The sequence below is a fragment of the Microtus oregoni genome, unplaced genomic scaffold (genome assembly GCF_018167655.1).
Source record: "Microtus oregoni isolate MIOR12 unplaced genomic scaffold, Mior012 000028F_ref0000031, whole genome shotgun sequence".
In the NCBI taxonomy this organism is placed as follows: domain Eukaryota; kingdom Metazoa; phylum Chordata; class Mammalia; order Rodentia; family Cricetidae; genus Microtus; species Microtus oregoni.
This window is the reverse complement of record NW_024543087.1, coordinates 1422994-1711351: the sequence shown is the minus strand read 5'-3', so window position 1 is coordinate 1711351 and position 288358 is coordinate 1422994. Positions and strand designations below refer to the sequence as shown.

Below are 288358 nucleotides of genomic sequence, written 5' to 3'. Positions count from 1 at the left end.
TTACGCAGCACAGCCTGGCTCCTCGTGGAACTTTCAGGGCCCCTCCCCAGCCTTCTGCAGCTTGCTCAGGCACGCAGTAGAGTACCCTGAAGTGACTTCCTTCCTCCTTGCTGGTGCGGTGAGGTCAGGAGTCTTGACCTCCATCTCTGTTTCTAGCATAGAGTCTCTGTAACCAGGCTTATCTGTAACACAGACCTCTGGACCTTCTGACCCTATACCCGGACCTCTTACCTCCGTGGTGGCCACTCACTCCTTCGTCCTATGGTGGAGTAACTGCTGTTCTACTTTCTGCTGATGCTTGGGTGTTAAGTTTGAGCTGGGTAGGAGGGTATCAGACATTTTTGGAGTCTCCACCTGATGCGGGTGGAAATGGAGTTAAATAGCATTTTTATTAGACTTTGTGTTGGGTTTGCACTAGTTTGAGGTTAATTCTATATTAAGATTTACTCTCTATTTTTAAGATTTGAACTTGAAGGGGTTCCCCATGCCACACTCAGAATCTATCTGAATGAAACAGAAAACTACACAGGTTTTTAATATTTCTTATTGACTATCTTAAAGTTGGGTTACACTGAGGTATTTTAACTGTTCTTGATGTCCTGATTGATATCAGCTTTTTATGGGAACATTGAAATCCTATGCTATTACTACTAACACTATTCTATTTATGGTTGTGTATTCCTTTTTAAATATTTTTATTTATTTTTATGAGCATTGGTGTTTTGTGTGCATGTGTGCCCGTATAAGGTTGTCAGATTCCCTGGAACTGGAGTTACAAACAGTTGTGAGCTGCCATGTGGGTGCTGGGAATAGAACTCAGGTCCTCTGGAAGCGTAGTTAGTGCTCTTAACCACTGTGCCATCTCTCCAGATACATGGTTGTAGTAGGAGCTGCGGGCTGTGTTTCTGCCGCCCTGCTCCCAGCCGCCTGGCTAGCTTATACCCCGAAATAACAACACACAAATTGTATTCTTTTAAACACTGCTTGGACCATTTCTATTAATGTGTGTAGCACCCCAAGGTGTGCTTACCGGGAAGATTCTAGCCTACGTCCATCCTGGGTCTGAGCTTCATCGCGTCTGCCTGGGAGAGGGGAGCATTGGCGTCTGTCCGAGGCATCTTACCTCACTTCCTCTTCCTCCCAGCACTCTGCTCTGTTTATTCTACCCACCTATGTTCTAACCTATGAGGGCCAAGCAGTTTCTTTATGTTTTAACCAATGACCTTCCTCCATCACATGGTTATGTATTTCTAACATAAAACGAACCCTTAAAGCTTGTTTGTTTAACCGTCTTGTAGATAGACCCCTGAAAATAATGGGGGTGCTTCATTCCTTGATCCCCCCCCCTTGCCACCTGTGCTGAGGTCCCCAGTCCCAGCTGCCCTGAGTCCCCTGAGAGAGACTTTAAGCCCAGCATAGAATGTGGTCCTGTCAATGACTTGTTTCTCCACATATCTGGCTGGGGGTTGCCAAGGCGATGGCTGATAAACTCTCTGTGCTGGTGGAAGAAGTGAGTGTTTGGGGCTCGTTCTTAGAACCCCTGTCTCCGAGACTCGACAGGTAGCAAGTTAGCATCAGCCATATTGTGCTGAACACATTCCTCTCCTGGCTGTTTAAACAGAAGATAACCCACTGTGGCGCAGGAAAGATGCAACGTGACAGACCGCCATCCATCCTCAGATAACCGATAATGAACCCAGTGTGCGCCTGTCTGGGGTAAGATAACAGCTTTTTTTTTAAAAAACTGTTGGAATAATGTCCTTCAAACAAACAAACAAACAAAAAACAGGCAACGACTTCATTAGTCTGCCGTCATCAATCTAGAGACGCTGAATGCAAAGAAAGTGCTAAGAGGCCTCAATTGTATGCAAGAGTGTGGTGATTTTTCCTCTAAGCCTTGTGTGCTATGTGGTGTGGACATGAATTACTCCCTTCAGAAGTCTGGGGTGAGATGTCATATCTGATGTCTATTGTTAGCTCTGAATGATAGACTAAAGAGCCCCCTAAAGGGACGCCACCAGCATCATTCTCTCTGAGAAAAGGACTGAGCACAAGGTGCACGGAAGACCCTGTTTAAATACCTTTCCTCATATGCAGACGTTGTTAACTCATCAAGTTATCAAGTTAAGCAGTATGTGTGTTTGTAGTGTGCTGCATGCATGTATGTGTATTCGCACACAGGAGGGGTGTGTGTGCACACACGGGTGTGCATTTGTGTGAAGGCTCGAGGTCAGTGTTAGGTGTCTTCAGTCATTGACCACCCTTATTGTTTTGAGACCGGGTCCCTCGGTGAACCTGGAGCTTGGGTTCAGAATGACTAGGTGGCCAGCAAGAGCCAAGGGTCCTCCTGTTCCTGCCTCCTCCACATTAGGGTTGAGAGCTATCAGTCACATTCAGCCTTTTACGTGGAGATACAAGCTCAGGCCCTCATGCACACGAGACAAGCACCTTACCACCTATCTTCCCAACAGGGCTTTACAGCCCCGGGTTTTCTGGTTTTCTCTGTATGTGTGTATTTCCTTGCCTAAAGGTGAGAAAAAGACAGTAGGACAGACCAGGCTTCCTCACGTCTCCTTGGAATCTAAATGACCCAGCAACTTTCCGCTGAACAGCTGCTTACACACACACACACACACACACACACACACACACACACGTGCGCGCGCGCAGCACAGTTTTGATAGACCCTGCTGTGTTCTCTGTTCCCCGTAACAAAAACCACACTGAGGTGAGTAGGGGTTTGGAAGGTCATGGACTTGATCTGAACCCGAAGTCATCCCAGCCACACAGGCAGGGCCTTGGGCTCCTGGGCTGCACTGGAACCAGCTGCTCCAAGTATTGACCTACTTCTTCTTCCAGCTCAAGTTTTCCATCAGAGGAATTCTGATTGCTTCAGAGAACCTGTTCCTCCGCCCCCGCCCCAGACACAGGTATTAGGTAACACTGACGCGTGAGGTACAGAGCCATGAGTATCCTTAGATTCCAGTAAAACCAGCAGAATACAAATTTCCCTGCTGGGGAATGCAGCACAAAGGTCCTTAGCAATGGCCTCCAGCTTGGCAAGACAAAGTTACCGGTTACTAACCGGGGGCAGCAAAGCAGGGTTTCCAGCTCTGAGCAACTGCATGGGAGTCACTGACAGCCCCCCTTCCCCGCCCCTCACTGCAGCAGACTCATCAGAATGCAAGCGATACAATTGTATGGATGGGCCTGACAATTACTATTTTTAAAAGTCGATCATAGTCTCAGATTTTTAACACCTTCTCCACTCTCATTGGTCTCACGTTACTGTGTGATACAGCACCGTGCCTCAGAAGCCAGAGTGTGATACACCACTTTCTGATTATTTGCTGACCTCTTAGCAACAAAACCCTTTTTAGGCCAGGGAGATGAAACAGTGGTTAAGCACCCTTGCCAGTGAGGCAAGTGTGGGGTCTGTAGTTCAGAGTCCTGAAAACCATGTAAATACTAGCTGGGTGTGGTGGTCTGTAAATAAATCCTCAGACGGTGGAGGCAGGGTGTCTTGGTTATGTTTCTATTGCTGTGATAAAACACCAACCAAAAGCCCTTTGGGGAAGGAAGGGTTCCTTTGGTTTGCATGTCACTGTGTGCATCCCAGCACAGTCCTCTGGGGGAAGCCAAGGCAGGAACTGAAGCAGAAGCCATGGAGGAATGCTGCTGGCTGGCTTGCTCCTCCCTGCTTGCTGAGTTTGATCCTTATTTGCCCTAGGACCATCAGCCCAAGAGTAGCACCACCCACGATGGACTGGGCCCTCCTTCATCCGCCATTCATCAAGAGAATGCCCCAGGGCTCGCGTACAGGCTGATCTTATGGAGGCTTTCTCTCAGTTAAGGTTCCCTCCTTTCCAATGACTCTAGCCTGTGTCAAGTTAACAATAAAATTAGCCCTACGAGGAAGCTCTGTCTGGTTTTGGTAGAGGCCCAACTTCAAAATATAAGGTGGAAGAGTTATCAAGGATGCACACCCTTGAAAAAAATGGGAAGGAGGGGCACTTTTTCCAGGGGAAGACATAGAAGCTGGAAGAACCTTGTTGAAATCATCCAACCATCCAAAAGTATCGTTCGCAACCATATCCCTCCCAGATGGTTCAGTTAGCAGCATCCACACGTTTGTGGAGTCAAGGGTCTCAGTTCATTCCAGCACCAAGGTTTTAGAGTGAAAGGGTAGACTCTCAGCAGTCTCCAGAGTTGGCATGGTGACCAGCAAGCCTTGGGATGGAGGAGAGACAAGAAACAAAGCCAACACGGGAGTAATTTAAGCCCTCTGTATGCTGTGATTACCATTAATGAATAAAGAAAGTGCTTTGAACCTATATAGCAGAGTAGAAAAAACTAAACTGCTGGGAGAAAGAAGGGCGGAGTCAGAGACATGTAGCCCCACTGGAGACAGACGCAGGAACTTTAGCCAGTAAGCCACAGCCACGTGGCGATACACCAATTAATAAAAATGGGTTAAATAATATGTAAGAGTTAGCCAATAAGAAGCTAGAGCTAATGAGCCAAGCAGTGATTTAATTAATACAGTTTCTGTGGAATTATTTTGGGGCTAAGTGGCCGGGAACCAACAAGCAGCCCTCCTTTGAACTGTGTGACTGCCTCCTTATCTTGGGAATGCATTAGGATAAGCATGGCTTCTGGGTCATGCCAACTCTGTCTTCTCTAGCGACTGAAACTTCTGTCACTAATCAGTTCACAGCAACCCAAGAGGTCTTCGGTGAATGGTCATCTTGGCTCTTTGTAAAGACTTCTGAATGAGGCTGTTCTCCATGAATCGTCCAGATAAACAAAGGGTCCAGTGTGACAGGATTTGCTGGTGTTACTACCAAGTTCTTTGAGCCAGCTTTCCTCAAACAGTCCATTCTTGCCATTCTGAGCAGGACCGATGGTTGACATCTGACAACCTTAGGAACAGAGTTTCCATAATCCATTTCTCTAGCGGGGACCCTAGGCTTAGGACCCATAGATAAGGCAATTTCCATCTGGTTTTAAATGCGATATTCTTGTCCTGGTTGGGGCGGGGATTGCTGGGGTGTGTAGAAGTGAATTGCTGTTTGAGATAGGTGTGGGGATATTGTATCCCCTTGATTCATGCTATCTCTGGGTACAACTAGGGAGTGACAGCCTGCGATCTACCTGTCATCTCAGGGCCAACCTTGCTGTATAAACTCCTGTTCCACTGCCAGGCAGTAGGGGGATTTCACAGTGACTTGGTGAAGGGCTGCATCAGTGAAGGACTAGCCAGAAGTTACCAAGAGGCGGCCTCTGAATGCTGGGTGACGTCTAATCAAAGCGTTTGTTTTCCCAAGTGAAGGGTTATCCTTCCATCACAGAGCCAACATCTCTTTTCAGCTGTATGAGAAGCATGTGGTTCTGTGAAGTCTAACCCACATCAGCATGTGAGCTGATTGCTCTTCTGTAGGCAGAGCTGTCAAATGTGATCAGAGCATCTTCCACAGGCTCTCTCCTTAGTAGAGAAGAGCGTCTGTACAGATTAAACCCCACCGCCTCCTCTGCAGGAGCTCTCTGGGATCATTGCTTGTCTTAGGATGGCATGGACTAGGGGCTCAGGGATGTCAGGAGGAGACTTTATGATCGTTTCCATAAGAGGTTGATTTAGGGGTAAATTTCATTTATTATTTTGGCTCACCTGTACTTTAACATAAAATCCTTTAAAATCAGAGTAAATGAGTAGGTGTATCTTTGTCTCTTCTCTTCAATATGGGCATTTTTACATATCTTCATATAATGGTACCTTTGGCTCATACAAGAAAGACTTATATCTCTAAAGGGATTTACCTACATGATCATTAGGAGTTTTTGGTCCTTACGTCTCAAGGATAGATTAATGGTCAGGAGCTGAAATGCTTCGTCCAATCTCAAAAGTAGTCTTCCGTTCTAGCTAGAAGTTGTTAAGCTGCTGAGACTCATAGGTGCAAACACAGGGAGCAATGGCCAAGGAGTGCCTGTCGCCCGGTGTGTCCCTTTCCTTGTTGTTGGGACAGACTCACTGATAAAAGAAACTTAAAGAAGTAATTGTTGGGCTCCCAGTTTTGGGGTACCATCCATCATGACGAGAATACTGATCACTTTTTATCCAGCTGAGAAGAGAGAGGCAAATGCTGGTCCTCAGCTTGCTCCACATTTTCTGTTCATCAGGGACCCCAGACTGGAGCACGGTACCACCCACATTCAGCATGGGTCTTCCTTTCTCAGAGGAAACACCCTCACAGACACACTCAGGGGTGTGTTTCCATGGTGATTCTAAATCTAGTCAAGCTAAAGATTAACCGCAGCACATGGTGTGACGAGGAGCACCGAGTGCGAAGGAGCCTAAGGAGAGAGCACTTGGCAGACGCACCAGCGCCCTCCGAGCGTCTGTACGCTCGGTGGCATCCGCACTGCTTCCTGTCAGAGGGCTGCTTGTCAGTGCTAGCCATTGTAAAGCAATGTCCCTAGCGGAAAGCCATGCCCATGTCCCAAGGACACAGGACTCCCACTCCAGAGCAAGTGGCCTGCCTCGTGAAGACAACGGTGTGTGAGGGGCCCTCTGTGTAGTCTGTGCAGTGCAATGCCAGGGCCGCAGCTGACTCAGGCATGCTTGTACTGCAGCCCTCACACAGCTGGCCTCTCCCCTCTCATGCTGAGCACGATGCTGGCACCTGGGATCTCAGTACGTTTCTGTTGAGCTGAAACGGGTCCTTCTTCCCTGGTCCTTATGTCCGTACCCCAGAGCACAAGGACCATCACTGATGACTTCCCATTGAGCCGTGGTGAATCAGACCGGGGGAGACCGCGGACATCTCCAGCACCGACGTGGCTGTTTGCCCACCCTCCCAGGCTGCACAGCTGGCCTGTTGCTGACACAAAGCACAGAGTCTGGTGTAATGTTCTCCAACATACCCTCGCTGTCGTGCACAGCTGCCGGGCACAGCTGCCGGAGCAGCAAGCCCCACGCCTGCCACTTGGGAACTAAGTTCGGTCTCAAACTTTGGTCAAACTTTGGTCCATTTCCACTGAGTCTCTGAAGCATGAAAGGCACGAAATCAGCTCCACAGCATGATTAAAACAGGCTCTGCATAGCACAGAGATCCTCGGACACTAGTGCAGCACTGATCACCATGAATTACAGAACAGACCTCAGTGCCCAACATCAGAGGAGTGGGTTAAAAGAAAGTGTATATATGCAATGGTGTTTACCTAGCCATTAAGAACAATGGAGTTGTTTTGTTTTCAGAAAAATGAATGCAAACAGATAGTTGTATTAAGTGAATTAAGCTAGTTTCAGAAAGACAAATATTATATTTTCTCTCCTTTGGTTCCTAGATATATGGTTACATAAAGGTGTGTGTGTGTGTGTGTGTGTGTGTGTGTGTGCGCGCGCTAACCAAAAGTAGACGTGAACCTGCAGAAATGAAAGGAACTAATGAGGCAGGGGGCGGAGCAAAGGATGACAGGCAGTAAGGGGTGGGCTCCACGTGCCCTGTGTATTTGTGTGACTGTCCTAGCACAGGGGCATGTCCTCTTTGGGACTGTGGCACTCAGAGGAGTTCAAGGGCAGCCTGGGCTATAAATCCTGAGTTAGCTTCTTCCTGACTGGAAAGCTACAGTCCTTCTGGGTCTCAGCTTGTAAGACAGCTTCTGTGTCTCCAGGGGAAGGAGGCAAGGAGCGCTCTGTCTGACTTTCCTTTCTTCAGCCAGGCAGGCTGGACAGACTAGTTTTTGGCTTTTGGGTTTACCTCCTGTGCTCTGTGTGTTTGAGGCATGGGGACTCATTTTCTTTCCTTCCGTCGTCACACCTCTGTGGATGGGCTATGCATGCTCACTAACCGGCAGGTCTTCACGTCTGCAGCCACTGCTGATTGACTGGGTCCATGTAAGGGCTTCCATACCCTGGGAGCTCTTAGAGGCAGGTTCGCCTGTACCCCACCCCCACCCTTGATAAGCAAATTTTGATAATACAAAGCAGAAAAGGAAGATGTACTCAATATGTCTGGCCATAAGGCTAAGTTCTGACTCTAACTCCAAGAACAGCTTGGCTCCCCAACCCCCAGAGTTAGCGAGGGGAACCTTAATATGGAGAGCCAGACCTCAAGTATCATAAAAGTACAGACTTGAGCGTCTGTGGTAAGAGCCGTGGAGAAAAACAATAACCACGTGTTTCCCTCTCTAATGTCCAGCTCTGCTGCTGGAGGTCTGTCAGGTGTGGGAGGTGCTGGGCTTCCATACGAGATCCCCTGCAGAGTGGTGCTTGGGTGCCAGGCAGGAACCAAGGGCATCCTTAAGGAATGCCAGCTAGATCAGGGCATGGTTCTGCCTAAACAGGGTGGCGCAGACTGTCAAGAGGGCCACGGAAATCAGTGCAGGAAGGGAGAAGAAATAAAAACACGACAGTAAAACCGGAGGAATTTCCCTGGGTCCTGTTTTTAACAGTGCTGCTTTCAAAAATCTAGATCTAACAGCAAAAGGCAAGAGGATCCTTCTTAGAGCTACTGGGACTGATTGAACTTGGCATCTGAGATGAAGTCTGAGATCTAATCAACACTCAGCAAGGGTCCTGTAATTGATTATTAATGTCTGCCAAGGGCATAAGAAGGAGAAAGCCCAGACGCTATGCATCTGCCATTTTCCTTTCTTCTCCAAACCTCCTATCCATTATTCCACCCCCAAAAGATTTACATTCAAGTTAAGCCTTAAGGGACTGGTATAGCTGGTCCTACCAAAGTTTTTTGTAACCTATCCTGGCCACTCGCTGAGTGCTCATTTTAAAGTATTGTTTATGGGTTAGAGAGGTGGCCGAGGGATTAACATCTTGCTGCTCTTCCAAAGGACCAGTGTCTGGTTCCCAACACCCATGTGGGGCCCCCCATGACCATCAGTATCTCCAGCTTCAGGGGATCCAGCTCCCTCTTCTGGCCTCCACAGGCACTGCACTCACGTGCCTGCAAGCCCCCCACCCCCACCCCAGCATCATCCTGGCACTTGCCTGTGACAGAAGTAGGTGGCAGAGGATGGGGAGTTCATGGTTATTCTTGTCACGTTGAGTCTAAGGTCATCCTGAGCTACACAAGACCAGGTCTCAGAAATGTCTGGGGACCTCGAAGAGTCAGGAAAATCAAGCAAAATGACATAGACCTTTGTCGGAGGTAGCACGCAGCCCGTAGGATGTGTGCTTTTCTCTTCAAACTGGCACCTTTGACCCCTGAGTTGTTTTTATTCCGAAGTGGCTGGGTTGTTTGGGGACGTCGGTGTTCCGTGAACCCGAACCTTGAGGGTGGAACCCTTACATCCTTTCCATTACTTCTTTCCTTTCTTCAGAGACAACCTAGTGCCAGGTTAGTGGGTTACACCAATATTCTAGTGATTACGATGCGGAGGCAGAAGGAGTTCCTGGTCAGTCTGGGAAAGTAAGACTCTGACAGCCCCCACCCCACCCCCACAGATGAGGAAAGGGAAGCCTACACTATTTTCCCAGTTGTGCTAACCTCACAGCTTCTGTCAAAGAGAGGAGGGAAGCCAGAGTCAGCCAGGGGCCCAGCCAGCTCCAGGAAGAGTACATTGGGTACACTTCTGGCAGTTTTCGTGGTCTGTCCTGAGAGGTTGATAGGTCCACTCAGCGTGGCAGCCGAGAGCCTCCAGCACAGGGCTGTGCTCTCTGGGGTGTTAATGGGACGTGGAGCAGGCGGTCAGGTTTCAGGAACCCCCATGGAATTTTGTAGCTGTTGTTGGGGTTGTTTTGAGACACAGTCTCTCTGTCTAATCCTGTGACAGTGACTTGTAACCCACGGCAATCTTCCTACTTCAGCTCCCCGAGGGGTCCTGGATCACGCCCAGTGTAGGATATAGGACCACTATGGGTGTGTGGTCCTGAAATGGGAACAGACATTGAACAGTCCTGATTTCTGTAGCTCCCCCTTTTTGCCAGGAATCCAGTGCTATTAAAAGCATTATTATATTACTCTAAACATAAAAAGTCTGTAAAGTGTTGGGTACTCCCTCAAGACACACCCTATTTCCTTAATTCTCCAGGATCTCGAGAAATTAGAGCAACCCAGTAGCTGTTTCTCATCCTGCTTGAAGACTCTGGAGCCAACCTTCCTGTCAGTGTTTGTAAGAGCCCGGGGCCTCTTGAGACAGGCTGTCAGGAGGCCTCATGTCCCTCTTGCCTTAAAAATGTCTCCTGTGTGTCCCTGTGTCCGTGTTAGCCCATGCGTGTCCGTGGCCAAGCTCTCCTGGTCTGTGCTTTTAAGCCGGCAGTGTTCAGTGCTGCTCTGTTGTAGGCTGCTGGCCTCTGGCAGCAAAAGTTGACCCCCATCTTCGTGCTCACATGGAAAGGCCAGGGAAGAAGCTGGCTTGCCTGCTGCCCAGAAGCCCTGAGATGGCGACAGTCTGCACCAGTTGCCTGGTTCTGTTTGATTACTGTCTTGTCCGTATCTCTGCTTTACTGTGGAGGATCTGCCGTCCTCATCACCAGCACTGCCCCAGCTTCTCACAGGCAGACCCATTTCTTTAAACTGCCTTCCTGATTCACCACCTCATCCTGTGACATCTGCTTCCTTCCCAAGTCTCTCCCAACACTGCCTGCCCCTTTTTATACTCTACCTTCCCTCCGGCCCCTCTCTCTTCACCAACAGCCTACCAGGCAGACTCTCAAGAAGCAACTGAGAAAGAGAGGAAGGGTTTATCTCGCTCACAGTTTATGGGTACCTGATGACGGGGAAAGTGCCGGTGTTCAGCTGGCTCCCCCTTTTACCAGGCCAGGAGCCTGGCCTATAAGATGGTACCCCCCACCACACACACACACACATTTAAGATAGGTCTTCCCTCTCTGGAAATGCCCTCACATTACAGAAACATCCAGAGGTGTGTTTCCATGGTGATTCCAAATCCAGTCAAGTTGACAGTGAAGATTAATCGTCGTGATTACCGTATTTTTCGTTTTCCCCTGCATGTCTTCCTCACTCTGGACATTCTCAGCTTCTTAGAATAATGCTGTTCCATAAATTCCTCTGGAGTGGGACTGGGTCTTCCCCATCAGGTTGGAGTCCCACCTCCATCCAGGGTAGCTTTAGACTTTTTAGATCTTTTTTTTTAAAATATGACTAGAAAATTTGGGAAATAATCTTATGTTGTCTATTTCCCTGCAAATTTCTAGTTATCAAACCCATTGTCAGTTATTAAATAAGGAATAAAGGGAAACTAATTTCTTAAATCACATTTTTCTTTCACTAACACTCTTTGGCTCCCTTGCTAGTGGCCCTGATACCCCCACACTGGGGTCCAGTTCCAGAACCCAGTGCCCAGGGCAGCAGGTGGGCTGACATCAGCAGTGTTTGTGCTCAAGTCAACAGACCTAACCTGTCTTCATGTCTGCCCCCTCCTTGCCTCCATCCTGCCCACCACACTTCTAAGGCGCCCGTTCTTTCTCGCTTCCATGCTGGGGATGACACTCAGGGCATCTCTGCCACTGACTATGCTTCCAGCCCTCTGCTGCCTTGGTGAGGAAGAAGTCCTTTCTCAGGCAGGGGGACAGAAATGGGAGCTAGGGTGTCACCAAAAGGCTGTGATTCCCTGAGCACTCTGAGACAAGCAGGTGTACGGTGTTTTATAGTTTTCTGAATGAGACAAGTGGACTGTTCAAAGGATCTGTGTGTGCATACTCACACCCCTGAACCTGCACATGTGTGCACGCTCACACCCCAATCTTGCACATCTCACACCTCCCAGCTGCCTGGCAAGATCTTTTCTGAGGATAAAAGGCATTAAACAGTCCCTTAGAGCAAAGCCTGAGGAGACGCAGACAGAACGAGCCCGCCAGAGCGACTGTCCTCCTTAGCATGCCAGACAGGGGCTCGCAGGTGGGTGTGAGCAGCCTTCTTCCTTGGGCTTCCTGCCACCTGCACACCTGGCACAGGAAAGCTGCCTGGCCCACTGCCTAATCCACAGGGCTCACCAGGCTCCTAAGAGTGAGTTTGCAAGTGCGGCGAGGTGTTGTGTGGCACCCGGTAGTATTCACCCAGTCTGCAGACCCACTTGAGAGGTCAGGTGAGTGCCTGCAAGGGCTTTATGAGAGCAGCTCCCATTCTCACTGTTTTCTCCACACAGTTCTTCCGGTCGCTCGCCCCAGACAGTCGCCTCATCCAACCTCACCCATTGTGGATTAAGCACTGAGTGTCTGCACCCAGGAAAAGGAGACTGGAGGGCTGTCCTGGAGACCTGCAGAGCTTGCTCCTGAGGTCTTTTTAGTGCTAAAAGCTGGTTTTAGAAAGCACAGCTGGGAAGTTAGAGGAAGAGGAGATTGGCCTGTTGGAGAAGTCACGGGAATGGGTGATCTTGGATTTCATTTGTGTAGCTTCTCTGCCTTTCCGCTGAGAGTAAGCAGGGAAGGCAGTTCTATGTGTTTCTCCAGTGTCTGTTGAGAGCCCACAGACCACAGCTATGCAGACATCCATGTGGCCACCAGGACAGAAACGTCATAGCCCTCAAGGTCAGCTGTGTGTCATTCTTGAGACTGAAACCATAGCTACACAGGAGGGTGACAGGACCTACCAAAGTCTTGATTAGATGCCACTTGGGGTGGGTCCTGCAAGAACACCCTTGGGTGGGCCGGGTCCAGCTTTACTCTGTGCATTATCTAGTATTCTCAGACCAAAGTCCTTTAGGTGTCTTTTTTCCCTTTCCCTTTTTAAAAATTTTTATCAATTACATTTGGTTTTACTACTTTTATTTTTCTCAAATTCCTTCTTTGCTAGACTAACCAAGTTCATAATTACATTTTTTCCCTCTCCAGTAATTTAAAATTTTTATCCCATGTATATTTGGTTCATAGCTAGCTTACTTTTAAAAATTATCATTTGATAACTTCATGCATGCGTAGATTGTGGTTTTATCAAGCTCACCCCCAACCACCCCCTTCTCCCACTCCAGTAACTGCTGAACCCTTTCTTCTCCAGGTTTGTCTCTGGGTGGGGGTCATGACCCACTCAGTTTAACTAGGATTGCTTTCATTAACATGGGTGAGAGATTATTTCCTGGAATATGAGCAATTGACCAGGGCCTACACCATTAAGGAAAATGACTTCCCCATCCCTGATAGCCATTAGTAGCCAACAGAACCTCTCAGGACCCCTATATTCACAGTTGATAGACCCCGTCTTGTACAAGCAATCACAGCTGCGTGACTCCGTGAGTTTACCAGCTGCACCGTGTGCAGGAGACCGCATTTTGTGGCGCTCTTCCATCTCACGTAGGCCAGGCTGGCTTGGAATTTACGTGTCACTGAGGGTGACCTTGAGCTTCTGACCCTCCCAAGTACTGGGATTACAGGTATGGCCACCATACCTTGCTCATTTGTGCCAATGATCAAACCCAGGGCTTCGAGTATGGTAAGCATGGACTAACTGAGCTACATCTCAAGCCCAGGTCAGGTTCATGTGAATACGGAAATTCTGGGATGCTGTGCTTGGCCCTACAGACATCTTGAGGTGGGTTTTGGTGTTTGTCTTAAGTCAAGGTCTCCCAATGTGTCTCAGGCTAACCCCAAGTGCACAACCCTCTTGCATCAGTCTCCCAAGTACTGGGATGGCAGTTGTCCATCACCATGCCTAGCTCAAGCTGGGACTTTAAAATGCATTAGATGTGGTCAGCGGGTACCTTAAGCCCTCCGAGCTACCATGCTGACTATCGGAGAGAAACATGCCAATCAAAATGCATTTCCACTTTAGCAGAGACCCTGGGAGGAGGCAAATTTCAAACCTCAAATTAATGAAAGCTAGGGGGGAAGGTGAGGATGTGACCAACTAGTTGGAATCCTGCCTCCTTCCTTTTGTTCCTAGACAAATCTGTTTTTCCTAATTGCTGGGCTCTGTGACAGAAGGCAGTGTGCGCAGTCAGTATGCCTCATTTGTTAGACCGCGGCGGCCCCCTGGAAACTCAGAAATGAAACCTGTGATGTCAGGGAAGATGAAAGAAGGAGCTGTCAGAAAAAGGAAGAAAAGAAAGATAAGCAAAGGAATCAGCCTCAGATATGCCTCGCCAAACAGCCGGGCGTGCACCCCAAACAGCCAGGCGTGTGCCCCAAACAGCCAGGCATGCACCCCGCAGGCAGGGTGTGAACAGCCTTCCTGCAGCCATCTGGGGGCGCCTCTACCTGGCTGCTCGTGTTGGGAGCCCAAGGAAAGGAACCACAGAGAGGTCACCTCACAAACGGCTTTTACTTGTTAAGCACTTTCTCAGGTGTGTTCTCTTTTACTACGGACTTGTGGTTTCTCCAAGAAGTTAACTGCTTTGATTCTTCCCGTTGACCTTGAGAGAGATTTTTTTTTTTAGATCCGAGAGAAGTGACATTTTAGTTTTCTAATTTAGAAGCACAACGGGATTTGAGAGAGCTGTTGAATGGGCCCGGCTCACACTTTATGGAAAAGTGCTCAGGTTAAATTACATACTCTTGGACCCAGGAACAGAGATAACGTTGTTAGACCTGTACAATAAATATGACTGATAGAACGCAGGGGTGATGTTGACGCCCCTTTGTGTGCACAGCTCTGGCTTGTGTATCCTGAAAATGTGGGGAGTCTCTGGCAGTGAGGCTGGAGTCACTTTGCCTCCCTGTCTCTGGGGCTTCAGGCCCAGGCCACCGTGGCCCAGACTATGGCACGGTTGCTGCGGACTTAAACTCCGGTCCTTGTGTGGCTCGCGCTTTGCCACCTGGACCATCTTTCCAGCCCCTATGTGGGTACGATCTCTCCAGCCTCTGGGCTGGCACCATCTATCCGGTCCCTGTGCTGGCATTTTTAAAAAAGAGCTGGTTTGATCTCAAGTAAGCAGGTTGATTCTTCCCCGGTCCCCAGCTGATCTCTAGAAACCAGCATCAGCCTCTGAGATACATTTCAGAGATACCTGATCTCTCAGTGGGAAGAATGTTACTCCTGGCTCAATGGACAAAGAAAGTCACATTTCAAACACAGCTGTTGAGGGGTGATGACGTCACAGGTAAAAATGTACCTGGCAGATTCTCAGGAGGTGTGTAATGCCTTAGTTCTCTCATGAAGAATAAAATAAAAGGTTGGTGGGACATTCCCCGAGGGTTAGGTGTTTGTACACCACAAATGATTTAGGGGGCTCATATACCAATCTAAAAGACAGAACACCCTTGGGTATAGTTTGTCTTCACATCAATATCAAAGTAAGTTGTTTGCTTGAAATAAAAATGAGACTAGTCATTAGTCCTGCTGGAACTTCTTTTTTTTTTTTTTTTTTGGTTTTTCGAGACAGGGTTTCTCTGTGGTTTTGGAGCCTGTCCTGGAACTAGCTCTTGTAGACCAGGCTGGTCTCGAACTCACAGAGATCCACCTGACTCTGCCTCCCAAGTGCTGGGATTAAAGGTGTTCGCCACCACTGTCCGGCTCTGCTGGAATTTCTTAATGTATCTATTTTTTAAGTGCTTTTTACAAAGACACTTGTGAAAAGCACCATAAATTCCTATAGGTTATCTCCTAGATTTTAACTTACCTTGTAGTTATTACAAGAAAAGTATATCCAATACTCATTTGACTACTAGAAATCAAATCCATCAATTTAATCCCCCCCATTATTATCAGTGCTCCTCTGTCTTTGCCAGGGCCTGGTGTTCATTCACTGTGGTGGAAAGAACAAGGTTGATGGGATAGGATTTCCTCCTGTCCACCAACCCTAGCAGCAGAAACACTTTGGGTCCTTCATGTTGGTATTTGTTTTAATCCCTTCAAACCTATGCTGTCTTCACTGTGATTCCAAGATGGCTCTTGAGGGTGTGTCCATTAGAATACACTGGCTGTATCTCTGGAAACTCAGCCAAGTATTAGAAACTGGCAGAGAACTCAGCCTATGCTGGCACCAGGTCACCACTGTCCCTGTCCCCACAGGCAACCTACAGGGACACCAATGCCAGAGAGAGAGAGAGAGGGAGGATGAGGGTCTGTGGCAGGGGATGGTGCACGGAAGGCAGACGCCAGGAGAATCAAAAGGGCTGGAAAGGTGGCTCAGTGGATAAGAGCACCCGCTGCTCTTGTGAAGGACCCAGGTTTTGGGGATCTGATGCTGTGTTCTGGCCTCCCAGGGTACCCAGACACGTGTGGTGCACATCTAGACACACGCAGGCGCACACGCGCACACACACACACACTCATGCACAAAGTGAGCAGTGGGGGCAGTCTCTAGTGCAGAGTTGACGCTTGTGGGAAACAAGAAGCCGCAGCCAGATGAGTGGCTGGTGGGACAGTGCTGCTTCGCAGAGATGCCCAGACTCCATGTGCAGTAAACAGAAGTGGGGTGCTGTATACATGCTACTGCAGAGACCTGGCAGGGCTGGCAGACGCACCCACGCCGGAAAGAGAGGGACAGTTATGTGGGCTTTAGGAGCTCCGTGAGGAGAGGCTGGTGGGGTGTAACATCAGAATCAGACAGCAGCCGTGCCCTTAGCTGGCCATCCATGTGGTCAGACTTGCTTCTTGAGTTGGCCAGTGCAAGGCCTGGCACCCAGTTCCAAGCAAGGGCCTGCTTCTCTGCAGCCCCTTTGCGACTAGGTCACCTACTGGTTTTTCTCATCTAAACTGATGTCCAGCAAACCCCAGTGACTCTCCTGTCTTCACAGCCACCACCCAAGGATTAAGGGCCTGTTTGGCCATGCCCTGGTATGGTATGTGCATGTGTGTGTGTGTGTGCGTGCGTGCGTGTGTAGCGGGTACTCTTACTCATTGAGCTAGCTCCCAGGCCTTTTTTAATTCAACAAGATTTGTTGAACATCTGTTTCATCCTTCTTATTCATTCTTGCTCTTAAGGATCTGCCCACTGAAACAGGGAGGTGACTAAGCCATATGGTGGCATGCACCTGTGATCTTAGGACTTGAGAGACAGAGCGAGGCAGGATCCAGGCTCAGAGCATCCTCTGCCACACATCGAGTTTGAGGTTAGCCTGGGCTCCATGAGATCCTGTTTCAAAATTCAAATTTCATAATTCCCACAACTGCTTAACAGTGCAACAGAAGAGGCAAGGGTGGGGCGCGGGACCCGACCGGAAGTTGTCAGAGCAGTGGGTGGTGACCATCAGCTGAGAGCAGGGCATAGCCCTTAAAGGACACAAACACGACAGTCTCTGGAGGTGCCTGATCTCCTTTGCTGGGGTCAATAGGTGGACTATTCAGCTTGTGTTCAGTGTCTTGGAGAAGTAGAGGGGCATGTTTGTGGAGATAAAGCTGAGGACATAAATGAGAGCCTCATTACAGACATTACCAAATACCCATCACATGGTGTGGCCAGACCCCATATTGGACACCCACGCCATACTTAGTGTAGGTAATGGTGAGATATGTATATAGATCAGAATTATGATTTGAACATATATGTATACATCTTGTAATTTGCACATACATTTGTACTTTGCTCTTACATGTGAAATAGAGGCTACACAAAACAACCCTTTATGTTTGTGTTTTCTGAAGGTCTGGGAGGGCCCACACCAGCCTGTTCACAGCAATTACCTTGGGACAGGAAAACAAAAGAAATAGGGTGGGGGGGGGAGTGTCGGTGGAGACTGTGATCATTTCAGGGCAATCTTCTAGTTTTATTTGAACAAAAAAAATGTTATCTTGACATTAAAATTAATTTTAAAATTCAAAGAATAGATGGAGTCATTGGCTCACTTCCTGCCTTGCTCTAGAAAAGCTTTTCAGTTGGAGTCTGCACGTTCTGAGAACTGGGAAGATATTTTCTGAGACCAAACAAAACTCAAAGATATATTTAAAAAAAAATCCCCACCCGCTCCCACTTTTCTCCCAGCCTAAGCAGCCTGTTCTTCTGCCTCACTGGTGACCAAGTGAGGAAGCACACTCCTGCCCCCCAGTGACTCTGCAAAATGGCTCAGTGTCCTTCCCATGACCGGGTGGCACCCTGTGGCGCTGGCTGGCTCCAGGCAGTGGTGGTAAGTATGTTTTTCTCTTCCCTGGCACCAAGATCATTTTCTTGGAGAGTCTCTGTGGACGTTGGCAAGTAGTTTTGGCCTCCTTCCAACAGATTGGGTTTATACCAGCCTAAATGAGGCAGGCATTCAATCAGTCACCCAGGGAACAGGCTGGAGGCCCTCTGGTATCTTCTTTATAATTAATTTTTAACATTTGTTTTCAGTATAAAATTTGGGCCTTTATCCTCTTTGAAATAAAAACATAGCATGCATATTAGACGGTATTGGCAGTGAACTTCACGCTCTATTCTTTTATTCCTCTCCAACTATTAACTCCTATTAAACAAGACAGAGGGATAATCAGATCCCCCTGTGCTCCCCCGGCTGCCTGGCGTGTGCCGTGTCTCATCCTCCCTAATTGCCTTGGGTGGCCGAGCTCTTTCCTATCATTAGTGTGCCATCAGAGGCCACTTGGCAGGGACCAGGCCACCTCCCAAGCTGTTCCCTCGCCCAGGGTCCCCTTCCAGGCCCTGCCCCTTTCCCTGGCCCAGACATGGGGACACGGGGAGGTTCTGAGTTACTAGGTGTTAACAAGACACAAAGGCTACAGCTGGAGCTTTAACCCTAGAATTTAAACTTATGTGACTAGAGGTGATCTCCCCCTTTTGTGGTCTGTTTGGTTGACCTGCTGCTGGCTTCTGAGCATCTAAGCCTAGATTAAAGAGACCAGAAACATCATGGCATTTCTCAAGCCTGGTTGTGTGCAAACAGCTTCTAGCATGCTGTTGAGGATGGTCCAAGGTCTCTGCCCCAAGGAGTCTAACAGGGCACGTGGAGAGGCTGGCCCAGAATCTCCTGGGGAGATTAATGGTGCATGCCTGGAATCCCAGCCCTTTGGGAAACAGAGGCAGCAGGGACAGGAGCCAGCCTGGAATGTGTAGTGAGTTCAAGGCCAGCTTGAGTGAGATCTTGTCTCAAAAAACAACTGGACAAAGGAAAAGGCCAAGGAGTGGGGTGGAGGGTGGGAGAAATGACTGGTAAAGTGCTTGCCCGAAACTCTGAGCGCCAGCCCAGCACACATGAAAGAATTTTAGGAAAAAAATTAAGCTAGGTGTGCTAGTGCACACTTGCAATCCCAGCCCTGGGGAAACAGAGTGAGGCCTAGGGCTCGCTGTCTGGCTAGGCTCGCTGTCTGGCTAGGCTTAGACTACTTGGCAAGTTCCATGCCAGGTGCCTCAAAAACCAAGGCGAACAGTTTCTGAGAAATAATATTTAAGGCTGACCTCTGCACAAGTTGTGCATGCACAGGAGCGCTCTCTCTCTCTCTCACACACACACACACACACACGCGCTTTCACTCACAAGCCACAGGCACACTTATACACAGTCTCACACAGACACACACATAGACTCAAATACACAGAGACATACACACAGAGTCACACACACACACAGAGACACACATACATACACACACACACACGTGCACACACGTTCACACAGAGCAGAGGCTAGGAATGTAGCTCAGTGGCAGAGCAGTTGCCGGGTATGACAAGGCCCCGACTCTGGGCCAGCCTCTCCACGTGCCCTGTTAGACTCCTTGGGGCAGAAGGAAGCCTGTTTTTCTAGCCCCCTTTTCATTGCTCTTCTTTTCCAACCACTGAATACAGCGATCATCTTCACTTTGCCTGAAAAAGTCTCAGCCCAAACATATCTCCAGACTTACTGCCCTGGTGTGCTGCCTCTGTACAAGTTAGAGGCAGGTGACCGGGGCAGCTCCAGGCTTCATGGGAGGCAAGGCCTCGCCCATGTAGCGATGGGTCTCAGCACCATTTACCTCTGTGACCAAGAATCTTTATGTAGTCCACAACCCCACTGCTTTGTGTCTGGCTTACTTTGTGCCCCTAAACCAAATGAGTAATGCCCCTCAAGGGTCCCCGTGTGTTAGAGAATTGTTAGCAGCGCTGTTGGGGTGGCAGAGTCTCTAAGGCGTTGGGTCTAGTGGGAGACCCTTAGATCACTGGAGTAATGTCCTTGAAGGTGACAAAGGGCACCAGCCCATTGGTCTTTCTCTCTTTCTCTTCCTTGCCATGGGGTGAGCAGCTTTTTGCTACCACACACACTCACTTTAATGTATACCCACAGGCTCAAAACAACCAGATCCAACCAAAGGAAATGGTTTCTCTTGTGTGGGGCATTTTGATATAGTAACCAAAGGCTAATACAAGTCTCTCCGTGTGTGAGCATAGGCTTGGACTTTTCCTAGCTACACGCGATTTTAACCACAACAGCAACCTTTAAGCTCTCCTGTTGAGGAACGAGAGGCACAGAAAAATAGATTTTCCTAAGATAAGGCGGTCATAAAGAAGACCTCAGCCAGACTCGTGGTGAGCAACTGAGCTGGAAGGGAGAATCATTTAATTAGTGAGACCGTGGGACTTTCCTGTCCCTCCCTCCCAGAAAACCGTTAACTGAAGAGCTTGGGAGAGATCCCACAGCACATAAGGGAGCTGTAGGCCTCCAGAGGATGGATGAGGAGCTTAGGAGACACCAGGAGACCCGAGGAAAGGCATGTGGTCTAGCAAAGTTCATTATTAGTAAAAGTGTCCCCCACTCCAGCCAATGGGCAGGACGAAAAATCTCTCTCTCTCTCTCTCTCTCTCTCTCTCTCTCTCTCTCTCTGTCTGTCTCTGTCTCTTTTGCATACTGTGTAGAAATATCAGCAGCGTGCTGCAATGAAAACAATTGCATAATTGATAATACTCGAGTTGCCAAAGCCCCTCCACTAAAGAGCTCAGTAGTCTGCTCTCTGGGACCAATGGCTGCCTGGAGCAGAACCCTGGCCTGGCAACCTGGGTGGAGCTGGTGACAGTTGCATCTGTTCCAGGGCCCCTGTTCCAGGTGTCAGTGGTCGAGGTAAGAACGCTCTCAAAACTCAGCGGCTCTATAGCCCACAGGTGTTAGCACAGACCCAGAGGGCTGCTATAGCTCAGCTTCTCTGGGGTTTGGCGGTCCCTGTGCTTCGGGTGTCAGAGCTGTGTGTCTGTGTTCCCTGCTCCTCGGGTCCGGGGTTGGTTGGGTACCTCCACTCATCTGTGGGCCAGCAGACAGTTAGGCGAGCTACATTTGCAGCAACAAGAGACAAACGAGCTAGCACGCGAATTTTCTCAACATGGACTCTGGAGCAGCACACATGCCCCTGCCTCATTCTATTGGCCAGCGCATGTTGCCCAGGCGATGAAAAGTCGGGGCAGAAAAGGATGCTCCCCACCCTGTGAGTGGGAGGGCAAGTTCTCAAGACAGAGGAAGGGGGTAGGATAAGGATGGGAGCTGGTAATGCCCCTGCTTCGGTTTTTCATCCCTGGAGCCTCTCGGTGGAAGCTTCTACCTTTGCTTTCCCTGTGTATGGGAGGAGACACGGCACCCTTCCTCCATGGCCTGTCCCCATAGTTGTGCTTTCTGCATGGCTCGGGATTCATCCAGGCAAGCTGCTCACACCTGCGGGAAATCTGTCCCCCATCAAATGTTCAGTTAATTGCAAATGCACTTGAAGGAGCATCTTCTAGAAACAACGCCCTCCGCTCTTGGAGAAGACGACTCAGTCTTGATCCCTTCTTCATACTTGGTACATACTGAAATGTCTAGATTGCCTTTCCCATAACGGAGGTGGCTCTTCATCTTCGTCTTTCGTGGTGTTGCTCCTCAAATAGAATCAGAGGGTTGAAGAACCCAGCCACCCTGATGTGACCACCAGGGGGCATACAGGCAACACGTGTCCTTGATTGCACCACCCCCAGCGTGAATGCGGGTGAAGAGGGCCATCTAGCCTGGTGTGTCCTGAACCTGGTTGGGCATTAACATGAGTTGTGAGCAGATTCTGGGCCCTGACCAAGTGGTTCTTTATCCCAGAGCACTGGTTGCTAAGCTGTCAGTTAAGGGTTGGGATGGTGTGGTAACAAGTACAGGGTTTTTGCTCATTGCTGTTCTGTGATCCAGGCTCAGGGTGGAGCTGAAGGGTGAGCTCTTTTGGAAACTGCCAAGTCACTTAGGCTGCTGGACCATTCCCACTGGGAACGACACACTGCTCCAGAAACCGATTCTTGCTCTCCTTTCCAACATGATTTGGATGTGAGCTGTCCCTCACAGGCTCGAGTGCTTTGGTCCCCAGCCAGTGGGACTGTTTGGGAAGGTTGCGGAACCTCTAGGAAATGGAGCCTAGTTGGAGGAAGTAGAAGTCAGGGAGGCGGACCGTGTGATTTATTGCTGGGTACCACTTCCTACTATGTCTCTACTTTCCAGTCTGTGCAGATGTGAGCAAGTGCATTATACCGCCACGGCCATGGCTGTTTCTGATGCTGTGGCTTCTCTGCCATGATGAACTGTGCCCCTTAAACTCCAAACCAAAAGAAGTCACTCTTCCCTTCGGTTGCTTGAATCGAGTCTTTTATCAAAGAAGTCAGACAGGTAACTAGCGTTCTGGGTCAGTAAGACTTGGCAGTGTTGAAGAGCGTAATGCAAATGTCTTGTTGAAGCAGGCGGTTCTTCTTCCTGCAGAAGCTGGGTCCTGTGCGTCCCAGGTAGTGAGTCCCTTGCTTTCTATGATCGTGAGAGTCCTGTTTTAAGTGTCCCAGATGTTTTGTTTGTTTGTTTGTCTTAGGTTCGTACAGCTAAATCAAGTCCTCTTCAGGCTTTGAGTCCTCAAAACAGAGCAGTGTCTATCCATGGCATCCCAAACAAGGCTGGTTGTGAGGGCAGAGGAAGCATTCGCTTCATAACCTGTGTCCATTTTAATAGTTCTCTTGAAAGGCTCTGGGGACAGAAGTTACAGGTCCTGCTTTAGATTATTGCCATTTCCTACACTCACCATTCTAGTCTTCAGCTTAGAAAACCAGATGGTTGATTTGGGTCATCTGGAATCTTGGGACTCAAAGTGACGCCACTGGAGCTTCTTAAAGTCTGGGCTCTCCCAAGGGTCCCAGATTGAACACACAGGTGATGTGTGAGCACACTGGATTGGACGAGGCATTGTTCTATATGATGTCTTCTGAGGAACTCTGAGTCCATGCTTTCGTGGCCACTGTGGCCCCATTCTTCTCTGTACTTTTGCCCTGCCTCGTGTAATCCATCTGCTAGTTCCTGGCCCTCTCTGGGTCAAGTCGGCAATAAAGACTAACCAGGACGCATGGGTTCATGAGGCCACTCAATGGGACTGAGGAAGAGTTGAGTCAGTGGTGATCTTCCGGGCAGGAGGGCAGAGCAGGGCAGCCTTGTAGCAACAGAGATGGTGGTGAGGAGAATGACCTCGTCCGCTCCTTGCTCAATCCTTGCTGCCGTGGATTTGGGGTGGAGGCCGTGGATTGGATTGGGTGGCAGAAGGGAAAGGTAGCCTGTTAAAGTGACTGCTTTCTCCCAGGCAGGGGGCAGTGAGGGATCTCACACCTTAGGGCAGAGGTAGTGTGGGTGTTGCACGGCAAAGTGTGACATGAGGGTCAAGACACAGAAGCACTTTGCTGTCTTTGGGGAAAAAAAAAGAGAAAAAAGATGTGTACATCACAACCTATATTCAAGTAGAAGCTGTAATGAGGCCAGGTTTATATAGAAAATAGGGTCCAGTTGAAAGTTGGACGGTTGGGAGGACGGTGGGAGCTGGAGTGCCCTTCGGGGTGCCGCCTCTGGTTTGCAGTGGCCCCGTGAGACTCCCCTGTGAATTCCTATCAATGTCATGTCCTAGAGTGGGGGGACTGTGCTCATCTTTGGTTTCTAGCCTGCCCTGATGGATCCTGGATGCTGAGAGGTTTGGAGAAACGCTCAACTGGAGTAGCCACAATTCTGGAAAGTGCTGTGATTGGGGCTATTGAGCCTAGGCTGTTAAAGAGTTAACTGTGCGTCTTTTGAGGTTATTCAAAGCCAGAAGTAGGACGTGATTAATTGTTTAGTGGTAAGTGGGACAGAAAGTAAGAGACTGTGGAAATGAGGGAAAAGCAGAGTCCTTTGGGGTTTTCTCGAGCAGTCTAGACTCTAAAGGGACAATCAGGAGTGGGACAGACCTTCCACTGGGCGGCAGTGGAGTAGAGAGGCTGCCCGGGTTAAAGTGGAGAGAGGGTTGCTGGCCGTCCCCTAGCTAGGAAGATGGTGGCTCACCTAGATTGTATGCCAGGACATAGCATCCGGGGGACCCAAGGCAGGGTGTAAGCTGGGCTGACGTTCCAAACTGTCTTTGTCCCAGCGATGGATTGATTGAAGTGAGAGGTGGGAGTCTCCTGATGAGGAAGGCAGTTTAAAGGATCAGGAACTTGAGATGGGACATGGGAGGTCTGTGTGCCCCACATTCTACACCACCTAGGGAGCTCAGACAAGAACTCCCCAGGCCTGAGTTAAACCAAAAAGTCTGAGGTCTCTCCCCTTCTGTCTCCTGAGCTGCTGTTTAAGGTAGGATGGGTGGTGATGGAAGATGAAAACCCGGATGGAGCAAGTGATAACACTCGGCTTCTAGGAGTAACAGGATGACCTGTCACCACCCGGGACATTTTGAATATGCTGTGTGTGAGGCTGTGAAGGGAGCTGTCTATTGATTGTAATAGGAGGAGAACAAGGGAGGGAGAAATGGCCGGTGGGACCTTAAGAAATGTGGCATCTGTAGAGCAGCTCGGTCAGGGCCCCCCCCCCACCCCCGCAGAGGCAACAGGTGACACACTGGTGTTGTAGCCAGGTGGTGGTGGTGCACGCCGTTAATCCCAGCACTTGGGAGGCAGAGGTAGGTGGATCTTTGTGAGTTCGAGGCCAGCGTGGTCTACAAGAGCGAGTTCCAGGATAGGCTCCAAAGTTACAGAGAAACCCTGTCTCGAAAAACCAAAGAAAAAAGGGTTTGATAGAGGGACTGTGAACCAAACAGGAAGAACCTGCAGAGATGCGGCCATGTCTAGTCTGGGAACCGCACTGACCTGCAGGTTCCAGAGGGAGCTGCAAAGGCCTGAGCTTATGGGCCTGCGTGGAAAGGGAGCCTGAACCCTGGCTTCCCTATGCTGTCTGGAGGGGAGGAAGCCATCGATGAAGTCCCTTCCTGTCAGCCCCCCAAAGCCACAGCAGCGCCACAGAGGGAGAAGAAGGGATGCAGGCATCACAGGCAAACTGTAAAGTGGGGAGCACTGAGCAGCAGATGACACAGTGGCAGGTGAGTCCTGGGCAACCTCAGCCCGTGAGGGATGGAAGCTGGGAGCCAGTGTGACTCTTGGAGTGAAAACACGGGAGAGAAATGAGGGCTTGTGACCAGAGGGCAGCCAGGATGGAAAGGAGTGGGTCTGAGTCCTGGAACGGAGCAGAGTGTGGTCAGCCCTCCCTCTGGAATTAGAGTAATAATAGCAGAAGATGTGTGCCTGCATAACCCACGCGGCAGAGGTAACAGTGGAGAGTCCTGGCGGTCTCTCTGCAGCTGAGGGGGCTTTCTATCTTCTTCTTGTAAAATTACTAAGGAAAGGGCTGGGGGTATAGTTCAGTTGGTAGAGGGCTCTCCTAACATACTCAATGCCCTGGCTAGAATCCCAGCCTTCAGGGGATAGAGGCAGGAGAATGAGAAAGTCAGAATCATCCGTGGCTGTAGCATGAGTTCAAAGACAGCCTAGACTACATAAAACCCTGCTTTATGTAAAGGAGGGGAGAATGGAAGAGGGAGCTGATAGAGAGGGGATTAAAAGAGCCCAAACTCCACCCACCCCCTTATTCCCTGTCCCTGGAGATCTGACCCAGCTCAGAGTGTAGACTAATTTACCTAAACCACCTGATGGGAACAGCCCTGTCCCCAGGTCTCCCAGCCCGTGAGAACCTACACGGAGGTAGGATTCCTGCGGCTCTGCGGTAGGCATGGGGATCTTGTGAAAAAGCTTTTTCCCACAGCCAGGGCTTGTCTGACCAGCTCCCAGGGAGAGGATACTCATCTCTGGAGCCACCCTGAGAAATGAGAAACAAGGCCTTGGGAGATGGTTTTCTGTTTGTTTGTTGGCTGGGTTTTTTTTTCCCTGATGATTAAAATTTAAAAATTAAAATAAAACAGTCAAACATGAGGCGAGGTGATCACAGGATGGACTCTAGACGGTGAACCTGAGAAAACAGCCCGAGTGACCCTCTGCTGCCCTTCAGAACAAACTGCCCTGCAGCTCCAGGAGCCCAACTCCTCTGGGACACAGGGAGCCGGTGCCGGCAGCAGGCTCTCAAGCTCTCTGTAAATTACCTGTGAAAAGCAGGGGCATCGTAAATAGCTTGGCCTGTGGGTTGCTGATTCCTTTCTGGAAATGGCGCTCTGCTTCACAGTCAGACATTTCGCCGGCACCACCCTCTCCCGCTGCCTGCTGCACACTCAGGGGATGGAGGCAGATACTTCACAGCCTCCCTTAAACACCTCCTTACTGCCACTAACCGTGAGGCAGGCGGGCCTCACCATCCATCCAACCGCCACCAGCAAATCTGAGTCCCTTGTGCTGCTTGGCTGAAGAGGCTGTTGTGTTTTTTTCTAGTTTTAAAAAGCAAAGGGATTTGGAGGACGGTGATTTCTCAGGCCTCCTTCCTGAGAGCAACCTGTGTGGAATAAACACAGAGATTTGCCGTTTCGTTGTTTCCTGTGGCTGTTTGGCAATGAGCGGAAAGCTAGGGGTATCACGGTCAGTGTTGCAAGAACACGTATTTTCCAAACTTAAGTCCACGAGAAAGAAAGCCTGCCCGGTCTTCTTCTCTCCACCTTCGCGTGGCAAATTAAAACAGCACCCACATCGCCCCCGCCTCTCTGAGGTGAGCCCCGGATGGGTAACTTCTCTTGTCCTGTCACCTCCTAAATTATCTTTGCTTTTGCCTTTCAGGGGCTGTGGGGGTGGGGTCTGTTTTGTTTTGGAGACAGGATCTCTGTCTGTCGCCCATGATTGTCTTGCATTCGTGGCAATTCTCCTGCCTCAGCCTTCTGAGTGCTAAACTTTCTGAAAACCAAGTGGTCCTCTTCGCCAGCCTCACGGTGCTCCCACACCTGGACTCTGCTTTCCTTTTCTTCTCTTTCCCAACTCACCCAGCAGAACTAGGTCACCCATCACCTCTGACTTGTGCTAGACTGTGGGGGCTTTAGTTACTTCATGAGGACCCCACTTTACCCCCCATCTCCACCACCCAACAGGGTGGGTGGCTCCTGTAACCTCCCAACCTGAGCCCTGCTGAGCCCTTACAGCACACAACACACCCTTCTGCTGGGTCATTTGCCCCTGGGGTTAGGGTACAATCAATGCTCGCATCCCACAGATGTCCAGGGGTCATGCCTGAATCCTCAGCCAAAAATAAGTATCAGGTCCACAGACTCCAGCACCCAAGTTTCTAACCAGCAGCTGCTTACATCTGAGCAAAGATGCAGCCCCAAAGCCATGGTCATCTGAGAAGTTCAGATTAAAATAGCCTCTTAATTAAAGCATTGCAGCCCAACAATATCAAGGTCTCGATGTAGAAGCAGGGTCCGTTTTCCTTCCAAGGGTGGCTCACTAGCAATTGCAGCTAGGTGCAGTCCTTCAGTGAGCAGCACAGGCCCACTCATGACGCCCTGGACTTTTCCGGGGTGCGCAGACACAATGGGAGGTTAGCGTTTCCTCCTGGGTACATGACAGCCTCAGTCACGGGTCCTTGTCTGGGTTCTGTGCAGGGAGGTAGACGCGTGGGCCCCGTCCTGTATCTTCTCAGTGAAATAACCCAGCGTTTACAGGTCTCTGACCTAGAGGCCTGGCACTGCCATGGGCATGGGTAGTAGGAGGGGTCTGTCAGCCATAGATTCTAGTGGCTTGGAGCCACATCAGCTTCAGAACCCCATGAGGTGCCTGCAGGAGTTCTACCAGCCAGGGGTTCTAGAAGGGTCTGCACGGAGCCCATCTATGAATGGTGCCAAGAATGTACCATCTCCAGCCCACGTGTGCCACCCAGGACCCTGTAGCAGTGCGCCAGAGAATTTTAGTCCCTTTCGAACACCCCGCCGCGGCTGGAGACGGGTGTAGCAAATTAAAACAATTGAAGTCACTCACTTGAGCCTCTCTGAAGTGAGCCGTAAATACATAAATCCTCAACCCTGCCATTCCGATCCCACTAATAGGACTGAACCTCCATCGTGAGCCCTAGGAAGCAGCTGTGAGGGGCAGAGCAATAAATTGGATTGTTAAAGTGCAGGGTAGGAAAATGATTGCAGCGTTTTTACAATTACCTGGTTTCCCTCTGTCGTGGAGGGAAAAGTGGTCTCTCTCACACTCACTCTGTGTACGGAAAAAAAAAATGTGTCCAGGTTAAGTCTGTGTGGCCATTGTATCATCACAGCCTGGCTTGTATTGATGACTCGGTACCTCAAGACACGCAGCCTACTGATCTACCCCCTCCACCCACGGCTGTTCTGCCCTTCCTGATTTTAACTCAGCCCAGTAGAGGCAAGGTTCAAAGCCAGGACCCAACCCTGGCAACAGATGCCAGGACCAACGCTCCAAGAATGCAAGGTTTGCTTTCTTTTCCAGTCCAAGAGAAAGAAATTGGGTCGGTTTTTAGCTTTCAAATCGTATTCCCTTGCCATACTGGAGGAACTCCCAAACTTGAGCCCCGTTTCCCTCCACCAGAGCATCCCCATTCCTGTACCCAGTGGTGCATCACCTTTCATCCCAGCCTGCTGCTGTTGTTTTATCCCTGCCTGCCCCATCCCCATGTTATTAAAAGTCTCAGAAGCGAACTTTGCTCCATTTTACCCGAGACAAGCCATTTTCTATTTTCTGCTTTTCTACTTAAATTTTCAAAGAATCTAAAATAGCACTTGCCAGTTTTTAACCGCCTCCTCTTCTGAAATATTTAATTCTTCCTTGGGAGGCTTAACATTTTGTCATCCCAGGATTAACTGCCATTTTCGAAGGCAGTCTATTAACCCAGAAAGGCAAGACTTTGACCAAGTGGCAGAGACAGGCGGGACTCGCAGACAAGGAGAAGCAGGGAGGCTGCCTGCCCGTCAGCCAAGCTGAGACCGTGGCTGGCTGCTTTTATTAAATGCATACTGGGTTTTAAAAAACAAAATTCCCTAGCAAAGACCAATTTTAAGGGGATTAATGCTGGGTGAATAAGAAGCGGGAAGGATGATAACGGAAACACTTAATTGGCAGAGGGAGCAGCAACTGTGGCCTGTGCAGGGGGCTGTATGGATCTGAAGTCAGTAGAACTGAGAACGGGATCTCGGGTCCCAAGTCCCAAGCCCTCAGAGTGACCTGACCAAGACTGGCCAAGATCTCAACTGTTCTAACTACTGTTTGTCTTAATTGTCTGTTTCTAAAGACCTGTGGGAGACGACAGGGAGGTAAAAAGCATTTGAGACATGAAGGCTTCGGTAATTTCTGCCTTTTTATTTGATGGTCTTAATCAAAAGCCTTAGTTTTTCATCTTAAGTAATTAGGTCAGCTGATGTTGCTCCCCAGCGATCCTCGAGGCCCTTGCTTGTGCAGCCTGGCCTCACTTCCCACCCCCTCAGGGTCAGCCTTCCCGATCTGCCTTTTGTGCTTAGCTCAGGGCCTTCATTCATTTGTAGCTCTTCTTTCCTCGAGCCTTTGTTTTACGCTTACTTTAGCCAACTGATCTCTTGTTCTGTGACACCTTTGCTTCCTTGGCCAGTGTTTCAGAACTCAGCCGCAGTAACTGTAGGAGGAAGAGCTGGTTTCTTCTTTAATCACAACTTCACCTTGTTTTTCAAGAGGTTTCTACCCAAATGTGGAGTTCTGAGTTCAGTCTCCATCACCCATGTGTCGGCTGGTGAGGTGGGGACAGACAGAGCCCTGGAGCTTGAGGAGCAGTACGCCTGACAAATGTGGGGGTGGGGGTGGGGGAGAGGAGAGGAGAAGAGAGGAGAGGAGGGGAGGGGAGGGGAGGGGAGAGGAGAGGAGAGGAGAGGAGAGGAGAGGAGAGGACAGGTTTCTGTGTCAGGAGAGGAAACAGTCCTTCAGGCTGGTGTAGAAAAATGGGACTTGTCAGGTGAACTCCAAGGTTGACTTTTCCAGCACAGATGGGGCAGAGATAAATGGCCTAGCCTATCCACCGGCTTAAAACGAAAGTGTCTGGAAATTCTGAGAGACTATTAGGAAGCCACTTTTAGCACCTTCCCCCCTGAGGCTGGGTCCTGCATGAGGCAGAGAACACCAAGCCTCATTCCTACTTCGTCTCAACATCTTTAGGTGATGGCGAAAGTGAAGGTTTCCCAAGGTGCTGCACAGCTGGCCTTGCCTGGAAGATGACAACACTCCTTGGGTGGCGGTCCCTCTGCCTGTGCCATCCCCCACCCAGGTTTGCAGTAACCACGGGATCTGGCACAGGTGTGGAAAAGGCTCCCAGTTGGCGGTTATCTAGGACCCATCAGTGACTTATCTAGTTATTTAGGACTGCTCCAACCTCATTGCCTCAGCAGGCATAAGTATCTGGGTGAGCGGTAACCCTCTCTTGTAGAAGTTTTCTCTAGCTGGGTATAGTGGTCATTGGAGTCCCAGCTACTGGGGAAACTGAAGCAGGAGGATTGCGTGGACCTTAGTTCAGGGCCAACAGGTGTAGCTCAGTTAGTAGTGTGCTTGTCTACCGTGCATGCATGAGGCAGATTAATTCTGGGTTAAATCCAGCATTCTTGGATAAAGAGGCACACAGCTATAAACACAGCACCTGGGAGATAGGAGGATCAGGAGTTCAAGGCCAGCCTGGGCTACATAGTGAGTTGGAGGCTAGCCTAGGGTACATGAGACCCTGTCTGACCAAAAAGAAAAAGTTGAAGTGAAATAAAAAGGGAACATAAAAGAAGCACCCTTCAAGGCTTGCCCTAAACTGAGTAGACAGATCTGGAGAAAGGACATGGTGATACCACTTGGTCAAGTGAGAGCCACTGTTCTCAAAGCAAACAGTCTTAGACATGTGGATCTTTCAGTCAAAGCCTGATCCGGGCTTCCTTTCCTGCAGTGAATATGGGCTTAAGAAGCACTAAGGAATGTATGTTTCTAAGACACGGGCTGAGGCCTGATGCATGATTCACCATAAACGATGCTCTCTCAATGGTTGCTAAAAGAAGTCTCCCTCCCTCTGAACCAGCTCCTTCCCCCGTCTCTCGCCCACACAGCCTTCCTGCTGTACCCCACTCCCTCTTATCCAGCAGGCTCCCCATCACTGTTTTTAATATTGTCCCCAGTGTTTTTTTATTTGATTTTGTTTGTGGCACATGACATTCGTCATCTGTGTTCTCCCTCCAAAGGTGGCCCAATAGCTTCTGGTCATGTTCTCCCCAAGAAGGTGTTTAAAGCTTAGGCAGTAGGTGAGAACACACTCTCTGTCCCACTTGGTAAGGCTGCCTCCTTTTACAATGGCAACAAAGACTCCACAGGCCCACGGGAGTTGCTTTGTTGTGCTTAACAGATTTTTCTAAAAGCAAGAATATATTTTAAGGGCTGGAGAGATGGCTCAGCAGTTAAGAGCACTTACTGCTTTTGTAGACTGGAGTTCAGTTCCCAGGATCTACATTGAGCAACCCACAGCCAACCACCTGTAACTCCAGCTCCCAGGGATCCAGTACCTAGAGCCTTCATGGGCACATGCGTGCACGCACACACACATATTCTTTCAAGACAAAGTATTACTACATAATGGCCTTAGCTTTGTGGCCCTCCTGCCTCAGCTTCCTGAATGTTAGAATTACAGACAATTATGTATGTCACTATTGTGACAATTATATATGCCACTATACATACATACAGAGAGACAGACAGACATATGTGTGTGTGCCCAGTCTCATAGTCTCATATATGTGTGAATTATTGAATTGAATTACTAAACCTAACATTTCTCTAGCTGGGTGTGGAGATGTACGTGTGTGTGTGTGTGTGCGTGCGTGCGTGCGTGTACACATAATTTTTAAGTTAAGGACCCCCTTATTCTAGGGTACTTCTTCCACTAATGGTTGTTTTAGGAATTAAGTCAGGCCCTTCCGTAGTGAAAATGTTGGGTCTCTACATCATTAATTATAGTGGATCACTAATAAATATTTACCAATTTTGAAACTTTTCATGTTTGAGCAGAACAGTTATAATGTTGAAACCGGTGTGTTGGTAGCATAAAGCAGGGCCACTGTGGCCGCCACTGGCAACTCCTATCTTGTAGACGGCAATAAGAGAGATATTTATCTCCCCGCCATGCTTCCCAGAAAAAGAAGCATGGTAGGATAGAAAGCAGGAGCGTCTCATTTGGTTTCTGACTCACCCACTGACTGGGAAGTGTTCAGTTCAGTAATTCAATTCTTGATATCACTGCCTCCCTCCCAGGGTTATTACATGCCTCCAAAGGGTTTGTGGGTGAAGGCTGTCAGAAGAGCACCAGGGGGTGTTCCCTTAGGTACTTAAGATGTCCACAATGAAGGCGTTACTCTTTTGTTCACTTTGTACATAGATGGACACGGGCTACCCTAAGGTGGGCACATTGGAGAAGCAAGCTAGCAGGAGCAAAGAGATTGAGAAGAAAATAATTAATTAAAATAACTTAATTAATTTGTCAACATCATTACCTAGGTGCCAAAGGGAATTCACATCCTGGCCCACAGAGAGCATCTCATTGGCTGACACCACACTGTCGCCAAAGATGGCTTTTAAAATGTGCTTGCCATGTTTCAGAACACTCAGGCAAGGCATGTGTGCAAGAAGGATCGTCCACTTCTAGTTAGGTCGAGCCTGCTGGTGTCACGGTCGTTGTGATTTTTAGTTACTGAAGTCCCTGGGCTTGTTCTGGATGTCACCTATTCCTTTCATTACAGGGTAAATCACTGTTTTGTCAGAGATGGCCTGGAAATCAGGAAGAAACTAGAGCTACATGTGTGGGTGCACCCAGCCCTGGGGACGGCCCTGAATGAGTCAGGTTTATCCCTCAGGCATCCTGTTCCTCTCTACCTCCTAGGTCAGTGGAATGTGGATGCAGGACAACTACCTCAGATATGTAGAGATATTTTGTTTGTGCTTTAACAAATAAAGCTTGCCTGAAGATCAGAGTGCAGAGCTAGCCACACTAGTTAGTCCTAGAGTCAGTTGTGGTAGCAAATGGAGGGGCCAGAAAGATGGCTCAGAGGTTAAGAGCACTGGCTGCTCTTCCAGAGGACCTGAGTTCAGTTCTCGGCAACCACATGGTGGCTCACAACCATCTGTAATGAGATCCGGTGCCCTCTTCTTGTGTGCAGGCATGAGCCACCACAGCTGGCTCTAGGGCTAACCAGTGTAGCTAACTCCGAATGCTGATCTTCAGGCAAGCTTTATTTGTTAAAGCACAAATAAATATCACCACGCAAGTATGTATCTATCAAGCTAGCTGTTGGAGAATCCAGGTTCCTCCAGCTTCACGCAGCAAACGGAAAAGCTTTTGATAACCTCGCGTCTCGACAGAAGCGAATGTGTACTTTCGAGACTGTTAAAGGAAAAAGAAAGCACCAAGTCCCTAAGCCATCTGTACGTGGGACCCTCCGCCTCCAGTTCTGCTTCCTCGTTCTCTCTGCACCTTGCTGGTTCATTTTAGTAACTTATATGTTTTAGAATCATTTTACTTTCATTTCCTTGCTATATTTTCAGACGTATCATTAGTACTTGCACACACATGCATGTGGTAATTTTGAAATCAAATCCATGCCTGTAATTGCCATGCCCTGTTTATTCTTAATTTTTCATTGTTCAACCTTTTTTAAGTTTTAGTTTTCTGTTTATTTGGCTTTGTTTTTTTTAATCTTGCTTATTTATTAATTGTGACATCTTTAGGTCTAACGATCAAACCAGTTTGTTTCTCTTTCATCATCTTTTTCCTTATTGAATCCCTTCAACTTTAAATTTTTTTTCTTGAGCTAACAGTGATTCTCAGGCTTCTCTGCTTGCTGGGAGCCTTGGAAGTTGGAGTCTCTTTGATGCGTCCTGCAGACTCTGAGCTGAGTGCTCCCGTGCCATTCATCACAGTGCTGTCTCTAATTTCTCCTTTGATTTCCTTCCATAAATTACTCTTGAGTTAGAGCTCCAGGAGGCCCGGAATATTTCCCTTTCCAAGGAAGTTTTATTGAGATATTACTTGTGACCTAGTACTGGTGAGATTTCTGAAGTGTTCTGTACAAATTTAACCACCAATGCTTTGTGCTGTTATTTGAGAATTGCATTTGAATGTGAAAACCATCTAGTTCTGTGCCTGAATGTTCAAACCACCTCTCTTTCCGGTGCTTGATTCATCAGTTTCTAAGTGAGAAGCCTGGAAGCTCCCTGCTCTGAGCTTGGGCTTCCCAGGTGCCCCCGCTTGGGATGTTTTTTAATCTAACCCACATCACAATGCTCGCTTGTCCTGAGATTCTGTTTTGGTCTAATCATATCAATGCCTTTTCCTATTTTTTCTTATTGATAATATACTATGTTTATTTCCAGTTATTCCATCCCATAGCATTTAAGTCCCTTTCAAGGTACCATATGGGTGGTTATACTATTTCCCATCTAAAAGTCTGTCTTTTAATAGGGGACTTTTAAGTCCTTTGTATTATGCCTGTTAGCATGTTTGGGTTTCTCCCTGACATTTATTTTTGTTCCCTACCTAACATGCTTCTCAATGATCATCTCCTGGCCACCTTTTCTGTTACACTGTATTCAGTGGGGCTGGTTTGTTTGAGTGTGTGTGTGTGTGTGTGTGTGTGTGTAAGAGAGTGTGTGTCTCTGTGTGTATGTGTGTGTGCAAGTGTGTGTGTCTGTGTGTGTGTATGTGAGTGTGTGCGTGCATATGTGTGTGTTTGTGTCTGCGTCTTTGGTAGAAGGTGATTTAGAATTTCTATATCCTACTGCTCTACTTTTGTTACCTAAAGCAGAATATTTAATCCTTGCCGCTAATAGGAAAATGTGGTTTTATTCAGAATTTGTAATTTGCCCTTCGCTCAAGATAAAACCCTGAGCACATTTTTTCATGTTTTTGATTTCTGAGGACTCCTCTTGCTCTCAGGTTGCTCTTTTTACACTGGCCTGTTTGTTTTTCCTATGCGGTATATTTCTAAAGATTTTATTTCCTTTCTCTAGGAAGGGAAGAAAACATATGTGCTTGGTCTGCCATCTTGAACCAGAAGTCTGAAAGAGGGTTCTGAACGCTGCTCACCAGAATCTCTTAGAGGGAGGATGACAGACCAGCAAGGCATCTGCACCATAAACCTCTGCACGAGACGCGTGAGTTTCCCCACACGCACCAGTCAGAGAGACAGACCGGAAGAATGGTTCGTGCTGGGGTCCAGTGAGGGCTGAGCAGAGGCTGGGTCGGGGGCTGTGTTTGGACTGACGTCCACAGCCCCACATGCTTAGCTGCCACTGTGCACATGGAACTATTAGCAAATGAAATTAAATACTTCAGTTGCCTGGTAACTAATCCAGTCTAAGAAAGAAGCAAAAATAGAATACATAAATTTAGAACTTTTAGGCTACGTGCCAACAAAATATTTTCGCTTGTATCCTTTTATCTGCAACTTGAATGGAAGACAGTATATTTTATTGTCCAGGAGTGTGCGTGGGTGTGTGTGTGTGCGTGCGTGCGTGCGTGCGTGTGTGTGTGTGTGTGTGTTTTGATATTCTGTGCTAAAAGTGAATTCCCCTCAGTGGTTGAACATGCGTGAGACATGGCCTGGCTTCCAGGGGCAGAGCCACACTGGCCCTCAGAAGCCCAGCTAGACAAGACTGATGACTCTGGGGTTTGTTTTTCTGACATAATTAAAAAGCCAAAGGCTTTACATGATTATAATCCCTTCCCCTGTTATACTATGGGAAGAAAAGCAGAAATCATCTGTTTTACTTAATTTCATATAAAATAAAAATATCATTTTTCTTCCCAGCTTTCCAACAAGACACCAAAAGGTAGGAAACAGCTTAAGTTTTTATGTGATGCAGAAAGCAGTCCCTGGGGTCACGTGATGTTGGTGTTTACAGAAACACCACAGTAAATAAATAGGTATTTAGTACTATTGGTTACTTCCCGTGTGAATCTTGCCTTCTTGGAGACGAGAATGTGGTCATGGCTGGCATGTTTCAGAACAGGAGGAAAACAAGTGTGTTGGGAAGATGGCTCAGTGGTCGAGAGCACTGGCTGCTCTCCCAGAGGCCCCAGGCTCAGTTTTCAGCACCCACACGGTGTCTCACAATCCTCTGTAACTCCAATTCCAGGGGATTCAGGTCCCTCACACAGACATGCATGCAGGCAAAACTCCAATAACCCTAAAACTAAATACGTCTCAAAAAATTAGAAACTGTCTGGAAGTTCATATATCTTTGAGGATTTCAGCATGTATTTATGGAGAACACAACAGCGTCTGCACAGTTGGGAAAGGTGACAAAAATGGGTGGTGTCTTGGCTCGGCTGTCTGTTGTATTGCGTTGGTGAGTTGGTGCAGTGTTAGAGTCTCCTTATCTTATGATGTCCTTTACAGAAATCTCCCTCCTCTCTCTCTCTCTTTCTCTCCCCCCTCCCCCGCTGCTCCCACTTCCTCCCCCCACTCTTTCTCTCTCGTTTGGTTTTTCAAGATAGGGTTTCCCTGTGTAGCCATGGCTGTCCTGGAACTCACTCTGTAGACCAGGCTGGTCTTGAACTCATGCAGATCCACCTGCCTCTGCCTCTGTCTCTAGAGTGCAGGGACTAAAGGCATGTGCCACCATTGCCTGAGAGTGCAGGGACTAAAGGCGTGCACTACCATCGCCTGAGAGTGCAGGGACTAAAGGCGTGTGCCACCATTGCCTGAGAGTGCAGGGACTAAAGGCGTGCACCACCATCGCCTGGCCATCTCCTTTTCTGTGAACCCAGGCAGTGGCACAGGCTGCACTTGCTCAGGAGGTCTCTGACTTTGTGTGACCTGAAGCCTTTTTCCTCCTTCACACCTTCCTTCCGGTGCTGAGAAGGGAATCCCAGGCCTCCAGATCGATGGTCCAGGCTCTGCTGCTGAGCCCCAAACCACTACCTTGGCATTTTTATTGTAAGAACTGAGACTGCGCCTCTATTTGGGTTCTTCTTCTCCTTCCCCATGGTTTAATAGAAGACAATTTTTCTTTTCTGTATTTTTTAAAGATTTATTTATTTTTATTTGTGTGTGTGCGCGCGTATCTGCATGTGTGTATATACACCATGTGTGTGCCAAGTACCCAAGGAGGCCAGAAGAGAACTTAATATCCCCAGGAAGTGGAACTACCAGAAGTTGTGAGCCGCCATGTGGTTCTGGAAACAGAACATGTACCCTCTGAGCGATGGTTAATCCCTAGATGTAAGGAGAAATTCCGCCAACCAAATCATCATGGCCAAGTTAATTAAAGCAAGCTTTATTATTCATGTACATAGGCTGTCTCTCCTTAAAGGTGGGGTTCAAGAGATCAGCACTGGACATGCGAAAGATAAGGGGTTTTATAGTTTAGGAGTAGGGGGCTCTCCAGATGAGATCTGGCACATTCAGGATGGTATGGCTGTAGACAAGTAGGGAATTTCTGATGGGGGATTTAGCAGGCACAAGGGTGGGGTTATAGAAGTGAATATAAGAATAATAAGCTGGCCATAACAACCCCTGAAACACAGACATGGTTGCAAGGTGATCAACTTTTTGAACCAAAGACGTGATTACATTCCTGGAAACATCTGTAGTTAAGGTTACAAGTGGAACACAGTCCAATCCTTGAGGGTTTTGTGTATGCTGTGTGTATATGTGCACACAAAATAATATGGTTACGCACAGTTGGATTTGAAAGAAGTTGCCTTTAGAGCTGGAATTTTTCACATCTGAGTTTCCTAAGCCGTGAGTTTTCACTGGCTCTGGGTCGTTCTCACGCACAGACACAGGCATGCGTATGCGGTATGTTCCAGGCGGTATTCAGAGATCCTTCTGTTCTCTGGGTTTCACTCTTTTCTCCCGCTGTTCTCTGACAGCCGTGTTTCTGCAGTAACTTCCGGTCTTAGAAATGCTGGCTGTGACACCCTGTTCGTAGTGGGACGGAGATTAGCAACAATAATAGGCTTCTCACTTTTGACTAAATTCTAGACTAGATTCTTACCTGCTTTGAGGAGCAATGAGGTACCTTCCTTCCCATTCTCATTCATTCCTTCGTCCACCAAGCAAGCTGATTCAGTGTCCGCTACATTCTAGACACTGTACTTGAAATTAGCGCTCCAGAGCTGAGCAAGTCAAAGAAGCTCCCACCCTTGAGGATCTTCTGTTCCTTTAGAGAGGTTTATGATGTACCTAGTGCAGAAATACAAGAGATGGGTAGCCGGGCAGCGGTGGTGCATGCCCTTTAACCTCAGCACTTGGGAGGCAGAGGCAGGTGGAACTCTGTGAGTTCAAGGCCAATCTGGTCTACAAGAGCTAGTCCCAGGATAGTCCCCAAAGCTTCAGAGAAACCCTGTCTTGAACCCTCCCCGCAAAAGAGATGGGCATAAATTCTACGGTAAGAAGCATTGCTGGCAGAAAAGCCCACAGGCTCCGGGCTCTGGTCTCTGCTGGGTAGTCTGCCTGGGGTTGGGGCCGGCACATCTCTGTTCAGGCCTCCCGTCTGCTCCCTCTTTTCCATTGGACTGGACGCGAGGTTAGTTTGCAGACAGCAGTCCACATGGTCCAGGAGCTCTTTGCAGACAGTTTGTGGACGCATCGAGCTGCCTGATAGCCAGCTCTCAGAGGCAAGGCAGAGTGGCCGTTTGGATTGGACCTGGGTCAGGGGTCTCAAAGTATCCATTTAATAATCTGTGGAAAAAGTTAATAGAGCATATTTATTTAACCTGATTCTTACATCAGAACTTTGGTCAGCTTGATACAAATCTACACATATCTGGGAAGAGAGAATTACGGTTGGGAAAATGCCTTCCTTAAGAGTGGCCTGTAGGCAAATATGGGGGTATTGTCTGGATTAATGATTGACGTGGAGGGGTCCAGCTCTCTGGCAGTGGGGCCACTCCTAGGTGAGTGAGCAAGCCCTGGGAGCAAGGCAGTAAGCGGAGCCTCTCTGAGGCTTCTGCTTCAGTTCCTGCCTCCAGGGTCCTCCCTTGAGTTCATGCCCTGACTTTCCTCAGGGTAGAGTGAGACCTGAGATAATCCTCCCCTAAATTGCTGTTGTTCCTGGTGTTTTATTGCAGCAACAGAAACCTAACTAAGACAAAATTAATTAGATTTAGAATAGCTGTCACCTTGTTCCCGCCGTCTAGACGTTGTGTGACTGACTGGTCAGTGTTAGTCAGGCATCGCTGTCTTATCCACCTGCCCCAAATCCAAGCCATGCAGGGCTCTCTTCTGCTATTTATCCTCCCGATTCAGAAGGCAAAGGCTGCAGTTATTTCTTCAAACAGCAAAGTTGTTGCTTTTCCACATCTTGATGGCGCGTCTTCATTGTCGATTTGACTGGATTTAGAATCGCCTGGGATATACACGTCCGGGACGGTCTGTCTGCCAGAATGTTTCCAGAGAGATTTAACTGAGGAGAGAAGAACTACCCTGAAGGTGGGGAGTGTTATCCCACAGGCTGGGGTCCCAGACTGAATAAAAAGGGAGGAAAGAGAAAGCTTCATTGAGCTGTGACCGGACACACAAGGTGCCCACTGCCGTGCCTTCCCAGACTGAATGAACCATCAGACCACAATGAGCTTTTCCTTCCTCAAATCGGTTTGTCAGACATTTTGTCACAGCAATAAAAAATAATAACCAGTTATGAGTTCTTAAAATCACTGGGTAGCATAGATTGGGGTACTAACGGAGGGGACAGCTGAACCCATCAGGGTTTAATTAGAAACAGTCTTCTAAGTCATTGAAACCGATGCTTTTATCACCGGGACCTGGGATGCTTGACTATGAATGTAGCTGTGAGCCACTGTATATCCAGGGTTTCCAAAGGAGGCATGCCTTCACCACCGCTTGACCTAAGGCGCTCACCTGGCAGTCGGAGAGCGATGCTGTTCCACGGCTCTGGACAGAACCACTGTATCCAGCCAGGTTCCCGGGCTCTCCAAGGACGACTTCTGCACGATCCCCCACAGTCTGAAATAGACCTCACCCATGCAAAGCTCCTGATTCCCGTAACTTTTTTCCTGTCACGAGAACAAGGGTTTCCCATGGCACATGGCCCACCTGAAAGGCTAAAGAAAGAAAAGTGAAGTGGGTACCTTTCGGCGGACCCCGCCAAGGTATGCCACTAAGCAAACACGCCACACGTGATGGAGTTAGTGCAAGAGGTTGATTGGATGAGGGGGAGAGTGAAAGCCCATGTCAGAGTGGGGACATTAGAGAGGCCGGGGGACAGACAGACAGAACAGGAAAGAGACAAGGAAGAAGAGAGGCAAGAGAAGCAAGAGGAGAGAGAGCAGGCTGTGCCTGGTGGCACTTGTAAGGGGTGCGCGTAGCACACAGCCAAGGGTGGAAAGGCACCTGGCAACAGGTGATGTTGTAACTGACTGAGTAGGTGGCAGGGGTCGGGGGAAGTGGGGCAGGCTGCTGCTGAGGCAGGAACTAACACTGCCCACTCCAGGAAAGCACTAGCTGATGCTCACACCTCCCAGGAAGCCCCTCACCTACCTTTCTCCTCTGTGCTCATCTCCTGATTCAGAACTGGCAAGGCTCCATGCCAGCGTTGTGCCGAACAGTTCCTGTCCCCCGCCATGGCGGACCTGAGGACAGAAGTCCTCCCTGGAGAGACTGTGACCCACAGAACCTCACTAAGGTCAACAAAAAAAGCAAGGCTGGAAGATCAAACTTCCCACCTTCATGGCCTTGTGAAGCTTCCAAGCGTGGAAAAAGAAAGTTCAGGGAGTTGGGCCCCTGAATGACATTTGGATTTCACCACAGTAAAACACAGGGCGTAGCCAGGAATTCCTCCGCAGACACCCAGGCTGTGTTTGTTGGTGGCCTCATGAACTTCCCAAGCCAAAGGGAAGGAGGAAAGGAGGGACAGGAACCAGTAAAGTGTAGGCGTCCCTATTCCCAGTGACATCCGTAGCTTCCTCTGCCATCCACAACCTCTACTGACTGCCTGCTGCAAACCTGGCCAGAAAATGAGGCCCCTTCACAGATTGCCTTGTCCTTAGGGAAGTGTTCTCATCCACAGAGGGGCAGACCAAAGGAGCATAAAAGATCTTCTCGGTGAGAGAGGAGCCCCTTTTGGTTTTACAACACTTGAAATGCAAAAGTGAAAGCCTTGGGCTCTGAAGGAGAGCCTGTGGGGCAGGCGTCACATGAACTGATTGCCAACTGCCTGCCACCATTCAGCAGTCCTGGATCCTCTGTGGGAGGTATCCAGGGCCACCTCCCCAGCACACTTCCCTTGTAGCTGCGGTGAGATGGCCACAGCGTGGCCCCCTGGGAGATGCCACTCATCACACCATATTAAAAGCAGTGATGTCGAGCCTCATTGTTTCGTGTTTTTAATCTCAGACACCAGTGCAGGAGCCCGAGATGTTTATTATAATTTTGCAGACATCGCCAACAAAAGCTTTACTCGTGAAGGAAAAATTAAATGTTAAGGCTGTGTGGATGATAGGGGAGGGTGAGCCGGAAGGCTGGGAAGGATAGAGAGGGGACGTGTCATTTCCCTTAGGAAAGGAAAACAGGGGTGAGCCATAAACATAGCTTCATTTTCAGGCTGGCAATTCTTACCATAATGTGTTTTGTCAGGCAAGTCCTCAGTACAGATTAACAAGAGATGCGGAGCGAGTGAGTTCCACCTCTCAGTCGGGAAGCAATGCACAGTGTTTTGATGAACGTCAGTTAGTGACACTCACACTCTTGAATTCAGCCCTGGCAGCCAGGACTGAGGGCTGGGGGAGGGCCGTGCAGTGCAGAGACCAGAGACATCGAGATGCCCGGATGGGTGGCCTTCCAGGGTAATCAGACCCAAAGCATGAAACACAATTTCCAATGGGCTGGGTCCCGGCAGGAGGGACGGATGGGTCTAATCTCAGTGGCAGGGGAGGAGCACCAGGTGCCCCCTGACCTTAGCAACTGTTACTCAATAGTTACACTTTTGACTCCATCCAGGCACAAACCAGACCTGGAAGCCTCTGCCTGCCCCACCCTCATGCCACGCGCTGCCTTTGTGGGGTTTGAATTCAGAATTCCCAGACCCTGATAATCCTGGGAATTCAGTAAAGGCTGAAGCTGCAGCAGAGCTTGGTCTCTCCTTCCCAGTGACTGGCAGGTCACTTACCCCTCAGGTCCCACTCTTCAGCCTGACTGCAGGGGCTTAGTGTTTGCTTATTCTCTTACTGTTTAGAAGAAGAGCTGTCACTGGGAATTGCTGACTAATTTTCTCATTGCGCGGCTGACAGTTAATGCCTGGATCCGTTAATCCTCAGGAGCAAAGCCTGACAGGCTGCCTGGGTGTCCTCCTCACAGTGGCAGTGTCCGTCCTCCTGGCTTATGTGCGTTTTGCTGCTGTGCTCTCTGAATAACACCTTCTGTAGTATCGAGCCCAGCTTCTTAGACATTGAATCAGAAAGGGAATTCTCACAGGAAATCATGGATCAGGTGGGAAAAAAAAATCCCTTTTTGTGACCAGAACAGAGGTCCCAAAGGTAAAAAGATTAAAACAAAGACTCTCTGGGTTCCCCTGTTCCCATTGGTGCCCTGTGTTCCTGCTCCCCATCATCTGTGGTCTTCCCAGCAGCCCTCCAAGGGACACGCTGCCCTCATTCTACCCAGGAGGACACTGAGATGCATGCACGGGGAGCTACAGAGCCAGGAAGTTAGCTTAAGCATCAGGCTTTTCACAGGGAGTCTGTCAGACACATGTACCTGTAACCCACAGCACATGGGATGCAGAGGCAGCAGAGGCAGCAAAGGTGGGCGGGTCATGATTTTGAGACCAGCCCAGATTACATAGCAAGTCACTTTGTCAAAAGGTGGGGAGTTGGGTGCAGAGCTGGGGAGATAGCACAGATGGTAAAAGTTTCTCCCACAGCATAAAGACCTAAGTTCAATTCCCAGAAGCCACAGGGAAAATGGGGTACGGTGGTACTTACTTGTAATGCCAGCACTGGGGAGGCAAGATCCCTAGGGCTGACTGACTAGCCAATTAACTTAAGGAGCAAGCCCTAGGTCCTATTGAGAGACCCTCAAAAAACAAGGATAGTTCCTGAGGAATGGCACCCAAAGGTGTCCTCTCATCTCCACAGACACAGGCAGGCATACGCACGCACATACACATATACACACAAAGTTTGTAACTATAATTTAGAAACTTATTTATCCTCATTGCCAAAAACTGAAAATAAAAATAAGATAACAACCAATTGGGGAGGAAGTGCCCCTTGTACTTGCACACCAATACTGAGTTTTTAGGTATTTTAGTCTCGTGTGCTCTGGTCAATAACTATCCTTAAAGTCTAAGATGATTTCCAAGAGCACAGTCCACCGTAGATGGCTGCTTTGTACATTTGGAACTGGTGTTCTGTCGGGGAGGGGCTGCTAGGAAGGAACCTTCTGCAGCCGTGTCTGAGCTAGAGCCTGCCCACTCTCCCTACTGTGCTGGGGTCCGCTGCTGCAGGCTCACCATCTGGGGTCTCGAAGCCAGGCACCCCGGCTGGCCCTCCTACTGCCAGAAGCACATGCAGGGGCTGGGGTGTCTCTGTTTTCTCACTCCCAAACTAGGGCGATGATTCTGTCTCACTCCACGCCTTAGTTAGGGTTTTGTTTTCTGCTTTTGGAAACAGAGTTTCTCTGTGTAACAGACCTGGCTGTCCTGGAACATGATCTGTAGACCAGGCAAGCCTCGAACTCACAGAGATCCATCTGCCTCTGCCTCCTGAGTGCTGGGATTAAAAGTGTGTGTCACCATGCCCGGCCTTAGGGTTTCCGTTGGGGAGGAAAGGGTTTATTCAGTTCACACTTCAGCAATGCTGTTCATCATGAAGGAGGTCAGGACAGGAACTCAAACAAAGCAGGGACCTGAAGGCTGGAGCTGATGCAGAGACCATGGAAGGGTGAACTCACCGGCTTGCTTGGCCTGCTTCTTACAGAACCCAGGACCACCAGCCCAAGGATGGCACCACCCACAATGGGCTGGGACCTCCCCTGCCAATCATAAATTTTAGGAGGCATTTTCTCTGTGGAGGTTCCCTCCTTTCAGATAACTATAGCTTTGTCATGTTGACATAAAACCAGCCAGCACACCAGATGACTACACCAGGTGACTACAGGGTTAGGAGCGGAGGTGTGTATGAGCATTGGGGCTTGGTGGTGTTTTCTAGAACCTCCAGCCTCTAGAACCTCCAAGGCCCAGTGCCTCTGTCCCTCCTCAGCAGCCCTGAACCAGGTTACTGCTGATTTCCCGAGGCTGTGTCTCCAGTGTTTGGAACAGGAAGGTTGTGTGAACATTATCTCTTAGGTCCCAGCCCATGAACACTAATTCAGAAAAGCGCTGGGTTGGCCCAGAGAGCAGGAGGGAATGGCCTTGGTCTCCTGGGTTCAGTCAGCACACTGATGGACTACCTCGGGCTCCTGGGTCTAGTAAAAGAACTCCCGAGCCCTGCTTCCCGAGCCCTGCTTCCCGAGCCCTGCTTCCCGAGCCCTGCTTCCCGAGCCCTGCTTCCCGAGCCCTGCTTCCCGAGCCCTGCTTCCCGAGCCCTGCTTCCGTCTACTTCCTCCCTAGTCTGTGGGTCAGATTCTTCAGTTTTGAAATCAAGCTTACACCCTGGGCAAGACACTAAAACAGAAGCAAATATTTGTGAGAGACTTTCAGTTCCTGGGAACTGTTACTGCTGGCAGAAATGTCAGGGGTCCCTGGAAAGGCAGAAGAATTAGGGTCTGAGAGCCTTAACTCAGCCTTAAGGGGAGAAGGTATCTGCCCCCTAGGGCACAGGGATGCAGAGTAGCTGAAGCGGGACTCCAGGCTCTGCTTCCAAACTTTCTTGGCACAGCGTATATGGAATGTCCTGAGAACACATTTGTGCAGTGGATTTGTCATAAGCACCCAACAAGTCCACTTCTTTAGTCTGTCTCCACAGCAGGCCTGGGGGGTGTCTCCTACAATCGTTCCAGGTGATGTGTGGCTTAGGAGAGCAAAAGCCTCAAAGCAGAGTGTCTGGTGGCTGGGCACCAGGTGAGGGGTCTGCCATTGATGGTGTCTTAGGGTTTCTATTGCTGCGATGAGACACCAGGACCAAAGAGCAGGTTGGGGAAGAAAGGGTTTATTGGGCTTACACTTCAGCATTGATGTTCATCACTGAAGGAAGTCAGGACAGGAACTCAAACAGGGCAGGATCCTGGTGGCAGGAGCTGATGCAGAGGCCCTGGAGGGGAGCTGCTTGCTCAGCCCACCTTCTTATAGAACCCAGGACCACCAGCCCAGGGATGGCACCACCCACCATGGACTGGGCCCTCCCCCGTTGGTAACTAAATGATCAAATGCCTTACAGCTGGATCTCAAGGAGCCATCTCCCTAGGTGAGGCTCCTTTCTCTCTGACGGCCTTAGCTTGTGTCAAGTTGACACACAAAACCACCCAGTACGTCCAAAGGGATGATGGGTCACAGGGAGGCAGACGTGAGAGGCAAGCTCTCAGCTGCTGGCTACTGGGTATGAGGTAGTGGTGGCCAATGGCCTCCAAAATGTGTTCTCAATGTTAGCAGCATTGGTTGTATAACACTGCCCATTGCTTCACCCTGAGAGCCTTAATCTGTGCACCCCTCAACTTGAGGCCACCTTTCTGATGCTGCCTCCAAGCACTAGGGGTCACAGGTATTCCCCCGCCACGCCCAACTGTCTGCCCAAGCTTTGATATCAGAATAAAGCATTTCCAAGAATGTGGTGGATCCCATGAAATAATGGGCCCCGAAACCAGAGGCGTTACTCTCGAGTGGTTGTTGGAGTGTGAACCACCCCGCAGGGCTTGTCCAACACAGTCGTCTTAGGAACAACTCGCTGTGTTGTTAGGGCTTATTTCTGTGGGGACAAGGACACCGGTGTGAGCTCGCAGCCTTGCTTTTTGACTGTGGTAAATGAAAGTGGCTATAAACCTTTACTTACCTCACTTCTCCTACAGCCAAGGAGGGAGACTTGGTTAATTGCAAAGTCTGTCTTGCTGGCCTTTCCCTCCACCCCAGGTACTCGGGTCTCTTCGGGTGCCACCTGAGGACCCCTGAGGTACAGCATGTCCACCCAAAGCCCCTGTTGACTTAGTCTAGTGAAACTCTGGGAAGGAGTTGCTTTGCTCCCCTTCCTGTTGTGACTCTACTATAGCCGTAAAGAAATAGTGTCAGCCGTGATCAGAGGATGCTTTGAGGGAACGGAGAAGATGCTTGCGGTATAGGGACAGCCCCTTCCAGCCTGTGATTGTCATAACGACTGACAGAATGCCCCCAGGAAAGCTTGCTTCAAGCTCTTCCGCTTCAGTCCCCCTGTCTGCAAAATGGAAACAAAACCGTGACCAGAGTTACTAGGTGCACTGTCTCTTGGTTCAGAAGACACCATTGTGGAATTTCTTTCCTTTCTCCCAGCTCTTGTGTAAGTTTCTCTTTATGAGCCCTCAGCTCTGTAGTCTGTGGAGCCTCTAGGAGAGAGGAGGTGACAGAAGGCCATTGATTAGGTTGCCCTTTTGGTGCCTTGTCTACGGAGCTGCGCCATTTTCTTTTCTGTCTAGCCATGTGTAAGGTGTTAGGGGGTGGGGGACTGGAAAGGTCCATGTCAGAGACAAACATGGACCCTGTGTCTCAGCCCTACAGCAGGAACTCTGCGTGCTCTCTCTGTGCTCAAAGGCCCAGGAAAGCATGTTACTTGAAGCGCTGAGTCAAACCGGAACTGTGGTACTCCAGAGGACGGTGATAGTGTTAGCTGTGCCCTGTCTCTTTGTCAAAGAACTCGCTCACACAGGGAAGAGCCCTGCGTGAAGTGTCCTGGCTGGCAGAGCTCCCGTGTCCCCCATCTGACCCTCAGTTTTGCAGCCCAGCATCAGATCAGGCCAGCAGTAATCCAGGGACCCTCTCCATTGGCCATGAACTCACCTGCGTTCCAAGGTTGCTTCGGCTGAGTCGATAGGGTGGCGGCGTGAATGACTAATTTCTGGAAATTTTTGCAGAATGAAGAATGCAACGGTTTCAGGAAGACACTGGAGAGCTCTGCTGTGCCCACAGGTCAGTGGGTCGATTCTGAGCCAGCTGGTAGGGTCCAAATTGGTGACAGCTATAGCCTTAGGACAGTCACATAGTGTTTGATTTTGGGACTCAGAGGTGTTGCTGCTCCCGTTTTAGCAAATGGGGGAAATGAGGCATAGGTGGAGCCCTGGCCAGCATAGGCTGTAACATTTCCAGGTAATACATCATCTCTGGAGAATGGAGCTGTGTCTTGATGTCCTTGCTCCCCTTTCTGACAGAAAGGCTTTACTTTGATTTGAGTAAAGTCTCGGGGATTGTGTCTAAGCAATTCCTTATTTAATGATATCAACATTTATACAGAGATTCGTCTTTAATAGTGTTACCCAGGAAGTCATGTGACTCCCTTAATGGTCTCTCACTTGTGCTCCTCACCTTCCTGTTCCTCCCATGACTCTCTTCAGGCCTAAGAGCGCCTCTGTGTGCAGTAAGCTGCCTCCTGTTCTCAGAACTCAGAAGTGTGTAGTGGTGGTGGTGGTGTGTGTGTGTTCCTGTGTGCATGCACACATGTGCACATGTGTGTTGGAGAAGAAAGGTCAACATCAGGTGTCATTTCTCAGGAATGTTCCTGTGTGCATGCACACGTGTGCACATGTGTGTTGGAGAAGAAAGGTCAACATCAGGTGTGGTTTCTGAGGAGACATTGTCTTATTTTTTGGAAACAGGTCTCTTACTGAACCTGGAGCTCACTGACTGAGCTAGAGCTTTTGTTGAGAAAGCTCCAGGAGCCTCTCATCTTCCACCCCTCAACACCTGTCATACAGGTGAGCGTCAGCCCTGCAGACCTGAGGTTTGAGGGCTTGAACTCAAGTCCTGTGGCCTTGCATGAAGCACTTTCCTGACTGAGCCATTTCCCCAGCTCCTTAAACACACTGTTGAGGTGTCGTGATAGTTAGGGACTCCGAAGGATCTCAGTCGTGCTGGCTGCAGTGGGTCCTCAGCTACTGCCACTGCAGCAATATTCCAGTGAAGTCCAGTCATGATCTGCGAGGCCAGCGGTCCTTGCACCTAGGAGATGATTGAGCTGCCTGGAGCAGCAAGGCCAGAGGTCCCTGTGCCCAGGAGGTGGCTGAGCTGCCTGGAGCAGCGTGGACTTGAGACCTGGGCAGTGCGCCTGCGGGTCTGCAAATGATGTGAGTGACATGTGGGAGTGAAGCCCGTGGTTCCGTTGTTGTCCCAGCTCAGGGCTGAGGATGAGAAGTGGGGACTGCCTCACCCACTCTCAGAAGCTGTCCCTGAGCACTGGCTGTGGCTGTTGGCAGCTTACTCTATCCTAGAGTGGGATTTCCCTTGTGGATCTGTGAGTGCTCCATCCATTAAAGATTTGTCTTCCTCCATGACTACTTTTTTAGAGAAACACTGGACAGATTGCAAACCTGCCATGACAGAAGTCATGGGACCTTTTAAGAGAAGCATCACAGGCTCCACAGCTGAACTGTAGGAAGGAAATGGGGCTTTGGAGGGGAGAGTGGGCCTGCTAAGGACAGATTCAGTCAGCCCAGCAGGCAGCTCAGGTCTTGCTGCTGGTTCAAAACCCCCTTATCCCAACTGAAACTTCTTTTCTTCCATGAGAAAATCTACTCATTCCAGCTTCTTCTTGGTGTATTTTATCTGAAAAGGGAGCATTTGGTGCTGTGAAAATGGAATTACCTAGAGCCACCACGGGAAGGGACAATGACTTATGTTCTCTGTCTGGGCTTGGAGCCTTCCAGAAGGTCTGGGACACCCCTGGAAGTTCTGATGGAACAGGCAGGGAAGGGAACCTGTGGGTGATGACCTTGTGGTCAGCATGGTTAAGAGGAATTATCTTAGCTGTGAACAGTTTGTATTTGTGGTATATGTCGGTCGGCCCCTTACGATATGTCTCCCTGGGCTGGTGAAGGGTATGGATTTCCAGAGATGTGTACGGACAGCAGCTCTCTTTACCCAGGGGGCATGTCGCTAAAATAGTGTGTCTCCCGGGAATTTCAGGGTGGCAGGGGGTAGCTTTCAGCAGAACCCCACTAGAGCTCCAGGGGAAGTAACTTCATAAGTTACATAAGTGTGTGGATGGAGGCTCTCGGAGACTGGGTTTCTAGGAAGCAAGTTCCCCTGTGTGTTGCTTAGTCCTTAAAATAGCAACAAACACGATTCAGGGGAGACAAGGAGCCCACAGCCCTTTAGGGAAACCTTCATCCCACAATTCCTCGGGGTTGATAGATTCCTATGGGGCTTTCACTTCCTGTTGTCATCCAGCCCTTAACAAGCCCAGGATGGAGATGGGGACAGTGATAGGGAGAGAGGGCAGGGGGCAGGGGCAGAGTCAGAAAAGCAGGATTTCAACAGCAAAGTCAGGACATCTTGAAATGGCCGTATTTGAATTATTTGAGTGGGAACACTAAGCACTCTGTCCCTTGCTTAGCCCCTAGGATGCCAAAGACATGAAGCACAGCCAACGCTGGTTTGGCTAAAAAGAGAAAGGGACACAAACATGCACAAGTACACACACACGCACACACACACACACACACACACACACACACACATGCACACACACATACAAGACACCAAATTTGCAGTGGGGAAAATCAAGCATGGTAAGCTCAAAAGTAGCATGCATGCAAAAAGCAAATTTGTTGACAGTGAATTAACCACATGGCACAAAGCAGTGTGCTCTCAAAGCATACTTATTATTCTGCTCCTAAACCTAATTTTCCTCTGCTCCCCCGCCCAAAGCTTCACCCGGTTCCTAGATCCATCACAGAACGGCTATGCCTCCTACCTCCCAAGATGAATTATGATCCAGGGCCATGTGTCTGGCTTGGAGTGTGATGGATCTTTCTGGAAGAAACGTGCAGAGAGGCTAATGGGAAGTTAATGTCGCCTCTTATCCGGTGAGCAAAGTTCAGAGATGTTTGCGGTTTGCTAGGTGGGCAAGGCTTGCTCCAGACCACGATGGAGAAACTGTCTTCACAGCACCGATTCGTGATAAGGCAATACAGAGCAGGCTTCAGTGGGCCTCCCCCGGGCCACTGAGGCCAGACAGTCCGAACTGCTAATTTTGCAAGTAGCCTGATTCCATCATGTTTTAATTAGCATGGTATTGCTGACTGATTTTACTCAACAGATTGGCAAGTGAAAACTAGTTAAGATGCATGTGTGTGTGCGTGTGCGTGTGTGTGTGTGTTCCTGCTCTAATCATTATGATGTGCTAGGTATCGGGGTTGTCTGATTTTACCCCCCCCTTTTATATAAATACCATCATCCTATATCCCTGCAAAAAAAAAAAAAAAACAACTAAGTACAATATTCATCAAAACAGTTGGTAGAGTCCTTTCCTAGAATGCACGAAGTCATGGCTTCAATCCCCAATGCTGCATAAACATAGCATGAAGATGAACACTTATAATCCCAGCATTTGGAAGTTGGAGGCAGAAGGATCATAAGTTCAAGACTATCCTCAGCTATGTAATAAGTTGGAGGCAATCCTGAGATACATGAGACGCTGTCTTAAAAATATACAATAAAGGGAACATGAGGCTGGAATTTTTGCAGGAAACATGACGACAACTTAGAATAAAGAAATGCTAGATGAAACTCATGTCCTGTAGAAGCCATGACATCACACCAGAGATGCATGTTACAGCTTAGTGGCCTAGAGCCAGTAGTTCGGGGCACACACCTTTCTCTGCAGCTGTAGCATCTGCTAGCTGCAGCTGTGGCTGAGCTGATTACCACACCCATGTCTCTGTTTCCTTGGGTGGGAAACTGACAAAACAGTAGTGTCTCATTCTAGGTGAAACTAAATAAGAGAATTGATTGGGGACCAGCATGATGGCTCAGCAGCCAAAGGCGCTTTCTCCAGAACCCATATGGTGGAAGGAGAGGACCAAGTCCCACAACTGTCCCCCTCTCACCCCTCACACAATAAACAAATAAATGGTCTTTTTGTTGTTTTGAAGAAGAGGTAATGAGTGTGGTGTGAAGTCTGATGGTAAGGATATAGTATGGGTTCAGCTTACGATGGGACTTTGTTTCTGAGGAGTTCCATCAGGATCCAGGAGAGGAAGGAGAAAGGTGTGGGACTGGCGGGCCACCCAGGGCACCACACAGCACTTCCTTGTAGCAAAGTAATTCTGTCTTCATGGCAAGAAAGAAAACCCTGCCCTGACACATGCTCTGCACTCAACGTCATCAGAAAGATGTTGGGCATTCAACACCCAGTGCATAATCAGCTACGTCACTCTTGGGGCAGTTTCAAATCTATACATGAATGTCATAATGTAAGAGCACCCCTTCATGTGCTCGAGTCCCATAGGCAGGCTGTGTGGGGCTTAGGATGTTGAGACACAAGCCACCTGTCCACGGTGAGACGATAATGGGGCCACTCACCTCCTTAGCCTGAGCCGGAAGCCAGGCGCTATGTGGTGGATTTCCTTCCACTTTCCATGTAATCCGGCGGAGCAACTAGAAGGCTGGTGAATGAGGGTTTAAAAACCAGCCCTGGTGCTTGCAGGGGAGTCCATAGCCACAGAGCCCCAATGGCCATTCCTTGAGGGCATTACTTACTGTGCTGACGGAAGTGTGCCACGCACCTATTTTTATTTTTATTTATTTATTTATTTTTGAGACGGGGTCTTGCCATGTATCCCAGGCTAACCTGAATTGGAACTCAAGATCCTCCTGCTTTGGGGGTGACTAATTTGCCCAGGGTCACAGGAGCTGATGAAGGACCCGGGGTCTGCGATAGAATCACAGGCTCTGTGCATATTTCCCCTTGCAGTGCCCCCGCCTCCCTGTGCCCATCAAAGTCTGCCAGGGTCATGCAGAAGCCCACACCATGGTAAGAAGGATGTAGACAGGTCTCCTCATTGCTGTTTCTGTAATGAACAGAAAAGAGAGTAGCGTTCCCCTCAAAGACCCTCAAAGACATGCCTGTGTGGATTTTCACCGTGTACTCAGTGTAGGTACCACAGGAAGCTACAAATGGTTAGTTTCCAGATCCACGAAAATGTGAGCTGACCTTCGCCTGATGTTTGCTGAGTGCATGCCAGTGTCAGTCTGTACGATTAACAAGTCTCAACAACTAAATCCCTGTAGCTCTTATGCAGGGGGTCTATGGTGTGACCATTTTACAAACATACCACATGGAGGCCAGAGAGGAAATAGCTTGCTTGAAGCCAGAGGCAGGAGGCAGCTTCCCTGGGGTTTGTTAATGTTTGTTTCTTTAGGAACAAGTAGGGTCTCTTGCAGCCCAAGCTGGCCTCAGACTCAACTGTATGGCTGAGAATAGCCTTGAACTTGATGCCCTAGTAACTCTACCTCCTGGTACTGGGATTATAGGCATGCACCACCACACCCAGGGCTTCCTGAACTGTAGGAAAACCCTAGACTATCCTCTGGGGTAAACCCAGGTTCAAATCCCCTTAACAGCACTGAGCCATGGACTGGAGGAACAGCACTCTACGGGACCTGGGCATGCTCCTCCCTCTCTGGTGATGGCAGAAACCATATTTTACACCCTGTATTAATGATTCTGCCATCAGCCTACCTAAGACAGCTGAGCCTTCCTTGGCATGTTTAGCTGATGGCTGTGTGGGGCTGCTAGAAAAGGTTTGGAGATCACCAAGAGCTTTGACATCACAAAGCATTGGCCTTGGCAGATGTCCAAAGCTATGGTTCACTCTAGGTCCATTTGGTGAAAATCATATTAATTTAAAAAGAAAGAAGGAAAAAGACAAGGCAGGGCAGACACCAGAGCAGGAGAGAGATCCTGACTAAAATCTTAGGTACCCTTCTCCTACCATCACCTTACAGGACAGGGCCACAGAGCTGATGCAACAGGATTAGCACAATTGCTTTGTTACAGGCACAGCGTGTTGTGAACTCTGGGAAAGGCATCTGGCAGGATTAACCCACTGAGAGTGAAGATGTAGCAGACGGGCCTGAATTAATAGGCTGTATGACCAAGTGGGGAGATCTACTAGACATTAGCTGTACTGATACACTTCAGGTGGGCTCAGGTGACCTGGTGGCCTCTGAACCAGAACTTCATCCTTGCACGCCCCACTTGGTGACTTCTGTCAAGATGGATGAGTGCAGGCTGGCTGCCTCCAGTTTATTTCTGTTGCTGTCTCCAGGTAACTGCTCTGTCCTCAGTGCCTGCTACAACACTTGTCCTTTACTGACTCTTAATGCCTCAAAGCTCAGGTACCAAGGTCCCATGTACAGAATTATTTACCCATGAGAAAGCAATGAAGAAATGCATTCAACACATGCAGAAAATATTACCTGGGGCTGGAGGGGTCACTCAGGGGTTAAGAGCCCTGGCTGTTCTTCCAGAGGATCCCAGTTCAATTCCCAGCACCACATAACAGCTAACAATCATCTAGCTCCAGTTCCAGGGACTCTGAAGCCCTCTTCTGGCCTCTACAGGCTCTGCACACACATGGTGCATAGACACACGTGCAGGAAAAATGCATAAAATAAAAACTATAGAATTTAAAAAAGAAAATGCCTACTTGACCCAGGCTGTTGACCTTTGAAGGTCTGTGTGAGACTATAGAGTGAACAAGCAAGACTCCTGTGATGTCACAAGACTGCTGTGATGTCACAAGACTGCTGTGATGTCACAAGACTCCTGTGACGTCACAAGACTCCTGTGATGTCACAAGACTCCTGTGATGTCACAAGACTGCTATGATGTCACAAGACTGCTATGATGTCACAAGACTCCTGTGATGTCACAAGACTGCTATGATGTCACAAGACTCCTATGATGTCACAAGACTCCTGTGATGTCACAAGACTCCTGTGACGTCACAAGACTCCTGTGATGTCACAAGACTCCTGTGATGTCACAAGACTCCTGTGATGTCACAAGACTGCTATGATGTCACATTTCAGGAGGTACCGTAGTCTGACTCCTTCTCAGAACAAGCACATGAGGGCTCATGTGTTGCTCCTCAAACTGTGCTACTGCAGGTTACCATAGGAACAGTGCAACTATACCCATTCAAAATCAATACCCATCCAACAGACAGCTGAGTATTGGCTTTAGTCCCAGGAATGCAGCACTAGAGGAGAGGAATGTAGGCAGGTGGGGACCTCTGAGGGGCCCTGTAAAAGACATCTTGGATAGTTCCACCCAAAGAGTAAGAGAGCCTGATAGTTATCTGCCAGTTCCCTGCTGTCCCTGGCTGGTAGTTGTCCCTGGAGGGTAATTCCCCGCCACACATTCTAGACATAACTCCTCCAAAGAAGTCACTAGACCTACAGGGACAGCCAAGAATGCTGAAGCCATTGGTATGTGAAAGATGTGAGCCAAGGTATGTGACGCCTGCTGAGGTTTCAGGTTCTGCTGTACTGCAACAAAGAATCGGAACTGGAACATTGAATAAGGATAGAAACAGAAGGAAGAGAACGATGGCCCCAAGAACAGAAGTGATCTGCAGAGCTGGGACCAGTCTGAGACTCAAGCCCTGAGCCCCCAGCGTCATGACCCTTTATAGATCTTTTACGTATACCTGCCTTCCTTGCATTTAGAGATGAGCTTCTCTGGTGCGTTTTGTTTTGTTGCAGGTAGCCATGGTGAAAAGAGATTCTCTCTGCCAGCTAGTGGTACACACATGTGCAGGAGTGTGCATGTGTGTGTATGTATGTGCGTGTGTTTGTGTGCATGTGTGTGCGTGTGTGTGTGTGCGTGCATGTAGACCCAGAGTTGACCTAAGAAGTCTTCCTAAATTGCTTTCTACCTCTTTCCTTGAGGTAGGGCCTCTCCATTGAACCCAGAGCTCACCAATATGGACTAGTCTAGTTAGCTGGTTTGCTCTGAAGATCCCCTGCGTCTGCCTTCAGAACGCAGAAATTGCAATTGGGCTGCCATGTCCACCTGCCACTTATATGGGTTCTAGGAATCCAAACTCAAGTTGTTAGGCTTGCCTCAAGACAGAGACAGATTTTTAAAGGTCAGAAGGCTAGGGAGATGGCTTGGTGCGTGAAGTGTTTGCTACACACTCATGAAAACCTGAGAGCGGTGGTATATGCTTGTAGTTCCAGCGCTGGGGAGCTGGAGACCGGACAATTCCTGGAAGCTCCTGGCCAACCAGTGTAGCCTGACAGGTCTTTGGTCAGCAATTAACCTTGTCTCAAAAAACAAAGTAGATCGCTTCTTCAGAAGCAAACCCTTAGATTGGCCTGGCCTCCACATGCACATACAGGCACACACAACAAAAAGGAGACCAGGCCAGAGAAGCTATGGGGTAAGGCCAGCCAGGGCTTTTCTTTGCTAAGGCTATGGGTTAATACATGCTGCTCACTTGGTATGTTGAGATAATCATTTTCTTCATTTGATATGGTGGGCTTCAGTAGGTTCAAGACAAAATTAAGCTACAGATGGGTCTGCTTGTAGCCCCAGCCACTCCTTTGCCTCTGAATGACCTTCCCCTTGGTGCAAGGTCGGGATGGTGCCAACACAAAGGATTGGGATTCTACTTTCTTGGGGTGTGCTACATGATCCTCCTGTGTGAATCCTGACCACAGGTGTGTATTATTTGTGCTGGTGACTAACTACTCCCAGGGATACTCCACTGGATTCTCACTCTGTTCTACAAGAAGCTGGTTCTACAGTCTGCCACTGGCTTCTTCTCAATGCAAGCAATAATGATCCCCAAGACAGTGCCCAGGAAAGCACTACCAGTACTTAGAGAGCCGGCCGCATTAACTTAGCACCAAAAAATGTCGTTAAATGTGCCCAACTATCAAGAGTTCGCTGGTGCCAGGCTTTCTGATCACAGCACATTGGTTGACAGATACTGAAACTAAGGTCCAGAAAGGTTCATAAACTGCCACAGGAACTCAGGAAGGACAGGATAGACTTGGGATGCTGCTCAGACACGCTTGTCTTCAGAGCCATGCTGCTGTACCAGGGGCTGTGCAGCCAGTCACTTGCTCATCTTGGGTGTACAAAGAGCAGTCTTCCTGGCAGAACTAGGGTGGAAAGATTGGAGATCACATGCTCCATAACTTCCCTCAATAGATGAGCAAGCCATGGGGGGTGGCACACACCTTTAATCCCCACACTTGGGAGGCAGAAGCAGGGAGATCTCTGTGAGCTCAAGGCCAGCCTGGTCTACAAAACAACTTCTAGAACATCCAGGGCTGTTACGCAGAGAAACCCTGTCTCCAAAAACAAAGCAAGCAAACAAAGATGAGCAGTCTCAATGGGGTAAGGCACGGCTGCGGCCACCTCTACCCTCTCCACACCAGACCCTTTATGATTCTGGCCTTCCTGATTTCTTTCCCCACCTCCTCAGCAGGCACAGAGTTCGACAAGGTCTGAAGTGCCCGGCACGACTCCTGGTCCAGTGCATCATCCTTCTATCCTGTTCACTGTGAGCTTCACATTTAATTTTGAGTCCTTTCTGGAAACCTGGGATGCACAACCATATTGGGTAGAAATCCTGCAGCTGACAGCAGCCTACACTGTGCAGCCCACAGTGCCCCAGCAGGAAATCAGGGTTCTCCTCTACTCCAAGGCTAAGGTGGGCTACAATGGATGACTTATTCAAAGTGTCTGCCTCCCAACTCTAGCAGGAATGTCAGGAGAACCTCTGTGATAGTGCTAGGAACTCACTAAGACTGTGTCCTTAAAGCAGATTACAAGGATAGATGGCAGAAAACGGGAAACGTGGCTTTTCTAGACTGAATGACTAAGAACCTAGAAGCAGGCAGGAGCCACTGGGGCCAAAGAGCCGTTCATCTAAAGCATTCATTGGCGTCTGGAAATGGGAATTAAACCTCTAATGCTATTTCCCTGTCAGTTGTTGCCTAGTAATTTCATAAAGGTAATAAAGATCCAGGCAGATACTGAAGGAAAAACTTCCCAAGGTCACCTGCTGACAGAAAGGCCAGGTGCTGTGATAGCTTACTGGGTGTGTGTGTGTGTGTGTGTGTGTGTGTGTGTGTGTGTGTAAGAAGCAATGTGAAAGTGGTGTATATGTGTGTAAGAGAGAGTATATATGTGTGTGAGTGTGTGTGTGTATATACGCACAAGGAGGTCAGTGTGATGTGTGTGCGTATGTGTGTAGTTCAGAAGTTAACCCCGGGTGCTGGTTCTCAGGATACCATTCTCCGTGTTTTATGAGGGAGGAAGGGTCTCTGACTGGCCTGGAACCGAGCAGCCTAGGCTGACCGGCCCATGAAGCTTAGGGGTCCATCTGTCCCTGCCTCCCCCATGAGGCTATGCACCAGTCTGGCTTTTATGTGGGTTCTGGGAACCTAACTCATTTCCTTACAGAAAACACTTTGTCTGCGGACATCTCCCCAACCCTGGTTTTCCTGAGGGCTACTTGACGGCTATGTCAGTTTTTGTTGGTTTGTCTGACAGGTGCTTTTGGCATGTATGGATAGCTCCTGAGGGATGACAAAACACATACACACACACACACACACACACACGGACGAGTCTCTGCGAAAGGAGTCAGGGTCCTGATCCCACTGTACTCATTACTGTCACCATGTCTGCTATTCTCCTCAACAGCAGCTCTGCAGAACCCCTGGATCGTCAGGACCTCTCAGCAGCGGCCCAGCTACCACGCACGGAGCCGACCCCTCCTCCATCGGCCACTCCAGAGACCTCTGGCATGGTGTAGTGGGACAGCTGGTGTTGTGAATCAGGCCGTTGCCAATCAGAGAACGGCTACTTCACAACACCAGGGTCACACTGCACTACGGGCAGCGAGCATCCGGACACCTGAGCGCCTGGACACCAGCCTGTGCAACAGCATTCCGCACCTCCGGGTCATTGCAGGACTCCTCCAGCTGCTCTCGGCCTGGGGTGGCAACTCCCCATCTCCTGCCCTGATGGGGCAGCTGAAGCTGCTGTTTATTGTAGTACAAATAGCTCGACTTCAGAAGAGAACACCACTCCAGGCAGTGTTAGCTTTCCGCGAAGGACGGCATAAACCGGTCTCCCAGGGTGAGGGAAGATGTTCTCAGGACCTTAGAGAGGCTGAGCACCCTCAACTGATTGTCTCCTTAGAGCACCTGGAAACACTTGGAGACTAGAGAGCCAGGTCCTCTTTTGTGCCTTTTTTTTGTTTCCTTTCTTTTTTATTTTTCTGTTACTCCTTTTTAAAAATTGTGTATGTGTAGGTATGAATGTCTGTGTGCGTGTAAGCCAGTGGTATCTTCCTCAATTGCTTTTCTTAAAAACACTTTTAAATTTTATTTATTATTTATTTATTGCATTTGCCTATGTGAGTTTATGTGAGCTATATGTATGCGAGTGGCCAAGGGGTCTAGAAAGGGATGTCGAATCTCCTGAGTCTAGAGCTATAGGGGTTATGAGCAGTCATGTGAGTTCTGGGAACTGAACCGCAGTCCTGTGCAGGAGCAGCAAGCATTCTTAAACCTCAGGACCCTCTCTGCAGCCCCATCTTCTTGATTTTATTGTTTTTTTTTGTTGTTGTTGTTGTTTCTTTTTTTTTGCTGTGTGCTCAGACGCCTGCATGTTGCTGCTATAACATGCATGCAAAGCAGTGGTTCTCAACCTCTGAGTCTCAACCCCTTTTTGGGGTCAAACTACCTTTTCACGGGAGTCACCTAAGACCGATGGGAAGACACAGGTATTTGCATTATGATTTCCTAACAGGAGCAAAATTACAGTTATCGACATGGTTACAAAAATCTTATAGTTGGGGGAATCACCTCAAGATGAGAAACTGTAATAAAGGTTCACGGCATGAGGAAGGTCGAGATTTACTGATGTGGAGGTGAGAGAATGACTTACAAGAGTTGGCTCTCCCCTTCTATCGTGTGGGTCCCAGGTTTGACAGCAAGAACCTTCCCCTACTGAGCCATCTCACCGATCCTCCACTTTATTTTCCTGACAGAGCCTCTTACTGAGCCTGGAGTGCATGCATTCAGCTAGACTGACTGGTCAGCAAGCCCTGGGATCCTCTTGACTCTGCCTCCCCAGAAGTGGCGTTACTGGAGCATGTCACCACGGCTGGCATCTATGTGGGTGCTGGGAATCTAGTTCACATCCCCGTTCCAGCAAGCACTTTGCTGACTGAGTCTTCGCCCCAGCCCTTTGTTCTGATATTGGCAATGATATCTTTGATTTGGCAGTAGAGGGAGGGGGAACCTGATTAAAGGGTGATAGCCTTAAAGGGTGACTCCCCTACAGGGGCAGCCTGTGTTTCATGCCAAATGGTCCCAAACTCCCTTAGCAGCTGACTTCATCTTTTGAGAGTGAGTTTTCCACAGCTCTCCCTTGCACACATGCACACTTGCTGGTGACACAAAGACTTACAAGAACCAAGCCCGAGTGTCACGGGACACAGAGATGCCTGAGGTTCCTGTTACTTGTTTTGGAAAGTGGTTTCCTAGCCCGAGGTCATAGCCAGGGACTCTTTAGACTTGAAAACCTAAGGTCTCCCAAACTTGAGTATTTTTGTGCCTAACAAATCTTACTTGTGACACTATTTTTCAGAGCCCAGGCAGACTCTCAAGAGCTGTATAGCATCCTTTCTGAAGCACCAAGGAAAAATAAGGCTCTCTCTCTGCCTTTGTGTAGGATAAAGAGCCAAGACGCTCTCATGAACCCTGTACTGTAAGCTGTTTGCCCAGGGCTTTTGCTGAGGTTCCGTAGGAAGCAGAGGTGGACAAGACAAAACCCTGTGCAAACACTGCCCAGCATGAAAACCACCCAGACAGATCCTGGGCCACTGTGTCTCTGTTATCTTACAGTCTCTAAGAAGAGCCTTTTGCTGCCTGTGTTTCCTGTTCCTCGCCCACTTCTCAGCCCCTAAGGGCAGATGTGGCATTGGTACTAAATTACGTTTGCCTTCTGAGTGAAAGAGTCCCAGTTCTCAGAAAGACTTTCTTACCATCTCCTTAGAATATACAAACCATAAACCTAACATCTCTGAGAACTATTCCTGATTTCCTGGCACCGCAAGGGCTGAGACCAGCACCATTCATGGCTTGGTCTCTGGGCACAGCTTCAGAATGGGGCACATATGAGATCCTTGGCCCCGTGCCCCTGCTGTATCAGACTCCAGCAGGGCAGGGAGCCGGGTGGTGGCCGTGGTAGCAGTCGGTCCAGAGGTTCCTTCACTACTTGTCACTGTGGCCTCCTTGCATCCTCTCTAGCCTCTGTTGCAAACCCATATTTCCTGTATGGTCATAATCATCTTCTCAAGAGACACCTTCAGACCTGAAGTCCCTCCCATAGACGGACTAGTAAAGGGTTACAGATCCTTACTTCCTCCTCCTGTTCCCTCCCTTCCTGCCCATCTCCTCTCTCTCCAAAATCCCTCCTGCCCTTCCCTTCACCCAGGCCTTTGTTAGGATACTTCTAGCCCATCTTCCCTTGATTGATGTCTGATCAATGGTTTACGTATATTTCAGAGATATCTAATTCCCCAGTTGAGAGGGATAGGTAGCTGCCGGTCCATGGACATGGCAAGATACAGTTCCTGTCCTTTGGAGCATTCATCACCCACACCCATTGCCCGTCTGCATTACATTGCGGGATGTGTCTTTGCCCAGAGGGCAGGACTTCTGTTCACTGACTGTGAGCTGGATCCCTGGCTCACTGGCACTGAGCACTGAGACCTGTAATGCCGGATAAATACATGGGTGGCGTGTCCAAGTTGGGAACGCCATTCCAGGTTCTCTTGCTTTTTGTTGAGTCCAGCATCTTTTATTTCCTTTTGGCAATGTTGCATCCACAGCTACCTGTCGAGTGGATCTGCTGCCAGGCGCTGCCCTGAGCATGTTACCAATTTGGCCTCAGTTTTTCCTATCAGCTGGGTTGTGGAACCACCCTGACAGAAAGTGCCAAGGAGAAATCACCCATGCCACTGGTCAGCAGTGACCCTGCCATTCAAACCTAGGCCCTGGAGTCTGTCCCCTGAGCCACTGCACCAAGATGCTGAGGAGCTGGTCACTCCCAGGGACTTGGGGTCTTTAACCAGGTGTCCCCTCCACCTTGGGGTCTTTAACCAGGTGCCCCACCACCACTAACACACAGTCATTTGTAAGAGGTATTAACCTTTTTTTGAAGAACTTCATACTGGAACCTGATTTAAAACCTTATAAAATATAAATGGGGTCACATCCAGAGAAAATGGGTGGAATTATATAAGACCGAGAAGAAAGTAGACTTGAGTTTGGCATGATACCAGCAGCTGCTTCTGAGTTTTATATGTGCCCTTCAACCTCTAGGGGCTTCTCAGAACTCGGCGTTTGGGGGAGCACAACTCTGGGCTCTCTCCTCCTTCTAAACCCCACCAGAGCACAACTCCAAGCCACACATGACTGCTCACAGTGTGGCTTTTATTCTAAAGCGTATTCTGTCTCAGTGAGACCATCAACCGCAGCCCCAGACATTCCAGACCCTCCACTTAGGGGGACTTGACAGTACCTCTCAAAGAGAAGCAAGACCATTCAGCCAGCCCATTTTCTGTAACCTTTTCTTAGCAGCCATGCCATTGGTAAGGGAATCTCTGCATTAAGTTCTGTGAGGCTTACATTGCAGCAAGTCACATTCCAACAGCAGGTTCTCTAACATGGCCCAGCGCAGACCACAAAAGGCTGTGGGCACAGTAGGCAGTAGGCTTCTCTCTCTCTCTCTCTCTCTCTCTCTCTCTCTCTCTCTCTCCTCACACACACACACACACACACACACACACACACACACACACTTTGATACCCAGCGTCCTGACCTTTGAGACTGGCTACCATCTGCTGGCCATGGCCAGTACTTTTGGGAAAAGTTGGATTCAGAAAGGAGGTTTCCTTGTAACACTGAATGCCACAGAATAGTGTTTGTCAAATTGTGTTTCTGGGACCAGCAATCTTATCAGCTCCCATGGGAACTTACGGGGTGTGCAGCTAAGCAGCCCTGCCCTGACTGTGCTGAATGTTAGCCAGTACCCCAAGGAGTTCCAAATCATACTGATGGAAAGAAAGAGAAAAATCTAGGCATAGTGGTGCACACCTTTAACACATCCACACACAATCACCAGACCAAGCTGCTGGAGACCCTGTCGGAAAGGAGGGAGGGAAGGAAATGACTTCAGCACCGTGCGACGGTGAAGCTTCCCAGGCCATCACCACAGCAGTGTGAGATGCTGCAGCTTTCACTGAATACTGAATATTAAACCATTTTTCCAAATCTGAGGAGTAAATCTCTGGGTGCCCTGGGCTATGGAGTTCTGACCTCTCCTATGTTCTAAACAAATATGCCCAGGGCATGTTTGATCCCTGCCCCAGGGAGGCCGTAGGTACCAAGGCAAAGCCTCAGTTTCTCTTCACACACAGCGCATTGCAAAAGCTTCATGTTCTCCACTCTGGGCTCACGCCAACCTCATTCTAAGAAAAGGATCTTGAGACTGAGAAGTTGAATAACCTCCCCTCAGGCGTGGAAGTGGCTGCTTACCCTTGCAGTCATGAACCTGCTGTTGCTAGTGCTTCGCTTGGCCCTGTCTTTGATTTGACCCCTCTTTCATGAACAGATATGAAACAGAGAAGCCAGAGTATCCAGCATAGAGTGGACACAGACACCCGTGTCCATGGGATCGGCCGCTAATAGGAAACCCTGATCTGAAGACTAGACGCTAGGTGGTGACTGCAATTCAATGGGAACACCTGTGCCTCTTTGACCTCAGAATGAGTTCCTGATATCATCCTTGTTATCTTGGTGGTAGCCTTTATGCTCAACTTGGGGATGACCTCTTGCATTCAGTGGATAAACTGGAGGCAAAGCTTTTTCCAGCCCTAAGCCACAGCCTCTTGGTAGGTACTGCCCAGGCAGGTGTTCCCCCAGCCTACTTTTTTCCCTAAGGAAAACGCAGTCATTTAGACCTAGAGTTCTGACCTTTTCCGTCATGTGCACTGTGGTGAGACCAGGAGGAAGCTGTGTCCCACTTCCCGTCACAGCCCAGGGACTGTGCACACTGTTAATGAGGGAAGAACATGTGGGGCTTGGGGACAGAACTGAAGTCCTGGGGTCTTCACCATGATTCCGATCTCAGAGGGAAAATAATCTGACCTGCGGTTCTCTCTGTTCCCTAAACAAGAACTGCTCAAGGATGTCACAGTTTGAAATGCTATTTTTAGGGATATATGCATGAAAAGGGCTGGGGAGAGCACTGAGGTCCCAGCACCCATGGAGCACCACGTGATTGTGAGAGGTAGAGACAGGACCCCTGGAGCTTGTGAGGCAGCCAGTTGAGTAGCAAGATCTTATAACCAAGGAAGTGGGTCAGGAAGACTAAGGAACCTGCCCTGGGCCACACAGCCTGACCCTTTGTTTTCATGATTCAGGACAAAGACAGTGGCCCTAGTACCCTGGTAATATGTAGCATGTGCTAAACATGTGTGCTGTCCCAGAGCCCAGAGCACCCTGGGAAGGAAAGCAGTGTTTTTTCAATGTTTGTGTGAAGACCAGGCTCAGAACAATGGTCCCACAGCTTGGCAGTAGGTTATAATGCCCTGGGGAGATGTGCCGTTTGCCTGCCTAAAGGGTGTTCTGTGCACACCATGTGATCAGTTACTGCCACCCACCCCAGCTGTGTAGAAGTGACTGACTTCAGAGGCTCCTAACTGTCTCCAACTTGAAACCTGGGGCTTGGGGACAGCATGCTGAAAGGGAGAGAGAATAAAAACGAAAGCCACCATCAGTCATGTGCTTGTATGAGCCCACAGCAGTCACCTCTGCTCTCACTTCCTCCCACTGGACCCTGAGGCCCCAAAGGTAGTCAGTGTCTACTTCATTGCAAGGTGTATCCAAAGCCAACACTGCAGGGCTTGGTACACAGTTGGTGTTCGGTGCAAGGCTGTTCTATGAACAATCATGGATTCCTCCGCTGTCAATGCTAGGATGCTGAAAGCCCTCCCCAGTGACCCAGCCTGCTGAATCTGGACTATTCTCATGGGAGAGTCATAATCTGCCTTCATACGTTAGCTCGGCTCAGCAGCACAGGAAGTCTCTGGGTCCAGAACCCCCATTTCACTAATCTGGCCACTAAACCTTTCAGCAGAGGCCTCTAGCAGTGACCCTGTGGCTGTTACAGACAGGCTTTGTAAATGGTTGCAACTTGCTGAACTTATTAAAGACAGGAAACCGCTCCTCTGCTGCCTTTTGAAAGCTCCTGTTACCCTCACATGGTACCATGTCCTTCAGCAGGATGCACAGCCATCATGGTATGAAATTAGCCTCGGGAACCCAGAGTGCGGGGCTCTTCTGGTCCTCTCCCCATTACCTGGCACTGTATCTGCCATGTAGCACTTGCAGGACCTATGACTTTCTGTCTCCTACAGTGTCCTGCTGGGCTTAGCATGTAGGATACTCGTGTTCCACAGAACATAAAACATGGCAGTGCTCACAGTCAAGTGGACGGCACGGCCAGCTTGGAGAAAGTACCTCTCTCTATGTAGGCACTGTGGAAATGAGATGGTGTGATCTAGGTCCTAGAGGGGAGGTCTCAACATTGTCCCTTATAGGGAGAATCTTAAGTAACAGCTGACCCAGCTACTCCATCCGAATTGTTAACTGGATCAAGAAGCCAGGAAGCAAGGAGCTGATGCAGAAATTCGGGGAATTAACAAAAGCTTCGACCCTGTCCTCTGTGCTGCCACCATCTGGGTTCACAGAAAGAGTGCTTGCTGCTCTTCTAGCCAGCACCTCCATATTCCAAGAGGAGGAAAGGGGGGCTGGAGGAGCCAGTAACATCCCCTCCTTTCATCAGAGGATGCCACCTTCCCAGGAACATTCCAACCCAGCAGACTTGGAAATCCTGGGCAGAACGCCATCCCTGGACCCCAGAACTAGGGACGCTGAGGGAGTAAAAAGCTAAAACAGCAAGAGAGGATGGTCCCCGACACCCTCACTGCCGCCAACCAGCAGCATCTGAGAGAACGCACAAGTAGTTTATAACACAGCATCTGTTTTGTGGGGCTTCGTACAACAGCAACAGGTGTGTGTCATCATTTAAAAACATGTAAGGGGCTGGAGAGCCAGCTCAGCAGTGAAAGTGCACTTTCTGTCCTTCCAAGGAACCCAGATTTGATTCTCCTTACCCAGGTGGTATCTTAGAACCACCTTAACTCTAGTTCTAGGGGATATGACGCCCTCTTCTGGCTCCCACGGGTGCTGCGTGCGCATGATTCCACTATATACATGCATACAAACACTCATATGTTCGAAATAAAAATGAATAAATTTTTAACTGCCAGGCTGACATGCCTGGGAGGAAAAGACCTAAAATCTCAACACTCCTTCACAACTAAGCACTGATTTCTCCTGGCTTACTCCTCTGACTCATCATCCTTAGCAGGGATAGGACCACCTGGTAGGGTGCTCTGAAATTCTAGTAGTCTGAAAAAAATCCATCTCATGAAACATTCCTTGCAGAATTGTGCTCTGTGGCTGCACACTCCCTTGAATAGGTGTTGTGTGCCCAGTCCCTTGGTATTAATCGTTCTGATGTTAATAAAGATAAAATAGAAGAAATCGACCCAGGGCTTCTCCTCACAGCTAAATCTTGGGTTCAGGAGTTCCTTTCTAAAACTATGGCTAAGAAACTTCTGAGAGCTTCTGAATGTGAGCCAAGTTGCTTTCCTCATGGAGAGCTCAGAGTACCTGGCCCACTAACCGATACAGGTGCCCACACTCCCAAAACTTTTAGCGACCCAAGAAATAGGTTGCAGGGGAGCAGGTCCATCTATCTAACCTAGCTGATTGTCCAGCTGGGGTCAGAAGGAGGCTCTTTCACCAGGCCTGCGGCAAGGCTGGCATTGGCACCTAGGCCTCAGAATCAAAGGCTAGCCCTATCTTCTCAGACTTGGAGGCATGGTGGCCGTGGGCTAGGCCATGGGTCTGGAAGGTCCCTGGTATGTTAGGTTTGATTCCAACTCAACATAATGTTGCCGCTTTAGCTGTGTGCCCTTTGGCTTCTTACCAAGCTGTTCCCTAGTACCAACAGACAGAGGCAGAGCCTACGGATGTCTCCTCCTTCCAACTGTCCACTGAATTGTGTCCCCCTGAGAGTATATGATGAAGCTCTGCGCACTTGAATAGGATCTTTAAAGTAGTAATTAATACTAACTTAGGTCATAAGGGTAGGCCTTAATCTAATACAACCAGTATTCTCATAGAGACTCAAGTAAAAGCCTTATGAGGGCACAGCAGGTGTGTCAATCTGCAAGCTGGGGTGACGGGAGAGGGGGAGCAAGCACCCTGATCTGGAACCTCTGGGTTGCAAATGAAGAAGCACCTAAGAAATACCTGCTGCTTTAGCCAGCCAATGGGTGGGTTGTGTCGTAAAAGCTCTGGGCCGTCGGGTGCCCACGGCTGCCACTTCTCCCGAAACCTGAGTCATACCATACACCCTGAAACTGAAGTCAGACTCTTCCCATAAATCTCAAATACACATGTGGCAGGGGCAATAGACACCCTGCTGTCATACCGGCCACCTCTGAGTTTCCAAGACACTGCCTCAGTACCACCACCACCTTCCTAAGCCCCATGCCTGTACCCCAGATCCAGAGCAGCTGGGGTGCAGGCCCCGTCAGCAGGGAAATGCCTGGGAGCTAGTGCCTCCCTCTGCCACCCCCTCCTCCTAGAAACCCCAGCTGCCTTCCTCCGAGGCGGAGGGAAGGAGGTGGCAGTCACCCCACATGCAGCACAGCTCCTGCAGATGCAGCCCCATTACCAATGATGCCCCTGAAAGGCTCCTCCCTCCTTCTCTTGCTTACCCCAGGCTTGTGATTCCTGGAAAGTTCTCTCAAACCGAGGAGAGAGTTGTGGAGTTTCCTGGTCTGGTTTGTTGCTTTTTCCTGTTGTGTTTTATTTATTTGTGGAGTGAACACAGGTCAGGCACATTTGTGGAGGTCAGAGAACGACCCCTAGAAGTCAGTTCTCTCCTTCACCATGTAGGTCCCAGGACTGAACTTGAGTTGCCAGGCCTGGTGGCAAACTCCTTCCCAGCAGGCCATCCCACTGGCCCTCCCACCTGTTTTGTTTTGCGGTGTTGTTTTTAGTGGGGCTTTTTTTGGGAAGTTTGATGCTGATGGCAAAACTGGGTGAAAGGTGAAGAAATTTATCACACCTTCACTATTATGGAGATCCCAGACCAGGGTGACACATTCACTATAGCTGAAGAGCCTGCACAGACACATCATTATCACCCAACGTGATGGCTCACGTCAAGATTCACCACTCTATGCTGGGCGCTCTTCTGTGTGTTAGGATTTCCACCTCTACACACCACACACACTCGCACACACAAACACACCTATCATCCACTCCTTCACTGCCTTGCCCTTTCCCAGGGTTGCTGTGTAGTTGGAATTGTGCATAAAGATGCTGTTTTAGACTGGTCTTTTGTTCATTTTATAATACTGAACTCATGATTCACCTGTCTCTGCCTCCTAAGTGACAACATTTCAAGCATCCCAAACCAAGCTTTAAGCACCTACAGAAAACAGAAAACATCTGTTTGGGTTGCCCTCCCCAGCACAGCCCTTCCCCAGTTGCTGTGACAAGGGCAACTGACTTGAGGACACCAATCGGCCCTCACAGGACTGGGGCCGACTGTCACCTGTGAAGGTTGTTTCAGAGACTTTCAGATCAGGCTCCTCTTCCCAGCACAGTGGTCTGATCTGTGTGGAGTCCGCTTGTTGCAGCTTAGCAGGGAGGCCCCTGGCAGGTGCCGTGGTCCTGGGGCCCACACCCTCTTAAGTAGTTACTCACCTCTAAAGCCATAGGCTCTAGCCCCTTGGCTCTCTGCCCTGGGATTTCATGGGTTTTCAGGAGTTTTTGTTTTGATTGTTCAAGAAGTCAGGCTGGAAATGCAGCATGAATGCCTCAGAAAGGAGCTGCACCTAATGACAGGGATAGTCACTCTCTTGCCCCAGGGAACACCTAAACAGCCTGGTCATGGGCAAGACTGTCCTCTGCTTGTCCACACAGCTGCTCTTACAAAATGACCTTTACTAACTGAATAAAAAAAAGAAATAAAAAGCACCAAAAAAAAAAAATGAGTGAAGGCCGGGCGATGGTGGCCCACGCCTTTAATCCCAGCACTCGGGAGGCAGAGGCAGGCGGATCTCTGTGAGTTCGAGACCAGCCTGGTCTACAGAGTGAGTTCCAGGACAGGCTCCAAAGCTACAGAGAAACCGTGTCTCAAAAAACAAAAACAAAAAAAAAAAAAACAAAAAAAAGAAAAAAAAAGAAAAGAAAGAAAGAAAAGAAAAGAAAGAAAAAGAGAAAGGGACATGAGTCCTCCCGGGTTCAGCACCAGATGAATGAAAAACAGAAATAAAAAAAAAAAAGGAAGGCTATGGCTGCCCCTAGGTATGGTACAAGAGAAAGTTTATTGTAGACAAAAGGGAGAGCATAGCCAGAGGCAGAGACATCTGGGAGAGTCCAGAGTGGACAGGTAGGTGGGAGGGGAAAGGGAGAGTCAGACCAAGAGGCCAGAAGAGTAAAGGGTAGACAAAATAATAATAATAATAACAACAACAAAAAGGCAGGTAACCAAAATGGCTGGATTATATAAGGAAAGAAAGCTGGGGGAGGGCAGCCCAGCCCCTAGGTTGGAGAAGTTTAGGGTAGGGTAGGCTGGATGTGCCCTCCAGATCCTGTAACAGGTAGGAACTGGAAGATGCTGGGAAAACCTGGCAGCCAGGTCTGCTTTGATCTGCTAAGTAGGTAACTCAGCCTTTGTCCCAGGAGTCAGACCTAAAACCTGCACCCCCATCCGGTCTGTGCTCCTCCTAGAAACAGTCTTCTATCAGAGTTTGCCTCCAGAAAGCAGGATACAAAACCCTCCTGCAAAGGCAGGGGCCCCTGGCTGGCTTAGGAGGGCCTGCAGGTGCCCAGCACCCACTTTCTTCCCGGGGGGCCCAGCTATCAGAGCAGCAGCCTGTCTTGCCCTCTAGGCCTGAAGTGGTGCAGGAGATGGATGCCGGGAGCTGAAGAAATAAGATGCCCCAGCCCTTCATGCTGATAGGCACATTTCACACTGACAGGCTACCGGGGGTGTAGCACTATTTTTATTTAAAACACCAGTTGCCATGGTAACATCTACATAGTCCAATCTTTATTCTAAGTCACACAGAAAATACCCTCAGGAAGAGAGAATGAGAAGCCCTAGTGATCAAGGGCCACTCTGGGACTCAGACAGCAAACAGGCAATTCCTGGACGACCTTCTTTCTGAACTGCCCTTCAGTACTCTCTCCCTGTGTCTTATTTTTCAGTCAGTACCAAGGTTCTGAGAGGCCAGGGGGAGTCTGTGTTCTGTCCAGGCAACTTGCAAACTGTAGGTGGTCCCTGGGTGTTTCTTCTGCTGTGAATTCAGCCAATAGTGGAGGCTCTAGTGGACAAAGGGTAGAGGGGTGGCCCCACCCAAACTCCCACAGCCTGTAGCCAATCAGCACCCCCAATGCCCGGCAGTGGGGGAACCAGGAAGGCATGTAAAGCTGGCAGCACAGTGGACTCTTCAATAATACCTCATACCCCTTGTTTAAGATGACTCTTGGCCATGGGTTTTAGTGGTGGGTATATCTGGTACGTTTCTAAGCTTGTTAGGCACTCTGCTCTATGAAGGGCCTCTGCTATGGGACTCTATTGGGACACAGATGCTCGTGTGACAAATTCTCTCAGCTCAAGGATGGTAGCAAAGGGAACCCTGGACATGGGAGACAGGCAGGTGGATCTCTGTTAGTTCCAGGCTAGTCAAGGCTACATAGTGAGACCCTGTCTCAAAAGAGAAAGGATTCCATATTGAGAACAGTTTCCCAAATAAAAAGCCCCAGTTACACAAAGCAGAGGTTGTGGGAGCCAGGTAAGTCCTCGGGCAATGGCGCTCAGCTTCCTCTTTCCTTCACACCTCAGGCTCTCTCCAGCCGTTCTGTTGACCTGCCCTCTTTACCTCAGTTATAAAAACCAGAGGTAAGCCCTGAACAAATCTGTACTACGGTGTAGCTGATTGTCCTGAACTGTGGAGGAAAAGGAACATGTGTCGTGGCTGTTCTGGGGATAGCCAGTGGCCGGTCGTTACCAAGCAATCCTTTCTCAGGAGTCCCCACTTTGTTTTTTAAGACAGGATCTCTCCCTGAACTGAGTTCACAAATGGGACAGGACTAGTGAGCCCCAGGGACCCTCATGTCCCTGTCTTCCCAGAGCTGTGTGGAAAGTGAGCATCGCCCCACCCCAGCGTCTGGGAGCTTCCGGGTCTCAAGGGTCAAACCCAGGTCCTCCAGTTTGTGCAGTGGGTGTTGACTGAGTCTTCTCCCCAGCTGCTAGCATGGATTCTACTCCACAGTATACCCGTATTGTAGAAAAATAGATTGGGGTCACAAAGCAGCAAACACATTGAAAAGAAGCCACATTTCCTGACCTCTGATATGAGCCTCCTTGATTCTGTTTACTGTCAGCCTTTGTGTCTGTGATTCTACTGGGCGCTTTGTGTGCTTGCAGCAAAGAAAACAGAGGAGATCAGACACCTGCCGCGAAGTATTTGAGTCAGAAATCTGCAGTGAGGTCTGCCTGCTTCACCTGCTATACCCGTCCCCATTTAGAGCAAGACATCTTCAGATTCTAGTACAGGCGGGAGAAGGAAGGGGGAGACTTTTGAAGGCAATTTCTCTGCCCCACCCAAGGTGGCTTTGAGATTCTTTACCACCTGGAATGCTGTCCTTTCAGCGAAGGTCACCTTTAGATTCTGGCTGTGTTCCCTTCTGTTGGCATCTCTCTGAGAGCGTCCCTAGGATACCCACCCCCACTGCCCAGTTCCACTCAGCACCCACGGGTATTTGAACAGATCACAGGATACCACGGCTTGTGTATCAAAGCAAACAAAACAGTTTGGAAATCTGATCCTCGACAAAGCGTGTGGACCTCGGGGATTAAAACCCCACAAATGAACTGGTTTGTTCATTCCTATTCTGGCAAATGAACATGACTTTTAAATCTGTAGTTATTTATATATTGCAGGAGTTTGAGCTTGCCATGGTGTGCAGCCTCTGAAGAGAACTCGCATCTCACCCAACAGAGATACACAGGTTACCCTTGAAGGTGTTTACCAGAGACATGGCAGGTGGACACTGCAGGCAGTTCCTGGGTTTCCTGACATCAGAAGAGGAAAACTTCATCCCTCCTCTCGGTACATAATGCCTAGGAATAGTCCATCCGTACACACCATAGGTTCCTGTTTGTTTGGCATATAATAACCTCCGTTCCATCCGTACACACTGTAGGTTCCTGTTTGTTTTGCACATAATAACCTCCATTTGAATCAAAATCCAGGGGAACAGAAAATATCTGCACCAGAGCAGAAAGATTACAAGTTGAAGGCCAGCCTGGACTACATAGCCAGAACCTACCTGGAAACTAAAGAGAGAGAAAGGAGGGAGAGGAGAACAAGCTGGGGAGTAGGAAGGAGAGGAGAAGTTGAGGGTTAGAGATTTCCTGATGGTTCACGACTGTAGAGACCTTCTTGCCATAACCTGGGCACCAGCCTCACCAACAGCCTCATCACCTGGATGATAAAATAAATCTTTCTGTCCTTGAGGCTCCATCCCTGAGATAAATCAAGTATGCTTAGCCCTCTTGGGTTCTGCCGGCCTGAAGCCTGCCTGAGGGGGAGGGGGGTCTCATGCATCCTGCCCCCAGACTGCTGCAAGTCCCCTTCCCACCACCTGCTGCCCACGTGGCCTCCCCGTCTATGTCAGAACCCTAATATACCCACCACAGCATCTCTTCTCTTTATGCTGCATGACTCACCCCAGTGCATACACAACTCACTCACCCCAGCACATGCACAACTCACTTACCCCAGAGTATGCACAATTAACTCACTCCAGTGCATACACAACTAACTCACCCCAGCGCATGCACAACTAACTCACCCCAGAGTATGCACAACTAACTCACTCCAGTGCATGCACAACTAACTCACCCCAGCGCATGCACAACTCACTCACCCCAGCGCATGCACAACTCACTCACCCCAGCGCATGCACAAATAACTCACCCCAGTGCATGCACAACTAACTCACCCCAGTGCATGCACAACTCACTCACCCCAGCGCATGCACAACTAACTCACCCCAGCGCATGCACAACTCACTCACCCCAGTGCATGCACAACTAACTCACCCCAGTGCATGCACAACTAACTCACCCCAGCGCATACACAACTAACTCACCCCAGCGCATGCACAACTAACGAACCCCAGTGCATGCACAACTCACTCACCCCAGCGCATGCACAACTCACTCACCCCAGCGCATACACAACTAACTCACCCCAGCGTATGCACAACTAACTCACCCCAGTGCATGCACAACTAACTCACCCCAGCGCATACACAACTAACTCACTCCAGCGCATGCACAACTAACGAACCCCAGTGCATGCACAACTCACTCACCCCAGCGCATGCACAACTAACTCACCCCAGCGCATACACAACTAACTCACCCCAGCGCATGCACAACTCACTCATCCCAGAGTATGCACAATTAACTCACTCCAGTGCATACACAACTAACTCACCCCAGTGCATGCACAACTAACTCACCCCAGTGCATACACAACTAACTCACCCCAGTGCATACACAACTAACTCACCCCAGCGCATACACAACTAACTCACCCCAGCACATGCACAACTAACTCACCCCAGTGCATGTACAATTAACTCACCCCAGCGCATGCACAACTCACTCACCCCAGCGCATGCACAACTAACTCACCCCAGTGCATACACAACTAACTCACCCCAGCGCATGCACAACTAACTACCCCAGTGCATGCACAACTAACTCCCCCAGTGCATGCACAACTAACTCACTCCAGTGCATGCACAACTAACTCACCCCAGTGCATACACAACTAACTCACCCCAGAGTATGCACAACTCACTCACCCCAATACATGCACAACTAACTCACCCCAGTGCATACACAACTAACTACCCCAGTGCATGCTTCGTGCTGGTTTGTGATTTATTTAATATCTGCTCCCATGTCTATTTGTGATTTCTTTAATGCTGGTTATAAATGACTAATATTACTATGTACTTGCTAAACAAAAACAGAAAAGAAAAGAAAATACCTGCATCAAATAGCTAATAAATGGCCTGTGAGGAGACTCAGTAGGTAAATATGTTTGCTGACAATGTGAGCTCCATCCCTGGGGCCCACATGGCAGGAGAGAACTGATTCTGCAAGCTGTCCTCGGTTCTGTCGCCTACTTGCTTCCTGTGCCACATGAACACATTAGCATTAAAGTGAATAAATGTTTTTGAAAGATACAGAATGGTGTTATGAGTAAAAAGACCTCTGGGCATGGTGTACACACCCTTAATCTTAGCACTAGGGAGGCAGAAGCAGGCAGATCTCTGAGCCCAAGGCCAGCCTGGTCTACACAGTGAGCTCCATAGAGAGATACTGTGCCTTAACTAGGATTTCTATTGCTGTGATGAAAAGCACTGTGACCAAAAGCAACTTTGGGAGGAAAGGGTTTCTTTTACTTACACTTCCACATCACTATTTATCATTGAAGGAAGTCAGGACAGGAACTCAAATAGTCAGGAGCTGATGCAGAGGTCATGGAGGGGTGCTGCACACTGCTTGCTCCTCATGGCTTGCTCAGCCTGCTTTCTTATAGAACCCAGAACCACCAGCCCAAAGGTGGCACCACCCACAATGGGCTGGGCCTCCCTATCAATCGTTAATACAGGCTTGTCTACTGCTGGATCTTATGGAGGCATTTTCTCAATTGAGGTTTCTCCTCTCAGATGACTTTAGCTTATATAAAATAGAATTAGCCAGCATACCATAGTTTAAAAAACAAACAATGCATCCTCCAAACCCTCTGAGTCCATTCTTCCCTGTGTTGGGTTGTATTGTGTTCTGCCTCTAGACAGTGCCTCACTATGTGGCCCTGATTGACCTCTAACTTACAGAATATAACTGTTAATTGGATTAAAAGTGTGCACCACCATATCTAGCAGCTAATGATATCATAAAGGAGCATTTTAAAAAATTATTGAAAGAATATTTTTTAAAAATATTGCTAGACAGACACACAGTGATCCCCTGAACAGTTGTCAGTGCAGCTGGCCCAGGAGGACGATCCCTCAGCTCCAGTGGCCTCCTAAACAAATACTTCCTCTTTTACAGTGGTTAAAAGGGATAGAACAAAGGAGCCTTCAGGGTTGGACACATATTTCAAACTAGATTGATAGGAGGGGAAGGGCCAAAGATCAGGAAGCCCCACAACTGCAGGTAAAGAACCCCAATAAGTTCCTTTCCTCACCAACCAATGCTGTCAGAAGTTCACAGAGCACTTTCGATGCCCGCACAAACATGGAAGACAACATCTGTCCTAGGTTCTTCTCTGTTGGTGTTGGCATGTATTTATAACCCCAGCACTGGAGAGGTGAAAACAGGCCCAGGCCAATGGGAGACCCTGTCTCCAAAATCTTCAGTGGACAGCCCCTAAAGACCAACTCTCAAGGTTGTCCTCTGGTCTCCATGTGAAGCTGCTTTTACAAAATACACACACACATAGATAGATAGATAGATAGATAGATAGATAGATAGATAGATAGACACATGAAATAACACAATTCTATTACCATTCAAAGCCTACCCTGGTGGGAACTCTGCCCAGGTGTGTCGTCCCCATTTCCCCAGTCTTAGGGTTCCCTTACCCTGAACACTGCCACTGGGCTCCCCTAGGGTGCTCAATCTCAGTCAGGCTCTTCACATCTCCCTACGAGTTCAGATTCTAAAATGGGGGTTCCTGTGCAAGCAGGGCATCTAAAGAGTGACCTCAAAAGGCAAGAGTCAGAACGTGGGAATGGACGAATTGTGTATAAATAAACAGGTCTTTGGGGTTACAGTGATCTCAGTCCTACCGGGGTCCTGCTGCAGATGGGGAGCTGTGTGATGGAGGAAGGTCATTGGTTAAAAAAAATAAAGAAAATGCTTGGCTGGCCCTCATAGGTTAGAACACAGGTGGGTGGAGAAAACAGAACAGAATGCTGGGAGGAAGAGGAAGTGAGCTCAGACTCCACAGCTCTCCTCTCGGGAGCAGACGCCTCAGAGAGACGCCATGCTCCCCGCTCCCGGGAAGATGCACGCGATGAAGCTCTGACCCAGGATGGACGTAGGCTAGAATCTCCCTGGTAAGCCACCTCGTGGGTTACACTAGAAATGGGCTAGTCCAGGTGCGAGAGTTAGCCTAGAAGAGGCTAGATAGAAATGGGCCAAGCAGTGTTTAAATGAATACATTTTGTGTGTTGTTATTTCGGGCATAAGCTAGCCAAGTAGGCAGCCGGGGTGCTGGGAACACAGCCCCGCCGCTCTTATTTCAACAGCTGTGCACTCACCCACAGGTCCCCATTCCCAGAATCCATGATCTCTCCTGTGTATGTGCAGGTGCAGTCAGTTCTTTGGATTAAGGAAAACTTGGAAGCTATGGGCTTCTTTGGAGCATCTATAGAAGTCTACCACTGTGTTTCTGTGAAATTTGCTCAGAGAGATAAGCCACCTGCTGCGCACACACACTCACCATATGGTAATGCTTTGATTCCTGAATCTTCCCAATCAGCCACTGACCATAACAGCAATACTGGAACCTTCTGATCGACCTTGTGCAAACCCCTCTGGAAGACAGCCATAGATACTACACACACACACACACACACACACACACACACACACACTCAAGGAGGTTATACTCACCTTTCCATCTGAGACTCTCTCTCCTGCCTCTTCCCCTTTATTCTTCACAGTTTCCCTGAATAAATCCCTTTCTCTAGTTCTAACTTCTGCTTCTAAGCAGCTGTCTCGGAGCTGTCCACCGCCGTGGTGCTGAAATCGAAAACTGTAGTGCAATGACAATATACCTGTGTTTCCCCCTTCGTGATTCGGTGACCGTTGTGTGGATCTGTGCACTCTGTTGGCTACCCTTGTGGGGGGACACGTAAATTGTGTTTTCAAAGGGCTTATGCAAGGCAGAGGGTGAAGCATAAAGAGATTGCAGGGATCCTAAAAGGCGGTGTCCTTGTACGCCTCTCTGGGAAACCCAAGTACTGCTGAAATCTAAGAAGTCACCCTCAGTCAATCACATCTCCAGAAACAGGATCGTGCTGGCTTCTCCCTCTCCTACTTTCCACCCTCCTTCAAGTGCCTCACATTGGCCAAGCCTGACTGCAATCCGACAGGAAAGTATCATCCAAAAATGTAGTTCTCTGTGTGGCATCAAGGGAGGACCAGGAAGAGTGAAAATAACAAGACTCTCCAAAGATGGACAGTTGGTATGGGAAGTCCTTTTGTATATGTGTTTCTTTTATTGGTTAATGAATAAAGAAGCTATTTTCAGCCAATGGTTTAACAGAATATAGCCAGGATGGAAGAGGTATATATAGAGAGAGTAGGCGGAGTCAGGAGAAGCCATGTAGCCCGGCCAGAGACAGATGCCAGACAGAACCTTGCCGGTAAGCCACAGCCACATGGCGATACACAGATTAACAGAAATGGGTTAAATTAATATGTAAGAATTAGCCAATAAGAAGCTAGAGCTAATAGGCCAAGCAGTGATTTAATTAATGTAGTTTCTCTGTGGTCATTTCGAGTCTGGGCAGCCGGGAACAAACAAGCAGCCTCCTACAACAGTAGTGTGCCCCTCAGTGCCAGCAGATGTCACTGAGTGTGAGGTCAGGTGTCTTAGTCCCAAAGAGGTGGTGAAGTAAGCAGAAGAGCTCTTCTTGTCAGTGAGGTTTGAGGACCCCCCTGCCAGGGCCAGCTGTCTGACACTGGACAAGCAAAATAATCTCTACGATAGCTTCTTTCAGTGTGTGCCTGTGTGTCCACATCTCTGTGTATGTATTTGTTGTGCATGGAGACACTCGTCTTTAATTCCAGGACTGGGGAGGCAAAGACAGGCTGATCTCTGAGTTCAAGGCCAGCCTTGTCTACAGAGAAAGTTCCAAGACAGCCAGGGCCAGATGAAGAAACCCTGTCTCAAACAAACAAAACAAAAACAAAAAAGGGGGTTATTACTATGCAACCTTGACTGACTCAGATCTTGCTATGTAGTCCATGCTGGGCTCAAACTCATATAGATCTACCTGATTCCACCTCCAAAATGCTAGAGTCAAAGGTGTGTGCCACCATACTAAGTGTGTGTATGTGTGAACACGCGCATGTTTTATATATAAAGAATGAAATCCTGCCATTTGCAGCAGTAAGAATGACTAGGCTGTCATGCTATATGAAATCAGATAGACACAGGAAGAGAAGTACCACATTTTTTCCCTCATACGTGGGATGCTACATAGGAAGAAGAGTCAGCCTGAAAGTAGAATAGGGATTGATTAGAAGTTTGGTGAGAAGGGAGGGTGCAAAGTGGGAATTGGAATCGATCAGTGTGTGCATGTAAGAAAAATCACACTCAACTCCATTAATATGTATGCTTTACGTGTTACTTTTTTTTTTTTGGTTTTTTGAGACAGGGTTTCTCTGTGACTTTGGAGCCTGTCCTGGAACTAGCTCTGTAGACCAGGCTGGTCTCGAACTCACAGAGATCCGCCTGCCTCTGCCTCTCGAGTGCTGGGATTACAGGCGTGCGCCACCACCACCCAGCCCGCTTTACGTGTTACATTTTAAGATAAGTAATAAATAAGATAAATCCCACAAAGGCATCTGGACCTAACTGATTTATATAAGGAATTCTTGAGCTTTAAATATAGATGCTAACAATATCCCCTGCATACAGTAACTGATTAATAAATGCAAGGTAAGTAAAATGCAGCAGAAGAAGACAACACCTCTCAAAAGTCATCTAGGTCACTGATTCACTATCCCAGGACAAGGTCTTATTCCAGCTTAAATTTTCACAAGAAATATTCAGGGGAATGTGTGGTGTAAGTGGAACTGTGTGGGGTTCATCATGTTGATAAATTGATAAACACTGTGTATCATGTATTTGGAGTTGTCGAAACAAACAAAAATGAAACATGGTCATAGAGACAAGCGTGGCTAGCCAGGAGCTGCAGACTATGTGCACAGCAGAGAGGAACCATGGAGTCTGGGAATTTACCACAGGTCCCAGCCACTGGCAGTGCTGTCTTTGGCCGTATCACCTGGAAAATGAGAGGTTTCTACAATTCCACATATTGATTTTAAAAACCATCAACTTTATATATATTGGGGCTTGGTTGATTTTGTATGCTTTATCGCTTTCATATTTTTCAAGACAGGGTCTCTCTATAGCTATTACTAGCCTAGAAATCCCTGTGGTCCTCCTGCCCCTGTGGTCCTCCTGCCCCTGTGATCCTCCTATCCCTGTGCTCCTCCTGCCCCTGTGGTCCTCCTGCCCCCGTGGTCCTCCTGCCCCCGTGGTCTTCCTGCCCCTGTGGTCCTCCTGCCCCTGTGGTCCTCCTGCCCCTGTGGTCCTCCTATCCCTGTGCTGCTCCTGCCCCTGTGGTCCTCCTGCCCCCGTGGTCCTCCTGCCCCTGTGGTCCTCCTATCCCTGTGCTGCTCTGGCCCTGTGGTCCTCCTGCCCCTATGGTCCTCCTATCCCTGTGCTGCTCCTGCCCCTGTGGTCCTCCTGCCCCCATGGTCCTCCTGCCCCTGTGGTCCTCCTGCCCCCGTGGTCCTCCTGCTCCTGTGGTCCTCCTGCCCCTGTGGTCCTCCTGCCCCCGTGGTCCTCCTGCCCCCGTGGTCCTCCTGCCCCCGTGGTCCTCCTGCCCCCGTGGTCCTCCTGCCCCCGTGGTCCTCCTGCCCCCGTGGTCCTCCTGCTCCTGTGGTCCTCCTGCCCCCGTGGTCCTCCTGCCCCTGTGGTCCTCCTGCCCCCGTGGTCCTCCTGCCCCTGTGGTCCTCCTGCCCCCGTGGTCCTCCTGCCCCCGTGGTCCTCCTGCCCCTGTGGTCCTCCTGCCCCTGTGGTCCTCCTGCTCCTGTGGTCCTCCTGCCCCTGTGGTCCTCCTGCCCCTGTGGTCCTCCTGCCCCCATGGTCCTCCTGCCCCTGTGGTCCTCCTGCCCCCGTGGTCCTCCTGCCTCCGTGGTCCTCCTGCTCTGACCTTCTGAGTACCAGAACTGCAGGCAGCGCCATCTCCTCTCTAGTGTAGAGCAGAGTCTATGCGACTCAGACCCCTGCACGCACAGTATGGACAGTGTCAGAGAAAGCTCAGCAGAAGCCCAGCCTAGCTTGGGCAGGAGCAGTGGCACAGCCAGTGCAGTTCTGTGTCCTCCATGCCGTCCCCTCCCTGTGGTCCTCTGATCTTCCAGCTTGCTGAGAAGCGGATAGATGGACACAGAAGCCATCTCTTGACAGGGTCACAGCCTCTAATTTCCAACCCCAGCTCCAAAGGCTCTGAAAGGCTTATTTGTAACTCAGTTACAAACCTTGCCCTCCCCTGACAGGAGGTTATTTTTAGTCTTGATGCCATGTTATATGAATATTCATGAATTTGGCTGCAGAAATATTAATATGTTGATGATATCACGCCTCTCCAGGCTCCACTGGGGGTGCTAGGAGTATGATATACATGCTGGATTACCTTCTTACAACACCTAAAATTCTGAACTCTGCATATATTGAGGTTTTGAGACAAAGGATTACAGATTTATATTTCATACATTCCCAGTTACATTAATCCCTTTTAAAGGCAGTAGACTATATTCAGAGATGTTAAATAGCACTCAAGAGCTCACAGTCAACAGCAAACCGCAAAGACTGGACTATGACTCACAGTAGAGCAGATGTAGTCGCACTGATGGGGCTGATAATACCTTAGGGAAGGGCTGGGACTTGGGGTGAACATGAACATACATGTGGAAACCAGAGGTCAGCTCACCTGGCTGGACCTTCCTGTATCTACTGTCTCTACCTCACAACCACCAGGACTGCAAACCCATGCTAGCATGCCCAGCTTTTTTTTTTTTAAAGTGTTTGGGTTCTGAGATTGAATTTATGTTTGCATAGCAAACACTTTAGTGACTGAGCTATCTCTAAAGCTGAGGGCTAGTACTTTTTAATAGATTGAAAACTGTTAAAAAAAAAAAAGCCTTGCCATTGGCTAGGCCATGCTGCTAGGATTTCACACCAGCTCCATCCGAGGGGCCTTCCCATCTGCACTCTCAAAGAAACTGCACCCTCTGTATTCAAGGAGAGCTGTTTCTTCTTGTTCTTTAAAAGCAAAGGAACTTGGTAAAGGAGTTGCCTTTAAAAAAAAGAAGAAGAAGAAAAGAAAAAAGCCTACTAGACAAATCAAAACAAATCATTTTTGCATATTAATCAGGTGCCTGATTGAAACTGCACTAGCTGCTTCGAGAGAGGAATATTAAAAGCAGATTGCTGCTAATTTAAGCATAACTAATTTGAAAGGCATACCTAGAAACAGACGCATGGAGAGTCTCTTACACTCTGTTTACCACCCGCTTTGTTTGATGAGCCTGGGTTGGGAACCCTAGTGTCAATGTCTTTTATCCCTGCGGGAAAATGGTCAAGTCAGCCATCTCTGTAGACAAAGGACTCCAGCTCTCACCGATCCATTCCGATTTATTCTTGCCTCCGGAATAAGCAAAGGGAACCCAGAGGCAGAACAGGAAGCTACTCCTTCCAAGAAGGGAATCCCCTAAGAAGGACCACTGGCTCATTGTAGCTCCCCTGCAGCTGGCCGCGTTGGGATCTGTAGCTGAGGCTTGGCTGCTTGCACGCCTCTGTCCCATCAAGCTTCGTGCTCCAGGGCTTCTGGGTTAAGTCAAGACAAAATGCAGCTTCACCTGAACTCTTTCCCATTTTTTTCTTTTAAAATCTTTAAACTTTTAGCAGGGCAGTGGTGGAGCACGTCTTTAATCCCAGCACTCAGGAGGCAGAGGCAGGCAGATCTCTGTGAGTTTGAGACCAGCCTGGTTTATAAGAGCTAGTTCCAGGACAGGCTCCAAAGCTACAGAAAAACACTGTCTCAAAAAACCAAACAAAAAAAACTTTTTCTTTTTATTATATTCCACTTTTTCAGTGTGGTATGTGTATTTGCATGTGCAAAGCATGCATGTTGAGGTCAACTTGCAAGAGTTGATTCTCTCCTACCATGTTGGTCCCTGAGATCAAACTTAGGTCTTCAGGCTTGGCAGCAATTGCCTTTATCCATTGAGCCATCTCACTGACCCAAATCTCCCCTCCAGAGTCTCCCTCTCTCTTTCCTGTTTCCCCACTCTTCACTGCTTTCTCATCCTGCAAAAATTAAAAGGCAAAACAAAACAAACAAAAAAACCCTCTACTTTCATGCCACTCTTCCCTGGAGAACTCATATCTCAGTGTTTGGGCCTACGTGGGGACGGAGTGAAAGGGAACAGAAACAAGAGCGTGTAGATGCTGAGCGAGGGAGTCTCCAGAGGTGGGGAGCACACAAGCAGGAGTGTGTTTCAAGTGACCGCCGGCTCTCCGTGTTCCCAGTAATGGCAGAACCCAAGGTGGTGACCTGGATGTGTCCACTTAGTTAGCATCCATTCCTGTGAGACGCAGCCATGCACCTGGGAAGACAGCAACTTCCCACCTTCCTCAAGTTCAAGGTGAGGGTGCCGGAGTCTGTCAATAGCACAGATATGAAAACTGCCAACCCTGAGGAGTGGAGAACCTCTCAACCCAGGTCTCAACATCATGGAGTTCCAAAGATTGTCTTAGGACCAGAAAGAATCGTTCATCATGGTAAATCGAGTTATTTGAGGTTCTGTTGAGGAAGTCAAATCAATAACCCAATGTGGTTCCTTCGAGTAGAGTAGAATTACTGAGTTTCTAGCTGGATGGTGGATAATGAGAAAATAGGCTGCCCCAGCTGGATCTCTTCTAAAAGACCCGGATGTAAGGGTTCACAACCAAGTGTTTATCAGAAAAGACTCCAGGAAACAGTAGCCAGAGGAGGGAGAAGAAACCAGACCATAAACAGTGCTCCCTCCTGGAGTACCTGGGGATCAACACCTTGGGGGAGTTTTGGGGACACTTTAGGTCACAGGCAAGGAAAAGACACTGCACACCTGCCCTCACCAGTCTCGAGGGGATGTGGTCTGAGAAGTCAGTGTCTGCTCACATAAGGCCTTTCTACAAAGCTCTGCCTGTGCGTCACAGCTAGGGGTGGAGACCAAGGAACAATTCCTGATAACAGCCAGAGGTAGAGGTCACTGTGACCAGCTGCCTCATGTTCCTGCTACTATATGATGGACCGTTGCTTCAAACTGTGAGCCAAAACAAACTTTACATCAACCAAACAGTGACTAATACAGTCTCATTTCACCAGTGATTCCAGACACCATGTGATGGGCTGCATCTGGAACACATGACCTTCTATCTATTCCCTCTTTCTCCCTCTTCCATTTCTTTCTATTCTTTCCCTTCTCAGAAAACGGTGACCAACTTCAAATTCCTGCTCTTTTCTTTCCCAGGCGGCACCTGGAGATTCCTAACACTTCCCCAAGGTTTGACAAAGCACTGTTTTCAAACGCACCAGTGTCTCCCCAGGATGTCTGGTAAATAGCACACTCTTTCAAAGCAACCTTAGCCACACTTCTTATCCCTCCAGTCAGTTTTCTCAGTTAATGAAAAATAGCTAGAAAAGCAACAAGCAAATGATTCAGCCTAATCAAGGGTGTGTGTGTGTGTGTGTGTGTGTGTGTGTGTGTGTGTTTCTGTGTGTGTGTGATGGAGATACCCTTGAAGAAACTTATGAAAGGGAAGCCTTAGCAGTTAGGATGCTCTGAGGATAACCCCACTGGGAAGAACAATGGCTAAAAATAGTGCTTGACCCTAGGTATCTGAAGGGAAATGATGAAAATGTTGACCAAAGAGTTTAAAGTGTCTTTGAAGAAGAAAGAAAAGTACACCCAACTTTTTAAAGCCCATGGATGTCACTTACTGCACTGTCTGGAAAGGAAAACATATTTAGGCAAGATGTGGATTTTTTTAGGCATGATCTTTAAAATAGGCAAAGGACAGCCATATCACCCCATCAAGTAGATGCCGGAGCAACAAGGTGGCAAAGAGAATGATAGATGTCCCAAAAAAATCGGCGAGGTCATAAACAGAAATGGCCAAGTCAGAAGAAGCCATCATTGTGGGATCAAAAGTAGCCAGAGTTGCTTTTGCTGTCAGTGGAGGGAGAGGGAGGGGCAGCTGGAAGCTAAACCGGGCCTGGGGGATGGGAGCAGAATCTGGTCCTAGCCTCTAGCTACAGCTGTGCTCTCTTCACCACCCTCCAGCCACCTTGCAAATGGGCTCTTCTCGCTCTTCTCTAGAGAGAGGCAAGGCCCTGGCAGCGGGACTCTGATTCTTCCCTAGGTCGTGAACTACCTGGGTGGTGACAGTCAGTTTTCCAGTTCTCCAAAGTTCACCATGTCTGGTGTACCCTTGGCTATTTAAGAGAAAGGGAACTCTCTCTGGGCCCAAACCTAGGTCATGGTGAAATGGCTAAGTGCACCAAGATCCACTATGGGGCCTCTCCGTGGAAACCAGTCACACCTCATATATATTTGCTCCTTCTATGGCAAGACCAAGCTGAAGAGACAGGCTGTTGGCATCTGGCACTGTGATTTCTGCAGGAAAACAGTGGCTTGGGAGTGGGGGACAGGGCTGGACCTGCAATACTGTCACAGACAAGTCTGCCACCAGAAGACAGAAACAATGGAAAGGCCAGTAGAAACTACCATTTGAGTAGTCCCTAGCCTACGATAACCAGGTTAATTGTGTAGCCGTGTAGGGGGAGGGCAGAATACGGTGATGGACATTTCATCTACAGAGCTGTTCGGACAGAACTGACATCCAACTGTATTAAGTCCCTGGACGCAGCTTTTCTCTCTATTGTTTAGGCCTTTGATTTCTTGTACTAGTACTTGGCTATTTTCTTCTCTTTTTTTTCTTTTTTCTTTTCTTTTTCCAAGACAGGGTTTCTTTGTAGCTCTGGAGCCTGTCCTGGAACTTGCTCTGTAGACCAGTCTGGCCTCAAACTCAAAGAGATCCAGCTGTCTCTGCCTCCTGGGTGCTGGGACTAAAAGCACTCACCACCACTACCTGGCGTATTTTGCTATTTTCAACAAAGGGGTCCTGAGCACACTCTAGGTTTATACCTAAGTGTTTATTTTTAATGGGATTGCAAATAATAGTGTTGTGTTTTTCATTTTGTTTTCCATGTGTTTATTATTGGTATATAGATTTCAAGTTCTCCTAGAGTCTTCCAAACCCAAATCACTTACTAGTTCTAGAAGGTTTTGTTGTTGTTGTTGGGTTTTTGGTTTGTGTTTTATACAGAGAATATATCACTTACAAATAAGAACAGTTTTATGTCTTGTTCCCAATCTGTATTCCTTTCTCAAATTTTAATTTTTAAAGATTTATTCATTTTATTTTACATACATAAGTGTTTTGCTGCATGCCTAGTGCCCTCACAAGTCAGAAGAAGATATCAGATCCCCTGGAGCTGGAGTTACAGATGGTTGTGAGCCACCATGCGAGTGCTGGGAACTGAACCCTGATCTTCTGCATGAGCAGCCTGCGCTCCTAACAACTGAGCCAACTTTCTAACCCATCTTTCAAAGTTTAAGGAATTTTTCTGCTTCTTAGCAAGCAGTTTGTAGAAGACCACCTCATCTCTGCAAATAGGAAGCAAGAGGGGAGTGGAACCCTTTGCTTGGAAGAGTAAGACAGGAGGAAGAGTAAAAGGAGACACATCCTCCATCTTGCTTGCTTGTAGGACCTAAACTGAGATGCTGAGTGGGTGTGTAGAGGTTTGAGGCCAAATTCTCAAGGGATAAATCAAAGGTGGATATAAAATTTGAAAGATTCAGACATTAGATCAAGAGATAACACAGATGTCAGCCAAAAGAGGATGCAGGGCTGAGCCCTAAGCCAACGGTGTTTATGAGAGACCCTAGAGAAGCAGCTTGCAGGTCTCCTTGGCCCCGCCTCACCTTAGAACATGAGGCTTCCAGAAGCACACACCAGCTCCTCCGAAGTCACTTAAAAACGTAACTGATGGGACGTCAGGTCCACAATATCCGGGCAGCCCTCGTTTCCCACTTCAGACAGAAATTTCCACTAACTGTGCTACAAGCTGCCCAGTCTGCCTTGTGCTCAACTCATTTCATGATAATCTCTCCTAGGAAATCAAAATGTGAGTCTGAGCTTTGATGAGCTAAACAGAAGGGCTTCCCACAAACAACACTGGAGCAGTGAGGGGCCCAGATACAAGACAAAAAGAATCATGGTTTTCTTGTCTGCATTTGAATTCTGCCTCTGTTGGTTAGTTTCTGGGCGAATTCATGATGTGAGAAGGTCATATGTCTATCTGTTGCTTCCATTGGTTAATTAATAAAGAAACTGCTTGGCCTGATAGGTCAGAACATAGGTGGGTGGAGTAGACAGAATAGAATGCTGGGAAGAAGGGAAGTGAGGGCAGAATGCGATGGAGCCAGCCACCAGGTCAGACATGCTGAATCTTTCCCGGTAAGCCACCACCTCATGGTGCTACACAGATTATTAGAAATGGGTTAATCAAGATGTGAAAATTAGCTGACAAGCGGCTAAAACAGGCCAGGCACCGTTTAAAAGAATACAGTTTCTGCGTTATTATTTCCAGGGCTAAGCTAGCCCTGCGGGAGCCGGGTGGGACAAAAAGCAGGCCTGCCAGCAGCTCCTTCTACAATTTCAGAACTACTTTCCCATTGTAAAATGGAAATTCCATTGCCCAACAAGGAAATTGTTTCCCTTCTGATAAATGACTGCAGGTCTTTCTGTCTGTTGTCCTCGAGACATTGTCAGAGGGATAACCACACTGTAGAAGTTTCCACCCACACACAGACTCATCTTTCTGTCTGTCCTTCCCAAGATCACCTTAAGTCCTCTTTCGATTAGAGAAGAATAACACAGGCCAGGTGGGTTGTAATTTAGTAATTTTAGGAGCGGCTTCACTGCCCATTTGTCTGGGGTCAGAGGTAACCTGTGATTCAGAGAAGGAACAAAATGCTCGCTTGGCATTTTGATCCTCCCATGTATGAAGGTCATGGCTTTTGCCTTTGGAGGAGTTTATGAAATGCAACTGTGAGTGCCCATGCTGAGCACGGTTAATAAGGTTGCTGGTCTTATCAGTACATAGGTCTCCTGTATACCAATCACACTGTGTTCTTGAAAGCAAACTTGTCTGTAATATGAAGGATGGGATGAAGATTCCATCCATACTTCAGCAGCATTAACTTCCAGGTGACTTGTGTTTATCCATACTGCGGTCTCAAATGGGAATTTCTGCAAATCCTTAATATTTCAAAATCTCTCATTCAAACATAAATAATAAACAACAAATAAAAACTATGGGTGACTTTTTTTAAGTGTGTGCATACAGGTGTGTGTGTGTGTGTGTGTGTGTGTGTGTGCACATACCGCAGCACATGTGTGGCGGCCAGAGCACAGCTTTGGGGAGTTGGCTCCCTCCTCCTATGTTGCTGAGGCAGGGTCTCTCTTTCTCCCACTGTGCTGCATACTCCAGGCTACCAGGTCCTGTCTCACCGTAGGAGTGCTGGGCTTACAGCTGCATGCTGCTGAGTCTGACTTTGTAATGTGGGTTCCACGTGGGGACTGAGGTCCCCAGGCTTGTCTGCAAGCCTTTTACCTGCTGAGCCACCTCCCCAGACCTGCAGATCTCACTGCTTTGGGGCTTTTCCTGATAGGCTTCTGTGATTGCTTCTCACTTTTGTGTAGTTATTGTTTGATGTCCACTCCCACAGCCTGCTCCAGGTGAGTCCTGCTGAGAGTTTCCTCTGCTCTCATTCACACAGGCCTGGAGACGCCACGTAACAGATTCAAGTTCGCTCCCTTCTCCCAGCCTGGGGGTCAACACCCACTTTCCGTGGCCTCACCTCACTCCTGGTCCTCGGTGAAGATAAACCAGGTCAACTGTATAGGAAAGAGGACAAGGGGCAATTCTGAAACAAGGAACAAATGAGGATTCAGGGATGAACAAAAGGACGACTCCCAAGCTCTTAGAATACTGAATGCTGATTTCTCTTTTCTTTTTTTTTCTTTTTAAAAACTTTTATTTATTCTTTCATAATTTTTTTTACTTTTTTTTATTGAGAAAAGGAAAAAAAAGTATCCGCCTCCTCCCAGCCTCCCATTTCCCTCCCCCTCCTCCCACCCTTCTCCCCCTCCCCCAAACTCCTCCCCCCTCCCTCTCCAGTCCATAGAGCAGTCAGGGTTCCCTGTCCTGTGGAAAGTCCAAGGTCCGCCCCCCTCCGTCCATGTCCAGGAAGGTGAACAGCCAAACTGGCTAGGCTCCCACAAAGCTAGAACATGAAGTAGGGTCAAAACCCGGTGCCATTGTCCTTGGCTTCTCATCAGCCCTCATTGTTCACCATGTTCAGAGAGTCCAGTTTTATCCCATGCTTTTTCAGTCACAGTCCAGCTGGCCTTGGTGAGCTCCCAGTAGATCAGCCCCATTGTCTCAGTGGGTGGGTGCATCCCTCGTGGTCCCGGCTTCTTTGCTCATGTTCTCCCTCCTTCCACTCCTCATTGGGACCCTGGGAGCTCAGTCCAGTGCTCCAGTGTGGGTCTCTGTCTCTATCTCCATCCATCACCAGATGAAGGTTCTATGGTAGTATGCAAGATATTCATCAGTATTGCTATAGGATAGGGTCATTTCAGGTTCCCTATCCTCAGCTGCCCAAGGGACTAACGGGGGACATCACCATGGGCTCCTGGGATCCACTCTAGGCTCAAGTCTCTTGCCAACCCTAAGGTGGCTCCCTTAACTAAGAATTGTGGTTCCGTGCTCCCCTGTCCAACCTTCCTTTTTCCCAATTCTCCTGTTTCCCCAAGTTCCCCCCTCCTTCCCTTCTCACTTTTCTCTCTCCATCTCCCCTTACCCCCATCCCACCCCACCCCCAAGATCCCAATTTTCTCCCCGGCAATTTTGTCTACTTCCCATAGCCAAGAGGATAACTATATGTTTTTCCTTGGGTTCACCTTCTTACTTAGCTTCTTTAGGTTTACCAATTGTAGACTCCGTGACCCGTATTTATGGCTAGAAACCAATTATGAGTGAGTACATCCCATGTTCATCTTTTTGGGTCTGGGATACCTCACTCAGGATAGTGTTTTCTATTTCCATCCATTTGCATGCAAAATTTGAGAAGTCATTGTTTTTTACTGCAGCATAGTACTCTAATGTGTATATATTCCATACTTTCTTCATCTATTCTTCCATTGAAGAGCATCTAGGTTGTTTCCAGGTTCTGGCTATTACAAATAATACTGCTATGAACATAGTTGAACAAATGCTTTTGTCATGTGATAGGGGTTCTCTTGGGTATATTCCCAAGAGTGGTATTGCTGGGTCCAGGGGTAGGTTGATCCCGAATTTCCTGAGAAATCGAAACACTGATTTCCACAGTGGTTGCACAAGATTGCATTCCCACCAGCAATGGATGAGGGTACCCCTTCCTCCACAGCCTCTCCAGCAAAGGCTATCCTTGGTGTTTTTGACTTTAGCCATTCTGACAGGTGTAAGATGATATCTCAAAGTTGTTTTGATTTGCATTTCCCTGATTGCTAAGGAAGTTGAGCACGATCTTAAGTGTCTTTTGGCCATTTGAACTCCTTCTGTTGAGAATTCTCTGTTCAGTTCAGTGCCCCATTTTTTAATTGGGTTAATTAGCATTTTAAAGTCTAGTTTCTTGAGTTCTCTATATATTTTGGAGATCAGACCTTTGCCTGTTGCGGGGTTGGTGAAGATCTTCTCCCAGTCAGTGGGTTGCCTTTTTGTCTTAGTGACAGTGTCCTTTGCTTTACAGAAGCTTCTCAGTTTTAATAGGTCCCATTTATTCAATGTTGCCCTTAATGTCTGTGCTGCTGGGGTTATGCATAGGAAGTGATCTCCTGTGCCCATCTGTTGTAGGGTACTTCCCACTTTCTCTTCTATCAGGTTCAGTGTGTTCGGGCTGATATTGAGGTCTTTAATCCATTTGGACTTGAGTTTTGTGCATGGTGATATATATGGGTCTATTTTCATTCTTCTACAGGTTGACATCCAGTTGTGCCAGCACCATTTGTTGAAGATGCTTTCTTTCTTCCATTGTATACTTTTAGCTCCTTTATCGAAAATCAGGTGTTCATAGGTTTGTGGGTTAAAATTGGGGTCTTCTATATGATTCCATTGGTCGACTTCTCTGTTTTTATGTCAGTACCACACTGTTTTCATTACTGTAGCTCTGTAATAGAGTTTGAAGTCAGGGATGGTAATGCCACCAGAAGATCCTTTAGTGTATAGGATTGTTTTGGCTATCCTGGGTTTTTTGTTTTTCCATATAAAGTTGATTATTGTCCTCTCCAGATCTGTGAAGAATTTTGATGGGATCTTGATGGGGATTGCATTGAATCTATAAATTGCCTTTGGTAGAATTGCCATTTTTACTATGTTGATCCTCGCAATCCAAGAGCAAGGGAGGTCCATCCATTTTCTGATATCCTCTTCAATTTCTTTCTTCAATGCCTTAAAGTTCTTTCAAATAGATCTTTCACTTCCTTGGTTAGAGTTACCCCAAGATTTTTTATGCTGTTTGTGGCTATCGTGAATGGTGAAGCTTCTCTGATTTCCCTCTCTGCTTCCATATCCTTTGTGTATAAGAGGGCAACTGATTTTTTGGAGTTGATCTTGCATCCTGCCACATTACTAAAGGTGTTTATCAGCTGTAAAAGTTCTTTGATGGAGTTTTGGGGGTCGCTTATGTACACTATCATATCATCTGCAAATAACAAAAGTTTAACTTCTTCCTTTCCAATTCGAATCCCCTTGATCCCATTATGTTGTTTTATTGCTATTGCTAGAACTTCAAGCACTGTATTGAAGAGGTATGGCGAGAGTGGACAGCCTTGTCATGTTCCTGAGTTTAGCGGGATGGCTTTGAGTTCCTCTCCGTTTAATTTGATGTTAGCTGTCGGCTTGCTGTATATAGCTTTTATTATATTTAGGTATGACCCTTGTATCCCTAATCTCTCCAATACTTTTATCATAAATGGATGTTGAATTTTGTCAAACGCTTTTTCAGGATCTAATGAAATGATCATATGATTTTTTTCTTTCAGTTTATTTATATGATGGATTAAATTGATAGATTTTCGTATGTTGAACCAGCCCTGCATCTCTGGGATAAAGCCTACTTGATCATAATGGATAATTTTTCTAATGTGTTCTTGGATATGGTTTGCCAGTATTTTGTTGAGGATTTTTGCGTCGATGTTCATGAGTGAGATTGGCCTGTAGTTCTCTTTCCTGGTTGAGTCTTTGTGTGGTTTTGGTATCAGAGTAACTGTAGCTTCATAAAAGGAATTTGGTAATGACCCTTCTGTTTCTATATTGGGGAATACATTAAGGAGTATAGGTATTAGCTCTTCTTGGAAGTTCTGGTAGAATTCTGCATTGAAACCATCTGGTCCTGGGCTTCTTTTGGTAGGGAGGTTTTTGATAACAGCTTCTAATTCTTCACGACTAACAGGTCTGTTTAGATTGTTCACCTGGTCCTGGTTTAACTTTGGTAAATGGTATTTATCTAAAAAAGCATCCATTTCTTTTACATTTTCAAGTTTTGTGTTATACAGGCTTTTATAGTAAGATCTAATGATTCTCTGAATTTCCTCTGTGTCTGTGGTTATGTCCCCCTTTTCATTTCTGACCTTATTAATTTGTGTATTCTCTCTCTGCCGTTTGATTAGTTTGGATAGGGGTTTATCAATCTTGTTGATTTTCTCCAGGAACCAGCTTTTTGTTTCATTGATTCTTTGGATTGTTTTCTGTGTTTCTATTTTGTTTATTTCAGCCCTCAGTTTGATTATTTCCAGTCTTCTACTCCTCCTAGGTGAGTCTGCTTCTTTTTTTCAAGAGCTTTCAGGTGGGCTGTTAAGTCTCCAATATGTGCTTTCTCTCTTTTCTTTAAGTGGGCACTTAGTGCTATGAACTTTCCTCTTAGGACTGCTTTCATAGTGTCCCATAAGTTCGAGTATGTTGTTTCTTTATTTTCATTGAATTCAAGGAAGACTTTAATTTCTTTCTTTATTTCTTCCTTAATCTAGGTATGGTTCAGTAGTTGACTGTTCAGTTTCCATGAGTTTGTAGGCTTTCTGGGGGTAGCATTGTTGTTGAATTCTAACTTTAATCCATGGTGATCTGATAAGACACAGGTGGTTACTAATATTTTTTTGTAACTGTGTAAGTTAGCTTTGTTACCGAGTATGTGGTCAATTTTCAAGAAGGTTCCATGAGCTACAGAGAAGAAGGTATATTCTTTCCTCTTTGGGTGGAATAATCTATAGATGTCTGTTAAGTCCATTTGCTTCATTACCTCCATTAATTCTCTAATTTCTCTGTTAGGTTTCTGTCTGATTGACCTGTCCATTGGTGAGAGAGGAGTGTTGAAGTCTTCTACTATTAGTGTGTGCGGTTTGATGGCTGCCTTGAGTTTTAATAATGTTTCTTTTACATACGTGGGTGCTTTTATATTAGGGGCATAGATATTCAGGATTGAGACTTCATCCTGATGGATTGTTCCTGTTATGAGTATAAAATGTCCCTCTCCATCTCTTCTGATTGATTTAAGTTTGAAGTCAACTTTGTTAGAAATTAGTATGGCCACACCTGCTTGTTTCCTAGGTCCATTTGCTTGATAAGCCTTTTCCCAGCCCTTTACTCTGAGTAGGTGCCTGTCTTTGTGGTTGAGGTGTGTTGCTTGTAAACAGCAGAATGTTGGATCCTGTTTTCGTATCCAATATCTTAGCCTGTGCCTTTTTATAGGTGAGTTGAGCCCATTGACATTAAGTGATATTAATGACCAGTGGTTGTTAACTCTGGTCACTCTTTTAGTAGTAGGGTTTGTGTGTTTCCCTTCTTTGATTTGCGCTGGTGAAGGGTCTCTAGATGTCTGAGTTATTGTGGTCATTGTTGGACTCCTTGGTTAATGATTTTCCTTCCATTATTTTCTGTAAGGCTGGATTTGTGGCTACGTATTGTTTAAATTTGTTTTTATCCTGGAAAATTTTGTTTTCTCCATTTATAGTGAATGAAAGCTTGGCTGGGTATAGTAGTCTGAGCTTGCATCCATGGTCTCTTAGTTTTTGCAGTACATCTATCCAGGACCTTCTGGCTTTCATGGTTTCCATAGAGAAGTCAGGTGTAAGTCTGATAGGTTTACCTTTATAAGTAACTTAGCCTTTTTCCTTTGCGGCTCTTAATATTCTTTCTTTATTCTGTATGCTTTGTGTTTTGATTATTATATGGCGAGGGGATTTTTTTTTTTGATCCAGCCTATTCGGTGTTCTGTATGTTTCTTGAACCTTCATAGGTACATCTTTCTTCAGGTTGGGAAAGTTTTCTTCTACAATTTTATTAAGTATATTTTCTGGACCGTTGAGCTGCACTTCTTCTTCTTCTACTCCAATTATTCTTAGGTTTGGTCTTTTTATTGTGTCCCATATTTCCTGAATGTTTTGTGATGAGAGTTTGTTGGACTTGCTGTTTTCTTTGATCAGTGCGTTTATTTTCTCTATGTTATCTTCAGAATCTGAGATTCTTTCTTCTATCTCTTGTATTCTGCTGGTTATGCTTGTTTCTGTAGTCTCTATTCGTTTACCCAGATTTTCCATGTCCAGCCGGTCCTCTGTTTGTGTTTTCTTCTTTGCCTCCATTTCAGTTTTCAAGTCTTGAACTGTTTCCATTATCTGCTTGATTGTTTTTCCTTGGTTTCCTAGAGTATCATTCACTGATTTACTCAAATCCTCAAACTTTCTGTTATACTTCTCATCCATTTTTATAAGGGCGTTTTTTATATGCTGTTTAAGGGCCTCTATCACTTTCATAAAGTCAGTTTTTTCTACTTCTTCTTGATTAAGGTGTTCATGTCCTCCTGTTGTGAGGTAACTGGGTTCTGGTGGTTTCATGTTGTTTTTCAGATTGTTGGGTGAATTCTTGCATTGGCGCCTGCCCATCTTTTCCTCTGAATGCTCCCCTATGGATCTTCTTTTACAGGATCAGGTCTTCTTGCCCACTGATGTATGTACCTTCCCAGTGATGTCACTCCCCAGTGATGTCTCTCCCGGTGCCCAGATCGAAACTCCGTGCTGCTTGGGTAGCTCGCAAACAAGGGGCCCACCCTGCTTGCTGCAGGCAGGCTATGGAGACAAAGGAACTACTGCCCTCCCCTATTCCCTCCCGATTGGGGTTCGGTCCCAGCGCCCGAGCAGGCTGAGCTGGGAGGTGCTATGCCGCCCTGATTTCTCTTTTCAAAAGGCAGTTTTAGATTGTAACAGGCAGAGGTCGGGGTTGGGGATGGAGTGGGGACCAGAATAATACAGTGTCTTCTGAACATGACATGGACCACTGCACTCACCCATCAAGAGTTTTTGTAAAGATGACAAGATTCAAAACTTTCAGGATGCTGTCTGTAGGCATTCTCTATGAACAGCACAGCATAGATGTGCACAGTTTTTATGCCTAAAAATTCTTATATAGGAAGGTACCAGCCCCCTGGCATCCCTATATTCAAGGAGTCTGGGGTGATTGGAGCATCATCTCAGTCCCTGACATTCATCCTTGGGGCGCCAATGGAGCAGAAAGAAAGCTCCATCTCAAGCCCCCTCCCCCTGGGAGTTGCCTTGGTCTGGACTCCACCTCCAGGAAAAATCTGCCAAGCATTGACTCCTCCCCAGGGAGGGGCAGGACCACTCCCACCGACTATTTAGGCTGCCACTGAGAAAAAGAACAGGTGGTCTTCAGGTTTTGCTGTTGTTCCCCCCACCCACCATGCTCCGGGCCACCTGGGTGCGCTGCATTAGCTAAACGTGGGTATTTTTCATTCAGTCTAATTTGGTATAATTGTAACTATTTGCGTCGGCAGAGAGGCTTGTCTTGAGATTTTTCCCAACAGTTTGCACCACATTTTTTCTAGCACTGGATGCTTCAGGAAGACTCTTGTGAAGATCATAATCAGGTAATTGTTAAGTTGGGAGCTTAGGCCCCAGCCCCTTGCATCTATCCTAGCCCTGGGTCCCTAAGAGTTAGCACTCTGGACTCCAAATCCCAGCAGGCCAAGTCCTAACCCCCCAACCAGGGAGGGGTCAGGACCACTCCCCAGGGTACTTAAATGAGCTCCTAAAAGAGGAACCCGTGGTCTCCTTTTCTTCCTCCTGGTGGTCTTGTTTGTGCGGCTTCCGTGTTCCCTCTCGAGGCTACCTGAGAGCACAGAACTCCCATTAAACCTGGATATCTTTTAATTTGGCTTGTTTTGATTTGGCTTGATTGGGAATTTTGTGTTGGCAGGGAGCGCAACTTAGAAAATATTCCTAACAGTAACTGTAACTTTCAGACCCAGAGAGAGCATCTCGAAGCTAATTTGAGGGATTCCCACTTAACCTTTATACTATTTCAGTTATGTTCCCAGGTTTCCCACTTTTCATTGGGTGTTTATTAAACACTGTGACTAAGAACAGAGTTACTTATTTACTTAGTTAGTTAACTAGCTAGTTAGTTGTTTCTTTTGACAGGGTTTCTCTGTGTAGTCCTGGCTGTCCTGAAACCCACTCTGTAGATCAGGCTGGCATTGAACTCAGAGATCTGTCTGCCTCTGCCTCCCAAGTGCTGGGATTAAAAGGAGTGTGCCGCCGCCACCACACAGTTAACAATTTATGGTATTAAAAGACCATGGAGCCGATGACATGGCTCAGTAGATAAAGGTACAAGCCACTAAGCCTAATATCTTGAGTCCAGTCTCCAAAACTCACTCCTGCGCATTGTCATCTAACCTACACAATGAGCCCACGTGTAAGCGTACACACATACACCCTAAGTAAGTATAAAGGGGGAGTGTGGTAAGACCTGCTTGTTCTATAAACAACATGGCAAGTTCATACTCACGAAACACAAAAGACTGTACCCAGTAGCAAGCTTATTTAATAGAATGTACCCTTTTATTGGGTCCTCGCTCAGATTTTGCCCTACCTGCAAGCCAACCAACTAACAGGCCACTGTTTCATGATAGGATTGTTGTAGATTGAACGAAACAGCCACCATTTCATCGGATCAGCTGTGCCTGCTTTCAAGAGGCCTTAGGAATGAGCCTGAGGACTGTTGACCTTTCCCCAGAGCAGGAGGGATAGAGAGGGTCGTTAGACCCTCGCCTGAGTTTGCAGCCACTTCCCCCAACCGTGTGATTCTTCCCTGATCTCACTCTGGCCTCTGGGTCTGCAGAGGAAGGTTGATGGAGGGTGGGGGCTCCATCTGTGCAGCCACAGGGAAGCCATCACTGGGTGAGGCACAGCTGCTTTGGATTCACCCTTGTTCCTGTCAGCAATCTACCCCCACTGCTTTGTGAGGAATAAACTCACTGATTCCCCAGAGTGGATTTTAGTGGAATCACACTTTGATTTGTCTCTGGGATCTCATGACATTGCTCACATCTCCTCAAGAAGGGATCCTTGGAATACAAATACAAGACTTCTGAAATGAAGGACTTTCTCCTTGTCAAGACGGGTATCACCAACGCAGAGAGTAGAATGGAGAAAGTCTACCAGGTTTACAGGGACTGTGGAAGTGCTTTCGGCTGACTTACGCCTGAGGGCAACCCTTCCTGCTGAAATGTAAAACCAAACAAAACAACCCCCCCCAGAGGTGTCAGAGTCAGAAGTGAAGGAGATTTGATCAGGTGATGGAAAGATGTAGATAGATTTTGGGCAATGTGGAGCTTGAACCAACTAATCTTGTATATGGATTGGAATAATATTTATTCTTGGATAAAAGGCAAAATAGGGGTTTCTAACTGGAAGAAAAAAGTAAACACAGAAGAGGAGAGTTGGTAGAAAATTCAGCTCCAGCTGTCAGAGGGGCAAAATAATTCATTTTGTTGTTGGTTTTGTTCTTGTTTTTTTGGGATGGGGTCTCATGTATGGCCTCAAACTCACTACATAGCTAATAATAACCTTAAATTTCTGGTCCTGCTGCCTCTACCTCCCAAGTGCTGGGATTTTAGATATATACCACCATGCCCAGCTTTAATGGCTCCCTTCGTGTAAGCATATTGAAAGATGACCCGGCAAATGGTCTCAGAGCAAAGATCAAGTCAATTCCTTGGTAAAATAGTAGTCCAAAAACATTAGTTAGAAGACTCAACTGGACCATGTCATTAGTTAAGATGACCGCATTCACAGATACTGAGAAAAACAATTAATAAATGGGACCTCCTGAAACTGAAAAACTTCTGTAAAGCAAAGGACACGGTCAACAAGACAAAACGACAGCCTACAGAATGGGAAAAGATCTTCACCAACACCACATCAGACAGAGGACTGGTCTCCAAAATATACAACGAACTCAAGAAATTGGTCACCAAAAGAACACATAATCCAATAAAAAAAATGGAGTACAGACCTAAACAGAGAACTCTCAACAGAGGAATCTAAATGGCTGAAAGACACTTAAGGAAATGCTCAGCATCCTTAGTCATCAGAGAAATGCAAATCAAAACAACTCTGAGATCCCATTTTACACCTGTAAGGATGGCCAAGATTAAAAACACTGATGACAACTTATGCTGAGGAGGTTGTGGGATAAAGGGAACACTCCTCCATTGCTTGTGGGAATGCATGCTGGCACAACCCCTTTGGATATCAGTGTGGTGATTTCTCAGAAAATTAGGAAACAACCCAGCAATACCACTTTTGGGTATATATCCAAAGGATGCTCAATCATGCCACAAGGCCATGTGCTCAACCATGTTCATAGCAGCATTGTTTGTCATAGCCAGAACCTGGAAACAACCTAAATGCCCCTTGACCAAAAAATGGATAAGGAAAATGTGGTACCTTTACACAATGGAGTACTACACAGCAGAAAAAATAACAACATCTTGAAATTTGCAGGCAAATGAATGGAGCTAGAAAACATTATTATGAGTGAGGTAACCCAGACCCAGAAAGACAAATATCATAGGTACTTACTCATAAGTGGTTTTTAAATATAAAGGAAAGAAAAGCAGCCCACAAATCACAATTCCAGGGAACCTAGACAACAATGAGGACCCTAAGAAAGACATACATGGGTCTAATGTACATGGGAAGTAGAAAAAGACAAGATCTCAGGAGTAAATTGGGAGCATAGGGACCTTGGGAGAGGGTTGAAGGGGAGGGGAGAGGCAGGGAGGGAAGCAGAGAAAAATGTAGAGCTCAATAAAAATCAATTAAAATTTTTTTTAAAAAGATGACGGCATTCGGTGTATTCTTACATGGAAAAGGATCCATAATATTAGAAGAAATACTAAGTTGTAAGTTGTCTGATGCCTTCAGATCAGTGAGATGGCTCAGCAAGTGAACGGATTTTCCTCCAAGCCTGATGACTTGACACTGATTCCTGGGTCCTACACGGCAAAAGGAGAGAACTGACTTCGCGATTTATCCCTTGGACCACATATTCATCACAGCACATACACCCACATACATTCTCTCTCATACCCCCTCACACGATCAATAAGTGTATTTTAAAATTTTAGACAAAAAAAATGGCTCAACAGGTAAGAGCACTTGCTGTTCTCCCAGAGGACCTGGGTTCAGCTCCCAGAACCTACATGATAGTTTACAACCACCTATAGCTCCGGATCCTGGGGATTCATTGTCCTCCTTTGGCCTCCTCAGGCTCCTGAACCCATGTGGTGTACACACATATATGTAGGCAAACACTCATACACATAGAATAAAAATTAAATTTTTTAAAAAGAAAGATATTTTTACCATACAAAATAAAAATGTACATTAAAATATATGCCAAAGAGTTAAACTACTACTCTACATGGTTACTGATTTCTCTGGCTCTACATCATCTGAGCCTTAGTCAATGAGCACAGATCATTTGTATAAGAGGAAAATAGCAGACACCCCAGAGCTCATCTCTGGGGTGGAACCCTCCTTGAGATCCACGTGCATGTGCTAACCTCTCAGCACACTGGAATCATCAGGGAAGTTTCTCTTCCCAGGCCAGGGCCCAGTCCTGGGAGATTCTGACTTAAATGGCATGGAAAGTGGCCCAGACCTAACTGTTTGCTTGTTCTGAGCAGTTCAGCTGGATAGGAAGGCCCGGTAAACACGGGTAAGACCAAAACAGTGTCCTGAGAATGTATAGGGAAGGAAACTAAAGGAGATGAAATAACAAAAGACAGTTGAAAGGGTTTTGCAACGAATACCACAAAAATCACACCACCCGATAAACCTCACGCCAGAGATTTATTTGGGGAGCGGGAGTGGGGGTGGGGTACAGAACGGCTGCCTCTGAGTGGGGCTGAGCAGTGAGCAGGCCAGGCTGTGGTGACAGGATTCACAGGGAACACGGAAAATAAGGTGACCGGGGAAGTGTGTAGCACTGGCTGTTAGCGATGGTGATGTGCCCAACAAAAGAAGTTGAAAATATTGTCTACTTCCCTTAGCCAAGAGGATAACTATATGTTTTTCCTTGGGTTCACCTTCTTACTTAGCTTCTTTAGGTTCACCTATTGTAGTCTCCGTGACCCTTATTTATGGCTAGAAACCAATTATGAGTGAGTACATCCCATGTTCATCTTTTTGGGTCTGGGATACCTCACTCAGGATAGTGTTTTCTATTTCCATCCATTTACATGCAAAATTCGAGAAGTCATTGTTTTTTACCGCAGCATAGTACTCTAGTGTGTATATATTCCATACTTTCTTCATCCATTCTTCCATTGAAGGGCATCTAGGTTGTTTCCAGGTTCTGGCTATTACAAATAATACTGCTATGAACATAGTTGAACAAATGCTTTTGTCATATGATAGAGCATCTCTTGGGTATATTCCCAAGAGTGGTATTGCTGGGTCCAGGGGTAAGTTGATCCCGAATTTCCTGAGAAACCGAAACACTGACTTCCACAGTGGTTGCACAAGATTGCATTCCCACCAGCAATGGATGAGGGTACCCCTTCCTCCACAGCCTCTCCAGCAAAGGCTATCCTTGGTGTTTTTGACTTTAGCCATTCTGACAGGTGTAAGATGATATCTCAAAGTTGTTTTGATTTGCATTTCCCTGATTGCTAAGGAAGTTGAGCATGATCTTAAGTGTCTTTTGGCCATTTGAACTTCTTCTGTTGAGAATTCTCTGTTCAGTTCAGTGCCCCATTTTTTAATTGGGTGGGGTGGGATGGGGGTAAGGGGAGATGGGGAGAGAAGAGATAGAGGGGAAGGAGGGGGGGACTTGGGGAAACAGGAGGATTGGGATAAAGGAAGGTTGGACAGGGGAGCACGGAACCACAATTCTTAGTTAAGGGAGCCACTTTAGGGTGGGCAAGAGACTTGACCCTAGAGGGGCTCCCAGGAGCCCAAGCTGAGGTCCCCCGTTAGTTCCTTGGGCAGCTGAGGATAGGGAACCTGAAATGACCCTATCCTAGAGCAATACTGATGAATATCTTCATACCACCATAGAACCTTCATCTGGTGATGGATGGAGATAAAGACAGAGACCCACACTGGAGCACTGGACTGAGCTCCCAAGGTCCCAATGAGGAGCAGAAGGAGGGAGAACATGAGCAAAGAAGCCGGGACCACGAGGGGTGCACCCACCCACTGAGACAGTGGAGCTGATCTACTGGGAGCTCACCAAGGCCAGCTGGACTGTGACTGAAAAAGCATGGGATAAAACCGGACTCTCTGAACATGGCGAACAATGAGGGCTGATGAGACAAGGACAATGGCACGGGGTTTTGAACCTACGTAATGTGCTGGCTTTGTGGGAGCCTAGCCAGTTTGGATGTTCACCTTCCTAGATATGGACGGAGGGGGGAGGACCTAGAACTTACCACAGGGCAGGGAACCCTGACTGCTCTTTGGACTGGAGAGGGAGGGGGAGAGGAGTGGGGGGAGGGGGAGGGAAATGGGAGGCTGGGAGGAGGTGGAAACTTGTTTTTTTTTCTCCTTTTCTAAATAAAAAAAAAGTTGAAAATAAATGTTTAAAGACAAACGCAGCCACAATTCAGAAGGGAAAAACTGAGAACTCCTCGTACCTTGAAACAAAAGCATTAGCTTTTGTGAAAATCTTATCCCCAAGGGGAAGTCGACAGTGAGAGGCCGTTCCTGGTGTGGCTGAGCAGAGGTGGCCAGAACTCTGTCTCACTTTGGAACATTTACTCTGTGGCGCTGCCATGTGGGGCACTGGTTTCTGGGGCAGCCCACAGTGTGCATTCCCGCACAGCATGTGAATGAATGGGGAGAGCCTTTGACTAGGCAGCCCGGGGGGCTCCTGCCCTCAAAAGATGTGCCAGTGACCCCGGGCCTGCTGGCTTCCTCTCTAATTGGCCCATGCTGTGGGGAGCAATTGGGAATAAGTGGCTGCTTGCTGGGTAGCATGTGTGGTGCGTGCGCGCGTGCGCGTGCGTCCCAGAGCTGAATGAGCAGCTGCAGCTTTGCAAACCAGCTTAGCTTCCAGCCTCACCAGAGCCGCTCTCGGGCTGGGCTCACGGTGGAGCCAATCTAGGCAAAGGGGCTTCACCAGGACAGAAGCCATAGGAAAGGGCCCCTCTTCTACTGCCACTGAGGGTTAGGGACCAATAACTCCTAAAGACCTAATGTCTCTGTAGCAATGGGCAACTTCTGAGGCCAGAGTTGTCTCCATTCTGCCCTGTGGGTACCAAGGCCTAAACTCTGGGTCTGCCAACGGGAGTCTGAGAAGATGTCTCTGGGACAAAATTCCTGTAACCCAATCAGCAGGGCCTGAGTTTTAACCCCTGACACCCATGTAAAAGCCCGGTGCTGCCAGCATATAGCTGTACCCATGTCTAGAGAGGTAGAGACAGGACCAGCAGGAGCTCTTGGGTGATGAACTCCAGGTCATAGGGCACACCCTTACTCCCTGCTTGGGAGGCAGATTATCCAGGCCAGACTGGTCTGTCCAGCAAGTTCTAGGCCAATGAACTGCATAGCAAGAGCCTGTCTTTAAAAAACAAGAAGAAGAAGAAGAAGAAGAAGAAGAAGAAGAAGAAGAAGAAGAAGAAGAAGAAGAACAACAACAACAACAACAACAACAACAACAACCAACAAAAACAAACACAGAAAACAAAAACAAGTAAAGGGGCTGGAGAGACGGCTGGGGGTTAAGAGAACTTACTCGGCTCTTGCAGAAAGAAGACCCAGTTTCAGCTCTCAGCACCTACATGCAGCTCACAACCGTCTGTGACTCCAGTTCCAGGGAATCTGACGCCCTCTTCTGGCCTTCACAGACTCCAGCATACATGTGAGGAAAAGACATATCTGCAGGCAAAACACTCATACAAATAAGATAAACAAACCTTTAAGAAATATAAAATAAAGTGGAGAGAATAGGAGAAGATACTTAATGTTATCTTTGGCCTTGATATACACAGGCACAGGTATGCACACACATGATAGAGCTATACAAACACAAGTACACAACACACACATATGCACACACACAGGATGACAGAAAGCACTAGAAACAAAAGGTAGTGTACTTACTCAAGAAGTATTCTCATGGGGGGGGGTGTTCAGGAGCCTGTTCAGATGTGCAGTAGAGAAAGGTTGAGGGCTTCATTCAGACAGAGCCCATACAAATATCAGCCCCTCAACACACTCAGAACCAGAGACTTCCTTTCCCTGCACAGCTGCAGCTTTCCTAGGGACCTTTCTGGGCTTTCGGACTCAAGTCCTATTCTCTCTCTGTCTCTGTCTCTGTCTCTCTCTCTTTCTCTCTGTCTTTCTCTCTCTCTCCACACACACACACAGGCACATACACGCACAGACAAACACAGGTACACACACGCATTGCCACAGCACCTTTACACTTGCTTCCTTAATCAGATCCATACTGGAAAGTACACAGAGCTTTGCATAAATAAATATCTCCATCCACTACGCCTCTCTCTGGCCTCTGACATAAACGACTTTCAGTAAGCACTTATGGAGACAGACAAAGACGACTGATGGGGACCAACAATGCGCCCCAGAGGCACGCGTATTTGAGCACTTGTTTCCCAGCTGGTGGTGCTGTGTGGGAGGTTGTGTACTTCCTAAGCATCGGGATAGGCAGCCTTGCTGGCGGAAGTATGCCACTGAGGGCAAGCACTGAGAGGTTCCAGTTCACCCTCCCAGCTTCCTGTGTGAAGAAATACGGTCTGTGAGAGTCTTGCCTTGGCCACCAGCTGCCATGCTGCCCCTGCCGTTCTGGACTCTCCCTCTGGAACCATAAGTCTTGGTAAACTCTTTTTTCCGTAAGTCACCTGTGGACCTAGGATTCTATCACAGTAACACTGCGGCCTGAGCTCATGGGCTAAAAAGCAATTACATCCTGGGTTTTGTTCATTCGCATGACCCTGGGTTCTAGATCAAAGTACCTGGCTTGGCCAGTTTGTTTGAGAGGTTGTGACCCTTTAAGAGATCTAACCCTACTGGATTGAAGTCCCACTTCCTGTGGGCTCTCTGCTTCCTGGCTGCAGAAGCAATGTGACCAGCCACTCTCCTGGTACCAACACTTCCCACGCCATGGACACATCCCTTCTAAACTATGAACCAAGTAAACCCTTCCTTTTCGAAGTTGCTTCTTTTCAGGCATTGAATGTCCATAGAAAACACATGTTCTCTGAAACTCTGAGAGCGCTTGGTGTTTTAAGCTGCAAAGATTTTGTGTGATTTTAAACACAGCTTGCCCCCACGTCAATAGATGACATCAAAGCTGAGCTTAGCAAATTGGAACGAGGTGACTGGCAGCTGAGAAGTGCTGAAGCGTGGCCTTTTTCCTACCTAGCAAGGCCACCAACCCTCCACTACAAGAGTTTGTTCAGGAGAGAGAAGCTTGGTAGACAGTCAGACTTAAGTGTGGAACCATGCCTTGCACTGGACACCTCTGCTTGTAACAGAGCAAGGGGCACACAGAACCAATGGTCAACAGGGGAGGTTTGCTACCCACAGCAGAAGAGAAGCCAAGTGTGTCCCTGGCCTCAGAACTGCAGGAGAACGGAGTTGAGAACCAAGTTGGGTGATTTAAGGTAAAGACCAATTTTCCAAGAGCAGCAAATCTTTGCAAGTCACTACTTTTCCTCCCACTCTTTAAAAAAAAAAAAGCACAGAAGGGGAACATTTGCTGTCTTTTAGTGTCGAGAGCCAGCACATCTGCCCCTTGCCATTTGGAAAGTGATGGTGCTGATTTATAGTGGCCGCTAATCACTTAGCTCACATCACTCCAACAAAAAGACAGAACCCATTACCTGCAGGAGCACTGAACTGGGTTAGCCCAACATCAGCTCCACATCCCTGACATGGGCCCTGTTGATGATGAAGCCACTGGGTGCAGCCAGAGACAGTGAACTCACAGGAAAGTCTGCTGGGCCCATGCTGGAGACTTCCCATGGGCTTCCTCCTGGGACACACACGTCTCTGCTTACACTATCCGCTGTCACAGGAGGCATCTTGTGGGTGACGGCTTCCTCAAACCACAGGCAGTGGCAACCCATTGACAGCTGAGTGTGTGTGTTCTGGTTTCATATCCGTTATTGTGAAAAGATACCTGACAAAAAGCAACTAAGGAGACAAAGGGGTTTCCCGAGGTGTGCGATTCCAGGTTTCAGTCTGTCATTTGTGGGGAAATCAAGACAGGAACTCCAAATATCACAACCATAACAGAGAGAAATGCATGCAAGCATGCTCACTTGCTAATGTCCACCTCAGTTTCTCCCCTTTTATACAATTCAGGACCCTCTGCTTCAGTGAATCAGGGGGAAGAGAGACTGGGAACCATTCTGGACCCCTCCATGCTTGTACACACACACGCACCCACATGTACACACCATGCACCAGTGTGTGACTAAGTCATGGCGCTATACAGGCCCTTGGCACTGAGGTGCTAGCAAAGTGCCTGCCTCCACCCGTGACTCTGGCCAGGCAAAGCCACAGTGACACATTCATCCCAATAGTCACCTGAAGCTGTTCTTTGAATGGTTAAGGCCCTCAGCAGTAAACAGACCCACTTACTCTATGAACTTATCCGAGTCCTTCTCCCACCTGCCAGCAGGCAACGCAGCAGCAAAAGAGCTGAGGGGAACCTGCTCAGGGGAACCTGCTCAGGGGAACCTGCTCAGGGAAACCTACTCAGGGGAACCTACTCAGGGGAACCTACTCAGGGGAACCTGCTCAGGGGAACCTACTCAGGCTTCGGTCACAGCACCCATCACTGACCAGGTGCTGGGATAAACAATGAATCAAGTAGAGAGTTCAAAGTTCATTCAGGTTTTTCTCATCCACCTAAGTTTTTCTCCACAATTTACCTAATGAATTTTTTAAATTATGTGCATGAATGGGTATGAATATGTACACACGAGCACGGGTACCTGTAGAGTCTAAAGAGGGCATGGTGCTGGAGTTGCAGTCAGTTGTAAGCTACCCAACACGAATGCTGGAACTGAACTCAGGTCCTCTGGAACAGCAGTAGTGTTCTCTTAACCACTGGACCATCTCCCCAGCTCTCAACTTGTTTCTGTTAACTTCCTGATCCACTGGTTTTGAGGTACTAGGGACTAAACCCAGGACCTCTCATATGCTAGGCAACTACTTTACCCTGATGTAGGGGAACACGAATAAAGCAGTCCCACACCAGCTCAGAACTGAGTATAATAGAGGGCTCTTTATTTAAGGGGGCAGACTCACAGATCACACTCCTCTGCACAAGTGGGGTATAAGAACCAAATCCAGCAGAGAGAGAGAGAGAGAGAGAGAGAGAGAGAGAGAGAGAGAGAACACATGTTTTTGGTACCCAAGGCCACGCCCAACCTGGTCCAGCATCTCAAAGGCCATTGGCTGAGGGAGGTTCCCCAGCACCTCCCCTTTTGTCTAAATAAGAGAGTTCCAAACACCATACAAAATTATATACAATAAGAACAGATATCAAGTATAAAAATTAAAATTACAGGGGCTGGAGAGATGGCTCAGTGGTTAAGAGCATTGCCTGCTCTTCCAAAGGTCCTGAGTTCAATTCCCAGCAACCACATGGTGGCTCACAACCATCTGTAATGAGGTCTGGTGCCCTCTTCTGGCCTGCAGGCATATACACAGACAGAATATTGTATACATAATAAATAAATATTAAAAAATTAAAATTACAACCAGCATAAACAATATTAAGCAAGAAACATATGCTAAATGTTTCAATAATTATCCTACCCTAAGGAAGCTAAGCCTTGGATTAGAAATGGTTCGGTTAAATCATGAGAGGAAAATAATTACAACTATCTACTCTTCAATCCCAGTAAGGTTCCAGGAATATAAGGCTGTAAACTGATAAAAGAACATTAGAAAAATTTTATTCATGGTAATAAATCATGCAATACAGGAAAAATGAACGAATTTGTGGAAACTACAACCTATTAAAGCTATACAAGAGGAAATAAACTAGAATTAGAATGCCCCAATTTTGCTTGTTTGTTTATTTTGTTGGGTTTTTTTGTTGTTGTTGTTTATTTTGTTGTTTTTTTTTCCCTGTGAAGTTCTGGCTGTCCTGGAACTCATTCTGTAGTTCAGGCTGACCTTGAACTCAGAGATTTGCCTGCCTCCGCCTCCTGAGTGCTGGGATCAAAGGCATGTGCCACCATTACTGGCCTTAGAATGCCCAAATCTTAAAGGGATTTTCCAAGGTGCTTCTTCTGAATAAATTTAAGACCCAGGTAGTTTCATTAACATATTTTATCAAACTTTTAACACAACATCAACAACACCTCCAAATATTAGTTTTACACAAACTCTTCCAGAAAGTAGATGATTAATGTTTCCTGAGGCCAGCATTTCCCTAATGCCAGCGTGATCTTCAAAAGGAAGAGCAGGAGCACACGTGAGGTTCAGCGCCACCAATGAGCTGAGCCTGTGGCTATGCATCCCTGCATCCCCGTAAGAAGGCACCGAAGGGAGTGAAAGAATGGAATTTATAGTGGAGGGGCCATTTGTTAAACTGGGGCACAACCCAATGTCCACTAAGAAATCACAGCTAAGAAATACAGCAACTGCTTTAAAACAGCTGGAGTTGAATGGGAGTGGGTTGAGGGACATGAAGCTACAAAGTGATGCTGGGCTCGGAGACTCTAAGTAGAGCATAGGCTGAAAGATGGAGTAGACCCTGTTGAGGTGAGTGCGGTCATCACACATGAACAGTGTCCGAAACACGAGGCCTTGCTTAGCAGAAAGTCCAGCGGTACAGTCTGATTTATAGAAATAGCCAATAAGAGTGTACCCAAGCAGATGCCGAGGACTGAGTTCAGGTGGTAGAGTAGTACTGGCCTAGCAAGTGTGAGGACCCAGGTTCCACCCTCAGCACCACATAAACCTGGAATGGTGATGCACACATAGAATCCCAGCATTCAGGAGGTGGAGGCAGGAACATCAGAAGTGCAAGGTCTTCCTCAGCTACAAGGCCAGCCTGAGTTGCATGACATCTTTCTTTTAAATAAATAAATAAGAAGCGTAGCCAGGTGGTGGTGGTACACACCATTAATCCCAGCAATTAGGAGGCAGAAGCAGACGAACCTGAGTTTGAGGCTAGCCTGGTCTACAGAGCTAGTTTCAGAACCTGAGTTTGAGGCTAGCCTGGTCTACAGAGCTAGTTTCAGGACAGTCAAGGCCACACAAGAAAACCTGTCTCAAAAAACAAAAACAAAACAAAATTCAAGTGTATAGAGTCAAAAGGGGCTGGGGTAGAGCTCAGTAGTGCCAGGCCTAGCATGCATGAAGCCCTGGGCCCAGTCAGCAGGGGAAGAAGGCTGCCGAGGAGAGCAGAGGAAGGAGGGGAGGAGGGCAGAGTGCATACAGTCCATGAAGGTGCTTTGACATTTACAGCAGGTGCAAAACAGAAGCTGTAATAGTGCTGTTTGTGTGTTTCAAAGAAAAGTTCATTGGAAAAAGAGGAGTCTGATTATCTGGGTTCTACCAATGGGTCCCTACAGGAATTTAACAGAGTAGTTAGAATTGAGATATTATCCATCAAAGGCTCTTTGCCATTGGTCTGAAAAAGAATCCCAAGCCCTGAACACCGGTGTGGCGCAATGGTTCACACTGAGGGCATTTCACCAGGCACGTTCCAGAGGGACGAGGACCCAGCCACTAAATCACCCCATTACACTTTGAACTCCAGCGGGGAAGACAAGAGGCAGACTTCCAGCTCGGCCATTTAGCATGTGAATTATGTATGACTTTAGATGAGGTTCTCAGAGAGCCTCGTGTTGGTGTCTAACCACTGGAAAGGGCGCCATAAAAGGGATCTACAGCCCTATTGATACAGGGGCAGCCATTAACGCTGTGCCGTCGATTAAAGAAAAACTCGTGACTGAATGAGATTACTTTTAGTCTTGTTGCGGAATAATAGCCAGCGTTATTAATGGGGTGGGGGTGGGGGCTTCCAGGATGTCCAGCAGATCTCTGAACACCTCAATAGTACCACGTCCTGAGTACGCCGGGTATTCGCCTACACCCACGCACCTATGCTACAGCTTAATTTCCAAATTAGGCATGGTAAGAGATTAACCATAACCATTAGTTATAAAACAGGATAATTACCACAGGCTGCAATGAAAGCTATTTAAAATTGTGAATTGTTCATTTCTGGAATTTTCTATTTAAGGGTTAGCCATGGTAACAGAAACAAGAAGGCGAAACTGCAGCTAAGCGTGGACTGTGTTCATGTAGAGCTTCAAAAAGACACAAACTTTGCTGTTATTGTTTAGCTACATTTTGGTAGGTGTCCACACCTACCAAGCAGGATCTCTGTAAGATGGCATAGGAGATGGCTCTGGTGAGAAGAGGGCTGGATTGTTGCCTTCTCGGCACACCCAACACACACTTGTGAACTTCGCCGCTGCGTTTCTCCAGATTTCAATGCTGGGGAATCTGTGGGCATGGCGAGCTTTAGTATGAAGCTCTCAATCGAGGCCACAAAACAAGCCAAGGATTTGGCTGCGGATGCTCTGCAACTGTAAATCGCCACCGGCGGCAGAGGCAAGGAAGGCACAAGGAGAGAAGCACCATTTAACCAAAGCAAGGAGCATTTGGTTTGAACTGTGCTGGGGCAATGCGTGTGCATGTCGAGAGCAGCTCGGGCGGGGGTGGAGGTTCCCGGCTTACGCCTAGAGCTCATGGACAAAAATTTTCATCCTAGAAAGATCTAAAACCGAGAAGCATTCCTGGACAATCAGCGACATGGAAGGAATAGCCTTTGGCACACTGCCATCTAGTGGCCACAAAGGAAAACTCACAACAGAGGAGGGATGCGTGAGGATTTAAGTCCTTTGAAGAGCAGAGTGCCCGTTTTAAATGAATCCAACCATTCCTTGTCTCAGAGTAGGACAACAGCATCTGTCTCCACGCTGGTTGTAAAGATAAAAATGTGTCCTGCGCAAGGCTATGCCTGCATCTTGTGGAGAGCTGGAGCTTACGCCCCATCTCGAAGCTGATGGTAGTTTGTCACGGCAGCATAGGGAAGCCAAGGCGGAAGGACTGACCCTTCGAGGCCAGCCTGGACTGCACAGTAGACAGACTCTACCTCAAAGCACAAATAAAAATAATTGAAGAGTTCGAGGCCAGCCTCATCTAAGGAGCTAGTTCCAGGACAGGCTCCAAAGCTACAGAGAAACCCTGTCGAAAAAAAAAAAAACACCCCTCTCAGCACTCTAGAAATAAGACAACCTCTCTCTTCTGGGTGCTCTCCAAAATGAAGGTTACACCAAAGCATAAGCAGGAAAATCCAGATTCCCATTAAGTGAAGAAGACAACAAAGCAAGTTTTGTCTATATAGGCGTATATGGGTACACAGGCCCACGTGTGTGTTGGGGCACATGGGGTGTGATTGTGTACAGGTGCACGTGTGCTGAGGGGCATGTGTGTACACGTGCATGTGAAGACCAGGACAACCTTGGCTGTCGACCCCATCTGCCTTGGGGCCAAGCCCTTTGCTTCTGTTTGGTATCTCTTTCAGAGGATCTGTGCTGTCTCATTCTGGATCTCATGGAAAGGTACTCTCCAAGGGTCCTTGGGCCTGCAATCTCGTCCTTGGGGTCTGAGTCTCTCTGCCTGGTAAGTAGGACCTGGGAAGACTGAAAAGCAGCCACCTCATCTCCGAACCGGTGAGCCACAGCTATCACAACTGCCTTCTATTCCCCCACCCCATGATCCTGCGGGAGAGTACTGTACCGTCCTGTTCCCACGGGTGCGGGAGAGTACTGCATCGTCCTGTTCCCACGGGTGCGGGAGAGTACTGTACCGTCCTGCTCCCACGGGTGCGGGAGAGTACTGTACCATCCTGCTCCCACGGGTGGAGAGACAAAGGGCAGGAAGCCTTTCTCTCCTCAACACCTCACACCAGCAAGGCTCTGCTTGTCTTTATTTGTAGCATCGAGTTTGGACTTCTAACGGTATGAAAGTTCTTCATTTCACCAGGGAAACAGCAGGCAGTGGTTTTCCCGAGGCAACATTGTGGGGAAAAGAAAGCAGAACCCTCAGGCTTTCTTGTTCTCTCCTCCTAGCCATCCCACACTCCTAGCTGGTCTACCCCTCCACGCAGTCTCCCCAGTGTGAATTCCCAGCTCCTACAGCCTGCGGCAGAGAGGAGGGCACATCTGTGGAGTGGGAGGTCCCAGGGAGAGTCCAGAAGAAACAATTTGGTATCTCCTAAAGGATGCTACATGTGATTCAATCAATAAAAATGAGGCCCTTGGTATCTCACTGCAATCTAGGGCTATGCTCCTACAGTCATAGAACTGAGGAACAAAGAAGGAGATTGCATACAAGGATGTCTATTCTGATCCACATCTCTTTAGATGTGTCTCCACACACTGGGAGAACTGAGTGCCCCTGAAGCCAGCATGGTGTAGAAAACAAATTCCAGCACATTTTTGTTAGGTATTTATTTGTTTTGTTTTGTTTTGTTTTTCGAGACAGGGTTTCTCTGTAGCTTTGGAGCCTGTCCTGGAACTCCCTTTGTAGACCAGGCTGGCCTCGAACTCACAGAGATCCGCCTGCCTCTGCCTCCCGAGTGCTGGGATTAAAGGCGTGTGCCACCACCGCCCGGCTTTATTTGTTTCTGTACATAGTGTGGTGTGGTGTGTAGATGTATGTGTGCAGAGACCAAAGGAAAACCATCAGATGCTGTGCTGGTTTGAAAGAGAATGCCTGGCCCCCAGTTGGTAGACCAACAAAACCACAGTCAAAGATTGTGTGTGAGTTCACAAGTGTGTGTACTTAAATGTTGTTTTACTTAGTTTTCAGTCCTGGTCTCATTTTTTTCTGTTGAATTTTAGCCACATTGCTTTCTTGTTCAGGTTTTACATTGACTTCTATATTTCATTCATCTGTTTATCTGAATTAAAATAACTTTATAGGACCTCAGTATCTCACGGAGGAGTCATGCACTTTTGGGAGTCATACTGCCTGAATTTTCGTATTTCTTGTGTCTCTGTATTGAAACTGTGCACAGTTTTGTGAGGATATATGTTTCATGGGTTCCCCCTCCTACTTATTTTACGAGGTTCTTTTTAGGAGGAGGCTTCTCTTGGGTTTATGATCTTCACTACACCTTAGGTGGGAGAAAATTGGCTGTGTTAATAAAAACTACAATTTGGGAATAATTGAGATAGTAAAATGTAATAAAAAGCCAACCAAAACATCAGCTGCTTCCTCAATAAGATTAGAAGAAGAGCCAAGAGACTTAACAGTTTAGACTGTGATTCTAGAAGTTATTAAAGGTTATAATAATTAAGTTGTAGAAGAAGAAGTCAAGTGTGGTCATTGGCACTTCTGATGGAGCACTTGAGAGGTTGAGGGGGAGCATAAAGTCAGGTACGGTCACGCACATCTATGATCCAACACTCGTAAGGCTGAAGAGGGCCTGTGTGTTCAAGGTCAGTTTAGACTTAGAAAGATGCAGTCAGCTGAGCTACATAATGGGACTGGGTTTCAAAAACAAGCAAAACAAAAGAGAGAGAACAAGGTTACAAATAGTCAAGGATTTTAAGCCTGTTCCTTGAGGGACAAATTTCTAGGAACCTTGACTTTACTGTCTCTGTGGTAAAGAAATAAGCCATGAATGTAAGTCTGGGAGGTGGCTCAGTGAGTTAAAGTACTCTCTGTGCAAGCATGAGGACCTGAGTTCAAATCCCCAGACCCACATAAAAGCGGCACGCACGTGATATTTGTCATCTCAGTAACCTATACATAACAACAACAAAAGAGAACCTGTCTCAAACTTAGTGGGAAATGAAGACTCACATCCAGACTGTCCTCAACCATATTCAAGTAGAGGTACCTGCATGTTTACATGTGAATGCATATATGCTTACAGGAAAATGGTTTAATCCTATTGTATGTGTGACAGTAATCAGTTAACATCTCATTTTAAGAACTTTAGTAAACTGTTCATTTGCAAAAGTATGTGTTGATGACATTACTTTAGAAAAACACTATTCTCAGACAGAAGGATGCATGGAGGGGAAAAGAAAGATTCTGGATGGTTCCAACCTGTCTGAGTATTAACTAAGAAAATACTTTAGATAACAGCGCCAAGATTGAAGAACTACGTCCAGCTGATCCTAGAAGCAGGTGGTGAGCTCTAAGATCCTTCTTACTCCAGCCAACAAACAAACAAAAGTATGCAAGTCAATCTACAGTAAAGGAGAAGCTGGAAGGCCTGGCATTGGAGGACATGGTACTTCTCATCCGCAGGAGCCTACTGTCTCTGGGTTTGCACAGTGCATTAGGTACTACTTGAGGCTCCAGTGTCCCAGCTGGCTCAAGAGGTCTGCTTGAGTATTCCAAGGCAGTTACTTAAGTAGTAATTGAAAAAAAATCCTACAAATGTTTAGTGCCTACAAAAACCACTTTATTTCCAGGATGTGCTGGTTTCTTAATACGTTAGGTAGGCATCTTGATTGGTTTTTGTCAATTTGACACCAGTTAGCGTCACCAGGGAAGAAGAATCTCAGTTGAAAAGATATCTCTTTTGGATGCCTATTTGTAGTGGCATTTCAATTGTATTTTAATAAATAAAGATTACCTGAAGATCAGAGAGTAAAACAGCCCCACTGGTCAGCCTTACAGACCAGGCAGTGGTGACACACACCTTTAATCCCAGTAGCCACACCAGTTACCATAGAAACAGGGCAGTGCATGACTTTAATCCCAGCCCTAGAGAGGATTATAAAATGGGAGGAGACAGCTCTCACACACGGTCTCATTCTGAGATTCCTGGAGGCAGAATAGCATTTTTGGACTGAGGTTGAGGTAAGAGCCAGTGACTGGCTGCTCTGCTTTTTAGATCTTCAGGCTGAACCCCAATATCTGTCTCTGAGCCTTTATTAATCATGCATCACCTATGGACAATTTTGTAGGGCATTTTCTTGATTAAGGATTGATGTGGGAGGGCTGAGCCCATAAGGAACGGAGCTATCACAGGGCAAATGGTCCCGGGTCATGTAAGGGAGCAGGCTGTGCAAGCCGAGAGAAGCGAGTAAACAGTGTTCCTCCACGGCTTTTGCTTCAATTCCTGCTTCCAGCTTCCTGTCCTGAGCTCCTGCCCTGATGTCCCTTCATGATAAACTGTAAGTTGTAAGCCAAATAAACCCTTCCCTCCCCAAGTTGCTTTTAGTCATGTTCTTTATCAAAACAATATAAAGCAAACTAAGGCACAGGTAACTCCAGCTCAAAAAGACTTAGCTCTCTGAAGCAACAGGGCACATTGTTATCCCCGTATGAGTCCATCAGACCAAACTTCAGAGGCGTATTACACTCCACCGGGACGGCCGAGGTTTCAGAGAGACAGTTGTTTGGGAAGTCAAAACAGAACTGAAGAGACTGCAGCTGGTGTGGTGTTTAGAGGCAGGAAGCTGGTGTGAGCTTAGGCTAATTGGTGCGATAACGATGTGAAAAACTTACCTCAGCACCAGTGACGCACACCAAAAACTAATTCTGCGAGCCTTCTTTGTCTCATTTCCACAACTTCTTACCTGCTTTCCACTTCTTACGCCCGTGTGTCCTGGTGTCTTGTCAGGAGGTAATGCTTGCGTGCTTCAACTTGTGGAACGTTTCTGTATTTCTCAAAACATCTGAGTCTCATGTTTATGACTCTTGGTATAGCTTGTTCACATCTTCCTAGTATGAGAAACGGGGTGGGGAATGTTGACAGTTTTGATAGGACAGAGGTGGCCGTCACGTGACCACCATGCTTTCTCAGCGTACTCAGTTTACTTTTATTTTAACTTTTTAAGGAAAAGGTAACATGGGGACTACGAATTCATGCACACAGCACTGAGTATGACCTGAATTAATACACACAGCTCTGAGTATTACCAGAGTTAATGCACAAAGCATTGAGTATTACCTGAATTAATGCACATAGCATTAAGTATTACCACCATTAAATCACAGGAGAGAAGACTAGGGGCATGTGTCTCGCCTTGGGTGTTGTGTGATGTTTTACTCTTTTGACTTTTGGGGAGGGCCCACCACCCAGCTATAGATGGAAGTTTTTGTTTTTATTAATCATAAACTGTTTGGCCTATTAACTCAGGCTTATTATTTACTAGCTCTTACAACTTAAATTAACCCATAATTCTTATCTATGTTTAGCCACGTGACTTGGAGCCTTTTCTCAGTGCAGCGTTCTCATGTTGCTTCCTCTGTGTCTGGGTTAGACTAACTTCAGAGTAGGCTGTTCCTCTTCCCATAATTCTCCTAGTCTGGTGTCCACCCCTTGCTCCCCCGCCTATACTTCCTGTCTGGCTACTGGCCAATCAGCATTCTAGTAAACTAATATGACTGACAAATTTTTACAGGGTACAAGAACATTATCCCACAGAACCCAGATCCCAAATAAACCAAAAATGGAAGCTTATTCTTACTTATGAATACCTGACCTTAGCTTCGCTTGTTTCTTGTCCACTTTTCTTAACTTAAATTATCCCAACTACTTCTTTGCCTCTGGGCTTTTTTCTTTTCTTCTGTGTATCTTACATTCACTCTTACTCTGTGGCTGGCTGGGTGATTAGCCCCTGGTGTTCTCCTCCCCTTGTTCTCTCATTGCTCCTTCTCTTCCTCATTTGTTCTTCTGTTTATCCTCTCTGCCTGCCAGCCCCACCTGTCTTGCTCCTGCCTTGCTATTGGTGGTTCAACTTTTTATCAGACCATTGGGTGTTTTGGACAGGCGAAAAATCACAGCTTCTTCACAAGTTAGACAAATGTGGCATAAACAAAAGTAACACACCTTAAAATAATATTTCCCTATACTTAAAATAATATTCCAAAACAAAACCAAAAAATGCATTGCCACCTATAACATCTTGGGACTAAAGGAACACAAACAGAATTAAATGACAAATTACCTCAAGTCAGGTTGTGGTGGTATTTATCTACTTGTATGCTTATGTGTAAGTGTACATGTGTGGGCATGTGCATGCCACAGCTCACCAGCGAAGGTCAGACAATAATCATAAAAGTTCAGGTACCGGGGCTGGAGAGATGGCTCAGAGGTTAAGAGCACTGACTGCTCTTCCAAGGGTCCTGAGTTCGAGTCCCGGCAACCACATGGTGGCTCACAACCATCTGTAGTGAGGTCTGGTGCCCTCTTCTGGCCTGCAGGCATTCACGCAGACAAAATATTGTATACATAATAAATAAATAAATAAATAAATAAATACCTTAGAGACAACTCTATTTAAAAAAAAAAAGTTCAGGTACCGGGAGAACATCATAAAGAACTAGAAGGCCACTAATCTTTACCAGTATCCTTGTTTTAAATACAGATTTTGAAGGAGATCTCGGCATGGGGCAGAAGGGAGCAGTTTCCCTCCAGGACCCCAGACTAGGCACAAACCACACCCAAACACCTGTCTTCAAGAGAGCTCCTTTGTCAAGTGGGGAAGAGAAGTTGAAGTGGCTGCTTTCTGACTCGGGCAGAAAAGCAGCAGTGAACAACCTTGCAGATGTAATTTTTAAGAACAAAAGAAGCTCTGTGTTAGAACGGGCTAGGGCTAGGATGAGGTGTATTTTGATTGGGCATGTTAACTAGGTGGATCGAAGGCAGCTTCTGATTGCTGGACTTTAATATTTTGATAGCTGGACCTTGATAGTCAGCCTTAGGAGGAGGAAATGGCCAACCAAGGGAATAGACTTTAGGGGCTAGCATTAGGTATGTAATCTAAAGGTTTTTTAGCAAGGCTGAGGGAATTGGGGAGAAGGACAACCTGCCAGAGCTATATGCTTGAGTGGGCTAGTGTTCCTTCAGGTTTTTTAATGTTTATATAATTTTAAAGATTTTTATATTTTTAATTATATTTTAATAATTTTCAATTATATGTGTGTTGTGTGACAGACTTCTCCTGGGGAGACATAACACATATATTTACTCACCCCAGATGGTGAGCCCAGGATAGACCAGAGTGAACCTGGATTCCAAATCTAGATTTCAACAAAGTCCAACATGGTGAACCAACTAGTTTTTTGGTGGGGTTACTTAAAGGAATAAGGGTGAAGAGTTACTTACAGGAGCAGAAATGACTCACAGACAGCTGCATCGCCAAAGCCCACGCCAGCACAGGTGACAGCTCACAAAAGCTAAAAACCTGAAGCAAACTGCACATCCTGCAGGCAGCTAAGCAGGTTGCAGGGTGTCCTCCCTATCCACGTGGGTGGCTCCATTGATCCGAGTCCCTCCCAGGCAGTTCGACTTGTACCTGCTTCTTCCAAGCTGCTTGGCTGGTCTGAATCTTCCTTGCGGCTTGTCTTGTCTGAGAGTGGGTCTTAGAAGTTTTTATTTTCTATTCTTGGGAAGGAGGAGCTTAGGAAAGCTGGTCAGTTTCAGGGCTTCTGGAAGCTATTTTGAGTTGTTTACTTTCTCTCTTAAAGTGCTTCCCTGCAGGATTCTTTCTGTATCCCCTCTTTCCCCATGATCCTGAGCGTTGGAGGGGTTGATTACAGATAGGACATGTGCCACAGCAACAGGAGCATCCTGGGGCTTTTGAGTTGAGGCTAGCAACACTGATCAACCGACATAAACACCATAAACACAAACATTTGTGTTTGACAGGCAGCCCTTTGATAAACAGCACCCATTTGATAAATAGCAGCAATGGCTTTCCCACGCGGGCCTATCACTTTGCCAGTCACATGTTTTTAATCTACGTTCCCATTAACAGATGTAAATGAAATGTAAATGTCTCCCTGTGGAGAGAAATTGGGCCTTATATCCGATCAGATAGTTGTTTGTTTCCATAACCATTCCTGCCATTATTGCGCTAGATGCAGCTCGCCTGGCACTTCTACCACGAAGGATGAGCCCCCACCACAAGCCTGGCACTTCTACCATGAAGGATGAGCCCCCACCACAAGCCTGGCACTGCTACCATGAAGGATGAGCCCCCACCACAAGCCTGGCACTGCTACCACGAAGGATGAGCCCCCACCACAAGCCTGGCACTGCTACCATGAAGGATGAGCCCCCACCACAAGCCTGGCACTTCTACCATGAAGGATGAGCCCCCACCACAAGCATTCCTTTGTAGCTACTTCTGGCACTATAGGAGTTAGCTCACAGAAAGACCTTTCAGACCCAATTCTAGGGTTTTTTTTCTCCAAGTCCTGCAACCAATGTATACAATGTCTTCAACAATAGGGTCTTACCACTCAGTTCTATAATGCGACCCACAACAGTGGCAACAGCCATCATCTTTCAGGCACTAACACGGCCTCCTTTATCAACACCCTCTAGAAAGGTAACTGACACCTGGTAGTGGGAGTCTCAGTCAACAACCTTGTGGCTTTTGGTAGCATCTGTTTCTACCCTTGCTTATTTGTGAACTAATACCTCCCTGGCACTCACCTGCCTCTCCGATGGTAGCATCTGTTTCTACCCTTGCTTATTTGTGAACTAATACCTCCCCGGCACTCACCTGCCTCTCCGATGGTAGCATCTGTTTCTACCCTTGCGTATTTGTGAACTAATACCTCCCGGCACTCACCTGCCTCTCCAATGGCTTTCCAATCTTCACAACATCAGAGGTGAGCACTATGTTATCTATTTAACAAAACCCTTTACAGAGGATGAGCAGGGCAACGTAACATCCTGCACTACAATCTCATAACAGATAGTGAGACTGCAAAGATAACCTCGGTGAATCTGTTGCGGGCAAGGGTCAGGTAATCCCAGAGGTTCACAGCTAAGAAGATACTAAAGTGGAGCACAAGCAAGGTCTAAACACAGCCTGGAAAGGTTCCATCCGCCTGTATCAGTTACTTCCTCCACCGATCAAGGTCTGTACAAAAGCAAGGCTCGGAGCCTGTAACTTCATTAGTTCTCTGTGATCTGCGGTCCTTCTCTCTGAGCCTTTACATTTCCATACGGAGGAGCTCTTCCATGAGGACCCTTCACCCCTGATTAACTCATTAATCTGATCAACCCCACCTCCTGGGGCTAAGGGAGAAAGTGGTCCTGCTCACCCCTGGGGCAATTGCTGGCTTCCTGGGTCAGAGAGACCCTGGGTTGGCACAGTGGCTGTTGTCTCCCCGTTTACCACACCTGGTTGTTGGGGGAGTTCCTGGCTGGACAAACGATCTCCATCCTAGTGTAATCTTTTCCTAGGGCGAAATGTAATCTTCTTAGTCTGGGGGATAATTGCCCACCCCTGGGGCAGGCTTGATCATCTGCACCTGTATTGTCCTACCATGGACGTCTTCTGTGAACTCCTCAGACTGAAGCCCTCCAGAACCTCCTTAGTCAGAAAGCATACAGTCTGGCTTTCTATCATTCTTTCCATAGATCTCCAGCTCCACCCAAGTTTTGCCACATTTGTCTTCATGTAATCCAAACAGACCTCTTCCTCTGCTTTGCCTTCTCTTTTCTCTCGCTTTACAGACACTAAAAATGCTGGTCTAAGTCACTTGGATCTGCCAAAGCCTCTTCTGCTTTATAAAGATCTCGCCCAACAAAGCTGCTAAAGCTCCAACCCTGCCTTGAGGTCCTTGATGAATCTCTTTTCCTTTACTCCTCTGTGAACATAGTTCTATCGAGCCCAGTTTGGAATTCAAACACAGCTTTTCCAATTCCTAATTCCCTTGATAGCACCTGTCCCCTGTCCCCAGCCCTTGATATTTATGGGGACCTCAGAAGGAGATTAAAAATTATTCCTAATAATTCCTCTGATAAACCAGCCCATCAGGAACTCATGTCCCTCACACTGTATTACAGTCATGCAGCCCTTGCCTTAAGGAGGAATGGACAGATACCTTACTCAGCTTTTCTGCCTCCACAGCAGGCAGACTGATCCCATTAACTCCTGTGTCCCACGCTCTCACAAACCACACTGTGACAGGCTTGTTCATTGATTCAAAAGACTTCTCCCAGTTCCAGCAGCTCGGATGCTGAATGCTTCCTGTATGAGACCATTGTTAAGGTTGCCAGGTGGTAGAGGCATGGGCAGGTGGATCTCTGTGAGTTCAAGGCCAGCCTGGTCTACAAGAGCAAGTTCCAGGACAGGCTCCAAAGAGACAGTGAAACCCTGTCTTGAAAGAAAAATCCCCACCTGTATGTTGGGTCACAGATCTTTCTGGCCTCCATGGGTACCAGGAATGCACATGTCTTCATCAGTGTTCTATGACCACAGCAATTCTTATAAAGGAAAGCCTCTAACTGGGGCTTACTTACGGTGATAGAGGTTTAGTCCATTGTCATCATAGTAGGGAACATGGTGGCATGGAGACACGGTACTGGAGAAGTAGCTGAGACTACATCTGGACCTGTATGCACCTCTGGACATAGGTTTTTGAGACCCCCAAAGCCCATCCCCAGTGACACACTTCTTCCAACAATGCCACATCTGCTGTAACAACACTACCACACCTCCTGACCCTTCTCAAGTAGTGCCACTTTCTGATAACTAAACATTCAAATCTATGAGCCTATCGGGACCACCCTTATTCAGACCACCACCTGGTACAGAGACATAATGCAGACAAAACATCCACACACGTACAATAATAAAAAGAAAAATGGTGTGTTAATATGCAGAAGGGGACTTCTGAACCCTCCGAATGTAAAGACAAGGGCAACAGAAAGCTTTTCTGGAAGATGCCTTGTAGTTTTCCAGGCACACAAGCAAAGAAGTAGTTTTCAGAATAAGTGTATAGATAGGCACAGCAGAGTACATGTGATCTGGGGAATTCCAGGAGTAGCCCAAGGTGGTATAAGTGAAAGACATGTGTGGTGTTAATTTATTTTAAAAGGCCGGTCTCACATATGAATGTGAAAATGTGTTAAGGAGCTTATTTCTCTCATCAAGTACATTTTGTAACTACTAGTTCACAGCTTAAGAATAAAGAACAAACACATTTATGGATCAGGATTATTGAAATGGTTATGGAAACAATTTAAGTATAAGTAGAAATTAATTTCTTTGCAATAAGATGGAAAATTGATTAAGCTATTAGAAAGAATGTACATGTGTATAGACTATTATTTTGAGTTTCTGTCACTTTAGCTGTTTAAAAAGGAAAACAAGACAGGAAATGGTGGCACACACCTTTAAACTAGCACTTGGGAGGCAGAGGCAGGCAGATGTCTGTGAGTTTGAGGCCAGTCTGGTCTACAGAGTAAGTTCCAGGGCAGCCTGACCTAGAAACAAGAAAGCTCAATGAACCAGCAACAATTGGAAGTGTGCCTGTTTTGCATAGTTGTCCACTGAAGGTCAGTAAAGACACCAGGGAAGTAAGATAATAACTGACTAAACAATCACAGACAGGCACGTTAGACAGGATCCAAAAAAGCACACAAGGAGTTTAAACTCTGTTCTAATCTTTAAGTGAAGGAAGTTCATGAAGGGTCAGGGTGGGAGGTGCCAGCGTCCTCCTTCAATGGAGAGGCAAGGCCTAGCAAGCTGTTCAGTTTGGCTGAACTGGGCAGGGATGGAGACATCAATAAAATTTAGAAGCGTGATGTTGTAGGTCAAAGTCTGCGGGCCAGAGAGACAGTAACGGCAAAGGGAGGGGAGGGAGAAGTGGCAAACACCGAAAATAGAACGGATTAGATTTGGCAAATTTACGTGCGAGGGATCCAGGAGAGCATTTAGAAGTTTCTCTCCACCAACAGAAGAGAAGCAATCTTTTAGAGAAATAAATGGTATTTTGCACGTCTGAAGCTGGGGTGGGGGGCCTGGGCTACCTGTATGGAATTGAAGGTATTAGGAAGAAAGCGACAGTGAGCACCCGGGAGACTAAGGGAGTAGTTATTGGCCATTTAGGTAGACTATGGTTAGGTTTGTCGGGGTGCCTGGGAGAAGGCGCCCAGGTACCTCTGGACGTTCAGATCTGGAGGAAGGAGGGGGAGGACCACCGGGGTGACATCCACAAACCCGCCGGTGCAATGAGGCCCTGTCACCTCCAGCTGCAGCCAGGGCCCTCGACGGAGCATGTGGCCAGGCGGACCGCGAGGCACCGAGCCGGTTGCCTCCAGCCGAGCCCAGCCCGCTCCACTTCCGCTTCCTGCCGAATCGGTAGGAGGTGCGGTGCGGTGCGGTGCGGTGCGCAGCCAGGCCAGGCCCAGGGCGGGCAGTGGGCTTGTCCTGCGGTGGAAGCAGCGGTCGCAGACCTGGGGGCCTTCTAGGCTCCCGAGAGGGGCTGGACGAGCGGCGGTGGGCAAATGCGGCCACCAACGCCGCCCTCGGGCCCCACCACAGTCCCAGGACGCGAAGGCGACGCCCGAGGCCAGAGGAAGCGAAGCGTCCCGCTGACGCCAGAGCCGGGCGAAGTGGGAGGCTGCAGCCTTGAGGCCAGGGGGCGCGAGGAGGAGAGCAGGCAGAAGAGGAGAATGGTGGCCCAGGCTCCCGGGAGAGAGGAGACAGGAGGTGACAAGTTGGGTGAGACATCCGCCGCCTGGAAGGCAGCGAGCAGAGGGGCCGGGGACCCGGTGGGCCTTCCTTGCAGAGGAGCAACGAAGGAGGTGGAGCTCCCTTTTCACCCCAGAAGACACAGTAAGAGAACTGGGGGCCACACCTCAGCTGCCCTCCGTCTTTGTTTACGGCTAGCCTTTAGTTGATTTTGTGTGGGCGCTACCAGTGCTCGGGATGGATGAGAGGCGGGGTGGGAAGAATTTTCCTATAAAAGTATACGTTCATTTAGGAGCACGTCATTATAGTGACTGTAGAAGGAATTAATAGCAGTGGTTTAACTAGGGTAAAATGATGCCGATTTAGAATTTATAGAGGTTTAGTTGTAGTTCTTAAAGATGGCCACAGTGATGCACACCCATAATCCTGAAGATGGGGGGCTGAAGCAGGAGAATCTCAAATTTGGGGTCAGCCTGAGCCAAAACCTGTTTGAATTTTTTAAAATATTTAATATTAAAATCAGTTTGTGTTTCTAAACAGCTCTTCAGGGAAATACAAATGGATGGCTTCACAGGTTTTCTGTTAACTGGTGTTGCTTTTTTTCTGCCCGGTATAAAATGTCTTCTGGTATGTTTTTCTTTTGTTTTTGATCAGCCAAAGAGAAAGGAAAAGTTACTGAAGCCCCAAGTGATGATCCACAGCCAGGGACTGACCTGGTAAGAAAGGCGCCGTTAACCAGTTCGGAGTCTTTACAAACAGTGGAGTGCAGTGAATTTCAGACTATGGCTTTCTTACAGTCTTTGGCTAAGGAAGATTTGGTAGACGATATTAAAAGAAGGATTCTAATTAAGAAATGTAAAAGTTTAGAAAATCCACCTCTCAAAATAACTAAGGACGAGGCATTACAAAATATTAAGGTTGAATTCCAAGATGAACTGTACAAGAATACTCCGAAATATTCTTGTAACAGCTTGTCACCTGGAGTAGAAAAAAGTTGCAGTTTCCTCCATTCTGAGGGTTTTGATAATGAAAACAACTTTGAGCATGAACCTCAAGGTGTATGGGTGCACACAGAAGAGAACTCTTCGAAGTTAAAGAAAGAAAACCTTAGGCATCCTGCAGAGAAGAATGATAAGCTGTCAAAAACGGAAGGAAATGTAATAGCCAATAAGTTACTGCTTGAAGAAAGTCGTTTATACCAAAATAAAAACAATGGCTTGATTTCTTGCCTTCAAAGTGAAAAAAACAAATATTCGGTAGAGGAGAACAGCGCTGGGAGAAAACACAGAAAAAAGATGAAACTGTCTGAAAAAGAAGAAAAAGTTATTGATCTTAATTTCTCTAATGTGTATAACAATTCAGAGTTGGTGTTACAAGAAAACCAAATGGATGTGGAAGGGAAAGAAACAGAGGCCTTAGAGCCTAAAAAGAGTTTCCTAAAAGCTTTGAGAAAAATAAGCCATAATACGCTCTCTCCAGTGGACCATTTATGTCTCCCAGAAGCAGTAGAGAAAACAAGTCCCAGACATCAAGTAAATGCTGTGTTTCAGAAAGCCTTTGAATCACGTTTGAAAGAGGATATAAAAAATACTTCAGAGTTCTTAGGATGCAAAAGTATGGATCCAGAAGAATATTTTAAATCAGTGATAAGCTCTTCGGCAAGATCAGCTAGTGATAGTCACCGTATGGGGAAAAGATCTCCATGGGGAGATTTGAGAAATGAAACTGAAGAGCCAAAGGTAAGCTGTCGCAGAATTATACCAATGACTGGTAAAAGAACTTGGCCTTTTTATTCTTGTGCTAGAATAACAGCCCAGTGTTGGAAAAAGACTTCCCTGTCAGGTTTAAATTTCTCACTTCCAGGATCTCTGGAAAATGGTAGGCAACATGAGTCTATCATACACCAAACAAATCAGAGTCCCTTAATCGACTCCAAGCTGTTACAGCAACCCTTAACAGAAAGAACCATTGAGTCCTCAAATAAAGAAATGTATGATTCTGATTTAAACTGTTTGTCTTCAGTTTCTTCAGTAGAACCTACTTTGATGGTTGTAAAGGAAGCTGTACCCAATGATAAAAAGATAGAGGAACCCAAAAATGGGACAGAGGTAGTTTCTAATGCTACTGAAGACACCCAGTTAACTAATGTAACTCAAAGCTTAACAGGAAATAAGAAAAAGAGAGGGAATTTATCAAAACTTAATTTGACAATGGCATCCCAAGAAAGCCAGGAAGCAAATAACATTGCAAACAAAACTATTCATCGAAAAGCTTGCATTACTAAGCAAACACTTGTGGCTCCAGATTTGGTTAAAATATTAAACACGGGACGGCTGACTAATTTTAAAATCCCTTTACTAAAGAACAAGACAGGAAAAAGAAAAGAAGTGAATGCCAGGTCATGTGAGAGAGATGCTTACAGTCCCCTAGAGCTACTAGACAATTTGTCCGGAGTAGAAGCAAAGCAAAGCAGAAATAAGGAAAATATCTGCGTAACAACTTCAGGACCTCAGTCTTTGAATATACCTAAGAGTGGCACTCCAGGGCAAGCCATTTCTCACTCATTCTACAATAAGCATTCCTGCACTTCTCCAAGCTTTGCAAAGAAATGTTATGATAATAAAGTGTATAATCATGTCTCTGAACCTGGCAATATTATTTCTAATAAGGAGACTATGTCTCTTAAAATTGAAAATAATGCTTTTTCTTGTGATCTTGGGTTTATTGAGCAAAGTTCATTCTGTTCTAAGGAACAAGAAGCATTTGTGCCAATTCCTTCTGAAGTAAGTGGTAGAAAAATGACTAAAAGCATTTCAGAACTCAAATTGGGGTTTCCAGATATTCTTAAAGCATATGAAGATGATGTCCTCTTAATTGATGTAATTCAAGATGACCCAGAGCTCTTCGGAATCTCCAGTGAAGGGGAACTCTCATTTGCTTCAGAAGTCTCCAAGATAAGCCAGGAGCCCAGTGTACCTGAAGAGCACCCACCAGCAGACTTTAAGCACATGCAGCTTCCAGGGAAAAAAGAAGCAGGTGATTTGAGGTATGCATATTCAAGAATGCCTTTGGTTCAAGTGATTGTTGGGGGTCCAAAGCTCCTTTTTAAATATTTATTAAACATGGTGTATTACTGCTGATACCTAAAACTGTCGTTATGCTGAAGTAAAGGATGTATGTTTTACAGATTAGTTTTTAAATCGAAGATTATTTATTAAGTGACTTCATCAGTTGAGTTTATTTTCATCTTCAGTAAACATGTAGCTAAGCTCATTTGAACCAATTTACTAATGAGTTAGCCCATTTTCTGTGGATTCCTTGTTAGATATTTTAAAAATCATTTTTCAGGGCACAGAAAAGCCTTGAAGTTTATTTGAAACAAGACTTGGAAGTGGAATTAAAAACTATACTAGTTTGCAGAGGAAAGTGTTTTACACCTGACTTTTAAGATACTTGTTTTAAGCCATCATTGCCCTGGTAGGACTAGTCTACCTGAAGCAGTTCTACTATGCTGTAACCTTTGTGCTTGGGAACATGGCCTGTTCTGGTTGGTAAAAAAGTTATGTAATATCACATTTGACTACATTTTTATAATCCTTTAAGCTCTGGTTTATATTTGTATGCAACATTGGTTAGTTCAGCCCTCATCACCTAGTTACTTCTCAGTGATTAGGTCCACCTGGGGATCAGCCCTTTAACACACAAGTATTTTGTTTTTTGTATTTTGAGACAGGGTTTCTCTGTGTAGCCCTGGATGTCCTGGCCAGCCTCCAATTCACAGAGCTCTATAGCACAATTAATAAAAATTCAGAGACAGAAATTGGGGTTCAACCTGAAGATCAGAAAAGCAAAACAGCCAGTCACTGACTTTTACCTCGACCTCAATCTGAAATGGCAATCCTGCCTCCAGGAATCTCAGAGTGAGACTGTGTCTGAGAGCTGTCTCCCTCCATCTTATAGTCCTCTCTACGGCTGAGATTCAGGGCATGCACCACCACCGCCCCGTTTCTATGGCAGACTAGTATGGCTACTGGGTTTAAAGATGTGTGTCACCACTGTCTGGTCTGTAAGGCTGATCAGTGGGGCTGTTTTACTCTCTGATCTTCAGGCAAGCTTTATTTATTAAAATACAAATGAAATATCACCTGTCTCTGTCTCCCAAGTGCTGAGATTAAAGGTGTGCGCCACCACTGCCCAGCTCACACAGCCCTTACAAGTGACACTTCACAGTCCTCATAACAGGGCTCAGTAAGATGCAGTTATTGGGGGCCTTTGGAAAACCTGCTATTTCATGATTTTATTTCATTTGAAGAATAAAAGGGAAAATTAAATCCTACATTTTAGAATAACATCTTGAGGTTGCAGAGATGGCTTAGCAGTTAAGAGCATTCACTGCTCCTCTACAGGGCCCAGATGTGAGTCGCAGCCCTCTGTAGTTCCAGTTCCAGGGCACCCAACATCCTCTCTGAGCCTCTGTGCCAGACATGCACATAGTACACAGACGTACATGTAGGCAGACGTGCACATAGTACACAGACGTACATGTAGGCAGACGTGCACATAGTACACAGACGTGCATGTAGGCAGACGTGCACATAGTACACAGACGTGCATGTAGGCAGACGTGCACATAGTACACAAACGTGCATGTAGGGAGACGTGCAGTAGTACACAGATGTGCATGTAGGCAGACGTGCAGTAGTACACAGACGTGCATGTAGGCAGACGTGCAGTAGTACACAGACGTGCATGTAGGCAGACGTGCACATAGTACACAGACGTGCATGTAGGCAGACGTGCACATAGTACACAGACGTGCATGTAGGCAGACGTGCACATAGTACACAGACGTGCATGTAGGCAGACGTGCAGTAGTACACAGACGTGCATGTAGGCAGACGTGCAGTAGTACACAGACGTGCATGTAGGCAGACGTGCACATAGTATACAGACGTACATGTAGGCAGAACACCCATACACAGAAAAGAGCAAGCATCTTTGATGTCTGGGAGATAGAAATAAACATTGTAAACTAAAGTGCAGGACATGTTATTTGTATATTTGATTTGTGGGAGTGGTGCTAGGGGGAGCTGTGCATTCTGTCACTGAGGCATACCCCAGCTCTCAAGATTTTCTCAGGTAACTTTTTTGATTTCTTTGGACTTGATTTGCCTTCAGATAAAGAGCACTAGTTATACTTTATCAATTCTTTGCCTTTCATATCTGCTCCTAGAATTTCAGTTTTAAATAAGCACATTTTTCTTCAGTAGTTTAATAATTTCATTTTTGTTTTACACTGAACATAGGAGTGCTAAACTAAACCTTAAAAGAGAAAGAGAAGCCACCATGGCCAGAGGATCTGCCAGGGGTTGCACAGAAGGTTGAGTCTAGAACTGAACAGTGCTTAAACCATGACTGCAGCTTTCAGCTCTGCCCCCTTTCCTTTCAGTTACTAATTCACCTACTTCTCTTTCCTGCTGTGAGAGTCAGACTCTGAACTGCCTCTTACAGGTAAACAAGTACAAGCCTGAGCTATCTAGTTATTGGGGTAGTTAGTCTTCTCAGACCTTGTTGGGGTGTTTGATAAGGTGTTTATACTGTGATAAGGTGCTTATTTTTGGTAGTCTCCACAGTGAAGAATAACCATATTGAAATCCAAAGCATTAGAAGCTTATGAGAATTCTTCAAGGCCTGCATTGATGAACTTGCAAATATTTAGTAGTTAAAATTGGTAAAACATTTGAACTCACTTAAAAATAATTGGAAATGTTTTGAGGATATTTGTAACAGTACAGGATGGTTAGTCTGTCCTAGGACATCTGTTATATGCTACATTATTAGTTGAATGGTACCCTAAGATGGGAATTCAAGACTGACATCTGGAGGAATTCCTGTGTTGCTAGGGATGGAGGGAGCCAGAAGTGGCTGAAAAGAAGCTCAAACAAAACACTGAGTAACCGGAAAGTAGGGTTTAGAAGAGGATGAACGTCATCCTGGAAAAGTACAACTATTGATCCTTAAATTTTGGGTTGTTTTAGGTTTGGTAGGAGAAGAGAAAGGTGGATCTGAGCCTGGCTGTGTGGGAAGTGTGACAGCTGTGCTCAGGCACTCAGAGCAGGCAGCTAGAAAGCCCTGCATATTTTTAATTGATTTTTATTGAGCTCTACATTTTTCTCTGCTCTCCTCCCTTCCTCTCCCCTCCCCTTCAGCCCTCTCCCATGGTCCCCATGCTCCCAATTTACTCAGGAGATCTTGTCTTTTTCTACTTTCCATGTACATTAGACCCATGTATGTCTCTCTTAGGGTCCTCATTGTTGTCTAGGTTCTCTGGGATTGTGATTTGTAGGCTGTTTTTTTTTCTTTATGTTTAAAAACCACCTATGAATGAGTACATGTGATAATTGTCTTTCTATATCTGGGTTACCTCACTCAATATGATGTTTTCTAGCTCAGTCCATTTTCCTGCAAATTTCAAGATGTCATTATTTTTTCTGCTGTGTAGTACTCCATTGTGTAAATGTACCACATTTTTCTTGTCCATTCTTCAGTCAAGGGGCATTTAGGTGGTTTCCAGGTTCTGGCTGTGACAAACAGTGCTGCTATGAACATGGTTGAGCACATGTCCTGTGGCACAGTTGAGCATCCTTTGGATATATACTCAAAAGTGGTATTACTGGGTCTTGAGGAAGGTTGTTTCCTAATTTTCTGAGAAATCATCATACTGATATCCAAAGGGGCTGTACCAGCTTGCACTCCCACAAGCAATGGAGGAGTGTTCCCTTTACCCCACAACCTCTCCAGCATAAGTTGTCATCGGTATTTTTGATCTTGGCCATTCTTACAGGTGTAAGATGGAATCTCAGAGTTGTTTTGATTTGCATTTCTCTGATGACTAAGGATGCTGAGTATTTCCTTAAGTGTCTTTCAGCCATTTTAGATTCTTCTGTTGAGAGTTCTCTGTTTAGGTATGTACTCCATTTTTTATTGGATTATTTATTCTTTTGATGACCAATTTCTTGAGTTCTTTGGAGATCAGACCTCTGTCTGATATGGGGTGAAGCCTTGCATATTTGCAGAGCACTTTGTGCTACTTCAGTTATGACGCCACTTGGTGAGAGAGTAGCTCATCTCTCAATCCTGCTTCACAAACACTGGCTTCAAGAGAGTAGGAAATACCCATGTTTTATCTTTGGAAACCCAGTACCTCATATAGTGAGGGAAAGAAAGAAGGGCTTAAACTGTGATCTTGAGAGTCTGGGAAGTTGGCTCAGTGGGTGTGAAGTAGTAAGGGCAGCGGGGCTGCATCCCCAACACCCCGGCCGCCTGCTCGGCTAGCTTATGCCCCGAAATAATTACACGGACACTGTATTCTTTTAAGCACTGCTTGGCCCATTCTCTTCTAGGCTAATTCTCACGTATTAGCCCATTTCTAATCATCTGTGTATGGCACCCCAAGGTGCACTTACCAGGAAGATTCTAGCCTATGTCCATCCTGGGTCGGAGCTTCATCCTGGGAGCGGGGCATGGCGTCTCTCTCAGGCGTCTGCTCCCGAGAGGACAGCAGTCGAGTCTCTGAGCTCACTTCCTCTTCCTCCCAGCATTTTGTTCTGTTTACTCCTCCCACCTATCCTCTAACCAATAAAATGGGCCAGGGCAGTGCCTTTATTAGCCAATGACCTTCCTCCATCATGGGTGAGAGTGCTTGCTTGCAGCACAAGGATGAGGATCTAGTTAGGATCCCTGGCCTCTACCTGGAAAAAGCTAGGAAGCAGGCACCTGTAGCCACAGTACAGGTGGTTGAAGACGGGAGAATCTCTGGACTTACTAACCAGCCAACCTAGCCAAAAAACAGTGACTAGTGAGACCCAGGTCCAGAGAGCTCTCTCAAGAGAATAAAGCAGAGAGTGGTGAGACCACAATACCTGACACCCCCTTCTGGCTTGACATGTGCATGCATAGGTACATGTGCACATGTGTGCACACACGCACACACACCCCAAATAATAGTTTTTCGGTTTTTACATGAGAATATTGCAGACTATTTCTGAACAACTTACTTTGATTTATACATTATGGGGTGTGTGTGCGTGCGTGTGTGTAAATGGAAGCAGTGAATATTTTCTAAGACAAACTGATAACTGAAGAATGCTGGGAAACAAGGTTTAATGAGTAGATGGTATGATGTTGAGACATGAAAGTGTGAGCTCTAGAGTACAGAATTAATGCTGTTACTGCGCGGTGACCAGTTCAGACCTCTTTACCACAGGAGTTAATCCATAAGGTGCCATAGTAGATCATGGGAGATATCTGGGACCACACCTAGAAAATAAAAGCCTGTGGACGAAGAGATGGTTCGGAAGTTAAGAGCCCTTGTTGATCTTCCAGATGACTTAGGTTTGGTTCCCAGCACCCACACACACCAGTTCACAACTACTTGTAGCTCTAGCTCACGGGTCCACTGCCTTCTGGGCTCTGTAGACAGCTGCACACACAGGCCCAAAATAAAGTGATTTTCAAAAGCAAAACAAAGCGTGTCACTTTATGTGGTGTTCAAATTATATCATCCCATCCGATTCTCCAAGAGATCAGTCTTTGAGAGCAAAGGGTCCCCGCCACCAAATTCGTGTTGTGGTTGGGGAGTTGGGTTGGGTTTTATTTTAGTTGTTTTTCTGAGGCAGGGTGTCACTATGTAGCCTTGGCTGTCCTGGAACTGTTGTGTTCCAGGCTGGCCTCGAACTCACAGAGATCTGTCTGCCTGTACCACCAGACTTGACAGAAAAGGGCACGAGTGGGGAGATTGGGGAGGAGGTAAAGACTTCACAAAAAGTAAAGGTCGTTCTCTTTCCATTCATTGTATTTTGTATACCTTTGCCTGTTTTTCTCCTTCCTACTTCATACCTGTTTGTTCTTGCTGCAAGGCTGCGTGAAATTATAAAAACTGCTGCTTAGTATCTGTCTGTGATAGGTGCATGGTTTAGTGGAACAGGTCTACCTTTGAAATTCTCCCTATTTTTGAGCTAGGCATGGTGTCACGTGTATTTAATCCCAGCACTCAGGAGTCAGAAGCAGGTGGATCTTTATGAGTTCAAGGCCAGCCTGGTCTACATAGTGAGTTCCAAGACAGCCAGAGCCACATAGTGAGACCCTGTCTCAAAAGAAAGAGAGAGATAAATCCTTATTTTTAATAGTTGAACTAAAGCTAATAGTTTTCCAATGAGCATGATTTCTAAATGTCAGCTGAGAGCTGAACTTCAGACTTGAGTGATCCACACCGAAGTCTGTGCCCCCACAGAGTAGCATTCCAGAAGAGGGCATGCTGGATCCCTCTGGCTTTCATTCTATTAGTCTATGAATTGCTATACAATATTTATTTTTAATCGTTTTTCTTCAAATTAGTAGGTGAGATAGCATGAAATATTATGATTTTTTTCACTGTTTTTCAGGTCACACAAATCATTATTTGCTGACTTTGCTGCAGTAAACAGTAGTATACTTTAGAAGACCTAGCACTGCTCAGTATGGCACCAAGCTAGGGATGGTCTAGCCCAGTGACTTCAGCACTGTGCTGCTTCTCTGCTCACGCTCATTGTTTACTGGTGGCAGTCCTATCCAGGATAAAATATGAACACATGAGTAAATGATTTTACCATCAGTCTGAGACCGGCCAGGGATACATAGTGAGACCCACCAACCAGTCTGGCCTCAGACTTCTGCCAGCTGCCTCTGTGACCTGCGGACTAGTTTTCAAGGTGTGTGCCCCCATGCCTAGCCACACCCTCCACTTTCATTGGACAATAGCTTTAAACTTGGTTTTGCTTGTAATTATCCTAAAACAGCCATCTTCAAACATTTTTTTTTCCAGTTACCTACTGTAATGTTTAACATTACAGCCCAGTGCATATAAGTTTGTGGTGTTTTTCTTACTACAAGGAATACAGTTTCATATTTTGTATTTTATTTTCATTCTTAGCTGGGCAGTGGTGGCACACACCTATAATCTCGTTACTGGAGTACAGAGGCAGATGGATCTCTTAAGTTCTAGACCAGTCTGGTCTACATAGCAAGTTCCAAGACCACTTAGGGCTACATTGTGAGACATTGTCTTTAAAAAAAAAATCTATGCGGGAATTATTCCAGTTGAGTAGCACTATGGTAGAGGATGAATTTCTATAGTTCTTCAGAGTAGCCTCTACTCTCTCTCCCCTTCCCCTTATGCCCTTCATGTTTTCTTCCTCCTCCACCAGAGCAGAACTAAAATTTTCACTTCACACATCAAATGGTCATGTTTTTATCTCATTAGCATCACAACTGTACTGTGCTGAGGACTAAACTTATTGCTTTCCACATGCCAGAGAAGCACTCTACCTCTGAGCTACATTCCCAGCCCCAACCTTATTTTTTTTTTTTTTCGATTTAGGTGAATTTAACCTCTGTGTGTCTTGAGCTCCAACTGCTTTTAAGAATGCCATGTAAAATTTTATTTTTCCTTTCAAGTTATTTCATAGTGAAAAGTTTCTGACTCTATATAAATTATACTAATAGTATAAATACCAGCCTAATATTTTGAAAGTAAAGCTGTGTACTTTCTGTATCATTCATGAATGGAGAAGCAGCAACTATGGAAACATCATGCAGTTCTCTGTTGAATCATACGATCTCTCAGTCTGTCTCCTCGCTCTCTTGTGACTCTCTTAGTAGCTCAACTGTCTTCTGGATTATTGGGATAAGAGCCCAGTTACTGCTCCTGAACCCCCCTTAATATATTCTGAACTAGAAATCAATCCGCTGTTGACAGTTGAAAGGGCCTTAGTGTCTTCCAGCCACCGGCAGACAGAGCCTGAGTTGTTTGCCATCACTTTAAGGCAGTTGGTGGTATTGGAGGGAAATGGCATTGTGTGTGTGTGTGTGTGTGTGTGTGTGTGTGTGTGTGTGTGTGTTCTCGTGTATTAAGTTTGCCTAGATTTTAAAGATGGAATATGTGTTTGAGTGTCTCCCCTGTGTGGTTTTGATTTCTGAAGCCTGTTGGATATAAGAATATGCCATTTAAGCCTCACAGTAACCTTATGAGTATTATTCTAATTTATTGGTGTGATTAAATGAAAAGAAGTTTAAGCCGCAAATCCAGAAAATGAAAGAGCAGCCCAGAGTGCTCCAAAACTGATGTCCAGAGTCTCAGTCTTAGATTACCAACTTCACTTAGGCACAGTAGCAAACAGGCAAAGAAAGCAAGAACCTCAAAATCTGCTCAAGCTGTCTTGTTTTCTGGTTGGTTGGTTGGTTGGTTGGTTGGTTGGTTGGTTGGTTGGTTGGTTTTTGGTTTTGTTTTTTTGAGACAGGGTTTCTCTGTGTAGCTCTGGCTGTCCTGGAATTCACTTTGTAGACCAGGCTGACCTCAAACTCAGAGATACACCTGCCTCTGCCTCCTGAGTGCTGGGATTAAAGCACTTGGCAAGCTGTCTTGTTTCTTACACTAGCAACAAGATATACATACACATGCTTGAGAGTAGAAGCTAAATATTCTCTTGCATTGGTACAATCCTTTTAAAGTTTTCCAAATGCCTGGTCTGTCCTGTCCTTCCTGAGTAGCATAGCTGGGTGGTAGCACTCTAACAATGGCAGCAACTTGTGAGTCAGTGGCCCAGCAAGAACCTGGACATATGTGCTGGTCTCTGAACCCCAGTGCAGCCACTGCTCTATCCTGCAGTTGGCTTAACCAACCACAGGAGCAAATTTTTTTAAACGGGCAAGCCACATATTTTATTTTTTTAATTTTTTATTACTTTATAAATAATACCAATCAAAATTTTCACTTCCTCCCCTCGTCCTACTTCCCTCCCACTCTCTCCCACACCCTCCCTCATCCCCCTCCAGGCTTGAGAGAGGGCAAGGTACCCTGCCCTGTGGGAAGTCCAAGGCCTCACCCCTCCATCCAGGCTTAGGAAGGTGTGCATCCAAAGAGAATATGATCCCCAAAAGCCAGTACATGCAGTAGAGACAAATCCCAGTGCCATATTCTTTGGCTTCTCAGTCAGCCCCAATTGTCAGCCACATTCAGAGAGTCCAGTTTGATCCCATGCTCATTCAGTCCCAATCCAGCTGGCTTTGGTGAGCTCCCATTAACTCAAGCACACTGTCTCAGTGGGTGGACCAACCCCTCGTGGTCCTGACTTCCTTGCTCATATTTGCCCTCCTTCCCTCCTTCTGCTCTTCAACTGGACCTTGGGAGCTCAGTCCAGTGCTGTGATGTGGGTCTCTGTCTCTATCTCCGTCCATGGCCAGACAAAGGCTCTTTGGTGATATTCAAGGTAGTCATCAGTCTGACTACAAGACAAGGCCAGTTCAGGCACCCTCTCCTCCACTGCCCAGGGTCCTTGCTGGGATCATCCCCATGGATTCCTGGAAACCCCTCCAGAGCCAAGCCTCTTGCCAACCCCAAAATGGCTCCCTCAATTAAGATATCTCCTTCTCTACTCCCATATCAGTCCTTCCTCCATCTCAATCATCCCACTCCCCCAGCTCTCCCCAACCCTCCCTTTCCCCCCCTCCCCTTTCCCCCACCCCACCACCACCCCGTGCTCCCAACTTTTGCCTAGAGATCTTGTCTGCTTCTAAGTTCCAGGAGGATCTATATATGTTTTTCTTTGGGTTCATCTTATTATTTAGCTTTTCTAGGATCACGAACTATAGGCTCAATGTCCTTTGTTTATGGCTAGAATCCACTTATGAGTGAGTTCATACCATATTCATATTTTCAGGTCTGGGTTATCTCACTCAGGATAGTGTTTTCTATTTCCATCCATTTGCATGCAAACTTCAAAATGTCATTGCTTTTTTACCGCTGAGTAGTACTCTAATGTGTAGATGTGCCACACTTTCTTTATCCATTCTTCCATTGAGGGATGGAGGTTGTTTCCAGGTTCTGGCTATTACAAATAATGCTGCTGTGAACATAGTTGATCAAATGCTTTTGTAGTATGATTGGGCATCTTTTGGGTGTATTCCCAAGAGTGGTGTTGCTGGATCCTGAGGTAGGTTGTCACCCAATTTTCTGAGAAACCGCCACACTGATTTCCAAAGTGGTTGCACAAGTTTGTATTCCCACCAGCAATGGATGAATGTTCCCCTTACTCCATATCCTCTCCAGCATAAGCTATCATTGGTGTTTTTGATTTTAGCTGTTCTGACAGGTGTGAGATGGTATCTCAAAGTTTTGATTTACATTTCCCTGATAGCTAAGAAAGTTAACATGTCCTTAAGTATCTTTTGGCCATTTGAAATTCTTCTGTTGAGAATTCTCTGTTCAGTTCAGTACTCCAATTTTTTTAATTGGGTTATTTAAAATTTTAATGTCTAGTTTCTTGAGTTCTTTATATATTTTGGAGATAGACCTTTGTCTGATGTGGGGTTGGTGAAGATCTTCTCCCATTCAGTAGGTTCCCTTTTTGTCATTAAGACAAAAACTTTACAGAAGCGTCTCAGTTTCAGGAGGTCTCATTTATTCATTGTTGCTCTTATTGTCTGTACTACTGGGGTTATAGGAAGTGGTCTCCTGTGCTCATGTGTTGCAGACTACTTCCCACTTTCTCTTCTATCAGGTTCAGTGTGGTCAGATTTATATTGAGGTCTTTAATCCATTTGGACTTGAGTTTTGTGCATGGTGATAGATGTGGATCTATTTTTATTCTTCTACAGGTTGACATTGAGTTATGCCAGCACCATTTGTTAAAGATGCTCTCTTTCTTCCATTGTATAATTTTAGCTTCTTTGTCAAAAATCAGGTGTTCATAGGTATGTGGATTAATATCCGGGTCTTCAATTCCATTAGTCAATGTCTCTGTTTTTTTGCCAATGCCAAGCTGTTTTCATTACTGTAGCTCTGTTATAGAGTTTGATGTCAGAGATGGTAATGCCTCTGGAAGTTCCTTTTTTGTATAGGATTGTTTTGGCTATCCTAGGTTTTTGTTTTTCCATATGAAGTTTATTATTGTTCTCTCAAGGTCTGTGGAGAATTTTCTTGGTTATTTTGATGGGGATAGCCTTGAATCTATAGATTGCTTTGGTAGAATTGCTATTTTTACTATGTTGATCCTACCAATCCAAGAGCATGGGAGATCTTTCCATTTTCTGGTATCCTCTTCAGTTTCTTTCTTCAAAGACTTAAAGTTCTTGTCAAATAGATCTTTTACTTCCTTGGTTAGTGTTACCACAAGATACTTTATGCTATTTGTGGCTATCGTGAAAGGTGATGTTTCTCTTATTTCCCTCTCAGCTTCTCTATCCTTTGTGTATAGAAGGGCTGCTGATTTTTTGGAGTTGATCTTGTATCCTACCACATCACTGAAGGTATTTATCATCTGTAAGAGTTCTCTGGTAGAGTTTTTGGGGTCACTTATGTACACTATCATATCATCTTCAAATAACGAAAGTTTGACTTCTTCCTTTCCAATTCAAATCCCCTTGATCTCCTTATGTTGTCTTATTGCTATTGCTAGAACTTCAAGTACTGTGTTGAAGAGATGTGGAGAAAGTGGACATCCTTGTCGTGTTCCTGATTTTAGTGGAATCGCTTTGAGTTTCTCTCCATTTAATTTGATGTTAACTATCAGCTTGCTGTATATTGCTTTTATTATATTTAGATATGATCCTTGTATCCCTAATCTCTCCAGGACCTTTATCATAAAGGAGTGTTGAATTTTGTCAAATGCTTTTTCTGCATCTAATGAAATGATCATATAGTTTTTTTTCTGTCAGATTATTTATAATATGATTACACTGATAGATCCTTGTATGTTGAACCAGCCCTGCATCTCTGGGATGAAGCCTACTTGATCATAATGGATGTTTTTTTTTTGATATGTTCTTGGATTCATTTTGCCAGTATTTTATTGAGAAGTTTTGCATAGATGTTCATGAGTGAGATTGTCTGTAATTCTCTTTCTTGGTTGAGTCCTTGTGTGGTTTTGGTATCAGGGTAACTGTAGCTTCATAAAAAGGGTTTGGCAATGACTCTTCTGTTTCTATTATGTGAAACACATTAAGGAGTATAGGTATTAGCTCTTCTTGGAAGTTCTGGTAGAATTCTGCACTACAGCCATCCGGCACTGGGCTTTTTTTGGTTGGGAGGTTTTTGATGACAGCTTCTATGTCCTCATGACTTATGGGTCTATTTAAATTGTCCACCTGGTCTTGATTTAATTTTGGTAGATGGTATTTATCTAAAAAAATAACCATTTCTTTTACATTTTTCAATTTTGTGGAGTACAGGCTTTTGTGGTAAGACCTAATGATTCTCTGAATTTCCTCAGTGTCTGTTGTTATGTCCTCCTTTTCATTTCTGATCTTGTTAATTTGAGTGTTCTCTCTCCGCCTTTTGATTAATTTGGATAAGGGTTTGCCAATCTTGTTGATTTTCTCAAAGAACCAGCTCTTTGTTTCATTGATTCTTTGGATTGTTTTCTGTGTTTTATTTTGTTGATTTCGGCCCTCAGTTTGATTAGTTCCAGTCTTCTACTCCTCCTGGGTGAGACTGCTTCTTTTTTTTTCTAGAGCTTTCAGCTGTGCTGTCAAATCTCTAACGTGAGCTTTCTCTGTTGTCTTTATGTGGGCACTTGGTGCTATGAACTTTCCTCTTAGCACTGCCTTTATAGTGTCCCATAGGCTTGGTTATGTTGTGTCTTCATTTTTATTGAATTCAAGGAAGACTTTACTTCTTCCTTGATCCAGGGGTGGTTCAGTAGTTGACTGTTCAGTTTCCATGAGTTTGTAGGTTTTCTGGGGGTGGTATTGTTGTTGAATTCTAACTTTACTCCATGGTGAGCCAATAAGACACAGTGTATTGCTCCAATTCTTTTGTATCTGTGGATGTTTGCTTTGTTACCGAGAATGTGATCAATTTTAGAGAAGGTTCCATGAGGTGCTGAGAAGAAGGTGTATTCTTTCCTGTTTGGGTAGAATGTTCTTTAGATGTCTGTTGAGTCCATTTGTTTCATGACATCTGTTAGTTCTCTTATTTCTGTTAAGTTTCTGTCTGTTTGACCTGTCCATTGGTGAGAGAGGAGTGTTAAAATCTCTTACTATTAGTGTGTGGGGTTTGATGTGTGATTTGAGTTCTAGTAATGTTTCTTTTACATATGTGGGTGCTTTTATATTAGGGGCATAGATATTCAGGATTGAGACTTCATCTTGATGAATTGTTCCTGTTATGAGTATAAAGTGTCCTTCTCCATCTCTTCTGATTGATTTTAGTTTGAAATCAATTTTGTTAGATATTAGGATAGCCACACCCACTTGTTTCTTAGGTCCGTTTGATTAGAAAACCTTTTCCCAATCCTTTACTCTGAGATAGTGTCTGTCTTTGAGGTTGAAGTGTTATTTCTTGTAAACAGCAGAATGCTGGATCCTGTTTTCGTATCCATTCTCTTAACCTGTGCCTTTTTATAGGTGAATTGAGTCCATTAATATTAAGTGATATTAATGATCAGTGGTTGTTAACTCCGGTTATTTTTTGGTGGTAGTGTTTGTGTGTTTCCCTTCTTTGAGTTGTGTTGGTGGAGGGTTATCAGATGTCTGTGCTATTGTGGGTGTTGTTGGTTTCCTTGGGTTGAGGTTTTCCTTCTAGTACTTTCTGTAAGGCTGGGTTTAGGATACATATTGTTTAAATCTGTTTTTGTCATGGGATATCTTCTTTTCTCCATTGATGGTGAAAGAAAGCTTTGCTGGGTATAGTAGTCTGGGCTTGCATCCATGGTCTCTTAGTGTCTGCAGTACATCTATCCAGGACCTTCTGCTTTCATGGTTTCCATAGAGAAGTCAGGTGTAATTCTGATGGGTTTACCTTTATATGTTACTTGACCTTTTTCCTTTGCAGCTCTTAATATTCTTTCTTTGTTCTGTATGTTTTGTGTTTTGATTATTATATGGCAAGGGGATTTTTTTTTGATCCAGTCTGTTGGTGTTCTGTAAGTTTCTTGTATCTTTATAGGTATATCCTTCTTTAGTTTGGGAAAGTTTTCTTCTATAATTTTTGTTGAATATATTTTCTGTGCCTTTGAGCTGGAGTTCTTCTCCTTCTTCTACCCCTATTAGTCTCAGGTTTGGTCTTTTCATGGTATCCCAGATTTCCTGGATGTTTTGTGTTAAGAATTTGTTGGACTTAATTTTTTCTTTGATCAATGAGTCTATTTTCTCTATAGTATCTTCAGCCCCTGAGATTCTTCTCTCTTATATTCTGTTGGTTATACTTGTCTCTATAGTTCCTGTTCATTTACTCAGATTTTCCGTATCCAGCCATCCCTCAGTTTGTGTTTTCTTTATTACCTCCATTTTGGTCTTCAAGCCTTGAACTGTTTCCTTTACCTGTTTGATTGCTTTTTCTTGGTTTTCTTGGGTATCTTTGAGGAATTTATTAATTTCTTCTAACTTTTGTTTGTCTTCTCTCCATTTCTTTAAGGGAGTTTTTCATTTCCTGTTTAAGGTTTTCCATCATTTTCATAAGGTTACCTTTAAAGTCTATTCTTATACTTCTTCTGGGTTAGGATGTTCATGCCTTCCTGCTGCGTGTTCTCTGGATTCTGGTGCATATATTGCTTTTCAGGATGTTGGAGGAATTCTGCATTGGCGCCTGCCCATCTCTTCCTTCAAATGAGGCCAGCAGAGTCTTGGCATCTCGGTCCAATCCTTGCTGTGGCTGACTGTGTATTTGGGAGCTTTTCTTGGTCTGCCCTCTCTTAAGTCCCCTTAGCACTGGAGCTGTCTCTCAGATCCCCTCTGCCCTGAAGCAGGCTATGTTGGGGGATCCAAGGACCTTGCAAATGAAAAGGCAGGCTTGGGGGTCAGGGTGGAATGGGGTAAAGAAAGCCCAGCAGCAGGGAACACACCCAGCTGGATGGCCAGAAAAGCTTAGGGAATTGGAGGGGGCCTGGATTCAGTCCTCTGGGACTATCCCAGAGAGTGGCACTTCAGGCTATCCAGCCGTGTGGCCACTTACTCACCTCTCCGGATTCCCTCAGCCCACAGGAGCAAATGTTACACCATGCTTTCATGATTGAGTAATTCTGCTGAAACCTGGTACAACGTTTGAGTTTTGTTTGCTTTGTAGTAAAGAAATTGCCTTGCTGGACCCTGGATTGCAGAAACTGGAGATCTGTCCCTCCTTATCATCAGGTAAAATTTGATGCTTGAAGAGTATTTGGTATTATAATATCTGTATGTCTCTATTCAGGCCTACTCAGTGACTTTATTAAAATGGAAACTTCTTAACATGACACAGAGTTTGTCAGTTTTCTTCCATTTTAGCTGATGAGTTGGCAGATCATATTTTGAGATAGTTTCCATTTAATTATTCAGGTTATGCATTCTCTACAAAAGATAGGTAGTTGACCTCTGGAGTCTTTCAGACTTCTTTGAAATTGAAATAAATGTTTTAACTTTATCAGATCCTAAATTGATCATTAAAAACTAACAGTAATCATAATGTAGATGCCTGAGTCACAACAATGTTAACTTCTATTTGACTTTTGAGTTTTAAAAGTGTTTTTAGGGCCAGTAATATGGCTGCCAGACCTGGCCTTGTAAGCTGTGTTCTGGTTTCTGCAGTGACCGTGAGTGTGCATGAAGTGAAATGTAAATATGGCTGGGTGTGGTGCACACATCAATCTCAGCACTCAGGAAGCAGAAGCAAGTGGATTTGTGTGAGTTTGAGGCCAGCCTGGTTTTTATCGTAAGTTCCAGGACAGCCGCAGTTACATACAGAAAGCCTGTCTCAAAAATAAATAAATAAATAAAGGTCAGTCAGGGTAGAGTTTGTTTATGTGTGACAGGGTCTCACTATGTAGTCCTGGCTGGCCTGGAACTCTGCCTGTTCCTACCTTCAAGTGCTAAGATTAAAGGCACGTGCCAGTAAAAATATTTTTAAATGTCTAGGACATAAGAAAGGTTCTTAAATATCACGCTGTAAATTCATTTTCTCCCTTACAATGCAGTTATTTTGGTAATGAGTAGGGAGCTACATAATTTGCTGAAGTTCTAATTTGGTGCTTGTCACGTTAGAACTTGAATGCTTCTGAATTCTGGGGTTTGTGGCACAGTTTATGGTTGTTTAAAATTTGTGTGGTTGGATGTTGTTTCTCTTCAGCAAAGGAGCCGCAGCATGACCCTAAAGGTGCAGCCATCTCCCTGGAAGCCACCGAGGAAACTGTTGTAAGTGAAAACCTGGGAGACCTCAGTGAACAAGCGAGAGCTTCTGACTCAGATGCAAAGGTACCAGAGAAGCTTTTGTGTTTGCCTGTGTCATGTTCATAGGTACATAGATGGCTAACACAGAAAGCCATCTCAGCAGTGCTGTGAAGAGACAGACCAAATACTTTCACTCAGTAGGAGTGCCCTTCATTCTGACCAGGTGATGGGTCTCTTGGTGCTCTGTGTAAGCACAATATAAGCAAATTCTTGAGAGAAGTAGAATGTGATGCATGATTATATGAGCTTCTTCATATCCTAAAGTTGCCAGAAACTTACATAAAACCTTTAAATAAAATGATACATATTCTCCTGCCTCCATATTGAATATTATCTGATGTTCCCTGAAACTTTTTAATACGATAGTACCTATAGGCCATGAAAGTCAGTATCAGTTACATATCCACAGATGTAGAAGGCGTAGGAATTGTAGGTAAGCCTAAACTGGTCTTGAAATTTACTGCTTTTATATGCTAGGAAAAATCTTTGATATTAGACTCTTTAATTAAATTTATATCTAAGACTGGGGATGAAGCTCGATGACAGTGTTAGTCTAGGATTTGCAAGGCTCCAAGTTTTTCCCCAGCACTGAAAAAAAAAAAAATTCTGCCCTATAATGTTGGTGATTCTCTAACCCTTTTGCACAATGTAATTTATTCCTGAACAACTATTTTATACTCTTTCTCCTTAACCCTTGAAATGCTCTTCACTCTCTGCAAAGCAACCACTTTGCCTCCTTCTTCTTCACCAAGAAGCAAAGTCAATGGGAAAGAACACTGTCAGCTGCACCCGCCCGCACCCTCCTAGAGCTCCAGCTTCTCTCCCAGGTGTAGCTCCTCTTCCTCCACTGTTAAGTCTTTTTCACTAATATATAAACATACTTTTTTCTCATCTTTAAATATAACAAAGCCTTTAATAGTTACCACCCCTCTGATGTGTGGTTCTGCTTCTCAGGTTGTTTATTCTGTACTCTTAATCTCCAGCTTGCAAAGGTCTTCAGCCCCCACTAGACCTCCTGGTCTGATGGGTCTGTGTCTTCATCCTCATCTCCCACTTCCTTTGCAACCTTTTCCACTTGGTTTCCAGAATGAATGTATTTGTCTGATTTATTCTGTCTTTGTCTGCCACCTTTCAATTGGGTGGTTTTTTTCTCAGTCTCCCTGACCTCTGCACATTAAGAGTGATTTTTCTGCCTAGATTTGCTCTCTTGCATAGTGCCATCCAAATTTATACCACAAATGTATATATAGCACAAATTCTAATTGGTCTTAATAATAAAAACCCAGAGTCAGTTATTGGGGTAAATACTGAAATATTAGAGAAGTAAAGGAGCCATCCACTAGAGAGACTTCTTACTCCTACCAGATCCCCAGATGGAAGGGGCCGAGCTCCTGTCTCTACAGATCCTCAGTCTGAATGGCCAAGATCCTGTCTCCACCAGCCTTATATTCCTGTTTCTACCTCCCTAGTGCTGGGATTAAAGGCATGTGCCTCCTGAGTACTGGGATCAAAGGCATGAGATCTCAAGTGCTGGGATCAAAAGTATGAGCCACCATCACCTCTCTGGTTACCTAGTGGCTAGCTCTACTCTCTGATCTTCAGGGAAGCTTTATTTGTTAGAGCACAAACAAAATATTACTACATGCACATGCTAACTCCCTCCCATTTCTATATTAACACAAACTCCTCTCTCATCACTGGGATGCCCACTTAGGCATTTAAAACCTAACACAGCTAAAAACAAAAATTCCTCAGTTATACCTCCCCTTCCCCCACACCACAAACCAGCTCCCATCGTATCCTCCATCTGTGTTAATGACAACACCATCTTTCTCAAAATTTTAGCTTTCTTGACTTGTATCCTCACTCCATATACAGACTACATGAGATGCTGCTGATCTTATCTTCACATAATATCTGGAGACTGTCTGCTTTACCACCCTGTCCGCACTGCACAGGTCCATGTCTGTACTGTACAAATGATTATGTCTCCTCCTAGCCTGTTTCTAACCTTGCCCTCTTATAAGGAATTCTCAGAACAGCATAGATCTCCTTGTGTCATTTTTTTCTTCTGCCTTAGACTCTCCAGAGCTTCTAATGTTATTCTTTGTGATGGCTCACTCTGTCTGCCCTGTTGTGATGACCTCATGGCTTGCTCTGTCTGCCCTGTTGTGATGACCACATGGCTCGCTGTGTCTGCCCTGTTGTGATGACCTCATGGCTCGCTGTGTCTGCCCTGTTGTGATGACCTCGTGGCTCGCTGTGTCTGCTCTGTTGTGATGACCTCATGGCTCGCTGTGTCTGCCCTGTTGTGATGACCTCATGGCTCGCTGTGTCTGCCCTGTTGTAATGACCTCATGGCTCGCTGTGTCTGCCCTGTTGTGATGACCTCATGGCTCGCTGTGTCTGCCCTGTTGTGATGACCTCATGGCTCACTCTGTCTGCCCTGTTGTGATGACCTCATGGCTCGCTGTGTCTGCCCTGTTGTGATGACCTCATGGCTCGCTGTGTCTGCCCTGTTGTGATGACCTCATGGCTCGCTCTGTCTGCCCCAGAGCCCTCCTCCCTTCGTCACCTCAGATCTCCCTGCTGTTCCTTCTGCATTTATCTCTGACCACTCTTCAGACTTGTTTTTGAGGCATGCTCTGAGACCCCATCCATGCAATCTTGTCTTCCTAGAGTATTCTTCCCCTAGAAGATGATACAGCTAATGCTCCTGTTTCCTTCAAGCTGTGTCTTACTGCTCTTCTCAGGAGGAACCTTTGCTGGGTAAAACCCAAAATTGCAGTGTTCCCCAGTTCCATACCCCACCTTCTTGTGGTTCTCTTTACCTAGCATAGACTACAGGTGGAGTATCCCTGTTTGAAGTGCATAAATCCAGAAGTATCAGATTTCAGAATTTCTGTATTTTAATTTGGTCTAGGTTTTGTTTTGAAATAGTGTCTTACTTTGTAGTCCAGCTCTTCTCAGACTTGGCAGTCTTCTTCATCTCTGAGATGATACCACCACGTACAGCCTTAGAATGTTTGTGTAATAAGAAATCCGAACTCTGAAATCTTCCCAGAATATTGGAGCATTGTTTTGGCACTCAAAGAATTTCAGGTCTCAGAGTGTTTTATGTTTACAGACCATGTACGCCCACCTAAATACACCTGTGCACTTTGTCTTTCCCTCCTGCTAAGATAAGACCCCATAAAGACAAGAATTTTTGTCCATTTTGTGTAATGCTGGGAGAGCGGAGGCTGATAACAGCTGAGTGAACAGGATGAGTGAGAACTGGACGTGCTCTAGAAACAAGAAAAAGTCCATGATGTGCTTGCTTAACAGTTGGACAGACAACACATTGTGCCATTATTAAATGCTAGCTGGTCACTGTTAACAGTTGGACAGACAACACATGGTGCCATTATTAAATGCTAGCTGGTCACTGTTAACAGTGTTTCAACACCTCACGGGGATTGTCATATGATGTTATGAGGCCCTTAGGGTCAGTGATAAGCCAATAAGAACTCACAGAGGTCAGCTAAAGCTGTTACACCATGGTTATGTTGATGGCAGTGAAACAATAAATCAGAAAGGGAAGAGGCTCCCAGACAGAGTCCCCAGCATTCTCTTCAGTACGTGTGTGTGTGTGTGTGTGTGTGTGTGCGTGTGCGTGCGTGTGTGTGCGTGTGCGTGTGTGTGTGTGTGTGCGTGTGTGTGCGTGTGTGTGTGTGTGTCATAGCACAAGAATATTGCCAGCCAGAGATGCTCACCTGAGCTTTAGTGTTGGAGTTTCTATTCGAATCAGTCACAAAGGCTGGACTGTGCTTAGTCCTTCAGGCTTTAACCCTAACAAAGGTCAAGTTAATATCAATCGCATGACCCAAGGTCACTAAAATAAATCATACTATTGTCATATACTGTCTGGAATGGTCCCAGAACCCTAAATAAACAGACACTTACATGGGAAGACATTCGAAGAGCTTAGAGGTTATCTACCAGAATCAGGGCAAGGGGCAGTTCTTTAAAATGTAGTATGTGGATAGCCCACCCTTGTTGAGTTTCCCTTCACTGTACATGAGATTTGTACTGTAATTTCCTTTTAAAAATGAGGGGACCAAGTCAAGTGTCAGTGATCTTTTCTGAGGTCATACTCGACAGTTCCACAACTCTGCCAACAGAGATCTTTTTCCTTTTATGGACCCAGATGGTACTATATGACTTTGTGGGCCATTGGATCACTCCGCTATAGCACGGAGGAAGCCATCGACAATACAGGCATTGCTGTGTTCACATAGAGTTTCATTTACAAAAGGAGGGAGCTGCAGGCTGTCAACTCCAGCTCCTCTGTGTCGCTGAACTCTAGGCTAAGGAACTGTTAACTGTCATAATTTTCAAAGAACCTGCTTTTGATTTTACTGGTTCTCTTTGCTTTTTTTGTTACCTGCTTAACTCTGATTTGTTTCTTTCCTTTCTTCTGCTTACTTTTGAATTTAATGTGCTGTTTTACAGTTTTTTTAAGACTTCTTTTTATTTAATTTTATCCTGCTTGTGTGTAATGTGTAATGTGTCCATGTTTGGCACCTGTGAAGGCTAGAAAAAGCATTAGTTCCCCAGATGACAGTGAGAGAAGTACAGATGACTGTGAAAAAGGGGAGAGATCTCAGGGAAGAGCCACTGCCCCGGAGTTACAGCTCATTAGGAGCTTCCACGTGGGTACTGAGAACTGAACCCAGGTCCTCTCCAAGAGCAACAAATGCTCCTAACTACTGAACCATCTCTCCAGCCCTTTAATAGTTACTTTTATTTTGTTTATTTTGTTTTGTTTTTCAAGACAAGGTTTCTCTGTGTAGTCCTAGCTGTTCTGGATCCCATGCTGTAGACCAGGTTGGCCTCAAACTCAGAGATTTGCCTACATCAGCCTCCTGAGTACTGGAATTTAAGGTGTGCCACCATTGCTGAGGCCATTGACTTGAAACATCATCTAATGATTAAGATGTTTTATTTAGTATTGTTAATTCACCATAAATCTGCTTTAGCAGCATTCCACTTAAAATAGTAATTGTGGGAAAAAAAATAGTAATTGTGGATTCACGAGCAGTGCTAAAAAAAAAAGTACATAGAAAGTACTTTTACCTAGCTTCTCTTGGTGGCATACTGCAGAACTGTGCACAGCGTGGCAGCTTTGGGGCATTAGGATGTTATTCAGGAAGACCTGGCCTCTATCTGTCTGTTGACAATAGTGCAGGTGAGCTACAGAACATCCATCTTATCAAGCTGTTCTTCATATTGCGCCCCTTGTAGTCATACATACTTCTTTCCTGCACCTAGCCCTTCCGTACTTTAACGTTGTTTCCATTTCTACAATTTTGCTGTTTCTACAATGTTACTATCTCTGTGAATTTGAGGCCAGTTTCTTTGAGTTCAAAATCAGCCTGGTCTATAGAGCTAGAACAGACAGGGCTACACAGTGAAACCATGTCTCAAAAAATATATAAATAAAGGAATGTTACGTGAATGGAATCATGTAGCTTATCATCACCTTGGGTTGAGGATTATTCGTTCAGATTGTTCCATACATCAGTAAATTGATATTTTACCCCTCAGCAGTACTCCACAGTATGGGTACCACAGTTAGAGAACTATTCATTTGCTGATGGACATCTGGGTGGCTTCAGTTTGGGATATTACAAATATAATTATTGGCTACAGACTTCCCTGTGTAGGGTTTATGTGCACCTAAGTTCCTAAGTTTTGATGTCTCCGGGATAAGTGGGCTGCCCTTTGCTGGGCTGTGTAGTAGCTGCCACTTTACTTCCCTGCAGTTGAAATCTATGGTTAGGGTTTTTAGTGCCTGTGGAGAGTAGAAATGGGTGTTGGATTCGCTGGAACTGGAGTTACATACAGATGGTTGTGAGCTGCCATGTGGATGCTGGGAATCAAATCCAGGTCCTTTGGAAGAAGAACCAATGCATTTAACTGCAGCCTTATCAGAATTAAACTCTTTTTGTTCCACTGGTACTTGGTGCATGCTTCCTTAGCATACTGTCGGTCGTTTGGAAAACTTGGTCTAAAACATACTAAGACATGTTACAAATTTAAAGCACTTTTGATTCCCTTTCATATGTTCTAAGATACGTCAGACTCATGCTGAAAATGATTTTCAGTGAAGCACCTGGAGAATTAGCATTTTATCTTCCACATTTTCATCTGGGGACATGGCATGTCTTTCCACTGGGTGTTGTGGGTTTTTGTTTTGTTCTGTGGTTCTCAACAGAGGGCCTCGTGTTTGCTGCATGGGTGGTCTAACACTGAGCCTCACTCTAGAGTTTTCTGCTTGATAATGTATTCAATTTTTGTGGTGTTGTTTGTTTGTAGCCTAAGCTGACCTCAAACTCATGGCTTTGCACAATTTCTCATCCTCCTGCCTCTACTAGGGGAATACAGGTGTGTGCCAGCACACCCAGCAGCAGGAGACAATCTTAAGTCATTGTTGAGCATTGAGCATTTTAAATTATTTAAAATAAAACTGTCTTCAGGCCATCTACTAGTTAAATTCTATCCCACAGCTCTAACAAGGCTAGCAGGCCTCATGGTTCTAGTGTATCACAGAAACACTCATGTCTGTTCCTCAACTGCAATCTCTCCACAGTGCAGCACTGCAGACAAGGCAGCTGGTAAAGACGAGCAGGAGGACACTCAGGAAGTCTGCAGAAGGTCTGTAACACGATTTTAAATCTGTTGCGTATCATTGCTAGTATCCCACAAGCTATGCACATGGATATGGTCTAATTAGTGTGCCAGCTGTTGCCAGTTGTAGGGGTAATTTCAGTTACTTTAAAACTGGTGGTAAAGTGGGGTCACTCTTCCTCTTCGCACGGGTGTGTGTGTTTGCCCTGTGTAGCTGCACATGCGTGAGTTTGCATGCATGTCTGTGTTTTGCCTCTGGTCTTCAGGCAAGATTTATTTATTAAAACACAAATAATATATCACTATAGGAAGGTGGTTTAGATGATGCACAGACGGGGCGGTTTGTGCGTGATGGCAGGTGCATTCTCCTAGCACTAAGCACTGAATTCACATGAGACACTTGTTGATTTAGCTATTATGACTTTGATGGAGTCATATAGCCTTTTCTATTGAATTTACCACTGTTTTAAAAATGTTTTATCTTTAATTGTGTGTGTGTGTACACGTGTGTGCAGGTGTCCTCAAAAGTCAGGAAAGGGCATCAGCTCCCTTAAAGCCGAAGTTACAGATTGTTATAAGCCACTATAGGGGTTTGAAAGAAAATGGCCCCTAAAGGGAGTGGCACTATTAGGAGGTGTGGCCTTGTTGGAGGAAGTGTGTCAGTGTGGGGGCGGGCTTTGAGGTCTCTTTTGCTTACACTTCCCTCAGTGTCACTGTCAGTTGACAACATATAACACTCTCAGCTTCAGCATGACATCATGCTCCCTGTCATGTGATAATGACATTATGATGATAATGATGGACCAAACTTCTGAAACTGTAAGTGATCCACCCCAATTAAAAGTTTCCTTTATAAGAGTTGCCATGGTCGTGTGTCTCTTCACAACACTAGAGATCAGGTAATGGTGACACACATCTTTAATCCTAGGATTTGGGAGACAGAGGCAGATGGATCTCTGTGAATTCAAAGCCACCTTGAGAAAAACAAAATCAATGCAGAAATAAATCCAGGTGGTGGTGGCTCACACCTTTAATCTCAGTGCTAGGGAGTCACATGCCTTTAATCCCAGAGGATTAACTAGAGGGAATATAAAATGGGAGGAGAGAGAGGTTTAGGCTGTTTAGTTTGCAGTCACCCGGCCTTGGTAAAGGTAAGACTTTTCTAATGGCTTTAGCTTTGCCTCTGGTCTTCAGGCAAGATTTATTTATTAAAATACAAATAACATAACCACTATATTCCAGCCTCATTTAGCCACTGTGGCAAGGCACACTCAGGTCATAAACGTCATTTGTGTTCAGGCTAGGATGTGCATATGAGGATCTTCAGACCAGCAGTTGCATATGAGAACCCAGACCTGCTGAACCAGGAGCTCAGTCTGTGATCAATAAGAATTCACCCTGATGGAAGCCTAAGGTTGACAACTCCTATAGCAGAGGACAGAACAGGAGTGCTAGACTCCATGGATGCCCAGCATGCTTTAGGGATGTCTTGGTTAAAGTTGCAATTGCTGTGAAGAGACACTATGACCATTTGGGGGTGGGGGTGTCTCAAGACAGGGTTTCACTGTGCAGCCCTGGCTGTCCTGAAACTCACTCTGTAAGCCAGGCTGGCCTTGAACTCACAGAAATCCCCTACCACAAGTATTGAGATTAAAGGCGTGTGCCACCACCACCCAGCAGACCATGGTACTTTTTTATAAAGGAAAACATTTAACTGTGCTGATTTACAGTTCAGAGGTTTAGAACATTATCACTGTGGTGGGAAGCATGGCAGTGCACAGGCAGATGTGGTGTTTCTGAAACCTCAAAGCCCACCTCCAGTGACACACTTGCTCCAATATGGTCACACCTCCCAATAGTGCCTTCCCTGTGAGCCTATAGGGCCATTTTCACCCAAAGCACCACAGTGGCCTTGCAGATCTTCAACACTGAGGCGGTGTCACTGCAGTCGGCGTAGGGAGGCTCCAGCAGTCATCATCCATGCTATCTTTCTGCTGCTGCTTTTGTCTGCTTTATTAGGGAAGAATGTTGATTACATGTATCAGTGATATCCCAAATCAAGGAGAAAAGTAATTATCTTTTTAAATTTTTAAATTCTCTTAATGCTACTAAATTTCAGCTGTTATAACTATAATTCCCTGGTTTTTACTGGTTTTTCTGTTCTGCGACAATTCCCCCTTAAATCCAGTGAAAAAGCTTATTAAAATTGTTATTAAGGTTAAAAGATGATAGCATCTGAATATTGGCTCCTTTCTCTGAAAAAGTCAATTAATTTGTACCTTTTAGGCATCCTCAAGTTATATATAGATATTGGGGTTTTTTGAGGCAGGGTTTCTCTGTAGTTTTGGAGCCTGTCCTGGAACTACCTCTTGTAGACTATTGACCGAGGTTTTCTGTCCCACCCAATCCTGCAGCTGTTAAGTCCCAAAGAAATCACACAGAGGTCTGCATTAATTGTAAGCTGATTGGTCCAGTATCTCAGGCTTCTTATTAACTCTTATTACTTATATTAGCCCATAATTCTTGTCTATGTTAGCCACATGGCTTGGTACCTTTTTCGGCGAGGCAGTCACATCTTGCTTCCTCTGCAGCTGGGTCACGACTGGGGACTCAAACTTCCTTCTTCCCAGAATTCTTGTTGCCCCACGTCTACTTTCTGCCTGGTCACCCTGCCCATACTTCCTGCCTGACTACTGGCCAATCAGCGTTTTATTAAAAATAATACAAGTGACAGGATAAAAGAAAATTGTCCCATAGAAGTAGACCAGGCTGGCCTCAAACTCACAGAGATCCTCCTGCCTCTACCTCCCAAGTGCTGGGATTAAAGGTGTGCAGCACCACTGCCCTGTATTATTTTTCTATATAAGCAACTTCCAGACTAAAATTTTAATGAAATTTGTTAATTCATAATATTACATACTGAAGTGCAGTTAAAGTTGTTTATATCATCAACCTGGTAATATTTTTATGGATATGTCCAGGGAAACTCTCAGACATGTATAAGTTTGTTGTATACTTATCCAGAAGAACTTATATAGTAGCTCCTCTTTATCCACAGAAGATAGTTCCAAGACCCTGTAGATGTCTGGAACTTCATATAGTACCAAACCCTATGGCATGGTGTGCTTTCTCCTATACATACATCCTATAACTTAAGTACAGTAAGAGATCAACAGTAATAGAATTATTTTAGCGCTATGCTGTGTGACTTGTTCTGTCACATCTCACGATGATGCGAGAAGACAAACTGCCTCCAGGAGGAGATGAAGTAAAACCACAGTGCGCAGAGTAGTGCAGGGTTAGGCTGTTACTGCTGGGCTCTTGTTCCTTGAGTACCAGCAGTGTAGTACAAAGACAGTTGACTGTACCAGCATGGATAAATGACTGACCAGTGCTTGGATATACTAGCAGGATGATCGTTCACATGCCATGTAGTGTGAAGCAGGATAGCCAGATGCCTTCCTAACCTACAGAACAGGATGAAGTTTAAAGTTAGAAATTGTTCTTGGAGTTTTCCGTTAGTATGTTAGCATCATAGCCTTCCCTGGGTTACTGAACTGCGAGGTGGATAAGGGTTTCTGCTATGAAGCATTGCCTGCACTCTGTCCTCAGGGTGAATTTCTGTAGTTCCCACTCTCGGGAAGCCAGATGGGGGAGTTCAAGGACAGGGTAGTGATGTTCCATGTCAAAAAGCTGTTTTGTTATTGTTGTGGTGGTGGTGGTGGTAGTGGTGGTTGCAACTTTGGGGTTTGCTAGAGTAGTTTTTGTGTGTATTTTGGGGGGATCGAATTTTTGTTTTTGCTTTTGAGACAAGATCTTGCTTGTAGCCCAGACTGTTCTCAAACTCATGATCTTCCCGCTGCCTCCCTCCTGCACTGGGATTGCTGTGGTCTTAACCACACCACCATGTACTCGTTGTATTTGTTACTCTGACAAAATGTCTGTCAGAAGCAACTTAAGGGAAAAGGATCTGCTTTGGCTCATGGTCTGAGAGGTGTTTCGTGGCAGAGAAAACATGTTACAGTTGATGGCAATTAGATGACGGCAGGAACTCGTCACATCCCAGTGGATCAGGAAGCTGAGAGCACAGGCCAGGTGGCCCTCAAGGCCTGCACCATAGCCACTCATTTCTCCTCCTGGCCCCTGCCTCCTAAAGGTTTTGTAGATTCATTCAAACACATGGACCCATGGAGATCATTTCATATTCAATCCATAATCCATTATTCCTGTCCCGAATTCAACCATTTAACACATATTGGTCTTCTATGAAGAAGACAGGACCTTGGGCTAGCAAGATGGCTCAGCAGGTAAAAGTGCTTGCTGTACAAACCAGACAACCTGAGTTTAGTGTCCAGAATCCATGTGAAGGTATAAGGGAAGACCCAGCCTCACAGAGTTATCCTCTGCCTGCCACACACTCATTGTGTGTATGTGTCACCATCATAAATTAAGTAAAATAAAATTTGGAGAGGACAGGAGCATTCCATTGGAAATATTGTAAAATCACAATATATAGATTATAGATTAGTACATGGCACATGCATAGTATTAGGTTACAGTTCTGCTTTCTTGATTCTCGTTGCTCTAATATTTTATAAATAAGCTGACATTCTGATACAGTTTTTCTGTTCATACAGCAAAGATTCCAAAGGTGCAGAAGTTGTGGTTAATGAAGGTCAGTTAGCAATCCTGGGCCCCAAACCTCTCTGCTCATCAGTGCTTCCTTTGAATCTAAGCAGTCATCAGGAAGATGCAGTGCCTGCACCCTGGATGAATGGTAATACCTGTTCTCTCATTAAGATCTTGTCAGCGCGAAATATTATAGGAATTTCACAGAAGTCATTGCTACTGAAATAAAAACATCTGTATTTATGTGACAGTGGTACTGTGTGAAAAACCTAAAATATTCATACTTAATTATACTTCTATATGTTTAGGATTTGCGTTATTTTTGATAATTCACAATTCTCTTAATTCTCTAAACAAAATGAGCTCTTTTGAAGAATGAGTTTGGAAGCTTAAGTTACTTTGTACAGCACACATCTCCTCCTTCTGAACCTTCCTAGTATTCCCTTCATCCCACCTGGTGTTGTAGGCCATTGCAGCTAGCCCTCAGCAGCTGTGCGTTTTATTTCAGAGCCTTCTAACTTTCATAATATAGATTGCTGTTAAGTGATAGGCAGCATATCTTCAGCCTGCTCCAGATTATAAACAGATGCTACAGAGGTAAAGTATAAACAATTGAAAAAATATTTGTGTTAAGGAGATGGTTCATTGGGCATATGCTTGCTTCACAAATGTAAGGCCAGATATGGTGGCACATGCTTTTAATTGCAGCACTTGGGAGGCAGAGGCAAATGGATCTCTGTGATCCTGGTCTAGCTTGATCCAGCTTGGTCTACATAGCCAGTTCCAAAATAGCCAGAACTAGATAATAGAAAGACCGTGGCTCAAAAAAACAAAACAAACAAACAAAAAATATGAGGACCTGAAAATTCAGATTCCTGGCACCCATGTAGAACTTGGGTATGAAGGTGTACATCTATAAACCCAGTGCTGGGGAGAGGAGTAGGGTGGATCCCAGGGGTTCACTGGCTGCTCCGTCTTGCTGCAACAGGGAGCTTCAGGTTCAGTGAGAGACCCTGTCTCCAAAACATGAGTGGACGACTGGAGAGATGGCTCAGCAATTAAGATACTTGTTGCTCTTGTAGAAGACCTGGGTTCCATTCTTGGCATCCACATGGTTGTTCACAACCATCTGTATCCCCAGTTCCTGAGGACCTGAAGCCTTCTTCTGACTTTCTCGGACATTAGGCACAAAAATGGCACACACACCGACTTTCAGCCAAAACATTCATATACATAAAATTAAAAGAAAAACCAAAAACGAAGTAGAAGCTGGGCATGGTAGTTCCAGCACTCCAGACGGAGAGGCAGGCTGAGTTCTGTGAGTCTTAGGTCAGCCTGGTCTACAGACTGAGTTCTAGGCCATCAAGGGATACATAGTAAAATGGTGGCTCAAAAATCAGCAACAAAGAAAAATGTGGTAAAGAAGATACCTGATGTCAACTCAGGCCACCTTGAACATGCAGAGGTAAACACACACACACACACACACACACACACATATATATATATGTTGTCTTTAGAAAAGAATGTTTTTAAATGTCCTAGTTCTTGTTTTAAAAGACACCATTAGGCCTAGAGAGATGGCTCCATCTTTAAGATCACTTACTGTTCTTTCAGAGGACCAGAGTTCAGTTCCCAGCACCCATGACGAGCAGCACACAACTATCTGTAGCTCCAGCTCCAGAGTATCCAAGGCAACACACTCATATAGATACCCACATGCAGACACATACATTGCACACAATTAAAAACATTGAAACTAAAGTTTTAGAAAACATTATTAAAGAGTACACTGTCTGCTGTGCTGATCAGTGGAGAGTGATTTAACAAAGAACCGCAGACTAGGGAGGCTAAATAGAGATTCTTTCTGATGGTTGTGGAGTGCTAGCAGGTTGGGTTTCTGAGGATCCTGTTTATGTCTCAAAAGTTCATGTACCTCTTTCTCTGAGTGTATAAAGAGAGTATTTATGCTAACAGGGCCCCTGGCTTCATTGAGGATTAGGAGTTCAGGCTATGAATCTTTCAGAGACCCAAACAATTTCCTAGTATGTATTCAAACCACCACAAGTACTCTCTTTTGACCTCCTAGGGCAGCAGACATTGCAGATGTTGCACAGACACATGAAATAAAATTATTCTTTTTTAATTTTTAAAAAATAAAGAGTATAGCAGAGTGAAACTAAAGCAGTCAGGGGTGTCCACTGTCCAGAAGTCCATGTTCATGTGCCTGTTTGTGATCCTCTAAACTAAAGCAGTCAGGGGTGTCCACTGGCCAGAAGTCCGTGTTCATGTGCCTGTTTGTGATCCTCTTTACTTCTAGATTGCAGATTTCCAGGAAGACCTGTCTTACAGCTGCAGAACCCTGAAACTTGTGAAATATTTAAAAGAGAAAAAAATATGGTGGTAAGTTCCCCCTCCTGAAAAAAAATAATCTTGTAAATTATAACCCATACTTAGGGAAATATAAGAGGAAGGATCCAGTCCCTTTTTTTTTTTTTTTTTGGTTTTTCGAGACAGGGTTTCTCTGTGACTTTGGAGCCTGTCCTGGAACTAGCTCTGTAGACCAGGCTGGTCTCGAACTCACAGAGATCCGCCTGTCTCTGCCTCCCGAGTGCTGGGATTAAAGGCGTGTGCCACCACCGCCCGGCGATCCAGTCCCTTTTTAAATACTTGGAAACACAGATTTTGGGTGGGGATTAGGTAGAAATGAGTACTGGCGTAGAAGATGTCCACCAGTAACTGGTTTGAGGTGGAAGAAAGGAGCCTTTGAAACTGAAAGCTGGGAGAAGGAGGGACCATCAGCTGCTGTATGAAGTTCAGCTTTTCATTTCTCTTGTTAATCAGAGGAACTGAGGAGAGTTTTGTTTCTGATAAATATGTCTGAGATGACATGCAGTGTATTCTTGGTATAGCTAGCTTTTTGTGAAAGAGGAGACAAGAGCATGAGAGAGATGAGCCCTATGTATGCTTTTATAGGTGACTGTGTGGACAGGGGACGCACAGAATGTTTCTGTGATTCCTAGTCAGTTTTCTGTGAGCCTAAAACTGTCCTAAAAATATGTCTTAAAAATGTGAAGCAAGCCAGGCATAATGGTGCATAACTTGCCGGGCGGTGGTGGCGCACGCCTTTAATCCCAGCACTCGGGAGGCAGAGGCAGGCGGATCTCTGTGAGTTCGAGGCCAGCCTGGTCTACAAGAGCTAGTTCCAGGACAGGAACCAAAAGCTACGGAGAAACCCTGTCTCGAAAAATCAAAAAAAAAAAAGAAAAATCAAAAAATAATGGTGCATAACTTTAATCCTGTCACTCTGGAGGCAGAGGCAGGAGGATCTCTGTGAGTTCCAGGCCAGCCAAGGCTACATAGTGAAACCCTGTCTCAAGGGAAAAAAAAAAAAACAAAAGAAAACAGTCAGAATCTTTTGTATGAGAAATTAATAAAAGTCACAGGTAAATAATTCTGAACTAGTTTTTATATTCAAGCATTGGAATACTCAGATGTGTCCTCACGACTATGTTTTATGATTAACTTGGAAGTTTTTTTCTGATCTTGTAGGTGTTCCAGAAGCCCTTAGGGTTGGTGACACCCCACAGATACTGCAGATTCCACTTCAATACATTGCGTGGCTGTGAGCGAGCACAGTGCAAGTTTGTCCATGTGCCTGAGCAGGGAGACGAAAAGGTGAAGCTTTATGTGAATTGTGTGTGTGAGTCTCTACAGAGTCTTGCTGTGTTTCTCAGGCTGATCTCAAATTCCTGCTGCCTCAGTCTCCCAAGTAACCCTGACTAAAAGTGCGTACCATAGCGCCTGGCTTGCCCACTCTGGCTCAGTATTTTTGACATCTAGTTGTTAGCGTTTCTTTCTCCTTACTGTGTAATAGTTAGTATTCTGTCGTACAAGTTTATCAAAATTAACTTCATCAGTGAACATTAAGGTTGGTGGACATTTGCCTTGTTTGCCTGTTTGGATAACACAGCAGTGACTCTCGGCACTTTTTCCGTGTCTTACCGGCCCCAGGACTGCATGTGGAACACGTTCTGGAGTGGCTCTCCCAGGTCGCTCTCAGCGGTGTCAGGGAGTTCTGGTTGATCCACTCCTGCCAGTTCTTGGTGCCATCATAGTCATGGTGGCCTAGCCAGCTTTGGTGGTACACACCTAAAATTCCAGAACTTGGGAGGTGGAGGCAGAAGGACCAGTTGAGTATACATTTCAAGCCTGTGAATTAACACAAACAGCAATTTTTATTATCAACTCTAAGCTCATAACTTTTTGTTTTCTTGTAAAACATATAAAGGTGATTTAATATTTTATGCCTTTTTTTAGATCTGCACAGATGTGTTTAAGAAGTACATAAATCTCAATGAGAAGTGTTTGCTACAGCGAGCAGGTATGGAATAACTGAGTGATAATCACAAATTTCTGTGAGTAGCTTCACACGTGTGCTGTTGTATCTCCGAGTGTTAAAATTAGTTCCGAAAGGTAAATGTGCTTGCTGTAAAGCCTGCCAGCCTGAGTTTGATCCCTGTATCTGCCTCGATGTGGAAGGATAGAGCCAAGCCCTCAGAGTTGTCCTCTGCCCCCACACTCACCCCCACAGGTGCATCATGCACAGACACACATTTTTTAATTAAAAAATAAACTTAAAGTGTATTTTCAGACTAAGTATGAAAGATGAGTCCTCCCTCATCCCTTTTCCATATTCCCCTCATTGCCAGGACAGCATCCTATCAAGTTTGTGCCGCTCCGTCTAATGCCAGCCCGTGCCGTGCCTCACGGCTGCTGGCACCATGCTGGATTATGAGCCCTGAGAGGATACGAGCCAAGTTTATATAGTGTTCCCTGACAGCCAGCAAAGCCACACGGGTGGTAGTAGCAGCATTACACGCCGCATTCATCAGCTTCCGTCTCACTCCTCTGGAGACATCCAGGGTGAGTCAGAGGCAGTAGGACCTGTTAGGGAATGCACTTGTGATGCAGGGGCTGTGACAGCCAAGGAGAAATTAGATGAGATTAAGTGTAGGTGAGTTTCCAAGTTTTAGAGCCCATTCTCAGGCCTGTGAAAAAAAAAGGTACCTGGATGGAAACCGTGGGAAACTCCCCATACATGAGACCGCGTAAGCATCAGTGGCCACGAGAAAAGCATCTTACTTAGTTTGGGGTGTGTCTGTTTGTCTCTCTCTCTCTGTGTGTATCTGTGTGTGTTGCGATGGACCAGAGTTGGGTTCCCAGCATTCACGCTGGGCGGTGATAACTGCCTGTAACTCCAGCTCCTGGCGATCCAGTGCCCTCTTGTGGCCTCCTCAGGTACTTCTCTCATATGCACAAACCCACACAGACACATGCATGTGTACATAATTAAGAATAAATGGAATGGGCCTTGGGGACACACACCTTTAATCCCAGCACTCGGGAGGCAGAGGCAGGCCTCTGCATGTTTGAGGCCAGCATGGTCTACAGAACACATTCCAGAACAGCCAGGGCTACAGAGATAAATAAACCTGCTGACCATTAACTTTTCAGTTTCACTGAACTTTTCATTATCTATGTCTTTCCCAAGCAATGTTGGGTAATTCAGACAGTAAATGAATATTTGTGGTTGAAATAACACAAAACTAAAAGTGATTTTTGCTAAGGCAGTTTTAGCCAAAATGTGCATATTTGGACTAGGAAATTTTGGAATGGGTAAGATGATCTCAGCTAATTTTAGTAAAATAATGGAAAAAGTGAAAATGGGTAAGTGTTGTACAGAAAATAAAATAAGGAATTGGATGTTACTTTATTAAAGGAGATTTCTTAGTCTACAATGATAAACTAAAATAAAAAATATTCCAGGTCAATATGCTGGTGAAGTTAAGGCCGTAAGAACAAGTACTGTGTCTCAGAGTCCTCACCATCACCAAGTTACTGTGCATCTCCAGGCCATGTGGTCTCAGCCCTGTGGGAGCGAGGCCCTGAGGATGAGGGGTCAGGACCACTGTGGCCTTCACACTGCAGACTGAGCATGCTTGGCTTCTGATGTCGCTGCCATTTTGACGTTTTGCTTTCATTTTTATCAATTATTTCTGACATTTCTGTTCCCTTCCAAGGAATGAGTTTATATAATATCTTTACAGGAGGTCCATCTGCATTCAGCAATATGGCTGCCTTAAGATCCACAATGACTTTTTTTTTCCGCTTTCAGCGCACATATTTCTGGAGTACTACAGAAAGTTTCCCCCAGGGATCCACTTCAGTTTACAAGTGCTGAATGACCTTCTGATTTCTTTGCTCGAGCATCACTTACTGAAAGAGGTCTTTGAAGTAGTAAAGCTGAGCATCATGGCTAAAATGCTGGTGAGTTCCCTGAAACCCTTGAGCGACACCCTGCTGGTCTCCTCATTGTGGGTGTCAAGGTAGCACTTAGATTTCTGCCTATCATATACTCCCCAAAGAACACATTTTTCAGCATAAATGAATTTGAGAAATTTAAGGCCTTTGAAAGACGTGAGAGTAAGTGCTGTTCTTGTTTGTTTCTTTTATTCAGCCTGCTCTGAAAATATTACTAAAAATATTTGAGTTTGTGGCAGCCATGAAGTTAAGGAATGCTGTGCCTACTGTAATTGAGATTTTGTGCAAGGTATGATTTTAATCTCTTTTATTCTCTGATGGGGAATAACAAAAAGAGACTGTTTTCACATAATGATTTATCTGTCTTTTATTCATGCTCTACTTGGTAAAGAATTCATAAATGTTGTCTTTTTCTCCTGAAGTAGTTCAGAAGCATCCTACAGTCAGTGACTTCCCCTTAAACAAATTCTCTAAGTATTCAGATGCTTTCTTACTGTAAATTATGTTTTTCCCTACTCCTTAATTATAGCTAAAAGAATTCTTTCTCAGAACTATTTAAGGTCACAACAAAAAAAATCAGTGTATAAATAGAAAATTGTTACAAAAATAAGGTAGTTAGGAATTGGTTTTAAAATTTGGCATTAAACAAAATGAGGAGCAAGAAATTCTTTAAAGGATTTTATTATATATACAGTGGTCTGCCTGCATGTACACGTGCCGGCCAGAAGAGGGCGCCAGATCTCATAGATGGTTGTGAGCCACCGTGTGATTGCTGGGACCTCTGGAAGAGCAGTCAGTGCTCTTAACCTCTGAGCCATCTCTCCAGCCCAGAACAAGAGTTTTCCTTTTTAATGCTATCCAAAAACACACTTAAATGTGTGTGTGTGTGTGTGTGTGTGTGTGTTTGTGTGTGTGTGTGTGTGCGCTCACGTGTGGGCTGGAGGTCAGCATCACTTTCCACTTTATTTTGTGAGACAAGGTCTCACACACACTGAGACCTGGGCTCTCTGGTTTAGGCCAGGCTGCCTACACATCAAGACTGCAGGAGCCCTGTCTCGAGCAGACCTCCCTCACTGGGACTGCAGGCGTAGGCTGTTGTGCCCAGCTCTTGGCACCGGAGTGCAAACTGAGGTCCTCGTGTTTGTGTAGCAAGCTCTTTACCAGTTGAGATTTATTTTTCAACTCGAAAGTTTAACTTTTGTGGATGCTTCAGAATACCTGATCCCCCGCCAGCACTGGATGAAAGCGGTGTGGCAGCATGTGCCAGAATCCAGCCCCCATGTGGTGGAGGCAGGGGAATCAGAAGTAGTGAGTGTGAGGCGAGCCTGGGCAACATGAGTCTCAACAGCAGCACTGAGGGAACCAGAGACTAGCAAGGCAATGATTTGGGTTACCGTGGGGTGTTCTGCAGAGGTTGTTGGTTCCATAGTTAGTTTGGAGCCATTATTCCTAAAAGTTGCTCAGTGCAGTATCAGCATCCCTGGGAAGACATCCAGCTACATCTTCAGGGTCCAGCGATGGCTGTATCCTATCTTCTTAGATGTCTGCTCCTGATTCTAGCAGTACCCCATCCAGTTAACCTACAGACCACAGAGAAAACAGAAAATTCAGAGTTTATTTTATGTTCATAAATAGATTGTTAACATAGTTTTTCTAAAAATAATTTTTATTTACACTGGTATTTGGGCACTTTTTGTTTTGTTTTTTTTTGTTTTGTTTTGTTTTTTTTTTTTTGTTTTTCGAGACAGGGTTTCTCTGCAGCTTTGGAGCCTATCCTGGAACTCCCTCTGTAGACCAGGCTGGTCTCGAACTCACAGAGATCCGCCTGCCTCTGCCTCCCGAGTGCTGGGATTAAAGGCGTGCGCCACCATCGCCCGGCTTATTTGGGTACTTTTTAAGGATAGATTTTTTTTTCTCTTTTGAGATAGAGATTCATCATATAGCTCTGACTGCCTTGAACTCACTGCGTAGAACAGGGTGGTCTCAAACTGCCTCCCTCCCAAGTCCTGGGACTAAAGACGTGAGCCACCACATCCAGTTTAAGGGTAGGTTTTAAGAAAACCAGTTACCAGGTAGCAAATTTGTTCTTTCACAGGTTTGATTTATTGTTGGCTCTGTCATTTGATCAAACATCCCAGCATGGAAGGAAATGCAGAGACCAACAGGTTTGTTACAGAGAACAGGAAATCCTCACGGGTGCTTTCTGTCATAAAGTTGAGTGGTTGAGGGAGGAGCTGTTTTCCTTGTGAGAATAAAAATGACAGAAATAGTGTAAGGACTTGAGTTTGTAACAGGCAGGAAGTAGTTATTCATAATTTTTCATCAGAACGGTTTCCAGTTTGTTCAATCAGAAGGCTTAGAAAGGAGTTTCTAGGACCTAAGTCAGAATCCATCATCAAATTTAAGGCAGTTTTCCTACAAGTCAAAGAGAGGAGATCCCCTTTGATTTTTTTTTTTTTTTACTGTTCCCTTTACTAAAGGAAATGCTGTCTCACTTCAGCTTTAAGTTCTTAGTGACCAGATGGCACCTGGCATCAAAATACAGCTTCTCCGCTCTCCCTGCTATTCTGTTATCCCATCCATCTTAGTTAGGGTTTTACTGCTATGATAAGACACCTAGGAGGAAAGTAGATCCCAACCACAGGCCTTCATGAGGGGACATCTGGGCAGGAACTGGAGCAGAAGCCATGGAAGAATTGCTGGCTGACTTGTTCCTCATGACTTACTCAGCCTGCTTTCTTATACAGTCCAGGGCCACCTGCCCAGGAGTGGCACCATCCACAATAGGCTGGGCCTGCCCACATTAATCACTAAATAAGAAAATGCCACAGGGCTGGAGGGATGGCTCAGTGGTTAAGAGCACTGACTGTTCTCCTAGAGGGCCTGGGTTCAGTTCCCAGCCCCAACATGACAGCTCACACCTGTTTGTAACTCCAGCTCCAGGGCTTCTGACAACCTCACTGTAGACATACCTGTCCGCAAAACACCAATGCATATAGAAACTTTTTTTTAAAAATGAAAAACATAAAAAGAAAGAAAATGCCCCTCAAGCTTGCCTGGAAGACCAGTGTTCTGGAGGTGTCTTCTCGGTTGTAGTTCCCTCTTCTAGGAAGTCTAGCTTGTGTCAAGTTAACAAAACAACAAACAAATAAGACCAGGACATCACCCCAGTTTTTAATTCCTATTACTCCTTTCAGGAGACTGAGGACAGGGCTCAGTAGGTAGCAAGCATGAGGGCCCAAATTCAGATCCCCAGAGTGAACCTTCAAGAGCTGGATGCAGTACTGAATCTGTAATCCTGTCACTGTTGAAATGGGAGCAGACAGGCTGGAGTGTACACAGATAAAACAAGGTAGGACACGGATTTTACAGTCAAAAGTTGTCTGCTAGACCTGGCGGTTGGTGGCGCATGCCTTTAATCCCAGCACTCGGGAGGCAGAGGCAGAAGGATCTCTGAGTTCAAGGCCAGCCTGGTCTACAGACAGAGTTCCAGGTCAGGCTCCAAAGCTACACAGAGAAACCCTGTCTTGAAAAACCAAAAAAAAAAAAAAAAATGTATGCTGAGCACACGCAGCCGTGGTCATACAACCACACACACTTCATACACATGCACCACACACAAAAAAAGGAAAAAAATATAAACATCTCAATGTTCAAGTAATTTCTCAATAGGAGAATATAACCACAGTAGACTTTTAGGAAGAACTAGTGCTCCGGTCCCGGGGGAGCACTCATGGTCTCATCACAGGGCCGTTAACGGAAGTCACCACCATCAGGGACAATGCTTTGGGATGCTTATCTCCATCCGTCCATTCTCACACTAGAAACATTGGCTACTTGCTCAGCACTCTGCATTCAAGTGAGGAACATGAAAGGGACAGGAAATGAGGCATGTTAGAATTAAATATATGTCCATGTGTGCACGGTCAGGGTTACCTCGGTTGTTACTGTATTAGATATAGACCAGTTCGTCCATGGCAAGGACCAAGTTGAAGCCCAGGACAAACGTCTCGGAATTTACCATCAGAGATGAGGCGTTCGTACCAGACGGACAGTGGGACGGACGGTGCCAGAGAAGAGTCACACAGCACAGTAGTCTGGGGGAGTGGGAAGAAAAATGTCATTCCCGTGTTTGTTTTCAATTCTTAAGGCACCTTTCTGTGGTTTTCAAACTCTTGAAGAAATTAGGCTTCAAACTTTGCTAATAAGTTTTGACTCCCCTGCCCCACGGTTTGCTCTTTCTGTCTCTGTCTGAGTTATTTCTCGCACATGACTTCTCAGTTATTTCACGTTTTTTACGAGAACAGTTGCTGTTTTTTTCTTCTGCAGTTCATTGAAGGTGGGATGGTACCTGACTCAAAACACTTGAACTATATTGTCAAGCTCTTGTACCAAACACAGGCATCCCCACAAGAAATAGCCGCAGTTCTGGAAGCCAAATCCAGGTAAGATGGGAGACTTCTTAGGTTTGTCTGTCTTGGTGGGGACCCAGAGAGGTGAGAGCAGAGCATTTTTCCCCACTGCTATCTCGGGGTGAGTTTGTCACCTGTCGTAGGCCCTTTCCTGTCTCCGTCCACAGATGACCTTAGCCTGCCTCTACTTGGCTCCTCAGTTTAATCTTAGTGCTCACTAAAGGCACAGGAGCCTCCCTTAGCTCAGGCTTTACTGCCTGCTTGAATGCACTTCAGACACTTCACTGTGCGTGCAGATTTCCTTCCTTTGCTCGCTGGCTCACTTCCTATTAGCCTGGTGCTCTCCTTCCTTCCTCGTTCACTATGCCTACTCAGCTTAGGAGACCCCAACCGTTTATGTAGTCTCTGACTGAGTATCCTGCCGTAGGACTGGGGTCCCAACTTGGGAGAGAACTTGCCTGGCATGTACAGGTCCTAGGTTCCACCTCTAGCAAACAGGAAGTACTGCAATATACCTACATTGAAAGGGAGAGCAAATTTTGTTGGGGTTGGAGAGAGAGTAAAATACTTGCCATATGAGTGTGAAGTCTTGTGTTCAGTCTCTAGCATCCACACAAAAGCTGGTAATAGATAACTTTAATCCTAGTGCTGTGGCAGTCTGGAGTCAGCTAGACAAACAGCCTTGCTTACTTAGTGAGTTCTAGGTTTACTGAGAGACGTTAGCTCAAAAAATAAGGTGGATGGTGCTGAGCTCTGCTTGTCCTCAGGAACTTGAACATGACTGGGGTGGTAAGAAAATGAAGAAAAGACAGACAGACACAGACAGAAATATGTTAGATCAGTGGTCTGGGCTCTTGCTAGGGAAACCACAGCACACCAGAAGCTCAGCATATTTACTATATAGCATTCTTGTATACAGGGGAACAAGAGGTCGGTTATTACATACAATTAACACGGAGGCATGGTTTACGGTGTACTGCTGGATCAAGGAGGCAGGTTTAACTAATCTCAGTAGGAGCAGTTGCTATATGGAGCAGTCTTCAGGTGTAAACTTCCAAGGGGAGAAAGCTATGGTGGACATTTTCTGCATATACTACCAACACCCACACATGGACCAGAAAGAAGGCTTTGCCATTTCTCTCTGAGCCTTGACCTGAGGAAAAGGCCTTGCCGTTCCTCTATGGGTCTGAGGTTCTGGGCTTCCTCTGCTCCCTGTAGGACAGAACCTGAGGAGTGACACCTGAGGTTACCCCACCCCCTGTCCCCCACAGTTGTTTCTTTAAAAGAAAAAGGCATAGACACAAATTGTAAATATCAGAAATGAGATAAGTGCAGATCCTCCCACCACTGAAAAGGTTGCTGCGAATATCCGTGGTATATGAACTCAGCAATGAAGATGAAATTGATTGATTTCTAGATCTAAATAGTTGTATAAATTCCAAGAAAAATGTAGTCCACAATTTTAAAACTTCTAAAAAAGGCATCCCAAGGGCCAGATAGCTTTTCTTGAGAAGTATACTCATTATACTCATTTTTAAAAGAGGAGGCTGAGGGGATTTACACATAATTCCAGAAAATAGAAAAGGAGAGAATACTATTTATTGGCCTGTATTTTTTTCTTTTTGTGGTTTATATGTTTTTGTTTGCACCCAGGTGGTCTCACTATAGCCGGCGCTAGATTTGAATTCATAATCCTCCTGCCTCTATCTCCCAATTGGTGGATGTGCCACCATGCTCAGTCTATCAAGATTTTTTGAGACAGGTATTATCCATATACAAAAAATAAAGTGGGCCATCATGGTGAAACATATCTTTAATGACATCACTCGGGAAGCAGAGGCTGGTGGATCTCCATGAGTTTGAGGCCAGTCTGACTTGTATAATGAGTTTCAGAACAGCCAAAGCTACATAGTGAGACCCTGTCTCAAAAAATAAAAATTAAAAACCGCAGTGGCTACAAGAAATCAAAAGCTGCCAGGTGTGGTGTCCCAATACCTATATCCTGGCACTTGGGAATCAGAGGCAGGAGGATCAGAAATTCAAACCAGTATAGCGTCGTTTATATAGCAAGTTTGAGGTCAGCCTGGGTTACATGAGACCCTGTCTTCAAAAGACAGAGAAACAGACTGTTGATCTGAAGCAGTTCTTCCAAAGGACCCAGGTGGATTCCCACCACCCACACAGCACCTCACAGCCATCTGTAACCAAGTTCTAAGGGATCTGATTCCCTCTCTGGCCTCCAGTGGTGTCAGACACTCACGTGTACACTTACATGTAGGCAAAACATAAAAACACATAAAAATTTTAGACCAGTACCTTTCATGAGATTAAATGTAAAAACCCTCGACACATTAGGAGTAAAGACAAATCCTTTAACTTGGTAAAGAGAGTTGTAACAAACCAGCAGACATACTTGAATAAGACTGAAAACAACGCAGAACTCTGCCCACACTTCCGTCAAGATCATTTGCCCACACCCTCTAGCCAGGGCGATAAGAAGTGAAAATAAAAGGTGTACAGATTGGAAGTAAAATAATAACCTGTACTTGTAAGTGACATGGACACAAGCCTGTGTGACAAAGAACCTCCCAAAAACAGCTCCGATGACTAAAGACCAGCCCACAGATCAGCCATGCTCCTGCATAACACCACTGAACGTAGGGACCAAAATCTAATACTACAGAACATACTCGATTTGTATACTGGAAGCCATGGATGTCGAAAGAAATTAAGTAAAAAAAATATTTTTATGAATGAGAGACTCAAAGACAATTCTCCTTAAATCCATTTATTGGTTAAATTTAGTTCTAAGCTGTGATATTTTTAGATAGAAAAAACTAATTCATTCTAGCTGGACATGGTGACGCATGTCTGTACTACCAGTAGGCTGATATTACTTAGATACTGTATTGCTTAGAGGGCTGAAGCCACCTCAGGAGCTGGGACCAGCAGGTTGGCCCAGCAGCTAAAGGCTTGCCACCAAGTTCAATATCCAGAACGCACAACAGAAGGGAAAACTGACTGTTGGGAAAGTTGTCTTCTGACCGCCATGTGTGTGCTGTGGCATGGGCATGTCCACATATATACCCACAGGCATAAGCGTACAAAATAAATCAATAAATGGATTTTGTTGTTGTTTGTGTTTGTGGGGTTTTCTTGGTTGTTTTTTGGGGTTTTATATTTTTGTTTTTCCAAGACAGGGTTTCTCTCTATAGTCATGGCTGTCCTGAAATTTGCTTTCAAGGCCAGGCTGGCCTTGAAATCTGCCTGCCTCTGCTTCCCAAGCACTGGAATTAAAGACACATTCCACCACTACACAGCAAATGGCGGTTTTTTTTTTTTTGAAGAATTCACCTGTCAATAATTTTTTTTTTTTTTGATTTTCAAGACAGAGTTTCTCCGTAGCTTTTTTGGTTCCTGTCCTGGAACTAGCTCTTGTAGACCAGGCTGGCCTCGAACTCACAGAGATCCGCCTGCCTCTGCTTCCCGAGTGCTGGGATTAATGGCGTGTGCCACCACCGCCCAGCTTCTGTCAATAATTTTTAAGGTATCTTCTGTGCATTGGGTTTTCTCAGGTCTTATGTGTGTTTAAGCTCTAGAACAGACAGAAGCATTGGTCATTAGGGATGAAATAAACATAACCAACTCTCTTCTGTCACTGAAGGTTACAAGTGAGGCAGCTGACGAAGAACTGGAAGTGTGACTTGGACTCAGCCTTGAGTGAAGTGGAGGTATGACGTTCAACTTCAGAGACATTGCTGGGCTCAAGCCAGGAACAAAATGTTTGAATGATTAGGAAATGCTTCATCATGTTAGAGAAAATACTACGAGAGAAGTCGAGTAGTTATATTTTTAAAGATTACTATTTTGAAAAGCAAACATCTGGATTTCTAGGGCTGTGGGCTGAAGATGCAGCTGGGCAGGATATCATTTGCCTGTGTGTACAGGGCCCTGAGTCCCTCCCCATACACACACAGTAAATAGGGTTGTGAACTAATTTAAATTAATTGTGATGGTAACTTCCATTGCAAAGTTGACTTGTATCAGTCTGAAGCGTAGTCTGTCATCTAGTGCTGGGCAGATGCGTAGCTGTAGTGCAGTGTGGGTGACTGTGGTCTGAGCAGATGAGAGCTAGGCTCTCTCCTGGCCTCCAGGGGCACCAGCATGCATATGTGCATACCCACACAGACTTGTGTACATATACATATAATTAAAAATGAAATAGAGTAACAAAGGAGGCCTTAAAGATGGCCCTCTCATTGTTGACATAGTCTTGGTCAGCATGATGTAACCTTGGAACAACCTTTGCACTGCCACAGAAAGTTTTTCTTAGTTTTAACAGAACATAGGAGAGTGAGTTTACTGAAATTTCCTTTGTGGGCCCCAAATTTTAAATGGCCAAGCAATGGTAAAAATGTGCTCCCTCTAGAGGCAGTAAAGGAAGCAATGGGTTGCTACAGAGATGCCTGTGCACCTTGATGACTGTGCTTCTGATGTGGTTCTGTCCTGTTGAGTCCTGGAGCATTTGAGCCACTGGATAGTTATAGCATGTTCAGTGCTGCCTGCAGTTCAGGAGAGCAGAGAACTTGAGTGTCAGTTTTCAGTTTCCAGACTGAGTCACACAGATTTCTGTATGCCTCCAGATGCCTATCTGAGAGCATGTGCTTGCAGAGATGATACAGTTTTTACTTTTTCCCCTCTTCCTCTTACCCTCCCTCTTTTCCTCCCTCCCTTCCTACCATTTTTAATAATTTCAATAGACTTGTAAAGAAAAAGGTGACTGGACCAAATTGGGAAACCTGTACATTAGCATAAAAATGGGCTGTGAAGAATTTGCAGACTTCCAGCGATTCTGTACTTGTATTGCTGAAACGCTCACAAGAGATTATGAAGAAGAAAGGCCAGGTGTTCCTTTTTGTGAATTTGCTGAAACAGGTAAAATATCACTTTTGTTTGGAGGACTGCATGATTCTTAACTGGAGTGTAATGCTTTCCTCAGGCAAAGGCTTAGTATGCTGCATGTCCCAGACAGGCTGAAATCTGTCGATTTTCCCATCTACCTGTTAATGTACATCATAATCACAAGGGCAAGAGCTGGTTTTTAGTATCAAAGATTTCATAAAACATTAATGTATTTTTATTTAGGTTAATAAAATTATTGCAAGTGATATGGGAGCACCCAATTTTTTTTTTCAAGACAGGGTTTCTCTGTGGTTTTGGAGCCTGTCCTGGAACTAGCTCTTGTAGACCAGGCTGGTCTCGAACTCACAGAGATCCGCCTGCCTCTGCCTCCCGAGTGCTGGGATTAAAGGTGTGCACCACCACCGCCCGGCTCACCCAAATTTTTGATACCAGTGATGTTTCTAGTATCTACAAATCAAAAAAATACTGTATGGCATTTAAAAATACATTCTCTTGAGGTGACGCCTCACTATGGAGCCTGAACTGGCCTTACATCTGCGCGCTCTGCCCTGCCTCCCAAGTGCTAGGGTTACAGAAGTAAGCAACCACACGTGACTTGAGATGTTGTTGGTGCTGCTACCGTGGACTCTATCAGGATGACAAAATAACTATCCTAGGCTGTACATACAACCCATACAGTTTCAATTTTTAAAAAATTCTTTCAAAGTAAATTCACTATTGGGCTAGATGTGTTGGCACACACCTTTAATTTCAGCACTCAGGAGGCAGACGTAAGAGGATCTCTGTTGACTTCAGTGCTAGCCTAGTCTACGTATTGAGTTTCAGGACAGTTAGGGCTCTGGAGACTCTGTCTCAAAAGACAAAACAATAATAACAAAATCCCTCTATTATCTTTAGGGCTAGACTTAGCTTGTGGGACAGTTTGCCAGCACTAGATCTTTGAAGTGATTTCAGTCATTCTGAGTCATTTTAAGTGACTGTCTCATTTCTTTCGATGTCTGCTTTATGTTTCAGTTAGCAAAGATCCACAGTTCAGTGAGGTGGATAAGACTTTGCTGGGAAGGATCGGGATAAGTGCTGTGTACTTCTATCACAGACTGCTGCTGTGGTCCAAGGTATTTTGTTGGTTTTATTTGGTGCAGAGAATCTTAGTTTGAAGATTAGGAATAGAATCCTTCAAATTAGAAATTTTCTAAGAATCACTTCAGGCACAAGAGAATGGAACCTAGACTACTTACTAAATTTCTAGTTTCCACATTTGTTTCCAAATGGTGAAAGGGGGTGATGGAACACCAACTGCTTTTTTGAAATATAATTATAGACAGTACATCGGAGACTGTGCTAGAATATATTTATTTAAAAGTTTGCAATTCATAATTTACTTTGATGACTCCGTAGTTGTCTTCATAATCTTGAGGGAGCTCAAAGAATTCTTTTCTATTTATTTATTTATTTGTTCATTTATTCATTTATTGAGACATAGTCTACCTTTGTGGTCCTGACTGTCCTGGAATTTGGTGTGTAGACCAGGCTAGTCTTGAACTCGAGATTTTCCTGCCTCTGCCTTCTGAGGGCTGGGGAAAAGGCATGTACCCACATGCTCAACCTTAAAACAACCTTTCTGAAGATGAACCCAAGATGTTCATGATCATTAAAACTTACAAATCGCTGCCTTGAATACTCTGAGACATCCTGTGCTACCCATGTCTAACTTTCTTAATTAAGTCCAATAAGCAGGTGGTCTGATGACGCAAGATCATGCTGTTCTGTATTATTTCACTTATTTATGCCTATGTGCGTGTGTGTGCATTGATGTGTACATATATGTATACTATGGCATGCATTTGCAATCAGAGGACAGCTTACAGAAATTGGTTCTCCTCCTTCCATCATGTAATCCCAGGGATTGAACTCAGGTCCTCGGGCTTGTGGGCAGAGCCTTTACGCACAGAGCGATCTCATCAGCCCTCAGAACTACACTGTATTTACACACTTTAGATTTGCCTGAAGTGATAAATTGAATTGTAGACTCACTGAAATACAAATGGAGATCATGAAAATTCAATGTCAAGGGAAGAACTGGGGATGGAATTAACAAAAAAACAGCAATTAAGTATGATCACTGTCAACTGTTAAAGCTTAGCTTTTGTTACTCTGGTCATTTCAGAATTAAATGTCTGTGCAATAACATTTAAGTAAGGTTCACTTGTATGTAGACGACATTCATGGACTAAAATGAAATTTTGCACCTAGGCTGGTTGAACAGAAAGTCTGTAGATTTCCAGATTAATGCTCACTGTGTGGCAGGATGGGTCCCTCTCTGCTGCAGAGTCTGCTGGGAGGTTTGGACATGATGAGTGCCTGCACACTGGAGCAAAAGCCTCTCTTTTACAAGTGCAGATTTAGCTAAAACTTTAGACTATTCTGATATATTTGGTTCTTATATCTTAGGTCCTTAAACCTTGGTGAATTTTTCTATGTTTTTTATTGATTTTTATTGAGCTCTACATTTTTCTCTGCTTCACTCCCTGCCTGTCCCCTCCTACCTTCAACCCTCTCCTAAGGTCCCCATGTTCCCAATTTCCTCAGAAGATCTTGTCTGTTTCCACTTCACATAGTCTACCTTTGTGGTCCTGACTGTCCTGGAATTTGGTGTGTAGACCAGGCTAGTCTTGAACTCGAGATTTTCCTGCCTCTGCCTTCTGAGGGCTGGGGAAAAGGCATGTACCCACATGCTCAACCTTAAAACAACCTTTCTGAAGATGAACCCAAGATGCTCATGATCATCTACCTTAGGGTCCTCATTGTTGTCAAGGTTCTCTGGAATTGAGATTTGTGGGCTGGTTTTCTTAACTTTATGATTAAAAACCACTTGTGGGTGACTACATATGAAATTGTCTTTTGGATCTGGGTTACCTCACTCAAAATAATGTTTTCTAGCTCCATCAATTTGCCTGCAAAATTCAAGATGTCATTATATTTTTTTCGACTGTGTAGTACTCCATTGTGTAAATATACCACATTTTCCTTATCCATTCTTTGGTCAAGAGTCATTTAGGTTGTTTCCAGGTTCTGGCTATGACAAACAATGCTGCTATGAACATGGCTGAGCACATGTCCTTGTGGCACGATTGAGCATCCTTTGGATATATACCCAAAAGTGGTATTGCTGGGTCTTGAGGAAGGTTGGTTCCTAATTTTCTGAAAAACGCCACACTGACATCCAAAGGGGCTGTACCAGCTTGCATTCCCACCAGCAATGCAGAAGTGTTCCCTTTTCCCCACAACCTCTCCAGCATAAGTTGTCATCGGTGTTTTTGATCTTGGCCATTCTTACAGGTATAAGATGAAATCTCAGAGTTGTTTGGATTTGCATTTCTCTGATGACTAAGGATGCTGAGCGTTTCCTTAAGTATCATTCAGCCATTTTAGATTCATCTGTTGAGAGTTCTCTGTTTATGTCTATACTCCATTTTTTTTATTGGATTATGTGTTCTTTTGATGACCAGTTTCTTGAGTTCTTTGTATATTTTAGAAATCAGCCCTCTGTCTGATGTAGGGTTAGTGAAGATCTTTTCCCATTCTATAGGTTGTCGTTCTGTCTTGTTGACCATGTCATTTGCTTTACAGAAGCTTTTCAGTTTCAGGAGGTCCCCTTTATTAATTGTTTCTCTCAGTGTCTGTGCTGCTGGGAATATATTTGCGAAGTGGTCTCCTGTGCCAATGTGTTCAAGTGTACTTCCAACTTTCTCTTCTGTATGGTTCAGTGTGGCTGGCTTTATGTTGAAGTCTTTGATCCATTTGGACTTGAGTTTTGTGCATGGTGATAGATATGAGTCTATTTTCATTCTTCCACATGTTGATATCCAGTTATGCCAGAATATGCTTTCTTTTTTCCATTTTATAATTTTTGCTTCTTTGTCAAACATCAGGTGTTCAAAGGTATGTGGATTAATATTTGGTCTTTAATTTGGTTCCTTTGGTCTTCCTGTCAGTTTTTATGCCAATACCAGGCTGTTTTCAATACTATAGCTCTGCAGTAGAGTTTGAAGTCAGGGATTGTGATGCCTCCAGAAGTTCTTTTTATTGTACAGGATTGTGATGTAGGTGGGTCTTCTTTCTATGTGTTGCTTTCATTGGTTAATTAATAAAGAAACTGCTTGGACTGATAGGTCAGAACATAGGTAGGCGGAGTAGACAGAACAGAAGGCTGGGAAGAAGGAAAGTGAGTCAGTCGCCATGATTCTCTGACCCTAGATGGACACAGGTTAGGATCTTTCCCAGTAAGCCACCACCTTGTGGTGCTACACAGATTACTAAATATGGGTTAAAGCAAGATGTGAGAATTAGCCAATAAGAGGCTGGAACTAATGGGCCAGGCATTGTTTAAATGAATACAGTTTCCGTGTAATTATTTCAGGTAAAGCTAGCTAGGTTACCAGGAGGCAGGTGGGATGAAAAGCAGGCCTGCTCACCTGATCATTATAGGATTGTTTTGGCTATCTTGGGTTTTTTGCTTTTCCATATGAAGTTGAGTACCGTTCTTTTGAGGTCTGTGAGAATTTTGATGGGCATTGCATTGAATCTGTAGATTGTTGTTAAGGTTGCCATTTTTACTACGTTAATTCTGTCTACCCAAGAGCATGGGAGATCTTTCTACTTTCTGGTGTCTTCTTCAATTACTTTCTTCAAAGATTTAAAGTTCTTGTCATACAATTCTTCCACTTGTTTGGTCAGAGTTACTCCAAGATATTTTATGCTATTCGTGGCTATTGTGAAGGGTGATGTTTCTCTGATTTCTTTCTCGGCCCATTTATCATCTGTGTACAGGAGGGCTACTGATTTTTTTTTTTTAGTTAATCTTGTATCCTGCTACATTACTGAAAGTGTTTGTGTTGTAAAAGTTCCTTGCTAGAATTTTTAGGGTTGCTTATGTAAAGTATCATATCATCAGCAAATAGTGAGAGTTTGACTTCTCCTTTTCTGATTTGTATTCCCTTGATCTCCTTTTGGTGTCTTAGTGCTCTAGCTAGGACCTCAAGAATATATTGAATAGATATGAAAAGAGTGGACAACCTTGTCTTGTTCCTGTATTCAGTGGATCACTGGGAGTTTCTCTCCATTTAGTTTGATATTCACTGTTGGCTTGCTGTATATTGCCTTTATTATGTTTAGGTATGTTCCTTGTATCCCTGTTTTCTCCAAGACCTTTATCATGAAGGGATGTTGTATTTTGTGAAAAACTTTTTCAGCATGTAATGAGATGATCGTGAGGTTTTTATTTTTCAGTTTGTTTATATGGTGGATTACGTTGACAGATTTTCATATGTTGAACCATCCCTGCATCCCTAGGAGGAAACTCACTTGACCATGGTGGATGATGGTTCTGATGTGTTCTTGGATTCGATTTGCCAGTATAGTATTTTATTTAGTATTTTTGCATCAATGTTCATGAGAGAGATTGGTCTGTAATTCTCTTTCTTAGTAATGTCCTTCTGTGGTTTCAATATCAGGGTAATTGTAGCCTCATAAGAAGAGTTTGGCATTGTTCCTTCTGTTTCTATTGTGTGGAATAATTTGAGGAGTATTAGTATTAGTTCTTTTTTGAAAGTCTTGTAGAATTCTGAGATGAAATCATCTGGTCTTGGCCTTTTTTGGTTTGGGAAACTTTTGATGACTGTTTGTATTTCTTCAGCATTTATAGGTCTTTTAATTTGCTTATCAGTGGTGCCCAACGTGGGCCTTGATTTAATTTTGGTAAGTGGTATTTATCCAGATAGTTGTCCATTTCCTTTAAGTTTCCAATTTTGACAGATTCAACACAATGCCCATCAAAATCCCAGCAAAATTCTGGGTATGTTATGTGGGTATTTTCATTGAATTTTAGGAAGTCTTTAATTTCTCCCTTTATTTCTTCTTTGACCCATTGATGATTCAGGTGAGCATTGTTTAATTTCCGTGTGTTTGTCGGCTTTCTGGAATTAGTATTGCTGTTGAATTCTACTTTTAAGCCATGATGATCTGAAAAGATACATGGGGTTATTCCAATTTTTTTGTATCTGTTGAGGTTGTTACTGACTATGTGATCAATTTTTGAGAAGGTTCCATGAGGTGCTGAGAAGAAGGTATATTCTTTTCTGTCTGTTAAGTCCATTTGAGTCATAGCATCTGTTCCCTTATTTCTCTGTTCATTTTTTGTCTGACTGACCTGTCCAATGGTGAGAGTGGAGTGTTTAAGTCTCCCACTATTAGTGTGTGGGGTTTAATGTATGATTTAAGCATTACAAGTGTTTCTTTTACATATGGTACCCTTGTATTTGGGGCATAGATGTTCAGTATTGAGATTTCCTCTTGATGGATTTTTCCTGTGACTAATATAAAATGTCCTCCTTTGTCTCTTTTGATTGATTTTAATTTGAAGTCTATTTTGTTAGATATTAGGATAACTACATCCACTTGTTTCTTAGGTCCATTTGATTGGTATATTTTTCCCAACCCTTTACTCTGAGACTATGTCTGTCTTTGAGGTCGAGATGTGTTTCTTGTATGCAGAAGGATGGGTTCTTTTTTCATATCCAAACTGTTAGCCTGTGTCTTTTTATAGGTGAGTTGAGGCCATTTACATTAAGGGATATTAATGACCAGTGATTGCTATCTCCTGTTAATTTAGTTTTCTTTGTTGGTGAGGTTAATCTGTGCATTTTTCCCTTCTTTGGGATTTGCTGCTATGAGCCCATCAATTGTCTGTGTTTTTGTTGATGTAGCCAACTTCCTTGGTTTGGAGTTGTCCTTCTAGTATTTTTTGTAGGGCTGCATTTGTGGCTAGGTATTTATTAAATCTGGTTTTGTCATGGAATATCTTGTTTTGTCCTTTTATGGAGATTGAAAGCTTCGCTAGGTATAGTAGTCTGGGCTGACATCTATGGTCTCTTAATGTTCCCTGACCAGGACCTTCTGGCTTTCATTGTCTCCAATGGAAAGTCAGGTATAATTCTCTTAGGTCTACCTTTATATGTTATTTGGCCTTTTTCCTTTGCAGCTCTTACTGTTCTTTCTTTACTCTGTATGTTTAGTGTTTTGATTATTATGTGTCAAGGGGACTTTTTTTTAATCTAGTCTATTTGTTGTTCTGTAAGCTTCTTGTATCTTTTCCTTAAGTTTTCTTCTATGGTTTTGTTAATTAAATTTTCTGTGCCTTTGAGTTGAACTTCTTTCCTTCTATACCTATTATACTAAGATTTGACCTTTTTATGGTGTCCCATATTTCCTGCATATTTTGGGTTAAGCTTTTCTTAGATTTAATGATGAGTCTATTTCCTCTATTGTATCTTCAGTGTTTGAGTTCTCTCTTCCATCTCTTGTATTCTGCTGTTCATGATTGTGTTTGTGGTTCCTGATCATTTTCTCATGATTTCTGTTTCTATAATTTTCTCGGCTTGTGTTGGCTTTATTATTGCACTAGGGTTCTAAATTTGTACTACCTTACCCAGCTTTTACATGGGTGCTGGGAATCAAAGCTCAAGGTCTGTGCTACATGGTAAGCATTTACCAGTTAAGCCATCTTTCCAGCCTTTCCTTTTATATAGAGATCTGGGGACAAACTGGGGCTTCACACATGGAAAGCAAGCACTTTGCCATTGAGTTAAACCTCTCACACCTTTTCTTGTGCAATTTTAAAAATGTGTGTAAGTATTTTGCTTGAGTGTATGTGTGTATACCATGTGCATACCTGGTGCTATGGAGTCTAAAAGAGGACACCAGACCCTTGGAACTGGAGTTATAGGTGATTATGAGTCAACATGTAGGTGCTGGGAACTGAACAGGTCTTCTGTAAGAGCAGCCAGTGCTCTCAACCTCTAAGCCATCTCTCCAGCTGTTTGTTTTTGTTTATTTGTTTGTTTGTTTTTACATTTTTAAAGAGCTATGAATGACAATAGCCATGAATGACAATAGCTATGAATGACAATAGCCAAAAGAATTTCAGCCACCAAATGCAGCCTTCAAAGACTAAAGTATTTACTGTTAGGGCACTGAAGAGATAGTTCAGTGGTTGAGAACAGTGGCTCTTGCAGAAGACCCAAGTTCAGTGCCTAGCATCCAAATCGGGTAGGTCACTACTTCCTGTGACTCCAGCTCCAGGGGTCCTGACACCTCTCCTGGCTTCCTCAGACAGCTAGCTGTACACAAAGATAACTTAAAATGAAGTGAGCCTTTTTAAAAGTATTTATTGGCTGGTAATGGTGGTGCGCACCTTTAATCCCAGCCGGCAGGCGGATCTCTGTGAGTTCAAGGCCAGCCTGGTCTACAAAGTGAATTTCAGGACAGCTAGAATTTTACACAAAGAAACCCTGTCTTGGGGTGGCAGGGGAGTATTTCTTGTTTAGCTGCTGAGAAGGAAAGTAGACTGGCTCCTTGTTTAAGATAATAACGCTTACCCAAATTCTCTAAATCAGAGACAGTCTTCATGTAGAATCTGTCATATAATTCATTTACTGAAATAAAAAAATAACTTTCCAGCTAACAATTTTGGCTTCTCGTCACTAGCATTCCATCTAATTTGGTGACAAATTATCTTCATTTTCATCTACTCTCTTAGATTTTAGATTGGTAAACTGTAAAAGAAGTAAAATGCAATAATTTTTTCATAGTAACAAATGGAACCCTTGGCCAAACAATGAAATTTTTGTTTTGTTTTGTTTTTGTTGAAATGGCATCTTGCTATAAAACCCAAACTAGCCTTAAAATATTTCTTGCCTCAACTTCCTAAGTGCTGGGATTACATGCATGAGTCACGTGCCCAGGTCCACAATCCTAAGGAAGACACTTAGTGCATATAATCAGTAGAAGGAGAAGGTGCGAGCTTGTTCAGGGAGGAGATGCTTCTTTCTGCCTTTGTGACCAAACAGGAAAAGTTTAGGCAAATGTTCATTGCAATTTGACAGCTGTCAGTCTAACATAATACTTGACTTGGTAACTGCCTTCTGTATATCGGTACTGCCTTCCTGTCCCTCGGATACTGTAAGTCAATGATACTGAGTGTTGTTAATTTTCATTCCAGGGAAGGAAGGTCTTAGATACACTGTATGAGCTAAAAATACATTTTACAAGTTTAAAAGGACTCACAGGACCTGAGAAAGTAGCACCACGATGTCAAATTGTGAATGTTGCGGTGGAAATTTTTATCAAAAGTGGGAGCCTAGATGGTGCCATTTGGGTACTAAGGGGTAAGTTCTGATATATGAATGCATAATGAGCACTTACTCTCTTTGTAAACATTTTCTGTGTAATTACCTTAAGTTGATACCAAACTAGAGGTGATAGCTTGGTCTGAACTTCAGTGAATATGTGGAGAGGAAGAGTCACTGTGGTACAAAGTGATAGAAGAAAGTGGCTTTTACTCAGCCTTGGTTGACAAAAGTTTGTTCTTGATGTAACCTAGTTGTTTTAGAAGCCCTGAGTCCTGAAATTATTACAGTTCCATCTATAGATTAAAAAATATAATCAGATATGTTAATCATTTGAACTAGAACATACCAAATTAAACCCAGCTAGTGCAGCTTCAGAAGGCAGGTCCAGCCACTGTGGTAAATCATGACCATGGCTTCACAGTCCCTGTGGTGAAGGGTTGTTTTCACAGTGTGTCTGTGTTTCCTTTGGGAGAGTCGGAATGGATAATCAGCACACCAGTGTGGCCTTGTGACAGAATGGATGTGCTTAATCGCCACAATTTGCTCTGCACCATTGCACATGAGATCCTGGGCAAGAACCTTTACAGACAGACCTTTGAGGTTTTGCGGAATCTACCAGGCTTTCAGAATTCTCAAGGTATGTTTTTTAAAGTCTACTTTTATTATCTCAAAAAAAGATTTATTTATGTTTATTTTATGTGTGAGTGCCTACATATGTATGTGTGTATCACATACATGTCTGGTGCCTACAAAGGCTGGAAGAGTGCATTGGATCTGCCAGAACTTAGGTCACAGTCAGTTTGTGAGCAGCATGATGTGGTGCTGGAAGCTGAACCCAGGTCCTCTTAACTGCTGAGCCATCTCTCCAGCACAACCTTCATTGTTTGCCAGTCTGGTGCTTAGCAGCTAGTAAGGAGCTGTTGACTTACAGAAGAGTTCCATAATAGCCTGGAATGGAGTATAACAAAGGTTTATTTATTTGGGGATACACTCACAGAAAGAGTAACAATCTTCAGTCATCTGTGTGCACTGGAAACTGGAACAGAATCCAGCAGCCAAGAGGGCTGCACACACTTTGTCTGCATCTAAAGTACTTAAGATCACGCCCAAAATGGGCCGGTATCTTAAAGGCTATTGGCTAAAGGAGTTCCACAGCACCTCCCCCTTTTGTCTAAATAAGAGAGTTCTAAGCCTAATACAACACTATATGTGAGAAGAACAAATATCAAGTATTATCTAGGGAAAAGAAGAGGCAAAAACATGTATAAAATTTAGAATTACAACCAGCATAAACAGCATCAAACAAGAAACATATGTTAAATGTTTCAATAGTTATACTATCCTAAGAAGTCTAAGTCTTATATTAAAAATGGCTTGGCTAAGTCATGAGAGAAAAGTAACTATGACTATCTAGTCTTCAACCCCATCAAAGACCTGAGAAGGGAAATAATACTTGAGTGAATGGCAACTCCCAAAAGGTGAAGAAATGACAGAGACAGCTGACTAGCTGGGCAATCACCCAAAATCTTATTGGCAACCTTGAGGCAATCAACTTTGGCTAAGGTCTAGAGTATCTGACAAACCATTTTCAGAGGCAGGAAAATTTGCAAAACCATCTTACCCTGTCTTGGCAAGGTTTGGCAGTCTTTTGTCTTGTATCCTGCTTGTCCAATCTGGACACCAGGCATTTTGTCAGTGGTCGAGGCAGGGGCAGTTCTTTGCCCAAAGACCAGTTTTGCCAAGAAGAAAACAAGCTCCAAGTGAAGTGTCTTTGTTGTTCAACATTCTCTTGGGAATAGATCAGTGCTGCCAGGAGCAATTGTGTCTCACTTCAACAAAATCCTGAGTTATTTAAATGCCTTATTCTACAGTTCTTTGAAGTGTTTGAAGATTACCTATCTATGTGGACTACAATCTCTATACAACTAAAAAACCTGATTAGTCTAACTATTAGTATGACAAACATGGATGACTATTGACCTATAATTCTTAATACCTATATAGCTTAAAGGCCAAGGCTTCATATTAAAAAATTAAACAATCTTTAAACAACTGTGCAGCAATTGAGGACAGTGACCTCAAAATGTAAACAATGTGTAAGTATCTTGATCAGAGGTAGAAAATTTTAGTGCATTATGATAAATATATCCTAAAATTGCATTAATATACAAATATCTTAAGCAAAGGTAGAAGCAGGCATACATACAATATGACAAAATAACTTTGCATAGGTGCACAAATATTGTAAACAGAAATGGGAACATAGTCAATATAACAAATATAATTTGAATTTGTATCAATACATAAGAATCTATGCCAGTATAAATTATCTACAAATAATAGTTCATAAGTAATCTTACTATTACTCACTATTATTAGTGTAAGTAAGCTCACACTAATGTACCTATTATCACATCCATCCCCACCCCACTTTTTTTTCAAGAGAGATCCCTGAGCCTACTTTGTTTCCACTCCCAATACTATATCACTTGTAATCCACCCCTAATAATGTCCCTAGCCCTGAGGACAAACTTTTTTGGGAGAGGGGATGTCTTTTTCTAGAATTTCGGCTGTCATGGGGGCGATGTTATTTTTATGGGATCCTGTAAAAACTAACATGATGAAATGATGGTTAACTTTCAAGATCACCATCTGGTATAATTACAGATAGTCTCTGAGTAGTCAGTAGGGTTTTTCTGAGGTTCCTATTTGAAGTTCTGGCCAGAATGTGGTAAGGAGGTGCACCATCTCAGCTAGCCAAGTTGGAATCATCTTGAATAGCTCATAACCCAAAACCAATCTTAAAATGGTGCTGTCAGCATCAAGACATCATATCAACCAGGTGGAATCGTTGTTGTGGGGCCCCATCTTCTTCCTGGAAACTTCAAAGATTACTGCAGGAAAATTTCTTGTTCCTTGTGGAAAACTTAAACATTACTCAATGAAAGGTACCATAGAGACAAAAAGATCTTATCCTGCAGAGGATATTGGTATCATAAGTCAGATTTCTCTTTGCTTGGTGATTCTTTCTGGAAAGTTATCTTTTCTTCTTTAGGCATCTAGATGTCCAAGGTCTCTTGACTTTTTGAATATGGGTATTTTCCTGCAAAGACAAGAAAAGAACCCTGCCCCAACGCATATGAGGTTTCCTCACAACCTGTACAATTGTCACCTCTGTGGATGAGCCAACATTTGTCTTTATCCAGAGGTTTCTCCTTTTCAAACCGAATCTTTATCTGTTTTGATGATATTCATAGCTTTTCTTCTCCTGTGGAAACAAGAGCAAAACCCCTTTCCCAACATAGCACATCTCCTGGTTTCCATTCTGAGGTAAACTGTAGTAATATGAGTGGCGGGGCTGCATTCCCAGCACTCCGGCAGCCTGGCTAGCTTATGCTCTGAAATAACAACACACAAACTGTATTCATTTAATCACTGCTTGGCCCATTTCTATCTAGCCTCTTCTAGGCTAATTCTCACCTATTAATTTAGCCCATTTCTAATCATCTGTGTTGCGCCCCTAGGTGCGCTTACCGGGAAGATTCTAGCCTATGTCCATCCTGGGTCGGAGCTTCATAGTGTGCGTCTGCCCAAGAGCCAGGAGCATGGCATCTCCCTGAGGCGTCTGCTCCCGAGAGGAGAGCTGTGAAGTCTGAGCTCACTTCCTCTTCCTCCCAGCGTTCTGTTCTGTTTACTCCTCCCACCTATCTTCTAACCAATAAAATGGGCCAAGGCAGTTCCTTTATTAGCCAATGACCTTCCTCCATCATTTCCCCTTTTTCTGTTTAAACAAAAAAAAAAAGGAAGGCTTTAACTTTAACATAGCAAAATTACATATAACAAAACAGTTATCAAGTAAAAATTACAATAATCTTTATCATAACTAAGGAAAACTATAACTATAACTAACTATTCTTAACTCCATCAAAGACTCCAGAAAGATACAATACTACCTAAGCAAACAAGAAAAAAGCAACTTTTAAAACTCTAGAAATGACAGAGACATCTCGCTGCCTGGACAGTCACCCAAAGTTCCTCTGTACCGTTGGGGCATCCATCTTCAGCCTTCAGGCCCATGGTATCCTGCAGACATTTCCATAAAGCAGGAAAATTCAAAGTCAGTTCAGTCACTATCTGTTGTGTCCTGTAGAATGTCTCGTGGACTCTTTCATGAATCAGGAACCCCGAAAGATCATCTCACCTTAGGCAAGTTCAGTAGTCCTCTCTCTGCGGGTTCTCTGTGTCCAGTTTATGCAATAGTCCAGGCAAGAGCAGTTTCTTGCCCAAATGGCTATCAAACTCCATAAGGATCCTCTTCGATGCCCATCTTCCTCTTGAAGTAGATTGGTGCTGCCAGGAGCAGAGTGTCTCATTGTCATGAAAAGTCCTATATCATATCCCCCTTTAAATGTAAAAGAACATTTATAAACATTATTTGGGAATATGGGCGCAGTTATTTCTCTCCAAACTGCTTCCTGCTGAATGGGGGCGTCGTTAATTAGGTCTTTCATGGTATAACCTGTGTGCTAGTTTCTTCTCAGTTGGCAGTTGAGCAAAGCAATTTTCTGAAGATGTTCACAACAACCCTTCAGGAGGGCATGGTCCATCATACCAAATCGGAATAGAAGAAATGAACAGCGTCTCATCCTCTGTGAAAACAAAATAAGAAACTCCTTTCCAAAGCATCATGTCCTTAGATCCAAATTTCAAAGTCAAGACATCAAAATATCTATGTTGGATTAGTTCAGCAGCATTTATAAATAAATATCTTTTAGCATCTGTTGCTCCTTCCTCAGCATTTAAATAATTTAAAGAGAGCATAATAGCATACAGTATCAAAATTCTCTGTGTATTTTCCAACTTTGTACAGCTTTGTTTTAACCTATTTCGTTTATTTTTACTTTTAACTTTTTGCTTTTTGAGTGTATATCTTTGACCTGGAATAACTCTGTAGACCAGGCTGTTTTTGAACTCTCAGAGATCCGCCTGTCTCTGCCTCCCAGGCATTGGGATTAAAGGTGTAAGCTACTATACCTTGAACTCACAGAGATCTGTTAGTCTCTTCTGTTAGTCTCTGCCTTCTAGGCACTGGGATTAAAGGCGTGTGCTACCACACACAACAACTCTCTTCCTTTTTTTGTTTTTTACTTTAAGAACTTCAACTTTTAGTCTGCATATATTTTTAACACACTTTAAACCATTCAGAAATTTTCTGTCTTTGAATCTCTCTTTACTGTATATCTCTCTTTTTCTGACCACACGAGCCTTTAAATTACTGAGCAATATGGGTAGGATTAAAGGCGTGGCTTTGCCACCTAGATCCAGTCCATTCCTTAGCTTTCCAGCCTCGTGGCTGAGGTACCGGCTGTAGGCATGTTTACTGCCACAACTCTATGGCATTTCAAGGTCCCTGCCAGCAAGCGAGCTTCAGCAGCCTGTGCTTGCAAACCGCACAAACCGCCTGCGTAAAAGAGTCAGAGTTTGCCGTGGCAGGACAGCCCAGAAAGCTGGCATTTTTAAACGGCGCAGCTTTTTTCCTTCTATGGCTGAAAACCGAAAAGCATGCGTTCAGCTTTTCGTCAACACCATTTAAGTGTTTCGTGGCAGGACCTCTTAATGAGCTGCAGGGTTTTGCAGCTAAAGCTGAGTCAGGAAGCCTCTATTAAATTGCAGCTACCAAGAAAACATGCTCTTCTCTTTCCCAGGCTTTCTCTGGGCACCAATCTGTAGTAATAAGGGTGGCAGGGCTGCGTCCCCAGCACCCTAGCCGCCTGCGCGGCTAGCTTTACCTGAAATAACAACACACAAACTGTATTCATTTAAACACTGCTTGGCCCTTTAGCTCTAGCCCTTACTGGCTAATTCTGATATCCCGATCAACCCATCTCTAATAATCTGTGAGAACCGGTCTTACCGGGAAGATTCTAGCCTAGTCCATCCTGGGTCGGAGCTTCATGGCGTGTGTCTGCCCAGGAGCGGGGCATGGCGTCTCTCTCAGGCGTCTGCTCCCTAGAGGAGAGCAGAGCTGTGGAGTCTGACCTCACTTCCTCTTCCTCCCAGCATTTTGTTCTGTTTACTCCACCCACAGGGCCAAGCAGTTTCTTTATTGCTTAACCAATGAAATCAACAGATTGATATATGACACTCCCACATCATATTCTCACCTTTTCTATTCATCTTTTCTTCTAATATGTGTGCTTGGGGCTGTCTGTGATTCTGTTGATTAATTTTCTAGGTGCCAGTGAATCCAAAGCCCAGATGGTTATTCCTCATGGTATAGTCAGCGCCATTGTTCTAGTTCCTCCTTTGGTCACTTCGTGTTCCTGGAGGTCAGTCAGCGTTCCCAGCCTTTCCTACACTCCCTTGGAGTTTGCTGTCCCAGGCCTGCTCTAGCCTATGTTGTCAGCTCAGACCTGTTTCTGTAAATGTCCCTGGTCTGGATTCGTTCCTTCAGAGGTCCCTAGTTTGGGGTTGGTCCTGTATAGGACTCTGGCTCTGATCTACTCTCTTACAGGTCCCAGGCTCAGGTGGGCCCAGGCCCGCAGAGGGCCTGAATCAGGCCTACTCCCTCAGGTCCCAGACTAATGTTCGGTCCAGCAGATGTGTCTGGTTCCTGTCTATTCCCTTTGATGTACCAGACCCATGCCCAGACCCACAGAGGTCCTGGCTCAGGCCTACTGCCTCTGAGATCCCAGACTCATGCCTGAACCTGAAGAGATCTCTATTCCTGCCTACTCCCTCAGAGGTCCGAGATTCAAGCCCAGACCCACAGAGGTCCTGGATCAGGCCTAGTTCCTGGGAGGTCCTAGACTCACGCCCAGACCCACAGGGGTCCTGGCTTAGGTCTACTCCCTTGAAGGTCCCAGATTCACATCCAGACCTTCAGTGGTCTCTGTTTCTGGCCCACTGGTTCATCGGTTGTTCCCCTGTACCTGCTCCTGTGGGATTCACTGTCTCATATCTGCTCTGGCCCAGGTTGCTGGCTCAGTCCTGTGTCCGCAAATGTCCCTGGTCTGGATCTGCTCCCACTCCCATGGAACTCACTTTCTCAGGCCCTCTCTGGCCTAGGTAGCTGATTCAGTCTCGCTCCCATGGAGCTCATGCCTCAGTCCTATGCTGGCCTAGGTCGTTGGCCCAGTCCTGCTTTTGCAAATGACCCTGGCCTGGATCTGCTCCTGTTCTCATGGAGTTTACTGCCCGAGGCCTGCTGTGGCCCAGGTTGGGATAGTTGCTATTAATCTCGCCCAAAAATTTTTTACAAGCTCTTTGCCAAGGTTCAGTGTCTTCCTATAATATTTTATTCTCATCATTAGTAAAAGGTACTATAATTTCTGTTGGTTAACAAAGTCTCAAATTTTCTTTTATAATTAATTCAGATATCTTTTCCACATAAGATTTTAATTTTTACTATGTTTATGTGATAAAAAAAGATCCATTCTAAGATAATATCTTCCTTCTGCAATAAAATTCTTGTAGGGGAATATCTTTTTGCATTCTAAGTTGGCATTTTCAAAAGCCAGAGATTCAATAAGTGCTCATCTAGCTTCTGGATCTATTGCCCCTATCTGTACAACTTTAGTTAATCTTTGTAAAAAGTCACTAAAGTGTTCTCTTGGGCCTTGTATGACCTTAGTATATGATTCAGTTCTTATTCTGATTCTTAATCCTGTCCCAAGCATTAGAGGCTGCTGTCTGGCATAGGGACAAGATGTGTTCATTGTAAATAGCTTGACTCTGTGCATCAGCATAACGGCCCTTGCCAAGAACTTGATCTTGAGAAGCTTCAAATCCTCTGGCTCTACCTTGATGTTCCAGGGCTTTAGGTTCCTCTCTCCAATAGCACTTCCACTGTAGCTGTGGCCCATCTTCTAGCACCACACAGACTAATTGAAGGCAATCATGTGGAATAGACTTGTTGCTTGAAGCCCATGTTGTTACCATCTCCCTAACAGATGGTGACTGCATGCCGTAAGACACAACTGCTTGTTAGTTTCTCTTAGACCTTTTACACCTATGGGTTCCCATTTACAATCTGTGTTTCCATTTGGGTATTGAGTATTTGCTGGCTTTTCAGAGGTAGTAACAGGTTAAGTAGCTAAAAACTCCTGTAAGTCATCTCTGACTCTGAGAGGTGTTGGTGATACTAAATCTTTACTATTGTCTTTTGCCTGTGCCTCCTCTCCTTGCTTATCAGTTCTGACCAGTTCCTCAGTCGATTCAAATCTTTTATCACTGCCTTTTGTAAAGCCTGAATCTCTTGACCTGTGAATATTTCTAATGATTTCTGATGGAGGAAGGTCATTGGCTAATAAAGGAACTGCCTTGGCCCATTTTATTGGTTCGAACATAGGTAGGTGGAGTAAACAGAACAGAATGCTGGGAGGAAGAGGAAGTGAGCTCAGACTCTACAGCTCTCCTCTCGGGAGCAGACGCCTCAGAGAGACAGCATGCTCCCAGCTCCCAGGCAGACGCATGCGATGAAGCTCCGACACAGGATGGATGTAGGCTAGAATCTTCCCGGTAAGCGCACCTAGGGGCGCTACACAGATGATTAGAAATGGGCTAAATTAATATGTGAGAATTAGCCTAGAAGAGGCTAGATAGAAATGGGCCAAGCAGTGATTAAATGAATACAGTTTGTGTGTTGTTATTTTGGAGCATAAGCTAGCCATGTGGGCAGCCGGAGTGCTGGGGACGCAGCCCCGCCACTCTTATTACTACAGATTTCATCAAATCAATTAATTTATGGTTCTCATTCTGCACGTGTGATCCCAAGTTTTAAAATTTTTCCATTAATGATATCTTCTCATCCTTAGATATTATTTGGATAGCATGTATGTTGCCTCCCTGGAGGGATCTTCTATGTGCTAGCTTATCATAACTCTTGAACAGATTTTGATGGTCAATTTCAACAGTATGAATCCTTTCAGATAATCTCTCAACAACCTTTTGTATTGTTTCATAACCCATTGACATGGATTGAATTTTGCCTGTCAAATTAAGGTTATCATTTTCAATAGTATGAATCGTTTCAGCTAAAGACTGTATCCTTCCTAAAAGTTTCTCATTCTTGACTCTTTATCAGCCTATTTCTTTAAAGATATAATAGAAGAACAAAACTAATAGCCATCATGACACAAAAATATATGTACCAGGTAGGTAATATAGCTCTTGCAGAATTTCATCTGTAGTAGAAATAAAGAGGTTGTTAAATTCTTGGATGGTGATATTGTATGCAGTCATCTTTGGGTTGGTTTACAATTTTAAATTCATTTGTTTATTTATTAATCAAATTAACTTACCTCCATTATAATTTTCAGAGAATTGCTGTAGGTGTAATAATCTTGATTGGTCAGTAGGTGTCACAGTTGTGGCAGTAAGGTAGGTCCTAGATCAGTACCTGAATTAACCTGAGATTTAGAGTTACTAACAGATTTAGTTAATTACTTAAGAGCATCTCACCCACATGTGGAGAAGGTTTGAGTTGGGCAAAATGTCAAGGAACACAGAACTTGGCAGGCAGTTGCAAGCTGTGAGGTTACTGGCTGGATTTTGGACCAGGCATTTGTGGATCCAAGCTGGGAATGGAAGCTTGTGTTCCAGAATCAGAGCTCAGCCTGATCAGAGCAGGTTTGGCCGAAGCCAGAGAAGCTGCAGAGGCATTGTGACAGGACTCAGCCACTCAGTAGGCAGGATGAAGCCATCGCAGGCCAGTGGGGACCTGCTAAGTGCTGCAGCAGGCTAGCCAACCCAAACCTTGCACAGCTGTGCCAAAGGGGTAGTTCAGCTGTGTGGGGTGGGAGCAGGGCCCAGCAATGGTGTGGGCATATTGGGCGCCAATTTGTTGACATACAAAAGAGTTCCACAGTAGCCTGGAATGGAGTAAAGCAAAGGTTTATTTATTTGGGGAAACCCACAGAGTAATGATCTGCAGTCCTATACATGTCCTGGGAGCTGAAATTGAATCCAGCAGCCAAGAGGGCCACGCGGCTTTTCATCTGCATTTATAGTACATGAGACCACGCCCAAAATGGGCGGTATCTTAATGGCTATGAGCTGAAGGAGTCCCCACTTCCTTCTTATTTAGACAGAAAAGGGGAGGTGATGTGGGATGCCCCTCTGTATGCTGTATGTTTTATTACTATTGGTTAATGAAGAAGCTGCTTCAGCTTATGGCAGGGCAGAATAGAACTAGGTGGGAAAACCAAACAAAGATAGAATAGGCAGAGTAAAGGAGAAGCCACATAGCTGCCAAAGGAGAAAGACAACGCCGGAACCTTTCAGGTAAGCCATAGCCTCGTGGAGATACACAGATGAATAGAAATGGGTTAATTCGAGATACAAGAGTTAGGTAGGAACACACCTAAGGTATTGCCAAAATATTATAATTAATATAGTTTCTTTGTGATTATATGGGTCTAGGCAGTCAGGAAACAAATGAGCAATCTCCATTTATAAGGAACAGTCCTCCCCCCATTCTAACAGCTAGTAAAGAACAATTCTCTGCCTGTTCTAACAGCTAGTGAGGAACAATTCCCCACCTGCTGTGCTTAGCTTCTCTAGTCCAGTATTTCTTTTTTAACTTAAAAAAATACCAATCCAAAATTCCTACTCCCCTCCTCCTACATCCCTCCTTCTCCCTCCACAGATCCTCCCCCCACCCCTCCAATCCTGAGAGGGCCATGCACCCCGCCCTGTGGAAAGTCCAAGACCCTCCCTACTACATCTAGGTTGAGCAAGGTTTATATACGAAGGGAATAGGATCCCAAGAAGCCAGTACATGCAGTAGAGACAAATCCCAGTGTCACTATCAGTGGCCCCTCAGTCTCAGTGTATGAACCCCTCATGGTCTGGAATTCCTTGCCCATACTCTCACTCCTTTGACTCTTCAACTGGATCTTGGGAGCTCAAACCAGTGCTCCTATGTGGGTCACTGGCTCTGTTGTTGGACGAAGGGTCTATGGTGATATTTAAGATAATCATCATTCTGACTACAGGGTAAGACCAGTTCAGACACTCTCTCCTGAAGGCGTAAGTCACAAACAATGCCACACCAGTTTGGAATTATGATTAATAGGGTGGTATTTATTTAAAGGGGAAAAAACTTACAGATCACCATCCCAGACAACAGCCCTCTGCGCAACCAGGAAGGGAGTCTAGTCACCCGCAGAGCAGGAAGTGAAGGGAGAGAGGAGAGGGAAGTGGCCACTTTTTTAAAGGGAGAGAGACCACGCCCCAATGGGCTGGTATCTCAGCAGCTATAGGCTGGAGGAGTGGAGGACCTCCCGTAACACTCTCCTCTATTGCTTGAGGTGTTAGCTAGGATCATCCCTGTGGGTTCTTGGGCATTTTTCTAGGGCCAGGTTTCTTGCTAGCTCCATAATGGCTCCCTCAATCAAGATATCTCTTTCCTTGCTCTCATATCTGTCCTTCCTCCATCTCGAGTATCCCATTCCCTCAAGCTCTCCCCAACCCTCCTCCCCTCCTTTCTACCCCCTGCCCTCCTGCTCCCAAATTTTTGTCTGATTACAATTTCCAAGTGAGTCTATATATGTTTTATTTGGGTTAACCTTCTTAGTTTCTCTAGGATCATGAACTATAGGCTTGATGCCCTTTGTTTATGACTAGAATCCAGTAATGAGTGAGTACATACCATATTTGGTTTTTTGGGGGGGTCTGGATTACCTCACTCAGGATAACGTTTTCTAATTATATCCATTTGCATGCAAAATTCAAGATGTCACTATTTTTTACCACTGAGCAGTATCTAATGTGTAGATGTGCCGCACTTTCTTCATCCATTCTTCCACTGAGGGGCATCTAGGTTGTCTCCAGGTTCTGGCTATTACAAATAATGCTGCTGTGAACATAGTTGAAACAAATGCTTTTGTAGTATGATTGGGCATCTTTTGGGTATATGCCTAAGAGTGGTATTGCTGGATCCTGAGGTAGGTTGATTCCCAGTTTTCTGAGAAACCACCACACTGATTTCCAAAGTGGTTGCACAAGTTTGCATTCCCACCAGCAATGGATGAGTGTTCCCCTTACTCCACAACCTCTCCAGCAAAAGCTATCATTAGTGTTTTTGATTTTAGCCATTCTGACAGGAGTAAGATGGTGTCTCAGAGTTGTTTTGATTTGCATTTCCCTAATAGATAAGGAAGTTGAACATGTCCTTAAGTATCTTTTGGCCATTTGAAATTCTTCTGTTAAGAATTCTCTGTTTAGTTTAGTGCACCACTTTTTAATTGGGTTATTTAGAATTTTAATGTTTAATTTCTTGAGTTCTATATATTTTGGAGATCAGACCTTTGTCTGATGTGGGGTTGGTGAAGATCTTTTCCCATTCAGTAGGCTGCCTTTCTGTCTTACTGACTGTGTCCTTTGCTCTACAGAAGCTTCTCAGTTTTAGGAGGTCCCATTGATTTATTGTTGCTCTTATTGTTAGTGCTACTGGGGTTATATTTAGGAAGTGGTCTCCTGTGCCCATGCATTGCAAGCTACTTCCCACTTTCTCTTCTATCAGGTTCGGTGTGGTCAGATTTATATTGAGGTCTTTAATCCATTTGGACTTGAGTTTTGTGCATGGCAACAGACATGGATCTATTTTCATTCCTCTACAGGATGACATCCAGTTATGCCAGCACCATTTGTTAAAGATGCTTTCTTTCTTCCATTGTATCTTTTTTACTTCTTTGTCAAAAGTCAGGTGTTCATAAGTGTGTGAATTTAATATCCAGGTATTCAATTCTATTTCATTGGTCAACATCTCTGTTTTTATGCCAATACCAAGCTGTTTTCATTACTGTAGCTCTGTCATAGAGCTTGATGTCAGGGATGTTAATACCTCTGGCAGTTCCTTTATTATACAGGATTGTTTTGGCTATCCTGGGCTTTTTGTTTTTCCATATGACATTGAGTATTGTTCTTTCAAGATCTGTGAAGAATTGTCTTGGGATTTTGATGGAGATTGCATTGAATCTATAGATTGCCTTCATAAGATTGCCATTTTTACTATGTTTATCCTTCCTATCCAAGAGCATGGGAGATCTTTCCATTTTCTGGTATCTTCTTCAATTTCTTTCTTCAGAGACTTAAAGTTCTTGTCAAATAAGTCTTTCACATCCTTTTGTAGTGTTACCCCCAGATATTTTATGTGACTTGTGGCTATTGTAAAAGGTGATGTTTCTCTGATTTTCCTCTCAGCTTCTTTGTCCTTTGTGTATAGGAAGGCTACTGATTTTTTTTTAGTTGATCTTGTATCCTGCCACTTCACTGAAGGTATTTATCAGCTTTTACAAGTCTCTTTCTTGGTTGAGACTTTGTGCGGTTTTGGTATCTGAGTAATTATAGTTTCATAAAAAAAGAGTTTGGCAGTGAGCCTCTGTTTCTATTATGTGGAACACTTTGAGGAGTATAGGCATTAGCCCTTCTTGGAAGTTATGGTAGAAATCTGCACTTAAACCATCCGGCCCTGGGCTTTTTTTGGTTGGGAGGTTTTTGGTGACAGCTTCTATCTCCTTGCAGCTTATAGGTCTATTTTAAATTGCTCACCTGGTCTTGATTTAATTTTGATAGATGGTATCTATCTAAAAAAAATTGTCCATTTCTTTACATTATCCAATTTTGTGGAGTACAGTTTTTTGTAGTAAGACCTAATGATTCTCTGAATTTCCTCAGTGTCTGTTGTTATGTCCCCCTTTTCATTTTCTGATTTTGTTAATTTGGATGTTCTCTCTCTCTGCCTTTTGTTTAGTTTGGATAAGGGTTTGTCAATCTTGTTGATTTTCTCAAAGAACCAGCTCTCTGTTTCATTGATTCTTTGTATGGTTTTCTGTGTTTCTACTTTGTTGATTTCAAACCTCAACTTTATTTCCTGTCTTCTTTTCCTCCTGGGTGAGTCTGCCACTTTTTTTTAAAGATTTATTTATTTATTATGTATAATACATTCTGCCTCGATGTATGCCCACCCGCCAGAGGAGGGCGCCAGATCTCAGTACAGATGGTTGTGAGCCACCATGTGGTTGCTAAGAATTGAACTCAGGACCTCTGAAAGAGCCAACCAGTGCTCTTAACCACTGAGCCATCTCTCCAGCCCCATGCCACTTTTTTTTTGAGCTTGCTGGCATGCTGTTAGGTCACTGATGTGAGCTTTCTCTGTTTTCTTTATGTGGGTCCTTAGTGCTATGAACTTTCCTCTTAGCATTGCTTTCCTAGTGTTCCATAGGTTTGGATATGTTGTGCCTTCATTTTCATTGAATTCAAGAAAGGTTTTAATTCCTTTATTTCTTCCTTGACCCAGGGGTGGTTCAGTAGTTGACTGTTCGATTTCCATGAGTTTGTAGGCTTTCTAGGAGTAGTATTGTTGTTGAATTCTAACTTTACTCCCTGGTGATCTGATAAGACACAGTGGATTACTCCAATTTTTTTTTGTATCTGTGAATGTTTGCTTTGTTACCAAGAATGTGATCAATTTTAGAGAAGGTTCCATGAGGTGCTGAGAAGAAGGTGTATTCTTTTTTGTTTGGGTGGAATGTTTTATATATATATATAAAGTCCATTTGTTTCATGACATCTGTTAGTTCTCTTATTTCTGTTAAGTTTCTGTCTGTTTGACCTGTCCATTGTTGAGAGAGGAGTGTTGAAATCTCCTACTATTAGTGTGTGGGGTTTGATGTGCAATTTAAGTTTCAGTAATGTTTCTTTTACATATATGGGTGCTCTTGTATTAAGGGCATAGATATTCAGGATTGAGACTTCCTCCTGATGAATTGTTCCTGTTATGACTATAAAATGTCCTTCACCATCTCTTCTGATTGATTTTAGTTTGAAATCACACCTGCTTGTTTCTTAGGTCCATTTGGTTAGAAAAACCTTTTCCCAACCCTTTATTCTGAGGTAGTGTCTGTCTTTGAGGTTGAAGTGTTATTTCTTGTAAACAGCAGAATCCTGGATCCTGTCTTCATATCCATTCTCTTAACCTGTGTGTTTTTATAGGTGAATTGAGACCATTGATATTAAATGATATTAATGACCAGTGGATGTTCGCTCTGGTTATCTTTTGGTAGTAGTGTTTGTTTGTTTCCTTTCTTTAGGTTATGTTGGTGGGGGGTGGTATCAGAAGTCTGTGTTACTGTGGGTGTTGTTGGTTTCCTTGGGTTGAGGTTTTCCTTCTAGTACTTTCTGTAAGGCTGGGTTTGTGGATGTGTGTTGTTTAAATCTGTTTTTGTCTTTGAATATCTTGTTTTCTCCTTCAATGGTGAGTGAAAGCTTTGCTAGGTATAGTAGTCTGGGCTTGCATCCATGATCTCTCAGTGTCTGCAGCACATCTATCCAGGACCTTCTGGCTTTCATGGTTTCCATTTAGAAGTCAGGTGTAATTCTGATGGGTTTACCTTTATATGTTACTTGAACTTTTCCCTTTGCAGCTCTTAATATTCTTTCTTTGTTCTGTATGTTTTGTGTTTTGATTATTATATGGCGAGGGGATTTTTTTTTATCAACTCTATTTGGTGTTCTGTAAGCTTCTTGTACCTTCATAGGGATATCCTTCTTTAGATTGGGAAAGTTTTCTTCTATAATGTTTGTTGAATATATTTTCTGTGCCTTTGAGCTGGAATTCTTCTCCTTCTTCTACCCCTATTAGTCTCAGGTTTGGTCTTTTCATGGTGTCCCAGATTTCCTCAATGTTTCGTGTTAAGAATTTGTTGGATTTAGTGTTTTCTTTGACCAATGAGTCTATTTCCTCAATAATATCTTCAGCACCTGTGTTGAAATAAGAGCGGTGGGCTGGGCAGCGTCCCGCCACCCGGCTAGCTTTACCCGAAATAATTACACGGAAACTGTATTCTTTTAAACACCACTTGGCCCATTTCTATCTAGCCTCTTCTAGGCTAGCTCTCGCACCTGGACTAGCTCATTTCTAATAATCTGCTGTAGCCCACAAGCTGGCTTACCAGGAATGATCTTAACGTGCGTCTGCCTGGAGTGGGAGAATCATGGCGACTCCTTGACTCAGCTTCTTTCTCCCAGCATTCTGTTCTGTTTACTCCGCCTACCTAAGGGTTGGCCTATCAAATGGGTCTAGGCAGTTTCTTTATTAATAAGAAATCACTCCCACATCACACCTGAGATTCTTTCTTCTATCTCTTATATTCTGTTGGTTATACTTGTCTCTGTAGTTAGTGTTTGTTTATCCAGATTTTCCATTTCTAGAGTTCCCTCGGTTTGTGTTTTCTTTATTACCTCTATTTTAATCTTCAAGTTTTGAACTGTTTCCTTTACCTGTTTGGTTGCTTTTTCTTGGTTTTCTTGGGTATCTTTGAAGGATTTGTTAATTTCTTTCAGCTTTCTGTTTGTCTTCTCCTCCATTTCTTTGAGGGAGATTTTCACTACATCTTCAAAGGTCTCCATCATTTTCATAAAATTACATTTAAAGTCATTTTTTTCTTTGTCTTATGGGTTAGAATGATCAAGTCTTCCTTTTTTTTGTGTCCACTATGTTCTGGTGTTAGGATGTTGGAGGAATTCTTGCATTGGCACCTTCCCATCTCTTCCTTCAAATGAGGCCAGTAGTGTCTTGGCGTCTTGGTCCAATCCTTGCTGTGGCTGTCTCTCTTATGACCACCAAGTATTGGTCTCACAGGGTTCCAGGAAGTTCACAGGGAATGGTGGGTTGGGGGCGGGTGGAATGAGGTCTAACAGGCCAGCTCCCTGCTGGTGGCTAGGAATGCCAAGGAGACCTAAGGAAGGGGGGGCCCTGGATTTTCTCCCACATGGAGGTTTTAGGGAGTGGGGGGTCCGGGGCCACAGCGCCACTATTGACTCACCTCTTATGTCCACCAAGTATTGGTCTCCATGGAGCTAGCAGGGAACCTAGTCTAGTATTTCTTAATGAAGTCATTTCCTATAAAGTATGTTCTGTGTAAGTTAAGTGTAGGTTTTAAAGATGCTTCTCTGGGTTGTTTGTCAGCAGCTCTGGTCTACATACCCTGAGCAATTGATTCTGTTTACAGTGAAGAGGACTGATCAGGATACATCTTAGTAATCTTGGAATAAATGAGTTCTCTTAAAGGTTAAAATTCAAGCTTTAAGATAAGAAGAGGGAGTCCATGAGCAGAAGCTTTAGTCAGGAAAACTGACAAGTTCAGAGGGCGATACAAAGGATTCAGTGTTGCACAAATAATAAAAACCCAGAAACAGATATTGGGGCTCAGGTTGAAGATCAGAAAAGCAAAGCGGCCAGCCACTAGAGAGGTCTTACTACCAAGGTTCAAACAAAGGGGAGATCCCGGCTCTGTGAATCCTCAGATAGAAACCAAGACCTCTCTCCTCCAGTGTTATATTCCTCTCTAGGGCTGGGATTAAAGGCATGCACCACCACTGCCTGGCCTCTATGGCAACTAGTGTGGCTGTTGGGGTTAAAATGTGTACCCCCACTGCCTGGCCTGTATGGCTGGCTAGTGTGGCTGCTTTGCACTGATCTTCAGGCAAGCTTTCTTTATTAAAACACAAATAATATACCACCATAACAGAGGATGATTTAGAACCTTCCCTGGGTCTCCCAATATCCCTCAACCTCATTTTCCATTGACTAAGAGATGCTGTTTTTAGCTAGCATTGCTAGAATGTGCCTTCCTGATAGTGCTATGTTCTTTGCCACCCCGTATGCCATTAACATACAGTTGTGTTGATGATGAGCAGAGTGGGTTTAGCGGTGAGCAGTGAGCTAGATTCCTGAAATTCATACGGGACAAACTAAAGGAGTTTCCTTTGTTTGTATAGATCAGGATGAGGGGTGATGTAATAATAAGTTTGATGTTTAGGAAGATACTAAAGGGAAAGGGATTCATTTCCTGATACAGCCTGGGCCACTTAAAGATTCTACAATGACGTGGACCCAACAGAGCAGAAGTGTGATGGAGCTGGACGTCTCCAAGGTGACTTCTGTGCCCTGAAGTCACTAGTGGGACACCATGAAAGGGTTTTGGTGTGTGTATGTTTGTTTGTTTGTTTGTTTGTTTTAGGGTTTTTGAGTGAACATTAAGAAAAAAATGTATTTGAGTCTTGAAAGCCTGAGGTCTGAGCTCTGCAAACAGAACCATGACATTTTTCAAGACCTCATATGGGGGCCAAATGCAGGGAAACAGGTGCAACTTCTGAAGTCTTAGTCAAGCTTCTTTTTGCATTCTCCATTAGAAAGGAAATAACAGTTTCACTTTTGTCAAAAAGGTTTTTGTTTCTTACTTGGAGAGTATGAAAGATGTTTTACTGCAGTGGGTCTGATTTCTGTAATGAGAAGAAAGCTTGGGTTGGGAGGAAGAAAGTTGAATATTAATTTCAGTCTTTCTATCATTGATCCTTTTTCATTTTATTGTATCATTTTTTTCCATTTCAGATACCGTGGAGGTTTCCCAGTATAGCCTTCTTTTTAATAAACTTCTAGATGCCTGTATAGAAAGTAACAGTCTTGGCATATCATCTTGTGTAGCAGAGTTCATGGTTTCCAAAAGCATCCCTATTGACTTTTCCTTTCTCAGGAGACTAATCACTTCCTTGGGAAGGAGTTGTTTGTGGCTCAAAGCCAGAACCCACTACAAAAGTAAGTTCCATTGAAATGTTTGAATTAATATGTTGGTTTTACTATTTTCTAATCAGAACTCATCTATAATATTTTCAATATGCAGAAATAATAGTTAGTACATATTCACAGGTAGAGGTCTGATAGATCTGTGCTGAGTTTTGAAAACTGTTTTTGTCCTTTGTTTACAAGTGCCATGCTTTTCTCCTAGCTTGTCATCCATTCCAGTAGAGGGCAAACAAAGAAAATTTGACCCAGTTTGACAGATCTTACAACACAGGAGTAAAAATGTTAGGTGAATTGAAATGGAAAAGTTTGGGTGTCAGAAATCCCAGCCACCCAACCTGAGCTAGAAGTGTTTTTAAACTCCCAGCTATGATCACCTTAACAAGTGGTAACATTTCTTCCCAAAAAAATGGAAAAATAATTAGGTTGAATTATAAGTAATAAGTTTAAGTGTTTAATGCACGTTTTGTTTTGGGGATTAGTTTTTGAATTTTAACAGGGTCTCATGGTTTATGCATGTGTTCACGGACACATAAACGTAACAGTAATTAAATAAAATTTAAATATTTCAATGTTACTGGAACATCTTTAGATTGTGTTTAGATATAGTTCTCAGAGATTAGCATCATCATGAATGATATAGTTTAGATATGTGTTTAGATATGGTTCTTGGAGATTAGCATTATCTTGAATGAAAAAAACATTTTAAGCAAAATCAACATGCAGTTTTAATTTGATTTTGATAAACTGTATATGATGTTATCTGTGTCCAATTGAGTGTCCTCAGAGTATTAATTATCATTTCAAATAAGCAGCCAAATAGTGTAAAGTTAAGTCAAGTCTGTTCTGACCTGTGGAGTTGGTGACTGCGATGGCCATATACAGGGTGGAACTGCACTTGGTGTCCTGTGCTCAGCACTTGCCAGGCAGAGTAGGAACAGTAACAGCCTCAGCGTCCGAAGTGCTGAGATTAGAGGCGTGTACCACCACAGCCTACCACTTATTGATTATTCTGCAGTTATGGCATATACATTATTATGACTTGAAAAAATGGACATTTGCCACAGTAAAACGCAAAGGTCATGTTTCAGAGTTCTCATAAAGAGTAGAATCTAGGGGCTGGAGAGATGGCTCAGTGGTTAAGAGCATTGCCTGCTCTTCCAAAGGCTCTGAGTTCAATTCCCAGCAACCACATGGTGGCTCACAACCATCTGTAATGAGGTCTGGTGCCCTCTTCTGGCCTGCAGACATACATACAGATAGACTATTGTATACATAATAAATAAATAAATATTTTTTTAAAAAAAGAGTAGTATCTAATGTACCAAGATGCTCACTATCATAAAAGGTGTAATAAATATGCAAATGCAAAAGTTACCCTGCCCTATAAGTAGCTCCCAGCTGAACGCTTAAACAGTTTTAAGTCTTACCCATTGAGGTTTGGTGACGTGTGACCTGTTGTTTAATTTTTAGGTGCTCTTTCACTGGGCTGCTACCCACCATTAGAAGGGAACTTAAACCGGAAAATTCTACTGATTCCTTCTTATTTATCTGAGATTGAAATGCTTTTAGCTATTGAAATATTTCTGGTGTCGAATGCTAGCAGTATTCAGAGCCCAGGAACTTCTGTACAGGTGCTGCAGATAGTTTTGAAAAGGTGGGTTAACAGAACTCCAGCCGCTGCATTCCGAACATAGATGTGGCTCCACGCTGCTCTAGAACGCGGTGTCTGTGCCTTGTGTTTGTTTACATGTACATACACATATGACTGGATAACATTTAAACTGAGAAAGAAAAGAACTACTTGAAACTAAAAACCACACAAGTTAAAGCGTTGTTGATGAACTTCAGTAGTAAAGTGTAGATGCATGAGAACCAAAATAAAGGCCAAAAAGGTTAACCCCAGTAAACAGACATAAGATAGGGATCTTCTTTAAATACCAACCTTCCTGTGTTAAAAAGGGTCTTTATCTAAAAACTTTAGCTATGAATCTCTTCTTTATTCAAGAAGGAGAAACTGCAGTCAGCATCTCTAACAAAACCCCTCAGATCCAGTTGGCTCATGGCAGATGCTCCCTGACATCTCATACTTGTTGAATAGAGCTGCGGGCTATGTTCCTGGCACCCCAGCTCCTGGTCGCCTGGCTAGCTTATGCCCTGAAATAACAACACACAAACTGTATTCTTTTAAACACTGCTTGGCCCATCATATCTAGCCTCTTCTCGGCTGACTCTCGCACCTGGACTAGCCCATTTCTATTAATGTGTGTAGCACCCCAAGGTGTGCTTACCGGGAAGATTCTAGCCTACATCCATCCTGGGTTGGAGCTTCATCGCCTCTGCTCCAGAGAGCAGCAGCCTCGCATCTGAGCTCACTTCCTCTTCCTCCCAGCACTCTGTTCTGTTTACTCCACCCACCTATGTTTTAACCCATCAGGGCCAAGCAGTTTCTTTATTAATAAACCAATGACCTTCCTCCATCACATACTCAACCAATGAATGTGCTTTCTCCATTGTTGTAGGAGTCATTTGGCCCCGTTTGTTTGTTTGTTTGTAGACAGGATTTCTCTATATAACAGCCCTGGATGTTCTGGACCTCACTCTATAGACCAGGCTTCTCAGAGATCCGCCTGCCTCTGCCTCCCAAGTGTTGGGATTGAAGGTGAGCACCACACCCAGCTGTGTAGCCCTGTTTAACAGAGGAAACCATTTTACTTGCACTTTTAAAACCCCTTTGTTCTTGTTGCTCTGTTTTTAGCAGGGGGTGGGCTTCCTTTCTTTCACACTGCACACTATGTGGCATGAGGTGTCTGAGTTTTATTCTTAAAAGAATTTGATTTCTTCTTGCATCCATTTCCCACACACGCAGCCCCTGTATTCATTGTTGAATGTGAGGGTAGTTGTAGTCCTAGTTCGTGACCAATGACATCCCTAGAGCTTTCATTTTTATGAAGGTCGATATATTTTGTCTTGCTTGTGTGCTGATCCCTGCCTTGGGGTGCTAACCTCTACTGAGTCTTTTTTCATTTTTAAACATTGAGAATATGGCACCTATTCAGTTTTCCAATCTTTCAAACTCTAGAGTGCCTCATTTAGTTTAGGAGTCCCCAGAAAGCACTTTTGAAGAGCGAGCCAGTGTTAATTTAGGTAGAACCATTCTTAGAACTCGATGCTCACTGACTCCCAGGGTACCAAGAGCAAAAAGCAAGACCCCCCCCCCAAAAAATGGCTGGGTGGTGGTGGTCCATACCTTTATTTAATCCCAGCACTCGGGAGGCAGAGGCAGGCAGATCTTTGTAAGTTCGAGGCCAACCTGGTCAACAAGAGCTAGTTCCAAGACAGGCTCCAAACCTACAGAGAAACCCTGTCTTGAAAAAAAAAAAAGCAAGAAAACCATAATATCACATATTTTAAATATTTTTAACTATTTCCTTTATCCAGAAGAAAAGCTACCATAAATTAAGAATTTCATGCCTCTAAACATAATCATAATTAATGGCAGATGGAGTTTAAAAAAAAATTAATACCTAATGAAGTACCCAAGTCAGGGCCAAAGAAAACCACACAGTGCTACAGTTGTTACTGAATGTTAGCTGCATGCTAAGTACTTGCTTGAAACTAGAAATAACTAATGCCAAGAAAAAAGTAATGTGATTATTAATAATTTAAGATGCATTGCACTTAATACTAACTTATTCAGCTTAATATTTACAGTTCTTACCTTTGTAAATACAAATAGACAGGTAGCCAGCTGTGTTCTAGAGCAGTGTTTCTCAAACTACCCATGGCCACTGGGTCCTGATATAAAATGCCTCTCAACTGCAAACCATGGTTCAAAAAGTTTAACATCACTGCTAAAAGACAGGATGATAGTTTGGAACCAATAAATACAAGTGACTCTCCCACAGAAACCACACTGCTTCTGCTGAGAGTCTCTGCTTTTGTGTTCACTTTACAGAACTGAAGAAAGCAAACCTCAAAACAAGGATGACTACCACGCTGCAGTAGAGAGACTGATCATGGCTGCTCGCATATCGGACCCCAAGCTTTTCATCAAGCACATGACGGTCAACATTTACAAGGAGCAGGTGTACAGTCTGGAGCAGCGCTCTGCCCTCAAGTGGTTGAAAGAGAATTTGAAGTGGGCTGGAAACATTTGGCTTTTCACTAACCATTAGTTAATAAACGTGTTGTTGTTGGGTTTTTTTTTTAAGTTCAAGTAATCATTGTTGAAAATAAAAGACAATAAAAATAGTTCTCATTGTAGTCATCATTTGTATCTCATCAACACTAGAAATTATCAAATAGTTTTCAAGTAATAAATTTCATTTGCTTGCAATAGTTTTATTAACAATAAAAAGTGATTTTTAAAATTGCTTTTTACTTAAATTTAGAAGAACCTAAGTATTAAATTCCTTTTTAATGGTGTAGTTCAAAGAGTTGAGAAGCCTTCACTGAATGCAAGACCTCCCGCAGGGTACCCAGTGCGGGGGAGGGGGGCGACATGGAACTGGACACAACATGATGACACTAAGAGCCACCAGATACTACAAATGACTTTGCCATACTCTGTTGAAATATGAGCGGCGGGCTGTGCCCCCGGCACCCGGCCGCCTGCACAGCTAGCTTTATACCCAAAATAATTACACGGAAACTGTATTCTTTTAAACACTGCTTGGCCCATTAGTTCCAGCCTCTTATTGGCTAGCTCTTACATATTGATCTAACCCATTTCTAATAATCTGTGTAGCCCATGAGGTGGCGTACCAGGGAAGATCTTAACCTGTGTCTGTCTGGAGTGGGAGAATCATGGCGGCTGCCTGACTCGGCTTCTTTCTCCCAGCATTCTGTTCTGCCTACTCCGCCTAATTTTCTGTCCTATTAGGGCCAAGCAGTTTTCTTTATTAGTTAACCAATGAAAGCAACAGATAAGGTACAAGACCCACCTCCATCAATAGTCAGGGTTACCACTGCCGCAATAAAGCACCCATTGTTGTCTGAGGTTTCTGTCCTGCGTCGTCCTGCAGTCATTCAGTCCCAAAGAATCACACAGAGGTCTACATCTATTATAAACTGATTGGTCCAGCATCTCAGGCTCTTCTTATTAACTAATTCTTTTAACTTATAATAGCCCATAATTCTTGTCTGAGTTAGCCATGTGGCTCGGTACCTTTTTCGGTGAGGCAGTCACATCTTGCTTCCTCTGAGGCTGGGTCAGTGTTTATTTAAAATACAAGTGTTAGGATACAGACCATTGTCCCATAGCAACCCATGACCAAAAGCAACTTGGAGATAAAAGGTTTATTTGACTTATACTTCCACATCATAGTTCATACCTGATGGGAGTCAGGGCCGGAACCCAAACATGGCAGGAACCTGAAGGCAGGGGCTGATGCTACTGACTTGTTCCCAAAGGCTTGCTCAGCCTGCTTTCTTAGAGGACTGAGGACCAGCAGCCCACAATGGGCTGGGCCCTCCCCCACTGATCACTAATTGAGAAAATGCCTTACAGCTGGATATCAGAGGTATTTCCTCAGCTGAGGCTCCTTCCTCTCATGATTCTAGTATGTGTCAAGTTGACATAAAATTAGCCAGCACAGACTTAAAACACTAAAATTCAGAGAGCATTATACCAAACGTTTAAATTACCCTCAACAATTTTCTTTTAGTGTCCATGATTCTTTATTAATACATATATAAAATGGGAGGCACACACCTGCCACATCCATGTGGAAGTTGCAAGACAGCTTTTGGGAATTTGTTCTTTCCTTCCTTCCACCTTTATCTGGTGATCAAACCGAGGTGGTCAGGCTTGTGGGTCTGACAGCAAATACCTTTATCTGCTGAGCAACCTGACCAGCACACAACTGTAGGATTTTTGACAATGTGTGACTCATGCGTTGTTAGATATTGCTAAAGAAAATATTAAACAAATGTGCCAAAAGTTAACTAACAAGGATTGTTTCAAAGCACTAGGAAGTCATCTTCAGTGTCTGCAGCCTGTTCTCTTTAATGGAATCCTCATTCTTATACTGTAAACTACAAATTCAAGTCTTTAAGGATAAAAAAAAAAAGCTCTAACTAAGGTAATAAATGGACAAGTGGTGAGCAGGGGGCACAAGGTATTTAAAGGAGTTCTCAAAATAAAGTCAGTATCTTAAGTCTATGGTCCCAGCACTCTTAAGCCTGATTGAAGTGTGGCAGGCACACTGCCAGAGTCACGAGATGAATACAGCGAGGGAATTCTCATGGGCAATTACAAACCACGCTCAAACAACCTAGAGACTGGGGCTGCAGCAATGCTGGTCGCAAGGTCGCCGCCGGGAGAGCGAAGATTCATCCAAGAGATGGGACAGGACTGGGCTTGGCACTGGGAAAACGCAAGCTTCTTGCCTGTCGACCAAGCCAAGAGGTAGCATTAGTGAAAGGAGCAGTTACTGTTCCATCTTTTGCAGTTCTGGATATCAAAGTTAGGGAGTGACATAAAGTAGAAAGCCCATGCTAACTGAGAACACTACATTTAAAAATAGCCTAGTAGCACGGAGTGGTAGCTGCAAGTTCAAGTCCAGCACGGGATACAGTGGGAGACGCTATCTCAAATGGTACCGAGTAAATCCAGATAATGCTAGAGGCAAAGCCAAGTAGGAAATGTAGGCCAGAGAGGAACAGGAGACTTCAAACTCGGCTGTATCTGGGAAGCAGATCAATACTTCCAACGGCTGCTCAGCGAGGATTAGCGTCCGCAGAGCGCCCCGCGCCGCCCCCTATACCCCTCAGGCAAGGGAGCTGCGCATGTGCGCATTCGCCCCACCCCCTGGCTCCGGCTCCTCCTTCACCTTTGCTCTTCGTCCCACCCCCACCTCCACCTCCCCGCCAATCATCTTTCTCCCTCAGACCCAGTCGGCGCCAGAGCGCAAGCTGTGTCTCCCGAAGCCCGCAGGTAGCGGGGTAAGGACACAAACTCCTGCGGCTTTGCAGCGGGGAGGGAGGAAGGCCACCGACAGACGGCCGCAGCCCCGGCCGGAGAGCGGCTCGCAGGCCGGCCGGCCGTGCGCAGGCGTTCTGGGAGGAAGGCCGCTCCGCCGTAGCCAATGAGCACGGGTGCTGCGGCCTGCTCGCCGGTCAGGGTGACCCGGGCCTGCGCGGGCCTGAGGCAGTGGGCGAGGCCTGTCAGGACCTCCGTGCTTAGCCCAAGTTGACCAGGGACTCCACCCTTGCCCAGAGCTCGACCTGTGAGTGCCTGAGGCACGGGCGAGGCCTCCAGGTGCGATCTGGGTTTAGGCTGTGGGGAGAGCCTGGCGGCTGGTGGGGCAGTGGGAGGCCAAGTTGCGGGCCCTCCAGTTCACCTCTAGACCTGCAGTCAAACTGAGTAGTCTCTTAGAGGGGAGGTGGGAAGTGTAGTCCTTGAGAGGGTGCACTACACCACTAAAGAACTTAGTGACTTTGCTAATTAATAGAATTAAAATACAAATTGTGAAGATTCACAGTTATTGCTGTGAATATGTGTGGGAGTGGACTTTAAGGGTGTAGGGAAATGGCCAAAGGAAACGCGATCAGGCGGAATTGATCAGTGTGGGACCACTGGAGGCTTAATATAGAGGTCATATAGTTGTCGTCTTTTAAGGTATCAAAAGCTTGGTTGCTTGGTTGACTGAAGGAAGCATTTATCCCCAGATGGCCTTCCGAAAAGGAACTGGAGATGCCTGATACCCCTTTGCTTAGTGTTGATGAAGGGATTTTAAGCTCAGGGAAATTGGAACGCTATCGCGGGTACGCTGTGAAAAATCTAGTCCTCCATCATGGGAAGGACCAAAAGACTTGCCCTACACTAATCCTATAGGATGCGGATGGGTTGAGGGCCACGAGCATTTCGGAAGAGCCTTGGTTAACTCCTTTTCTCCTGCCAGTTCTTAGGGTTGGCAACTGACGCTCAGCTGGATGACTTACATTCAGCAGGTTTGATTGGACCCTGGATACACAGCACCAAGGCCTGTATATAGGTGAGGCTGGGCCAGCAGTACCAGTATCCTTGAAATGAAGTGTTTGCAACCATCCTGTTTTCTCCTGTGCCTTTGATCTTCAATTGTGTGGATCTCCAGCAAGAGATATAAAAAGGAAGCTAACGAACTTGTTATCCATTGATGTATCTAATACTGTTCCCCGATTTTGCTGTTCTTGTATACGTTTTACCCTACTCTAAGTAGGGAGCCTAAAAGCAACGGAAAAACTAATGTCAGGTCTCTGGGTGAGAGGGTGCATGCTTTTAATCCCAGCGCTACAGAGGCAGAGGCAAATGGATCTCTATGAGCTGGATGGTAGCCTGGTCTACATAGTGAGCTCCAGGCCAGCCAAGTCTACATAGTGAGATCTTGTCTACAAAAACAAAAACAAGATAAGAAAGAAATGCATGGTTTTACCATTACTTGAGAGAACAAATTTCTTCTAAAACCTCACTATAGTTACAAAGAATAGTTACACTTTACTAACGTGAGAGTAGTGGGAGACTTAGTTAAAATAAACTACTTTCAAATACAAATAGTGCCAAGAGGCTGAAGCTCAATCTTGAAGATCTCTTATTTGACAACTTCAGTACTTGTCAAACATACTGGCCAGAGGCAGTTGGGTCTGCACAGCAGTTCCGGGCCAGCCTGAGCTACAGAGAGTGTTGCAGGCCTCGGGGAAGAAGGGGAAGGAACGGAACAGAAGGCATTATCACTATCAAGCAGGTCCAAGAACTCATTTATACCAGTGTGTAATTGGCTGCCTTCTGTCCACATAGCAGACCATTTCCTTGGCACAAGGCATTCCAGGGTGTCCTCTCCCATGGCTCTGTGCGTTTGCTTGTGTCTGTGTCCCTCTTCTCCACCCCCTCTTCCTGCTCTGTAAGTTTAGTGCAAACAGCAGTTGTCTTAATGCTTGTTTAGTGTTTTACCTTGGACCTAACACAGCACTCGGTGAATGCTCATCGGTACAGTGGTGAGGTAGGAATCAGAATGCTGGTAGACAGTGCCTGTAGTCGCCCGGTCCTGTGGCTGCCCTAGGTGGGCTAGGCTTTTGAAGCTAGTGTCACCAGCATCGCAAAGCCCGCAGTCCTCTGTGCCGCCGTCTGTAGCAGTGGAAGAGACAGTCCCTTGCTGCTGGCTGTGCAGACCGAGTTCATCCAGAGATTTTACTCGGCCGAAGCTGAGATCTTGATTTACACTGCAGAAAAAGAATTTCAGGGTAAGACAATATGAAGACAGGCTAGAGTTTTTTTTTTATTTTTATTCATTTTTTGTCTTTGTTTTTCGAGACAGGGTTTCTCTGTAGCTTTGGAGCCTGTCCTGGAACTAGCTCTTGTAGACCAGGCTGGCCTTGAACTCACAAAGATCTGTCTGCCTCTGCCTCCCGAGTGCTGGGATTAAAGGCATGCGCCACCACCGCCTGGCTCAGGTTAGAGTTTATTAAGAAAAGATTTTCATATAAATATAAGGGTATATATAACAAGAAACTTATTTCTCCTCACAAAGGTAATAATGATAGGAAGTTCATATTATATGTCAAATACACATGACCCTGGCCTGGGAAGATGGGTCCAGGTTCCCCTGGATAACATATTCCAGTGGAGAAGCAGTTATGTGAGCTTTCAGTGGCAGGATAGAAGAGTCATCGGTACCTGGTGGCACTGTCTGAGAAGGCTGTGGACTCTTTAGGCAGGAGGAAGAGCCTTGTTGGAAGAAGTACATCAGTCACTGCACCCCACTTTCTGTTCTTTCTGATCCCTCCTGCCACCATGCCTTCCCCGCTGAGTGTTGTGTCTTACCTGCTGATGGACCACATCCCCTTCTGGAAGTTAGCCAAAAAAAAAAAAGAAAAAAAACCACCTATTTCTCCTTATATTGCTCTTGTCGGGATATTTTTGTATCACAGCAACAGAAAAATAACTAGAGTTTTATATATGTTTTATTAGGTTAATACTTAAGCATTTCACTTTGAGGATAGTAACATAATGGTTATATCTCGAATTTCACCTGTTCAGCTCTTCTGTTTGCTTGTTCATCTGTCAGGCAATTAATGGATGCTTGGAGGTTGCCGTGCGTATTCAGAAATGTTTTGCCACCTGAAGCCTTTGAGGAGGTAAGCCCTGTGGTCCACTCTGTTTCTTTAGGGGAAGGTCTGTTATGTATTGAGCTCATTTCAACTTGTTTTTCAGATCCTGAAACTGTCTCGTTTTATGGTTTTAGGCAGGAACAACAACAACAACAGAGATAAAATTCATCTGCGCAGCCAAATTGTCTAAGGCTCCATTCAGAGCAGGAGATAGCAGATCCTCACAGGATCGTTCCGTCTGGAAGACTAAAGATTAAACTGCCCAGTGCAGCATTGTGTTCCCCAACTGTAGAGCACTTAGCTTGGTGTTTTAGAGTTTAAGAGACAATGACTATAATAAGAACACAAATTCCTCCTCCTGGTGCACAGTAGATACACGGCAGTTATACAAACAAGTACACGTGGGTGGAGACGTTTGTGCACAGTGGAGTATGGGGCTTAGAAATCAGGTAAAAGGAGAATAAGGGGGGAAATTGGGGCTTAGCTGAGGGCTCTGCGGAAGGGGGGTGAGACAAAGTCTCGTGTAGCTCAGGCTGACCTCACACTCATTACGTAGTCCTGGCTTGGTCTTGAATTCCTGGTCCTCCCTTTCTGCCACACTGGAATCAGACTTCTGCCACCACACTCAACGTAGTTTCTGTAAGGAATGTTTGAGAGTAAGTTGGAAAGATTGATTAAGAAATAATTACTGAAGCTTTTAAATATAAGACTCAGAAATGAATCTTACCCTGTCAGAACTGTGGAAGCCATCGAAAGGTGTTTATGTAAAGAATACAGTGGCATGTGTCATGATTTGAGAAAAGTCAGCCTCAGTCTGGTAGCAGAGAAAGTATTGACTCTAGAATCAATTGGTTCTGGAATCTCTATCATCGTAACAGTACAAAACCATTTCCAAGGACTCAGAATACCTGATTGTTTGCAAAGCGTGCCCGATACTTAGAGACTTTTTACAATAATTAGGATGGAAAATATAAATTGCAGTATTAACAAATAGGCACTGTGGAATTGCTTCCCAAGAATTGTAAGTCATTTCCTTTGAGCTCAGAAACGTAGTATTATTGAAGTATTCATTGAGGAAAACAAAAGGTACTTTAAGAACAGTCCAGACAGTTTGGGGCACAGTTTAAGAAAGAGAATGTCACGTTGTCTGACTGGAATGTGTTTCTGCTCTAAAGCCTCCAGTTAGAAACCAGACAGACTGCAGCAGATCCGTTTCTGTGTTGTTGCCGTGGTTGTTCTCCGCTCTGTGCTTGTGGGTTGCCTGTCACGTGCATGGTAGATGTGTGCTTGTCCCAGAGAGTAACACCTGTGTCTGACAGGTTCTGCCTGAAGAAGACCCTCCCTCCCTGGCTTCCCTCCTCTCGGGCTCTGTCAGGAGCAGAAGCCGTCAATGCCTTAAGACCTTTCTACTTTGCAGTTCATCCCGATTTCTTTGGACAGCACCCCAGGGAAAGGGTAAACACTTAAATACTTTTTTTAACTCGTTGTCTATATGTCTAGTTGATTTACCTTTGAGCCAGTATAATAAAGTTCTGTAAGTTTTGGATTATCCTGTCATGGTGATGTTTGACACCGAAGCAATACTTACTTGAAAAATAATAAAGTTTCACATTAATAAATTTAGCAAATATTTATAATGTTAGAAACTGAAGCCATTGTTTATTCAAAGCTGTCATTATTTCTATAAACAATAAAGTTGCCACATAAATTCAAGAGTCTACTAATCATGTTTCCTGTACTAGTTTTTGGAGTAAAACGGAAGATTTGAGGAACAAACCTTTCTTACCTGATGGAGCCTTTCTCTGAGGATACGCTAGGCAGATTGTCAGTGCCTGGGGATTTCCCAGCATGCTGTGTGCTGCCAAGCTGGTGCTGCGTGTTTTGTGCTCAGGGGGTACAAACTGACAAAAGCCCTGGGGAAAGCTCAGAGCTGTCAAGATTTTTTTAACATTAGATGATGATATCACAGAGCTAAGAGCATTAGCGTTCTCATTGGTCCCTTTGTTTTCATTAACATTGATCCCTGATTGAACTTGAAATACTAAACCCTGGACACCAGGCTCAAGTGAACGTCCCTCCTCGGTGGCGCACCTTGAACATGGCTGCACATCACTCCTGGGCATGAAGACCTGGCTGTGAGTCTGCACTGTGGAGCAGCCAAGCGCTTGCCCTCAGCCATGTGACCTGTCCACTGCCAGCAAACCTGCTCTAGTAAACCTTGCGTATACCAGCCCTTCTGTGCTCTGTCCATTGGGGACGCTCACTGCTCTCTCAGCTTGGACGGCCCTTGCAGATAACCCAGAGATGCCTCATCTCTCCTTTCAGTGAGCTCCCAGGCTGCCTTCCTTTCCAGTGTTCCTCTTCTTACCTATTAGTATTTTCTCTATTTCTGTGTTCCTTCCCGTGTGCCCCATCGTACTTAGGTTTATTGTTTGTCTCCTGTCATCAGTGAAATGCAGGGTCCACGAAGGCTTCTAATCCAACTGACCATTACTCAGCATAGACTCTTCCCTGGCTCACCAAAAGCTTGCCTTCTGCAGAGGACAGACGCAAGCTCCAAGTGCTTGTCCCCCTTCCTTCTCCAAATGCAGGATTTCACACTGGCACCCACTGGTGTGGTTCTTTTCCTTTTAATACTCCAATTTTAAAATATGTGATACTAATAGATTAAAAAAAATCACAGCTAGGGGGCTGGAGAGATGGCTCAGAGGTTAAGAGCTTTGCTTGCTCTTCCAAAGGTCCTGAGTTCAATTCCCAGCAACCACATGGTGGCTCACAACCATCTGTAATGAGGTCTGGTGCTCTCTTCTGGCCTGCAGGCATACACACAGACAGACTATTGTATACATAATAAATAAATATTTTAAAAAATCACCGCTAAATACAAAGTTCACTTAAAAATCTCAGTCTGATCCCTATTTCCTTTATCCCATTCCTGTTCACTTCCTATTGATCTTTGCTTTTGTTGACTTCTGGGTTACCCTTCCATTGTTTCTTTTGACAGAAATTAAAACATCAAAAGTAACTTTGAAGATTGCAGTTTTATTTTGGATAGAGTTTGGGTTTGGTTTTGAGACAGGGTGTCACTATGTGACTTAGGCTACCCTCAAACTCAAGACATTCCTTCACCTGCCTTAACTTCCCAAATAAGGGGATTCTGGTTTGTACCACGAAGCTCTAGCCCACTTGCTTTGTTTTGGTTTGGTTTGGTTTGGTTTTGGTTTTGTTTTCCGAGAGTGCCTCACGACGTAACTCAAGTTGACCTCAGCCTTGCTATGAATCCCAGACTGAACTGAAGCCAACAACCACCTTGCCTTAGATGTGACATCTGTCACTCTGTAGATGACCTGGCTGGTTAGGCAGGTGTCCTCCCTCCAAAAGCTTGGTGCTTGGTTTAAAAGGATGGCTTTCTCTGATCGGGGTCAAGTGTATCCCAGTAGCTGCTCCACTACCAGAACCTCCAAACTCACCCAGCTGCTGGTATTTTAGGAGTGTACCCCTGCATGCAGCAAGATTTAGCTCAGTCATAAGAAGGTACCCAATCTTGCCTAGGGATTCTCCTGAACAAGCATTTCATATAGTAAGTTCTAGAAACAAATATGCAAAGTGATTTCCACTCTCAAGTATTGTTTTCAGGAAAAGAGATTTAAATAGTCAGTTGTTATTGCCAGTCATGCACACCTTAATTCCAGCAGGGCCAGGCAGACAAGGCCTTGCTAAAAACACCAACAGAAAACAAACAAAAAACCACCAATTGTTATTAATCCAAGCCTGGAAATGTGCAGCTTCACAGCCTTCTGGAGACTCAGACAGAGAAACTTCAAATCAACTTCAAGGTCATCCTAGGCTTAATTGAGAGACTTAAAAAAATAACAGTAATAAGGCTAGCACGATGGCTCAGCCAGGAAAGGCGTTTACTGCCAAGGTGGTCAGCCTGAGCTCAATCCCTATGTCCATGTGGTGGGAGAAAAGAACGGATTCCTGGAAATTGATCTCTGGCTTCCACACATGTGTGTAACACGTGCACACAAAGTAAACATAACTAAAGGGGCAGTTACTGTTCACATCATTCTGTTACCAACAGTACTTCTTTCTTATATAGCAATTGTCCTTGAAATCCCTCTGTGTCTGTCCTCTCTATCCTGCTTCCCTTCTGCGGACTGTGTAGTCCTCCAGTAATTGAGAAGTTGCCATGGTCATACACATCGAAGAGCCTGTTAAAGCCCTTTACTATAAAATAAGCTATATTTTCTCCTATTTAGTTATGTGCCTTTATGACATTGCTTACTGCGTGTATATGGATTTTTCTTAGTTTTTCTAACTTTTTTTTTTTATAAAGAGATGTATCTCAATGGTCTGTTATGGAGATACTAATAGAGATAATAGATCCAATTATATGATCATTAATTTATTGCTTTGGGAGAGTAGTCATAACTGAGCTGCTCTTACTCCTAAGTGAAGAAGGAATCCAGTCACACTTTACCCTGATGCTTCCATGGGTCTGTGTTGTGTCTCATCTTCAGCTGTTATCCATCACACACCCTGGAATGTGGAGCTAGCTTTTTTACCAAACGGCTAAGAGATCCCAGCACTTCCTTAAGGCGTGTGTGTGTATGTGTGTACATCTGTGTCAGTGTTGGGCTGAGTGAGTGCAAGTGCCCATGGAGGCCAGAGAAGGGCACTGGATCTCCTGGAGATGGAGCTCCAGGCAGTTGCACGCTGTCAGCTGGGTGCTGGGAACTGAACACAGGTCCTCTGCGAGAGCAACCTGTGCCCTAAACCACTTAGCCTCCAGGTCTCAGGTTTTTGTTTGTTTTAAGACAAACACTGTGTAGGTCTCACTGTGTAGCTCAAGCTGGCATGGAACTTGGAGCTCACTGTGTAGACCACTATGTAGGCTAGCCTTGAACTCACAGGGCTCTGGCTGCTTTTGCCTCCAAGTGCTGGAATAAAAGCCATGTGCCACAATGTCAGGTTCCCTCCACATTTTTAACAGTAGATTACTTACTATCTTCAATACATTTAAGGACCACAAATAATTTCTTCTTTCTTTATTCACATGTAAATGCCCTTATGGTTTGTTTTTGTTTTTTCCCTAGGAAATCAATGAAAATTCTCTTAAGAGATTAAGTGTCTACTTAGAAAATCTCCAGAAACCAGGCTTCAAGTCTCTGAAACCAACTCAGCTTACATTTTATATAAGAGAAAAAACAGCTCAGAACTCCTTGGAAGGCCAGGAACCTATCAGTACTTCTGGTAAGTTGTTTTATTTCTAGTGTGTCCCTTTCCAGCTTCAAGTAAAACGTGTTCATTATGTCTGACATTGCCAGAATACCTTTGGATGAAAGCCTTGATTGTTGAAAAATACCATATAATTGGTTTCCTAGAATTAGATTCTGTTCCTAACCGCATATGTTCAAACATTTTATTTTCCTGAATATTCCATCCAAATGTTAGGGTTCATGCCTTTAATCCCAGTACTTGGGAGGCAGAGGCAGGCAGATATCTGTGAGTTTGAGGCCAGCCTGATCTACGTAGTGAGCTCTAGACCAGCCGTGATGGTGTTTAGCCAAACTCTAGAGTAAGGCCCTGTACCAAACAACAAAAGCCCCAAAGTATTCCTGTTTACGGTCTCCCAAATCTCATGTTGGTCTGAGTGTGAGGCATGTCTGTTACATTCAAACTTTGAAACCTACAGTGTTCCTTCTCTTCCTGTCCCTGTGAAGGTAGAATGTTTAACTGTTTGTGACCTACTGACATCTGCCCTACTTCCAAAGACCACAGAGACAGAGTAGGGTCTTGAACTCAAGTGTCTAAACTTCCACCTGATGCTGTTTCTACACAGCCTTCTCTCTAAGCACCTACTTTCCCATCAGAATGAAGTAAGGTTGACAAGTAGGACCTCTAGCTGTGGCTGCATACCTGTTACCCCAGTGTGGTGATACTGTGTTTGTGCTGTAACAAATAACACCTGAGGATCAGAGTGTGGAGCTAAACCACCAGTTAGCTGTGGAGGCCAGGCAGAGGTGGTGCACACCTTTAATCCCGGCACTCAGGAGGCAGAGGCAGACACCTCTGTGAGTTCAAGGCCACCCTGGGCTACACTAGATTGACCCAGTCTCAAGAGAAAAAGAGCCAGGAGGGGGTGGCTCACACCTTTGATCCCAGCAATTGGGAGTCACATGCATTTAATCCTAGGAAGGTGGAGACAGGAAGTGATATGGCTGGGCAGAGAGAGGAATATAAAGTGGGCGGAGACAGGTGCTCAAGGCATTCAGTCTGAGGACTTGCAGAGACAGGATACCCCATTTGGTCTGAAGATTTTGCAGAGGTTAGAACTAGTGGCTGCTGCTCTGCTTCTCAGATGTTTCAGCTTTCACCTCCTAATATCTGACTCCAGGTTTTTATTACTAAGACCAATTAGAAATCGTGTTACACCCCAGTCCTTGGGATGCTAATGTAGGAAGACTGAGTTTGAAGCCATCCTGGATGGTCAGAGGAAGATCCTGTCTCAAAAATAGACAAAAAAAAAAATGTGAAGAGCTGGATATGTTGGCATGCCCGTGTTCCTAGCCCCCAAGAAGCTCAGGCAGGAGAATTTCTACCAGATAGAGGTTGGCCTGGGCTACATGACAAGATTCTGCCTTTTAAAAAAAGGTAAAGGCCTGCCCTGTCCCTTCTTGAAATATCTGTCCTTTTGGTTATCCTTGAAGAAATAGCTTTATTTTTAAAAAACTTTTAAATAGTTTAAGATTCATTGATTTAAAATGTCTCTGATACATAGAAAATACTTAAACTTCTGCCTGTGATTCCTGACTCTATTATTATTAAAATGAGAGTTGCAGTATTGCATAGAAAACCCCTCATAGTCCCTCAGAACCTCAGATGGAAAGAAGGGCTCCATCTCAAAATCAGGAGAGATTCCATGATCAGGAAAGTGGTTTTCTCAAGGTGAGGTTCATCCATTGCCTTCTGAGTGAACTTAAATTCGGGAAATCAGCTGCGTGGTTTGTGTTGGGGACTGCATTCGAGTTCTCCCCGTGAAAGAAAGAAAGAAAGAAAGAAAGAAAGAAAGAAGAAAGAAAGGCCTCTCTTCATGTTAAAGATGGCTTCCAAGCCAGCCTAAGGACTAGCATTTGATAGTGTCTTTCATTCTCCCACGATTGACTGTGGAGGTTAAAAGTCACACATTCTTTTTCTCGGCAGTTGCTCTGTCTGACTCAGGGTTTTATTCAAAATAGCCAGGAACCCAGCATGGGGAGCCTGAGAGAGGAGAATTATGGGTTCCAAACCAGCCTGGATTACAGATTGTAGTAATTTATAAAGCACTTTATACACCAAAGAAATCAGAGTATCTCCCTTACAAAATGGTCTATAACTCAGCAATAAAAAAGCAAATTGAAGTGCCCAAGAGCTGTTCTGCCTTATGTTGACCTGTTTCCACTGATAATGTCTGTACACAATAGAGTGCTTCTGCAAGCCAGGCATGGTGGCTCACACCTCCCATCCCACAGCAGGAGGCAGAGGCAAGAGGATCTGCTGAGTTTGAGGCGAGCCTGGTCTAAATAGTGAGTTCAAATCAAGCCTACAAATTGAGACCCTGTCTCAAAAAGAAATTGGAAGAAAAGCTTCTTCATGGTCTACTGTGAGCTATGTAAATTCAGACTATTCCATCTTAGTGCTGGAATTGAACCTAGGGCCTCACAAACTTAGCCAAGTGCTTCACTCATGAGTGCGGTTATCCCAGCCCCACATACACTCTTAGAATGTCCCTCGTGATGATCTCATCAGAAGCCACAAAGCTGCTGTTCTCAGAAGGAATCCTAAAGATCTAAAGGATATGCTCTGGAGAGCAGCCTGTGTGATGAGTTCAGTAACCAGTGAATAGATAAGCTAAAATGGAATCTGTGTAAACGCCCTGGCTATGAACTCACTTTGTAGACCTCAAACTCACAGAGCTCCAGCTGCCTCTGTCTCCCAAGTGCTGAAATTAAAGCTGTGTGCTGCCACACCCAACTTGCTTTAGTCATTTTTGTAGGTGTTTATTTTGCATGCATGCATGTCTATGTATCACACTCATGCTTGGTGCCCAAGATCAGAAGAGGACATCAGATCCCCTGGAACTGGGATTGCAGATTCTTGTAAGACACCGTATGGGTGCTGGGAATCGAACCCATGTCCTCTGCAAGAGCAGATGCTGAACCATCTATCTCTCCAGCTCTCTCCCCAGCTCTGCTTTATAAAGCCAGAGTCTCACTGTATAGCCCTGGCTGGCCTGGAACTTGCTATATAGACAAAAGTTGCCTCTCATAGAGTCCCCTAGCTTCTGCATCCTGAGTGTTGGGTGTGGCCTATGAAGCTACCAGCTCAGCTACTTAAGTTGGAGCTTCTTCTTCCTGCTTTCAAGGAAAATGTTTGAATTTTTTTTTCGGGCTGGAGAGATGGCTCAGAGGTTAAGAGCACAGGCTGTTCTTCCAGAGGTCCTGAGTTCAATTCCCAGCAACCACATGGTGGCTCACAACCACCTGTAATGAGATCTGGTACCCTCCATGCCAGAATACTGTATATATAATAAATAAATAAATAAATAAATCTTTAAAAAAAAGAATTTTCTTTTCTTCTGCCAGTAATCTTCACCTTACCATCAAATGATCCTATTAAGAAAAACTTTTTAGCTTTATAATGTTGTTTATTGTGAATGTGTGTACCAAGCAGAGTATAGCTGCAAGAATGAGTTAGGCTCTGGCTCTTAGGAACAATTACATCAGGAGGGTTGGGCCGTATCAACAGAGTGCTTGCCATCCAAGAGCATGCACCTGAGCTCTAGCTCCTGCACCTCACAAGACAAACAAACAAGCTAACTGATAGCATGCCTTGTAATCCCAGCACTGGGGAGGTAACAGGAGGATTCCTGAAGCCCACTGGCCAACCAGCTTCACCTGGGAGACCACCCAGATCCTTCAAAATAAGGTGGACAGTGCCAGTAGAACACCCTGAGGGGGACATCCACCTCCACAAGCATGCCCATGAACACACATGAAGGTGCACACGTGAACACTCAAAACAGAAAAGAAGGAAGGCGGGCAAGCAAACAGAGCAAGCACATTTCAGTCTCACACAGAATTCTGAAAATTACTTCAATTCCATCAGTATTGAAAGTGATAAATATGTCATGCTGTGGTTATTAAGTTAACTTTAGCATGTAGCTGCTGAAAAGAATAGGCTCATTTATACATACCAATGTGGAAGATATTAATCCCACTGAATGAGAGTAAAGACCACCAACCCAAATGTTTTTAGTCAAATTAAGCAAGCTTTATTTTCTGTCAGACAAGGCTGTTTCCCTACAGCAGGATTTGAGAAAATGGCATTGAACATAGGAAAAAGTAGGGTTTTATGGCGCCTGCACCACCTGGAACCGCAGTTGGGCAAGGGTCTGGGGATTAAAAAACACACAGAGACACGGGTCACTCTTGAAACAAGAATGCCAGTTCTATTGTGTTCCAGGACAACTTAGATGGCTCTCCTTGACTAATGGCCACGCCCTAACTCTCAGGATAATGACCACGCCCTAACTCTCAGGATAATGACCACGCCCTAACTCTCAGGATAATGGCCACGCCCTAACTCTCAGGATAATGACCACGCCCTAACTCTCAGGATAATGGCCACGCCCCAACTCTCAGGATAATGGCCATGCCCCAACTCTCAGGATTTTTTCAGCTGCAAGCCCACCAGAAACCACTCCCTTGTTATCAGGAACTCATGAGGGTCTTGTGCTCAGAGCAGCTGCAAGCATAGGAAAACAAGTTGTTTATTCCTTCAGGCAAGGGGTCATAGGAAGTTCAGGGTCTGAGGGTCTGCAGTCCCCAACAGAGTTTCTGTAGTCTCAAAACTGCAAGGCTTGGGGCTTTCTAAGGGCTGGGAGATTTTAGGTTATGTGGGAAGTTGTTGAATATTTCAAAATTATTTGGTAGAACATCTTATCAGGGTGAAAATTTCAGAGGATAGGATGTAGGACATGCCAAATTCCAGAAAATGGGTCAAGACACAGGCAAATCCAAGTTTTACAGAAAACAGACATGAACTTATTTTAACCTTGTAACAAGATGACTTCTAATCTTAAAATGGAGTCAGCCTGGTCCATCAAAAGGTCACCAAGTTAAGAGAAAAAAGGTTCACATATGGATAATAGGTCCATAACGATACCATCTGCAATAAAAGGAGCAATTTAAAATGGGTATGTGTGTGTTTATAGAAACATACACCTTATGACATAAGCATTTGTTTCATATACAGTTCAGAGAAGCATATAGAAAGGGTTAGAACAGTACTGTCTGTATAAGAAAAGTACGTATTCCACAGATGTACTCCCAAGTAGAGCAGACACCAGCCATGTGACTGCTGAGTATTTGAAATGTTGCTCATGTAATTGAGGAACTGAGTTTTAAGTTTTGGTTTTTTATTTTTTTTTCATAATTTATTTATTTTCATTTTTATTGCTGTTTTGCTTGCATATATGTCTGTGTGAGGGTGTCAGATCTTGGAGTTACAGATAATTGTTAGTTGCTATATGGGTCTGGAAATTGAACCTGAGTTCTCTGGAAGAGTAGTCAGTGCTCTTAACCACTGAACCATCTCTCCTGTCCCTTAAGTTTTATTTAAATGTTTTTGTAGTGGTGGTGTTGGTGGTGGGGATGATGGATTTGTTTGAGGGAGGGGGTGAGGTAGGTTTTATTCTTTTGAGGAAAAGTTTCTTAGCCCAGGCAGGCCTCAAACTCACTATACCTAGCCAAGGATAACCTTAAAGCCCCAATCCATCTGCCTCTACCTCTCCTGTACCCCACGCCCAGCTTAGCTTTAATTATTTCATTTGTGAATATCCACGTGTGCACGATTAGCTACATTGTTAATACGTGTTGTTCAGAGACTACGTGCCAGCTGTTGACAGTGGTTCTATCTAGTAAAGGCGTGAGACTATATGCCTCCTTATAGACTTTTAGTTGTGTCTGTATGAAACTACAATGAGCATGTGCTTATAAAGTATTTGTAGACAAAGTGATAGCACACACCTCTAATCCCAGTACTCAGGAGGCAGGCAGAGGCAAGCATATATCTGTGAGTTTGAGGCCAGCCAGGGCTAAAAAGTGAGACCTTGCCTAAAATAATAATGATACTTAATAGAATTTTATTTTTTTTTGTCAGGGCTATGAACCAAACCTAAGGATTTGTGTGTTCAAGAACTCTGCCACTGAACTAACTTAACTATATTTCTAACACCCTTGTGTAATTTTTGAACTACTTTTAAAAATTGGGGGTTGCCTGGAGAGATGGTTTGGTGATTAAGAGCACTGGCTGTTCTTCCAGAGGACCTCTGTTCAATTCCAAGAATCCACATGGTGTTTACAGCAGTCTGTAACTCCAGTTCCAAGGGGATTGTACACCTTCTTCTGGCCTCCCTGTGCACCAGGAATACATGTAGTACACTTACACACACACACACACACACACACACACACACACACACACACAAAATCAATTAAAAAAAATTTTAAAGATGAGCTTCTGTGACTACCACTAGGTAGATGTTGCTTGGGCCTTCCCTTAGCAGGCACTGCCAACGCAGGCGTCCCCGTGTGCCCTTCTTTCTGCTAGAAACTTTGTGATGGACATGGAAGCACTTACCTCTCTTTAGTAGCAAGGTTCATGGGCAGCACTGAAAACCACCTCCATCCCTTCTCAGCTAGGGTGAGTGTCCTCACTGGTGGAGACGGGAATGCTGCTGTGGAATTGGAAGAGGGAGTGGTTTCCATTTGCTGGGTGATTTTTAATGGCTAATAAAATGTTTTTAAAGATTTTAACTCTATAATTGTTTCATGAAAAATGATTCTAAGGTAAAACAAGTGATCGTCTGTATTAATTGTTTGGGGAATTATATTCTCTAGGATTTCGAGCAGTCAGATTTACTTTGCACACCAGCGATCTGCTAAGCACAGTGTTGTATATTCTCAACTCCTGCAGTTTGTCTGCTGAACACGTCCAAAGCTTGAACACTACTAACGTGCATTCCCAGCCTCTCCAGGAAGCTACAGGGATGCCTGACAGACCCATCAAATGGCATAAGTCCTACTATTCCTTCACTGGGTTCAAGGACCCTGACGAAGACCTACATGTCTCAAGAGTGGAGACAACCCTAATGTAAGTCAAAGGTTTTATTTCAACAGCCTCATGTAGTTTATGTTTAAATGTGTTCTGGTTTTATAAGAAAAGAAATTTTAGTAATATTTTTAATACAGAAACCATGAGAAAAGATATCTTATGTGTCTTGCTTAAAGTTGCAAAAATATTTCCATTTTGTTATTGTTTAATACCAGCTACATGCAAAAGATTTAAGTTTTTTGTTTTGTTTTTTTTTAATAAGTTATTTAACTATTTTATGTGCATTTGTGTGAAGGTGTTAGATCCCCTGAAACTGGAGTTACAGACAGTTGCGAGCTGCCCTGTGAGTGCTGGGAATTAAATCGGATCCCCTGGATGAGCATTCAGAGCTCCTAACCTCTGAGTCATCTCACCAGCCCCAAGATTTAAGTTTTTTAAATCAATTATTTGCATGTTAGGCATTGCCAGTCTATATGGAGGGTTCAAAGGTGACTGACTTTAATAAAAATTACTTACAGAAAAGCACACCAGTTGTAGTGACACATGGCTAATCCCAGCCGGGAAAGAGAAGAGATGAAGGCAGACCACTCTGGGATACGTAATGAATCTCTGTCTCAGAATAAACAGACAGACACACAGACACACAGGTGGATAGATTAGATAGATAGATAGATAGATAGATAGATAGATAGATAGATAGATAGATAGATGGGTGGGTGGATGGGAGGTAGCTTTATAAAATATCTTAAATGGACAATTGTAAAAGAATGTTTTTAAATTATAACTAGATATGAGCAGGGTGTACAGTGCTTTCCTTTCATCTCAGCATTTGGGAAGCAGGGGCAGGAGGATCTCTGTGAGTTCAAGACCAACTGGGTCCACATACTTGAGTTCTGAGGCCAGCCAGGGCTGCATAATGAGACTCTCTCTCTCCTCACTCTCTCTCTCTCTCTCTCTATATATATATATATATATATATATATATATATATATATATCCGGGCTATATATATCCGGGCTATATATATCCGGATATATATATCCGGGCGGTGGTGGCACACGCCTTTAATCCTAGCACTCGGGAGGCAGAGGCAGGCAGATCTCTGTGAATTCGAGGCCAGCCTGGTCTACAAGAGCTAGTTCCAGGACAGGAACCAAAAGCTACGGAGAAACCCTGTCTCGAAAAATCCAAAAGGAAAAAAAAAAAAATATATATATATATATATGTGTGTGTGTGTGTGTGTGTGTGTATGCATATACATATTATACATATATGTATATATAATGTATGTGTGTGCATATGAAATATTTGGCACAGAAAACTATGAAATAAATTTGGAGGTGGGAGGTGTAGCTCAGTGGAAGAGCACTAGGAAAAAAAATAAATCTTGGTTGGAATAAATACAATGTGATGGGCTGAAATGTCAGCAAATTGAGTGTCACGTGGAAATGTAAAGTCAGTGCAGTCTGTAGCGACAGCCGTGACTTAGCAGTGGAAGGGTCGCCAGGTACTTTAGAGTGCTCTTGTTAACTTCATTAGCGCAGACTAAAAACACCTGCTGGGTTTTGCAAGCATTCATTTCCTCAGAATATGCCTGTGTCTGTGTGACCCATGCTGCTGTGGATTCTCTTTGTCCTCAAGATGCGCTTTTTTTCCATTCAGACTCTGTGTCTTACTCTGTACATTGAGGAGGAGAGCAGCTTTTTAAACTACTGTTTCAGGGATCAAAGTCAGGGAAAATCAGTCCAGGTGTCAGTAGCTGTTTGTCCTGGCATGATGGCGAACCTGTCGCTGCTTAAATAGACTCTTTCTTAGCATCATAGATGAAGTTAATAATGGCATAGCATATGGTAGATGGCTAACATCATACAAAGGGCTTTACATGGTTTGAAAACTGGTGTCTAAGATTTACGTGTACCCATTATAAGGCTCTGTGGAGTTTGAGTGTTGTTTAAGCAAGTGTACCTTTCTGACCGAAGTGTAATTCCAAGCCAGGTAAAATGAGAGCAGACAGTGTTGCGAGAGAAGGGACCCTGAACGTGAACCGCAGTGTGGCCCAAATGAGAGATGACACTAACGCCCAGTCTGACGCTGATGCTGACGCCAGCACTAGATTTATGAGTACACCTGTACTTTTTGCTTTATTTTGTTTTTGAAACAGAGTCTTACTACTTACCCTGGCTAGTCTAGAACTCTCAGTACAATCCAGGGTGATCTTGAACTTCCAGAAATGCAGCTGCCTTTCCCTCCAGAGTACTGAAATTAAAACTGTGTGCTAACATGCACAGCCTGGGTCTCTCTACTTAGCCCTGACTGTTCTAGAATTTACTCTGTAGACTAGGCTGGCCAAGATCCTCCTACCTCCACTTCCAGAGTGCTAGGATTAAAGGCCTGGACTAGTACTCCTGGCTTGGGAACCTAGTAGTCTTAAAAGGGGGGTGTGGGCAGGATTAATTGTAAATCAAAAAATAATGGGCACATTTACCTAGGAGTAAGGACCCTCTTTCTCATTCTGCCATGCAAAGCCCTTCATGGTCTTTCCCCTCTTCCCTTTCTTTGCGCCTCAGTATCCCCCCCCACCCCCCCGGCCCGTAGAACCATCTCTGTGGACGGCCAGTTCATCTGTGGATCCGTGTGCACTTGCATGATTGGCACACCCTTCCTTCTTACTCATGTGTCTCAGGCTCGGGTCCACGCTGCCTGGTACCTAGAACCTTCCAGCTGAAGTTAATTTCTGAGTCACCTTTTTCTTTCTGATACTCTGTTCTCCTTTTAGGTAAATCTTTACAACACCATGCTGTGTTATAGGATAAATATTTGTTTGATAAATTCATAATGATTTCATTGTTTTGCAGGTTTTAAACTTTAAAGCTTTAGCTCACTCTAAAATAGTTGATTGAAGCATCTTCTGTCTAAAGGCTTTATCAGGCACATTTGAGCTCTCTTTAGCATGACTTTTATTACATCTTATCGTGGACATACCCCACAGTTTTTCGGGCATCCCCATGAGGAGCTGTATGAGTGCCCTGTTTACTCTTTAAATTGTTCCTCTCCTCCTGGAGCTTTCTTTTGTACAGGTGTGCCGGAGGCCTACCCACTCCCACATCTGAATTGTTCCCCTTGGTTCATTCTGTGAAAACAAACACACACACACACTACATGCATTACTTTTTCACCACCCACAGACTCTACATAAGTATCTTATTTCTCTAGACTTCCTTTGGAGAGCGGAGACTGCAGGCAGTACCACGCATACCTGGTGAGACTGCTTAGCACAGCAGGAGACACCGTCCAGGGAGGGCAGTGCCCCTCTGGATGCTCCTTCTGAGACCCACCCTGCCTCGTCCTCAAAGCATTTTTTAACATTTATTTTTCCTTATAAGCTTATTGAGGAAAATATTCTAAGAAATAAGAATAAGAGCTTATTTTATACTGAGCCTATTTAACTATGTAGTCGATGAAATTGAGACAAGTCTTTAGCTGGGCACTGGGCTGGGTGAAGAGAAAGGGAGGCCCACTTGGATATATTCTGAGCACACTGTCACTAAAGAACTGGAGTGGTAAGGTCTAGTCCTCAGACAGATTAGGCAGAGAGATGAGGAGTTGGCTTTGAGAGCACAGGGTACTGCAACCTAGTATTAAAATCAAAGATTAACTAAAATAAAAGGTTCTGCCATTTTGGAATCCACAAGGCAGTTTTTCATCTCCTTCCTCAGGACACATCTGCGCAGTGTGTCTCTCTCAGCCATGTGTGGCCCACGTATGCTCACTGTGAGCTGCATGGTTCTCAGTTCCGCCCTCAGCTGTTGTGTGCAGAGTAATGAGCTCCTACAGCCAGCAGTAATGTTCTTAGTAATTAATCCATGTTCTCCAGTAAACAGTTAAAGGCTTAGAAGACTCTTCACATTCTTCCTGATTGTTTTATCTCTAAACATAGGGACAGGTATGGTCTGATTTAATTTTTGTAATACTGAAAAGAAGCTGCCATAATTGAACATGCAAGGGTGGACAGCCTCTTGAAGTGGGCTTGTTAGAAGTAAAGCTCTGGGAGGCTGGAGAGATGGCTCAACTGTTAAGAGCATGGCTGTTCTTCCAGAGGACCCAGGTTCGATTCCCAGCACCCACATGGCAGCTCTCAACTGTCTGTAACTCCAATTCCAGGGAACCTGACACCTTCACACCAATGCACATAAAATAAAGTTAAACAAATTATTTAAAAAAAAAAAACAGAAGTAAAGGTCAGACTGAACATTCAGGTTAACAGTAGACTTCTGGTTAGTTTGCTTTATTTTTGTTTGCGGTCCTAGGGGTGGAACTAGGGCCCCGCTTGCTCTAGGCGGGTGCTCTGCCGCTGGCCTCCATTCCCACCCCCGTTTGCTGTCTCTGGTTTCGGTCTAGGTCCTGGCTAGGTAGCAATGGGCAAAGTGCAGTGAAAAAGCTGAAGAACAGCTTGCCTCTTAGGAAGGAGCTGGATCGTCTGAAGAAGGAGCTGTCTGACCTTCTGCAACTTTCAGATATCAGGTAATAAAGTATCCTGGCTGTCTTACTGTCCTGGTCCTGTAAAAAGACATCATGACCAAGCAGTTCACAAAAGAAAACATCTAATTGGGAGTTGCTTACAGTTTCAGAGGGTAAGTCCATGACCGTCATGGTGGGGAGCATGGCAGAAGGCAGGCATGGTGCTGGAGCAGGAGCTGGGAGCTTAGATGTTGAGACAGCCATGAGGCAGAGAGAGGGGGCTCACTAGGAATGGCCTGGGCTTTTTAAACCTCGAAGCCTGTTCCCAGTGGCACACCGCCTCCAACAAGGCCACACCTCTTAATCTTTCCCAAGTAACTGCACGAAGTGGTGAGCAACAATTCAGACATGAGCCTATGGAGGCCATTCTCCTTCAGACCTCCACACTAGTACACACAATCAAATATGCAGGAATGAATTAGCTCAGTTAATAAAGTGCTTGCTTGGGACACACAGGGCCCTGGGTTTCATCCCCAACACCACAATAGCTGGGTATAGTGGTGCGTACCTGCGATCACACCGTTATGGAGGTAGAGGCAGAATGACCAGACGATGACGGGCATCTTTGGCTGTAAAGCAAGTTTCAGACTAGCCTGAAACTAATGAGACCTTGTCTCAAATATATATATATTTGCCAGGCAGTGGTGGTGCACGTCTTTAGTCTCAGCACTCGGGAGGCAGAGGTAGGCGAATCTCTGTGAGTTGGATACCAGCTTAGTATATAGAGCGAGTTCCAGGACAGGCTCAAAGCTACAGTGAAACCAGAGAGAGAGGGAGGGAGGAAGGGACGGAGAGAGAGAGAGAGAGAGAGAGAATAAACATCGTAGAAACATGATTCTCTCTGCTCCAGGAAGAGGCTGTTGACCTTGTCAAGAGTCAGTTGGGGTGAGAGCCTGTCCATCCCTCTGTACTGCTGTTAACGTGGCTTTGTCTGTTGGCCTAGGTGGCAAAGGGGCTGGGGTGTTGCCCATCGCTGCAGCCAGCTGCACAGTCTCAGCCGCCTTGCACAGCAGAATTTGGAACCACTTCAGAATGCAAAAGGTAACTGTTGTCTACTCTCTTGTTTGTTTGTTTGTTGTTTTTCTTTAAAACAGGGTTTCTCTGCATAGTCCTAGGTATCCTGGAACTCACTCTGAAGAACTCAGAGATCTTCCTGCCTCTACCTCCCAAGTGCTGGGGAAAAAGGTGTGTGCTATCACTGCCCGACTGTCCACTCTCTTTCAGAAAATCTGTGGTAAACATCTGTAAATTGTAGCACAAAACTAAGACTTTATCAGAGTTAGATGTTTAAATCTGTGGATGGTAGTAGCACATGCCTTTAATTCCAGCACTCAGGAGGCAGAGGCAGGCAGGGTTACACAGAGAAACCCTATCAAAGAAAAAAGTAAAATAAAATAAATGCTTAAATCTGTTCCTTTGAATAAAGGAGAAACATAAAATAGGCTTCTAGGATATACTAGATTTAATCCTGATTTAACTAGATTTAACGCTGGACTTGAGTGATTGATTGCACCGTGTTATAAGGACAAGTCCTCTGGGCCATTACCACAGTTTGTTTTCTCGCAGGATGCACCATCGTGTTCACAGACCGCTCGGGCATGAGTGCACTGGGCCACGTGATGCTGGGAACCATGGATGTCCACCATCACTGGACGAGAGTAAGGATGAGCCAAAGCAAGCAGCCTCTCTGCCTCACACACACTTTCATTTCAGACGAGAGCATTGCGTCAGCAATCGCAGCACTGGGAAGCTTAGCTCTAGATATCAGTCCAGTAACACCACATAGCTAGGACTTCAGTGTGAAGATAGCTTTCTTTTGCACGTATTTATCTTGTGGGTATTTCTGCATGCATGCACACAGAAGCCAGAGGATGAACGGTCCAGGGATTGCATCCAGACCATCAACTTGAGCAGGCCTTGGCTCAGCATTCGTCTCACAAGCCCACGCATTAGTTTAAACTCAAATAACGCTGAGGTGAACATGTTTTATTGCTAAATTTTATTCTTAGATTTATTTATTTTGTATGTAAGTGTTTTGTCTGCATATATGTATGTCTATGAACCATGTGTGTGCCCAGTTCCCGAGGAGGTCAGAATAGGTCATAGGATCCCCTGAAGCTGGGCTTACAGATAGTTGTGAGCACCATGTAAGTGCTGGGAGTCAAACCCAGCTCCTTTGCAAGAGCAAGCGCTCTTAACCACTAAGCTGTCTCTCCAGCCCCTGATATGAACATTTTTATTTAGTTGGTTTGGTTATTTTGTTTTGGGGGCTTTGGGAGTGTTTGTTTGTTTGTTTGTTTGTTTGTAAGAGTCTCATGTAGCCCTGGTTGAACTAGAACTTACAATATAAATCAAACCAGACTGAAACTTGTAGCAATCCTCCTGCCTCAGCCTCCAGTGTCTTAGGATTACAGGTGTACACCTCTGTGCCTGGTTGATACAAACATGGGAAGTGCATTTTTCACCTCATGGATAAATTCCTAGATAGAATTGCTGGATCATATCCTTTGATCATACCAAGTAGGTATGTGGTGGTGTCTTACCTAAGTTTAGTTTGCATTAAATAATACATGATGGTGATCACCTTTTCATGTTTTTATTTGCCATCTTCATGCCATCTTTAGTGAAGGATTTATTCTAATAAAATACTTGATAGAGGGACTGGAGAGATTGCTCAATGCTTAAGAGCACTGACTGCTCTTCCAGAGGATCCAAGTTTGAGTCCCAGCCCCATCATGGCAGCTCACAGCCATCTGTAGCTGCCGTCCCAGGGGATCCAATGGTGCCGGACACTAATGTGGTATAGAGATACACATGTAGACAAAACACACAAACACGTGTAATAGATCTTTAGCCAGGCTTAGTGGCACACACCTTTGATCCTAGCACTAAGCTAACCTGGTCTATAGAGTAAGTTCCAGGACAACCAGGGTTACACAATGAAACCCTGGCTTTAAAAACCCTAATTATTGTTGTTGTTGTTGTTATTATTATTATTATTATTTCAAGCCATATATTTAATAGGTATTTTGTATCTAAAGAATATAAGAACTCTTAACACTCAGCAGTTAAAAAATAAATACCAAACCAAGTAGAAAATGTGCCACAGACATGAAGAGAGTCTCCAGATGACAGAGCTCAGAGCTGGGACGGGGCAGAGAGCTGGAGAGCTTGCAGCCTGTAAGATGCTGGGTTCCAGCCCCACGCTGGGCAGAGCTGCTGAGTGAACAGAGTGGCAGACCACGTGATGCCGAGGACATGGAGACCTGGCTCGCTTCTGCCAAGGACCCAGATGTGCAGAGCTCCACACGTAGAAATCTATACACAGATACTCATAATAGCCAGGAGTGGAGGAAGTCCTAATGTACGTCAGTGTAAGTCCTGTTCAGAAATGGGCAGGAACCTCTGATGTGTGCAGCGGCTTAGGTAGGAAGGTCAGTATCTGTACAGCTCCCATGTCTGTACCATTCTTGAAGTCACAAGGTAACAGGAAGGAGGCAGAGCAGGGCTGTGGCTGCCTAGACATGGGGATCAGCAATCTGACCACTCAAAGGGCATGTGGCAGATTCTGGGGGAGCTCTATTCTGTGCAGAGTAGTGATTTCACATGGTCTGCACATGTGAAAAGGCAACATACAACAAAACGCGCAAGGATTGCTAGAGTCCAGATGGAATTAACAGCTGCTGTGTAACTGTACCGTGTCTGCACTGTCAAAGTCTCACATGTACAGAACCCAGAACACGCTATATGAACCCAGTGCAGCGTGTCTGTGCTGTCTCCATTGTCTCATGCTTACAGAACCCAGCACACACCGTATGAACCTACTGCATTGTGTCTGTGCTGACTCCATAGTCTCATGCTTACAGAACCCAGAACACGCTATATGAACCCAGTGCAGCGTGTCTGCGCTGTCTCCATAGCCTCATGCTTACAGATCCCAGCACACACAGTATGAACCCAGTGCAGCGTGTCTGCGCTGTCCCCATAGTCTCACCCTTACAGAACCCATACAGCACACGCTATATGAACCCTCAGTTCTCAAAGCTCCTGAATGTGCTTACACTGCATATGCAACCCAAGAAGAGGAGAGTCAAGGAGTAGAATTATTTTTTACAAAATGTAGTAAGTAGATGATAGATGACTTATAAAAACTAGTTATTATCTTCTTTATAGGCTACCTGATGTCTTCTAGTCCTCTCTCTCTCTCTCTCTCTCTCTCTCTCTCTCTCTCTGTCTTTTTCTGTGTAGCCCTGGCTGTCCTGGAACTCGCACTATAGTCCAGACTGGCCTTGAACTCACAGAGAACCCCCTGCCTCTGACTCCTAAGTTCTAGGGTTAAAGGTGTGCACTATCATAGCCTGGCTAAAGCCTTCTAGTCATATTAACATGTGCAAATCCCAGATTTCTACAGAAAGCCAAAGTCCTTAAAGTCCTCCCTGACCCCAGCCCCTCCTACTCACCAGCACACGCCATGCACCAGCCCCTCCCACTCACCAACACAGGTACATGTGCCAGACCCTCCCACTCACCAACACAGGTACATGTGCCAGACCCTCCCACTCACCAACACACGCCATGCACCAGCCCCTCCTGCTCACCAACACAGGTACATGTGCCAGACCCTCCCACTCACCAACACACGCCATGCACCAGCCCCTCCCACTCACCAACACACGCCATGCACCAGCCCCTCCCACTCACCAACACACGCCATGCACCAGACCCTCCCACTCACCAACACACGCCATGCACCAGCCCTTCCCACTCACCAACACACGCCATGCACCAGCCCCTCCCACTCACCAACACAGGTACATGTGCCAGACCCTCCCACTCACCAACACACGCCATGCACCAGCCCCTCCCACTCACCAACACAGGTACATGTGCCAGACCCTCCCACTCACCAACACAGGTACATGTGCCAGACCCTCCCACTCACCAACACACGCCATGCACCAGCCCTTCCCACTCACCAACACACGCCATGCACCAGCCCTTCCCACTCACCAACACACGCCATGCACCAGCCCCTCCCACTCACCAACACACGCCATGCACCAGCCCCTCCCGCTCACCAACACACGCCATGCACCAGCCCCTCCCGCTCACCAGGACACACGCCATGCACCAGCCCCTCCCGCTCACCAGGACACACCATGCACCAGCCCCTCCCGCTCACCAGGACACACCATGCACCAGCCCCTCCCACTCAACAGCACCAGCCACACACAGCTTCCTGTTGCTTTCCTTTTCCCCCCAAAGCATTCCATTCATCTACTGTTTCTAAATCCTTATATACTTTGTCAGATCAGAAGTCTTGGCGGCCATTGTCTAAACCTCACTTTGACCTGTCAACCCCATGTGACACTTGAGGTGACACACTCTTGCTTTATGTTCTTGCCCCTCGACTGTGAGCTCTAGTAAACAGACAAACCCTTACACCTGCGTGTGCACTCACTGCTTACACACACAGTAAGTGCTCCCTAACGCGTTCTGTGTTTGTCAGCTGAACTTGAAATTCAGTGACTGAAAGTAAACTTTTAGGGAATACCTGAAATCAGATTGGTGACAGCCTAGTTGTCATCACAGAGCCTTCAGATCCACAGCCGAGCACAGGGCCAAGCTCCCAGAGTCCAACTGAGGAAAGGGAGGAGGGATTTTTTTTCTTTTTCTTTTTTTTTTTTTTTTGAGCAAGGGGTGAGAGTCAAGTTTATGAAAGGGAAACCCACAGAGACAGGTGACCCAAGCTGTGGGAGCTCATGGACTCTAGACTGACCTAGGCCCTCTGCATCCCAGGTGACAGTTATGTAGCTTGGTTTCTTATGGGGCCCCTAGCAGTGGGACCAGGCCCTGACCCTGACACATGAGCTGGCTCTTTGGAAGCTATTCCCTATGGTGGGATACCTTGCCCAGGCTTGATGCAAGGGGCGGGGGGAGCTTGGTCCTGCCTCAACTTGGTATGCCATACTTTGTTGACTTCCAAGGGAGGCCTTTACCCCTTGTGAATGGAGATGGATGGGGGGCAAGGTAGAACAGAGGTAGGGGGTAGGGGATGGGAGGAGAAGAGGGAGAAGAAACTGTGGTTGGTATGTGAAATAAATAGATTTTTAAAAGTTTTTAGGGAGGGCTGGAGAAATGGCTCAGAGGTTAAGAGCATTGCCTGTTCTTCCAAAGGTGCTGAGTTCAATTCCCAGCAACCACATGGTGGCTCACAACCATCTGTAATGGGGTCTGGTGCCCTCTTCTGGTGTGCAGGCATATACACAGACAGAATATTGTATACATAAGAAATAAATAAAATAAATATTTAAAAAAAGCTTTTAGGGAATACTTAAGAGTTGGGATGGGCAAATGCGCATTGAATCATTGTAACCTAGCTTAAGAGTCCCGTGTGAGTCTAAATATTAGTACCCAGGGTTGAATTTTACTTGGGTTTTTTCTTTTTCTGAAATCTCTTCTCAGTTCAGTCTAAAACCACTAGACTGGTAGTTTGTTTTGAATATTAATATTTACAGGATTGTAGTATCCTTTTTATTGTATTTTACTTAACTATTCCATCTACAAAAATAATTTTTATAACTTCCTCATTTATTGGACTCCTAAAATTATAGCAACATAAAATTAAATGTCTTTTTTTTCCCCAATACTATAGCTTTTTGAAAGCTTGCCAAGTTATTTTGACCTTCAGAGGAGAATGTCAGCCCTAGAAGACCAGATAAGCAATCTTCTAGGGGGCGTACAAGTGGTTTATATCGAAGAGTTACAGCCAGCACTGACCCTTGACGAGTACTACTGCCTCCTTGACGTGTTCCACAATCAGCTCCTAAAAAGCAGGGCACCTGCCCACCCGCAAAGCCTGAGCGGCTTGGAGATGATCCTCAGTGGGTAAACATCCGGAACCGGGTGGGGTGTGTGCGTGTCAGAACAGGGTCGTAAGTGCGATGTTTTACTCTTTTCGCTTTGGGGGCTCACACACAGACGCTTATTTTACTTATGAATGCCCGGCCTTACCTTGGCTTGTTTCTAGCCAGCTTTCCTTAACTTATCCCATCCACCTTCTTCCTCTGTGCTTTTTTCTTTTCTTACTTCTATTTATCTTATTTTCCTTCTTACTCTGTGACTGGCTGACTCCTTGCCTTGTCCCTCCTTCTCTTCCCCATTTCTCCTTCTATTTATCCTCTCGGCCTGCCAGCCCCACCTAACCTTTCTCCTGCCTTGCTATTGGCTGTTCAGCTCTTTATTAGACCATCAGGTGTTCTAGACAGGCAAAGAATCACAGCTTCACAGAGTTAAACAAATGTAGCATAAACAAAAGTCACACACCTGAAAATAATATTCCCCAACAGTGCATTGAGCTGTTTTTTGTTTCATTTGGTTCTTGTAAAGTTAATAAAATAATAATAGTGGTGGAAATGAGTGGCTGGAGAAATGGTTTAGGAGTTAAAAGCAGATACTCCTTTGGCAAAAGATTCAAGTTCAGTTCCCAGGGCCCATGTCAGGTAGCTTACAGCCTTTGACCTCCTCAGACACTGCATTCACGTGCAGAGACAGACACAGAGACGTGTGTGTGTGTGTGTGTGTGTGTGTGTGTACATATATACACATTCACACACATAATTTCCAAAATGGAGGCCAGGCATGTGGTACACACCTTTAATCCCAGTACTTAAAGCAGAAGCAGGAGAATCACTGTAAATTCAAGGCCAGCCTTAGCTAAACAATGCAACCCTGTCTCAAACACAAAACAAAAAAAAAAGTCACTACTTGTGAAAAGAATTGTATTCATAGCCCTGTTCTCCATAAGTCCAAGACCAGACCGAGGGACTGAGAGTGGATTCTGAAAACATCACCACTGATCAGCAAAGTAAATCACTCAGTCATGATGTAGAATCAGCAGCTAAAGTGTGTGTGTGTGTGTGTCTGTGTGTGTATGCATGCATTACCTGCACTTTGCTTTGTGCTTAAATGCAGTCCTCCTTGAGGAGGGTCGTGCCATGTCAGGACCAGCACGTCGTCATCGGTGTTGCTGTGATTTAATGTGGTCGTCCCCATGACAGTTCTCAGTCACTTGATAAAGAAAGCATTGGTGTGGAAATGGTGATGTGTCCCTTACTACACACTTCATTTCAGCGACAGGTACGAGCCAAGCTTGCATGAACTCGGGCATTTTAACATCCCAGCCCTCTCAGATCCGGCAAGCCTCCAGTCATTTATGAGAAGCCGAGCCCAGCAGGCAAGAGAAAACATAGCAAGAAGGGAGGAGTAAGTACTGTCCGCTTTGGGAGGTGTGAGGCCTGACTTGTAAACAGACGGCAGGAAGCGTCGCCTGCATTTTAGCTATTGTATTCACGTGTAGCTGTTGTGTCTGTTGGCACAGACCAGATCAGCAGGGCCCCTGAAGATGGAGTTGTGGGCAGTTGTGAGCCACCACATCTCGCATCTCTGTGAGAATCACAAGCGCCCGTAACTGCTGAGTCATCTCTCCAGCCCTACTATATTTAAATTTTAAAGTGTATCTCATTCACAAGTAGTCCTGTTTCTGTATTGTTATAACTCGGAGTCACTTAACAGCCTGTGGTTTCCTCGTCGCAGGTTTGAAGCTGTAGAGTTGAGTCTGTTGTAGAGGAGAGAGGGTAGGAGTGGGTCCATACAAAGGAATGGACAGACAGATGGACACCAGGTCCAGATAGTGAGCAGGGAGGGAGAAGCAGCTCAGAGCAGGGCACGGCCTGATGGCAGCATCCAAATCAGGGTTTATTCTCCCAGTTTTCCCTTCATTTCGTCACCAGCGTGGCTAGGGGAGGTGTGTGAAAGCTTCTTAAACCACACTCCATTGGGCTGGAAAGATGACTCAGCTGTTGAGATCACTGGCTGCTCTTGCAGAGGACCCAGGTTCAATTCCCAGCACCCACATGGTGCCTTACAACCATTTGTAACCCCAGTTCCAGGAGTCCAACACCCTATTCTGGTTTCCAAGGGCACCAAGCACAGACACCCGTGCAGACAAAACACCATACGCAGTAAAAACAATAAATCTTTGAAAATTAGGAATAAATTGTGTATTGTCTTTACCTCACTGATGCTAAAAAGATTGATTAAATACCTTTAGAGATTTATGTAGAAATAAATCAGCCAGTACTGGGCACAGGGTACTCTTGGCATGTCTTCACATGACTGCCTTGCATGGCACTATTTGTCACCCCAACATTTAAGAACATCTTTATATGTTATCTATATTTATATTTTATCTTTAGTATTATCTCATGACAATTTTTTATTTAATAGGTTAAAAGTTATTGAAAATGAACTGATACAGGCTTCCACAAAGAAATTTTCTCTGGAGAAGTTCTACAAAGAGCCCAGCATTTCCAGCAGACAGATGGTGGACTGCTGCCGGAGACTCCTGCAGCTGTCACTGCCTTATCTGCACGGGATGCACCTCTGCGTGTCGCATTTTTATTCCGTCATGCAGGATGGAGACCTGTGCATCCCGTGGAACTGGAAGAAAGGAGAAGCCAGGAAGTGACACAGACACCTGTCTTATTTTCTGGAGAAATGAGAAACTGTTGGGTTTATTTAAATTCAGTTCAATGTTAGTATTCGCATCAGGACAGAGTTTCCGAGTGCTGCATTAAAGCGGGAGTTTTCTTTGTAGTGACTTTATGCTAAGAAACTTGTTTCTAAACGGTTTGTCCCATAGTCTTGTGATGCTGATGGCTAGGCAGAGAGATGCTTAGAAGAAAAACTTATTTTAAAGAGAGTTCTGTAAGAGTCATCTATTTTTATAGAAGTGAGTGTGTGTGTGCATAAATTGGTCTCGTTCAGTATAGCTCTGTGGTACTAGGACTCATTTTTACATGCAGCGCAGTTCAACACATGTCTTCGTCGTTACATCCCACAGACACAAACACTTGGTAGCCGGTAGTGGACAGTCGTGTTCAGACAGATGATTGATGAGTAGCAAAAATTAAATAACCACATTTTGATTGAGAAAGATTTTTTTAAACTATTGAATATATGCCATTAACATTGCCTGATACTAGCTTATTAAAACATCAGCGACAGAATTTAAATACATGACACCTTCTACCAATTAAAATATTGATAGAGCATGTTCTTGGTAGGCACAGGCCCTGGGTTCCATCCCAAGTACCAAGAAAAAGCTGTCTTCATCTCTTCAGCTCTGGCCCAGGTAAAAGCCTGCTGCCTGCTGTGGTCTCCGGTGTCCCCCACGCTGTGGAGACCCGTTCTCTACTCAGAGAAGACCACCCTGCATTCCACACCACACTTTTCCCTGAGGATGCCCTAGGGAACTGACCCCGGTGCATAGAACAAAGGAGACACTAAAGTCAGTTTTTCGTGTTTTGGATTTTTATAAACAGTTCAAATGTATGTTCAAAATAAGAACTGACTTTTAAAGCATTGGTTGCCACTATTGCTTTTGACCCATGCCAGTTTGACAAATGTTGCTGTAAATGCTCTCCCTAAGAAAGAGTCCTCAAGTTGGGTTTGGTGGTGCACGCCTTTAATCCCAGCACTTTCGGGAGGCAGAGGCAGGTGGATCTCTGTGAGTTCAAGGCCAGCCTGGTCTACAAAGTAACTTCCAGGGCAACCAGAGCTGTTACACAGAGAAGCCCTGTCGCGGGTGGGGGAGTCCTCAAAGATCTGCTAGTTTATTGGAAAATTGTTTGGATTGTGCCACTTCTAACATCAGCTAACACAGACTCTTTGGTAATGTGTGTTGAATTGGATTTGGTTTTGAACTAATTATTACATAATAAACAGTACCTTGTCGGCCACATAGCTGTTCCCCTTGTTTTCATAACGAGGGGTTATTGGAAGAGTGACCCTGTGGACTTCATCTCCCCCACCACAGAGAACAGGTCCCCCACGAGATCTGAGCTCTTATCACAGCCGAGCTTGCCCCCACAAGGAGAGCTGTGGCAAGCCCTCAACTCCAGGGCTGCCAAAGCCCCTCTCTTTCTCCTTTTGTTCCAGAAAAGGAACCCCTAAGGAGCCTCTGAGTTAGTGAGAGAGATGAAGGCTTTGAGAAGCGGGCACGTGAAATGAAGGAGCCAGAGGTTCTTGCAGTATAGACCCGGCGGTGGTGGGCGTGGTCCGTAGCGGGACCTGGAAGCCCACTGCAGGAAGGAGGACGGCCTGTGCTTCCCAGCGCCATGTTGTTTGGGTCAGTGTGGGGTGCGCAGCCCTGGCCTGCCTGGCAGTCAGCTTCCGTAGGCTCCCTCCACACTGACAATCAATGCCCATCTGCAGGACCCTGCTTGCCCACAGCCTGGCAGGGTCTGGTCTCATCTATGCCACCCGCACCCTGATGGTTGCTCCTTGCCTACCTAGTAACTAGGCTGACTGAAGCTTCTCTGCCATCCAGCTTTGTCTGGTGGTACAAACACCACCACCCCTTTTTGGTGTTGTGCTGGACATTGAGCTTAGGACCTTGTGCCTGTTAGAGCAAGTGTTCTACTGAGCTACACCTCCAGCCGAAACACCCTTTTACTTAGTGTATGTGAAAGTGCGCATGCGCGCACACAACCGTGTGTATGTCCAAGTCAGAGGACACCTTTTAAGAGCTGATGCGCTCCTACCATGTTTACCCTGGGGATCCAACTCAAGTGCAGACATGGTAGCAAGGTGCCTTCCCTGCAGAGCTCTCTCCCTAGCCCTGGGAATCTCCCATAGCTATCAAGAGGGAGTTACGTGTTTCTGTTGTGAGGACAAGCGAGTCTCTCAAGTAGTCAGCGTAACAGTGTTGTTTCTCTTGAGTCTGGCCTTTTATGTAAACCATTATGGGCACTAGGGGCTCCAAATGGTTGCAGCTCAAGTATTAAAGGGTGGGAATTCTGCTTATATTTTTGGCCTTTTGCCTCTACGTAAACTACTTGTTTCCTTTGGAGAAGCGCTGCCGTCCTGTGTTGGTGCCTTGAGAAACACAGATGCATCCAATCAGGACTCAAGAAAACAGGTCGCTCATCTCCCGCAAGCCGTGATGTTTTCACAGGCCACTATGCAGACTTGAGCGTGTCCCCAGTGTCCTTGTTAGTCAGGAGAGAGACTAGGAAGATGTTTTCCTGGCTTTATAAAGGTTATATTTGCAGTCAGCTGAAGCCATCCTGGGCCAGTGGGGATGAGCGATCCTGTGTCAAGTTGCTGGGCTTGCTGCCGGTAATTTAGCTGGGATCCTTTTGCTTTCCTAGGGCTGCTCTTTGGCAGGCTTTGTAACCCTCAGCTGCTAGCAGCAAGCAGTGACAGCAGGCATCTATCTGGAAGCAGCAGGTAACAAGAACCAGGCCAGACTCCAGTCCTCACAACTTTTCTCCTTGTTCAGGATCTTCATCGCAAGAGGTGCAGGAAGGTTTGTTCAAGAGAAGCAGGCTGAGGCTGCAGAGACAGTGGTTAAGAGCACTGGCTGCTCTTCAGAGAGCCAGAATTTGATCTCCAACACCTACATGGCTGTTTAGCTCTAAGTACGGTTCCACTCTCTTCTTGTCCTTGTGAGACACACACACACCACCCACGCACATTAAATTAGAACGTTTGTAAAAGCTGGAAGTCTCAGCACTTGGGAGGCAGAGGCTCCACAGGGAGTATGGTGAGAGAGACTGAGGTGACAGCTGGTACCCTACTCTAGCTGCTGACCCGGGAGCTCCATGTTTCCTTCTCTGGTCCCCTGCCTGCTCAGACTGCTTGTCCCTTCAGATTCCCATAACATCTCAGCCTTGTTCCTATTGTTACTTTTGCAGCCTGTGACCGTGACAGCTGACAGACACAATATAAAGAGGGACAGAGTTATGTTTGGCCTGTGATTTCACAGGGTTTCTGTCCACGGTGGCTGGGGCATCAGGACAAACCAGGAAGCAAAGACAGAATCAGAAGCAGGATGGATCTTTTGCCTCTAGTGAGCTACTGCCTCTAGTTAGATCCCACCCACTAAAGATTTCGCGCCATGTGGGGGGCGTTCCAGATTCAAACCATCTACAGCATCCACCAGCACCCCATCCCCACCGCCGAACCCTCCCCGCTCAGGATGGCTGCCATCCAGCCCCTCTGTGGCTCTCCAGAAGCAGAAGGGCGTTCAGCCTTAACCTCTGTCCGGCTCTGCCTGGGTCCTCCACTCACGGTCTTTCCACATCACACCACACTTGACTGAAGCTGTTCCCCCTGAGTGTACAGGACCCACACAACACCTTTGGCCCCACTTGGGCCCTCATGAAGCCTGGAACAAACTCTGGGCCGCTTTTCAAGGAACTCTGACATGGGGACCTGCCCTAGGCTCGAGCCGGCAAGACAGTAGGGACACCATAGGCACAGGCGTGAAGTTTGTTAGGTGCTGACCCGAAAACAGGCTTTTCCATTCCAAGTGCTGCCCATAAAAGTGGGTGTAGCCTGGTTGTGACCGGTCAGTGGGTCCCACTCAAAGCCTACTTCTGCCCCACAGACGACTCCACCACCAGAATGGCGGTATTCACCCGCAAAGTGTCAAGACAGCAGAGGAAGTAATGCGAGTCATAGGAGGCAGTCTGTAAAAGTCTCAGAAAAGTTTGTATTGGGTCTCAAGGAGTTTTTTGCTGGTTCCAGTTAAACCTGTGCTTCTGGGGTGGGTCTGATGGGATCTTCACAGATTGCTGCTCTACGGAAAGGCCCGAGGGGCGCTGCTAGCTCAAAAAGAAAACCGGTTGTTTCCAGTCAGGGCGTTCCTCAGCTTACCGGGCAGAGCCCAGGGCGGAGAAGGGCTGGCTGGAAGCATCACGGTCAGTGAAGGGTATGCTCCCAGGTGGTGCTGCTGCCGCTGCTGCATAGGCAGAGCGCCCCCTGGCGGGTACAACATGCGGGGACGGGACGGGGCAGAGCTGGGTAGAAAGAAGTTTCCTGCCCAGGGGTGGTCAGCCTCGGGGGTCGCTGGGGAGGCTGGTCTGTGTGCAGCCACGGGCGCGGGGGGCGTGCCCCCAGGCGGAGACCCCGACATCACCCGATGCTTCTCTCCAGAGGCTGCAAGTGTGGTCTCCTCCCCTGGAGGGAGCGTGACTTCGCCAGTGATTTCATTTACCCAGACAAAAGAATCTAGTGGTTTCTTCTCCTGTTCAAGCTGATTCCTAGACATATCTAAAACGGAGAAAGAGGGGTCAGGAGGCGCAGGTGAAAGCTGCTCTTAATTTTTAAAAAGTCCTTTCCAGTTTTTTGTCCTGAAGACAGGCCTCGCTATGTATCCTCGGCTGTCCTGGAGCACTGTGTAGGCCAGACTGTAGGTTCCAACTCTCAGATCTGACTGTCTCTTCGGGGATTAAGGGTCATTTTCTTGACTAATGATTGATGGAGAAGGATTCTGGGGTGTAAAAGAAAACAAACTGAGCAAGCCAGGGAGCAAAGATCCTGCGTGGCCTCTGCTTCAGTTCACTACTTCGAGTCTCCACCTTGAGTTTCCGCACTGACTTCCCTCAGCGATAGAGTGTGAGCCGAGAGTTACTTACGAACTGAAATCAATCCTTTCCTCCCCAAACTGCTTTCGGTCATGGTGTTTACCACACAGCAACAGAAACCTAAGACGTATGGATGTACTGAAGACGGACTTTTTCCTGTTGTTACTCCCTGAGCAATTCAGTAGAGCAACTGCTCCACGGCATTTACGTGACATTATGGTTTAGAAAAGGTTTTAAGTTTGGGAGAAGATGGGAATACATTGCATGTATAAATACTATCCCGATTTATATTAGCGATTTGAGACTGCGTGTCTGCTGGGCATCCTGGTGCCAATCTCAAGAATAAGGAAGGGCAACTGGATACTAACTGTGATGATTTCAGTCACAATAAGGCTGATACGTCCGGGTTCTAGGGGCCATGCATGTGCAGACAAGCCCCCAGGCAGAAGTGTCTAATGGCTCTTGGAGATGTTAAAGGGGCCCGCCTCACCCACGTGTGGCGTGGATTACATCATCTACGTATGACTCAGCTGAGTCCTTGCGCGCCTGTGTGAGCCCTGTCATCTGCGTATGACGTAGCCTCATCAACCCCGTGTCTATGCACTAGGCAGCTTTTAAAAAATGGAAGCGCCATCTTCCTCTCCATCCACGCCCCTGCACTCTGACTTCCCCAGGCCTGTACACGCCCCCTCTAATAAACTCCTAAGCGGGTTTGTTGCGTGTTCTGTGTTTCCTTCTCACTTACACCAGGTAATTTCACTAAGCATATTTTATCTGTTTTCCTGACCCAGTTCAGATATCTATGTAGTATGCTAACAATCTTAGTGGAAGGTAAATGTTTAAATTTCTGATATTTTCTACACAATTCTATTGTATTGTTTGAACAGGCTGGTCACCATTCCTTAAGTTCATTTGGAAGAAAAGCAACGATGATTAAATGGCTATAACTTGGAACAGTTTGGCATGAAAAATAAGGAGAGAAAACAAAGACAGAGTAGCATGGGGTAACTCGACATTTATAATCCAAGAATTCTAAGAGCTGAGGCTGGAGTTGAGGCCAGCCTGAACTACATAGTGAGTTCAGGGGTACCCCAGTAAGACACCACCAGCAGCTACCACCACCAGTCAAATTGCTTTTGCTAAGTTTTCTAAGACATGATCATGTCTGATCAGCAAAATGGTACATCAGAATTGGCCATGCACTTGGAACCTGTGCCTGTGTTCCTTACATGGCAGCCGGCCTTCCAAGCACAATTTTATTTTGGACCTTACAAAGTGTAGATTTCTGTGCAGTATCTAGGTGACTCAGTCTCAACATCTGAGTCCTAAAAAAGCGGTTTTGCTCCAATTCAGAGATGCAGAAGCAGGTGTGAGGAAGACTGGGGACTGGGCAAGGCAATGGCCCCTCCATTCGCTGAGGCCAGTTTAGGTTTTAAATAGAATTTTATCTCCTTGATGGAAAGTCCTGTGGAAAATTACCCAACTCTATTTTAGGAACCTGAGGTCAAGATGCCTCTCTAATTTGTCTTGTCTTCTGTTAAACTGCCTGTGTGTGCAGAAATGCCCCCAGCTAACTGCTTATCTTTGTTAAACTGCTTGCTTGTGCAAAACTTGCCCCTGCAGCTGCCAAGCAAAATAACAGAATGTGGTTTTCATATTTAAAAACCCCTTGCTCTAAACACTAGAGCTACCCTTGGGTCCCAGGTACCTGAGTATAGTTCCAGCCAGCAGGAATCTAAACCTTCAATTGGCTATTAACTGAATGGTCATGTCTGCTGGGTTCCCCATTATAGTCTATAAGCAAGAGGATTTGACTGGCTGTTGCTAACTTGAACCTGGAAGGGGCTAAATAGAAACCTCGAGAAGGAGACAGGGATGGATAAAGTGAGGGAGGGCCAGGTGGAGGCAGGAGGATCCGGAGTTCAAGACCCATAGTAACAATAAATAAATCAGCAACTGTTACAGTAGCTGCAGGAAGCTCAGGACGGATGAGAATGGTGCCCCAGGGCAGGTGCTAGGCGAGGAGACTCTTTGCGGAGAGCTTACAATGTTTTGCTTTTTTTAGAATGGTCTTTAGGAACTTCACCATGTTCTGCTCCGTGTGTTACCCAGGCCAACCAGCAGCATTCTGACTCTGGATTCGTTGTGAGGCTCTGCTTGCACAGGCCAAGGAGCCCTGCCGTCTGCCCCACCCTACCCCCCCCAGGCCCATAGGACTGACCTACAAGAAGTCCGGGTTTGAAGCTCACCTGCTTGAAGGTTATGGGGTGGCCGAGTCTGCGCAGGTAGCTTCTTGACAGAGTGGGGATAATATCAGAAGCTGGGTGTCCTAGCAACTGGTCTTTGTTATGTAACGCATTCCATCCCGGCCAGGCCTGATTCCTCCTAGGGAACACATGCTGCTGCTCTCAGGTCTCTGTTACTGTGCCAGGTGTTCCCCATCCCCGGAGGTGATCCTGACATTGTCTTTGCTTTCTGGCAGTCCAACACATGGCTTCTCTTCCAGAACATAAACGTGTAGCCAAGCAAGAATATAGCAGGTTAGCGTACATTCAGCACAGATCCATGCCCTACTTGCCGCTCACTTGTTCTCATTCACCTACTCCTCCATAGCTTAGGTGCACCTCAAATCCTCGGCAAGCTGCCTCTGACCTGGGGTGGGCCAAATCGGATGTGGGATTTCCCCTCTCTATGCTGTGATTACCATTGGATAATAAATTGTCTTGGGCCTGCACAGGGAATAGAGGTAGGCGGTGAAAACTAAACTGAATGCTGGGAGGAAGAAGGCTGAGTCAGAGAGAAGCCATGGAGCCCTGCCAGAGACTGATGTTGAAACTTTACCGGTAAGCCACTGCCACATGGTGATACACAGATTAATGGAAATGGGTTAAATTAAGATATGAGTTAGCCAAAGGCCGGGCGGTGGTGGCGCACGCCTTTAATCCCAGCACTCGGGAGGCAGAGGCAGGCAGATCTCTGTGAGTTTGAGACCAGCCTGGTCTACAGAGCTAGTTCCAGGACAGGCTCCAAAGCCACAGAGAAACCCTGTCTCGAAAAAAAAAAAAAAGAAGAGTTAGCCAATAAGAAGCTAGAGCTAATGGGCCTAGCAGTGATTTAAATAATACAGTTTCTGTGTGATTATTTCAGGGCTGAGCGGCCAGGAACCAACAAGCAGCCTCCTGCAACACAAAACCTTCAAGTTTAGTGTCTATAATGTGTAAAATGGTGTGAGCTCATTCCACTAGGCCATCCTAGTGGACTGGTCTAGGTCATTCAATAAGATTTCCCCCTCTTACCTGCCTGGTGGTGTTCACTGATGGGGTCCATGAGCACTGCACCTTAAATCACATTACTCTACGCCCCCAGATGTTTCCCACTCAGCAGCCTCCATGGCAACTTTCCCCATGGGCAATGGTGGTCATAAGTATCCCAAGGTCATTCCTAAAATCAGAGGGGAGACCTCTGCCTCTCCTCCCTCCCTGGCTTTACTCATCAGCTTTCATTGGTGTCCAACCGTCCAGCTTCTTTGGTTTCCATTGTGAAAAGTTGTCTTGGGCTACACATTGACATCCTTGTTTGGCAGCACCACACGGAAGTTCCGGAAGTTCCGGCGTTCATCTTACTTAGGAGAGGTTAGGTCTGGGTCCCCATTTCAACCATGACACTAAACTGATAACTACTCTTAGCTTGTTAACAATGAACCCAAAATTTCTTCTTTGATTTCATATACCTTCAGGTACCCAAACAGCTGGATGGGATCCTTTTGTTCTATTTGGGAGTCACAAGTAAGCAAGGAGTAACAGCTCTAATGTTGGGAGTCCTTGGGTTCTGAAGACTTTATGAGATGAGCTCATAGACTTGGAGGTTTAAAACCCCAAGCCTTGGGAATTCAACCTGTCCCTCCAAGCTCTAGTGTTCAGGTTAGAGAGTTACAGCTTTGGGTTCCCATTGCTTGGAGGTCCAGTGTTTGACAGCTAGTGACATCCTCCACTCTAGGCAACAGCTAGTGTTGGGATCCTCTGCCTTCCAAGACCAGCAGCTCCCAGGAACTCCTTTAGTATGCTCTAGTCGTGGCTGTCCTTGTGTGTTTCTGAGAAAGGGCTCTGCACGCTCTTTTATCGAGCACCACAGAAAGCATCACATGGGGAAAGAATGAGAGATACTTTATAGAAATCCTTAACAGATTTTACACGGGATTAAATTTGATGGTCTTCACCTGACCCAGGAACACTAAGAAAATGCAAACATTCACTTATCAAATAATATCTGCATGCTGTCTCCTGCATTTATGGCAGATTATTTATTGTATAAGAGTGCTTTCAACTTATTAGTATTTATTACCATAATACACACAGAAGCATATATGCATTGCTTTCTGGGTCAGAGGCATAGAAGAATACGTAATTTAAAATCAAAGCTATATATTAGCATAAGTTGGAAAAGATGGTTGCCAAGGCAAATAAAGTTGGTTGTTACACTATTAACTGAAAGGCAGGTTAAATATAGCTGGGTAGTGGTAAGTTACGTCTTTAATCCTGGCTCTAGGAAGCAGAGGCAAGTGGATCTCTGAGGACAGCCAGAGCTACACAGAGAAACCCTGTCTTGAAAAACCAAAAATAATTTTAAAAGGCAGTTAAACAGATTTAGGAAAGAAGTTTTTTGTTTTAGTTTTTTTTGTTTGTTTGTTTACTTTTGTTTTGAGACTGAGTTTCTCTGGGTAGTCCTGGCTGTCCTGGAACTCTCTTTGTAGACCAGGCTGGCCTCAAACTCACAGAGATCCACCTGCCTTTGCCTCCCCAGTGCTGGGATCAAAGGTGTGTGCCACCACCACCACCTGGCTTAGGAAGGCAGTTTTAAGTGACCTTAGGGTATACTATTAATTTGATTATAAGATTCAGCAGAAGTCCCAGTCTCTTAGAATGTAATGTTATTTTCACAGTGTATCACCACTGTGATACACTAGACCCAGCACAACAGTACCATTGAGCAGCAACACAGAGGAATACCTCCCAGCTGAATAGTCTTGACTGTACAGGGGGAGGGGATTTGGGCGTGGAAAGCAAATAAAGGATTGTACATGTACCAATCACATCAGAACTCTTGCTAAATTGCTGTGATTTCCCCTCATTTCGAGAATAGCTTTGAGGCCATTTAAATTTCTAGTCTGAGAAGCTGCCATCTTCTCAGAGCCCATCACAGACTAACACTGCAAACAGCACTTTTTTTAATGTGTGTTTAATAAGTTTTTAATGTGTGCTGGGCGGTGGTGGTGCACGCCTTTAATCCCAGCACTCCGGAGGCAGAGGCAGGTGGATCTCTGTGAGTTCGAGGCCAGCCTGGTCTACAAGAGCTAGTTCCAGGACAGGAACCAAAAAGCTACGGAGAAACCCTGTCTCGAAAAAATAAAAAATAAAAAAGTTTTTAATGTGTAACAGAGCCCGAGTTCTGCCCAGTGCTGACAGAAGTTGGCTCCCTCCAGTCTTATTTCGGCCATGTTTCCACATCCTTAAATCCATCCTAAATGCTCCCTGAATTTCTGCCAGTGAAGACGCAGCCTTGGGAGTGCTGTACCTCTTCAGTCACTCTGTGGCCCACTGAGATGTATATGCATATGCACAGGAGCGAGCACAGGTGCCCACAGAGGCTGAAGGAGGCATTGGATAACTCTGCAGTTAGTTTGCAGGAGCTGACTACCTGAGTTGGGTGCTAGCATCCTAATTCAAGGCATCTCCAAGCAAGTACTTGTAACTGCTGATCTATCTTTCCAGTCCCCTGGATGTTGGTTTAAAAGAAAAAAAAAACAGGTGGACACTGATATTTTTTTGTATCTGTGGAGGTTTCCTTTGTTTCCGAGTATGTGGTCAATTTTCGAGAAGGTTCCATGAACTGCAGAGAAGGTATATTCTTTCCTATTTGGGTGGAGTGATCTATAGATGTCTGTTAAGTCCAATCGCTTCATTACCTCCAATAATTCTCTTAATTCTCTATTAGGTTTCTGTCTGATTGACCTGTCCATTGTAGAGAGAGGTGTATTGAAGTCTCCTACTACTAGTGTGTGTGGTTTGATGTCTGCCTTGACTTCTAGTAATATTTCTTTTACATAAGTGGGTGCTTTTATATTAGGGGCGTAGATATTCAGGATTGAGACATCATCCTGATGAATTGTTCCTGTTATGAGTATAAAGTGACCATCTCAATCTCTTCTGATTGATTTGTTTGAAGTCAGTTTTGTTAGAAATTAATATGGCCACACCTGCTTTTTTCTTAGGACCATTTGCTTGAAAGACCTTTTCCCAACCCTTTACTCTGAGTAGATGCCCTGTGTATCACGTGTTCTTCAGGCAAAAGGGGACTAGCATTTGCAGTTCAATCTTGTAATGATCTGTCCTGTCCCTTTAAGAGACAAACCACGCCCACCCTCCCCACTTCCCCCCCATCTCCTGAGGCAAGCTGATCTTCAAGCTTTCAGCCAGAGTCCCTTCCTTCTCTCTCTGAGGCAGCTTCTCTCCCTTCTCCCCTCCCCCATTTCTCTCTCTCTCTCTCTCTGCTCTTCTCCCTCCATCATCCAACCTCACTCTACATGGTGTGCCTATCCATCTGTCTCTCACCCACCACGTGGCTCGGGACCAGCTGTTTTCCGGGACCTGCAGCGTGGTCTCGTGGGGTGCCCATTGGTCTCTCTCTCCTCATGGGACCCTCTGGGGCTCGCTGCTCCTCGTGGCCCACTGCAGCCACTTGGGGAACTTTGCAGTCCCTGCCTGGGACTGGCTGCTCTTGGGTCCTGCAGTCCACTGCCCACCACTACTTCAGGGAGCTGCAGCATGGTCTGGGGACCTGCAGTGTGGTTCCACCGCCCACTGCCTGCCGCCACTTTGGGTATGGTCTCGGGACCGGCTGCAGTCACTTGCGGATCCGCATCTTTTACCCTAACAAACCTCACTGCGAATCGTTATCTAATTCCCCAAGAAAACCCGCCTCACACTCACACCCCTCCACAAAACTGAGACTTTCTGAAAAAAAGTTGGGCAGACACCACCAGTCAGACAACAAGAGGGGCAGGTGACTCGGATTGGGGATTGCAGAATGAAGGCCCTGGTGCAGTAACAAAAACCAAGGCTGGCAGTGGTTGGGATTCCCTCCTCCCACAGTGCTATAGGGAGAGCCTGGACACCCTTACCAGCTTGCCCAGATGGAGGAAAGGTCTTAGGCACTAACCCAGCTCAGTTCCAATCCTCTTTACCTCAACACATGCAGTCAACAGTTCCACACTGTTTAAATAACTGGTATGGTTTTTTTGGCTTTTCAATATTCTGGCTGATACAATCTTATTTTTAACAGTATTGGTGCTAACTTAAAAGATGTGGTACCTGGCACACTCATTTTTTTCCACCTACCAGGAAAGTTAGATGACTAACAAGCATCACTGTCCCAACTCCCATGCCACCAATAAAATTGTCCATATCTTTTCTTCTTCGCAAAAGGAATTGAGAACGCTCACAATCTCATAATTCAGAGATGGCACTGAGACACAGAACATCCTGGTTTTCTTCAAACTGGTGCACTGTGGCTGTTTAACCATCCCAACAGCCATTTTGTGTTGTCCCCCCCCCCATTTGTTGAGGCAGGGTTTCTCTGTGAAACAGCCCCCACTGTCCTTGAATCTGCTTTGTAGACCTGGCTGGCTTCAAACTTCACCACCACCAATTTTAGCAGGTAAGAATGTTGAGAATTTAAGAGATAAAGTGGGGGGCTGGAGAGATGGCTCAGCGGTTAAGAGCATTGCCTGCCCTTCCAAAGGTCCTGAGTTCAATTCCCAGCAACCACATGGTGGCTCACAACCATCTGTAATGAGGTCTGGTGCTCTCTCCTGGCCTGCAGGGATACAGACAGAACATTGTATACATAATAAATAAATATTTAAAAAAAGAGAGAGAGATAAAGTGGGCCAGGTGCGGCCACGCGCCTTTAATCCCAGCACTCTGGAGACAGAAGCAGGCGATCTCTGTGAGCCTGAAGCCAGCCTGGTCTATACTCCAGAACTATCTCATAGAGAGAGAAGAGGGAGGGGAGACATGAGACCATTTAAGTAGCAGCAAGTGGCAGAGCTGCGACTTCCGTTTAATAATCATTATGTGGGTATCAGAGGCCATGCTTAATTTTTTTATTTTGATATATATTTTAACAGTTGAAAAAGCCCACATCTTATCCTGTTAAATCGTAACTTTAGGATATGCTTGGGTCAATTTTTAGAAGAACAAGTGAAGCCCCATGCATTCATTCTGGTTTCACCAGCACTGCACACCCAGACACAGAGCACGTGAGCACACATTATTTCATAACTTTACACTCCTGTTTCATGTCTTTTGAATCCACAGAAAATTGTGCAAATTAACTTTGTATCAGGAATGTTTACATGACAGACACCAGTCTCAACATTACACATGCATTTTCAATACTGCCCCACCACCACCCTATGAGGTTAGTACTCCATCCCACTTAAAGAAATAAGGAAACCCAAATCAAAATGATGTGCCCACTTCCAATATGCTTAAACTTCATATAAACAGTGTATTATATTATATACAGCTTCTGCAGCTCTCAGTGTAGCTTCTACAGTCATTGTTTTTGCTGCTGTTTTGAGGCAGGGTATTGTTCTTTATCCTCGCATGGGGTGTGAACTCTGGTTCTCTTGCATCAGCAGCCCACATCAGGACTCCAGGAGTGCACCTCCACAATGAGTTTATTATTCTTTCTGAAAGACCAGACAACCAGCTCCTGCACTGTCTGTTCCGCCAGCCCCGCTGCCTAAACCCCGCTGAGCGAGCTGACTCACGCCCACCACTCTTCACACTAATCCAGAAGGGACCCAATGATAAGCTCTTGATTTTGTAAGACTTTCAAGTTGCCTAGCAATCTGTCTTAATTTCCACTTACAAAGGAGTCTGAATCCCAGTTGTTCAACCCATTTCACACTTGAGCTTTCAAAAGCTAACTTTTATAAGAGATTGCTAAGACAACCCATATGGCTTCTTCTTTGCACACTGGTCTGCCAGTCTTCAGTTAGGATAGAACTGACCACACTGACCAGGTGAACAAGAAGTCACCCGACAGTCAGTCACTCCTCCGTGAGGGTCTCCATCCGTCTGTCTCTCCCCCCCACTTCAGTTCCTCCGTCAGCAGAAAGGCCAAGCTGACAGAAGCCTGTGCTTCCCAAGCCAAGTTCGAATATAAGATTAGACATAGCTGCCAAGACAATCAGAAGCTGTCTGCCATCCTGCAATCTGCTACTCAAATCAACCATAGCTGGGCTCCTACCCTGCAGCTGTGTACTTCTGCGTATGACTTCCCTCCAATACTTGACTCAAGTCCAACTTGTCTGATCAAGGCTCACTTAAGATAAAGCTCCACTCGGCAGAGCTCGGTATCTTCAGAGAGGCGATTTTAAAATGAAGACTTTTAATGCTCATACTGTCTTCCGAATGGATTTCTTACTTAGAAGTAGTTTGCTTCCACCTGTGAGCCACATGCAGAAGTCAGGACAGGGCATGAAATCCCCTGGGACTGTAGCTGGCTGTGACCTGCTTAGTGGGTGCTGGGAACCGAACCCACGCAAGAGCAACACAAGTATTTAAGTGCAGAGTCATTTTTCCAGCTTGGAGAAGCAACGGTGCCTGTTTGTTTTACAAAAATCAATGTAAGTGCCCAAGCTCAGCTTTCCCATGTGCCTGGACACATGAGAAGCAAGGACAAGTATAACTGGGAACCCAGGTGACATTACCAGCTATGGCATGGACCTCAAAAAGAGACAGGAGCAAGAGGAATTAACGGACAAGGTCCAGGATAATCTAGAGTGTAAGCACAGGGTAGACCAGAGACTCCCCTGGAAAGACGGACCCAGGACTCAGTTTCGGTCGACTCTCCAGATGGCTCACCACACTCAACCCAGGGGTCTCCGTACTAACCACCCCTAAAATCAGTCGCCAGACAAGATCCACGTCCCTGGGTTCTTTCCCCATAGATTAACATAACTCACTCTACAACCCAACTCCCTTCAGCTTTTTAGTCAATTAGGGTTTCTGTTTAGGTTTCTCTATGCACCGGGCCCCGGTTAGTTTGTATTCTTCCAGCAGGTACTCCCCGGACAGCCCATTTAAAATCACCGCCCACATCCTAGCCCGATTCCTGCCACTCTTCTCTGGTCTACTTTGTCCTCAACACACATCACCATCCAGACTGTGATCTAATTCATTTAAGGAAGAATCCAACAAACAGCAGGGTTTTTGTCTGTTCTGGCCACTTACATCTCAGCACAGATGATGGATCGATATGCTTGTTGAGATCAGACAATGGAACCCAGCACCTGTCCTTTCCACTTGCCACTGAGACCGCTTTAGGACCATCTAGCCAATAACCACCAGCTAGCTGTGAGCGCCCCAGGAGACGTCTGAGGAGACGGCACTGACACAAGTCAACCCTAAAGAGGACCTGGGGGTCTAGATGGCCCCTTCCCAGCAGACACACACGCACACACTTTCTAATCCCAGACAGCAAGAGTTATACAAGGAGACCTGGGCTGCACAGGGCATTACTCTCCAGCACCACTTTCCAGCAGGTAGACTGAGGAGTCCCTGACCTCTTAAATCCTTTTAAAAGCTTTTAAAGACCTCACACCAAGAACTCCCCAAACAGAAACGACCAAGTCCTTGTAGAGGTTTTCCCCAGTGCCTGACAAGCTCTCTAGAAATGGAACCAGGAGCTATTCCCCACCGCCACTGTCATCAGACCCCAGGCTAATCTCTAACATGGTTTTTCACATGCCGAGCCAAATTGGAAGACCACCTGAAGGTCTTCCCACACACCTCACATTTGAAGGGCCTCTCTCTGGTGTGAAATCTCCTGTGGCTAGTGAGATGGGAATGTTTGCTAAAGGTTTTCCCACAAACACTACACTTGTGGCAGCCTGTGGGTACACTCTGGAGTGCAGTGAACCTGCAGCTCCCGTCAAAAGGGCTCTCGTACTCTTTGTGGGTCTTCTTTCCACTCAGTCTTAAATCCTGAATATTTAACCTTGCATCCCGACAGGAGGATAAGCCAGCATTATTAGACTGTACTGCTCTGCTGCGTCTTCTCTGGTCATGGATTCCAACAAAATCTTTACCACGCCTCTGGGATTGAAAAGGTCTCTCTGTAGCATGGATCCTCTGATGATTAACAAGACGATAGTTTCTATCAAATGATTTTTCACACAGGTTGCACTTAAAACGTTTCTCTCCACTGTGTATTCCCTTGTGATCCATAAGGCTTCTTTTACGTGTAAAGGTTTTCCCACATTCTTGACACCAAAAGCGCTTCTTACCAGTGAGGATTCTTGACTCTAAATTAGAAGTCTCCTGACTTTCATGATAATCATACTGCTGGTACTGCCGGTAGTAAGAGTGCAGCCTCTCATGTCGGGAGAGATTGGAACTCCATCGGAAGGCTTTGTCACACGCCCTGCATTTATAGGGCTTCTCCCTCGTGTGAACTCTCTGGTGAACAAGAAGGAATGAGCGAATTCGGAATGTTTTGCTACAGTATTTACACTTGTGAGGCTCTTCTGTGTTGTGATCGCTCTGAGGAATGTGAAACACCGCACCCTGACTGAGAGGTTGGCCACTTTCAGGCTCTCTTTTAATAGTATGAAGCCTCCTATGAATAATATAATCTGACCTATAGGTAAATGTTTTCCCACACTCATTACATTGGTATGGTTTCTCCCCTGTGTGAGTCCTCTGGTGCTCAATGAGTGATTTCTTTTGAGTAAAAGTTTTCCCACACTGATGACACAGGAAAGGTTTCTCCACAGCAGAGATAACCTGCTTCAAGTTTTCTCGACATTTCTCTTTCTTCTGGTGCAATCTCTTATGACGAGAAAAGTTTGACTTCCACCTGAAGGATTTCCTACATCTGGTACATTTATAAGGTTTTTCCTGCGTGTGAATCCTTTGGTGTTCAAGAACATAGGACTTACAGCAGAAGGATTTCCCACACTGGCTGCAGTCCAAGTGTTTCTCCTCACCGCTGTCTGTCAAACAATGACTGAGATCCAGGTTGGAGGTAAGAGCTTCTCTGCACTCATCAGATTTAGTATGGGTTTCCTGGTGCACACGGAGGGTTGACAGACGCTGGAAAGCTTTCTCACATAAACTGCACTTATAAGGTTTCACTCCAGTGTGAATTTTCTCATGCCGCACACAGTTTGAACGCCACTTGAAGGCTTTCTCACACACCCTGCATTTAAATAGTCTCTCTTCATAATGGCATCTCTGATGGTCTTCAAGATGGGAGCGCTTACTGAAGGCCTTCCCACAGTGAGGGCACCCATAAGCCTTTGCCCTCACCGTATGAACACTCTGATGAGAGCTGAGGAGGAAGTCCTTCCCGCATGTGTCCTTTTCACTGTCTTTTAGTCCAATACGAATACTCTGATATGCACCAAATCTCTTATCTGTGTTCCTGAGCCCATATTTCTTGTTATAATGGTGTGACCGTTTTCTGAAGTGTCTGTCACGGCCATGTTTAAAGGAAAGTTTTTTCTTAGAAACACTCACACACTTAACATGTTTTACATCAAGAATATTATTGCTTCCCAATACTTCAGATTCTCCTCCTGTCTCGTTACCGATGTCAGTTCCTTCCTTCATCTCTTTTACTTGTATGGGGCTTCCACAGGGCTTCTGTAGCTTGTTCTCTTCAAAATATTCTTTGAGCCCTGTTCCATCAGAAACACTTGTCTCAGGACATACTGATGGCACAGTAAAGGTTTCTGTGTATTCTGAAGGCTCCTGTTTCAAGATGAATTTGCTTGACTTAATCTGGGACTTACCTCCTGGTGAAAAAAAAAGAAGTACAAGGAAATGTATTTCCCCCATATTTGCAACCGAAGAAGGCAACAGGAAGCTATAAATTGGAAGATTCTTGCCTGAGTGCTATTACCTTCTTACAAGAGTCAAGATTATGACAAAACCGTAAGAAGTATCTCAAATAATAGGGAAGGGAAGAAGAAGGGCCAATCCCGCAGGGAAATAACAAGAGCTAAGGAGCCGGGCAGTGGTGGCGCACGTCTTTAATCCCAGCACTCGGGAGGCAGAGGCAGGCAGATCTCCGTGAGATCGAGGCCAGCCTGGTCTACAAGAGCTAGTCCCAGGACAGGCTCCAAAGCTACAGAGAAACCCTGTCTTGAAAAACCAAAATAAAATAAAATAAAAAGAGCTAAGGAAGAATATTAATAGCACGACAGTAGAGAAAAATCATGGCGCAGGACTGATCACTGCACAAAAGTCCCCAAAAGTTAAGACGTGAGACTCTAAAGGCCTGACTGAGAGAGCCAAGTATCAAGCTCACCGCGGAAGGGATAAGCACAGGTAGTGCAGGAGTTAGTGCAGACACAGGAGTACGGGGCATCATAACCAATGGAAAAGAGAACAGGGAAGCCCTGTGATGAGCAAGACCAATACTGAGATGCTGAAGAAGGGACAAGGCTGGGAAGAAATGGCCTTCCATAGGCCAAGAGGGGGAAAGAGGACTAGGGGCCCCAGCTCCCCTTAGTAACTCCTAGGACATAATGGAGGATGTCCCTAGTGATGTATTTAACCATGAGAGAAAGCAGTAAATTTAAGAGGGGCAGGGCATAGCAGATTTTATAGAACTCACCTTCAGGGACAGTACCTGGATCCCTCTTTGGCTGAACTGTGCAGACATCCACGACCCATGGCTTCCTGGCTTCCAGCCAGGATATGAGAGCAGGTTTGGGAGATGACTCCACTGCAGGAAAGAAGGGAATGGGTGGGAAGACAGGACACAGAACTACTCTCTACAGCCTAAAGTCCTGGTAGAGAGGAGGCAAGGCCAGAAAAACAAATGAAAGAAGCTAGGGCAAGATACCTGGTCAGTCATTTCTGATAGCTCTAGGCCAATCATTTCTCAACCTTCCTAATGCTGTGACCCTATAGTATTCCTCATGTTGTGATGACCTTCAACCATAGTTATTTTCGTTGCTACTTCTGTAATTTTGCTCTCATTATGAATCCTGATATAAATATTTCTGAAGATAGAGGTTTGCCAATGGTATCACGACCCACAGGTTGAGAACTGCTGCCCTAAGCAGACATGAGAGGCTGACTGGAAAGATGCTTCATCAGTTAAAGGGCACTGGTTGCTCCTCCAAAGGGTCTGGTTCAGTTTCTAGCATCCACATGGTGGGTAATAACCATCTCTAACTCCAATTCCAAGGGATCTGATACCCTCTCCTAACTTCCATGAGCACTGTATGAGGTGGTGCACAGACAAACACCCACACATTCTTCAAACTACATCAGTCAACCATGTATGAGGTGGTGCACAGACAAACACCCACACATTCTTCAAACTACATCAGTGAACCACGTTTGAATGGATCAACCTGGAACTTGAAATAGCCTCAGTCTTTTCTTTCTCTCTCTCTCTCTCTCTCTTTTTTTGTTTTTGTTTTTGTTTTTCGAGACAGGCTTTCTCTACATCACAGTCCTGGTTGTCCTGGAACTCACTTTGTAGACCAGGTTGGCTTCGAACTCACAGAGATCCAACTGCTGGGATTAAAGGCGTGCGCCACCACCACCCGGCCTCAGACTTTTCAAATAATCCCATATGACAGACATTACTATCTCCGTTATTTAAGAGGGATAGTTAGTTTAGTGATAGATTAAGTAATAAGGTTGATAGTTACAGAGCCGAAGTCTAAGGCTACACATTATAATAAAACACAAGGGCCAGTGAAGATGGCCCTGTGAGTAAAGGCCCCTGTTGCCAAGCCCAGGACTCACATGGTTGGAAGGACAGAGACCCCTCCCCTCTCACTGACTGACTTCTCACTGTATGAGCTGTGGCAGTCAAGTGCCTACAAGCATACACATCCATGCACACAAATGAGTTTTTTTTTTTAATTAGAAAAAAAAAAAGGTAAAAGTGGAGGTTGGCAGAGATACTAAAGACTTACCAACAGAAACCACATTCCCGTAGTTCTCCAGCATAACATCCCGGTAAAGATTGCGCTGAGCAGAGTCCAAGCATCCCCACTCTTCCTGAGAGAAGGTCACCCCCACGTCCTGGAAAGTCAAAGCTTCCTGAAAAATAAGATAAAAACAATGATTTAGAGTTGATCATGGGCCTGATACAGAATTAACTAATACTGGATAAATCTGGTCACGGTAAAAGACCATCACCCAGCAGAAAGCTCTGGTCTCCTAAATATGAAGTCAAATGACAGTCCAGGATGAAGAAAGCCGCACTACTCATAAGGTAGCAGTGCCTTGATGGAGAAAGGTCATTGGTTAAGTAATAAAGAAACTGCTTGGCCTCATAAGTTAAAACATAGGTGGGAGGAGTAAACAGAACAGAATGCTGGGAGGAAGAGGAAGTAAGCTCAGACTCCACAGCTCTGCTCTCTGGAGCAGAGACGCATGCTCCTCTCCCGGGTAGACGTGATAGCTCTGCTCTCTGAGACACTCACAATGAAGCTCCGACCCAGGATGGACGTAGGCTATAATCTTCCCGGTAAGCGCACCTAGGGGAGCTACACAGATGATTAGAAATGGGCTAAATTAATATGTGAGAATTAGCCTAGAAGAGGCTAGATAGAAATGGGCCAAGCAGTGTTTAAAAGAATACAGTTTGTGTGTTGTTATTTCGGGGCATAAGCTAGCCAGGCGGCCGGGGTGCTGGGGACGCAGCCCCGCCGCTCGTATTACTACAGTGCCTGAGACACCAAAAAAGACCCAAAGCTGGCTCACCTAGTGCCAGTTACCAAGGGCTTGGTGATTGTTGTTACCTGGCATCCGATGTCTTCTGTTGGGGAATGGGCAGGCTCCAAGACAGCAGGAGCATCTGAAGGAGGAAAGAGCCGTCAGAGAGCTCTCGACACCCAGGAAGCCCACTCTCCTCACTCCCACAAGCAGGCAGACTGCTGTTCAAGATGCACAGACATGGGAGGGAGAGAGGGAAGAAGGGAGGGAGGGAGGGAGGGAGGGAGGGAAGGAGGGAGGAGCAGGACAGATTCCATTTTAGACCGGAATTGACTGGGGGCTGAATTTGGTTCTGGTCAAAACCACAAACTTGTAGAGTTTGTGCCCCAGTCAAGGCAACCCCACCAGGTGGGCCAGCCAATGAGAAACTCTGGTCAGTGTCTGCGGGCTCCAGATGTCCTTGTGACTTCTCTGTGTAACCAATAACTTAAGTGCCCTTACGAATGACCCAACCCTGAAACGCCAAGGCATGTGGGTTTTCCCTTAAAAACCCATAACCCTGAAAGCTTGAAGCCATTCTCCGTCACCCGCTACATCAGGGTGCTGGGTGATGGCCCAAGCTCGAGCTTTTGATCAATAAACCCCTGTGTTTACATGGCATACTGGCTCTGTAGTGGTCATGTTTGGGGATCTTACAATGCAACACGGGCACCAAACATTTCCTCAGTGTCTTTTGGGGACTGGAAAGGAAGAGTGGAGGGCAATGGAAGACATCAACCAAACATGAATCAGGGAGGAGTTCAGGAGAACACAGAGCTAGGTGACAAAAAGTTCTTGTGAGGTAACACAGGATGTATAACAGAAAGCTTGGGTCTAGGCAGTGAGTACCATCTTGCCCAGCCAGAAATTTATAAACTCCTAGTCCATGTGGAGGCTCCAAATGGTCCTCTAGAGCAGAACTGTTCCTGAGCCGTGACGTAGGGGACCATATCTGTGCAGACTGCAGAGCTCCAGTGCCTATCCAGTGCACACCTGGGTTCTGAGCAAGGCATGGGTCCTGGCAAAAAGAAAATGTTATGAGAACATTCCAACAGAAATAGGAAGCAAATTCATAAAATAGTCCCTGTACAGGGATGGGCCACCAGGCCCGCTGATCATTTCCTGGCGAAAGGCACCCAAAGAGAAGACAAAAGAGAAACCTTTTATTCCATGGCCTCCCTGCACCAGGGAGTCCGTAAGGTTACCTACCACTTAACATAAGGGTACACATGGCAAGTTGGTAATAGGAATCCTCATATGGCACAGGGAAGCCTTCTCATTACTGCCTACCTGTCCCCTGGCCTAAAGATGAGAAATGAAAGGGAGTGGAGGAATAATGGTTTGCAGCAGAGACCAGACAAGTGTACTGAAATGGACAATGGCCTCAGAGAAAGCGGGCTTTCAAACTGTAAACCTGGCAAAACAGTGACCACCATCAGAGAGGCAATATTAACTTTAAGAGTCAGCCAGGAAAGGGGGGCTGGAGAGATGGCTCAGTGGTTAAGAGCATTGCCTGCTCTTCCAAAGGTCCTGAGTTCAATTCCCAGCAACCACATGGTGGCTCACAACCATCTGTAAAGACGTCTGGCGCCCTCAACTGGCCTTCTGGCATACAGACAGAATATTGTATACATAATAAATAAATAAATAAATAAATATTAAAAAAAAAAAAAAGAGTCAGCCAGGAAAGAAACCACACAGAAAAGCTCTCCTATGCTCATCTGTTGGGTCCCTTGGCATCCCCACTTGATCTGTTTTGCACTCTTGTGGTTGGTTGTTCCGAAAACAGGAACAAAAACAGCAACAATCTGTTGTTTTCAGCAATGTTTCTAAGGATGTTTACCCCTAAGCCATGTGAGTTACTGTGATGAGCTTGTGATGAGCTTCCTGCTTTTGCTGGCTCGGCCTCCCCTGCTGAGGGCTATATATAAAATGTGAGAAAGTGGAATAAAGGCTTGCCTGCAGAACCTGAAGTGTGCTGTGTGTTAATCCTGTTAATCCTGAACCCCCTGGCTCACAGCACGCATCCTCTCAGAGAACCGGAAGGAGGGCTTTGCTCTTGTGCTTCAGGCAGCTCTGTCTCTGAGACAAGGCTTTCCTTAATGTAGAAATGAACTCCAGTATATATGCAGACAGCTCCTCTGTGCTCTTCCATTCAGAGTTCATGATTCCTGACTCCTTTCTGCTCCTCCTCAGCCCCTACCACCCAAGCCTATGGTTACTTTTTTTTTTTTTTTTTTTTTTTTTTACTGTGTGCACAGTATTTTGTCTGCATGTATGCCTGCATGACAGAAGAGGGCACCAGATCTCATTACGGATGGTTGTGAGCCATCATGTGGTTGCTGGGAATTGAACTCAGGACCTCTGGAAGACCAGCCAGTGCTCTTAACCTCTGAGCCATCTCTCCAGTCCGCCTATGGTTAGTCTTAAGCAAAATCAGATTATGTTGTGGTAGTAGGGAGTGGACTAGGAAGTGTAGTCTTGCCGGAGAAGTGGCTTTGTTGGAGGAAGTGTGTCACTGTCTGTGGATCCAGATGTAGAACTCTCAGCTCTTTCTGGAGTACCATGTCTGTCTGCACACCACCACGCTTCTTCCCTCCATGACCATAATGGACTAAACTCACAAAAATGTAAGTCAGCCCCAATTAAATGTTTTCCTTTATAGGAGATGACATGGTTGTAGTATCTCTTCACAGCAGCAGAAATCCTAACTAAGACAGAAAGTTGGTACAGTCAGTACCAGGGACCGGGCACTGCTGTAAAAGGCAGAAACCTCGCTTTTGTTTGGAGGACTGTGGACTTTGGATTAGAAAAGCAGGTGAATACTTTACTTGGGGTTTAGTGAGCCACACTAATATCAGAAGAGAAGATAGTGATAATTTGAACAGTGGTGGCCCATATAAGGAGGGTTCAGAGGAGAATCTTAGTATATAGCCTGGATATCTTCTGATATTTTGGCAAAAAATGTGGCTGCTTTTTGCCTCTATCCAAAAAAAAAGTCTGCCCAAGGCTAAAGTAAAAGTTTTAGATTAATTCCATTGGCAGAGGAAATCTCAAAAACAGCCTATTATTGACTCTGTTCACTCTTAATTAGTTAGTATTCACTCTTAATGAAGATCTATAATGAAAAGAAGCAAGTTGAGCAAGGAAAAATACAAAATGTTCAATTTGAGGAGAAAAGGGGCACCAGGAAGTGGAGCTAAATCCTGTATTCGAGGAGATAAACAGATTAAAGAAAATCCTGATATTAAATGGAATAAAAAGAGTGATGACCTCTGTGCAAGATCCCATCCAGCTAAACTTGCAGCTTGTGAAGGATTGAGCCACGTGCATCAGTGCATACCTTTGAGCCCATCACGCTGGAGACAGAGGCATGCACATCTCTGAGTTTGAGGTCAATCTGGTCTACAGATCCAGGTCCAGGACAGCCAAGCTTAGGCAGTGAAGGAAATCATCAACAGAAAGCTGGTGAAGATGTAACTGATGAGGGGGGCCATGTTCCAGCCCCAGCAAGCAGCGGAACATGGCAGCTCTGACCACATGATTTTGGGTTTAGAGTCAAGGATGAAAGGGTTGTGGTATCTCCCTCCATGACTAAGAAAAGCCACTAAGGCTAGGCATGTGTCAAGAATGTCCCTGAATGGAAGTTGTGAAGGTGAAGCCTGGATTGCCTTGGGGACCCCAGGATGCTGGAGGTGTGAGAGTCATGAGATACTAGCTGAGGAAAGCTGCTAGCTGGGAAGGGAACCAGCCCGAGAGAGAAGTGTGTTGGAGTCAACAAAGCTCAAAGGAGTTGGAGATCTGAAGAGTGTTTTGACATCAGACATGGAGAGACAGTTTGGAGTTTACCAGTTGGTTTTTGGTCTTGCTTTGGCCCAGTATTTCCTCCCTGTGCTCCCTTCCCTGTGTTTTGGGATGGTAATGTATATCCTGTGTTGAAAGTATGTGATCCCTTTTTTGATTTTATAGGGGATTATAGTTAAGAGATTGTACGAGTCTCAGAAGAGACTCTGAGCTTGTAAATAAGTGTGCCACTGTTGAAGACTATGAGGACTTCTGAAGTTGGACTAAATGTATTCTGCATTATGGTGTGGCTACAAGCCTATGGGAGCCAGGGAGTGGAATGCAGTAGCTTGAATAAAAATGACCCCCTTAGGCCCACAGGGAGTAGAACTATTAGAAGCTGTAGCCTTAATGGAGTAGGAACGGGCATTGTTGGAGGAAGTGTGTCCTTGTCACTTCCTGCTGCCTGTGAATGCAGATGCAAACTCTCAGTTTCTTCTGCAGCGCCATATCTGCCTGCACACCGCCATGCTTTCTTACCATGGCCACAATGGACTAAACCTCTGAAACTGCAAGCCAGTCCCAATTAAATGTTTTTAAGAGTTGACTTGGTCGTGGTGTCTCTTCACAGCAATCGAAACCTTAACGGAAGTGGAGCTGGATTTTCTATACTATAAACCATTTTATCCATAAACTAATTTTATTATAATTTATTAATACCTGCTGATTCTATTCTAGGGGTGGTCTTCCTGTGTGAAGTGGAAAAAGCACCTTGCTAAATGGTCCGCGATCAGAGTCCAGTTCTCAGATGCTCAGGTTATTTCCCTACATGCCCCAAGCTCACATTTCTCATCCACAGAAAGGCAGGCAGAGCCTATACGTATCACCTACCCTCAGTGGTGCTCCATGGTGATCCCTCTGCAACTCTTCCAGCAGGGCCACAACCTCCGCGCCACTCTCTGGGCAATGGAGCTGCACCCACGTCCGCAGCTCTCCAGGCAGGATGCTCAGGAACTGCTCCAGCACCAGCAGCTCCAGCATCTGTGCTTTGGAAAGAACATCAGGCCTGATCCACCAGCGACAGAGCTCCTGGAGCCGGCTCAGAGTTTCTAGGGGCCCAGAAGACTCATGGTAGCGAAGCTGCCTGAAGAGCTGACGGAACAGCTCCTGTCCAGAGCGGTTAAGTGTCTGTGGCCTGGCAGTCTGCACAGAAGCATAGTCATCCTCCTCCTCTTCCTTCTTTACCTTACGAAGGTGCTCTTGTTCCCTTGAAGCCTGAGCTGAGTGGGCCGCATAGCACCTGCCTGGAGGCATCACTCTTGTCCAGGGTCACCCAGATAAAGACAAAACAAGTCTGCTGCTTTCAATGAATCACTGCTGTATCCTCAGGAGTATCTTCTCAGCACTGCAGTGCACAATGTCATTTGCTAGGTCATTAGAAGTTACTGGTAAGAGGCTGAAATAACCAACATTCCTGTTCAGAAGAAAACAGAAAAGAAAATGATGTCCATCACACATGATGCCGCTAGGTGGGGAATCACTTGTGAGAGAAGACGTATGTGCATGAGTCCTTACACAGACTGAGACCAAGGATGGTAAGCTAATAAAGTTTCTCTCAACACAGGTAAGATATGAATAGGGCTAGAAGACACAAGCGGCTGAGAAAAAGGCCAAGCAACATCTGAATAAGTAGACAGATACATTGCACCGACATTCCTGTAAGGGGAGACACAGCATGAAAACCTTTCAATTCTTACATTGATGTTTAGTTCAATTTCAGCAAAATCTCAGGGAGATGGAAGGCAGAGAAGGTGGGGATGTGTCTAGCATGTCCACATCCCTGAATTTAATCCCCAGAACCACTGGGGGAAAAAAGAGAAAAGATATTGGCTGGGAGAAGGGGTATTTAATGGAAGAAACCACAACCCAATGGGGGTAGGGAGGGCGTCATTGGAAGATTCCAAAAAATACCAGTGATAATCAATCACAAGGGGGTAACTCCCCGTTTCTCAAGATTGTTCTCAAGATTATAACCTAACTTTGTGGTCAGCCAGTTTCTGGAACAAAGTCACTGAACCGATTAACCTAGATTTTTGGCTCTACTCTTCCTGCTAGGGGTGGGGGTCTGGATTTATTCTGGTCTTTCAGTAGTTGCTGTCATGCTGGACAGAAAAATACCAGAAATCAGCAAAAGACAAAACTATACACCTAAGCAGAGCAGGGGCAGGGAGCCCAGCAGGCTAAGCAGAGCAGGAGCAGGGATCCCAGCAGGCAAAGGTGCTCGCCTCCCCAGCACTGAGTTCCATCCCCAGAACCCACAAGGTCGGGAGAACTGACTCCACACCCATAAAAACACATTATGCACACACATGCATGCACACACACACACACAGTAAATTAAAATTTAAAACATAATTTAATTAAAGCAGGCCAGGCATGATAATGAATGTCTATTATCCCAGCACTTGGGAAGTAGAGGCAGGAGGATAAGGAATTCAAGGCCAGCTTGGGCTGACTGCTAAGACCCTGTCTCAAAACAAAAACAAAGAAGTGGGGCCAGAAGTAGACACTGACATAATCAGATCACATTTAAAAAGCAAAGACAGTCAAGTCAGCAGAGTACCATCATTTAGGAGACAGAAGCAGGCAGGTCTTTGTGACTTGGAGGTGAGCTGTAACAGCAAATCACAGGCCAGCAGGGCTATGTGAGAGACTGTCTCAAAAACAACAAAGCAAGAAAAAAGAGCAATCTTTCTCACAAGGCCTCACAACAAGAAATGTAAAAGAAAAGGAACACAATATTCATTAATAAAGGCAAGATGCTAACCAGGAAGAGAATGGCTTTTGTTTTGTTTTGTTTCATTTTTTCGGTTTGTTTTGTTCTGTTCTTGTTGAGACAGGGTTTCTCTGTGTAGTCCTTGATGTCCTGGAACTCCCTCTGTAGAACAGGCTGGCCTCAAACTCACAGAGATCCACCTGCCTCTCTGCCTCCCTAGTGCTGACATTAAAGGCATGCACCACCAAGACCAGGCCAGGAAGTGAATTATGGAGAAACACAATTCCTTCCCCTAAAACAGCACAGATTACAACGTCAAACACAGAAATCTTTAAGTGGTAAAAGCTGAGAAATGCCAGTAACAAGGACACATCATTTTATCGGAGAACAAGAAAACATCAGATACAAGAACATTCTAAAATTGCAAATAACACAGAGACAGGAGGATCTCTGTGAGTTCGAGGCCAGCCTGGTCTACAAGAGCTAGTTCCAGGACAGGCTCCAAAGCCACAGAGAAACCCTGTCTCAAAAAACCAAAAAAAATAGAAAAAAAATTGCAAATAACAAAATATTTCAAAAAAAAGTCAAGACCTTGGGGGCTGGAGAGATGGCTCCATAGTTGAGATCACTGGTCACTCCTTCCAGAGGACTCTAGTTCAATTCCCTGCACCCACCTGGGAGCTCATAACTGTCTGTAACTACCGTCTGAAGGGATCTGACACCCTCTTCTAGCTCCCACAGGCACCAGGCACACACATGGTGGTTAGGCACGCAAGCAGACAAAACACTTATATATTAAAAAGGATTTTTAAAGGAATTTTTTTTTATCAAGGTCTTAATTGTATAGCTATTCTTGGTAGTGACTGCAACTACACAGGAATAAAGCAGGAAGGGCCTACAGAATGGCCCACCAGGGTAAGTTTAGCGTCAAAACTGCAGCTCAGCTGAACTTTAGTTGGACCGCAGGAACCAACCCGGCAGCAAGAGACACCCACAGGTGTTCCCTGATCCCCGCAGGCTCACTGCCACTTGTACACAACTCACACACAAATATGATGTGGGACGCACACCTTTAATCCCGGCACTCAAGAAGCAACAGATCACGGCACATTCAAGGCCAGTAGGTGTATCAGCGAGATTCTCCACCCAGGAGAGAGGCAGTTTGGGGTTTATAAAGCCAAAAACCACAAATGGCAACGAGAGGCAGAACCGGTGGCAGAAGAAAGTTTCTAGAACACAGGTTTCTAACGCTTAGTTGATAAGAACAATGGACTTTCCCGGACCTGGACGTTTGGTCAAGAATGAAGCTCGGCCCGGCTGGGGAGCAGTCACGCGGAACTCACAAAATGGAGTCAGCTAAAGCAAAATGGGGTTCCTCCATCGGTTCATTTCCACCTTTCTGTCATTTTATTCTCCAGCAACTCTGACATCACAAAATGCTCATAAACTAATACTTCCTGGATACCAGAAGCCACAGAAAATTTGGGATTGGGACTGTGAGCACTTTTCAGTTTTCAAGTGCGTATCAAAGCTTAATTTCAAACACGTCCTTTCAGCTTATAAAACATTTTTATCTTTTTTACTTAAAAATTTGAAAGGCAGGGCTCATTAAATTGTCAAGGTTCCTCAGAAGCGGGGGTTAACAGGCCTGAGCCACTTAGACCGAGCTGTCCCAAGCATTTTATCTCCTACAGCTGACGTCACGACCATAGAACAATTTTGTTTTTGTTTTTAAGGTAACAGCAAAACCAACCCGCATGATGAACCGTGGGCGGCCGTGCTGAGTTTGTCAAGAAGTCAGGACGCCAGGAGTCACAATGGCGGAGACCGGACTTGCAGGATCTTGGAGAAACCGGAGGCTGCCGGGCAGCACCGACCCAGACCGGCCCGGTTCCCGGAGAACCCACCCGGGTGGTGGCATCGCTGGTGGGGTCAGGACGCCCCAGACTGTGCCCCGCCGCCCGCTCGCCCACCCGCTCTCCCGGCCGCTCACCGCCCAATGCCGGAACCTTCGTGTTACTCCCCTGATGGCCGTGCTGCCCGCTGTATCCACCTCGCCGTGGCCTCTCTAGAACAGCGGAAGTCTACCTTCTGGGGGCTCTCTAGGATACCCGGGGGAATGCCGCCTCGGCTGCTCTCCGCCCTAATTCGCCCTGGCTCCCTTCTGGCCCAGCTCGCCCGCCGGTCTAGCTAGGCTAGGTGGTAGAATGCTGCGCAACGCCCGGCATTCCACGCACCGCCCTCTGTCTGGAGATTAGAGCTTTCTCTGGAAGAGTAGGTGTGGCCTGGAGGCGTTGTTCTGGAAGAAGCGCTTTTCTTTCAGTGGATCCACTAAAGGGTAACTGATGTCAGTTGGGCAAACCCTTGTGCAGAAGCTAAAGGACTCAGACAAACGTGGCTCTTTCTCCCTTGCTAAAGGGTTAGATTCCCGTCTTTAGGCACGTCCACATTCCCGAAGCTAGCCACAAAAGTCCCTAATTTGCTTCTTTATAATGCCGAACTCATTCCTGAAGCTGATCACTAAAGTCCAACAATCAAAATTCCCCGTTTGACTATGATTAACATGCCCATCAGAACTTATCAACCCATGCTAGCTCATGCTAACACAACCCTCCCCTTCTTTCCTTTTAAACATTACCCCTACAAAACTGTTCGCTACTGTTTTCTTATTGATTCGATTCAGCCACCTTGTCTCTTGGCCTTGTTTAATAAAGTACCTCTTTGTGCTGGAAATTGGTGTTTGGGTGGGGTCTGTGCCTAATCTGGTCTCTAGATGGGTGCCACCTAGGATATGCAGATCTTTTTGGACCCCTCCCCCTGCCCCCCACACGCACTTCAGAATAACTTCCAGCACAGACCGTTCTTGTGTGAAATTGCAGGGCAGAGCTAATACCAGAAATGTTGCAATTGAACACCCCAACAGTTCTGCAGAAATTTCTGGGAAACTGAGTCATTGAACTCTTTTTCAGTTGGACAGAGTTACTTACTTGGATAACTCTGTAATGGAAATCATCCTGGACCTCTCTTAAACATGAGATTCACAAGGAGAAAGACCAGTTCCACAGTGTCCAGTTAAAGCAACTTTTGTTTAATATTGGCCAGGAAGATGGACACTGACCAGGTCCACACCTAGGATTCCCATAGAACAGCCATGAGTTACATTAGCTAGGAGTCTATAAAGGCCAAACCACAAGGGTACGGTACTTCCCGCCTTTGTCCGAAGGTTCGCATACATCCTGATATACCATGTACTTCCTTCCCATGGGTGAGCAAGCACACACTGCACAGTTGGGGCTGTCAGGCCCAGATCATGAGATCATGGAATCCCCCTAAAACCACCCAAGATGCCAAGTCCTGTATGTAAAAGCAAAGAGCCTTTATTCTTACACTCTCGGACTCTTCATGTGTCCAGTGTGTTGGAGTGATCGGAGAACCCGAGCTCAGGTAGGGTTGAGTATTTATAGCAATGGTAGAAGTGAGGGATTTCTAAGGTTTAGGACCCCTGATTGACTGACATTTGTCTAGGGGTGTCCTGGTGAAAAGCAATGGGTGTGTGCTAGCAGGTGATCCTATCTACAATGGTTTAACATTAGGAATATCCTTTGGATGGTCTATTCCTGGGTGGTGCCTGGGTGATCTCATTTTGGTCTTTCTTGGAACCAGGTATTGATTGCCTCAGGGTAAACTCCTGAGACTCAGGCCTCTGTCAACCTTCTCGTGGCTGGGCCCTACCAGAGCAACCAGCCTTGTTTACTGAAGTGAAAACACGTGACTTCATTTAGCCCTCAGCATTCTGGGAGTTATCTGTCCGTGGTTAAGTGGGACTTACTGGTTCAGCAGCCTCTAAATGAGGGAGGGAAGGAGCAGGTAAGCAGGAGGTTCGAGTACAGAACCCCGTGTGAGATGGTAAAGGACTGGGCAGGGTTAAAATCCAGTTATCCCACCCACACAGCGCCTTGAGTTTCTGGAAATAGTGCCAGGAGGCAGGGGGTCAGTCTGTCTGTCTCAGCACTGGGAAATTTTCTTCGATTTGACGTGGCAGTCTGGGGGATTTCCACATTCCTTCCTCTTCTAAACCCTGATGACCCTGTATACATATATTTATTATGTATACAGTGTTCTGGGCACCAAATCTCACTACAGATGGGTGTGAGCCATTATATGGTTTCTGGGAATTGAACTCAGGACCTCAGAAAGAGCAGTCAGTGCTCTTAACCTCTGAGCCATCTCTCCAGCCCCTCTTCATGAGCCTTCAAAGGAATCCTCTGATACTGGTGGTATGGGGCTCAGGGCATCCTAACCACACATATGGGACCCAGGCTGCATAGGTGCCATGGCAGGTTTGATAGAGACCTTTTACTGGCAAGTAACACCCGGCTCCAGGAAAAGCCATAAGCTGAGACCACCCAGGGACGAGCCAGTGTCGAAGGGAAGTACCTGACATTCCAAATATCCCAACCATTAGATAAGATTAAATAAGATCACCAGATGTCCTTGAGGCCAGTCTGCACTTATTCCCCTTTCACCAAGACACCCCTAAACAAATGTCAGTCAATCAGGGTCTTGAATCCTGGAAATCCCCTTACCCCCGAACCTCTACTATCATAAAAAACCTACCTGGCCCAGGCTGCGCACTCATACCGTTGCGTGGGACGTACAGAGGACCCAAGCCCAAGCTTGAAAAGGGCTCTTTGCTCTCGCATACAGATTCTGACTCCTTGGTGGCCATTTGGGGTACTCAGCACTCTGGGCACAACAGTCGTGGACCTGGAGTCTAACTACTTCTATCCTGTTTTTGATAAAGTGAATTAGAAGATTTATACGGCATGCATCAAACAGTAGAATCAGGAGAATTACAATCAAGAGCCCCACTGGTGGGGGCGGGAAGCCCAGCCTGCATCCATATTGTAATCAGGACTCATTTTGATACACTAGCTAAGCTTTCAGTGTACTGTAAAACTTAAATTTCTGTTTTTCTGCATTGGGTTACAACCCACCCTATGACCACAAATTGTTCTGGAACAGCTATTCTGGGCAGATTTCCTTAACTTCTGTTCTGGTTTCTGTATCTATGCTTGCTTGTAAAATCCCACCCTGTGGTTTTGTTGTTAAAGGAGCTTGAGAAACTGCTCAGGGCTGTTCTTCCGATTTCTGTCTTAGAGGGAGGCAGCCCCCAGTTTGGCTTTGGGTACTGAATAAATCTTGCTTCAGTTTGGATTGAGGGTTTCTCTTCTCTCACCCGTAGATTAGCAGTGACTAGCTATGGCCCAGGAGGTCCAGGGTTCACCCTATTAAGATCTTTTGGTTTTATCTCTGGCCTATATTCATTGTACCTGTTACCTAGCATTTTCTCTCACTGTTCTTCTTTGGTTTGCACAGAAACATCCTTCTTCTCCTAAGAAGACATCTGTGCCACGTACTGGGCCCTGACTGTTGAGGGTAGAGACCCAGAGACCACGCGGCATGTCCAAATCCCGAATTCAGAGTCTATATTAAGCCGGCAACTGCTTAATGAGAAACACGTCTCATAGAGAAGCCTTGAGTGCATTTTATAGGAAAAATTTAAAGACCAAAGCATAGGAAAACCACAGCCTGGTTGGCACTTGCAGGGGGAGTAAAGCAAGCAGTTTTATTATGGGTAGCCCAGCAGAGATGACTGCTCAGACAGACACAGTTTATAGCCAATTGAAAGCCTTTATTCTGGCCGACTGGGACCATACCCAGATATTCAGGGGACCCAGGTATGACCATGAGTGTCCAAAGCACAGGATTTTTGAAGGCAAAAACCATGCCCTGGCATCTCAAACTACAGTTGCAGAGAGCTGCCTTCACAGAAGCAAGCAGTTTAACAGAAGTTAAGATAAGCAGTTAGCGTGGAAGGGGGCAAGGTTCTTAACTGGCAGTTGAACTGAAGCTTAGGTCAGTTAGCTGAAGGGGGTTCCTACACAAACCAGCTAAGTTAGACAGGTCGTCCTGATTTGGGGTTCCTAGAATAGAGCTGGGTAATTTTCCATGGGATTATCCATCAAGGAGATCAAATTCTGTTTAATCCTGAAATGTCCTGAGCAAGAATACAAGACAGGAACTTTTGCAGTGTCTTGCCCTGTCATAGTTTAACAGAAGTCAAAGAGATGCAGTTAGTCGGGGAGTTTTGATCCCAAGTTCAGAGCAGAGGGCTGCGTTCTTTTCCACAGAACTTTTCATGGTACGGGTAATGTCAGTTTCTGATTAAACCAAAATGGCTCCAACGGAGACGGAACGGGGAAACCTTTGCCCTGACACATGATTATGTCTAAGCCTCTACCGTTATGTCCACATCTCAGAATCCCTAGTGAAACCATGGTGCCGGTTTTCCGATGTAAATGCAAGAGGGTCTCTGTTTAGCAAGCTTAAGCTCAGACCACAAACCTCCAACACACCAATGCAGTGTGTGAGAAGAGAATGCAGCCCCGAGTTCAGAGAAAGACAAGCTCTTAAAGGCAAAATGCCACAATTAAGGGACCACATGTCTTGTCATCTTGGGATTGGGCAAAGGGGGTACAGAGTAAGAAGATTTCTGAAATCATTGGTCAGATTTGGGGCGCAAAACCCCAACAAAAAACCATAAGAAACTGACAAGGTATCCGAGAGGGCAGGATGTCTTCAGAGACAACTGAACCTTGTTAACTCTGTCTCACACCTTAATTGGCTGTCCACGTGGCTATCTGCTTCATATTCATCATCTACCACAGCACATTCCTAGAGCTGAGGTAAATCCTAGGTCACCGGTTGTCTTAAGAGAAGTCCCATTTCAGTTAAATATTTCAGGGTATCACACTACCATGTTGTAAGGCCATGGCAGCCAGAGAGTTTTATCACAGCAACTATACTCTGCTGGAATAGACTGAGGGAAGTTTCCTTTAATTTGATTGGATAGCAGGCTATGTTGAACCTGTTGGTGTTAGGGTCCTGGAGAAGTCCCACAAAAGACCACCAATCCACATATGCAATCAGCAAGAGCATTTATTATCTCAAGAATACAAGTACCAACAGTGTGGGGTCAAGCATCCAACACAAAAGGCAAAGATGGTGCCAACCCCCAAGAAAAGCTTGCAGGCTCTTTAATGCACAACTAGAGGAATTCTAAAAGCAGTGTGATGATAGCCGGGCGGTGGTGGCGCACGCCTTTAATCCCAGCACTTGGGAGGCAGAGGCAGGCGGATCTCTGTGAGTTCGAGACCAGCCTGGTTTACAAGAGCTAGTTCCAGGACAGGCTCCAAAACCACAGAGAAACCCTGTCTCAAAAAACAACAACAACAACAAAAATAAATAAATAAGTAAATAAATAAATAAAATCAGTGTGATCACTCTGCCTACAATTGGTTTACACAAGTGACAATCATATTAGTAGGTTTCTAATTAGTTAGGGCTGTCAGGGGTGGGCTAAGGCTAAGTTTTTCCATTTTTGGACAGTCCTAGGCTTTGTCTTACTTGGTTATTGTCTTGAGGTGAAAGACCTCCTGAGTAGGGAGACTCTCACTCAAGTCTCAGGATAATGCAACCCCCCAGGAACTCACGAGAGACCGTCCTTGCTGCAATCACATGAGGTTTATTGACAGGACAGGAACCAGCGCACTGGGGCTGAAACTCATTTCCCACCCAGGGGTAGAATTTGACCCCAAGTAGCTGGGAGAAGGGGTATTTAAGAGAAGAAACCATAGCATAAAAATCCAAAGGGGGTAGGGAGAGCGTCATTGGAAAATCCCGAAAATACCAGTGATCATTGAAAAATTCTGAAAATACCAGTGATAACCACAAGGGGGTAACTCCCTGTTTCTCAAGATTATAATCTAACTTTATCTTCAGCTAGTTCCTGAAACAGAGTCACTGAACTGGCTAATCTAGATTCTTCTCTCCCTGTTTAGATTTTTGGCTCTATTTTTTTCTGCTAGAGGGGTCAGGATTTATCCAGGGCTTTCTTTGGGAATACCTGGAATTATCCAGGTCTTTCATCTCTCCACTTCTTCTAGTACCTAGTTCTAATCATAGAACTAAATTTCAGTATCTTCTTGACCTTGTAAAGCACTATATTGGTGGCATAACATCAAAATATGAAGAGCACTTATTCTTTCCCTAATGAAGGTAATTAGCTTTAATTCTTTAAAGTACTGAGGGGCCTGTAATAGGGCAGTGGCACCTGTCCCAACACTGGCAGCTACCCCAGGCCCAGGATTACTGCTAGTGTCAGAGAAATAGGTTCTCGTCGAAAGCGAGTTGGGTGCTTGTCAAATTTATCTTCAAGCGTATTAGCTGGATGATAAAAGACCCTAGGTACCAGATGTACAAGCACACAGTAATCTTTGGTGTCATTAAAAACCGATGTCAACACACAAGGTGTCAGGCCTGTACTACAATGATAGAGGAAGGTCATTGGTTAAATAAAAAGAAACTGCTTGGCCCTCATTGGTTAGAAGATAGGTAGAGGAGTAAACAGAACAGAACGCTGGGAGAAAGAGGAAGTGAGCTCAGACTCCACAGCTCTCCTCTCAGGAGCAGACGCCTCAGAGAGACGCCATGCTCCCAGCTCCCAGGCAGACGCACATGATGAAGCTCCGACCCAGGATGGACGTAGGCTAGAATCTTCCCGGTAAGCGCACCTAGGGGCGCTACACAGATGATTAGAAATGGGCTAAATTAATATGTGATAATTAGCCTAGAAGAGGCTAGATAGAAATGGGCCAAGCAGTGATTAAATGAATACAGTTTGTGTGTTGTTATTTTGGGCATAAGCTAGCCAGGCAGCCGGGGTGCTGGGGACGCAGCCCCACCGCTCCTATTACTACACTACAAGTCCACCATTTATCTAAACTTGGAACCAAGTACATGATGTCAGGAATCTTAGGCCTCTTAAGAGTCTCATTACATAACCTCAGTAAGAGTCAGCCTATGATTAGCCTCCCAAACACAAGCATCCTGACTGGTAGTGGTGTTAAAAGCCCCGATACTGTAATTTGGGTAGTTCAGGAGTTTGCTTCACATGGGAGGCGTGGATCCAGGCAGAGATCCATACTTCTTTCAGTTGTTCCCAGATCTGGTGTCTCACCACTTCAAGGGCCTTTAGGTGGGCAAATAAAGGTCTAGAAAGAATAGCATCAGGATTATACACTCTACCCGACTCAGTGAGCAGTGGCAGTTCTCCACATAGGATCTTATAAGGGGTAAGTTTAAATAGGCCTGGGGTTTGGAACAGGGCAAAGGAAGGAGGGGTATCCAGTCATTCCTGCTGATTTTGTCAGGATCTCTTTTAGGGTTCTGTTCTTCCTTTCTATTTGACCTGAGCTCTGGGGTCGGTAAGCACAATTTCCAACGATCCCCAGTTGGGTGGCCAGTCCCTGACTTACCTGGGCAACAAAAGGCAGGTCCATTATCAGACCCAATTACCTTGGGTATCCCAAACCTCTGAAAAATTTCTTCTATGATCTTCTTCGCTACACATTGGCTGATGGAGGAAGGTCATTGGCTAATAAAGAAACTGCCTTGGCCCATCTGATAGTGTTGGGGACCAAGAAGCCCCCCAACCTAAAGCACTGGCCAATCTTCCTCATCCTCTCTGCAAAAACAGCTTGCTACAAAAACAGCTGTGATACAGTGCTCAGAACGACCTGACCACAAGGTGTTCGAAAACACAGCCTAACCACATAGCTGTTTCAAGAGATTTATTGCTTCCTCCCTTGCCTAGGGCGCGATAGTTTCCGCTCCCCTCTAATCCTACCCCTCCCTACCAAAACCACTCTATAAGAATAAACCCCTGCTTGCAATAAACGGAACCTAGACACATCTTAGACTGACTCTGTCATTCTTTATATGCGCTTGGTTCCCTTTCTCTTTCCCCCCATTCCTACCCAGGTGATCCCAAACTCGAGACCCACGAATTACATGGCCTGCTGGATGGGTCAAGTGGCGCCCAATGTGGGGCAGCTCGAGGATTGGTGGTCACTGGACAGCCCCCAGTTGAAGAAAAAAGCGTTCCGGAACATGCTTTGGTAGAGACGTCCTGTATCGCTCATGCAGCGTCTTGAGGTAAGTTCGGCTGTCTTATTAGGATGGGTAAGTCGGCTTCTAAAGAGGCCCTCTTTATAAGAGAGATAAAGAGTACATTACGGGAGAGAGGAATAAGAGTTAAGAAAAAGGACCTCCTACAATTTTTCTATTATACCGAGGAGAAATGTCCTTGGCTGATCTTGAATGGTCCGGACATTCACCCCCTAACTTGGAATAAAGTAGGCAAGAGTATTAATGAACTTCTGAGAAAAGGTGAGGAGGTCCCTGAATCATTTTTTAGTTTTTATGGTATAATTAGAGACATTCTTAAAGATTCTGAAAAGGAGGGGAGAATCTCACATCTCCTGGCACTGTTGGAGGATTTCCTTAAACGAGGACCAGAAATCAAATGAGACTGCCCAATCAGACTTAATGACATCCCCCAAAACCACACTTCAAAAGCCAGGCCCCAAGCAGGTTGTGTCTATAGATAAGTCCACCTCTCCAACCCCCTCCCTTTTAAATGAAAAGACCCCTAAGAACCTTAAAAATCTTCATTTGCCCTTGACTGAGAAATCACCTGCAGAGGCTGCATCTTCACCTTCTCTCTACCCGGTGATTCATAGTACTGATGATGATGGTGGGCTAGACACCACTGAGGAGATAGACTTAGAAGAAGAGGCTGCTGCTTATGAGAGGGAAAAGTATGATCCGCCTCTTGTAGCTCCCATAAAAGCCCAGGAAAGAAATTACAGTCCTAGAAGACTTATATGGTCTCAGCCACCTCCTTATGCGCCTGTTCAGGATTATCGGGCTCAGCCATCAGCCCCTTCCTTCTCTATGACCTTGCCTTTCCCAACCTACACCATTGAGACTCCCGGCCTGGATAACCTGTTGGCCACTAAACGGTCCCTTGCCAGTCAGATATCCCAGTTGAGAGGCGTTATTTCCTTGCAAAAAAGAACTTAAAGATCTAAATACCCAGATTCAGACCCTACAAATTTATCTATTGACACCTTTTTCACCTCGCGTGCTACAAAGGTCTCCAGATGAGCTCTCCCAGATAGCCAAAGCTATTAAAACCCGTCTATCCAAAACTCGTTCCACCTCTGTTAATCATCGCCTTACCTTCCCGGTCATGACTAGATCCAAGGGAACAGCAGCTAATGCCCATAATGAGTCCTGTATTATAGATATTGGGGATGCTGTGGGGGAAGAAGGATCCCAGTCTGAGGAAGAGGAAGAGGGAGAGAGTTCCCGCATCATCAAGACTCTCAAAATAAAACATTTAAAGGAGTTGCATTCCGCAGTTAAGAACTATGGCCCAGCAGCCCCATTCACCTTGTCTATTCTTGAAAACTTGGGACAAGGAGGAAGCCTTACCCCCATAGAATGGACAAAGGTTGCCCAATCAGTACTATCCCGTGGCCAATACTTAACCTGGAAGGCCGAATTGTTAGAAAAACTTGAAGACCAGGCAAATGTTAACAAACAAAACACGGCAAAAGCCTCATGGACTCTAGACAAATTGACAGGTTGAGGGAAATATGCGGTTGAAAAGAAACAGCAGGCGCTGCCCGTGGGGTTGCTCACTCAACTAACACAAGCTGCATTGCCCGCCTGGCGAGCCATTCCCCCTCTTACTTCAGTGGGCACTTCCCTCTCTAAAATTATCCAAGACACCAGCGAGCCTTATGCTCAATTTGTAGCCCGGCTCCTAGAAGCTGCAGAAAGGATCCTGGGAGAAAATTGCACTGATGATCCCATCATAAAACAGCTTGCCTTTGAAAATGCCAATTCAGCTTGTAAGGCTGCTTTAAGGGGCAAAATGAAAACCATTGACCTCCATGGTATGATTAGGCTTTGCAATGAGGTCAATTCCTTTGAACACAAGCTTTCTAAATCCATCAGCCTAGCTGTGGGCGCAGCGCTCCATCCCATGACTGCCAGACAGGTTACTTCAAGATCTTGTTATAAATGCGGAAAGCCCGGACATTTTGCTAAAAATTGCACTGAGGGAGTTAACAACCCAAACCCCTCACATACACAGAATGCATCTAGACCTCCCCTGCCTGGACTTTGCCCGCGCTGTAAGAAAGGAAATCATTGGGTCAAGGAATGCCATTCCAAATATGATGTTAATGGACAGCCCCTCCCTGCGGTTCAGGGAAACGGGCAAGGGGCCCCACTGAGGGGCCCCAACCCTTTCTCACAACAAATTCCTCAGAAACAAACTGGATCCCACAACCCATTCATCAGCCACCATCCGGTCCAAGCCTTTGTAGAGCAACAGCAGGAAGCTCAGGATTGGACCCGGATTATAACACCGGAGGAGGGAACCGTTATTCTGGACACTGGGGTTTATGGCCCTCTGCCCCCAGGTGTAGCGGCGTAAACGAATGCAGACAGAGTGTAAAAATATATATATAGCTTTAATGTAGAAATAGACTTACAGAACCACCGTTCCCGCGGAGACCAGGAAAGCAGAAGCGAGAGCTCGGAGCTTGCTCGCCAAATTTATAGGCAGACATTAGCCCGAGGCGAACACGCCCCTTAAGGGGCGGGACTTATCCCTACATCTCCCCTTTTTGTCTAAATAAGACAGAACTAAACCAAATACAACTACATACAATAACAACAAATAATAAATACAACAAACAATATTGAGAACAAAAGCTTTGCTAAACATTCTATCTCAAGAAGTCCAAATAATGTAAAGAGTAACTACAATTCTATAATCTTCAACTCAGTCAAAGATCTGAGAAGGGAATAAACACTACTCAACAAACGAGATATATCCAAAATGTGCAACAATTGACAGAGACAACTGACTTCCTGGGCAATCACCCAAAGTCTCGTTTGCAACGTTGAGTCAACCAATTTTGGCTAAGGCCTAACATAACTGACATACCATTATTAAAGGCAAGGAACTTTTCAAAACTATCTTACCCTGTCTTGGCAGGATATGACAGTCCTGTTTTATCCATTGATGCACGCTCTGTGTCTGTGTCAGTGGTTGAGGTATGGGCATTTCTTTGCCCAAAGGCCAGTTCTGCCAAAAAGAAAGGCTCCAGGTGGAGTGTTTTTGGTGCTCAACATTTTCTCGGGAATAGAGCGGTGTTGCCAGGAGCAATTGTGTCTCACTATCACGAAACTCTGAGTTAGATTAAAGGCCATTTTCTACAGCTCTTTGAAGAGGTTGAAGATTATCTATCTATACTGAGTATAATCTCTATATATCTAAAGAACCTGATTAGTCTAATTATAAATGACAAACTTAGATGACAATTAGTCTATATAATTCTCAATATCTATCTAACTTAAAGAATAAGACAATAAACGACTGTGAAACAAATGAGGACAATGACCTCCAAATATAAACAATGTACAAATATACATTGCAGTAGGTAAATATATATCAATACACAAATATTATATAAGTATCTTAATCAGAGGTAGAAATGTACACTGCAATATGGTAAATATATACAATATATATATCAATACAATATATGTCAATAAATAAAAATGTTTTAAACAGAGGTAGAAACATGCATGCGTACAATAGTCAATATAATTTAACTTTGTATCAATATACAAGAATCTATACCAATATATTTGTCTATTATCCCATCATCCCTCTTTTTTTTTTCCAAAATGATCCCTGAGCTTATAAAATTCCTCTCCCAACCCTCAATCATATACTAATTATAATCAACCCCTAAATGATGTCCCTAAACCCAAGGGCAAACTTTACTGGGAGAGGGGACGTCGTTCTCTAGAATTACTTCCAGCTGTCATAGGGGCGACGTTCTTTCTGGGGGATCCTGTGAAAGTAAAATGATGGTTAAATTTCAAGATAATGTCTTTTAAAATTGCAAATAGTCTCTGAGTATTTTCGTGCAGGTCTGGCCAAAATGTTGTATAAGATGTGCACCATTTCAGCTAACCAAGTTGGAACTGTCTTGTGCAGCTGGTACCCAAAGTAGGTCTTGTAGTAGCGCTATCAGTATCATGACGTCATATCAACCAGGTGGAGTTGTTGTTATGGGGCCCCATCTTCTTCCTGGAAACTTCAAATGTCACTTCAGGAAAAACTCATTGTTCATTATGAAAAACTTAAACGTTAATCATATAGACATATATAGACATATATATATATTCAATGGAAGACATGATAGATATATTCAATGAAAAGTATGATAGATATGAAGAAAAGCAAAGATGTTTTCTAAACTCATATTTCTTTCTGTCCCATATCATGGCTCTTGACATGAGACAGAAACTCCAGAAACTCTGGGTTTTTCTCTTACTAACAGGCTTGGAATTGGAGAGGGACTGAGCCAGAGTCCAACTTCAAAACCAGCTTTATAAATTTAGAAATATGGTTTAATATTACTTACACAACCCATTCAGTTGTCTTGATATTTCCTATTGGGCAGGTATTTTTCCATCTGTCAGTATCCAAACATCCAGGGTCCCTTGAATTTCTCAAAGATGAGTGTTTTCCTGTGGAGATAAGAACAGAACCCTGCCCCCATTCTATATGTTTTTCTTACCACCTGTATGAATATCATCGTTGTGGATGAGTTGTCATTTCTCCTTTCCAAGAGGTTTCTCCTCTTCAAATCGAAACTTTATTAATTTTGATGGTATCCACAATTTTTCTTCTCCTGTGGAAACAAGAGCAAAACCCCTTCCCCAACGTAGCACATCTCCTGGCTTCCACTGAGAGGTCAGCACATCTTTGAAATAAATCGGTTGATTTAGTTCAGCAGACTTTTCCATTATCCAATGTCTTTCTGCTGCTGTCGTTCCTTTCTCATTAGCGTTAAGAAAATTCAAGGTTAATAAAGCATTATGTAATCTATTTCTGGGGGTATTTTCAGTCCCTTTCTGTTTGTTCAGCATATCCTTTATAGTACGATTTGATCTTTCTATAACTGCCTGACCTGTAGGATTATTTGGTATACCTGTAATGTGTTTTATATTATAATAATCAAAAAAGCGTTTCATTTTCTTAGATACATATGCTGGACCATTATCTGTCTTTATTTGCGCAGGTATACCCATGATGGCCATAACTTCCAATAAATTTGTGATTACTGAATCAGCCTTTTCTGAGCTCAGGGCAGTAGCCCATTGAAAACCTGAATATGTGTCTATGGTGTGGTGTACATATTTTAATTTGCCAAATTCTGCAAAGTGGAACACATCCATCTGCCAGATTTCATTCCTTTGGGTGCCCTTTGGATTAGCCCCTGCAGGCAGTGGCGTTTGGTTATAGAAAGAGCAAGTAGGGCATTTCTTTACAATCTCCTTAGCTTGTTGCCATGTAATTGAAAACTCTTTCTTCAAACCTTTGCTATTAACATGATGTTTTTTATGAAATTCAGAGGCTTGTAGCACACTACCAATCAATAATTGATCAATTTCTGCATTACCTTGTGCTAGAGGACCTGGCAGACCCGTATGGGATCGGATGTGTGTTATGTACATAGGGCAAAGCCTGTTCCTGATCAAATCTTGAACCTGGAGGAACAATGAGGTTAGTTCAGTATCATCAGGTATAAATTCAGCAGTTTCAATATGTAAAATAACTCTTTCTGCATATTGTGAATCTGTAACTATATTAATAGGTTCTTTAAAATCCCTTAGCACCATAAGAATGGCATATAATTCCGCCTTCTGGACAGAAGTATATGGACTTTGTTCCACCTTATCCTGCCTTCCCTGATTTATTGGCATCAGTATAGAATGTACGGGCTCCAGTTATTGGAGCATCACGGACGATTCGAGGAAGAATCCAAGAAGTTCTCTTTATGAAGTTAAGCCGCTTGCTTTTTGGATAGTTGTTATTAATGTCTCCCAAAAAATTAGCACAAGCTCTTTGCCATGGTTCATTATCTTCCCATAATTTCTTTAGTTCATCAGCAGTGAAAGGCACTATAATTTCTGCTGGGTCTATGCCTGCTAGTTGACGAAGTCTCAGCTTGCCTTTTATAATTAACTCAGAGACTTTTTCCACATAAGTTTTCAGTTTCTTACTTGGTTTATGTGGTAAAAAGATCCATTCCAAAATAATATCATCTCTCTGCATTAAAATTCCTGTAGGAGAAATTTTTGATGGTAGTATGACGAGAATACAATCGAGCTCTGGATTCACCCTGTCCACATGTGCCTGTTGTAATTTTTCCTCAATCATTGTCAGTTCCTTTTCTGCTTCAGCTGTTAATTCTCTGGGACTGTTTAAATCCTTATCACCATCCAAGGTTTTGTTCAAATGAATTATTAGATCAGGTGTTATTCCAATAGCTGGTCGTAGACTGGAAATGTCTCATAACAGTCTTTGAAAGTCATTAAGAGTCCGTAGGCGATCTCTCCTAATTTGTGCTTTTTGTGTCTTAATTTTTTGCAAACCTATTTTATAACCTAAATAATTAACAGAATCTCCCTTCTGAATCTTTTCAGGAGCTATTTGCAATCCCCATTTAGGTAAAAGTATCTTTATTTCTTCAAACAGTCTGTTCAAGGTATCCATGTTTGAATCGGATAACAAGATGTCGTCCATGTAATGGTATACTATAGATTTGGGGAATTTCTTGCGTATTATTTGCAATGGTTGGTTCACAAAATATTGGCACAGGGAGGGGCTATTTAACATACCCTGGGGGAGAACGGTCCAGTGGTACCTCCTCGAAGGTTGAGAATTGTTGTAAGTAGGCACTGTGAAGGCAAATTTTTCTCTATCTTCTTTTTGCAAAGGTATAGTGAAAAAACAATCCTTTAAATCAATAACTATGAGAGGCCATCCTTTTGGTAATAAAGAGGGCAAAGGAATTCCAGATTGCAGAGGGCACATAGGTTGAATAACCTTGTTGATGGCCCTGAGATCTGTCACCATTCTCCATTTACCTGATTTTTTTCTTAACCACAAATACAGGAGAATTCCAAGGGCTGGTAGATTCTTCTATATGTCCAGCATCTAATTGTTCTTGTACCAGCTGTTCTAAAGCCTGTAACTTTTCCTCAGCTAAAGGCCATTGCTTTGTCCATATTGGTTTCTCAGTCAACCATTTTAGAGGCAAGGCTGTTGGTATCTCTGAAGGGACATCAATTGCTTGTTCTTGTACATCCCGAATGGCCGGTTTTCTCCGTTTGTAATATCTTTTAATATTATTCTCAGAAATATAGGCTCTAGATTTAGCAGGAATGTTAATTTCAGTATTCCATTGTTGTAATAGGTCACGACCCCATAAATTCATTGCGATATTGGCTACATATGGCTTTAATTTTCCTATTTGTCCCTCTGGCCCTATACATTCAACCCATCTCGTGCTCTGCCTTACTCGAGATAGGGTTCCAATTCCCAGGAGCTGAACATTTACATTCTGAAGAGGCCAATATGGATGCCAAGATTCTGGGGTAATGATACTTACATCAGCACCTGTGTCCAGCAGGCCAGTAATAAAAATGCCATTTACACACACTCTCAGTTTAGGTCTTTGATCATTTATAGAAGTTTGCCAAAACATACGTAACTTATCTTTCTGATCATTATTGCTTGTAACAGTAGGCATGGGGCTTCCTAATTGTCCTGATGAGGCACGTTCTCTGCAGAAACTGGATATGACTGAACCATGTTTGCCATGGGGGCCTGTGAGGCCCCCCCTCTCATGTTTCCCGGCTGTATCAGGTTGCCTTGTCTATCTCTTGTAGACCTGCATTCATTCGTCCAATGTCTGCCCTTTCCACATCTTCTACATAAACCTGAAGGCTGAGTCCTCCTATTTCTGTTATTTCTAGAAGATGCATTATTATTATTATTTCTGAAAGATGCATTATTATTATTATTATTATTTCTGAAAATCCGTTGTCTACAATTCCTTTTAATATGACCCATTTTTCCACAATTAAAACATTTGGTATTCTGGTGTCTCCTTTTACCATTGGAAATTGCTTCTTCTACCCATGCTTCAGTGCCATAATCAAATGTATCAACATTGAGTGTATGCAAGACCCATTCTTCCAACGGCGCTGATCTGAGCTTTAAAGGACCCAAAATCCTTTTGCATTCCACATTTGCATTTTCATAAGCCAAAGACTCAATCATTATACGTCTTGCTTCTGGGTCAGATATTCCTATTTGTACAGCCTTAGTTAATCTTTGTAAAAAGTCACTAAAGGGTTCTCTCTGACCCTGTTTAACTCTGACAAATGATTCCATTCTCTGTCCTGGGTCTTGTACCCTGTCCCAAGCCCTTAAGGCTGCTGTAGTACACATGGAGAGTGTGTTTTCATCCAAATTAGCTTGTTCCTGAGGATCGGAAAAGAGCCCTTCACCTAGAATTTGATCTAGGGAAATGTCAATTCCCTTCGCTTTTTCCTGCTGTTCTAAGAGTCTAGCCTCTTGCCTGAATAAGCATTTCCATTTCAATTGCGGTCCACTCTCAAGTACCGCAGAGCTCAGCTGGAGCCAGTCTGAGGGGGTTGCTCTGCTTGTCGTGGCCCAAGATCTTAGCATCTCTTTAACAAAAGAGGCTTGCATCCCAAAAGTCATGACAGCCTGTTTTATTTCCTTGAGATCATTCATACGCACAGGCTCCCATGTATCCTCCTTGATGACCCTAGGGTTTTTGGAACCAATCACCTTCTCTGTTGTTATTACTGGAAAGGCAGGTAGAGCTGTAGGTAGAGCTTTGTGGAAATTGTCCCGGAGAGACTTACCCACAGATGTAGTTAAAATTTTCCTTTCTACCCTTTTCTCTTCCTCATCAGAATTTAGAAATTCCTCAATCTTTTCAATTCTATTCACCATTGCCTTCTGCAATGTCTGAATCTCCTGTCCAGAATTATGTTCCAAAGCCTTCATTGAGGATTCTAAAGTATGAAGTTTGTCCGTTAGAGATAACATCTCATCTTTGGACATAATTTTTATGGCATAAACCGTGCCTTCTTGTATTGACAATCTTTCCGTCAATCTGTCATAAGCTTTAAACAAAATCCGATTGTCACATTCAGCAGTTTTGATTCTCTCAGTTAATGTTTCATTTCCTACAGAAAGGGACTGAATCTTATGGTCCAGATCAGCTGTTCCCTCTTCCATAGTAATGAATTTCTCCTTAACATCAGCCTGAAGAACTTCAACCTGATTCTTGAGAAGATTGTTTTCAGCCTGGAGAACTTCAAACTGATTCTCGAAAAGATTGTTATCAGTCTGGAGAACTTCAACCTGATTCTTGAGAAGATTGTTATCAGCCTGGAGAACTTCAAACTGATTCTTGAGAAGATTGTTGTCATTCTCAATTGTTTTTAAGCGTTCAATCTCTACCTTAAGAATCCTGGATTCGTCTCGTAAAGACTTTATCATATTTCTATTATCAAACCATTTGGTGCCAATGAAAACTACGAATCCCAGAAGGATTCATATATGTGGGGTGATAGACACCTCTTGTAAAATCTCCCACATGGTACAATTAAAAAAATCATTAAATTCTTGAACAGTAATGTGTTCAGACATTTTATTTATAAAAGAAAATTTTTTTACCTGCAATGATCGGTTCCTGCCAGTGGTGGTCTCTGTGTTTTTGGAGCCTGTCCTAGAACTAGCTCTTGTAGACCAGGCTGGCCTTGAACTCACAGAGATCCGCCTGTCTCTGCCTCCCAAGTGCTGGGATTGAAGGCGTGCACTACCAAGGCCTGGCAGGCCTCAAACTCACAGAGATCTGCCTGCCTCTGCTTCCCAAGTGCTGGGATTAAAGGCGTGCTCTACCACTGCCTGGCAGGCCTCAAACTTGTGATCCTCCTGCCTCTGCCTCCTTCAGCAAATCCTACCGGCGTGGGCCACCACAACAGGCCAAGTCACTTTGTAACAGACCAAATCTGACGCTGTGGCAGCTTTTGTTGCAAAACCGCAAGTACTTGAGCTTCTGCTAATTCAGGCAGTGGGGTTCCGCTGCAAAACTTAGCCAAGGCAGGCAGAATGGGCCTGTGTCGCCGAGTGTGTCTCGGACTCGGCACTGGGGCCGGAGTCACGAACTGAAAAACAGCACCCGGGAGGGTGCTGTGTTAGCTCGTGGGCTACCCGCTTGAGTCGGGGGCAAAATAGCCTGACGTTGGACGCCAAAATGTAGCGGCGTAAACGAATGCAGACAGAGTGTAAAAAAATATATATAGCTTTAATGTAGAAATAGACTTACAGAACCACCGTTCCAGGGGAGACCAGGAAAGCAGAAGCGAGAGCTCGGAGCTTTCTTGCCAAATTTATAGGCAGACATTAGCCCGAGGCGAACACGCCCCTTAAGGGGTGGGACTTATCCCTACACCCAGGCATGTTTTTTTCTAATCATAGGGCGAGCTTCAAGCTCCCTACAAGGACTCTCAATAACACCCACTCTGGTTGATAATGACTATCAGGGCGAAATAAAAATTTTAGTCTCAGCCTCTAAGGGACTCCTTATGATATCACAGGGACAGCGCATAGCACAGGCACTTCCCCTTCCCCTTTGCGGAGATTACCCTTCAGCTGCACAAACTCGAGGTCAATCTCAGCCAGGATCATCAAATATATATTGGATTCAAAAATTAACAGAGACTAGACCCACTTTACAATTATGGCTTGATGAGAAACTCTTCCTTGGTCTGTTGGATACGGGGGCAGACGCCACTGTCCTGTCTAAGACCCATTGGCCACAAAATTGGCCCTTAAGGGCTACAGCCACACACCTTCAGGGTATCGGATAAAGTCAAAACACTCTCAAAGTTCAAAGGCTCTACAATGGAAGGACAAGGAAGGCAATACAGGGACAGTTACTCCTTTTGTTGTGGAAGGCTTACCCATTAATCTTTGGGGAAGGGATATACTCACCCAGATGGGGGTTATTATGATGAGCCCCAATGAGACTGTTACTAAGATGATGCTAAAAACAGGATTTTTACCAGGAAAGGGTCTAGGAAAAAGGAAACAGGGATGGCACAACCCATCACCCCTAAACAAAAGACAGATAGGAAAGGACTTGGGAAAGATTCAGAAACCGTTGCCCCTATTCATTCTTTTTCTTGAGGGCCATTGCTCCTCCTGCACTTCATGCTGAAAAAATAACTTGGAAATCTGACGACCCAGTATGGATAGATCAATGGCCCCTATTTCGAGAAAAGGTTCAGGCAGCCCTACTGTTGGTGCAGGAACAGTTAGATCAAGGACACCTTGAACCATCTACCTCTCCCTGGAATACGCCAATTTTTGTAATTAAGAAAAAATCAGGAAAATGGAGACTCCTTCAGGATCTCCGAGAGGTTAATAAAACCATGGTCCCTATGGGAGCAGTGCAACCTGGAATGCCCACACTTGTGGCCATTCCTCGGGGCTATAGTAAAATTATTATTGATATTAAAGATTGCTTTTTCTCCATCCCGCTTCATGATGATGATTGCAAGAGATTTGCTTTCTCCATTCCCATCACTAATCAAGTAGGGCCAAATCCTAGATATCAATGGAGAGTCCTACCTCAAGGGATGGCAAATTCACCTACCCTTTGCCAGAAATACGTCGCCCAAACCATTGACCCCTTTCAATTGAGATTTCCTGAGACATATATCATACATTACATGGATGACATCCTAATAGCCACCAAGACCCCTAAAGAATCTCACACATTAGCACTAATGATAGTTCAGGCATTGCAAGAGCGAGGATTTTGTATCGCTCCAGAAAAAATTCAGACACAGTTTCCCTTTCTATTTTTGGGTTTTGAACTTCATCCCGACCTTCTATATACCCAAAAATTTCAAGTTAGAAAAGATTCCTTAAAAACATTACATGATTTCCAAAAGTTATTGGGCGATATCCAATGGTTACGGCCTTATTTACAACTCACAAAAGGTGATATTCGTCCCCTTGAAGATATTCTTGCTGGTGAATCAGATCCCTTGTCCCCTCGGATACTCACCCCAGAAGCCCTCTTAGCCCTTAAAAAGGTGGAAGATGCTATTCTAAAACAACACATAAGATATTTCTGCCCTGAACAACCCCTAAGTTAATTATTTTCCCTACAGAATTTTCTCCGACTGGCTTAGTCTAGCAAAGCTCAGTTCCACTCCTCTGGGTCCATCTTCCCTTCGCCAAATGAAAAGTGCTTCCTATCTATCCCCTTCTGGTTTGTCAATTGATTATGCTGGGTTTAAAGACTGCAACCAAATATTTTGGCAAGGAACCTGATAAAGTTATACAACCTTATGATAAAACTAATTTAGAATGGCTAGCCCTTCATCATCCTGAATGGGCTGTTCTTGTCTGCTCATACAGAGGAAATTTTGATACGCAATTGCCTAATGATAAATTGATTCAATTCTTTTCCCATACTCCCTTTATTTTCCTTAAAAATACAAAATCAGAGCCCATCCCAAATGCATTGACAGTTTTCATTGACGGGTCAAAAAATGGACGGGCTGCATATGTTCTTGATGGCATAACAATTGCCATTGACACCCCCTTTTGTTCTGCACAATTGGTGGAATTATATGCGGCGCTAACCGTGTTACATAAATTCAAACATTGTCCTGTTAATATTTATTCTGACAGTCATTATGTGGTTGGAGCATTACAAAAGTTGGAAATGGTCCCCACTATTCAACCACAAACACCCACTTTTGATATGTTTCATAAGATACAAAAACTCATTAGACAGAGAGACTACCCCTTTTACATTGGACACATCCGTGCACATACAGGTCTCCCAGGCCCCTTGGCCCTAGGGAATGAGTTGGCGGATGCAGCCACCAGAATGCCACAAACATTTTTCTCAGAAATGAAAGGAATAGCTGCTGCACAAGAGGCCCATCGGCTCCATCATCTTAATGCTCAAACATTGTGTCATAAATTCCTCATTCAAGAGAACAAGCCAGGGAAATTGTCAAATCATGTAAAAACTGTTTGCCCTACTTGCCAGACCCACATTTTGGGGTAAACAAGGTCTGCACAACTCTGGCAAATGGATGTGACACATCTCCCTACCTTTGGGAAACTCAAATATGTCCATGTTACCGTGGATACCTTCAGTGGATTCATTGTTGCCTTCGCACATACCGGAGAGGCCACTAAGGATGTTATTAGCCACATGATGCAAGCTCTGGCTACCTTGGGTCAACCGACGTCTGTTAAAACAGATAATGGCCCTGGATATACTAGTTCAAAATTTAAACAGTTCTGCACAGCATTGGGAATCGAGCATGTTACCGGAATCCCTTATAATTCTCAAGGACAAGGTATTGTTGAGAGAACCCACCAAACTTTAAAAAATACCATTAACAAATTAAAAGCACAAGAGATATTGTTCCCCCACAAAGGCAATCAAAAATTGGTACTTGCACAAGCCCTCTTTGTTCTAAATTTCTTGATGCTCGATGAACAAGGAAAATCGGCAGCAGACAGACACTGGCATCCTAAAACTCATCAGGGATATGCCAAAGTTCTATGGAAGGACCCCATGACTGGGCTATGGAATGGACCCGACCCAGTTCTAATCTGGGGTAAAGGTTCTGCTGCCATATATGATACAAAGGAGAAAGGAACAAGATGGCTCCCAGTCAGGCTGGTTAAACCCTTCTCTGACACCAAACAGGCCCAGGGATGTACCCCGTGAGGAAATATTTTTCTGTTTATATTACAGAAACGCAACGCTTGAAAATGCAAGATATATTCTCCAAAAATATAGAGCCGCTTTATGGAGCCCTTGCCATAACCTTGATGTTCTTGATTGTTCTTTTCTGCTGTTTTTGCCTTCGCTGTCACAAGCCAGGTCAGGAATGCACTTGGTAAGATCATACATGGTAAGGATGTTATATTTGATCTGGCTTGGTTGCCTACTGTTTTTTAGCCTTAAAGCAGGTAAGACTCCCTCAAATCACACCCCTGTCCCCCAAAAATGGGTAGTTATTAATCTTTCAAACGGACAGGTTGCCGCTTCCAATTCCTCCTCAAATTATCCCTTTGGAAAATGGTTCCCGGATCTGTTTGTAGACTTATGTGATATAGTAGACAGATGGACTAATCCGTCTGAATGAGGATGCAACTTGGGGAATCCGCCTTCAGGTAAAAGGCACGGATCCAGCTGCCACCTTCATGATTCAGCTCCAAAAAGTGGCACCCCCTTCCTCACCTGTAGGCCCCAATCCCATCCTTCCAGATCAAGAAAAGAGCTATGCAGGAGCCCCAAAACCGCGCCCTGCCGCTTGGACACCTCGATCGACGGTTTCTTCAAAATCGCGGTTCCCTCCCTTGCCCAGTCAGGATGTAATTTCTTTAGCTCCCCCACCTAATTTAATCCCCAAAACAGCAGATAGATTGTTCAATCTTATTCAAGGAGCCTATTCTGCAATCAATATGTCCAATCCCAACCTTACAGAAGCTTGTTGGCTATGTCTATCAGCAAAACCCCCCTATTATGAAGGGGTGGCTACTACTGTCACCAAGGTGGCCGTACACACTTCACCCCCTCCCCAATGCCGAGAAAATCCACACCAACTCACCTTATCTGCAGTCTGGGGATCAGGATATTGCTTGGGTCAGGTTCCCTCACATTTTTCCCAATATTGTCATGAGACAGTTTTCCCCTCTAAAAGTAACAACTATCTTGTGCCCCCTAATGGAACTTATTGGGCCTGCAATACTGGCCTAACATCATGTATATTTGCTAACAGCTTTACCCCTGGGGAATTTTGCATCTTAGTACAACTTTGGCCCCCTATCAGCTATTATTCAGAAGGCATTTTTTTGGCACAAATGTCACAGAAAATAAAAGAAAAACCCATAACCATACAAATGTCACAAAGAATAAAAAGAGAACCTGTAACTATGACCCTTGCCTTACTATTGGGGGTCAGCAGCATTGCTGCCGGAATTGGGACCTACAACTGCCCTACTGCAAAATAATCAATTATGGGAATTACAGAAAGTCATGACAACGGATCTCGAGGCCATCGAGAAATCCATTACTGCATTAGAGAAGTCCTTAACTTCGCTCTCTGAGGTAGTCCTACAGAATAGACATGGACTAGATCTCCTATTTTTAAAGGAGGGAGGCCTTCGTGCTGCCCTATGGGAAGAATGTTGTTTTTATGCCGACCATACAGGTGTTGTCAGGGAATCTATGGAGATCTTGAGGGACAGACTGGATAAATGTAAAAGGGACATTGATAAAGAAAAATCATGATTCTCTAGCTGGCTGCAAGGATCCCCTTGGCTATCCACCTTACTCCCCACTGTTATAGTCCCTTTGGTAGTGTTTCTTATCCTTCTTTCCTTTGGGCCATGGGCTTTTAACCGTTTAACGCATTTTATTAAGTCTCAAATAGATTCTGCATTAAAACCTGCTGAGGTTCATTATCATCGCTTAGCTGCCAATGAAGAAGTTGCCATGATCGAGCTACAGAAGATTTCCCTTCCCTCCCCTCAATCCTTTTCCCACTCCCCACTTAGATTTCATACCCCAAGCCCAGGCCCAGGATGGAAATTCTGGACAAAATTTTAAAATTTGGCCTTGCTAGATCTGCCCCCATGATGCTTTAACTCAAAATGTCCCATGAGGAAGAAGACTGGAAAGTCAATAACTGAAGAATTGTTTAAGCCTAGGCCCACCTAAGACAGGGCAATCCTAATGGGGAGGATGTCCCCAGGACGGGTAAAGGTCTAGCATCAGTCTTCTAACAGGCTCCGTCTTTCTCATGGCTCTGACCTTGACACCAGCCATAGAGTTGCAGAACACCCACTGCCGAGGCCTTACATGCTGAGGGCTAGTTCCCATTGCACCAGCTTAGGCTCGGCACCGAGGCCTTGCACGCTGAGGGCTAGTTCCCATTGCACCAGCTTAGGCTCGGATCAATTTTGGGTCTGCTCCAACTACAGAGACTTTGGTCTTTCGATTATCAGAGTAGCACCCAGATCCCAAATCCCAATTGGCTCCTTTATATATAAAGAGAGGGGGAGATGTTGGGGACCAAGAAGCCCCCCGACCTAAAGCACTGGCCAATCTTCCTCATCCTCTCTGCAAAAACAGCTTGCTACAAAAACAGCTGTGATACAGTTCTCAGAACCACCTGACCACAAGGTGTTCCAAAACACGGTCTAACCACGTAGATGTTTCAAGAGATATATTACTTCCTCCCTGGCCTAGGGCGCAATAGTTTCCACTCCCCTCTAACCCTCCCCCTCCCTACCAAAACCACTCTATAAGAATAAACCCCTAGCCAGGCGATGGTGGTGCATGCCTTTAATCCCAGCACTTGGGAGGCAGAGGCAGGTGGATCTCTGTGAGTTCGAGACCATCCTGGTCTACAGAGCTAGTTCCAGGACAGGCTCCAAAGCCACAGAGAAACCCTGTCTCGAAAAACCAAAAAAAAAAAAAAAAAAAAAGAATAAACCCCTGCTTGCAATAAACGGAACATAGACGCATCTTAGACTGACTCTGTCATTCTTTATATGCGCTTGGTTCCCTTTCTCTTTCCCCCCATTCCTACCCAGGTGATCCCGAACTCAAGGCCCACGAATTACGTGGCCTGCTGGACGGGTCATGATAGGGCAGAATTTAGATAGGCAGAGTAAACAGAACAGAATGCTGGGAGGAAGAGGAAGTGAGCTCAGAAATCACGCAGCTCCTCTCAGAGCCAGATGCGATGAAGCTCCGACCCAGGATGGACATAGGCTAGAATCTTCCTGGTAAGCGCACCTTGGGGTGCTACACACATTAATAGAAATGGGCTAGTCCAGGTGCAGGAGTTAACCGAGAAGAGGCTAGATATAATGGGCCAAGCAGTGTTTAAAAGAATACAATTTGCGTGTTGTTATTTCGGGGCATAAGTTAGTTGGCAGCCAGGAGCCGGGCGGCAGGAATGCAGCCCACAGCTCCCTACAACAATTGGCCATCTCAGTCCTGGTAGGAAAAGCTTCTGCCCAGTCTGAAAAAGTATCTATAAAAACTAATAAGTACTTGTTACCATACCTGGCTGGCTCAATTTCTGTAAAATTTACCTCCCAGTTGGCCCCAGGCCTGTCGCCCCTGAGCCTCTTCCCAGGAGGATATATGGAGTGTCCTGCATTAGTCATAGCACAGGCCTTGCAGCTTTTGACGACTTCTTCTGCTAAATCAGAGAGTCCTATAACATAATAGTCGGAGGACTTAACTACATCTTTTAGTTTCTTGGCCCCCAAGTGGGTCAGGTAATGTAAGTTAGTAACATACTTGTGTTGTTCTTTTCATGGGAGGACTAGCTTTCCTCCTTCTGTCTCTACTGCCCCATATGGGGTTTCCTTTACCAGTCTTAATTTGCCCATAACTTGATAGTCCTCGGGGGTGTATCTAAAGTTGGTTTCACTGATATCTTAATAATCTTTAGGCTCTTTGACTGCCAGGATTATTGCTCCTTGGGCTGCCTGTTTCATGGTTAGGTCTGCCATCTGATTTCCTTTAGCCACAGCATCTCGGGCTTTTTGGTGTCCTGGACAATGTATGATGGCTACCTTCCTTGGCAAATGTATGGCCTCGAGGAGGCTCAAAATTTCTTCTTTATTTTTTATGTCTTTTCCTGCAGATGTTAACAGTCCTCTTTGTCTGTATATTGTTCCGTTTATATGGGCAGTGGCAGATGTATACCTGCTGTCAGTGTAGATGTAGATAGACTTCCCCTCTGCCATCGGTACAGCTTGTATCAAAGCCACAAGTTCAGCTTTCTGGGCCGACGTCCCTTAAGGGAGGCTACTGGCCCAGTTCACTTGCTTCCCATCCACCACTGCTGCCCCCGCCTTCCGCTTACCTTCAACCACGAATCTACTGCCGTCCGTATACCAGCTTGGACTCTCAGGCCAAGGCTGATCCTTCAGATCATTTTGGGTGCCAGCTTCTTCTGCCAGAATGTCAGCACAGTGATGGGTAGATGAGGTGTCAATCAGCCTCGGGCAGTAGGGTAGCGGGATTGAGGACAGCAGGGGGAGCGAAGCTCACTTGTTCAGTCAACAAAAGGCAATAGACCATCAGAGAAATCCCCACATCTGTTTCATTCGGAAGATTGGTTGGTGCCCCATTTGCTCTGGGGACGTTTTTCCAGGCCTCCAACAGGATCCTCTCTTTCTCTTCAGTGAAGAGTGGTGTGGGAGAATTGTCTGTGTTCTGTTAATCATGTTTTAAATAAACGCTGATTGGCCAGGCAGGAAGTATAGGTGGGACAACCAGACAGGAAGTAGAGGTGGGGCAATGAGAACAGAAGTACTCTGGGAAGAAGGAAGCTCTTCCCCAGTCCTTCCTAGATCACTGAAGAAGCAGGATGTGACCTGCCCACTGAAAAAGGTACCAAGTCATGTGGCTAACATAGTTAAGAATGATGGGTTAATATAAGTTATAAGAGTTAATACGAAGCCTGAGCTAATGGGCCAATCAGTTTATAATCTTCTGGAGACCTCTGTGTGATATTCTTTGAGACTTGCCAGCTGTGGAAACAGGGCAGGACAGAAACCCCAACAAGCCCTGCCCTCATGTTACAGAAGAGGACCTGTAAAAGCTGCTGACAGTCATCCCAGGTGGGTTGGTGGGAAAACATCAAAGACTCCTCCAATTCTGTCAGGCTGGTGGGATTCTCTGAAAAGGAAGCATGATTAGTTTTCCAGTTGTAAAGATCAGGAGAGGAAAATGGCCAACACTAGAGGGGTTGTAGGTGGGGTGTGTCCACCAGAGGCCCATAGACGTGCAGCAGCAACGCCACTGTTGAATCTGGTCCTCCTGGTCCTCCAGGACCCTGTGCAGGACTCTGAGCATGCCGACTTGGTGTGCCCATCACAGCCTCCCCCCACCCCCCGCGCTGCCACTAGCACCAGGATCAGGCATCTGGGGCAGTGGGTAAGGGGGTGGTGGAGGGCTCGGCCATTCAGGTGGCTCCTCAGTCTCAGGATAGATTTTAGGAGGAGCCGAAGGTTGGTTCTTGAGCAAATTCTCAGGCCTCGAAGTACAGGTTTGAGTTAGTGCTCTGACTCTCGGAGAGCCAGGGCTCTGGAGCCTAGCTTCCATCTACACCCCTAGGACTTAACTCAAGGTGGGGGATCCTGGACCAAATCTTGCCATACAGTAATGCATGGTTGTTGATCAGGATGGGATCCTGGTCCTTCCTGAAAAACAATAGCTTTAATTTCAAAAATATTGATTAAATCAAAGGTTCCCTCTAGATGCCAGCCAACATCAAGCACTCCACTTCAAGGAGCAAAAAGTCTCCCATGGCCCTTTCTTAATCTCAACTGACAAGTTGTGTGCTGTAGCCCTAACTTCAGTCCAATGATCCAGAGTCAAGCTCAGAGGGGTCGTCACAGTCTGTCCCATTGTCAAAGCCACAAGTAAGACAAAACAGAGACCTAGACAGACAAAACCACTCTAGAAATACAGACGGCTGGGAGGGTGTATAGTTCCTCCAACCCAGGATAACTTCCGTATCCTCACCAGCACCCAGACGGGACTTTCCCAGGCATCCCTGGGGACCCTTCTCACCTCTCCCAGGGCGGCAGTCAGTGATCTCCTAGCACATCTGCTGATCACTCCCTCCCTCTCCTCCTGAGATGCAAGAGACTGCAAAACCGAAAGTACAGAACCTGAATTCAGCTGGCACGGAAACACCAAGACACAGACAATGTCTCGCCCCCACGTGGGTCTCCGGAGACAAGGGTGGTCACCAATCCCAGGACGAGCCCCCAAATGAAAGACCCCCAGACTTGGGAGACTCTCACACAAGTCTCGGGATAACACAACCCCCCAAGTACTCA

At 45.3% G+C, this 288358-nt stretch overlaps 4 protein-coding genes and 1 pseudogene across 15 annotated transcripts; 3 read left to right on the top strand and 2 right to left on the bottom strand.

Annotated features, from left to right (window-relative positions):
• The first annotated feature begins 120835 nt into the window (after positions 1-120835).
• On the top strand, positions 120836-199167 carry Topaz1 (testis and ovary specific PAZ domain containing 1). The gene is made up of 20 exons (XM_041677559.1): positions 120836-121052; positions 121677-124068; positions 139120-139184; positions 140155-140279; positions 146890-146954; positions 151565-151704; positions 153877-153959; positions 155109-155234; positions 155877-155940; positions 157735-157886; positions 158077-158169; positions 162210-162325; positions 165957-166023; positions 167053-167227; positions 168230-168330; positions 176274-176439; positions 176876-177040; positions 194801-195004; positions 196463-196646; positions 198948-199167. The coding sequence occupies exons 1-20, from the start codon at positions 120836-120838 to the stop codon at positions 199165-199167; spliced, it is 4920 nt and encodes a 1639-aa protein (XP_041533493.1).
• A 2635-nt stretch (positions 199168-201802) lies between these two features.
• On the top strand, positions 201803-232557 carry Tcaim (T cell activation inhibitor, mitochondrial). Of its 7 annotated transcripts, none has more exons than XM_041677347.1 (13): positions 201803-201937; positions 202897-202989; positions 205036-205105; positions 206398-206533; positions 210178-210334; positions 217024-217276; positions 221636-221758; positions 222699-222796; positions 223322-223413; positions 223617-223730; positions 228411-228639; positions 229889-230020; positions 231044-231183. In XM_041677347.1, the coding sequence occupies exons 3-12, from the start codon at positions 205047-205049 to the stop codon at positions 229972-229974; spliced, it is 1347 nt and encodes a 448-aa protein (XP_041533281.1). In that variant the 5' UTR covers positions 201803-201937; positions 202897-202989; positions 205036-205046; the 3' UTR covers positions 229975-230020; positions 231044-231183. The 7 variants fall into 7 exon arrangements, with proteins under 7 accessions (XP_041533281.1, XP_041533275.1, XP_041533280.1 ...); XM_041677341.1 differs by having other exon boundaries at positions 201814-201937; positions 228411-228643; positions 231044-232557; XM_041677344.1 differs by lacking the exon at positions 201803-201937 and adding an exon at positions 201976-202221 and having other exon boundaries at positions 202904-202989; positions 228411-228643; positions 231044-232557.
• Positions 211987-212120, top strand: LOC121464583 (annotated as a pseudogene).
• A 2876-nt stretch (positions 232558-235433) lies between the features above and the next one.
• On the bottom strand, positions 235434-238523 carry CUNH3orf86 (chromosome unknown C3orf86 homolog). Its single transcript, XM_041677348.1, has 2 exons — positions 238440-238523; positions 235434-235876 (listed from the first exon to the last, which is right to left on the bottom strand). Exon 2 carries the CDS (start codon positions 235872-235874, stop codon positions 235434-235436), a length of 441 nt encoding a protein of 146 aa, XP_041533282.1. The 5' UTR covers positions 235875-235876; positions 238440-238523.
• Positions 238524-244305: 5782 nt separating this feature from the next.
• Znf445 (zinc finger protein 445) lies at positions 244306-260753 on the bottom strand. 6 transcript variants are annotated; one of them, XM_041677016.1, is made up of 8 exons: positions 260540-260752; positions 257016-257244; positions 256662-256811; positions 252837-253005; positions 252035-252090; positions 251204-251330; positions 249883-249993; positions 244306-249058 (listed from the first exon to the last, which is right to left on the bottom strand). In XM_041677016.1, the coding sequence occupies exons 2-8, from the start codon at positions 257082-257084 to the stop codon at positions 246981-246983; spliced, it is 2760 nt and encodes a 919-aa protein (XP_041532950.1). In that variant the 5' UTR covers positions 257085-257244; positions 260540-260752; the 3' UTR covers positions 244306-246980. The 6 variants fall into 6 exon arrangements, with proteins under 6 accessions (XP_041532950.1, XP_041532949.1, XP_041532946.1 ...); XM_041677015.1 differs by having other exon boundaries at positions 249883-249990; positions 256662-257244; positions 260540-260753; XM_041677012.1 differs by having other exon boundaries at positions 256662-257244; positions 260300-260752.
• Positions 260754-288358: the final 27605 nt, after the last annotated feature.

Bases quoted from the DNA above. Each gene is read 5' to 3' on its own strand.
- Topaz1 (XM_041677559.1), top strand. From the start codon at position 120,836: ATGCGGCCACCAACGCCGCCCTCGGGCCCCACCACAGTCCCAGGACGC. The intron at 146,955-151,564 runs GTCTGTAACACG...CTGTTCATACAG, and splicing joins ACTCAGGAAGTCTGCAGAAG to CAAAGATTCCAAAGGTGCAG. The intron at 155,235-155,876 runs GTGAAGCTTTAT...GCCTTTTTTTAG, and splicing joins CTGAGCAGGGAGACGAAAAG to ATCTGCACAGATGTGTTTAA.
- Tcaim (XM_041677341.1), top strand. From the start codon at position 205,047: ATGCTTGGAGGTTGCCGTGCGTATTCAGAAATGTTTTGCCACCTGAAG. The intron at 222,797-223,321 runs GTAACTGTTGTC...GTTTTCTCGCAG, and splicing joins ACCACTTCAGAATGCAAAAG to GATGCACCATCGTGTTCACA. The intron at 230,021-231,043 runs GTAAGTACTGTC...TTTATTTAATAG, and splicing joins AACATAGCAAGAAGGGAGGA to GTTAAAAGTTATTGAAAATG.
- CUNH3orf86 (XM_041677348.1), bottom strand. From the start codon at position 235,874: ATGTCTAGGAATCAGCTTGAACAGGAGAAGAAACCACTAGATTCTTTT.
- Znf445 (XM_041677012.1), bottom strand. From the start codon at position 257,084: ATGCCTCCAGGCAGGTGCTATGCGGCCCACTCAGCTCAGGCTTCAAGG. The intron at 253,006-256,661 runs GTAGGTGATACG...TCTTTTTGCCAG, and splicing joins ACCATGGAGCACCACTGAGG to GACCCATGCCTTGCTCAGAA. The intron at 249,059-249,882 runs GTGAGTTCTATA...TTTTTTCACCAG, and splicing joins TCCAGGTACTGTCCCTGAAG to GAGGTAAGTCCCAGATTAAG.